The 288,358-nt window shown below is 43.6% G+C and overlaps 1 protein-coding gene and 1 non-coding gene across 3 annotated transcripts; one reads left to right on the plus strand and one right to left on the minus strand.

The window, feature by feature from the left end:
- Window positions 1-10,182: 10,182 nt before the first annotated feature.
- Window positions 10,183-10,257, minus strand: Trnap-cgg (transfer RNA proline (anticodon CGG)). The gene has a single exon. It is a non-coding gene; the product is annotated as a tRNA-Pro (tRNA).
- A 4,837-nt stretch (window positions 10,258-15,094) lies between these two features.
- On the plus strand, window positions 15,095-217,051 carry LOC126092605 (endoglucanase A-like). 2 transcript variants are annotated; one of them, XM_049908303.1, is made up of 9 exons: window positions 15,095-15,212; window positions 24,300-24,467; window positions 32,724-33,002; window positions 40,859-41,036; window positions 48,323-48,485; window positions 54,386-54,550; window positions 60,879-61,018; window positions 71,875-72,022; window positions 216,776-217,051. In XM_049908303.1, the coding sequence occupies exons 1-9, from the start codon at window positions 15,161-15,163 to the stop codon at window positions 216,839-216,841; spliced, it is 1,359 nt and encodes a 452-aa protein (XP_049764260.1). In that variant the 5' UTR covers window positions 15,095-15,160; the 3' UTR covers window positions 216,842-217,051. The 2 variants fall into 2 exon arrangements, with proteins under 2 accessions (XP_049764260.1, XP_049764261.1); XM_049908304.1 differs by lacking the exons at window positions 15,095-15,212; window positions 24,300-24,467; window positions 32,724-33,002; ... (3 more) ...; window positions 60,879-61,018; window positions 71,875-72,022 and adding exons at window positions 126,919-127,070; window positions 127,336-127,503; window positions 139,586-139,864; ... (2 more) ...; window positions 205,380-205,544; window positions 212,163-212,302 and having other exon boundaries at window positions 216,628-217,051.
- The last annotated feature ends 71,307 nt before the right edge of the window (window positions 217,052-288,358 follow it).

Raw genomic sequence — 288,358 nt, forward strand, 5'->3', positions numbered from 1 at the left:
AGTGGTGTCGTGGAGTGCGGTGCGGATGTTGACGTTTCTTGTCCACCACGGAGCTCCTGTGATCCACCGGTAGCAAATGTTTTGCAGCGCTCGGAGTTTATTGTAGTTAGAAACGCGCGTAGTTCCCCACGAGACGGAGCCATATAACACTGTGGGTTCCATCGTTGCCTTATACAATTTGAGTTAGTCTTAGGTTTGAGATCCTTACTCTTCAGGAACGGAATCAATGACCTGGCCATCTTCTGGGCTGCGCAGATAAACCGTCTGCTGAAATCGCAGTTTCACAGTTCTGCCGCTTGATAGCGGGCCGTCTACACCTCACTTGCACACGTTAGCTGTTTCGTGTAAAATCGACTTTAAGGGAGTGGTCCACTGCAATTTGACGCAAGTCTCCAAGCGCACTACAGCACTGTAGAATGCTCCACATACTTGTGTTGGTTACATAGTAGAGCTTCCATCTGAATTAGCATACATATCTTTTTCTTTTGTCAATTCATTCACTGAGATAGCTAGGTGAGTTTTAAATTAGGGGCTAAGACGCATTTCTAGTACGCTCTTTTATTCACAGATGTCTTGATACAGGGTGTCCAGAAAAGGACTCCCTGATTTTAAAATTAAATATCTCGAAAACAAAGATCGATAGAGGAATGCAGTAAACGGTATGTTTATTGTGAAAGCTGTAAGAAGTGTATACAGCAGTTTGAAATAATAGTTACAAAAGCTGCTAACAGATGGCGCTGTAATCGCCATACGTAATGCCTAGTATAAATAGTGATCCGAAGCCCAGAGCGATCAGTTCCACTATTGAAACGTGAAAGGAGGTTAGCGTACCGAAGAAAGAGATTGAAACCACGTACTCCATTGAACAACGCGTTTTTCTGGTGCTAGAGTACCACAGGTTAGAAGAGAGTCCTACGGCAACAAGGCGAAGTTTTCAAGCACGATTTAATGTTCCAAAAGGACCCGATGCGCAAACCATTCGTACGCTCTTCGCAAAATTTCAACGAACAGGCTGCGTAACTGATGATCTTGTGGGGCATGTTGGCCGCAAGCAAACTGCAGTTACGCCTGAAAATATCGCCACAGTTTCTGGAATTATTCAGTGAAATCCAATGTCATCCGTCCGTAGAATTGCATCTGAGACTGGTTTGAAGCGTTCCAGCACGCAGAAAATACTGAGAAAGAGCCTACACATGTTGCCATTCAAAATTCAAACGCACCAGGCCATACCCGTACGAGCTGTGCAAAAAAGAGTTGCCTTTGCTAATGAGATGCTCACAATGATTGATAGTGAAGGATTTGATGTTGGCTGCATCTGGTTTACAGATGAAGCACACTTCCACCTGAATGGATACGTGAAAGTTACTGTGTGGGCTGCAGTATGCAGCAGAGGGATTATTGGCCCTTTTTTCATTCGAGAAACGGTCACTGGTGCACGTTACGTTGCTATTTTGGAACAATTTGTCGCCACACAGCAAGCGTTAGAGGATCGACCAGGTAGTGAATGGTTTATGCAAGATGGAGCCCGACCACATCGGATCGAACAAGTGTTTCGCTTTCTTGAGGAATACTTCGGGAATCGAGTCATTGCTTGGGAATATTCCAAATTTACTGGTGCAGGCATGAATTGGCCTCCATATTCGCCGTATTTGACTCCCTGTGACTTTTTTTGTGGGGCATAGTGAAAGACATGGTCCAGCCGAAGCATACCGCCACGCTGGACGAGCTTGAATCGGCGATCTCTGTGGCATGTGAATCCATTTCGTTTGAGACACTACGAAATGTAATGGCGAATTTCATTCTTCGTTTGCGCCACCTCTGTAGTGCCAATGGCGAACATTTTGAAAACATTGTGATGTGATTGTTTGCAAAGATTGTTTTCATACGATTATTTCGCTTATGTATGCTGATATGAGCTGTACAGCGTACAGCGCCATCTGTTAGCAGCTTTTGTAACTACTATTTCAAACAGCTGTATAAGCTTCTTACAGCTGTCACAATAAACATACCGTTTACTGCATTCCTCTATCGATCTTTGTTTTCGAGATATTTAATTTTGAAATCAGGGAGCCCTTTTCTGGACACCCTGTAGAACAGGGGCGGGCAAACGTTGCACGCGGCTCATGAGCGCACAGCGCTACACGTGTGCTGCTCGCGTGCAATCGTGGACTGGGGCACTGGCGACAGCCGGCAGGTTGCGGCAGTGCAGTGCTAGGCTAAGCTGCGGACGTTGATACGAAGCGACCACTACGTAGTGAACGTTGTATTTCAAGAACCGGAAAATGCAGAGTGAAACAAGGAAACGGAGAAGTGAAGATTTGCTATCTTTTAAAAAGTAATGGGAGAATCATTTTTTCTTTGTGCAAAAACGTGAAAATTCGAAATGTTTAATATGTGGCAGTATTCTCGCTGGTCAGTGGAAGTTTAGTATTGAAGGCCATTAGAACAAATTTCACAAGGACGATTACGGTTTATTGTCAGATTCTGAGCGAATGGGGTAATTGACTGAGCTTAAGAAGAGCGATCTGACGATACTAAATGAATCTGTCATAGTTGCTGTGGTCACGAGAGATCTGCAACTTTCTTTCGTCATGTCTCTCATCTAACTGATTTAACATTTTATGGAGCACTGTTTTTTTCAGGACGACAACAATAATAGCCCAGCAGTACGTGCAAGTTACAAGATTGCACTTAATATAGCGAGAGCTGGAAAACCATTTGCTGAATTAGTAAGTCTCGGTTAAGAGCAGATATCAGTGATGAAAATTTAAGTAACTGTTTGCGTTTGTCTGTATGTAGAAATTTTGTTCCACTCCACCTACGATAATTAAATAAAACGTATCGTAGGTAATAGGCACTCTTTCAAACCACGATATCTTTCAAGCACTCCTACTAACCTTATTCCTTCATTCAATACAGCAAGCTAGGAAACAAAACGCATTGCAGAGGAAGGAGAGGACAGAAGTTATGGTGGGGAGGGGAGATAAGCGGGTGGCCAGCTTGCCCCTGTGTGCACGCAGAACACCTGTTAACTGCACGCGTGCAAGTGCACCGCACACGTGCAGGATTCCTGCCCGCTCCTGCTGTAGATAGTCTGGCGTGATCATATTTTTCGCGTAGCATGTATGTTTGGAAGAGGGAGTAGGGGGAGTGGAGAGCTGAGGTGCCCTAACGTCTGTCTGGATGAGTTATTCCTTTGTCAAAGCTACTTTACCGTTATGTGCATGCGTGGTGTCTGCTCCTTCGGAAAGAACAGACATCATGTATTCATAAAATTTAATTGGACAGCTGGGCAATGTATCCTCCTTCTCCAGTGCGGATGAACACATGCGTCCGACCTCCTGTGCGAATCTCAGAGAGCGAACATGGAGGAAATGGACAGGGAATGCGGACAGGTGGCGCTCGCTGGGATGTGGGGCGGTCGTCAGGCGTGCCGAGGTAGTCCGCGCAGTTGCGATAACGCTGCGTCCCGAAGAGCACAGTGGCGCTGAGTGGCCGCGCGGTTTGAGGCACCATGTCACGGACTGCGCGGAGGTTCGAGTCATCCCTCGAGCATGACTGTGTGTGTTGTTCTTAGCATAAGCTATAGTTTAAGTAGTGTGTAAGTCTAGGGACCGATGACCTCAGCAGTTTGGTCACTCCTGAACTCACAGACATGTGAACATTTTCGGCGAGCACAGTGGTTACCGCACCTGCCTAATAAGCAGGAGATCCCGGTTTCGAATCCTGGTGTGGTAGCAGTGATCCCCTCCCTTTCCTTTCCTTTCTTCTCCTCTACGCCTTCACTACTTTACCATGTTACTGTTTTGCGTGATCGTGAGTGGATACGTTGTCTGGTTTACATGATACTGCTTCTGCGGTGGCTAGAAGGTATGCTCTTTATCTACTGCACGTTCTATCAGTTGAAATAACTTTTGGTTGCTTATGTTGTCTTGGTCATTTGCAGTGCCCAACGAAAAAAGTGAAGCACCCAGAAAAGGGGGAGGAAACGATATAAAAACACTGATTGAGAGGGTATGTGATGCTGTTTCAGTGATTACAAAGAAGTGGCTCAAATGGCTCTGAGCATTGTGGGACTTGACTTCTGAGGTCATCAGCCCTCTAGAACTTAGAACCACTTAAACCTAACTAACCTACGGACATCACACACATCCATGCCCGAGGCAGGATTCGAACCTGCGACCGTAGCGGTCGCGCGGTTACAGACTGTAGCGCCTAGAACCGCTCGGCCACTCCGGCCGGCGATTACAAAATGGAGTCAAATTTACAAAGTAATTAGCAACATGAGCCCTCTTCCAGTATGACTTCGCACCCCTTCTGGCCTGCATGTTTGTAGTCTAATAGTACCGCTGCTTCTAGATCTCGAGGTCCCGGGTTTGATTCTCGTCCCGGCCGGAGATTTTCTCCACTTGGGGTCTCAGTGTTTGTGTAGCTCTATTCATTTCATCTCAACTTCATCACAAAGACGTGCAACTCACCGAAGTGGTGTCAGTCAGAAAGACTTGAACCAAGCGGCGGAACAATCCCAGATCTGGACACGCAGTCAGTAATGTCATACAATCGTTTCATTTTATTCTTCATTGTGGCACGTTGACGTCCCGACCCGCTCGGTAGGTGGACAGAACTGGTTTCATGAAGGGAGCCCGCTGTGAATCCTTTGGGTGTCGATCGGCAATCGGCCGGAGCAACAGTCTGCAGTATGGAAGGAACGAGCGCCCCGCGGGATTAGCCGAGCGGTCTCAGGCGCCGCAGTCGTGGACTGTGCGGCTGGTCCCGGCGGAGGTTCGAGTCCTCCCTCGGGCATGGGTGTGTATGTTTGTCCTCAGGATAATTTAAGTTAAGTAGTGTGTAAGCTTGGGGACTGATGACCTAAGCAGTTAAGTCCCATAAGATTTCACACACATTTGAACATTTTTTTGAAGGAAGGAGCGAAACGAGCAGGACACTTTGGGCAACGCGATGCACGAGGGAGAAGCTTGGCGGCTGGCGGCTTCGCATGGGGAGAGCACTGAGACAGCGGTGCCGTCTGCATGGTGGACGGACCGACCGGTGCTGTTCCTTCAGCCTGAGTGGTTCAAAGTGTGTGTGAATTTGTAACGAACCAAACTGCTAAGATCATCAGTCCCTAGACTTACACACTACTTAAACTACCGAGCGAGGTGGCGCAGTGGTTAGACACTGGACTCGCATTCGGGAGGACGACGGTTCAATCCCGCGTCCGGCCATCCTGATTTAGGTTTTCCGTGATTTCCCTGAATCACTCCAGGCAAATGCCGGGATGGTTCCTCTGAAAGGGCACGGCCGACTTCCTTCCCTATCCTTCCCTAATCCGATGAGACCGATGACCACGCAGTCTCGTCTCCTTCCCCAACCAACCAACCAACCAACCAAACAACTAACTTACGCTAAAGACACCACTGACACCGAAGCCCGAGAGAGGACTCAAACCTCCGACGGGAGGGGCCGCGCAATTCGTGACATGGCGCCTCTAACCACGCGGCCACTCCGCGCGGCTGCAAAATGGTTCTGAGCACTATGGGACTTAACATCTGTGGTCATCAGTCCCCTAGAACTTAGAACTACTTAAACCTAACTAACCTAACGACATCACACACATCGATGCCCGAGGCAGGATTCGAACCTGCGACCGTAGCAGTCGCGCGGTTCCGGACTGAGCGCCTGAACCGCTAGACCACCGCGGCCCGCGCGGCTGCCTTCGTGGTTGGGAGTGCAGGATCAGTGCCTGAGGGTAGGCGTGCACGGGCTGTATGTGCTGTGTCTCCCATACTTAGGACGCTTCGAGTGAGGCACTCGTATTTGACAGTCGTCTGCTTTGTTCTTTCGACAATGAGTTCCCTTAATGCGTAACCCGTGTGTGCCCTGTCATCCTTACGGGGTCTCAAGACAGAGAGGCTACAGATATATGCAAAAGCGATTTTAATAGCAATAGCATAATAATAATAATAATAATAATAATAATAATAAAAATATAGACAAAGACTAACAAAAATACTGAAAACAGAATCGACAGCAAGAAACAAGACAAAAGATATAAATACTTATGCTATACCAATATTGATCTACTCATTTGGAGTAGTGAAATGGAGTAACACAGATATAGAAGCACTCAATACACTTACACGATCACAATGCCACAAATATAGAATACATCACATACATTCAGCAACAGAAAGATTCACATTAAGCAGAAAGCAAGGAGGGAAGGGGTTTTATCGATATAAAAAACCTACATTATGGAAAGGTAGACAATTTAAGAAAATTCTTTCTAGAACGAGCAGAAACTAGCAAAATACACAAAGCAATCACTCATATAAATACATCGGCTACACCACTGCAATTTCATAACCATTTCTACAACCCTTTAGATAACATAACATTAACAGATACGAAGAAAGTAAATTGGAAAAAGAAAACACTACATGGCAAGCACCCGTATCATCTAACACAGCCACACATCGATCAAGACGAATCCAACACATGGCTAAGAAAAGGCAATATATACAGTGAGACGGAAGGATTCATGATTGCAATACAGGATCAAACAATAAACACCAGATATTACAGCAAGCATATTATTAAAGATCCCAATACCACAACAGATAAATGCAGACTTTGCAAACAACAAATAGAAACAGTAGATCACATCACAAGCGGATGTACAATACTAGCAAATATAGAATATCCCAGAAGACATGACAATGTAGCCAAAATAATACATCAACAGCTTGCCTTACAACATAAACTTATAAAACAACACGCTCCCACATACAAGTATGCACCACAAAATGTACTGGAGAATGATGAATACAAATTATACTGGAACAGAACCATTATAACAGATAAAACAACACCACATAACAAACCTGACATCATACTCACCAATAAAAAGAAGAAATTAACACAACTAATCGAAATATCCATACCCAATACAACAAATATACAAAAGAAAACAGGAGAAAAAATTGAAAAATACATCCAACTGGCTGAGGAAGTCAAGGACATGTGGCATCAGGATAAAGTTGACATTATACCAATTATACTATCAACTACAGGAGTCATACCACACAAAATCCACCAGTACATCAATGCAATACAGCTATATCCAAACTTATATATACAACTACAGAAATCCGTAATTATTGATACATGTTCAGTTACCCGGAAGTTCCTAAATGCAATATAACATATACCGCACAGTTAAAAGGAAGTTACGCTTGATCAAGATCCGCGCCACTTTCCATTTTTGACCAGACATAACGTCTGAGAAAAGAAATAAATAATAATAGTATTATTATTATTATTGTTAACTACTATCACCATCACTGACAGAAGCTGCTGTAGGACAAGTACTGGCAGTATTAACTTCATTGGTTCATAGTGTTATTTACTCATTTGCCACTGTAGACACTCGAAACAATTTAATACTATCTGTCATACTATAATTATTATTTTAGGTACGTGTGAACTAAAAAAAAGGTACTGTGTATGTGAAACTCCGGCCCGATGTAAGAGAGGGCCTGATGGCCATAATTAGATCAGGTTAAATAAACAAAAAATAAAAAAAATTATAGTTCCTGTGGAACAGTACAACTATACGTAACTGCCACTGATACTGAGTCACTAATCTCAGGGTAAATGAAGGGAATTGATAGCTTCGGTTTATAAACTCCTGGGTTGCTGATGGATCTAGTTTTGCATGCTGTCTTGCACTTCCTTGTCATATGTGAACATTTGACCTCGCGGAGGTTATTTTAAGAGGCCGAAGATATGGGATCCACTTATGGGGATATTGGGACTGTAAGGAATAGGTTACAGGATCTCCCATTTAAAGTTCTGGAGCAACTCGAGTGTCTTCTCAGTCACATGTGGCCTAGCATTGTCCTGGAGAAGCACAATAGAAGGATTCCCCGTTCTGCACCTTTGAGCTTCAGCAACGAGTAGTAGTACTTCTCAGTAGCCAGTCAATGGGTAGCGGTAGTTATTCGTCGAAAAAGAAACCGAGTGTTACTTTTCCGGCGTTCGGGGCAGTGTGGGTTCTTTTGTGGACAAGGGAAGCCTAGATGCCGCCTCTCCATGCTCAACCGTTCGGAATCAGGGTCGAACTGATGACAGGTAGTTTCATTATACACCACAATTTGAGCAATGATGTCCGTTCCTTGCTCCGCGTATTTCGACAAATGGATCAGGAAAACAGCTATTCTTGTTGTCTTCTGATTCTCTGAAAGATGCTTGGGCATCCTCTGTGCACAATCTTTGCCATAACGGAGCTTCTCATGGTTAAAATCACGCACAATTGCTTTGCTTATCGATAATTCAATAGCAATGTCATGTATGGTGATTTGACGATTCGTCCTTATGAGCTCCTCCACAGCCGAAACCATAACGTCAAAAAAAAAAAAAAAAAAAAAAAAAAGTTCAAAAGTGTGTGAAATCTTATGGGACTTAACTGCTAAGGTTATCAGTCCCTAAGCCTAGACACTACTTAGCCTAAATTATCCTAAGGACAAACACACACACACCCATGCCCGAGGGAGGACTCGTACCTCCGCCGGGACCAGCCGCACAGTCCATGACTGCAGCACCACAGACCGCTCGGCTACTCCCGCGCGGCAAACCATTACATCGATGGTGACAACGCGCGCCTCATGTCTACACGTCCCACCCCACAACGCCGACAACACTGGAATGTTGTGCACCATGCGAGTCACTACACTACTCCGTACACCTTTTTTATAGTGAGTTGAATGTTTGAAGCATACTCTTCTGCGCTAAGAAATTGGATAACAGCTCTTTCTGCTGATCTGGAAGAATCCACCATGTAAAGAACTGTCGAAACAGCTCACCAGAAATGAGGAAATTGCTGCGAAGCTGTTAACTCCACTTAGGCCACTAGAAAACTCGCCATGCCATCTCTCGGCAAACACATTCACCCACTGGGATTACATACAAACCATTACTTCGAAGATGTAGTTCCAACTGTGCGTACCTTATGACTTAATTTACATACTGCAGTGCATTTTTAGTGGAAAGCTACGGCATTTCCCGTTCATGTTACTGAACACATTGCTTTTACTCTTTTTCTTTTTTCAGAATTTCTTTGCTTGAAATACACCTTGTGTGATACCTTTTCATTTTAATATTTTTTTCCGTATAAAAATCTTTGTGTGTAAAGAAATTTGAGATAGGCATCAGTCACGTTCGACAATAAAGCTATGGAGACTACTAAAATATATTTCCGCCCCCACAACATTCTGTCACTTCCACTCATCAGCCTGCAGCTGCTGCTAAGTTTAAAGTATCAGTGGATATATTACAGGTAACCGGCTTGGAATCTAATAAGGCATCATCAAAACTACAGACCCGGCATCTTATTGCGGAAGTAACACATGTTATCTTCAACATTCACTCAAATGGTCCCTTCAAATCAAGTAATTTTCAATGGTCATAAGGAGTGCCTGATAACGACATGTTACTTTTGTAAAAAGATAAAGGACTTTTAGTTACCATTAAGACACATTCGAGTCGAAACCAGGAAACTGCTATACATCTACCAAATGCCATAAAGACACTTGCGAATGAGAAAACGTATTTTTGCTAGATCACGTCCTCATGTAGGACAGCACCAAATTATCATGAGATATGTAAAGCTTTTTTTAAATTACCGCTACCAGTCACAAACTTTGTTAACTATTGTATTACTTATTTATTTAGCGACGTGTTTCGAGGTAATACCGCATCTTCAGGCAAAATGGTATTACAAAAACAACTTTGCAATAAGGCCATAGTGATGTTACATAGTCTTTTCGTAAATACTATGGTCATCCTTTGGAAGAAGAGAAAACTTGGTAAGAGGTGATGTCACTTTGGAAGCTGGATTGATGTTTGCACGAAAATGTTTCGTATCGGTCACTCCCTTTTTTGTTCTGGCATGGCAGTCTCGTTGTGATGCGCTGGGGTGCCTCCATTTCTGTGGCTCTCCTGGTCACTGTTCACAAATTGTCACTAACATAGCAATAACTTGTTAACACGATCACAAACAGTTCTGTAGTGCAGTGGACAAGATGGCAGTCGAAACACAGCAGGTTTCGAATTCCAGAATGAGATTTTCACTCTGCAGCGGAGTGTGCGCTGATATGAAACTTCCTGGCAGATTAAAACTGTGTGCCGGACCGAGACTCGAACTCGGGACCTTTGCCTTCCGCGGGCAACTGCTCTACCAACTGAGCTACCCAAGCATGACTCACGCCCCGTCCTCACAGCTTTACTTCCGCCAGTACCTCGTCTCCTACCTTCCAAACTTTACACAAGGTAGGAGACGAGGTACTGGCGGAAGTAAAGCTGTGAGGACGGGGCGTGAGTCGTGCTTGGGTAGCTCAGTTGGTAGAGCAGTTGCCCGCGGAAGGCAAAGGTCTCGAGTTCGAGTCTCGGTCCGGCACACAGTTTTAATCTGCCAGGAAGTTTCAGGTTTCGAATTGATTATCAGTTTGTCGATCTATGTGCTGTGGTACCACATAGATCGACAAATCGTTAGTCAAATCGAAACCAGCTGTATTGCGACCGCCATCTTGCCCACTGCACTACAGAACTACGATTTTAATAAGTGGATTTTAAGACCGTGGCAAGACATGGGCAATTTGAGCGGAGGTGTCCACTCTCATTACATATAAAACGGCTCTCTTCTTGTCCTGTGATAAGCTATATGTACCCAATATCCACACACCTGCAGATGAGAGAGTATATTCTGTCTTACCACCATGTCCACGAATCGAACGCTAGACCGCTAAGGTCGCAGGTTCGAATCCTGCTTTGGGCATGGATGTGTGTGATGTCCTTAGGTTAGTTAGGTTTAAGTAGTTCTAAGTTCTAGGGGACTGACGACCTCAGATGTTGAGTCCCATAGCGCTCACAGCCATTTGAACCATTTAAACCAATCGAACGCTAGTATAAACTTCTAAACGATAATGAGTGGACCAGCGTTCCCCCCGTATGTTCCCAAACGAAAGCAGGAAGGTCTTGAGGGAAACTCATCAACTTTGAGCAGAAGGTTAAACATCCTGAAATTCGCATATTCCACCTTGATATCTTCCGGAATAGCCACACTTTGAGAACCATCGCGAGGAGTGAAAGGAACCTGTTGTCCGTGCCGCAAAAGGAGCCTGTCAATCTGAAGTGGGTCTAGGAACATGACATACAACACATACGATTGCGAATCTTCGTAAACCGTGTGAACCTCTTTCGAAGTTACACTGATCGTATCTACAAGACGATCATGAATTCCTAACGGACTTGGCTGCATATACCGCTTGGACTTGTCAAAACTAAAACTGGAAATGTCTGTACATGGCATGTTCCTGTGAGCCATGGACGCCGCGTCAGATTGAGCCGAAAACGAGACGCTGAGAGACAAACAACGATGCGCCATATTACGCACAAGGATTCACACGACACTAAGGAAAAATAAGGGAACTCTCGCCGCGCACATTAGAGGCGAGAACAGGAAGAACTATTTCAGTATTCATTTCAGGTGGTTGAATATTTTCCAGAACTTTTGAAGTTTCAACAGAATTTAGATTTTTACTTGTTCCTAGCAAAGCAGAGCACTTTTAGTGCCAAGAGGATTTAAATTCTGTAAGAAATTTCCTTCTTTCATTTTTTTTAAATTTTAAATAAAAAAGAAGATTTCGGTTCAGTTTCATATTCAAAAAAATATTTCTCAGTAAGACACCATGAACCTGTAAATAACTTCATCGCCATATACAAGATCTTGAATTTCATTCTGAGACCCCACTTCACAAGAAGACTGTTCGTTTTCACATTTAGGAACTCATGTCATTATGAGAACGAAGGGGCAGTCCTACTTATCCCACATAACAAGCTTGTGCAGACAGAAGTGTAGATAAAAAAACTTGGAGCAAGTAAGGCTATTTTGACGAGCTAAGGCCAGGATAAGTGGAGGATGGAAATTCTTACAAAGCAAACGCCGTATTGATAGGCGTTTTACTTGTTTTGTACCACCGCCTGAGAGTTTTGCAAGTATCTTCTAGCACATGGAGACATCATATAAATGGAACACGGGAAAAAAATTGTGTTTTGCTGTTCAAAACGCGGCGTTTGCCGTAGGTCAATTAGATTTTATTTTAAAATGTTAGTTATCTGCTGGAGACCACTGTTTCGGAAGGAAAAGGATCAAATAGGCTATGGTATCGAACATTCTGAAGAAATATTAATGAATGAACATTCCTTGTATAGAAAACGGTTCTCGTTAGCAACATAGCATATGTCTGCAGATGCTGAAGTTTACTTTGAAAGTAAAGATGGCATTTTCGGTCATTAGTTTTAAAGCGAAATCGATAGCAATATATACCACGTAATTAGAACTTAGTTTAATTTCCCCTTTACAGATTCAACTAGGTGTATTTTTGAACCTTCTGACAGTTTCCATTCAGAATGGTAACAGGTATCCGTGAGGCAGAGAAGCAGCTGAAAGAGTTGAAAGCTAATGTCACCAGGTCCGGATGGAATCCCAGTTCGGTTTCATAAAGAATGCTGCCCGACATTGGACCCTTACTTAGCTTATATTTATCGCGAATCACTCGCCCAGTGCAAAGTCCCACTCGACTGGAAAGAAGCGCAGGTGACTCCTGTGTATAAGAATGGTAATAAACGGATCCGCAAAATTACAGACGAATTTCATTGACGTTGGTTTGCTGCAGAATGCTTGAACATATTCTCAGTTCGAACATAATAAATTTCCTTGAGGCAGAAAAGGTTCTGTCCACGAATCAGATAGGCTTTCGAAAGTATCGCTGAGCTTGCCCATTTCTTATATCATATCCTGCGAACGATGGATGAAGGGCAACATGCAGATTCCATATTCCTAGACTGCGAAATGTGTTTGACACGGTGCTCTACTGCAGACTGTTACCGAACGTACGAACATACGGAACACATCCCCAGGTATGGGAGTGACTCGAAAACTTATTAAGTAATAGAACCCAGTAGCCCGACCGGTTGGCCGTACGATCTAACGCACTGCTTTCCGGGCAGGAAGGAGCGCCTGGTCCCCGGCACGAATCCGCCAGGCGGATTTGTGTCGAGGTCCGGTGAACCGGCCAGTCTGTGGATGGTTTTTAGGCGGTTTTCCATCTGCCTCGGCGAATGCGGGCTAGTTCCCCTTATTCCGCCTCAGTTACACTATCTCGGCGATTGCTGCGCAAACAAGTTATCCATGTACGCGTACACCACCATTACTCTACCACGCAAACGTAGGGGTTACACTCGCCTGGTGTGAGACGTTCGCTGGGGGAGGGGGGGGGGTCGCAAATTAACCCTAGGTTCGGTGTGGGGCGGCGGAGGGGTGAAGTGGACTGCGGTAGTAGTCGTAGGGTTGTGGACCACTGCGGCTGCTGCGGCGACGGAGCCTCTCCGTCGTTTCTAGGTCCCCGGTTAACAAAAAAATGGTTCAAATGGCTCTGAGCACTACAGGACTTAACATCTATGGTCATCAGTCCCCTAGAACTTAGAATTACTTAAACCTAACTAACGTAAGGACATCATACAACACCCAGTCATCAAGAGGCAGAGAAAATCCCTGACCCCGCCGGGAATCGAACCCGGGAACCCGGGCGTGCGAAGCGAGAACGCTACCGAACGACCACGAGCTGCGGACTCCGGTTAACATACAATACAATAGAACCCAGTACGTTGTTCTCGAAGACGAGTGTTTATCAGACAGAGACAAGGGTATCGCCAGGCGTGCCCCTGGAAAGTGTGACAAGACCGCAGTTTTTCTCCATTTACAGTAGAACCCGGCTATAACCACATTCAAAGGACCTTGATAATAACGTTGTGTCAAACAAGTGTCGTTGTAACCGAGATTCGTATGTTCATTCTCTTGCGGTGGAAAATAGAAAAGATCAAATTTGTTTAACCTTGTTTTATTTTACATACAGTGTTCTCTCTTAAGCTTACATGAATACAGTATATACAGCAATATATCGAATACTCACCAGGCTTCTTTACTCGGGAGTGAGGTAATTAGTCATTGTAATCTGGTGTCTGTTTGTCCAACACACACATTCTAGATTACATTCTATGTTCATTATTTCATTTGGAGTTTCAGTGCTCTCTCATCTATCTTCATAGAACTTGCTCACAGTTCTAATGGCTTCTAAAGGGTAACTCACAACGGGAACAGACTCTTTATTTCTTCCTTCTCCATCTTCTTCATGTCCCTCGCTCACTCCATGGTCATTGTGGCCCTGATTCTTGATTCTTCACTTCATTTGCAGTTTTGTCTTCAGTTTGCGCTTCGGTGGTAACAAGGTCATCACCTATTGCTGCATACATTGCATAGTGGCACTGATTGCAAACATCACAGTTGATTTCTGGCAGCAATGCAGATAACAGTAGACATTACGCTGCCACAAGAAATGTTACGAGGAAAAAAAAATGTCAGGAGTACGAGTAATATTAACGTACTGACTGATTAAAATAGGACATCGAATAGAGGACACAAAACCTTAAGTTGTAAATAGATAACATAGCGGCTTGAAACTGGGAGTCAGTGGGTTCAGAAGCCTGGTGTTACACAACTGTGACTGGCTGCCGCCTCGAGTTAGCAGCCTCTGCAGAGATCGGCCGTGGCTTTGGGACAGCTGTTACCGGCACCACCCACTACTGTCTCCAGCTGACGTCACCTGCGTGCGCAGACGGCCCTCTGACACACTCACGCAACAGCATCAGCATTCGCTTGTGGCGTGACAAGAATGTCCAACTGAAGAGCAGGGAACAAGAGCCGCAAAGGAACACGAAACACACTGTGCCGTGTCGTGCCAGAGAGGTGTGGTCTGATGATGTGGTTCTCGGAAGCCGCCTTGTGGGTGCTGGGCGTCCAAACCAAACATGTTATGTAACTGCTGCCTCCCACCTGTCTGTATTGTGAACACAGCATTCCGACGAATGTAGCGGTGGCCATAACCACGCATGTGACAAAGCGAATTGGCGCTAGATACGGTAAACACATGTGTTCACTAACAAAGTGCTCTGTGTTAACAAATGTGGATCGTTACACGGAACCGCTAATAAGTGAATATATATACGGGCCCTCTCGGGGTCATTTTTGAGATAGGCTACAATCATGGCTCGTTTCACTGCTCTAACACTGCTAACGTTGGTCGGCGTCGCATACGGTAAGATACTTATGTATCTGTTCTCTCGCTATGTTATACTCGAAGGTGTTGTAAAATGCTTCGTGTTTCATGAACTCATTTGTGAATGAGTCGATTTGTATACAAAACTAATTAATTTTAAGTTACTAAATACATATGCATAAACACTTGCGATCTCTCGCGTTTTCTCACAGTGATTGATTAACGGTGTGCTTTTTTTTGTAAAAATACACCATCATACTGACCATCTGTGTACTGTATTTTTTGTGTTTCTATACTATACCTTATGTAGGTTTTAAGTATTACGTATTACAAAGATAAATAGGTGCCACAGTCCTACTTCCATGAAAGAGGCTCTCTCCAACGTAAGATATACACTAAATTGCGAAACAAACTGGTATAGACATGCGTATTCAAAATGGTTCAAATGGCTCTGAGCACTGTGGGACTTAACATCTGAGGACATCAGTCCCCTAGAACTTAGAACTACGTAAACCTAACTAACCTAAGGACATCACACACATCCATGCCCGAGGCAGGATTCGAACCTGCGACCGTAGCAGTCGCGCGGTTCCGGACTGCGCGCCTAGAACCGCTAGACCACCGCGGCCGGCCATGCGTATTCAAATTCAGAAATATCTAAAGAGGCAGAATACGGCCTTCCGATCGGCAACGCTCATATAACACCACAAGGGTCTGGCGCAGTTGTTGGATCGGTTACTGCTGATACAGTGGCAGGCTACCAAGATTTAAGTGAGTTTTAACGTCGTGTTATAGTCCGTGCACGAGCGATGGGTCACAGCATCTTCGAGATAGCGATGAAGTGGGAATTTTCCCGTCCGACAGTTTCACGAGTGTACCCTGAATATCAGGAAATCGCTAAATCATCAAATCTCCGACGTCACTGCTGCGGCCAGAGTTATAGGTAATCAGTTTTACAAACTTTATTCTTTCTCGATTACTGTAAGACTGTTGTAGAGACGAATCTTTCTGGATTTGTTGGCAGAGATGTTGAAAGGCTATTTCGTGAATTATGGACACCGTCCTGAAACCTAGTTTTTACTAGGGTTGCTCTGTTATTCGCTTTTGATTCTGTGAATCGTGCTCTTGATTTGAAAAAGATATATATTACCTCAGACAAATTTCCTGGGAAGCAGTAGCATGTATACGCAGTTCTTTGAAGAGGCTTTTGTGGGACGTTCCTGGAAGCTACGTCCACGACATCGTGAACTTGCACGGCCACATTCACGTTTCGTATGAAGCCGGCTGTACAGGGTGGATGGCCTCGGGTGGTTCGTCTGCGCGCCTCTCCCTGCCGATGTTTAGCAGAGCGCGTAATCACTTCCGTGGCCTGTGTTTTTACGTCTTCCGTGTTGGCTGTCTCATTCAGGTACAACAGATTATCACATAAATCACTGTGTTCTTAAGGTCATGGGTATTTATGGAAATGTCCTTGCCTCTGACACGGTGCGAAAACTCTTGCTGTTCGTGCAGTTTCTGATAGTAGCTAATTTACAGTTCTAGCGTTCGTCATGCGCTACGCAGCGCACAACAAACAGTGCATTTTGTGTATAAAAATATTTTGAGATAGGGCAAAAACTAGATAAAATATCCTAGCTTCTTCCACACATCAGATACATGTAAAAGAAAATACTCTTGTCCGTCCTCTTCTGGAGTATTTATGCTCGATATGGTATAATTTCCAGACAGTACTGACGGAGGTTACTGGAAACTTCAAAGAAGGGATTTCGTTTTGCATCGGTGCGCAGTAAGGGAGAGAGAGGGAGTGCATGCAGCTGGGCTGGCAGTCATTAAAACAAAGGCACTTTTCCTTGCGGCTAGATATTTTGACGAATGTTCAATTACGAACTATTTCTTCCAAAAGTGGAGAGAAATCAGAGCTTGCACGAAAAGATTTAGATGTTTGTTTTTCCACGTACTATTAGAGAATGGAATGGTAGAGAAATAGCTTGCAGGTAGATCGATGGACCCTTGCCAAGTACTAAACTGTGATTTGCTGAGCAGTCATGTAGATGTAACTGAAGATATAGCAGTTCTCCATAAACTCATATGTCTCAGAGCATCACATGATAATACGTGAAGCCTACTGAAGTTCAGTGTTCCATTAGTTCAGTAGCGATACGATGAACCCAGAGAGGTGGTGGACTGCAAAAAGAATATGACTTGTTACATGTACTATTTGGAAATTCACGAAATAAGAAATGTCGTAAACGTTGTCATAAATAAACTTTGAAATACTGCAGGTAATTTTATTGGGACAACCGCCGGCGTACATCATCGAGAGGTGAATCTTCGAATAGCGAATGTGCAACTGAAAAAAAGTTTTAGAAATGTACATATTTGTGGGAAGTGTAATTCAGTCATTAGCCTGGATATTTTGTAACTACATTAATAACCGACTAACTGTTTGATTTTAATCTTTACAAAGAAATACATTACTTAGCACAATTTTGATGCTAAAATGGTCTGAAACGACTAACACGGACTTCATCTCAGTGTAGACTAATATCAGACTTATCACACAATTTACGTAAAAGAATAATAAATTTGGGGTGTGGTGGCATAATATTTGGGCATAATTAAATTTTAAAGGTAGGGGACGAGGTACTGTGCGAGCTGACATCCCATACAATTTCGGACTCACTCGTCTAGGGGTTGAACCGCACGTGTCGCATTACACGCCCTAAATTAGACCCTTGTGACCCTTTGGTGAAATTTTCTGGCTGATGGCAAGTTTGCGAAACACAAAGTTTACATAACATATAATAACAGTAGTAATAATAACGGGAACTAAATTAACGACCCATAAATGGTGTAGGCCACACAGTTGCGATTTGGTTAGAATAATGTTTATTCAGAAAGCAAACTAGTAGGGAAAGTGGTCGTGTGTAGAGGTATTGTTACACTCGAATGCATATCCATTTGACACAGTTCAATCATTCACAATCTTATCGCGAGACACAATACTCCACCTCTATATTCACACGAAAAGTTCACACCAGTTGTGCGGTTGCTCACAGCTCAGAGACTAAGTCCCGCGATACCACAAAACGCGAAATTTTCTAAGTCGCTTCACTTCCTAGCTGCCTAAAGACGGACTGTCCGTTTTCGCGTCGCAATCCGAACTGTACCCTTTGGTGTCTCGACCTGAACTGTCCCTCTCTGCCCGTCTATGGCCGTGTTTTCCCGCACGCCGAACATCGTCACTCAACTGACTTGGGCAGTTCCCTCCTCTGCAGCCGTCCATCTGATTGGCTACAGCTTAGTCTACATTATTTTACATTGTAACATTTTTAAATAATCAAAGCTTGACCACTTTCACGTTGTAAATAATGTAACAATAGTATCCATTACATAATAAACGTTAAATTCTTTTACATACAACCAATACAATTTCCTTCTTAAATTTGAATGTCACGGGCAGTAGCCTTGCACCAATGTGCTTTCTGATAAATAAGTATAGAACGAAAGTAACTATTTTGCACTAAACTATACAAGAAATTTTCTATTACCTAATGATTCAATAAGGTTCATGCTGTCATCGTTCAGTGTGTTTTGCGTGGAGGAAATGATGATCTAATGTTTAACTGAAAACAATGATAATTTAAATTTACTATATCTTGTAAACAAGTAGAGTTACACAGTAGATACTTCCCACATTTGTCATTTTAATGATGCGCTTCTATATGAAATGTCGATAGTTAAGACCGACTGAAGCGTTCAGATTTTAGCATTCAGGTCTTTGTTGGTAAACTTGTTAATTTCACTTTAACAGTAAATCCTAAACTATTATAGATATGACCAATATTCAAGTTTTACTGGGCTCACTATGAAAATTTATGGCGGATTACAGATTAAAATTACGGTGGCTTGATTCCCTGCATTACTACAGAATTAAATAGTTTTCGTAAATGTTAACTTTTATGGCCGAGCTTAGGTCCGCCACATTTAACACTGCTACGACTCCTTGGTCACAAAAGGCTTCTACTGGGTTTCCTTATGACAAGGTTATCGTCTGTGTCACTTGCACACTAGAGCTCTTAGGCCTCAATAGACAATAGACACCTATGAATTTCCCCAACTAGTGGTGAATCTGCGCCCTTTGTGGCATCTAGTCCTAGACGATAGGGTTCGTTTCACAATTCCTGAAGGATGACTCTTTCGGCCATACACTTAAATGAGACCGAAATGCTCGTTACCTCGCAGCTGGCAGAATACAAGGTGTGAGGATGGGGCGTGAGTCGTGTTCGGGTAGCTCAGTCAGTAGAACACTTTGGTGCGAAAGGCAAAAGGTCCTGATTTCGAGTCTCGGTCCGGTACATAGTTCTAATCTGCGAGGAAGTTTCAATTTTCGAACGTAGTACTGCTAGCCTGTAGTACAGTGTGTATTACCAGTTTTGACGTAAAGACATCTACATGTATGTACATTCTCCTTCAGCCATCGTGTGGTGTGTGACTAAGGGTACCTTGAGCATTACCGGTCATTTGCTTTCCTGTTCGACTCACAATAATAATGTTAAGGGAAAACAACTGTCTATGTGTCTCTGTACAAAATTTAATTCCTCTTATCCCGACGTGAAATGTGCGTTGGTGACTATAGAATCGATCGTTGAGCAGTCAGCTTCAAATGCTGGTTCTCTCAATTTTCTCCGTAGTATTTCATGAAAGGAACGTCGTTTCCCGTCCGGAGGCTCCCTTGTGAGTTCACGAAGCATGTGCGTAATGCTCGCATGTTGATCGAAAGTGACGGCACCAAATCTAGCAGGCAGCCTCCGAATTGCTTTTCCTTTAATTCGACCCGGTTGGTATTGAAAACACTCGATCAGCATGCAAAAGTGAGTCATGCTAATGTTCTACATGCGGTCTTTTTTATAGACGAATTGCACTTTACTGAAGTTCTGTCAATAAACCGCCGTCGACCATTCACCTTCCCTGCTACCGTCGTTAACATTCATTTCCGATTGCTTTGCAACGTTACGCTTGGATGTTTAATCGACGGGATGGCGTACAGCAGCCAACTATCTATTCTGTATCCAAAAGTAACGGGACTGTTTTTCTTACTCATCTGCATTAACTTACATCTTTTACATTTAGAACAAGGTGTCACCCATCGTAACAGCTAGCAGATTTGTCCAGGTCACCCTGAGTCCTCCTACAACGACGCCTTTCCGGATACAACAGACGTCAGCAAACAGCCGCAGATTGCTGGACACCCTGTCCGTCACGCAGACAGTGAAACAGTGACGTGCAGTGCGAAAACCATTTCAAAACTGACAATTTCCAGCCGAGAGATAGAGAGATAATAATTGAGATTTAGGAGGGGGGGTAGGAAAACAAACAAATGCACCGGAAGGCAGATTAGAGTGGAAGAATGTAATGAAAATGAACTGAAGCTACACGGAAATGTAGTCAGGCGAATGCATGATAGATGAACTCAAAGATTTTCTCTGCTGGATTCTAATAGAAAAGAAATCGCCTAGATAACAACCTGATGTACGGTGGATTAATGAGATTAGAAAACATCCAGGTGTCATCTGCAAACATCTGAAGACCAGAAAGCATCGGAAGATCTGGAGCAGGGCTGGTCGCGTCAGCTGCCTAGGAGGCTGCCTGCAGACGTCATGAATATTTGTGTCTCTGTGCGGGCACGATGTGCACACAGCTTGCTCTTACTCACGAACATGACCGAAGACTGCTGACAATAACGATCGGCAGCTGACGTGCGAGTTTGTAGTCACGTTATATTTTTAGAAGTACAGTATTCCTTTCGTTGTAGTAATTATTGTAGTAGGACAATGAAAACATAAGATGTGCATAGTTTTTGCCAAGTGTAGTGGCCTTCTTTGTGTTACACAATGCGACATCGAATGAAAAAGTAATAACATTTGTTGTGAAGGAAAGCAGGTGAATTTTTTGTAGAGTGCAAGTTTTTATGCACTAGCTCGTCACATAAGGCTTTCATTGTAACTATTAGGAATAGTGGTGTTGTTTTCCTATGTTTATCGGCGAGGGAAATTTTATTTTTGATTTATTTCTCTGCGCGACCAGCTCAAACTTCTTTCCTTTTTCCTCTGAGCTTGAAAGTACCGTCCTCGCTACGCTCGAAAAAGTTAAAGTCAAGTTCACGTTCAGATGACACCAGCAGACGACAGAAAAGCTACTGATCGTCTCCAGTTTGATTGAGGCATAACACAGCGACAAAGAAACAAATAAAGAGTAATCATTTCACTTCGTAATGGCATAATGAGCACAGAAACGCCGCAAAGTAACACATTGAACTGATTGAAAGCATGTACAATCAGTACGATACATTGCCAATTTCGAAATCCTGTCGTTCTGTTCAGTCGATTTCATTGATCCAACAAACTTGTTGTTTCAGATTCGATGGTTTCATTATATCTGTTCTTGTTAATATGGTATCTGGTAAGCTCATAATTGAAACCCTTCATTTAGTACTACCATCCTTTGTGCGTCTTGATATTTTTTATTTATGGAGGCGATTTTTGTACCTTGGAACACTTATCACACGTTCTCGTCTAGCCATCCATGTAATAAGGGTTTAATAGTCTTCCAAACTTAATTTGTAAATGATGGCATTAACTTTTTCTGTGCTACAATCTTCTTCTGAAATTACAAGAATTTGTACAGAAAATTAAGGGTTTTCCAAGTGCGAAAAATGTTAGAAGGTACAACATGGTAATATACCGAGGATCAAACTTACTGTCGAAATTTAAATGCAGTGCAATTGAGTCTTGTCGATACTGTATTTAATAGCCTGTTACATTATTGCTCTACTACACACCAACAAGCTGAAAGTGACATTAAATTAAGTACAAGTATTATCTAAAACCAGTTACAAGTTAAATACAGAAAATATTGGAAACCATCACAACTTTCCATTTTCAAGACAAATAAAATTATTAACAATTTAAAGAAACTCAGTCGATTTAAATATGACGTGCTACATGGTAAAAGAACTTCTTCCTTTTCAAGGTACAGAATGATACACGACCGAAAAAGTGTGGCTTATGCATCCACATGTTACCTAACTAGTTTTAAAAATATACGGAATTTTACTTGCGATAAGATTTTGTAATCGCAGAATTAAAAATATCTTTAAAATAACTTTAATGTGATACAAAACAATTAGATCTTTTGAATTCGAAATATTTACAAATGGTGCACAAAACGTAACTTCATGTCTCACAACGACAAAAATAGTAGAAAGTGCCGGAAACTGCTTGTGGCGGTCTGTAGGGTGTATTCCTTCAGATGATTCTAAAACCGATCACTAGATTCAAGTACCGATGAGGAAACATCATGTGTTACTAGGATCAGCATTCTCAATGTACAACACTCGCCGTCACATGTTGTAGCTATTCTTCTCTCTACTTAAATGATTTTGTATATTCTGTTGAGAGAGTGACTTTCAAAAAATGTTTTATTTAGGTATACTGCCTCTGGCTGAACTACAACCTAGTCACTTGTTAATTTTGTAAAATATAAACTTTCACGGTCTGGAGTATCGCATTTATTACAATATTCTAGGTTTTTATGCCATGGTCGGATGAATGTCATACTGAAACACTACGCTGCGTCCCCATCTGCGCAGGATCCCCTCAATGGGGCTTGGATCTTCTTAGAACGTCCGAAGGGCGCTACTAATTGAAATTAATCAAAATCGTGTAAGATTTTACAAAGATTTCAGCTGAACTCATGGGCTTAGAGATCCATAGATAAGAAACACGTAACTCTGGTGCATCGTGGTAAAAAACAAGATAAACAGAAGTAGGACTACTACACTAAATGTTGGCCAACTGTTGCATGTGGCAAGTCACACTGCTTGCTAAAAATCGAAACTGATCTTCCAAAGCCGGCCGGTGTGGCCGAGCGGTTCTAGGCACTTCAGGTTGGAACCGCGCGATCGCTACGGTCGCAGGTTCGAATCCTGCCTCGAGCATGGATGTATGTGATGTCCTTAGGTTAGTAAGGCTTAAGTTGTTCTAAGTTGTAGGGGACTGATGTTAAGTCCCATAGTGATCAGAGCCATTTTGATCTTCCAAAGAGCACACCCGTCAAATCAAAATACACACGCATCCAAAAAGTACCGAGAAACTCATTTACTCGTCTACATATATCGCCGGAAGCCGGTGTCGTGGAAGACTAATAACATGCGACAGGAAATCTTAGACGAAGAGGGATTGATTACAAGAATCTAATTATGTTTATAAATAGGACGATGAGATACTTGACTGGTCAGATCGCTAATCAAGAAAACCGGTGGTGATATTTATTCATCCATGGATCATGTAAATATGGATACGGCACATGGAGTGGTATTAGAACTTAAGAAGATAAATCATACTTCATACACACTGTCGTTTACAGGACTGGAGGGACAGACAGCGGTGGCCTCCTACAGTAGTAGGAATGATTCCTGTATATGACTGAAGAATTTTAGGAAAATCACGGAAACCTAAATAACAGTGGTGGAATTAGGATTAGAGCGTCCACCCTTCCGAATACCAGGCCAGTTTAAAAACTATGTAACCTCATTAGGTTTATTGATAGTGTATAATTACGTTCTTGCAAAGAAGTTATTTAATAATGTAAAAGGCTAGTGCTACATGGTTCATTCATTTCTCAACATCAGTCACTGCATACACTACACACACTACACACACTATAAGCTGGCATCAGGACAGTAACTACGATATTTCCGTTCCACAACTTTCTGCTTGCTTGCATGAAAAACTGGGTCTGCATCCATCCATACTCACCAAGTTCTTGTCTTCAGGAAAAGGATATAATGCTGGTATTGTCCACTGCAGAGTTTTGGCCTGTATTTTCCAGAGAAATGAAGAGAGATAGAGAAAAGAATAAGACAATCCAAATAATTTTTTTGAAATGGCGGAGCTGTGTATATTTTTACCAAACAACTACCCTGTATCAAATAAATACCCCCACTGTGTAGGATATCCAGTTCTTCAGTGCGGAAAAAGTCGCAGAGTCGTTTAGCGTAACGTTAGTACAGCTAAGGCTAAGAAGATACTTTCATCCTAACAACAACTTTCATATCTTTTACAGGTGCGACATACAACTACACCGAGGTTATCTATAAGTCGCTGCTATTCTACCAAGCCCAGCGGTCAGGAAAGCTGACCGGCATGGACCCTCTGGTATCCTGGCGCAAGGATTCGTGCCTTGACGACAAAGGAATCTTCGGCGAGGACCTCACGCAAGGCTACTTCGACGGTGAGTTTATAAAATACTCACAAATTGTACGCACATAATAGCAATGGTTAGCGTTTATTCACAATTGTAACCGTGTTTCATGTTCATGAAGCATTGTTGTTGTTGTTGTTGTGGTCCTCAGTCCTGAGACTGGTTTGATGCAGCTCTCCATGCTACTCTATCCTGTGCAAGCTTCTTCATCTCCCAGTATCTACTGCAACCTACATCCTTCTGAATCTGCTTAGTGTATTCATCTCTTGGTCTCCCTCTACGATTTTTCCCCTCCACACTGCCCTCCAATGCTAAATTTGTGATCCCTTGATGCCTCAAAACATGTCCTACCAACCGATCCCTTCTTCTAGTCAAGTTGTGCCACAAAATTCTCTTCTCCCCAATCCTATTCAATACCTCCTCATTAGTTACGTGATCTACCCACCTTATCTTCAGCATTCTTCTGTAGCACCACATTTCGAAAGCTTCTATTCTCTTCTTGTCCAAACTATTTACCGTCCATGTTTCACTTCCATACATGGCTACACTCCATACAAATACTTTCAGAAACGACTTCCTGATACTTAAATTTATACTCGATGTTAATAAATTCCTCTTCTTGAGAAATGCTTTCCTTGCCATTGCCAGTCTACATTTTATATCCTCTCTACTTCGACCATCATCGGTTATTTTACTCCCTAAATAGCAAAACTCCTTTACTACTTTAAGAGTCTCATTTCCTAATCTAATTCCCTCAGCATCACCCGACTTAATTTGACTACATTCCATTATCCTCGTTTTGCTTTTGTTGATGTTCATCTTATATCCTCCTTTCAAGACACTGTCCATTCCGTTCAACTGCTCTTCCAAGTACTTTGCTGTCTCTGACAGAATTACAATGTCATCGGCGAACCTCAAAGTTTTTACTTCTTCTCCATGAACTTTAATACCTACTCCGAATTTTTCTTTTGTTTCCTTTACTGCTTGCTCAATATACAGATTGAATAACATCGGGGAGAGGCTACAACCCTGTCTTACTCCTTTCCCAACCACTGCTTCCCTTTCATGCCTCTCGACTCTTATAACTGTCATCTGGTTTCTGTACAAACTGTAAATAGCCTTTCGCTCTCTGTATTTTACCCCTGCCACCTTCAGAATTTGAAAGAGAGTATTCCAGTTAACATTGTCAAAAGCTTTCTCTAAGTCTACAAATGCTAGAAATGTAGGTTTGCCTTTTCTTAATCTTTCTTCTAAGATAAGTCGTAAGGTCAGTATTGCCTCACGTGTTCCAACATTTCTACGGAATCCAAACTGATCTTCCCCGAGGTCGGCTTCAACCAGTTTTTCCATCCGTCTGTAAAGAATTCGCGTTAGTATTTTGCAGCTGTGACTTACTAAACTGATAGTTCGGTAATTTTCACACCTGTCAACACCTGCTTTCTTTGGGATTGGAATTATTATATTCTTCTTGAAGTCTGAGGGTATTTCGCCTGTCTCATACATCGTGCTCACCAGATGGTAGAGTTTTTTCATGACTGGCTCTCCCGAGGCCATCAGTAGTTCAAATTGAATGTTGTCTACTCCCGGGGCCTTGTTTCGACTCAGGTCTTTCAGTGCTCTGTCAAACTCTTCATGCAGTATCTTATCTCCCATTTCGTCTTCATCTACATCCTCTTCCATTTCCATAATATTGTCCTCAAGTACATCGCCCTTGTATAAACCCTCTATATACTCCTTCCACCTTTCTGCCTTCCCTTCTTTGCTTAGAACTGGGTTGCCATCTGAGCTCTTGATATTCATACAAGTGGTTCTATTCTCTCCAAAGGTCTCTTTAATTTTCCTGTAGGCAGTATCTATCTTACCCCTAGTGAGACAAGCCTCTACATCCTTACATTTGTCCTCTAGCCATCCCTGCTTAGCCATTTTGCACTTCCTGTCGATATCATTTTTGAGACGTTTGTATTCCTTTTTGCCTGCTTCATTTACTGCATTTTTATATTTTCTCCTTTCATCAATTAAATTCAATATTTCTTCTGTTACCCAAGGATTTCTATTAGCCCTCGTGTTTTTACCTACTTGATCCTCTGCTGCCTTCACTACTTCATCCCTCAGAGCTACCCATTCTTCTTCTACTGTATTTCTTTCCCCCATTCCTGTCAATTGTTCCCTTATGCTCTCCCTGAAACTCTCTACAACCTCTGGTTCTTTCAGTTTATCCAGGTCCCATCTCCTTAAATTCCCACCTTTTTGCAGTTTCTTCAGTTTCAATCTGCAGTTCATAACCAATAGATTGTGGTCAGAATCCACATCTGCCCCAGGAAATGTCTTACAGTTTAAAACCTGGTTCCTAAATCTCTGTCTTACCATTATATAATCTATCTGATACCTTTTAGTATCTCCAGGATTCTTCCAGGTATACAACCTTCTTTTATGATTCTTGAACCAAGTGTTGGCTATGATTAAGTTATGCTCTGTGCAAAATTCTACAAGGCGGCTTCCTCTTTCATTCCTTCCCCCCAATCCATATTCACCTACTATGTTTCCTTCTCTCCCTTTTCCTACTGACGAATTCCAGTCACCCATGACTATTAAATTTTCGTCTCCCTTCACTATCTGAATAATTTCTTTTATTTCGTCATACATTTCATCTATTTCTTCATCATCTGCAGAGCTAGTTGGCATATAAACTTGTACTACTGTAGTAGGCATGGGCTTTGTGTCTATCTTGGCCACAATAAAGCGTTCACTATGCTGTTTGTAGTAGCTAACCCGCACTCCCATTTTTTTATTCATTATTAAACCTACTCCTGCATTACCCCTATTTGATTTTGTATTTATAACCCTGTAATCACCTGACCAAAAGTCTTGTTCCTCCTGCCACCGAACTTCACTAATTCCCACTATATCTAACTTTAACCTATCCATTTCCCTTTTTAAATTTTCTAACCTACCTGCCCGATTGAGGGATCTGACATTCCACGCTCCGATCCGTAGAACGCCAGTTCTCTTTCTCCTGATAACGACGTGCTCCTGAGTATTCCCCGCCCGGAGATCCGAATGGGGGACTATTTTACCTCCGGAATATTTTACCCAAGAGGACGCCATCATCATTTAATCATACAGTAGAGCTGCATGTCCTCGGGAAAAATTACGGCCGTAGTTTCCCCTTGCTTTCAGCCGTTCGCAGTACCAGCACAGCAAGGCCGTTTTGGTTAATGTTACAAGGCCAGATCAGTCAATCATCCAGACTGTTGCCCCTGCAACTACTGAAAAGGCTGCTGCCCCTCTTCAGGAACCACATGTTTGTCTGGCCTCTCAACAGATACCCCTCCGTTGTGGTTGCACCTACGGTACGGCCATCTGTATCGCTGAGGCACGCAAGCCTCCCCACCAACGGCAAGGTCCATGGTTCATGTATTATTGTATTATCCTAAATTCTGTAGCAATATCTGTGATCGATATCGTCAATTCTTTTTGAGTGAATCAAGCTCGGTACGTCATGAAAAAGCAAGAGATAAAATTGCAAAATCTGACGTTAGATGTAACGTGAGGAAGCTGTAAAGAGTCGCGACTGCATCCTATTCAAAATAAATACAACAGTGGAAGGAATGTAAATGGTAGAAGATATTACAAACTACACTGAATGACACAGGCTACTGCGATATGGACATCTTAGAAGGAAGCAGGAGGGAAATTAACCTCACAAAATACTTTTATTAGTCCCTTCTGAAAGATAAGGACAAGGACTACCTAGGAAAACATGGGGACGAGGAGAGAAGGAATCTATGGAGACAGCTGAAGCACGAATATGTACGTAACGGAGACTTTCGTCGTGTTATACACAATAAACTACAACCGCTGTAAGATCTGTGAAAAAAAAGGAGAGGTGAAAAGGTTCCACAGGACATTGTAAATTTAAGGCACGTATAGTGAAGTGAAATGGAAAGAAGATAGGGATTTTTGGCCACATGACTCTAGGTAATTTCAACAGCAGCAGAAAACGCAATGACAGGTGTAAGATTCATAATGGAGACAGAGAGTGAGTTACCATGAACAGTTCAGTGCTGGTGAGTGTTTCTCTCATGAGAATCGACAACAAATCGACGCTGACAACAATAGTTCATGTATGCATACCGACGCCGAAGGCAGGAGATGAAGAGACAGAAAACGTATATGACAATATTGAACAGGTAATTAAATACGTAACAGGAAATGAAAATGTAGTAATCATGGAGGATTGGAATGCGGTTGTATGGCCGGAGTATAAGAAAATGTGTAACGTCCCCTTTGAAAAATTGTACAGGACTGAGCTTAAAGTGACACAATATATTTTTAGCGCAACGCAATCTGACTATCAAAGATCCCTGCAAAAGAATGGCCCTGAGTAACATTAAACTATACCTTTCAGAAATCACTTACCTCACAAAAATCTTCATTACTCAAACTACTGCAATACAGCGAGCGCCATTATTGCCAGCTAAATAAAAAATTCAAACTACAGAAAGCACTAACTACTAATAGGGATAGTTAGCAAATGAAAGATTTTAATAGAGAACAAACAATGTATTTACCTTAATATCATCAAAAGTCATAATATATGTAATTTCAAAACTCCGCCATTTCCTTCCACACATCCACCACTACTGGCGGCTCACCTCCAACTGCGCAACGCTACGCGCTGTTCACATCCAGCTGCCGCTGCCCAACAATACAATGGCAGACAACAATGCAAACTAGCCACAGACTGCACACAGCACAGCCAATGATTTTCATATAGAGCGCTACGTAACGTTGCCAATAAGAAAACATAAACAGCCTACTTACAAATGTTACGGAAGAAAGTGAGCTTTGTGGTAGGAATGAGAGAGGAAAAAGCCTAATTGAGTTCAGCAACAAATTTCATATCGTAACAGCGAATACTCTGTTCAAGAATCGGAAGAGGAGATGGTTTACTTGGAAAAGCCTGAGAGATTAAGGAAGCTTGCGGTTAGAATACATCATAGTTATGCAGAGATTTAGAAATGTGATAACGGATCGTAAGACGTACCCAGGTACAAAGACAGACTCAGATAAATATAGTAGTGGTGAAGTGTAAGCTGAAGTTTAAGAGTTCAGTCAGGAAGGATCAGTACGTACAGAAGTGTGATACGGACGTACCAATGGGTGAAAAGATAAGCTTGAAATTCTCTGAGGCTATAGGTACTGCGATAATGAGTAGTTCAGTAGGCAGCTACCTTGGAAAGGAATGGACATCTCACAGGCCAACACTAAAGTTGGAGAGAAAAACGTACGTACAAGGAAGGTAACGGCGAAGAAACCTTGGGTAACAGAACGAATACTTCAGTTGATCGATGAAAGGAGGAAGTACAAAAACGTTTAGGAAAATTCAGGAATGCAGCAATACACGTTATTTAGGAATGAAATAAACTGGAAGTGCAGGGAACCTAAGGCGAACTGGCTACGTGAAAAATGTGAAGAAACCCAAAAAGAAAATATTGTCGCAAGGAGTGACGCAGGAAAGTCAAAGCAAACTTCGGTGAATTTAAAAGCGAGGGCGTAACCTTAAGAATGCAATAGGAATTCCACTATTGAATGCAGAGCAGAGAGCAGATAGGTAGAAAGAGTACATTGAGGGCTTCTACTAGGGGGAGGACTTATCTAATGACGTAATAGAAGAAGCAGGATTCAACAGAGCAGAGAAAGGGGATCCAGTATTAGGGTCATAATGCAGAAGAGCTCTGAAAACCTTAAAATCAAAAAGGGCAGCAGGGATTGATAACATTCAATCAGAATTTCTAAAATCATTGGAGGAAGATGCGAGAAAACGATTACTCACGACGGCGTGTAGAATGTATGAGAATGCTGATACACCCATCACACAATCGGGAAAACACCATCCACAAAAGTCCGACGATTGCAAGAGCCGGAAGTGCAACAAGAATCACATAATCAACTTAACAGCTCATCCATCCAAATTGGAAATTTGTGGTAAGGTTCTGTGGGACCAAACTGTTGAGGTCATCGGTCCCTCGGCTTACACACTAATTAAACTAAGTTACGTTAAGGACAACACATACACGCATGCCCAAGGGAGGACTCGAACCTCCGACCTCCGAAGCCGGGACCCGCGCGGACTGTGAGAAGGCGCCTCAGACCGCACGATTAACCTGCGCGTCCATGCATCCAAGTTACTGACAGTAATAGTACACATAAGAACGCGAAAAAATTGATGACCTTTCGAATGATGACCAGTTTGGATTAAGGGAAGGTAAAGACACGAGAGAGGCAGTTTTCGCATTGTGATTTATAATGAAAGCAAGACTGAAGAAAAATCAAGAGACGTTCGTAGGATTTGTTAGCCCGTAAAAAATATTCGATGATGTAAAATGGTGCAAGTCGTTCGAAATCCTGAGGCAAATAGGGGTAAAATATAGGGAACGTCGTGCAGTGTACACTATGTACAAGAATCAAGAGGGAATAAATAGAGTGGAAGACCAAGAAAGACGTGCACGGATCAAAAATGGTGTGCGACAGGGAAGGAATATGACACCTTTGCTGCTCAATCCATACGTCGAAGAAGCAATTTTGGAACTAAAAGGAAGGTTCAAGATTGGAATTAAAATCCAAGGTGACAGGACATCAATGTTAAGATTCCCAGATGACATTTCTATCCTCAGTGAATTAAGATCTGTTGAGGGGCATAAACAGTCTAATGAGCAGAGAATATGAACTGAGAGTAAATCGAAGAAAGACGAAAGAATAAGGAGTAGCAGAAATGAGAACGGTAAGGAACTTCATTGCTGATCACAGAACAGATGAAGTTGAGGAAGTGGTGCTACTTAGGCAGCAAAATAACCCATGACGGCTAGACTAAGGAGGACACGAAAAGCAACCTACCGCTGGTAATAGGGGCATTCTTGGCCAAGAGAAGTTTAATACTATCAAACATAGACCTTAAATTGAGGAACAAATTTCTGAGAATGTACGTTTGGTGCGCAGCATCATATGGCAGTGACACATAGACAGGGGGAAAATCGGAACAGAAAAGAAAGAAGGATTTGAGCTGTCGTGCTGCAGAAGAATGTTGAAAATTAGGTAGACTGATCAGGTAAGGAATGAGTAGGTTCTCCACTGAATCGGCGAGGAAAGGAAAATATGGAAACCTTGACAAGAAGAAAGGACATTACAATAGGACATCTGTTAACACTACTAGAGGGGGCTGTAGAGGCTAAGAACTGTAGAAGCATGCTGAGATTGCTACACATCTAGCAAATAATTAAGAACATAGGTTGCAATTGCTACTCTGAGATGAAAATGTTGTGAAGGGAGAGGAACTGATGGCAGGCTACATGAAACTAGTCAGAAGGCTGAAGATTCAATAATAAAAAAAAGATCACACGCTGTTAATAATACGCTAATAGGCTAGTGCACAGCTAACCTTGGACACAACTATTGGCGGCTCAGATCTTTAGCGCCAGTAATGTCAATTGTACGGCGTTCAAGTGTCCAAAACTACTCAATTTAAGGAGCAGGTTTTACCGTTGACGTAAATATGTCCCTTAAAAGGGTCAGCAATTACAACTGTAGCACCAGGAAGCAGAATAAATATTAAAATTAGTCGTAAGTGGGTGTGCTCTCGAGCGCTAGTTACATGGGGAAATTGATATCATGAACGGCGCGAGTGAGGCCCTCCCCGATTCTACATTCATATGATAATCGCGTGTTCCTGACCAACGCGAGCTGCAATACAATGGAATGGGCAGCCTCAGTTTTAACAGGCCACAGTCCTGTGGCAGTAGACGTAGCTCTGTATTACAAAAGGCATGATCCAGTCTCCTTCCAAACAAGGAACCCACTGCGCAATCTTTAGATATATACATAACGCAGATTGTGTTGCTACCTCTTATTTGGTGCAATTACATTGAAATTTTAATTATTTGCGTATTCAAACATGACCAAAGGTTCGATAAAATACTTCATGCACCACGTAAATCTATCCTTCATCTAAATGGTATTACACTTAACAGCCGCTGTTTAATACTTCTATTTTTTTATGAAATAATTTTTTGGTGTGACTAAGTTGTTTAGATACTGATACTGTAAACATATGTACATTGGACTCTTAAAGATTATTACGGATGTAACAGGTACCTTACCTGACTGGTATTTTTTAGCGTTCAGCCAAGTTAAGGTCCTCAACTCTTTCCTTTAAATAGTTATGTGATCCTTAATTACCAGTTTTATATGACGATTTCGTTGGTGACGACGAGTGTGCTATTCTTATAGCGGGAGACTTCGTCAAGTTCACCTTTCCCGCGTCATCGGCGTTCACTGTGCTGTCGTGGGGGGCGATCGAGTTCCAAGCGGGATACCAGCAGGCGGGTCTCCTGGACGGAGTGCGTGACGCCATCAAGTGGGGCACCGACTGGCTGCTGAAGGCGCACCCCCAGCCCAACCAGCTCTACCTGCAGGTCGGCGACGGCACTGCAGACCACAACTACTGGGGCCGCCCCGAAGACATCAATTTTCCCAGGCCAGCCTACCTGCTCAACGAGTCCTTCCCTGGTGAGTCGCACTTTCTGTCAATAACACTGAGTTTGGATCTATGATATTTGTAAAGTGATGGGCTTAACTTATGGTTATATTCATAAATACCACTGTAATAACTGGCACATTACGATTTTGGTTCATTTGAGGACCTACAGGGTAGCGCACGAAATGTGTTACCAATTGTTTCTTTGACAATTTACGACGCACATTAGATATCCCGCTTGCATCTGTACATCAGTACCAGCCTTCGACCATAGATACTAGTAGACTGGCCTTGCTGTGCAGGAGCTATAGGGCTGGTGTGGTTCCAACATAAACCACGTGACTGTTGGCAAAACGTGGCGGGATTTCAAATCAGCGGTCTGCCATCCTATGTTTGTATCGTTTTTACCCACATTTCTCAGTTGACTGCCAAATGCTTCCAACAAAAATTACTTATTTATTTGCGAAAAATTATGTCAGAACTACATTTAACCTGGATTTGTTCACAGTACCATTTATAAAATCTAACAAATACATCGAACGCCCCTCTCGTGGCCAGCGGGACGAAATTACTATAAACTATCAATTAAAGTAAAATGTCGTTAAAATTCTTTTAAACGGTAAGAGTGGGCTCGTGTCAAAACTTCTAACATTGGATTCGCCGCGTTTTGAGCTCTAGTCACTTATAAAAGAAAATGGGATGTGGGAATTACGTCAACTATAGGTGCCAAAATTGTCGACTTTAGGAGCAGGTCCATTTTAGAGTATCAATTTTAGATGCACTCTAAAGGTTCAGTTCCTATTATTTTTACAAAAGTTTAAACTATCAGTTTAAAAAAATGATATTTTAGATGAAAGGTGAGACTTTGAAGTTTCAGAAAATAATTTTGGACCCTACATTTATTTAATAGTATCAGAAGGTAGAAAAAAATTCTCTTCATGTGTCGACTATAGGTGCTCTTACGTTATTATAATCTAACCTGTATATACAAAAAGGCGCGTATGTGCAGTTTTTCCATTTCAGGGCCTGTATCCAAAGATGCCTTCGGTTTCATCCTTAGGGAACCTATGAGTAGGAAAGAGAAACAATTATACTTACTTCTGTAACCGAATTATCACAGATACTTTCGAAAATGGAATATGAGTCTGACTTTATAGGCATCACTTTCAACACTTTAATTTACGTGATACTCTATTTCAAGTATAAAAAGATTTCCATAAACGCATCTGCACCATCATAGGAACACCTACACGTGAAATGTAATGCCGTTTCCCCCGACAAAACGCTGAGTACAGCCGTAAGCGCAACGCGAAACAACCATGTTTTGCCAACATTCACGTGACTTTAGCCCTGAGATGTTGGAGCCACGAAAATGACGTCAAGGCCAGTCTATTATATTTATGGTCGAAGGTACCAGCAGAGTTTGGAAAAACAAATGAGTTACGAAATGACGTGTAATTCACGATACTGCCGCTAGGAGACTAGTAATCAGCAATGGCTGACAATGTAAGACTGACGACACACGAACGATCGGCAATTGTGTTACTTTTTCATAAAACGAAAAGCCTCGTTGTGACTCAGAGGTGTTTTCGACAACAGTTTAACACACGATGGGTCCCTTGCAAGAAGACCATCCACAGGTTGTACGATAAATTTGTACAGGAAGGAGCAGTATTGGAAGCGAAGCGACCTCGGCCTAAGCCTGTTTGTTCGCCGGAGAATACTGAAGCGCTACGAGTTGCTGTACAAAGTGCCGGGAAATCGTGTAGAAAGGCAGCAGAGCAACTGGGAATATCCAGACGCTCCGTTCAACGAATTCTTAAAACTGACCTCCATATGTACCCATACAATATGACCTGTACACAGAAGCTCACTGAAGAACACAAGCAGCAAAGACTACTGTTTGCTCAGTGGGCGGAGGATAGGGAAGAAACTCTCAGCAACGTTTGGTTTTCAGACGAGGTGTATTTCCATTTAGACGGTGTGGTTAACAAACAAAATGTACGCTTTTGGGCCACTGAAAACCCACAAGTGCTTCATGAACGACAACATTATGCCCCGAGGATTACAGCGTGGGCAACAATTTCCAGTCACGGACTTATTGGACCCTTTTTCTTTGAAGAAACTGTGAACAGCGAGCTTTATTTGAGCATGCTCCGCAATAGCTTCACTCCACAGCTTCTTGCTACTGCCTTGCTCTTCAACATGCAGTGGTTCATGAAAGATGGAGCAAGGCCACACACTGCAAACACTGTGTTGGAATTTTTACACGAGCTTTTCGACGTGCGGATCATTTCACTCAGGTTTCCAGGTCGCTTCACTGATGGACAAAATTAGCCCCCAATAGTCCAGACCTCAATCCATGTGACTTTTTTCTTTGGGGGTACCTAAAGGAAAAAATTTTCCCGAAACGTCCACGTGATTTAATGGAGCTCAGAAGACTTATTCTTCAAGCTTACAGTGAAATTACGGAAGACATGTGCCCTGGGGTAATCACTAACGTCAGTGTTGGTTTGAAGGAAGTTAGGAAACGAAATGGTAGACATATTGAGCATGTGTTGAGTTAGAACAAATCTCCACGGACGGCTCTTCATTGTAGTATATGTTCCTTTCAGATTGTATTGACAATAAAGTTTACATTCAAAAACAAAATGGTAACACATTTCGTGTGCCACCTTGTAGTTGTTTCACTGCTTTTACCGAGCGAGGTGGCGCAGTGACTAGCACACTGGACTCGCATTCGGGAGGACGACGGTTCAATCCCGTGATTTACTTAAATCGCTGCAGGCAAATGCCGAGATGGTTCCTTTGAAAGAGCATGACCGACATCCTTTCCCCGTCGTTCCGTAATCCTACCCCAAAGAACCTCTCCCCCCCCCCCCCCCCCCCTTCACTGCTTTGTTGCCTTCCTATCTCGTCAGCGTTGGCAGTATGTTAACAGATCCACCAATGTGGTCAAGGATCTGCGAGCAACTTGATGACAGTGTAGAACTATTCTCGTTTCTATCCACCTATCAATCGCTTGAGCCTTGTCCCGCAGGGTCAGCCATCGTTAATCGGATTTGGCATGTTTATGTTTTAGGGGTGGCCAGATGCCCTTCCTGCCACCACCCTGTTGCCCCTGGGACGGAATTAGTGTTCCCCAACTGTCTGCATCGAGTGTAATCCGTGGAATAGTGCGAATGTGTTCAGATGTCTGCGAGCCGTGTAACTGAGGCGGAACATGGGGACTAGCCCGGTATTCACCTAGCGCAGTGGCGGGAAAACGTTGCACGCGGCTCATGAGCGCACAGCGCTGCACGTGTGCTGCTCGTGTGCAATCGTCGACTGGGGCACTGGCGACAGCCGGCAGGTTGCGGCTGTGTAGTGCCAGGCTAAGCTGCGGACGTTGATGTGTATTGACCACTAACGTAGTGAACGTTGTATTTCAAGAACCGGAAAATGCATAGTGGTCAAGGAAACGGAGAATCGTAGATTTTCTATCTTTAAAAAGTAATGGGAGAATCATTTTTTCTTTGTGCAAAAACGTGAAAATTCGAAATGTTCAATATGTGGCAGTATTCCCGCTGGTCAGCAGAAGTTTAGTATTTAAGGCCATTATAACAAATTTCATAAGGACGAGTACAATTTATTGTCGGATTCTGAGCGGATGGAGAAATTGACTGAGCTTAAGAAGAGCGATCTGACGATACTAGATGAATCTGTCGTAGTTGCTGTGGTCACGAGAGATCTGCGACTTCCTTTCGTCATGTCTCTCGTCTAACTGATTTAACATTTTATGGAGCACTGTTTTCAATTTTTCAGGACGACAACAATAATAGCCCAGCGGTACGTGCAAGTTATAAGATTGCGCTTAATATAGCGAGAGCTGGAAAACCATTTGCTGAATTAGTAAGTGTCGGTTAAGAGCAAACATCAGTGATGAAAATTTAAGTAACTGTTCGTGTTTGTTTGTGTGTAGAAATTATGTTCCATTCCACCTGTGATAATTAAATAAAACGTATCGTGGGTAATAGGTCCTCTTTCAAAACATGATATCTTTCAAGCACTCCTACTAACCTTACTCCTAAGCAAGCTAGGAAACAAAACGCATTACAGAGGAAGGAGCGGAGAGACGGTATGGTGGGGAGGGGAGATAAGCGGGTGACCAGCTTGCCCCTGCGTGCACGCAGAACACCTGTTAACTGCACGAGTGCAAGTGCACCGCACACGTGCAGGATTCCTGCCCACCCCTGACCTAGCGGGATGTGGAAAACCGCCTAAAAACCACATCCAGGTTGGCTGGCACATCGGCCCTCGTCGTTAATGCGCCGGGCGGATTCGATCCGGGGCCAGCGCGCCTACCCGACTCCAGGCAGCAGCACAATAGCGCTCTCGGCTACCCTGGCGGGCTAGAACTATTCTCGTTTGTACATGCTGAAATCACCGTTAAACAAATACTGAGTCAGGACAGGAAATAATATACAAAAGTAGAAAAAAATATGTTTTTTTGGTGATGAAGGGCTTAGTGTTCTCAAAATCGGCAGTATATGGATATATAAATTTTGCTATTTCCACATGTGTGGACTGTGAGTTGTGAGAGTGCTTGAAAGACGTTGATCTCAGTCATCCGTCTTCCCAGCTCACCTTAACGACACAGTCGCCATCTATGCCTCTAAAACGAAGTACATGTGACAGTAAGAAAGAGTGGGAGCCTTAACTTTCGTTGGAGATGCTTCCACTCACTACTTCTACTTTACGAGTGACATAGAATTACGCTGAGGTGAGAAAAGTCAATAGGTAGCAATATACAGATGGCGGCAGTATCCCGTACACGAGGTATTAAAGGGTAGTGTATTGGCAGTGCAGTCTTTTATGTTCAGGTGGTTCATGTAAAAAAAAAATTCGGAATGTATTATGGCTGCACGACGTGACAGATTTTGAACAAGGTACGGTAGTTGGAGCTACAAGGGTGGGACATCCCATTTCGGAAATCGTTAGCAAATTCAGTATTCCTAGATGGACAGGGTTAAGACTGTGCCGAGAATACCAAATTTCAGGCAGTACCTGTTACCAGGGGCAACGCAGTGGCCGTCAGCCTTAACGACCAGAAACAGAGGTGTTTCCATGGAGTCTGCTAACAGATAAGCGCCGTTGCACGAAATACACCTAGAAATCAATGTGGAAGGTATGACGAACGTATCCCTTAGGACAATTAGTGGAAATTTGGCGTTAATGGTCTATGGGAGCAGACCAACACCTTGACTGCCTATTATAACAGCAAGACATTACATGCAGTGCTCTCCTGGGCTCGTCACCGTATTGGTAACCTAGACGAATGGAAAACCGTGACCTGGTTGGATGAGCCGGCAAGAACCGATGGTAGGGTTGGAGTGTGGCGCAGACCCAGGAAGCCTACGACTCATGGACCGACATCCTGTTCTGATCAGACTGGGGCGAAGCTCTTTAGAAAGAGAACCCACTGACTACACCCATTACTGAGACTAGCATCCTAGATTGCTAGTTCTGACTTCTGATAGCAATATGTCTGTGATGTACTGAGACAAATATTCTCGTTGGTGTAAATTTTGTTCACTAAAGGGATAGTGCTCTCCTAAAACTGAGACGAGAGCAAACCACTACTTGTTGAAGATAATTAACAAAAATACAAGATCTGAGACGAAGACGCACTTGACGAATTACTGATTTTAGTGGCCCTGATGGTGAAAAAACTTTCAACAAAAGTTGAGCATTTATTGACTGTTTTCAAATGTAAGTTGTTGTTGTGCTCTTCAGTTCTGAGACTGGTTTGATGCAGCTCTCCATGCTACTCTATCCTGTGCAAGTTTCTTCATCTCCCAGTACCTACTGCAACTTAAATCCTTCTGAATCTGCTTGGTGTGTTCATCTCTTGCTCTCCCTCTACGATTTTTACCCTCCACGCTGCCCTCCAATACTAAATTGGTGATCCCTTGATGCCTCAGACCATGTCCTATCAATCGATCCCTTCTTCTAGTCAAGTTGTGCCACAAACTTCTCTTCTCCTCAATTATATTCAATACCTCTTCATTAGTTATGTGATCTACCCATATAATCTTCAGCATTCTTCTGTAGCACCATATTTCGAAAGCTTCTATTCTCTTCTTGTCTAAACTATTTATCGTCCATGTTTCACTTCCATACATGGCTACACTCCATACAAATACTTTCAGAAACGACTTCCTGACACTTAAATCTATACTCGAAGTTAACAAATTTCTCTTCTTCAGAAACGCTTTCCTTGCCATTGGTAGTCTACATTTTATATCCTCTCTACTTCGACCATCATCAGTTATTTTGCTCCTCAAATAGCAAAACTCCTCTACTACTTTACATGTCTCATTTCCTAGTCTAATACCCTCAGCATTACCCGACTTAATTCGAGTACATTCCATTATCCTCGATTTGCTTTTGTTGACGTTCATCTTATACCCTCCTTTCAAGACACTATCCATTCCGTTCAACTGCTCTTCCGAGTCCTTTGCTGTCTCTGACAGAATTACAATGTCATCGGCGAACCGCAAAGTTTTTATTTCTTCTCGATGGATTTTAATACCTGCTCCGAATTTTTCTTTTGTTTCCTTCACTGCTTGCTCAATATACAGATTGAATAACATCGGGGAGAGGCTACAACCCTGTCTCACTCCCTGTATTTTACCCCTGCCACCTTCAGAATTTGAAAGAGAGTATTCCAGTCAACATTATCAAAAGCTTTCTCTAAGTCTACAAATGCTAGAAACGTAGATTTTCCTTTCCTTAATCTATTTTCTAAGATACGTCGTAGGGTCAGTATTGCCTCACGTGTTCCAATATTTCTGCGGAATCCAAAGAGGTCGGCTTCTACTAGTTTTTCCATTCGTCTGTAAAGAATTCGCATTAGTATTTTGCAGCCGTGACTTATTAAACGTGATAATTCGGTAATTTTCTCATCTGTCAACACCTGCTGTCTTTGGGATTGGAATTACTATATTCTATTCTTCTTGAAGTCTGACAAATGTAAGTATCGAAATGTATTTGTTCCGGTTCTTTTGTAGCCCTCGTTTGTTTCATTGGTTTCTCAAATATTCTGCAGAGGTTGTAAGGGGTCCGTAGGCCCTTACTATAAGTTTGCACTCGGCACAGGTCGACAGGGCAAACTATCGATAGTGTCGTGTGGCGAGAACGAGTGTAGAGAGGTCAGTAGTCCCGTGTGGCGGGCCGAGCTGTGCGGAAGCCAGCAGTTGTGGTAATGCAAGATTTACCGACAAAGGGAGTGGCCATCGCCGCGGTTTAACCCCTTTGTGTTAGAATAATACGGGAAAGTGCTAAAGTATAATTACGAGAGTGATCAGTGATATTTCTGTGCCGTTCTTTTGATTTCGCGTCTACCGCGCCGGCATTATTTTGGATTTGCAGTGTTGGATTGCAGTGTTGGATTGCAGTGATTGTATCAGCGTGTGACGAATGTGAATAACGAAGAAACCTGTGCTGAGATTAGCCGTTATTAAAAGTGTATGACGAAGGCAGTGGCTGTCTCCTTTTTCTTGTGTTTTTGAGACGAATATAGATCTTGATTAGTGAAGCTGTGTTGGCGTTATTCTTGTCACCAGACATTTCATTATTACAGCATTTGAGAAGGACAAAATGGAATGTAACAACTCCGTAGCAGTCCATTCCGATTGCCAGCCCCATTAGGTACACGGTCACATTAACTAATAATTTATTTGGGCTGCTATTAGATCCCGATCGAGCGGGATACATTAAATACGGACGTGTTACAAGTTCGAACCAGTAATCGAAAAACTATATTACCCTGGAAGGGGTCTGGACTGTGAATCCCTTGCAACACTGACAGGTGCTCAAGACGGGTTGTCGGTTGGCGTCGTTGCAGGAACGGACGCCGCCGGGGAGGCGGCGGCGGCGCTGGCGTCGGCGTCCATCGTGTTCCAGTCGGTGGACGCCCAGTACTCGGCCACGCTGCTCAACGCCGCTATCGAGCTGCTCAACTTCGCCGACACGTACAGGGCGCTCTGCACAGACTCCATCCCAGAAATGGCCCAGTTTTACACGTGAGTCCTCTCGTCGCCTTGTTCCCGCGACCATCTACTCGTTAGTCGATATGGAATTCTGCGAATTGCATTGGAATTAAGTTACGTTGATGGCGCAGCTGGCATTTGGGGCCTGTCGTAAACAAAAATTCCTATTTTGGACAGCAGTGTCACATTTATAGTAACTGTAATGTCTTATAACGATGTACGAGGCGTGGGTTTTAAGTAAGTACCGTTTTGAAATTAAAAAAAGACGTGCTAAGATATCTCAATCATTTTATTTTTACATGAAAGCCTGTACCTTAATTTACTTTTCTACATACTTTCCGTCAATATTGAGGCACTTGTCATAACGTTGTACCAGTTTTTGAATACCCTCCTCATAGAAGTCTGCCACCTGACGGCAGGCTTTCATGTAAAAATAAAATTATTGAGATATCTTAGCACGTCTTTTTTTAATTTCAAAACGGTACTTACTTAAAAAAACACGCCTCGTATAACGATACGGTATTACAAGTGTAGTAACCCTCAGTGAAAAATAGATCTTCAGTTCTTTTGTTGCTGTGTGGTTACTAATAATGGGCGGAAGAATTCGCTGTATTTCTGTGCCTATCCAGTTATGTATAGACGTCGAAATACACGTGGTATGCACCGTTAGAGCACTCAAAAATCTGTCAAAATAGGCTGCTTCTGGAGAGCCCCACTGGAGACCTATACCCTTCTTAAACTGGTGTCATTCTACACGTTGAAAGTTCCATCGAGGCAGACTGGCAGTTAATAAAACCACTGCATCATTACTGTTTTGACTTCGTCGTGAAGACGCTGGCCGCCCAGGTGTTTCTTCAAGTGCAGGAACAGATGGTAGTCACTGGGCGCAAGATCGGAATGATGTAGAGTTTCCCATCGAAAAGATGTGATGAGATCTTTGGTCTGATTCGCCACATGCGGAAGGGCATTGTCTTGCAGCAAAACGATGCCCTTGCTCCACTTGCCACGTCTTTTGTTCTGAATTGAACGGCTCAGATTGTGCAATGTCTTACAGCAAGCTGCTGCACTGATAGTCACATTACGAGGTAGAAATTTCACAAGCAGTACTCCTTTTCTGTCCCAAAAAACTGTGCACATGATTTTCCGGGCAGAAATTGTTTGCTTAAATTTCACTTTTCTGGGTGAATCTGAATGCCGCCATTCCATGGACTGTTTCTTTGATTCTGGTGTGACGTAGGCCATCCATGTTTCATCTTGAAGAAGCACCTGGGCGGTCAGCGTCTTCAAGACGATGACGAAGTCAAAACAGTGGTGATGCAGTGGTTGACAAGTCAGGCGGCAGACTTCTATGAGGAGGGTATTCAAAAACTGGTACAACTTTATGACAAGTGCCTCAATATTGACGGAAATTGTGTAGAAAAGTAGATTAAGGTACTGGATTTCATGTAAAAATAAAATTATTGAGATATCTTAGCACGTCTTTCTTTAATTTCAAAACGGTACTTACTTAAAAAAACACGCCTCGTATAACGATACGGTATAACAAGTGTAGTAACCTTCAGTGAAAAATAGATCTTCAGTTCTTTTGTTGCTGTGTGGTTACTAATAATGGGCGGTAGAATTCGTTGTATTTCTGTGCCTATCCAGTTATGTATACACGTCGAAATACACGTGGTATGAACCGTTAGAGCACTCAAAAATCTGTCAAAATAGGCTGCTTCTGGAGAGCCCCACTGGAGACCTATACCCTTCTTAAACTGGTGTCAGTCTACACGTTGAAAGTTACATCGAGGCAGACTGGATGCTTACTCGTTTGTGCTGACTGTGCGTTAATGACGTCAGAACTTTGCTTTGTGTCAAACTGTAATTACTGACCGTGGACATGGACAATCTGCAGAGAACAGCACAATAATACTTCTCACATTTACCATATCTAAGCGTACCTAGATGTTTAGCATTGTGGATGATGTTGAAATTGTCCATTTCCAGCCAGTCCCTAAGAGCGACTCCATTTTCATCTTCTTATGCATATCCCAACACAGGCTACGGTTCTTAAAATCATCACTGTGCAATACAAACGTCGCCTATGTCTTGAAGACCCAAGGATGCCGATCGAATGACGTGTGAACTTCTGCGGGTGCAATGTCGAGGGACATGTGGTCAGCCCACAGCACATTTGGCCGTTTTGACGAATTTTTATACGTTGAGGCCGCTAAATTTCAATCAATTAGCTCCTCATTTGGCATCACGAGGTTATGTGTAACCCGTACCAGACCTCTTACCAAGCAAAAATCCTCGGCAGTACTAGGAGTCAATTTTGGTTCCTCCACATGGCAGCGATGTACACTGACCGCTTAGCTGGGGACGACTCCACCCGAAGCTTATGGAAAAAACTTATTGTGCGAATGCGGCTGCTAGTTCTCGGATTTTTGTAGACATTAAACGCCGTGACATTATCAGGTCAAGTAAAGTATCTTCGCTTATCTATCTTCATGAGTCAATTTGAAATTTATTTTTTGTATCTTGACATATGTGTTAATTGATAACCATTATTTGTCCTAGAAATGGTATAGCTAGTTACTTTTCCTTTTCTATCTGCATCGTCCTTAGCATGAGTCACCTGTATTTCTGTTACATCCACACCATTCTCCAACATTAGACGTGAGAATCATTCTGATCTACATAATTCTCCAGCATCAAACGTGAGAGTATTGTGTCTCTGGTGATGAGATTGACGCATTGCTTAAGTGACACGTTCGTAAGCTGTATTATTAATCGGGCAATATGGTTTGTCCGATCCGTCCTGGGAAGGACTACCTGTAAGAGGGATTCGTTGCATATACTCTCCTGCCGACTGAAGCGATATGTCAGCAACAGAAGCAGCATCTGAAGCAGAGAGCCCATAAATTCAAAAAGTGAATGTACTCACAGGGTATAACGAAGAGGATAGTTGTCAAAGCTGCTTGAAGCATTGAAGGGAAGTTCACTGTAAATTTCATGTCTACAACATCAGTTCGGTTGTACTTACTCTTGGATTCTCGGGCAGCGAATTCGAGCCTGTACCGTTTCCATGAAAGTCCATATTACATCGATAATACAGTGTGGTTATAATTAAATTTTCGCTACTTAAGAGGGTTCCTATTGGAAACATGTGTTCATAAGACAAGGAAACTCTGTGGATACATTTGGAAGGACACGAGCAAGATTAATGATGGATAAACCATTGAAAGACAGGCATTGTCGTTTTCACATGAGATGGTAACATTTGTTCATCGGATACCATACTTAAGTTCCGGGTTACAAACGTTGCTCATTGTGACGATCACTTGCGTCCCTGATGGCCTGAAACCGAACCAGAGATACCATTTCACAACTGTTCGCAGCACTTTTCGAATGCTAAATCATGGAATGTTCAGCTGTCGTCACACAGCACGTGCAGTGCTTGAAGGTGCCACACTGCTTCCACCTTCTCAGCCGTGGCAACAGGGACTACTGCACTTCAACAATTCGTGGTGATGTTGGCCCTTGGCCCCTCTCAAGATTCATGTTCTTCAACCCTGGTGTGGGAAGAGGACCTCACCAGATTTCTTTAATGCGTCCATATTCGACAAGAGCAGCAGCACTAGTGCTGTAGATTTGACAAAAAATCCTTACGAGTAAAGACCTGCTCACCCTGTCCACACCCGTGTTAACTGTCCGCAACTCTATAACACACCGATGCCTGCGTTTCAACCCTACGTCGCCATACTGGTACCAACAAGAAACGATGCTAAAACTACCAGCAACGCAAATCCTACAGCACACAGTCTTAGGACCATTTCTGCAACGTTGGGTACCCATATAATTTACGTCTACACTGGCTCAAGTTGCGAAAGTTTCATTGTAGGCACGCTGTACGTCCTCATCGACGAACGTTCTGAAATTTTCTGCAGATGAGATATGGTTCAAATGGCTCGAAGCACTATGGGACTTAACATCTGAGGTCATGAGGCCCCTAGAACTACTTAAACCTAAATAAACTAAGGGCATCACACACTTCCATGCCCGAGGCAGGATTCGAACCTGCGATCGTAGCGGTCGCGCGCTTCCAGACTGAAGCGCCTAGAACCACTCGACCACACAGGCCGGTGCAGATGAGACATATATGATCTTTGTGTTGGGGTATTTATTTGCACATGCACAAATCAGTGCATGATTCAGATGTAGCTGTCTACTAGTTTATGGGCTTTTATTCTCACAGAGTGCACCACATCACGATTCCTCCAAACGACAATGCTAGATATACCCTGTCTCAAATCATCTGAACAGCTTAATACTGCAAACAGCGGTGTAGGCGTATCAGTGATTACTAACTCTGTGCGAGAGAGGGTCGCATTGGCATTGGCCTCAAGTGATTAGGAACTGAAACGTATATGGGCAGACGACAATTTATGTTCCGATGAATAGGCCAATAAATCGTGCCCTTACTTCTTAGTGGTGTCTTGAAAGGAGGATATAAGATGAACATCAACAAAAGCAAAACGTGGATAATGGAATGTAGTCGAATTAAATCAGGTGATGCTGCGGGAATCAGATTAGGAAATGAGACGCTTAAAGTAGTAAATGAGTTTTTCTATATGGAGAGCAAAATATCTGATGATGGTTGAAGTAGAGAGGATATAAAATGTAGACTGGCAATGGCAAGGAAAGAATTTCTGAGGGAGAGAAATTTGTTAACATCGAGTATAGATTTAAGTGTCAGGCAGTCGTTTCTGAAAGTATTTGTATGTGGTGTAGCCATGTATGGATGTGAAACATGGCCGATAAATAGTTTAGACAAGAAGAGAATAGAAGCTTTCGAAATGTGGCGCTACACAAGAATGCTGAAGATTAGATGGGTAGATCACATAACTAATGAGGAGGTACAGAATAGAATTGGAGAGAAGAGAAATTTGTGGCACAACTTGACTAGAGGAAGGGATCGGTTGGTAGGGCATATTCTGAGGCATCAAGGGATCAAGAATTTAGTATTGGAGGCCAGCGTGGAGGGTAAAAATCGTAGAGGGAGACCAAGAGATGAATACACTAAACAGATTCAGAAGGATGTAGGTTGCAGTAGGTACTGGGAGATGAAGGAGCTTGCACAGGATAGCGTAGCATGGAGAGCTGCATCAAACCAGCCTCTGGACTGAAGACCACAACAACTACAACTTCTTAGTGCGTCAAAGTGGTGTATATAGTCTACGGGCTGTACGCTGCTGGGCCGCTAATGTGTAACCGGGCGAAGTGGCACTGTCGCTCAAACTGTATATCATACGTTGGGACCCACGTGGTCGGAAGCAGCTAATGAACTGCTAGGGAAAACAGTGACGCAGAGAGCCTCCACTGAGCGCACTGCCAGGCACATAGCTCGCCACCGCGGGGCACGTGTGAGCGCGCAGCGCGATCCTCCATGCTGAGAATGGCCTCCAGTTTGTGCTCATTGGGAAAACTTACAAGTACTCACAAGACACTCGCGAGAAACGTGCACATTTGTGAGCAATGTGCTCGTGAGAACTACGCCCACTTGTGACCATTATGCTTGTGAGTGGCTTCTCAGTTCGCAAGTGTGTGTGCACCTTAAAGGTGCAACTCCAGCGCAGCGGCTGTGGCAGCACAAACCACGGAGCAGTATCCGTGCGCTTGTCCAGTCACCCTTCTTCACTGCAGCTGAATGCAACCCTTTCCAGTAGTTCGTCTGCAGCCGCACGGCAACAGAAAGAGCTGCAGTCGCGCCATTAGAAATGGCCGCATTCAGTTATTCAGTTACACTGCTACGAGACCGGTGCACGGATACTTCCGCGCGGTTTGGGTTTTAATCGACTGTAAAATGTTATAAAGCTACGGTATCCGCTTTCCTCACGGGTCAGTTTCCTACTTCACATGTACGAGGGCAGTTCAGTAAGTAATGCAACACATTTTTTTTCTCGGCCAATTTTGGTTGAAAAAACCGTAAATTTCTTGTGGAATATTTTCAAACATTCCCGCTTCGTCTCGTATAGTTTCATTGACTTCCGACAGCGCTGTACGGAGCTGTTAAAATGGCGTCTGTAACGGATGTGCGTTGCAAACAACGGGCAGTGATCGAGTTTCTTTTGGCGGAAAACCAGGGCATCTGAGATATTCACAGACGCTTGCAGAATGTCTACGGTGATCTGGCAGTGGACAAAAGTACGGTGAGTCGTTGGGCAAAGCGTGTGTCATCATCGCCGCAAGGTCAAGCAAGACTGTCTGATCTCCCGCGTGCGGGCCGGCCGTGCACAGCTGTGGCTCCTGCAATGGCGGAGCGTGCGAACACACTCGTTCGAGATGATCGACGGATCACCATCAAACAACTCAGTGCTCAACTTGACATCTCTGTTGGTAGTGCTGTCACAATTGTTCACCTGTTGGGATATTCAAAGGTTTGTTCCCGCTGGGTCCCTCGTTGTCTAACCGAACACCATAAAGAGCAAAGGAGAACCATCTGTGCGGAATTGCTTGCTCGTCATGTGGCTGAGGGTGACAATTTCTTGTCAAAGATTGTTACAGGCGATGAAACATGGGTTCATCACTTCGAACCTGAAACAAAACGGCAATCAATGGAGTGGCGCCACACCCACTCCCCTACCAAGAAAAAGTTTAAAGCCATACCCTCAGCCGGTAAAGTCATGGTTACAGTCTTCTGGGACGCTGAAGGGGTTATTCTGTTCGATGTCCTTCCCCATGGTCAAACGATCAACTCTGAAGTGTATTGTGCTACTCTTCAGAAATTGAAGAAACGACTTCAGCGTGTTCGTAGGCACAAAAATCTCAACGAACTTCTCCTTCTTCATGACAACGCAAGGCCTCACACAAGTCTTCGCACCCGAGAGGAGCTCACAAAACTTCAGCGGACTGTTCTTCCTCATGCACCCTACAGCCCCGATCTCGCACCGTCGGATTTCCATATGTTTGGCCCAATGAAGGAAGCAATCCGTGGGAGGCACTACGCGGATGATGAAGAAGATATTGATGCAGTACGACGTTGGCTCCGACATCGACCAGTGGAATGGTACCGTGCAGGCATACAGGCCCTCATTTCAAGGTGGCGTAAGGCCGTAGCATTGAATGGAGATTACGTTGAAAAATAGTGTTGTGTAGCTAAAAGATTGGGGAATAACCTGGTGTATTTCAATGCTGAATAAAACGACCCCTGTTTCCGAAAAAAAAATGTGTTGCATTACTTATTGAACTGCCCTCGTACTAGCATACGTGGGAATTTCGTGGATGGGAGCTCCGTGCCGATAAATACCAGTGTGTAGCTGTAGTGCTTGTTGCAGGACTTCCGGCTACACTGACGAACTGGTGTGGGGCTATGTGTGGGTCTACAAGGCCACTGGGGACAACACGTACCTGCAGAGAGCCCTGGAGCTCTTCGAGGAGTTCCAGCTACAGTACATCTCCAGCTACTTCAGCTACGACCAGAAGACGATGGGCATTGTGGTAAAGTTTTAAAAAGTCTAAAAGTTTATATTCTACTAGAAATTTCTACAAAAAAATCAAGAGTTGTCGGTAACCCTTGATACATATCGGTTACAATAAAGAACAGCAGGCAGTCCTTCGACACACAGCCACTGTGCCATATGAAATCTAGATATATCTATGTAGCGTAATTTTTTATCACGAGCTCTTATTACTTTTCGAAAGTTACTCAAAATATACGCTACCAGAGGTCATAGGTCTCTCATTCTCTCTGTTGAAAGAAACAACGGTATTTTTAAAATATAATGTTCAAATTTTTACCCAGTGTGCAACACGCATCTTGTACCCCCTGTAAGGTATTTGCATTAGGCAGAAATGAAGTCGATCTTAAGCATTTCATGTTGAACTGAAATACTGCTTGCTCAATATACAGATTGAATAACATCGGGGAGAGGCTAAAACCCTGTCTTACTCCCTTCCGAACCACTGCACCTGTCCTTAATTCATAATGTTCTTCGACAGTATCGTATTTTAAATATGAAACTTAAATTTCTCCTGGCGATTAAAATGTTCAAACAATTTAGGGGACCGGAGTTGGGTAACGTCTTCCACAACTGTCGATATTTCTACAGATGGACACCCAATGGGTAAATGCAACGAAAGCACTGTGACATTAAATTAAAAACCATCGGTAGGTGTGACTGTGCTCATCAAACAGCATAATCCTTCGTCATCCGAAAGTATGCGCTCGCCTGTAAACAACTACTGTCACCACACAGTCTTAGGGGGATAGAGTTAACACGCGCTTGCTCACGCGTTGGTAGTTAATATTCTTTATCGATAAGTTCTGACATTTGTCATCTTTGATTGTATGTTTGTCGTTTTTCAGCATATGCTGTATTATGATCCTTGGCTGATATATCCCCCCCTTCTGAGGGTTTATATTTACACACAGCTTTTCCGTTACATTTCTGCCTAGAAAGTAACTATCCGCATCCAGTGACGCCTGTGGGCTGAGGATGCCACTTCATGGTCTGCTGGGGCTAAGGTTTTTTTTTTGTTTTTTTTTTTATGATGCATTATTCACCTGTAGAAACTCCAGAGATTGTCAAAGACATTATCCTATAAGTTGCCTGAACATATTTCACACGTTTCCATTTATTTTTTTCTCCGGATTTCCAGTGATCCACATTTCACTTCCATGCAGTACTGTGCTACAGCTACAGGCTTTCATGAACTTCCTTTCCGTTTCCCTGTGAATATGGTCCATTAGTTGATTTTTTTGCGTTGTTTACTTTTGTCAATCAACTAGTGATATCGCAGTTGAGTGTGTTATTCATTCTTGTTCTGGTGGCAGCAAAGTTGCCTTTTTTTGCAAATAATTGAGAATTATGATTTTCTTTATTTCCGAATTGCTACGAAATATATGCTCTCTGCAAATAAAAGTCTTTGTGTGCAATTGCATTCTTGGGTTTCGAGCTGGCTCAAATGGTTAACTGCCCACGAGGTTCCAGGAGAGATCTCCACTGCCCTCATCAAGTGGTTGTTTGTCAGTCTACCACTTGATAATGACAGAGGGGATCTCTACAAAAAGCTCGTGAGCAGTTAAACAACTGACGCGCCTTATTAAAAGTCTTTGTCAGTGTCTGCTGGTAATTGTTTTTGGTAACGCGTTTGACTTTTTGTTAAATGTTAGGCGGACCTGCTCTTTCCCTACAAAGCATCTGCTGCTGGGAGACAAAAAAATGGACTTTTAACTTTTACAGACATGAGGTGAATCCTGTGTTCTACTTCAAGTTAGGGTCGATAGAGAAAGAAGACACGGGCATGTAAGTTATCGTATGAAAATACGCAACACGTTGTTTTCACCTGATGGTTTGTACGCGTTTGTAGAAACAGGTTCACAGCAGAGAGGGTCACGAATTCAGTGTTTCCAGATTGTGTATTGTATTGTGTATTGAACTGGGTGCCTAGAAATGACGGAGAGGCTTCATCCGACTATAGCCCTCAGTGGTTCACAAGCCCACAAGAGGCCACAGTAGTCACCCCCCACCCCCCCCCAATCACCGCCCACACTGAAACCACGGTTGTTGGTTGTTGTGCAGCTCGGTCCTCAGTGGACTCCTCCTTCCCCTCCATCCCCGGGAACGTCTCATACAGACGAGCGTAACCCCAATGTTTCCGTGATACAGTAATTATGGTGTACCAGTACGTGGAAACAGTGTTTGCGCAGCAATCGCCGACATAGTGAACTGAGGCGGAAAAAGGACCAGCCCCCATTCGCCGAGGCAGGTGAAAACCGCCTTAAAAACCATCCAAAGGCTGGCCGGGACACCGGACCTCGACACTAATATGCCGGGCGGATTCGTGCTGGAGACCGGCACGCCTTGCCGCTCGGGAAGCAGCGCGTTAGACCGCGCGGCTAGTTGAGTGGGGTAGGTTTCCAGATTACTTCAGGCAGTAAGCAGTAGCACAACGAAATAGCACTGAAGATAATAGGATGAGGTATAAATAGGTAATTGAGTTGGGTGCAAGGCATTTTCTAACGCAAAATCATGACCACATACTGATAAACACTCAGAAGCCAAAACCTTATAGTCCGCAGCTCGTGGTCGTGCGGTAGTGTTCTCGCTTCCCACGCCCGGGTTCGATTCCCGGCGGGGTCAGGGATTTTCTCTGCCTCGTGATGAGTGGGTGTTGTGTGCTGTCCTTAGGTTAGTTAGGTTCAAGTAGTTCTAAGTTCTAGGGGACTGATGACCATAGATGTTAAGTCCCATAGTGCTCAGAGCCATTTGAACCATTTGAACCAAAACCTTATAACCATCTCCTACTGAGACACAGAATGCCGATAGGTGGCGTTGCAGGCACGCGTCGTGGGAACGAAAGTATAAAGGCAAACGAGAGGCGATTGGGGATTAATTCTCGCTACAATACTAGCTGAAACTGGGAAAATTCAGCTACATAAGCGACTTTTACAAAGAACATATTGAGGACTGTCGCTGGAGAACGATCATCTCGATGACAACGAAGCTCGTCGGTTGTTCGTATGCTACTGTTTTGAGCATCTATGGAGAGGAGCATCTGTGGAGAGTTATTTGAGGACGGTGACTCCACGAGTAGGCAAGAACGTTTTGGACGTCCAGAAAGTGGAGGTCGGAGGCTGGCCCTGTTTGTAAATCAGTTTAGATGGCGATCTGTGCCACATCTGACAACACCTCCGACAGAGTACAAAGCCGCTGGAGGCACGGTCTTTTGCAGCATACGATTCTACATACATTGTTGAACATGGGGTTCCACAGCAGATGCCCCCTGAGGTACTCTTCTTGACTCAAAGCCATCTTCAGCTTCGACTGTAATTAACAGGAGGTGATCGAGGACGCAGATCAGTGAATGCTTGTTGCCTGGTCGGATGAAATACGTCTGTTGTTATACTGGGTCGACTTTCCTGTTCGGATGCATCGTCATCAAGGTGAACGTCTGCTCGATGTATGCACTGTGCTTCGGGCGGAAGGACAGATGGAGCAGTAAAATGCTGCGGAGGACATTCACCTGTGATTCCATGGGAGCTGTCTTACTGGTGGACGGCACCATGACACCTGTGGACAACGCGGGTAATGCTTCGAAACATCTGCATTCCTCCATGCTTCATGACATCTTAGCAATGACATCTTAGAGCAAGACAGCTGTCTGTGTCTCAAGTGTTGTGACGAATATCACAAAAAACTCACATTTGAACCTTGGCCACCAAATGTGCTTGATGGAACCCATGTGGGACACTGTCGGGTGCTAACTCCACGACTCGTAAAAGCATCCAGTAATTTACGGGAATTGCGTGTTCTGCCCGTACACATCTGGCACCACATTGCCTCCAAAGACATAGGCAGGACGTAGAAACGAAACCATATGTGGACGAACACACTTCTAAGCAGGTAGTCATGACGTTTTGTTTCATCAATTTACGTAAGTGATGACAGAGTGTGGAACCTCCCCTTAGAAAAATTTATGAATGATTGTGCTGATGAACTTGTTTGTGGATTATTCAAATTTACATGTATTAAGTGTTAATTGACACGAATTCAATAAATAAAATTTGAAATGTGAAACGTCCCCTTAGAAAAATTATGGTTATGTGCTGGTAAACCTCTTATGTTATTTGATTTTCAAACAGCTGAGCAGAACTGAACGTACTCAGACATTTCGCTCTATACTTATTCTGATCAACACTAAACTGACACACAACATTTTTAGCGCAACGCAATCTGACTTTCAATAATCTCTACAAAAGAATGGCCCTGACTAACAATAACCTATACCTTTCATGAATCACTTACCTCACAAAAATCTTCGTTACTCGAACTACTGCAATACAGCGAGCGCCAATACTGCCAGCTAAATAACAGATTCAAACTACTGAAGGCACTAACTACTGATAGGCATAGTTAGCAAATGAAAGATTTTGATACAGAACAAACAATGTATTTACCTTAATTGTGTTCAAAAGTGATAATATATATATCAGTTCATGACATCCAGTCTTACAAATTTACTCTTTCTGATGGACACACGTCCAGATCATCCACTCTCAAAACTCCGCCATCTCTCTCCCCACATCCACCACTACTGGCGGCTCACCTCCAACTGCGCAACGCTACGCACTGTTCACATCCAGCTGCCCAACACTACAATAGCGAACATTACAACAATGACAACCAGCCACAGACTGCACACAGCACAGCCTGTGATTTTCATACAGAGCGCTACGTGGCATTACCAATATAAAACCCTAAACTGCATACTTACATAGCCTCTATGTTCCCCACAAAAAAATTTACAAATTGTTTTGGGCACTGGCCAGTACATATTTGTTAAAAAAATTATATTAATGCTAACAAATACATCAAATGCACACACTTATGTAAGTAGGCTGTTTAGGTTTTTGTATTGGTAACGCCATGTAGCGCTCTGTATGAAAATCACTGGCTGTGCTGCGTGCAGTCTGTGGCTGGTTGGCATTGTTGTAATATTCGCTGTTGTAGTGTTGGGCAGTTGGATGTGAACAGCGCGAGCGTTGCGCAGTTGGAGGTGAGCCGCCGGCAGTGGTGGATGTGGGGAGTGAGATGGCGGAGTTTTGAGAGCGGACGTGTGCCCACCAGAAAGAGTAAATTTGTAAGACTGGATGTCATGAACTCATATATATATATATATATATATATATATATATATATATATATATATATATATATATATATATATATAATGAATTTTGAACAATATTAAGTTAAATACATTGTTTGTTCTCTATCAAAATCTTTCATTTGCTAAGTATGCCTATCAGTAGTTAGTGCCTTCAGTAGCTAGAATCTTTTATTTAGCTGGCAGTATTGGCGTTCGCTGTAGTGCAGTAGTTCGAGTAACGAAGATTTTTGTGAGGTAAGTGATTCATGAAAGGTATAGTTTATTGTTAGTCAGGGCCATTCGTTTGTAGGGATTATTGAGAGTCAGATTGCGTTGTGCTAAAAATATTTTGTGTTAGTTTATTGATGATCTGAATAAGTAAAGAGAGAAATGTCTGTGCACGTTCAGTTTTGCTCAGCTGTTTGAAAATCAAAATACGTAAGGGGTTACCAGTACAATCATTCATAAATTTTTCTAAGGGGAGGTTTCAAGTGAACAAAACGTACTTTTCTGGAACTGTAATAATAGTCACGTTTTTCACTTGTTTGACCAATGTTTGGTATTACTGGAAGATATTATGGAAATTAACTAAAATATTTTACGAAAGTAGCCAAAATATAGCGTTGAGTCAAAATGACTCATGAAAAGTGTAGAAGGGGGAACGATATTGTTCGATTAGAATGAAGCAGGAAATGTGTGATTTTACTGTGATGGTTCAGCGGGCAACGTTATGGTGTGTACTGCAGGCACTCCTGGCGGAGATAACCGGTGACGAGAAGTTCTCCACGCAGCTGTCCGACCACTGCACGTACATGGTGCACCAGCAGCAGCGCACCCCTCTCAAACTGCTCTACATCTCCGACTGGGGGAACCTCCGACTGGCCGCCAACGTGGCGTTGACCTGTCTCAAGGTGAGTCTGTCGGAGCTCATCTGGACAGCATTTGATCCACAGCTGTTTATATGTTCGTTGTTTCGTGGGTAAGTATTCATGATTATTCGAAAAAAAAAAATGTTATCTGTGTCTCTGACATGCTGATCTGTTGTTGTTGTTGTTGTGTTGTTGTGGTCTTCAGTCCTGAGACTGGTTTGATGCAGCTCTCCATGCTACTCTATCCTGTGCAAGCTTCTTCATCTCCCAGTACCTACTGCAACCTACATCCTTCTGAATCTGCTTAGTGTATTCATCTCTTGGTCTTCCTCTACGATTTTTACCCTCCACGCTGCCCTCCAATGCTAAATTTGTGATCCCTTGATGCCTCAAAACATGTCCTACCAACCGATCCCTTCTTCTAGTCAAGTTGTGCCACAAACTTCTCTTCTCCCCAATCCTATTCAATACCTCCTCATTAGTTACGTGATCTACCCACCTTATCTTCAGCATTCTTCTGTAGCATGCTGATCTGTTACCAGTCGATAAATTCATGTAGGTGAACTGCCGGTGCCAGTGGCAAAATGTTACCCATATTTATTTTCTCCCCATTTTCCATTGCCGTGGAAGAGATAGTAGAGTGGAAGGGATTGATCTTATTCTACCTTTACTATTAGTCTGACTTATGCAAGAGAGGACGTACTGAATGAGCAAATTTACCTGGCATCCCGTACCTAACTAATAATCTACATTCGCTAACCTCTGTTCCCAGTAAGCTGATACAGGAGATGTGTGCTTCCTGTAAAATATATTACGTTGCGACTGTCCGAGTGTTTTCGAGACATAAAGAAAAAAAGCATCTCTCCAGGCTAAAGTCATGCTACTGTATGCGTCGAAGAGACTCTACTTGTCTGGCAAGTGGGTCTACAACTCCATTGTACACTGAGTTGCTAATCGAAGAGACCATACTAGATTCACGACTTCATGAGATACAGCCGTAACAGATTCTGCAATACATCAGTAAACGAACCAATATTCCGCAGTCCTTTCAGTATTAAAAATGTTATTGGAATTGCCTGAAACAATTCAATTCCTGGGATTGGGAATTCATACTGGTCAGTCAGAGGTAAGAAGTCTCTCTGAACAATTTTCGAGACTACTCAAGTAGAAAATGGAACACAAGAGAGAGAGAGAGAGAGAGAGAGAGAGAGAGAGAGAGAGAGAGATGCGGAACTATGGGACTTTTGCTGGAAGACCTGATGCGAGCCACTTAAGCTTCTTTATGTTTGTAATTGTAGTTGGAAGAGCAGAGATCTACAAACAATATTTAATAAAAATTAAAAAACAGTCTTGATAGCATAAACACATTTCTTCAATAATGATGAACGGTTTCACTCTGCTTTAGACATCTTCAGACCATACTCCAAAGGCGGCTGATGGAGCAGGGCGGCAACCGTAGGTACGAGACGTGGATGTCAACCAGAGCGGTTGACATCCGTGTCTCATACACGGTCACTTTTCCATGTCAAACTCTCTGCCTAGCAGCTTTGGAGTACGGCGAGTGTGATGATGGTCTAAAACAGAATGAAACCGGTGACCATTTTTAAAGAAACGTGTTCAAGCTATCAAGACTCTGTTGTAATTTTTGTTAAAATTCAGCGTATGCTGGGAGGATGTTCAAGTCTTGGGTCAAGCGAGTCATTGCCTTTAATGCCTGAACTAGTCCTGCTACGCTGAGGGAGCACCACGATCACTAGCAGGTGTCTAAGTTTCCTACGCTAGCTAAGCAGCCGGCCGCGGTGGTCTCGCGGTTCTAGCCGCGCAGTCCGGAACCGTGCGACTGCTACGGTCGCAGGTTCGAATCCTGCCTCGGGCATGGATGTGTGTGATGTACTTAGGTTAGTTAGGTTTAAGTAGTTCTAAGTTCTAGGGGACTGATGACCACACCTGTTAAGTCCCATAGTGCTCAGAGACATTTTTGATATCTAACAATGACCACGTGTGCAGATGCAGGAATGCACATGAATAAATGTTCGCCCGGCACCGTTCCATTTGGATCAAGCAATGCAACACTTAGAAAAGTGACTATGAAGTGATTATTAATATGCCGAGGGTATTCGTGTCTTCCATTTAATATCAGCGTGTAATGAGATGACGTAAATTTCTGGAGAATAAATTGCTGTAAAGTTTAACTACAGTCAATCATGGTCCGAATTACATCAACAAAAGTTTTTCATTATTCTTTTATTTCTAAATTCATACCACAGACAACGAAATTATCTTTTGAAGCATGCATATATATTTATTTTCAGTGCGTTTAGGGGGGTTTCGCAGCTTTCCACAGAAACGTCCTTAAGTGATGGACTTTGCTCGGATGTAGGCTTGAATCCGTCTTGCCATTCCATCAATGAGACAAAGCCAGCACTGGTCCAAATCGTCCCACTCTTCGATGGTGATTCTGCGTAAGTCACGCAGAGTATGTGGTCGCTGGCGACCCCCTAAAACAGCTCCTTTCAATAGATGCCATACATGCTCGATAGGGATCATGTCCGGAGTATTGGCACGTCACTCCATTCTGGTGATACCAGCATGTTAGGCGAACGTGTTCGTGAGAATAGCACGATGAGCATCCGAGTTATCATCCATCGAGATGAAATTGTCGCCAGTACCTTGGCTACGCGGTACCCACCATTGAATGCAGAATCTCGCACCTGTACCGTCGGGCAAAGAGTGTGTGCTCAACAACCAGAAGAAGTATACGGTGGTCTCATGAAACGCCACCCTAGGATATCACTCCAACGCCACTTTGTTGCACATGTGGGACAACAGTGTCGCAGGCTTAGGATATTACCGAGTTGTTTCCCAACACGTGTGCGATTATCTGTATGCAAACTGACCCAAATTTCGTCCAAACCCCCAACGTTAATCTTGGAGAGTCTATTCTGTGTGATTTCTAGCCCTCCTGTGACTTAGTCCGTGGATTTCTGATGTACTATGGCGTGCTCGCCGCACTCGTCGGGATTGGAGAGTCACATCATGAAATAGTCTTCTAAGAGTTTCATGCAAGACGTACCGCCTTTAGAAACGCCAGATTCAGTTCTGGAGAGACCAGCCCACTGTCCTTTGAGTCAAAGTCGTGTATACCGATAATCATGTTTACGTGTCGAACGTGGACAGCGTGTGCGGTGTAAGTCCTCAACAGTAAACTGGAGCCGACTCCACGACCGCACCAAATCACTTTGACTGCGGAGCACAGGTGGAGCAACTTCCATGGCTGACAAGCTTTCTTCTCATAACGTGGTGATGCAGATCCGATGACTGGTCACGACTGTCTTTCGTGTAATGATGAGTGTTCATTCTGATGATGATGATGATGTTTGGTTTGTGGGCGCTCAACTGCGTGGTTATCAGCGCCTGTACAAATTCCCAAACTTTGCTCAGCTCCATCTCGCCACTTTCTTGAATGATGATGAAATGATGAGGACAACACCCAGTCATCTCGAGGCAGATGAAAATCCCTGACCCCGCGGGGAATCGAACCCGGGACCCCGCACTCGGGAAGCGAGAACGAGACCGCGAGACCAGGAGCTGCGGACGGGCGGTCGTTCTACTGTGCCACAGACGTCTCTGGTGTTTTGCTTTCAACTGAAATGCTGCAGTCCATTCGGGCACGGCGCCCTACGTATGTAGCGCTTAATTGGGAGTGTGTTGAGAAACAACATCAGGATCAACATACATATCGGTATAGGAACAGACACACGACATACCTGTATAGGGATGACACAAAAATTTTGTTGGTGTGTGTGTGTGTAGATAAAATGAAATAAAGTATATTCCTACTGCTGACAAAACTGTTGACAGATAATGGTCTTTATCGACAGGAATGTAATTAATTTTTCAGACTGAACAATGTAATAAAGTGTCAACTTCGTAAATAGCTTTCCAGACTGAGCTTATCAAAAATACTACACTACGGGCCATTAAGATTGCTACACCAAGAAGAAATGCAGATGATAAACGGGTATTCATTGGACAAATATATTATACTAGAACTCACATGTGATTACATTTTCATGCAAATTTGGGTGCATAGATCCTGAGAAATCAGTACCCAGAACAACCACCTCTCGCCGTAATAACGACCTTGATGCGCCTGGGCATTGGGTCAAACAGAGATTGGATGGCGTGTACAGGTACAGCTGCCCATGCAGCTTCAATAGGATACCACAGTTCATCAAGAGTTGTGACTGGCATATTATGACGAGCCAGTTGCTCGGCCACCATTGACCAGACGTATTCAGTTGGTAAGAGATCTGGTGAATGTGCTGGCCGGGGTAGCAGTCGAACATTTTCTGTATCCAGAAAGGCCCGTACAGGACTTGCAACATGCGGTCGTGCATCATCCTGCTGAAATGTAGGGTTTCGCAGGGATCCAATGAAGGGTAGAACCACGGGTCGTAACACATCTGAAATGTAACGTCCACTGTTGAAAGTGCCGTAAATGCGAACAAGAGGTGACCGAGACGTGTAACCAATGGCATCCCATACCATCACGCCGGGTGATACGCCAGTATGGCGATGACGAATCCACGCTTCCAATGTGCGTTCACCGCGATGTCGCCAAACACGGACGCGACCATCATGATGGTGTAAACGGAACCTGGATTCATCCGAAAAAATGACGTTTTGCCATTCGTGCACCCAGATTCGTCGTTGAGTACACCATCGCAGGCGCTCCTGTCCTTGATGCAGCGTCAAGGGTAACCGCATCCACGGTCTCCGAGCTGATGCAAACGTCGTCGAACTGTTCGTGCAGATGGTTGTCGTCTTGCAAACGTCCTCATCTTTTGACTCAGGAACCGAGACGTGGATGCACGATCCGTTACAGCCATGCGGATATGATGCCTGTCACCTCGACTGCTAGTGGTACGAGGCCGGTGGGATCCAGCGCGGCGTACCGTATTACCCTACTGAACCCACCGATTCCATATTCTGCTAACAGTCATTGGATCTCGACCAACGCGAACAGCAGTGTCGCGATACGATGAACCGCAGTCGCGATAGGCTACAATCCGACCTTTATCAAAGTCGGAAACGTGATGGTACGCATTTCTCCTCCTTACACGAGGCATCACAACAACGTTTCACCACTCAACGCCGGTCAACTGCTGTTTGTGTATGAGAAATCGGTTGGAAACTTTCCTCATGTCAGCACGTTGTACGTGTCGCCACCGGCGCCAACCTTGTGTGAATGCTCTGGAAAGCTAATCATTTGCATATCACAGCATCTTCTTCCTGTCGGTTAAATTTCGCATCTGTAGCACGTCATCTTCGTGGTGTAGCAATTGTAATGGCCAGTAGTGTACATAACTAAGATTCCGATTCCAAGGTTAACTACAGATACTTTACTACAATATCTACAGGGCTATTACAAATGATTGAAGCGATTTCATAAATTCACCGTAGCTCCATTCATTGACATATGGTCACGACACACTACAGATACGTAGAAAAACTCATAAAGTTTTGTTCGGCTGAAACCGCACTTCAGGTTTCTGCCGTCAGAGCGCTCGAGAGCGCAGTGAGACAAAATAGCGACAGGCGCCGAGAAAGCGTATGTCGTGCTTGAAATGCACTCACATCAGTCAGTCATAACAGTGCAACGACACTTCAGAACGAAGGTCAACAAAGATCCACCAACTGATAACTCCATTCGGCGATGGTATGCGCAGTTTAAAGCTTCTGGATGCCTCTGTAAGGGGAAATCAACGGGTCGGCCTGCAGTGAGCGAAGAAACGGTTGAACGCGTGCGGGCAAGTTTCACGCATAGCCCGCGGAAAATTGGCTCATGCCACAAGTGGAGACCGACAGCGCCGACTTCATCTTTCAACAGGATGGTGCTCCACCGCACTTCCATCATGATGTTCGGCATTTCTTAAACAGGAGATTGGAAAACCGATGGATCGGTCGTGGTGGAGATCACGATCAGCAATTCATGTCATGGCCTCCACGCTCTCCCGACTTAACCCCATGCGATGTCTTTCTGTGGGGTTATGTGAAAGATTCAGTGTTTAAACCTCCTCTACCAAGAAACGCGCCAGAACTGCGAGCTCGCATCAACGATGCTTTCGAACTCATTGATGGGGACACGCTGCGCCGGGTGTGGGAGGAACTTGATTATCGGCTTGATGTCTGCCGAATCACTAAAGGGGCACATATCGAACATTTGTGAATGCCTAAAAAAACTTTTTGAGTTTTTGTATGTGTGTGCAAAGCATTGTGAAAATATCTCAAATAATAATGTTATTGTAGAGCTGTGAAATCGCTTCAATCATTTGTAATAACCCTGTATTCTCTTGGCATTTCTCAGGCAGCAGCGCTGGGCATCAACACGGAGGAGAACCAGGCGCTGGCCAAGGAGCAGATCGGCTACATCCTGGGGGACACGGGCCGCAGCTACGTCGTCGGCTTCGGCGAGAACCCTCCAGTCAGGCCGCACCACCGCTCCGCGTGAGTAGCCAGCCGGCCGTCTTCAGCCCATACCTTGTCCGTTGATGAAGCCAACATTATTAACCACGGCTCAGTAGCAGCGTTTCGCCTGCGTTAGCACATTGGCGTACGAGTACACAGCCTCTCCTTCTGCGAATGGGTGAAATTTATCTTACTGATTCCGGCTACATCCTGGGGGACACGGGTCGCAGCTACGTCGTCGGCTTCGGCGAGAACCCTCCCGTCAGGCCAAACCACCGCTCCGCGTGAGTAGCCAGCCGGCCGTCTTCAGCCCATACCTTGTCCGTTGATGAAGCCAACATTATTAACCACGGCTCAGTAGCAGCGTTTCGCCTGCGTTAGCACATTAGCGTACGAGTACACAGCCTCTCCTTCTGCGAATGGGTGAAATTTATCTTACTGATTCCGGCTACATCCTGGGGGACACGGGTCGCAGCTACGTCGTCGGCTTCGGCGAGAACCCTCCCGTCAGGCCACACCACCGCTCCGCGTGAGTAGCCAGCCGGCCGTCTTCAGCCCATACCTTGTCCGTTGATGAAGCCAACATTATTAACCACGGCTCAGTAGCAGCGTTTCGCCTGCGTTAGCACATTGGCGTACGAGTACACAGCCTCTCCTTCTGCGAATGGGTGAAATTTATCTTACTGATTCCGGCTACATCCTGGGGGACACGGGTCGCAGCTACGTCGTCGGCTTCAGCGAGAACCCTCCCGTCAGGCCACACCACCGCTCCACGTGAGTAGCCAGCCGGCCGTCTTCAGCCCATACCTTGTCCGTTGATGAAGCCAACATTATTAACCACGGCTCAGTAGCAGCGTTTCGCCTGCGTTAGCACATTAGCATACGAGTACACAGCCTCTCCTTCTGCGAATGGGTGAAATTTATCTTACTGATGCCTCTTTGAGTTTTCGGCAGCGACAGAAGGGTAGCAGTAAAAGTTAATAATTTTTTGTGTTGAGAGCAATTCTTCTTCGGCTACATAGCTTTTTAGATAAGTGCAAACTGTCCAAAACTATTTTTCTTAGAATTTTTGTGAATTCAAAAAGTGATTTATTCACTATTACTAGACAGGCATCCATGCTAATATTATAATTTCGAAAGTAGCTCTGCTTGTTACGCTTTCTCAACTTAACCGCTGAACCGATTTTGATAAAATTTGGTCTGGAAATAGCTTGCACGCTGAGTAGGTACATAGAGTACTTTATTTACGTTCGTAGTACAACATATTCATTGATTTGAAGAATATAACGCAATCTGTATATTGAGCAAGCAGTAAAGGAAACAAAAGAAAAATTCGGGGTAGGTATTAAAATCCATGGAGAAGAAATAAAAACTTTGAGGTTCGCCGATGACATTGTAATTCTGTCAGAGACAGCAAAGGACTTGGAAGAGCAGTTGAACGGAATGGATGGTGTCTTGAAGGGAGGATATAAGATGAACATCAACAAAAACAAAAAGAGAATAATGGAATGCAGTCGAATTAAGTCTGGTGATGTTGAGGGTATTAGATTAGGAAATGAGACACTTAAAGTAGTAAAGGAGTTTTGCTATTTGGGGAGCAAAATAACTGATGATGGTCGAAGTAGAGAGGATATAAAATATAGACTGGGGATGGCAAGGAAAGCGTTTCTGAATAAGAGAAATTTGTTAACATCGAATATAGATTTAAGTGTCAGGAAGTCATTTCTGAAAGTATTTGTATGGAGTGTAGCCATGTATGGAAGTGAAACATGGACGCTAAATAGTTTGGACAAGAAGAGAATAGAAGCTTTCGAAATGTGGTGCTACAGAAGAATGCTGAAGATTAGATGGGTAGATCACGTAACTAATGAGGAAGTATTGAATAGGATTGTGGAGAAGAGAAGTTTGTGGCACAACTTGACCAGAAGAAGGGATCGGTTGGTAGGACATGTTCTGAGGCATCAAGGGATCACCAATTTAGTATTGGAGGGCAGCGTGGAGGGTAAAAATCATAGGGGGAGACCAAGAGATGAATACACTAAGCAGATTCAGAAGGATGTAGGTTGCAGTAGGTACTGGGAGATGAAGAAGCTTGCACAGGATAGAGTAGCATGGAGAGCTGCATAAAACCAGTCTCAGGACTGAAGACCACAACAACAACAACAACGCAAAATATGGAACAATAATTACTCTTTGAAAAAGCTATTTATTCTAAAACTTTTCAACTTCATCCTAGTGCGAAAATGCTTTTATTGTTTAACATGTTCTACATAGTACGATTCAATGTAATGAATACAATGTTTAGAGAATCCTCTAGATGTTTAATTCACACTTCCACACTAATATCAGTCACAAAAGGGTCATACTTCGGCTGGTGAGCGTCATGCTTCCGTTATAGTTCCTTTGTTGCATTAGAGTTTCCGTCAACAGCTTGTTGTCATCCAGTCAGTGTTACTGTTTCACGATCGTGGTTTTCCGGGATCAATTCCCGCCAGGTCTTTTCTTCTTCTCCTCGCGTTTGGACGTTTGCGTTGCCTTACTATCACAATCAGTCCCGACGTGTAAGTAAGCGACGTGGAGTCAAACAGAAAGACTTGCACGAAGCTCCCCAACATCACAATTTTGGTCTTCTGGCCAATAAAGCTATACACAAATTTTATTTCGTTTTATTCATAGGCGAGCGGAGCCGTGAGTAACAGGTAGAACACAATGCTTATACAATCGTCAATATATTGAAGTGATACCAGTTCCTACTTCCACACTAATATTATAAATGCGAAAGTAGCTCTGTCTGTTACGTTCTCACGATTAAACCACTGCACCGATACCCATGACATTTGGCACGAGACACCTTGAACCCTGATGAAAAAGATAGGCTGCTTTCCAAAGCGCGTAGTGCGAGGTATTTACTGCTTTGAAGAATATTACGCAATATAAGGAAAAATATTTTTGCTCTGAAATAGTTATTTACTCTTTCAGTTTTCAATTTGAACACATTTGTGGAAATGCTTTTGTTGATTGATGCCTTCCACATAATATTATACAACGTAATCAATACAATGTTTATTCAGTTCTCAACATGTTTAATTCGCACTTCCTCACTAACACCAGTGTTAATTGTGAAAATAGCTCACTCTGTTTCGTTATCACGACAGAAGAGGTTCCTATGGTATTTAGTATGGAGATCGCTTGAACCCTGGGGAAGACTACTGGATTTCTTGTTAAGTTGTATCATTTTGAGTATTACTAACATTTTTAAATATGGTATACCTCAGTGGCATGCAGATGACAATGGCGCAACGTTCGGTGACTCTTAGTGTCTAGATTATTCTGTGACAGTGCAGATCCAATGGTACTGAGCGCGTGGTTTGTAATATTGAATTGCTGCTTCATCTGGCGTATCTGGGGAGATTTGGTGGAGATGCGACAGTAACAATCACAGTTTAGTCCCTGAGCGTCATGCGTCGCTTAACAGTTCCTTTGTTGAGCTAGAATTTCCGTGAACACCTTGTGGTCATCCGGTCAACGTTACTGTTTCACGATCGTGGTTTTCCAGGTTCCGTTCCCGCCAGGTCTTTCCCTCTTCCGCTCGCGTTTGGATGTATGCGTTGCGTTAGCATCATCATCATCACCCTCGTAGGACGGGAACCTTGAGAGCCATACTTAACACTATTACTACAAGCCTCGCAAACGTAACTTTCATGTAGCGTATGTCTCTAAGAAAGCTCGAGCTGTGAAAATGACTCAAATCTAACAAACTTTAGATCAATCTCGTATCCGTCGGAACTCGGATGCAGCACGTCAGGCGGCCTGAAGAGCTACAGAGACATTAGAACATTCATAAGCCCGTCGCAGTTTAGACGCTGAGTGTCACGCATCCCTTGTAGCTTCTAAGACACTTGAAGGCACAACGACGGCTTCATTTAATGACTGAACGACAAATGTAGAGTCGTAGCTTTAAATGTGGAACGCAGGAGGCTTCTGATGAAGCTCCATTTGATTATATATTAACTGACTACGTTAATCATGAATTACTCATCGTAGGGGGATGGATCAAAAATGTAGGTAGCATGAAACATTAAAATGCAAGTTGATATGTGTTGCTTTGGTGGCAAAATCTCCATACAGTGTTAGATGCGCCAGAGAAACCCCTAAATACTCGACTTGTGCGCGAATGTAATGAATCGAACCATTTTTAAAATATAGCTGAAAAATGTAATTCGTACTTTCAGATTCTACACTCCTGGAAATTGAAATAAGAACACCGTGAATTCATTGTCCCAGGAAGGGGAAACTTTATTGACACATTCCTGGGGTCAGATACATCACATGATCACACTGACAGAACCACAGGCACATAGACACAGGCAACAGAGCATGCACAATGTCGGCACTAGTACAGTGTATATCCACCTTTCGCAGCAATGCAGGCTGCTATTCTCCCATGGAGACGATCGTAAAGATGCTGGATGTAGTCCTGTGGAACGGCTTGCCATGCCATTTCCACCTGGCGCCTCAGTTGGACCAGCGTTCGTGCTGGACGTGCAGACCGCGTGAGACGACGCTTCATCCAGTCCCAAACATGATCAATGGGGGACAGATCCGGAGATCTTGCTGGCCATGGTAGTTGACTTACACCTTCTAGAGCACGTTGGGTGTCACGGGATACATGCGGACGTGCATTGTCCTGTTGGAACAGCAAGTTCCCTTGCCGGTCTAGGAATAGTAGAACGATGGGTTCGATGACGGTTTGGATGTACCGTGCACTATTCAGTGTCCCCTCGACTATCACCAGTGGTGTACGGCCAGTGTAGGAGATCGCTCCCCACACCATGATGCCGGGTGTTGGCCCTGTGTGCCTCGGTCGTATGCAGTCCTGATTGTGGCGCTCACCTGCACGGCGCCAAACACGCATACGACCATCATTGGCACCAAGGCAGAAGCGACTCTCATCGCTGAAGACGACACGTCTCCATTCGTCCCTCCATTCACGCCTGTCGCGACACCACTGGAGGCGGGCTGCACGATGTTGGGGCGTGAGCGGAAGACGGCCTAACGGTGTGCGGGACCGTAGCCCAGCTTCATGGAGACGGTTGCGAATGGTCCTCGCCGATACACCAGGAGCAACAGTGTCCCTAATTTGCTGGGAAGTGGCGGTGCGGTCCCCTACGGCACTGCGTAGGATCCTACGGTCTTGGCGTGCATCCGTGCGTCGCTGCGGTCCGGTCCCAGGTCTACGGGCACGTGCACCTTCCGCCGACCACTGGCGGCAACATCGATGTACTGTGGAAACCTCACGCCCCACGTGTTGAGCAATTCGGCGGTACGTCCACCCGGCCTCCCGCATGCCCAATATACGCCCTCGCTCAAAGTCCGTCAACTGCACATACGGTTCACGTCCACGCTGTCGCGGCATGCTACCAGTGTTAAAGACTGCGATGGAGCTCCGTATGCCACGGCAAACTGGCTGACACTGACGGCGGCGGTGCACAAATGCTGCGCAGCTAGCGCCATTCGACGGCCAACACCGCGGTTCCTGGTGTGTCCGCTGTGCCGTGTGTGTGATCATTGCTTGTACAGCCCTCTCGCAGTGTCCGGAGCAAGTATGGTGGGTCTGACACACCGTTGTCAATGTGTTCTTTTTTTCATTTCCAGGAGTGTATATGCAGAGAAACAATAGAAACATATCCTTTATGTAACTACATAGTGGCACTGCATACATTTTTATACGCCACTGTAACACAGACATCTCGTAAAATTACTAGCTAACTTGCCGCACGGGATTAGCCGTTCGATCTAGGGCGCTGCAGTCATGGACTGTGAGGCGGGGTTCGAGTTCTCCCTCGGGCATGGGTGTGTGTGTTTGTCCTTAGGATAATTTAAGTTAAGTAGTGTGTAAGCTTAGGGACTGATGACCTTAGCAGTTAAGTCCCATAAGATTTCACACAGATTTGAACATTTGAACTAGCTAACTTACTGAGTATCACTCATCTTAACAAAACTACTGATACGCGAGCGAAACAGAGGGTAACAGGTAGTCTAATTATATATCCGTTCTAAATAGGTTCTACGGTTGTTGCTGTGAAACTCCCTAACTACTTGAAAGTGAATCTGTCTACAGCCAAAGGTAAAACACATCTGATTTTCTTCCTTCTGACCCGGTCTTCCGTCTTTTCTTCACTTACACGTAATCATGTATCCTCAGCGTAATAGTTATACTTGATTCTAACCAGTACTGTTTGAAACTACTTAATATTGGTACATGATCTGCACACGAAAGTCTAGTAATTTTCACCTCCTGCAATTGTATGCATTGTGAGTTAGTTTTAGCAAATTCTGTATCGATCTCCTCTAACATGCTTTTAAATGAAATAGGTGAAGTGGCGTGCCCTTGTCTCAGCTCAGAGTAGTCTCCAGTCAGTTCTCCAGTTAGGGGTATCAGCCTCTTTAATAGACAGATCGACAGGGTTTTGTAAGTGACATCGAGTAAAACAATTCCTCCGTAGATATCGCACAGAAGGGAATCGTTATTCATTCCAGTCCGCAGGTATGGTTTCTGCCTCCAGAGCGTTTATATTAAATTCTATAGTTCTAATTCGAGTTGTGGTCCTCCATTCTTTAAAAATTCAGCGTATAGCAGGTCTTCACCACAAGCTTTGTTATTCTTCAATTTCTTTATTGTTCGCTGTATTTTGTTCCCTGATAAGGTGGTGAATTGTACATCAGCTGTATCAGGTTCTTCAGCTGTAAAGCAGGACTGTGGATCACTGCAATTAAGTATTTGCGAAAAGTACGTCTTTCATCTTTTTCTGTGTCACTCTTGTGCAGTAGTATTTTCCCATGCTGATACTTTATAAACTGATCCCTTTTAGTTTATTTACGAATATACTAAAGATAATTTTTGGACTTGTATATGAAGAAGATGACATGGAATGGAGGATAAGAAAAAAATTAAGAATTAAAACAATTGTACAAACACCAAAACGTCGTCGAAGTGCTAAAGAAGAGAAGCCTGAACTTGGCAAGCGAATATCGAGAACGATGGAGGAAAAACTACCTAGAATAGACTTCTGCAGAACAAGAGATGGAACGAGAGGAATATCCCCGGAAAGTCAAACATATCTTCTATTTCCTTCTCCAGTTTCTCCTACGTTGCTGATATTGTTATATGGGTTGAGGCCATGTCAGCGGTAGTTGGTCGTATGGCATTCCTGACGCCAACACTTCTGTTGGGACGGAGTCCACCTATCCTGCCTTTCTGCTTCTGAGTAAATCTACGTTGAAGTATGAGAAACTTCTCTGAATGTTTGTGCAGTGCATATCTGAGGCGGGACGGTGCCTACCAACCTGATATGTACCTAGCTGGATAAGGAAAACCCCCTAAAAGCCACATCCAGGCAAGCCAACTCAGCGGCCTTCGTCGTTAATATGCGAAGGGGATTCTGGCCGGGATAGTCTCACCTCCCCGTATCCCTGAAGCAATGCTTTCACGCATTCGGTTACCTGGCACATCGGAAGGCCAAAAATATGGATAAAAGAAAAGTAACCAACTGGAAAAAAAACGTTGTCTCTGAGGACGTAAAGTCACAAGAAACTTGGCCGTTCAACCACAGGGAGGAGGCGAATGTTCTAGACAAAAACTTGTTTCGACAATGAAATTTAAGTACATGGTGTTGTAACCTATAAGGGAAGATTTATCAGTAAGCAAATTTCAACTTTCCAGTGAAATGCACAATTCAAAGAATGGATTGCAGGGAGTCATTACCGTCCTGTCACAAATGATGTGTGCAGCTAACGAGGCCAAACGATTCTGAATCCAGAGTTACGGGATTTTGTAGTAATGTATGCATTGAAACTGGATGCTGTTGGTTAGAGAAAGTTTTTATGAGCAGGGGTCTCTCGACTACTTAAAGTACGGGAAATTGTAATCAAACGTCTTCGAGAAATAACAGGAATGATTACTGCAAAGAAAAAGAACCTATCATGGTCATTCGAAAGTAATTTTGAACTCCAATATAGCAGTCTGCAACTAACAACTGTCAGTTGGCCGCTGAAATAATACTTGAGAAATCCGTGTTTTCAAATAATCTATTTGATTAAAAATACAAGATACACTCATAATGCATTTGTACATTCATAATAATACTTTTCGAATGTTTTATGTTTAAGTTCGTTACTTACTAGTTTTGAGGCGATTTTCATAGGAAAACAAATGTTTTGAACAACAAATGTGTTTTGATGCTTCTGTCTTGACGAAAGCAAAATTTCTTCTTTTCCTCTTACGGGGATGGCTCTCCACGTTTTACAAATGCTTGAAAAATGAAGACAGGATCACGAAGAGATTGGAATGCGACGTTATTTATTCACAACCAGTATGAGGAGCACTGTAATCTTTTGTTGGAAATGTTGTCACAACATATTGATTCAATTGTATGGAAATACTAAAAGTGCGTAATGATGTACATCCTCATTATAAAATTCACTGGTTTCTTAGTTTCAGTTACACGAGTAAATGTGACACAGTATATACATATTTTCAATTTAATTTGAGTGGCTGTATTTTTTATTTGAGAAACTATTAGACTTGATTATTGTTGTACGTATCTACCTTTACAAAACCGTTGTACAGCGCTTGATGCTTCACAGAAGATGATGTCAATTACTTGTCGTAGCAGCCATGCACGACTTGATGACTGACGTTTTAACACCATACTTTTACATATTTATTTGGATACTCACATTTGTGAAGCATTTCTACACTTTCTAATCAATATGTTAGTTAACAGGTTGACCAGAACGTGATAGGCGTCATTACATGAACTTGTTGTAGAGCTCTTTTCCTCAAGTTCTTGTTCCCTGTTGACCCACACGTGAAGCTTGCACTCTACAGTGTAGTGTATTGTGCTTTGAAACTTTGTTGTTGTTTTTTAGGTACGTAACGGCATTTTGGTGCCCTGTACCGCGTTCGTCTTGAGCAGTACAGAAAGTATCATCATACTTTTTGTCATCTGAAACTGTGTTGTTCTTGTTAATATTGTTATTTTTCACGGTAAAGTTACGCATTATGGTTCTGTAATCTGTTGGAAAACAAGGTGGTGGAACAGACCCATCTATAGCAAACATAGAAAAGGTGCTGTTTTGAATATAATTTATAGAGCTGCTATAACGTGAAACCATACAACAGTGTGTATTGTAAAAGACAAAAACGGCTAGCCAAATGTGTTTACACGGGGTAAGTTCGTCGTTGTTATGAATTTACTCGTTGTTAACGGCTACCTTGTTGCAGAGGAGAAATGACACTATGAAAAACTACTGGGCATTGAAGCGTCATGTCGACGCGGGGCTACTTTCAGAATGCAAATGAGTGAAAGTTGTATAACATTCGATTTAAGGCATTAGTATAACATGACAGCTTTCCAGTATGAGACATCGCTGGATTACCGCACTAATATAAAAATATTCCCAAAATCATGTGTAACTTCTTTTTCCTCGTCGGTAATTCGGTTTTAAACGACCAATCTGCCGTGACTTCCTCTCCTGTGAGAAGTTCTATGTCTTCATCTCAGAGTAGTATTTACAGTAAATGTCCTTAATTATTTGCTGGATGTACTTCAATCCCCTACAGTTTTTACCCTCTACAGCTCGTTACAGCTCCTCTGCAGTTAGTATGTCTTATTATCCTGTCTGTTCATCTCGTTAAATTTTCCCATATACCGGGTGACCAAAAAGTCAGTATAAATTTTTAAACTGAATAAATCACGGAATAATGTAGATAGAGAGGTACAAATTGACACACATGCTTGGAATGATATGGAGTTTTATTAGAACCACAAAAATACAAAAGTTCAAAAAATGTCCGACGGATGGCGCTTCATCTGATCAGAATAGCAATAATTAGCATAACAAAGTAAGACAAAGCAAAGATGATGTTCTTTACAGGAAATTCTCAATATGTCCACCATCATTCCACAACAATAGCTGTAGTCGAGGAATAATGTTGTGAACAGCACTGTAAAGCATGTCCGGAGTTATGGTGAGGCATTGACGTCGGATGTTGTCTTTCAGCATCCCTAGAGATGTCGGTCGATCACGATACACTTGCGACTTCAGGTAACCCCAAAGCCAATAATTGCACGGACTGAGGTCTGGGGACCTGGGAGGCCAAGCATGACGAAAGTGGCGGCTGAGCACACGATCATCACCAAACGACGCGCGCAAGAGGTCTTTCACGCGTCGAGCAATATGGGGTGGAGCGCCAACCTGCATAAACATCGTACGTTCCAGCAGGCGTTTATCAGCCAGGCTGGGGATGATGCGATTCTGTAACATATCTCTCACCCGTCACGGTAGCAGTCACTGAGGTTTTGCTGTCCAGCGCCATCTGTCGGACATTTTGTGAACTTCTTTTTTGTTCTAATAAAATCCCTTGTCATTCCAAACATGTGTGTCCATTTTTACCTCTCTATCTACATTATTCCATGGTTTATTAAGTTTTCAAATTTATACTGACTTTTTGATCACCCGGTATTTATACACTCGCCATTTCTGCGCGGAAACTCGTTTCATATCTTATGATTCCACATAACTTTCATCATCCTTCTGTGGGGCCACATCTAAAACGCTTCGGTTATCGTCTTGTCAACTTCCCTCGTAGTCCACACAGAGCTGTGCTTCACACGTTAGTTTCTGCAGCAAAAGATATTTGTACCAACCATAGCCGAAACATCTGTAGATAAATAGTGAAGAAACGAAAATGGTTTTTGGACAAGAAGGAATCATCCAGATATATTTAATTATTAATTAATTCCGTTGTTCCGACTGCTCATATTTCTTGACTCTCATGCTGAAGCTGAACTGGAAGTGTTGACCTCTTGCTTGCTGCTCTGTGTTGGCAGGTCTTGCCCCGACGCGCCCGCCACTTGCGACTGGACGCAGTACAGCACGACGGACCCCAACCCGCACGTGCTGTACGGCGCCCTGGTGGGGGGGCCGGACGCCAACGACGCCTACTACGACGACCGCACCGACTACCAGCACAACGAGGTCGCGCTCGACTTCAATGCCGGCTTCCAGGGGGTCGTGGCCGCTCTCGTACAACTCGGACTCTGATCCATTCCCTCTCAGGGGCGCCGCACAATAAACTAAACGCATAGCACAACTTAGGTGTTGCTTCTCTTTGTGTTAACCTATTCAACATACCTCCCATTCATTCCCATTCCAGCAGCTAGAGAGCACACACGGCTTAAATGACATCCATAGCACATGATCTACTTTGCTAGCCATTAGAATAGCAGCGGGAAGAAGGAAAGGTGCAACACAAACAAAATCAACGCCAATTGTACTATATGCTAGGATATGCACATTATTAAAACGGCGCAAAGGAGATAGCAATAATGTCATCTACATTCTGCACATGGCTAAGTATCACACCGTGTGTTTTCACTAAGAAATTGTATTTCAATGTTGTCTGTTTGTGAGAGGATCATGACATCAGGGGAGATGTCTAACACTGTTTGTCGAATTTTGACAACGGCAAAAACGTTCAGTTTTTAGTTTACCTTCACACTGCGGCTGGGATCCGACGACCGTCATACCAGTATGGAATCGTTGGAGTAGGAAGAGCCATACAGAAGTGACGGCCCCACGCGACTAGCGCCTGAGAGTATAGTTGAAACATCCCCGTAGAAAAATTTATAAATGGCTGTGCTGATAAACCTCTTACATTATTTGCTTTTCGAACAGCTGAGCAGAACTGAACGTACTCAGACATTTCGCTCTTTACCTATTCAGATCAACACTAAACTGACACACAATATTTTTTCTAGTACCTTCCGCCGCGGAAGTCGAGCACGCGGCAGAACAAATGGACGTGGTCAGCCCATAGAGGGCTCCGCCTCCGCGGCGGCAATCCCTCGCAGCGGCTGTAGCGCAGCGAGGGCGCCACCGCTAAGCCACGTGCAGACAGCGGCCAATAGCCGCTCTCTCCGGTTTCGTATATAGGGACCCGCTCTGCCGTAGTCCCGCCTTCTCTTCCGACGATCTTCTCCTTCACCTCACTCATCTCCTTTCCGAACAGCTCAATTCCCGTCGCTCCGCAATCTTCCTCTCTCTTGACCTCGAACGCGCATATGACCGCGTATGGCATTCCGGTCTCCTCTTCAAGCTCCAAACCTTCGCCCTTCCCATTAACTACGTTCGTCTGATCGGTTCCTTTCTCTCCCGCCGTCCTTCCCATGTCACCATCCATAACACCGATTCCTACACCTTTTTCCCCTCCGCCGGTGTGCCCCAAGGCTCCGTCCTCTCCCCCCTTCTGTACTTGTTGTACACGGCGGACATGCCGCCGCCGTCACCCCCCGTCCACCTTCTCCAGTTTGCCGATGATACCGCCTTCCTTGCCCTTGCCCCCACCCTGCGACGCTCCCAACACCTTCTCCAATCCCATCTTGACCGGTTCACCGCTTGGTGCAACCAGTGGTTGCTCAAGGTCAATCCTTCCAAAACCCAGGCGATCATTGTAGGCAAAACCACTCCCTCCTTCCGCCTCCTTGATTTCTATCTCACCGTTTATGGCCGTCCCATCGCTCTCACCCCCACCCTTAAGTACCTTGGCGTCACCCTCGACCGTCGCCTCTCCTGGACTCCCCATCTCCAGACAATCCAAGCCAAGGCACGTTCCCGACTCCGTCTCCTCAAGCTCCTTTCCGGCCGAACGTGGGGTCTGGACCCCTCCACCATCCTCCACACCTATAAGTCCCTCATCCGCCCTATCCTCTGTTACGCCCATCCAGCCTGGATCTCCGCCCCCCCCCTTCCTTTTATAAATCCCTCCAAATCCTTGAACGCCATGCTCTCCGCCTTGCCTATCGCATCCGTCTCCCTTCCCCCACGCGGATCCTGTATGACCTTATCCCCTTCCCCCACCTCCTCCTCTTCCTCGAAAGGATACGAATCCTATACACCTCCCGTAAACTCGATCCTCCTCACCCGCTCGTCTCCCCGATCCTCTCCCACCCCCGCCCGCTGCCGCGCCTGTACTCCCATGTCCCACCCGGTCTCCATCTCTCCACCCTCCATACCCTCTCCCAAGGTGCCTTCCGCCAGCTCCCTCTCCCTGATGATGTCCTCGCCCCCTCCATCTACCCCTCCTATCAACTTTGACCCTGCCCCGCCCCCCCACTTCCCGTGTCCTTTCCTTTCGGCACCCTCCCTCCCTTCTCTTCTCTTCCCTTCTTTTTCCATCTCCCTGTCCCCTCCCTTCCCCCTCTTCCCCCGGGCTTCCTCTCCCCCTTCCTCCCTCCCCCCTATCTCCCCTGCCCGTGGCATCTCTGCTCTCCCCTCTCGCTCTCCCACTCCCCTTCCTCCTCCTCCTCTCTTGGCAGGTCCCCGGACTCGCACACGTCTAGTGAACTTTCGCGCGCCGGAGATCGTCGCCTTTTGTGTCTCGTGTGTGTGACGTCGTATAGTGTTTTTGGTGTCCGCCGTCCCACTCCTACGTTCACTTGTGTCGTCGGACTCATCAGTGTTTTGTGCGCCCTGCCAACGTGTTTTCAGTGTTGTTATCGTCACATGTGAACGACACCGTGTTTTTATGTCTCTGTGACCTCTCTCTTTTGCCCGTCACTTTGTTCATTGTCATTCACCGTGTTTTATACTCTTGTAAAACGCTATGGCTGAAGAGCGGCGTAGTGTGCCGCTGCCAGCCTACCTGAGTTGTACAGGTTTTAAAATAACAATAAAGTAAAAAAAAAAAAACCGTAGTCCCGCCAGTCTGGTACTCGCTCTGGATTTCGTTTCTATCTCGGCGGTACTGCGTTCTGGTCGTTGCTCGTTGCTGACATTTGCCTGGCTCTGGTTCCGAGTGGATTTACGTTTGGTGTTTGGTGTTGTGGTTTCTGCAAGCCTCTGTTGTTTATCTTTTCCTTGCTCATGGTCGGTTGTTGTCAGTTGTCGTTGGTCTGTCGTCCGACTCGTCCTGTGTTTACCCGGTGCTACGTGCTCCACCGCCGGCGGCTTCCCCGCCTGGCGGCTCCGATCCGCAGCCCATGGCGTTCCCGCTGTTGGTTGTGGTTACTACATTTTTAGCGCAACGCAATCTGACTTTCAACAATCCCTACAAAAGAATAGTCCTGACTAACAACCTTTCATGAATCACTTACCTCACAAAAATCTTCGTTACTCGAACTACTGCAATACAGCGAGCGCCAATACTGCCAACTAAATGAAAGGTTCTAACTACTGAAGGCACTAACTACTGATAGGCATAGTTAGCAAATGAAAGATTTTGGTAGAGAACAAACAATGCCGGCCGGAGTGGCCGTGCAATTCTAGGCGCTACAGTCTGGAACCGAGCGACCGCTACGGTCGCAGGTTCGAATCCTGCCTCGGGCATGGATGTGTGTGATGCCCTTCGGTTAGTTAGGTTTATTAGTTCTAAGTTCTAGGCGACTGATGACCTCAGAAGTTAAGTCGCATAGTGTTCAGAGCCATTTGAACCATTTTTTGAACAAACAATGTATTTACCTTAATAGCGTTCAAAAGTCATTATATATATATATATATATATATATATATATATATATATATCAGTTCATGACATCCAGTCTTACAAATTTTCTGTCTCTGATGGACACACGGCCAGATCATCCGCTCTCAAAACTCCGCCATCTCTCTCCCCACATCCACCACTACTGGCGGCTCACCTGCAACTGCGCACCGCTACGCGCTGTTAACAGCCAGCTGCCCAACACTATAATAGCGACTATTCCAACAATGCCAACCAGCCACAGACTGCACAGAGGACAGTCAGTGATTTTCATATAGAGCACTACGTGGCGTTACCAACATAAAAAACTAAACAGCCTACTTACATAGTCACTGTTGTTCGGTTACGTAGGATCGTACAGCACCGCTATGTAGCTTGAGTCAAGAAATGGGCTTGTTTTTAGCGAAGCATGTGCCCACACGGTCAGTCTGGAGAATCAGTTACTGTCAGCACGACAGCCATTGTTGAGGACATAGACACCCGTCAGCAGTGAGGCTGCGCCAACAGCAGAGCGCCCAAAGAGAACAATGGCGACAGGAATGGCTCTACGCCATCCTCTCGTATGAGTTCGAGTTATTCCTACACTATGGTAATGGATGTGTCCATGTGTGGCGTCTTTGAGTACAACGAATGTTGATAGACTGCGTTTGCCACCGTTCTATGGGCCCAACCTGCGATATCATGGTGTAGTGCGTCGTTGGATGAACTTCATAATCACCTGTGGTTCGCACAGCCAGAATATGTTACGTGTAAAGTCCGGTAATCATGCCTTATCTTCGAAGTCTGCAAAGTATTGTATTTGAACAAGGTAATGTCACATCGAATTTTGCTCTTGATGTCCTCACATACCTCGACACACGGGATTTTGGCGTGTTCTCTGACACTTTGAAAACATCTGATACGGATTGCGTAGACACTGACAAGCCACCTCTCACCAGCCATATAATCTATAAACTGTGACGTAACGTTTTTTGGGTGACGTATCCGTTTGACTCTATGTCCAGCATTATCAGAACTAATCTATATTCCGTCTAAGGCGTATACGCGAAGGAAGGTAAATACATTACTTGGTATCCTGGCATTTCAATTTTAACCTGCAGTCGAGTACCTAGTACTTTGTATTTACAAAGGCATGACATCTAAGAAATCATTTACAGAATTCTCTAAGAAAGAAATGGATCTATTTCCGTTGATCCCGTATAGAAAAAGAAAACGTGTGGCACAGTAAACTGTCAGCAACAATAATGGCGCGCAGAATGACAAAAAAATCTTCCTTTTTCAATCCCTTTAACAGCTAGGTGGCAATTCAGGAAAGCCATTACGGGCTCTGTGTGTGAGTTTACACTTATATAACGTGCACAAGACAACTAAGCCGCTAAATGCACCGTTGTACTAAAACTAACATTAACAAGTTGTTCAATAAACTGTTCGTAGAAGTTGGCCCGACCAGGAAAATCAACAGCTGATAACGTATCTCAGGCTATAAATTGTATGAATATAGACAGCAGGTTATCATGTAGCATTCACCATCGCGTCAACACAGAAGAAACTTCTTGCAACTATTATTTTGCTAACATCAGTGTCGTCGTGAACTACCTGAAGAATTGCCTCCTCCATTATCGCAAGTAGAAATATTTGACGGTTCACAACCCCTAAGACGACAATCAGTTGCTTCAAAGATAATCCTATCGAATCACTTTCATTCTGAAAATCTGTCATCATAGAAACGTCAGAGGCGCGACTTACACCGTATACCAAATAGCCATTTGCCAGAGCAGCTCTTTTTGTACACTTTCGTTCCTATGCACTTCATATGGGCACTCACGTTTCATTGTATCAGAAACGAAGACCGTAAAAAACTCTTGTAAATAATTTTGTACTCGTGAAGTGCGTTGTCATCCTCAAAAGGTGATGCGATATGCAAGTAGGGAAACGGGATTGTGTCACAATGACGTGAACCATTCATCAACATTACTTTCAGTGGAAAGCAACAAAAACAAGAATTAGAATGTCAGTAGGAGTATCCGAGAAGGCAGTTTGAATATTTCATGTGAAAAAATTTCATGTGTTATGCTGCATACCTTTTCTTCCGTTCATTTATGGATTACGGAGGATTCTAAAAAAGTTGTTCTAGAGTGGAAATAAATCGCCTGCAGAAGCATGTTCCTATGACAAATCCTCCTCTGAGTAAGGAATTGGTCCTGAGAGATTAGCTATACTACACTCCTGGAAATTGAAATAAGAACACCGTGAATTCATTGTCCCAGGAAGGGGAAACTTTATTGACACATTCCTGGGGTCAGATACATCACATGATCACACTGACAGAACCACAGGCACATAGACACAGGCATGCACAATGTCGCCACTAGTACAGTGTATATCCACCTTTCGCAGCAATGCAGGCTGCTATTCTCCCATGGAGACGATCGTAGAGATGCTGGATGTAGTCCTGTGGAACGGCTTGCCATGCCATTTCCACCTGGCGCCTTAGTTGGACCAGCGTTCGTGCTGGACGTGCAGACCGCGTGAGACGACGCTTCATCCAGTCCCAAACATGCTCAATGGGGGACAGATCCAGAGATCTTGCTGGCCAGGGTAGTTGACTTACACCTTCTAGAGCACGTTGGGTGGCACGGGATACATGGGGACGTGCATTGTCCTGTTGGAACAGCAAGTTCCCTTGCCGGTCTAGGAATGGTAGAACGATGGGTTCGATGACGGTTTGGATGTACCGTGCACTATTCAGTGTCCCCTCGACGATCACCAGTGGTGTACGGCCAGTGTAGGAGATCGCTCCCCACACCATGATGCCGGGTGTTGGCCCTGTGTGCCTCGGTCGTATGCAGTCCTGATTGTGGCGCTCACCTGCACGGCGCCAAACACGCATACGACCATCATTGGCACCAAGGCAGAAGCGACTTTCATCGCTGAAGACGACACGTCTCCATTCGACCCTCCATTCACGCCTGTCGCGACACCACTGGAGGCGGGCTGCACGATGTTGGGGCGTGAGCGGAAGACGGCCTATCGGTGTGCGGGACCGTAGCCCAGCTTCATGGAGACGGTTGCGAATGGTCCTCGCCGATACCCCAGGAGCAACAGTGTCCCTAATTTGCTGGGAAGTGGCGGTGCGGTCCCCTACGGCACTGCGTAGGATCCTACGGTCTTGGCGTGCATCCGTGCGTCGCTGCGGTCCGGTCCCAGGTCGACGGGCAAGTGCACCTTCCGCCGACCACTGGCGACAACATCGATGTACTGTGGAGACCTCACGCGCCACGTGTTGAGCAATTCGGCGGTACGTCCACCCGGCCTCCCGCATGCCCACTATACGCCCTCGCTCAAAGTCCGTCAACTGCACATACGGTTCACGTCCACGCTGTCGCGGCATGCTACCAGTGTTAAAGACTGCGATGGAGCTCCGTATGCCACGGCAAACTGGCTGACACTGACGGCGGCGGTGCACAAATGCTGCGCAGCTAGCGCCATTCGACGGCCAACACCGCGGTTCCTGGTGTGTCCGCTGTGCCGTGCGTGTGATCATTGCTTGTACAGCCCTCTCGCAGTGTCCGGAGCAAGTATGGTGGGTCTGACACACCGGTGTCAATGTGTTCTTTTTTCCATTTCCAGGAGTGTATTTTGTTACGCCTTGTCTACCACGAGCAAGAAATACCTAACTTGTATGACAACTGCCGATGCTCATCTGATGTACAGAGTAAAAATATTATAAATGTCACGTTGCTCCCAACCTCTTGCAAGCCTTAAGATTTTACTCTATTATTTTAGCAACTTTCATGAGAATTTCACAACCTTTTTTGTCATGCAGACCCCGTGAAGCTGAACGGAGCCCGTTCCAGATCTTTACACCTCACAGTTGAAATTGCCTCTCTTCTATTACAGAGAGACTTACCATAGTGATCTCGTAAATAGGTGAAACGATTGCGATAATACAAACAAAATCCACTACAGCTAAGTTGTATGACGTACCGAATGTCAATGAGATATTATGTACGTTTCGTGTGATAAGAATTTAGTACTTTATCTGTACTTAGGCGCATTATGTTTGGGAGTGCACAACTTTTTATAGGGGAGGTTGCCTACCGTAAGCAAGTAGCAGCTTGTGGTGATAATGACGAAACATAGACATGTTAGACCCATCACAAAACAGAGGAAGGTGGAGGGAGCGGGAATCATTCCCCAAGTGAAGGCAAGGTAGTTCGGCGAGCAAACTGTCTGACTTCAATAGCTGAGCATGGTATTTTCTCTGGCAAGAGACCACTAATGAATGGCTTAACAGATGAGGAGCCAAAAGAATACAGAAGACTCAACTTATTTCTGAGGAGAGCGCGCTACTGAACAAATGATTTGTGTCAGTACCATAAAAAGGCTATAGTTATCAATATATCACACCTCTTCTGGTAAAGTAGAGGCACTGGTTAGCTGTTGAATGGATATGTCATATCTTATATGAACTACAAAAATTAAACAGAGATTAAGAGCAAACATACAGGTATTCTCAACAGTATTCGCTTAGTGACTTCTTAGTGTATATTGCGAGTATTGGCCGAAAGAAATGAAAAATAAATACGTTCAGACATTGCAAATTGTACTTTTGTAATTGTTTTTCATGTGGGCGGAACGTGACCGCGTAGATCACGGGCGAACAGTAATTTACAAGTAGCTATTATGGGAAGGTGATGACCATCTGGAAGAGCGTGGAAGATTGTTGTTAGTAACAGATAGTATAACCAATGTAGGAAGAATATTTCGAGAGGAAGCTTTTTATTACATGATTTCGTACAGTATTAGGTAATCTGTAGCATTGAAAGAAGCATAGGTAGCAGTTATAAAAATGGACTCAGGGAACATATGTTGGAGTAACTGGGTAGATTTGGTATGTTACGCGGAAAAATCGTCATTGGAAGATATAAAGATAAGGATCAGAGGCTGTGAATGCTGTTAAGGATATAAAGTTGGATGTACGGGGTTTCATATAGGTATTGGAGAAATAAAGGGTAGGCACACCCTTGTAAGGGAGGGTCAACACCTAGATCAGGCGAATCTGGTTCAAATGGCTCTGAGCACTATGCGACTTAACTTCTGAGGTCATCAGTCGCCTAGAACTCATAACTAATTAAACATAACTAACCTAAGGACATCACACATATCCATGCCCGAGGCAGGATTCGAACCTGGGACCGTAGCGGTCGCTTCAGGCGAATTTACAGTCGGAGTGACGTGAACAGTCTTTCTATGTTGAGAGGTGAATAGAGAGACAGTCGTATCGAATGGATAAAAAGATATTTACAGAGTGTTTGCCCATACAAGAAGGTGTAAGTGCAACTCTAACAGAGGCAAGAAGCTGTATAGTGACTATTAGTCACACTGTTGGTGTGTTTTCTAGTTCTCTTCCACACATGTGTGTCTTATCACAAAAATGAAATTTGGAATTGCTGAGAATGTTGTAAATGAAAATGTCAGCTTGTAACTCCTTATGGTAAAGATAAACCTAATCATTTGCATGTTTCAAAAAGTTTAAGAAACTTATGCTCTTGTGATCAATAATTTGAAAGCAAAGAAAAGGCTGTTACATTTGAGTAACTGTGATATAGCTTGATCAATTATTTCTCATACTCTTCCTACGAAAAGGAAAAATGTATTTAGAAATGCCATACGAAGAGAGCTATAAAATGCAAAATGGAAAAATAATTTACTAGATTATGAGAGCTAGTTTCTCAGGATGGGGCAGGATAAGGTTACGATTGTGGATGGGGCCGTAGTCAGCTATTCTCGTTTGCACAACAAATACGTAAACTTTATTTAAAGAAACTAAAATTTTAAAACAATCTCTTAAAAAAAAACACAATTGACTGGATGATGGCTGAAGGCCTTAGCACAGAAAAAAAAATGCCACAATTTTAGGGCCGAAGGGAACCAACAATAACCTCAAACAACAAACGGCTGAAGGTCTGAATTAGAAGACAGAAGAACAATTCCAGATAGCACATATTAAGATAAATACTTCGTTTTAAAACAAACTGTAACACGGCTGAAGGCCTTATTATAAAACAAGTGAAATTATCACTCGGCTGAAGGCCACAAACAATTTCAAATAACAAACGGCTGAAGGCCTGAATTAGAAGTCAAGAAACAATTCCAAATAGCACCCATCTCAACAAATAACTTGCTTTTAAAACAAGTTTGCTTTAAAAAAGAAACTTATTGTAATACGGCTGAAGGCCTTATTATGAAAGAAGGGAAATTATTCTCGGCTGAAGGCCACATACAGCTTCAAATAAGAAACGGCTGAAGGCCTGAATTAGAAAACGGAAGAACATTTCCAAATAGCACACATTTCAATAAATACTTTGTTTTTAAAACAAGTTTGCTTTTTTTAAAAAAAAACTTATTGTAACACGGCTGAAGGCATAATTAGAAAATTACAGGTATCCTTAAAACAAACATCACAATCTAAATTCTGAGGAATCAGGACAAGTGGTTCTCAGCAAATGTTCCAAAGGTCAGCCTGGGAAAGTAACTCAGACATAAGCTAAGGTGAGACAGGAAGCCAAGAGTTATACTCACGTAACAGGATATGCAGCTCAAACTAGGGGGAACTTAAGCGCCGGCCGACCGACTAGCCAATCCGCCTAATGTCCGATCACCGGTACAACGATGGAATATTTTTAGGCAAGGGCGAAGAGACAGACAGCACTACGTCTTCAGAAAACACACAAGGCCGAAGGAAACACTAGAACCAAGGTAGACGTCTCAAAAAATATGCACAGTACAATACAAGAGGCTGTTGAACTACATGCTGTGTCAGGCAGCATCAACACGACGAGGAAAGGTACACTTCCGGAAAGTACGCTAACCTTCAGGGCAGGTAACTGGGGCGTTAGCGGCTACAGGGTAGAAAATACCGCTAGTCGCACTTCACTAATAAGAATAATACTAAATTCAATGATGAATAACAAATAGAGAAAGACGGATGCAATATTTCAGTGCCTCAAAACACTTCATTCGATGCCGCCAGGCTCAGCGGCCCTGGGAGCAACAACCTGTCGACCAAAGGCGGGATCTCCGAATAGTCGAGATTGCATTAGCAGTTAACTCTTCACTCAACTTAAACGTCGCGATCGTGACTTTTCAGTTATTTTAAAAACTGAGTGATCGCCCCATGACACACCATGTGTTCACTGTTAGACGTCCAGGGTACGGTGTGCAACGAAGTTGTCACTCTCACAGCTACCTCTTCTCGATCCGGCAGAGGCAGCACGCCACCAGTGGTCAAGGCTTGCCCTTGCGCTGCACGGACCTGCTCGCTGCTGCGCCCCCAATCGACGTGACGTCCGTTCGCAACTCCTCACCGAATCCAGTACGCAGACAGCATTAAAATAACTGCTCATACTCATACAAAACCAGATGGCAGTTATAAGAGTCGAGGGACATGAAAGGGAAGCAGTGGTTGGGAAGGGTGTAAGACAGGGTTGTAGCCTCTCCCCGATGCTATTCAATCTGTATATTGAGCAAGCAGTAAAGGAAACAAAAGAAAAATTCGGAGTAGGTATTAAAATCCATGGAGAAGAAATAAGAACCTTGAGGTTCGCCGATGACATTGTAATTCTGTCAGAGACAGCAAAGGACCTGGAAGAGCAGTTGAACGGAATGGACAGTGTCTTGAAAGGAGGATATAAGATGAACATCAACAAAAGTAAAACGAGGATAATGGAATGTAGTCGAATTAAGTCGGGTGATGCTGAGGGAATTAGATTAGGAAATGAGACACTTAAAGCCGTAAAGGAGTTTTGCTATTTGGGGAGCAAAATAACTGATGATGGTCGAAGTAGAGAGGATATAAAATGTAGACTGGCAATGGCAAGGAAAGCGTTTCTGAAGAAGAGAAATTTGTTAACATCGAGTATAGATTTAAGTGTCAGGAAGTCATTTCTGAAAGTATTTGTATGGAGTGTAGCCATGTATAAGTGAAACATGGACGGTAAATAGTTTGGACAAGAAGAGAATAGAAGCTTTCGAAATGTGGTGCTACAGAAGAATGCTGGAGATTAGATGGGTAGATCACATAACTAATGAGGATTTATTGAATAGGATTGGGGAGAAGAGAAGTTTGTGGCACAACTTGACCAGAAGAAGGGATCGGTTGGTAGGACATGTTCTGAGGCATCAAGGGATCACCAATTTAGTATTGGAGGGCAGCGTGGAGGGTAAAAATCGTAGGGGGAGACCAAGAGATGAATACACTAAGCAGATTCAGAAGGATGTAGGTTGCAGTAGGTACTGGGAGATGAAGAAGCTTGCACAGGATAGACAAGCATGGAGAGCTGCATCAAACCAGTCTCAGGACTGAAGACCACAACAACAACAACAACTCATACAAAACCACAAGATATACACCGATCTGGGAAAACAATTCCACGAACAACTCACAATACTAAAACCAGTCTCGGTGAAACAACAAGGACGAATTATAAGTCGGCACAAACACAGAGAAGCCAGAAGCGGTCGGAAGACCAAATGCATGTCGACCGCTGCCACAGCCGACGAATGACCAACCAACGGTCGTCCCCACTCAAGTCAGGCACGGAAAAGATCGCAGTATAAATCGTCGACTAACAACTTACTGCCATGAGGGCACTTCGATGGGCTTACACACACACACACACACAGAACCGAAAGTTGCACTACTCGAATATCATGATGCATTTAACTAAAACTCACTGAATCCGGTCCTTGACGTGGTCGTGCACTCTCGCGACCACATCCTTCCGTCGGACAGTGCATGTGTGTCGCCAGCGGTCGGGCGACTACTGGCTGTCCGCGCCTCACTGCTGATCCGTCCCAACTCAACTAGTTCGACACACGAGCACCCGGAAATACTAGAGGCCGCTCCAAAGCTGGTACCAGAGTATGCGCTATCCATAAGCGCTGCTTTTGTCACTCACGGACAGACAAGGCGAGCAAACGTAGTGGCAGCAGTGAACACACCAAGAAAACGAGACGCCACTATCGCTATTACAAGATGCCAAGCTATGAGCGGCATCAACGCGAGCCGAACATGGCTCAGACTATGAAATGTTAAGGACGACGGTATGATCAGTTGGACATACAACAGTATTTTGAACAAAGTATGTTAAATAGAATTCTGTCTTTTTCCTAAGCCAGCTCAATTACTTGTTGAAGATTTATTTTCAAAATAGAAATGGATTTTTTCTCAAGGTGCTATAAATACCACAAATAATGAAAACTGAATTAAAGGGGAAACCTACTGTTATTTAAAGAGTACTTTTTAACGTTAAGGGATGTGAATATGGGTAGGTGGTTGGTGTTTATGGGTGCCCAACGTCGAAGTCATACGCGAATACGGGTCGGTGAATACGATGCGGTTCAGTGGGCACTTCATCGCCGAGCCAACATATATAGATGTAAATCATTAATTAAAACTTCCGGGCTGAATTGCCGTGGTCCATATATAAAACTTCTTCTCCTTCCTGACGTTTCGTTGCCTACCGAGAGTTAACTGACTTCGACGGCGAGATGATAATCTGTCCAAGACTCTTGGGTCATTGCTCATATACGTCTATATTTCGCAAGTCATCTTATGGGAGATTACACAAGAGTTTCTGTTTCCGAGGTCAACAGTGTCTGCCTATGTCTTCAATATAGCACTCGTAAGCCACTGGACGGGACGATCCCAAGACCCGGACGCACGAACGTCACGTCGCCTCCACACATCCATATGCTGTGATCGACCGTCTGCTTGGTCAGAAACCAGTTCCAGCGGAAGCGCATCGAGGCAAGTATACCGCACTGCTTTGAACAGTCGATGACCGAGTCACGTCCCCTTCCTTGACGCCTGGAGTCCGAGCTCAACGACTGGCAAGAGTCCGTGAACATCGTCAGTGGTCAGTGGGCTATGAAACAGAGGAGGCGTGTAATATATCTGATGAATCTTGGTTTTGATGCAGTCGAGATGATGGGCACGTGAGAATGCAATGCATACCTCATGAAGCTACATACTCTGCCTGCCAACAAAGTCGTGTTCTGATTGAAGGTTAGAGCCCGGACTGTGTTCATACTGTCGCAGTTAGGTCCCAGTGTGTTCCTACGGCGACCACTGAACATGCACATCATCTGAACATTGTTGCAGGACATCTGCAGCCCCATGTGACATTAGGGTACCCTGATGGAGATACTATGTTTCAGTAGGCCAGTGTGACATACTGTCGGTATTTGGTAGCACACAAGTGACTTGATGAACATTCCACTGAAATCACGACCGTGACCACGCCCCCAAATCACCCGATTTTAACTCAGTCTAACATTTATGGGATACTGTGAGTATCTTTGAACATCCGATAAAACCTGTACAAGATCAAATGTGGGTAGTGCTGCAATATCTGTGGTCAATGTGTTTTTGGAACACTTTTTAGAATGCATACTTCGATATGTTACTGTACTTCTGAGGGCTCGTGGAGGATCATTGCTGTATTAACATCACACCCATAGACTTACCATGGCTACTGAGGGTAATATGCACTGACGTAAACAATCGCAGCACAAAAGAAAAGTTCTGCGACATAAACTGATGTTGGTTGGAGTGTTTCTACGTCAAAAAGATGATGTCTCTTCATATTTCACACGGGTGTAACCTCCCCACAAAAAAAATAAATAAATAAATAAATAAAATAAAATAAATATTATCGGTTAATGATTCTAATTTTTGTGTAACCTCAGAACAAAATTGGTTCCCATTTATAACCTCCCTACAGAAATCCATTCACATTTAACCTCCACACAAAATTTGTTTCCCATTTAATGTACGCACAAAATTGTTTTCTCATCTAATGTAAGCTCGAAACAGAAAAATTCCTAAACCTCGTAATAAAAAATAAATTGAGTAACCTGGTAAATTTTGGACGACAGCAGTGCTGCGTCATGGCCCTGTAAGATCATACTGAATACAAAAGGAAAAATTCTTACCTCAATAAATTCGCGCAATATATCTACTCTTACAATAAATTTTTCCGGCACAGCTCTGTGCAATGCTGGCCGATAGATTGGTCATTTATGAAAGGAAGCAACTGATTTTTCTTTTGCAACATTCGGAATGATCATGGATTGGAGAAATTAGTAAATTCTTTAAATTGAAATGAATGCTTGTTAGAAATTACTTTATATGACAAAGATTATTATTAGAACATTTTTAAAAGATTTACATGGGAGTTCAGATAACATTACTAGATATGCGCGAGGCTGCTTTTTACCTTATACAATAATACTCAGGCTCCGGCATCGCTGCACCGCGAGCGGCCAGCCAACACGATACAGCATACCAGACCAGAGAAGACTCCAGACACGCGCAGACTTACTGCTACAGCTACACATTTCCTACACAGTCAACACTGCTCTCTGGTCAGCGATTCTCTTATACCTTGCATTTAGCAGGCAGCGCATGAGCAATACATCGAAATTACATCTGCTCGGATCTCTTATACGGGTCGCGCTATCAGCGCCACTATGAGGATGCCTACCAGGTTTGCTTTAAATACACGCTGCAACGGTCTTGAGCTTCAGTTACTTTTGAGATTGGACGTAGTGAGTTGATGTTGGTCAAGAATGCATGTTAAGCCATAGAGACGCCATTAGCTCCTCCTCACCGAGTTTGAACGAGGTCGTGTAATAGGGCTACGAGAAGATAGATATTCCTTTTGAGATATTACAGAAACACTGGGCAAGATTGTAGACACTCTAAGTGTCTGCAGACAGCGGTGGTCACGAGAAAGTATAGTCGCAAGAAGACCAGGCCCCAGAGGAAGACTTGGCGCTACCAAGAGGGATGACCATCATGTTCAGCTTATGACTCTGGCGTCTCGTACTGCATATGTGGCAGAGCAGCGATCGGCAACAGAGTGACACAACGAACTGTTACAAATCGGTTACTTCAAGAGAAGCTCCGAGCCAGAGGCCACATAGCGTGCAGTTTACCGACTACAAACTAACGACATCTGTGACTGCAGAAGGAGCTCATTGGAGGGCAGGGTGTAAGTCTGTTGTGTTTCCTGACGAAAGTTGGTTCTGCTCGTAACCCAGTGCCAGAGATGGCCGTGTGTTGGTTAGAAGGAGGGCAGTGGAGGGTCTGCAACCAACCGGTCTGTGTGCTAGTTATACTGGACCTACACCTAGAGCTATGGTCTGGGGTGCGATTTCGTGCGACAGCAGGAGTACTCTCGTGGTCATCCCGCGCACTGTGATGCAAAATCGTACATCAGTCTGGTGATTCGACCTGCCGTACTGCATTCCAGGAGGTGTTTTCCAACAGGATAACGCTCGCCCACATACCAATGTGGGAATACAACATGCCCTACAGCGTGTCGATTTGTTTCCTTTGCCAGTCCCATCACGAGATCTGTTCAAAAAATGGTGCAAATGGCTCTGAGCACTATGGGAGTTAACTTCTGAGGTCATCAGTCCCGTAGGTCATCAGTCCCCTAGAACTTAGAACTACTTAAACGTAACTAACCTAAGGACATCACACACATCCATGCCCGAGGCAGTATTCGAACCTGCGACCGCAGCGGTCGCACGGTTCCAGACTGTAGCGCCTAGAACCGCTCGGCCACGAGATCTGTCTCTTGTCGAGTTGCGAGGTGCCGGGGCTAGCAGTGTATTTAACACTAAATTCTTCTAGAATCTTCATATGTAAATGATGCTCTAAGCCTCCCCTTTTCTAACTCCGACTTTTGCTGTTGCACAAGGATTAAGAAGAAACGCGAACTGACTGTAAGCGACCCTGCAAGTGGAGTAGAAAAAAGTTTGGCACCTGCAATAAGTTAATTTGATAGAAATTAATTAAATAAAGGAAAGTTTCATTAACGTAGTGAGAAATGAAAGGGTTGCTCTACCGATTAACAGCATGAAAGTTCTGTCCAAAATAACAATTTGATTTATTATGACTAAACTCAAAATGATAAACAAAACACATGAAATTGGATCAAATTGAATACTCAAATAAATGCTGTGTAGGTGAATTTGTCCATAAACTAGATTGTGACATTTACGACGAAGTGGTATGTGGAGCCAATTGGTTCAAATGGCTCTGAGCACTATGGGACTCAACATCTTAGGTCATAAGTCCCCTAGAACTTAGAACTACTTAAACCTAACTAACCTAAGGACATCACACACACCCATGCCCGAGGCAGGATTCGAACCTGCGACCGTAGCAGTCCCGCGGTTCCGGACTGCAGCGCCAGAACCGCTAGACCACCGCGGCCGGCTGTGGAGCCAATTCCTTGCAACTCAAAATGATAAACAAAACACATCAAATTGGATCAAATTGAATACTCAAATAAATGCTGTGTAGGTGAATTTGTCCATAAACTAGATTGTGACATTTACGACGAAGTGGTATGTGGAGCCAATTCCTTGCAACTCAAATCTTAAGAGAAACACCCAGCGAACCCAACATTAATTGCTGCTACAGTAGTTAGAACTCAGACAATGAACACCCAAGACAGAACAAAGTTAGAAAAGACGAACAGGCGCGCTCTGCTGAGCTCTGATTATCATCTAGCAAAATTCCCTAATCTGCCGGAGCTGCGGACATACATTACCAAGCTGTCTTCTTAACTGCAAGAACACGATCTGGCGTACCGGAGGTGATGGCTAGTTGCTTCGACGTCCCATCGTGGTGATGATAATGTCGCGAGTATAGCCCGAAACAAATTATCCTGGTCTGGTTGTTCCAGTCTAAAGACTTCCTAGCAATACAAATGAGCCTCTGAGGGAGACAAAGAAGCCCTGCCACACAATCACTGACGGTACAGCGATTGATTTTAACAAGCGAAGTCACACAGTAACTCCGATACAGTCAACTTTAACCAAAACTGCTCAAGACAGACAACATAGGCCGCTTGTACGCAGAACGCTCAATTGCCAACTGTACTCGGTAAGTTACGTTGAAGCTGAAACTTCAGCAACTTCGTCAAACAGTTACAATTAAATAAAAGTATATTAGACAGCCAACGGAAGGCAGGCTGTCCAGAGCAGCGAGAGCTCAGTCTTGTAACCTATTCTGACCGAAAGGCGAGAGCCTACTTCTCAAGAGCACCTGTACAAGCCGAACACAGAACATTCCCGCCCCCACGACAGTGGCCGTGGTTAAACGTTCCAATCAGCAACTCGAAAACCGGCGGAAAATTCCACTCTATTGCCGACTCACTACTATTCCAGCAATGGAGATACTGGGCCCCCCATTTCATCGCCGATTTTGCTCCGTCACAGAGATATCCCCTTAGCCAGCCAATCACAGTTATGATTTTGCAGACAACACGGGAATTTGCCCGCCAAGACTGCCTGGGAACACAAGTCATTCCCACACCTCACTGGTAGCCCGCCAGAAAGTGTTTTCAGTAAGTTTCTGCGAAGTAACGGAATCTCTAGCCCAGCCATTCTGTCAGACCCCTGTGGGCATGTCGCTCCCGCTCTTATGTCAATGTCGGAGTCTGGAAAGCATCCACTCGACTCCCTCACACTCATCAGCTTAACCCTTTCGAGTTCAGCAGAACCTGCCTGTCACTGGACCACCCGGGTGACGAGAGACGCTGCGTGGGAAGTCCGCGTGTGAAGGAATAGCGACTTTTCACCGCATGCAATTAGAGAGGAAAATCGAATTACTCAGAGTAAGACAGAAATATGAGTCGGGGCTCATGCCACCTCTCAGAGCACATATGGGACATCATCGGGCGAGAACTCCAGCATCACCCACAAACAGCATTAGCTGTCCCTGTACTGACCGACCAAATACTACAGGCATGGAACTCCATCCCACAAACTGACATGCAGCAGCTGTACAACGAAACGCATGCACGCCTGTATGCTTGCATTCAACACTCTTCAGGTTACACCGGTTATTACCAGCATTTCACATTTGCAATGGTTTTTCTCGCGCTTCCACTAACCTTTGATGTTGCAACTTTAATAACTTAAAGATGTGACCTAGGCAAATGTATTCCCTAAATTTCATTTTTCCACATTGACAACTTTTTCGTGCAGCAAATTTTTTTTCCGTGGTTGTGTTACAGAAGGCAGATCCTGAATGTTATTTACAGCGCAGGTTCAAAAACACTGTTTCCTTTTCTGTAGGAAGACTTTTGTTCTCTCTGTAGCTACCTTCTGCCTTCTCCATAGTTGGTTTGAGACTTTAAGATATTTTCAGGCATTTTGTACCGACCAGGAATCGTCAAAGAGTTTAATATAACATGTAACAGAAACATTGCCCGCATCTCGTGGTCGTGCGGTAGCGTTCTCGCTTCCCACGCCCTGGTTCCCGGGTTCGATTCCCGGCGGGGTCAGGGATTTTCTCTGCCTCGTGATGGCTGGGTGTTGTGTGATGTCCTTAGGTTAGTTAGGTTTAAGTAGTTCTCAGTTCTAGGGGACTGATGACCTAAGATGTTAAGTCCCATAGTGCTCAGAGCCATTTTAACAGAAACATTACATTCTACAACTTAATACTTTTCATATTACCGGAACAATCGTCACACGTTTATAATGGTAGCAGAAGGCTTGGGCTTGCATAGACTATAAGGAGAACAGCTATAGACATCTCGAAAGCTAATGCAAGAACTACAGAATTGTGCAATAGTGAAAATTCTGTAAGTATTCTAATACTGCGGATGTGGAAACAAAACAGCACAATAATTGAATAGCGTCTTCAGCCTTGTCAGTGCAATACGTTGGTCGCGTTGAAAGTGCGAGACTAAAGGTGTGTCGTTTCATATCGGAACTGTGATTTAACATATGAAATGGTATACAAGTGTTGCATTTGAAAGCAAACATTAGCCTGCGAAATAGTACATACATTATACTAGGTTTTACTGTTGGAACTTGGAAACGAGCTTCATGAGGCTACAGCCGTGTTTGCATGCAGAAGTATTCCTTGAACGCTTTGGACAAGAAAGGGCCTTTGAATTCAGTGCACCTTCGTTATTGTATTGGACTATGACTACATGGTAATATCATGAGCCGACTCTCTTAATTACTGTTAATGTTCATTCGTAAGTGAAATAGTGATTTAACTGGAGTACACGTCCGTTAACATTTCTGTTTAAAATGGTCAGAGGACTTTTCTAGTAAACCTAAACTGAAAATAATTCGTTGCCGAAACAAACTTTGAAATTAATGTTTTCACTGTATGGACCTCTAACCAGTCGATGACAGCCGAACTCAGTGAGACGGATATTTACGACTGTGTTGTGGATGAAAAAAATGTTTGAAGATAATCTTAAAAGAAATATTTTACCAACAATGGTTGCACAAAATGCGAGGAACAACACAGAAAAATCACATGGAATTTATTTTTCATTTGTTTCTTGATTTATCCAAGTCGGCAAAATTAGAACCATCAGGCCCTCTCTTACAGCTAACCAAGCGTCCTACATGTTTCGCTTTCCATATTTAACAGTAAGTATGTTATACTAAGTCCATATAACATACTGACAGTTTATATTTGTACATGGTAAAAAAAATAATTGTAGACTTTGGTCAGCTACATTTTTTAAATTGTGAGTGCTAGCTGCAATGGGTATAGAGAAAGGGGTGGACGATGGAAGGAAAGATGAATGTAATAACACACAGTTAAAAAAATAAGGGAAGATAAATTCGGATGATTCACAGAAAAAGGAAAAGAAAAAGGAAGTACACCTGGAAGAAGATAGGAGTATTGGATTTACTACTTGACAGAGGCGGAAATGGCAATATAATTTAATTTTGGAGAAGTGCTATGAGGCTCCCAGGAAGAATTTATTCACGTCTTTCTTAAAAGTAGCAGATCATGGAATTGTGGGAAGAGTGCAGGGTTGTTCCAGAGGCGGACAGCAGTGATAGCGAACGAAATTACTGATGTTTTTGCTTTATGAATCAGGACAGCTACGATACTAGGTAGGTGATACATTGTGCTTATATAGCACGGAAGATGTTACGTTTCATATCCTATGGAAATACGCTCCAAAACGTTTTCAGGGCCTAGAGGCAAGCGGGAGACTTTCGGCGTAGGGCAACGTTATTCTCTGTCCAATTTAAATGCTCGTTAAAAATACACTCAAGTTCTTCACTGCTTTCTAATATGATAATGAGATGCCGTCAAGTTGTATGGGAGGCAGCAGATCGCGGAATTCTGAACTTATTAATTTATGACGATATACCGAGATTACTTGGGACATTTATTACATTTAGTTTAAGCGTAGACTTTTTCATCCACCAAGAAAGGTCATCTGGGCAGTAGCAGTATTCATATCTTCAGGTCTGGCACTAAGGTAGGGCTAGAGTTCGTCGGCTTAGAAAAGATATTTACAAGAAGACAGAACCTATGGAACATCATTGACATACGAGAAAAGCAAAAGATGGACTAAGACTGACCATTGTGGTACTCCGATAAGAACATGTTTCCAGGACGATTTTGCGCTCCCAAGGACAATACTTCGCTGTCTATTTTTCAACTAGATTTCAAACCACTTTAGGAAACTATCTGAGAAATTTAGCTGTCACCTTTTCTGAGCAGTATTTCAAAGTTAACGGTATTAAAAACTTTGCCAGAGTCTAGTATAGTCAATATTGTGACCTCAGGGTTGTCTATGGTATATTATCAGGTTACGTTAATTAGTGCAGTATTTGTGCTATGGCGCTTACAAAAGCCGGACTGGTGTTCCTCAAAGAAATTGAAGTCGCTTGCGTGTTCAGTAATTTGGTCGTGGACAATATATTCCAGGCCTTTGGAAACTGCAGATAATACGTTGATTGATCGGTAACACAAGGTGATCACGGGTTGGGTTATGCTTCTTTTCCTGTAAGGTGTCAGGCAAATCCAACACCTTCCATGAAAACCCTGACATGATAAGCAAATCCAGTAGTATGTCACATAGCTCCGAATAAATCGTGACATTAAATTAACCAAAGTAATACGAGTAACGAGTGAGCAAATGGAATACCACAGACTAACACAAGAATGCCTAAATGCATGTCATACCTTCCCACTGTGAGACAGACGCAGTTCAGAGGGGAGAAACGAGAACAGAAGCCGAGAGCAGAACCGTGTTAAGCTAGAAGGCCCTACGATAAGGGACGGACACCCACGTCGGCAGCTAACCGACAGGACCACCCCCCAGCCCATGTTAAAAGCTAGAGCCCTCCAGAAGAACAGTATAGATCTTACGATAACACTAAAAGGGCCACACCAGCCGCAAGTTTTAGCGTGAGACTTTTTCGCGTCTCTGTTACGTTGCAAACGCTAAAACATTGCCCCACCACGAAAAGTATAACGTTTCTCATTGGATAGACAGAATTTTTGTAGGCGGAGCTTAAGGTTAACATTGAGACCCTGATTGGTCAGATAAAAACACAGCCAGACAGATTTTTTTAAAAACCAACTTCGGTAAATGGTAGTGAGGAGAAGTTAGGAAAGAGTTGCTTCCGAGACGGCGAGATGCATGGAGCTGTGCCGACCGCCGCTCCCTGATGCTGACTAACCACCGACAAGGTATTGAACGCACGCGATGCCGCATAAGCGGGCACAAAGCTTCACTCAGAACTGCAGAAGTCTCATCTGTTACATCCCCTTTTCACGTAATAATAGTGTCGATCGTCAATTGAAGCTCATGGTATTCACATTTGCTACGTAAGTTAAAATCTGAAACGCGATGATTTTTCTGTTCTATAATTATTGAGAATCCACATCAGCCACTGTAATTTACGACAAGTTAGATAAGTAATTAAAGATAATTGAGGGTCACTGTAGACCATTTTGATAGTTTTCTCTTTTGTGAAATTTAATTAAAACCTAGATTATAGGTGGGATATGGCGTAGGTCATCCTTCGAACCATTGTAGAACTTGGAAACCCATTCAGGGAATATTCGTTCACATTTTTGTTGAACGCAGCCTTGAACCCCTTCCACTAAATTTAGTTAGTATTAAGATTCTTTTACAGGGAGTGCAGTGCAGCTGACGCTGAAATCATTAAGTATTTGGTTATATCATCGCTAGTCTGACTGAACTCTTCTGAACTCTACAAGTCATGTGTGGTCTGGCGTCTCCTTACCAGCAAAAGGTCCCAGGTTCAAACTAGTAAATTCCCTAAAAAACACGCTCAGAGCGTCGTTGCGCGAAAGTGGCAGGGAGACACGACATAGAACAAACAGAAAGCACGCAGAATGTTAGATTCCATGAAGTGGGATATATTCCGTTCACGAGAGAAAAACTAAATGCATCTATGAGCACAAGTGTTAAGCTATCGGCTGCATTCTTGATCACGGTTAAGCCAATACTATCGTTTCTTATCGCTTCAGAAGAAATTATAATTATTGATTTTCTTGTCGGAGTTATTGTTGCGTCTTTTAGGTGGGATAGGTCGCTGTTAGTTATGTGATCAGGAGAACCTTGTGGGTGATAGTTCCTTGCCACACGGTAGTTGATTGATACAGGGAAATGCTGATTCGTTTCATCGGTTGAGACCTGAGAAGCAGACTATGATTCTGACTTTCCAACACGGAAGCTATGGATATTTTCCACAAGGTGAGACACAACAGGAACAATTAGAAAGCAGCAGACGCTGTAATCACGGCACCGAATTCGACTGCTACGTGACAATGTGTGTGGCACTCATATGGTCGCTGTGAATAAGAACAGACAGCGCTAAAGCTGACCTCCATTTCCCCTCACCTTGAAGACGTCTGCAGTTATTAGTAAGTTGAAATCACGTCACGTGACACTCCTATCCGTATTGGGCCTCCCTGTTACGAGTGTAGAACATGACGTGTTGTGTATTTTCGCAAGTTGCCACTGAAGTAATGCCACAGTGCTGTGAAATTCTCTGCACTTATCCAGGCCGTAAGAGACGGAAATTTTTATAGATTTCTGCTGGAAAGAGAGACGCAGCATGAAGAATTTCAATGTATTGAACAAAGCCGTTGGATAATGATAACAAATCCTTGAAGTTTCGGTTCTTTTTTTCATGTGATTTAATATATGGTTGGTAGACTCAAGTATAGATGATGTCTAACTGAGCGAGCACGTCTGATTATTGGATAAGTTCATTTCATAGCTGATGTTGAATTCTTAAACATTGCTTAGTGCTGTTTTCATTCGTTTGCGTACTTTTAGTATGTTGTTACAGAGAGACAGAAAAAGAAGTAGATAAGAAACCCATAAGGACACGCAAATGTAATCGAAATAATACTGTTGATTTTTGTTATTTCTCTGCGTTTTGTAGCTGGTTATATGCTAGGTTAAACAATTTTAAATGAAAAAGCTAGGTATAATATTTCCGTCAATCGGAGCATGTTAATGTTTTTGAGGGAAGTTCAGAACATACACAGAAGATCCGAAACATTATTACCGCTTAACATAACGGCTTGCTGGTCATCCTTAGTAAAGAAATACAGCAGTGGTATACGTGGCACTGATTCGCTAAGTCCTTGTTAGCACCACACCTGTAAATTGCGGATCGGTACTTTGTGGGAGCGGAACTGGCACCCGATAGAGTTCCAGATACTTCCATCGGTTCCACAAGAGAATTTGGTGATTAATACAGGAACGTGAGTTTACTATTAGGCTCCTCAAACTACTGTGGCACGATTCCGGGCTTGTGACACGGACAGTTATCCCTCTAGAACAAGATATTGGCGTGGGGGGAGTCACCAAGCATGAAGGAATCCAGTTGGTCCGCAATGATGTACACGTAACCTACAGGCGCCGTGGTATCTTGGATTACTATCACAACTATTACATGTTCCATTGATGTCCAGCTGAATGTCACCCCCCTGGTGGCCACGCGGTTCTAGGCGCTGCTGTCCGGAACCGCGCGGCTGCTACGGTCGCAGGTTCGAATCCTGCCTCGGGCATGGATGTGTGTGATGTCCTTAGGTTAGTTAGGTTTAAGTAGTTCTAAGTTCTAGGGGACTGATGACCTCAGATGTTAAGTCCCATAGTGCTCAGAGCCATTTGGACCATTTTTTTGAATGTCACCCCACGAATAATACTGATCTCACTACTCGGTGTGCGAGGCTGTGTGAATGTTTTCTGTGGTGTCACCGCCAGACACCACACTTGCTAGGTGGTAGCTTTTAAATCGGCCGCGGTCCGCTAGTAGACGACGGACCCGCGTGTCGCCACTGTCAGTAATTGCAGACCGAGCGCCACCACACGGCAGGTCTAGAGACACGTCCTAGCACTCGTCCCAGTTGTACAGCCGACTTTGCAAGGAACGGTTCACTGACAACTAGGCTCTCATTTGCCGAGACGATAGTTAGCATAGCCTTCAGCTACATTTGCTACGGCCTAGCAAGGCGCCGTATTCAATAGATATTGAGATTCTATTAATGTATCATCAAGAGCGATGTTCTACAAATGTGGATTAAAGTTAAGTATTCCAGAAGCTACGTACTTTTCTTTATAGCATTCATTACGTATCCTGTTTCAGACCTCACGCCAGCCTGCGTGAGTTTAAGCGCGTGCCTTTCGGCTTCCTCTCATTGTGTCTAGGCTGACTTGTCTAGACACAACATTTTCAACAGCCGATCGCCTGGATGACGGCGTATCTGGACATGACCATTGATCTGGCTGACACGTTTCTCCTGATCGACGGTTCACTCTCGATGATCCTGTGTCCATTTCAGTAGAAACGGACGATCCAGAATGAGATTTTCACTCTGCAGCTGAGTGTGCGCTGATATGAAACTTCCTGGCAGATTAAAACTGTGTGCTTGGTAGAGAAGGAATATCATTTTTAATGTGAATTTCAGACCACAATGCCATTATATCGTCTTCACTTGGTGTAGCCAGCAGAGTATGGAATCTGTCTCTCCCTATCTAAAATCATTGACCGAAGTAGGAATCGAACCCAGACTATGGACGTATGAACCTATCAACAGCCCAACAGACCACCAAATACTCTTCTCAGTGGCTCATACTTCTATCATAACATTGTTTCACCACACTGGCTGAGAATTCTGACACACAGGCTTCCTGTATCAATTTGCAGCATGTTAGTAAATTCATTTACTTGGTTGACCGAATCACCATGAACTACCTGCCTCGGCTAACCAGTGCATGCATTCAACTTTATTTTGTAATCACCAAAATAAAATCACGTAACTGCCACTAACACAGAACTGCCAACAGTGTAGGATGCAGAAATTTAAATAGGAAGCATTCCTTTCCATTTGAGCTACTCTATTGCGCCATCTGTTTGTTGAAAACGTCGTGCAGTGCAAACGAAAAGGTATAACTGTTTGTCTCTCAGAAGTATTGACCTGGCGATATGCGTTATCCCACAGCGCAGTGGAATGCAGAATTTCCGGAGGAATTGTTGTGATTTCTAGAGGTGTTACAGCTACGTGTCAGTTGGTGGCGTAATGGTAAGTGTCGCACATGGTAGATAAGATGTCTCGAGTACATACACTGCTACATTTTTTTAAAACGCAATTCTGCTGCCTGCTAAAATTATCAATCTACTGGAACTAGTAACATAATTTCCTTCACTTCTCAACCTAAAATAGTCGTATGTGGAAAAAGGGGTAACTTCTGAGACATTTTGTTCATTTCAGGATTAATAGACGGCCAGACAGTAGATGCATCTCGAAACTTTCGTATTATGTATGGGTAGAGCGCATCGTGCCAAAATACGTCGGAAAAGTATTTTCTACATTAGCTGTCGTCTGGTAGTGGCATTTTATTCTTCTTCAAACTTTGTTTGACAGCTTTAACTCAGAACAAGTTTTCTACATGCATGTAATCAATAAACTGCATGTGCTTTTACAGACTGTTGTAGATAACATCAGAAAATTCGCATTATCGTTGATGATTAATTTTTCTCTCATGCTTGCTATTGTTTAAACAACATTAAAGGAAACCTTACAAAAATTGTGAACTGTATTGTAAAAAATGAAATAAAACTACCCACGATAACCTTACGACGAAAGTCTGTGGTAATAAAACTGAGTATCTGTACACAAGCGTGCATCTATCGTCACGAATTGGTAAAATACTAGTCACTTAGATTTTGATTGGGTCTATGTTAAATTGGTATGCTATGTCATACTCAAGAGGTATGCAAATGTGGCATTTCATAAATAAAGTTATGTATTCCTAGAAACCCAAAATTTGCTTGTCAGCAGCGGAAAGAGGCGTTACCTGTTGTGCAGCATTGTAAGTTTTTCACCATTGCACTATGAGCCGAAAGTATTTTCTTGCGATTTCTTTATCGATGTTTGATCTGACTGCTTGTAGCTCTTTCACAGAAAGGATAAAAACGCTAAAGTCAGTGCGACTGGAACTGCGGACCATATCAGACGCTTTTTCACAGATCAGCACGTTACCACAGAGCTGGCGAAGAAGTGCCTTAGCTTCCTCTTACGAGACCAGTAGTGGCTAGAACCCGTAAACCGCTATTTGAAGGACGATTTCCACGTGAAACGACTTTCCTGGGCTGAAAACCATAAATTTACAATCTTTTGTTACACATCAAGCGAAAATAACTCAGATTATTTAATGGAAATGACAGGTAAAATCAAGTGGACTTTGAGGCTTAATTCCGTGCACACCAGGAAGTAACTCGTCGATCACAGAGTTTCCAAACATACATTGCCTTGTTGCCAAATCTCAGTTGCGATACCAGCAGGAAGAAGACGAACCGGTGTGATCTTACAGCAGGCTGGGAAGTGACCATAGCTGGTGTCTCCAAGTCCCGGCTGCTACGCCCTGGAATACGTAATGTGTCTGATTCGCTTTCTGTAACTAGGTTTAGGGACTGGAGCGTAGTAACTAATAATACTCAGAACTGACTACAAACTAAGCATAATAAACCAGTAACTCTCATAGTTGTTTTTATATTTCTTTGGTAAGTGTACTTAAAACTAAGAACCTCATTCACAGAAGTTTTCGTGCCTCGCCGATAGTCGAGCACAACAAACAAATAAAAAAAAAATGAATGTGTGTGTGTTGCCAAAAGGAAAGAGATCTTACTGCCTTCCGATATACGTCGCTATCAGTTCTTCCATATGATTTGGTCGACATGACCTGTTTCAAGTTGTGTATGACAGACAATGTTTTAGAAAATCAATTGTTTTCCTTTGCAATGAACAGTAAGATTTTCATTCTAAGCTATCCAAGTACAAAATTTTCGCAATATTATTTCAAATTTAATATTCGCTTCTATAATGTAGGAAAGTATTTCACAGTTGCAGAACTCGCACCTGACTCATTGACCCTACACTTAGTCGCTGACCATAAATTCTAGGTCAGAGTGATACTAGTTTAAGTAACCTGATGTAGCGATTACTGTTTGCTAGTGCTCTTTCACACCAGAAAATACACAATTTACTCATTGGGCTCGATAAGTACACTGTAACAGTAATTTATGTGTGTATGCAATGCATACGGATTAGAATTTAGTGGTGTTCTCTCTTCCACGCCTGTATACAATATGCCTGACCTAAACGGGCCCTTTATCATTACAGGCCCTGGGCAGTGCAAAATCATACTGACAACAGTAATGTGCTTATACTGACAACCTTACAGTTCGTTTAACCTGATTTTGTAACCATTTAAATAAAACAACATGACCTTCCAGTGGGAGACATTTCGTCCCTCTTTTCCTTCTGGGAAATTTGTCAGTAAGCTTTTTGCCTTCCAGCCAGCGAAATGCTGCAGAGTACGGCGGTAAATAATTCACAAACCACGATTTAGTTGCGTTAAGACGATTTCTTTAAACATTGTTGTAGCTGAAGGAATTTAGTTTCGTCTTAAATCGTCTCAAGCAACAACGTTCACAGACAGACAAATAGGAAAAAGCTTATTATCCAGGTATGAAGGTTGTAAAACAAACTTCCCACAGTTTGTGTCAGGTTGATCTTTTCGTCTGATAGCATTGCGTATGTATTTTGTCTCTGAGGTATCACAATTAGTGTTCCTGTAGCTGGGGAATCATTGGTTGAAAACGAGTTTAACACCAATGGGTACAGTACTGCTAAATATTCAAAATGATTATCAACCTAACTCTGAGTACATCCGCAAACTGAGGCGAATTTATAATATTGAAGCTAGACTTTGTATCCTTGTCTTCCTTGAGTGGACATTTGAAGGCATTTACACACACGTATACAATACTATGAATACTTCGAACGCTATAGTTAACGTTGCTCTCATAAACTACTTTTGTTTTTTAATTCTTCTGGGTCTTCAGCGTGCAATATGTGTCGTACATACAGTCTTAGAGCAAAAAATTGACCGCCGAGTCGTTCACGTAAGGTGGGCAATACAGTCGTGCTCCTCTCAGAATCCTATGTCTGGAAATATGCTCGATCTGGCAACGTTGTAGACTGCGGCACTTCCCAGAGGAAGTCGTAGCTGTCTAATAGTTTATGAGCGTTGAAAGGTATGTGCAAAGGTCTGATCAGGGTAGATCCAGAAAATAAAGTCGGTAGTTGCCAACCACAAGGTGGAATGAGTATAAAATCTTTGAGTAGGAGGATCTTTGATGGTTAACATAGCTGGGCGCGTGCAGTAAAAACCGGGGAGTCGCAGGTAGTGCCCGGAGGAAGCAAACGTGTGCAGACAGCTTTAATGTAGGAGTCGCGCTCGTTGTGCAGTTACCCTAAGAAAACTTTAGCACATAAATGAGAGAAGATATATAATGATTTCAAATTGGTTTTTGTTAGATAATGTTCAGATGTTCAGAATTAGGGTTTGTATGTCTAAGGTTCGACACAGTCAGCGTTTTGTAAAATTTTTTGTAAGAGTGATTCGTGCTACAAAAATGTTGGAAATGGCAGGTTTTGTGGATGACCTAAAATTTTAACAATATATATATATATATATATATATATATATATATATATATATTGCGATCAACATTGTGCTTAAATCTAACAGCTTGAATTATAATCCACATCCTTTACTTGTATTGAATATGAAAATGAGTAGTAAAGTAAAGTTAGCCACCAATGAAAGAACGTAAAGAATATGAGGCCTCTATGCAATATATATGTGCAGTTCATGGTTTGAAATCGATTTTGGTATAACTAACGATATCAGAGCAAAGTTATTTCAAATAACTATGTTTTAGTCATTGCACAACTGGCATAATTGAAGTAAAGATATAATTTCATTAAGTAAACATCAGGTCCAAAAGTTAATTTTCCAGTACCATCTTAATGGCATTGCACAAACGGCATTATTCTCTTAAACATGATTGCTGAGTCAAATACATGTTGCATTTATGGCAAAATGGAGGAGTGTAAGAAACAAGTTCACAGACGCAGTCAGATGCAGGTTTGTTGAATAATTAATTTAGAACAATCTTATCATTGATACTTCCACTAATAAAAAAGTATACAATTTTGGTTAGATACTTTCAGCGTCTCTTCACACTGAGTGCACCACATCAAACGACGACGCTAGGTTAGCTCTATCTCAAATCATGAGAACGGCTTAATATAGTGAAGAGTGGTGTAGGTACATTAGTGATGTACTAACTCCGTCAAGAGAGGTTGTGGGAACCAGGTGTGTCGTCATTGAACACATCGTATTGGCACTAGCCTCATACCATTGAAAGGAATGGAGGAAACTGAAACGAAAACCGTCAGAAGAGAATTTATGTCCCGCTGTATAGGTAAATAATTGGTGCCCTGTAGTTCTTAGTGAGACGAAGCAGCGTATATTATCCAATATCTGGTCCGTACATACAGGGTGTTTCAAAAATGACCGGTATATTTGAAACGGCAATAAAAACTAAACGAGCAGCGATAGATATACACCGTTTGTTGCAATATGCTTGGGACAACAGTACATTTTCAGGCGGACAAACTTTCGAAATTACAGTAGTTACAATTTTCAGCAACAGATGGCGCTGCAAGTGATGTGAAAGATATAGAAGACAACGCAGTCTGTGGGTGCGCCATTCTGTACGTCGTCTTTCTGCTGTAAGCGTGTGCTGTTCACAACGTGCAAGTGTGCTGTAGACAACATGGTTTATTCCTTAGAACAGAGGATTTTTCTGGTGTTGGAATTCCACCGCCTAGAACACAGTGTTGTTGCAACAAGACGAAGTTTTCAACTGAGGTTTAATGTAACCAAAGGACCGAAAAGCGATACAATAAAGGATCTGTTTGAAAAATTTCAACGGACTGGGAACGTGACGGATGAACGTGCTGGAAAGGTAGGGCGACCGCGTACGGCAACCACAGAGGGCAACGCGCAGCTAGTGCAGCAGGTGATCCAACAGCGGCCTCTGGTTTCCGTTCGCCGTGTTGCAGCTGCGGTCCAAATGACGCCAACGTCCACGTATCGTCTCATGCGCCAGAGTTTACACCTCTATCCATACAAAATTCAAACGTGGCAACCCCTCAGCGCCGCTACCATTGCTGCACGAGAGACATTCGCTAACGATATAGTGCACAGGATTGATGACGGCGATATGCATGTGGGCAGCATTTGGTTTACTGACGAAGCTTATTTTTACCTGGACGGCTTCGTCAATAGACAGAACTGGCGCATATGGGAACCGAAAAGCCCCATGTTGCAGTCCCATCGTCCCTGCATCCTCAAAAAGTACTGGTCTGGGCCGCCATTTCTTCCAAAGGAATCATTGGCCTATTTTTCAGATTCGAAACGATTACTGCATCACGCTATCTGGACATTCTTCGTGAATTTGTGGCGGTACAAACTGCCTTAGACGACACTGCGAACACCTCGTGGTTTATGCAAGATGGTGCCCGGCCACATCGCACGGCCGACGTCTTTAATTTCCTGAATGAATATTTCGATGATCGTGTGATTGCTTTGGGCTATCCGAAACATACAGGAGGCGGCGTGGATTGGCCTCCCTATTCGCCAGACATGAACCCCTGTGACTTCTTTCTTTGGGGACACTTGAAAGACCAGGTGTACCGCCAGAATCCAGAAACAATTGAACAGCTGAAGCAGTACATCTCATCTGCATGTGAAGCCATTCCGCCAGACACGTTGTCAAAGGTTTCGGGTAATTTCATTCAGAGACTACGCCATATTATTGCTACGCATGGTGGATATGTGGAAAATATCGTACTATAGAGTTTCCCAGACCGCAGCGCCATCTGTTGTTGAAAATTGTAACTACTGTAATTTCGAAAGTTTGTCCGCCTGAAAATGTACTGTTGTCCCAAGCATATTGCAACAAACGGTGTATTTCTATCGCTGCTCGTTTAGTTTTTATTGCTGTTTCAAATATACCGGTCATTTTTGAAACACCCTGTACCTGGGCTACTAGTGCGTAACCGGGTGAAGTGGCATGGTGGTTGAAACTGAATGCCATAAACTGAGAGCAACACGCTCGCGAGCTTCTAGTGAACTGCTTGGGAATGCAGAGAGCCTCTAATGAGTGAACAGTGACTCCACGTAGGGCGCGAGCGCCTGGACATCTGAGCGTGCGCTGGTATCCTGCATGCTGAGAATGGCCGCCAATTTGTGCTGACTGAAAGATCTAGAAGTGGCTCGCGCTCGTGGGAAACGTGCACACTTGTGAACAACGTGCTCATGAGTGGCTTCTGAGCCGCTCAGTTCGGAAGTGTGTGTGTTCTCCTTAACGGTGCGGTTCAAGGGTAGCGGCTGTCAAGAAGGGACGTCGAACAGATGTGCAGAACCTATATCTCTAACGTCGATCAGTTGTAGAATTTTGTAACACGTATTATGTACGAGTATAACGACTTTTCTGGAGACTACAAATCTACTCTGTAGGAACCAGCATGGGTTTCGAAAAAGACGATCGTGTGAAACCCAGCTCGGGCTATTCGTAAACGAGACTCAGAGGGCCATAGACACGGGGTTCCCAGGTAGATGCTGTGTTTCTTGACTTCCGAAAGGCGTTCAATACAGTTCCCCACAGTCGTTTAATGAAAACAAAGTAAGAGCATATGGACTATCAGAGCAAATGGATTGAAGAGTTCCTAGATAACAGAATGCAGCATGTCATTCTCAATGGAGAGAAGTGTTCCGAAGTAGGAGTGATTTCAGGTGTGTCGCAGGGGAGTGTCGTAGGACCGTTGCCATTCACAATATACATAAATGACCTTGTCGCTGACATCGGAAGTTCACTGAGGCTTTTTTCGGATGATGCTGTGGTACATCGAGAGGTTGTAACAATGGAAAATTGTACTGAAATGCAGGAGGGTCTGCAGCGAATTGACGCATCGTGCAGGGAATGGCAATTGAATCTCAATGTAGACAAGTGTAATGTGCTGCGAATACATAGAAAGAAAGATTCCTTATCATTTAGCTACAATATAGCAGGTCAAAAAAGTGGTTCAAATGGCTCTGAGCACTATGGGACTTAACATCTATGGTCATCAGTCCCCTAGAACCTAGAACTACTTAAACCTAAATAACCTAAGGACAGCACACAACACCCAGCCATCACGAGGCAGAGAAAATCCCTGACCCCGCCGGGAATCGAACCCGGGAACCCGGGCGTGGGAAGCGAGAACGCTACCGCACGACCACGAGATGCGGGCTATAGAAGGTCAGCAACTGGAAGCAGTTAATTCCATAAATTATCTGGGAGTACGCATTAGGAGTGATTTAAAATGGAATGGTCATATAAAGTTGATCGTCGGTAAAGCAGATGCTAGACTGAGATTCATTGGAAGAATCCTAAGGAAATGCAGTCCGAAAACAAAGGAAGTAGGTTACAGCACGCTTGTTCGCCCACTGCTTGAATACAGCTCAGCAGTGTGGGATCCGTACCAGATAGGGTTCATAGGAGAGATAGATAAGATCCAACGGAGAGCAACGCGCTTCGTTGCAGGATCATTTAGTAATCGCGAAAGCGTTAGGCAGATGATAGATAAACTCCAGTGGAAGACTCTGCTAGAGAGACGCTCAGTAGCTCCGTACGGGCTTTTGTTGAAGTTTCGAGAACATACCTTCACCGAAGAGTCAAGCAGTATATTGCTCCCTCCTACGTATATCTCGCGAAGAGACCATGAGTATAAAATCAGAGAGATTAGAGCTCACACAGAGGCATACCGACAATCTTATTTTCCACGAACAATACATCTACATCTACATCTACATCTACATCTACATGATTACTCTGCAATCCAAGTGCTTGGCATAGGGTTCATCGAACCACAATCATACTATCTCCCTACCATTCCACTCCCGAACATCGCGTGGGAAAAACGAACACCTAAACCTTTCTGTTCGAGCTCTTATTTCTCTTATTTTATTTTGATGATCATTCCTACCTATGTAGGTTGGGCTCAACAAAATATTTTCGCATTCGGAAGAGAAAGTTGGTGACTGAAATTCCGTAAATAGACCTCGCCGCGACGAAAAATGTCTTTGCTTTATTGACTTCCATCCCAAGTCGCGTATCATATTTGCCACACTCTCTCCCCTATTACGTGATAATACAAAACGAGCTGCACTTTTTTGCGCCCTTTCGATGTCCTCCGTCAATCCTACCTGGTAAGAATCCCACACGGCGCAGCAATATTCTAACAGAGGACGAACGAGTGTAGCGTAAGCTGTCTCTTTAGTGGACTTGTTGCATCTTCTAAGTGTCCTGCCAATGAAACGCAACCTTTGGCTCGCCTTCCCCACAATATTATCTATGTGGTCTTTCCAACTGAAGTTGTTCGTAATCTTTACACCCAGGTACTTAGTTGAATTGACAGCCTTGAGAATTGTACTATTTATCGAGTAATCGAATTCCAAAGGATTTCTTTTGAAACTCATGTGGATCACCTCACACCTTTCGTTATTTAGCGTCAACTGCTACCTGCCACCCCATACAGCAATCTTTTCTAAATCGCTTTGCAACTAATACTGGTCTTCGGATGACCTTACTAGACGGTAAATTACAGCATCATCTGCGAACAACCTAAGAGAACTGCTCAGATTGTCACCCAGGTCATTTATATAGATCAGGAACAGCGGAGGTCCCAGGAAGCTTCCCTGGGGAACACCTGATATCATTTCAGTTTTACTCGATGATTTGCCGCCTGTTACTACGAACTGCGACCTTCCTGACAGGAAATCTCGAATCCAGTCGCACAACTGAGACGATACCCCATAGGCCCGCAGCTCGATTAGAAGTCGCTTGTGAGGAACAGTGTCAAAAGCTTTCCGGAAATCTAGAAATACGGAATCAATTTGAGATCCTCTATCGATAGCGGCCATTACTTCGTGCGAATAAAGAACTAGCAGCCAGACTGAAATTCATTGGAAGAATCCTAAGGAAATGGACGAGACTGGAATAGAAGGAAGAACCGATAGAGGTACTCAAAGTACCCTCCGCCACACACCGTCAGGTGGCTTGCGGAGTATGGATGTAGATGTAGGTGTAGATGTTGTAACACAAACCGCGGAGAAGTGTCCATACGCCTCTCCAGTGGCGCTCTTTTAATTCAGCTGAATGCAACCATTTCCAGTTTTTCGTCTGGAGCCGGCGGTGAACAGAGAAACCTAATGTCGGGCCGTTAGAAATGCCCGCATTTAATTATTCAGTTACAGTCCAACTCGACCAGCTCACGGATACTGCCGCGCGACTTGTGTTTTAATCGACCGTGAGATGTACGCCACTGTATGTTATAAAACTAAGTGATCCGGTTTCTGTCTTTCTTGTTGTGTCACATGTACCAGCATACGTGCAAACATTGTGGATGGGAGCTCCATGCCAATAAATACCAGCCTGTAGCTGTAGTGCTTGTTTTAGGGCTTCCGCCTACAATGATGAACTTGTGTGGGGCTACGTGTGGGTGTACAAGGCCCCTGGTGACAAGTACTTGCGAAGAGCCCTGGAGCTCTTGGAGGATTTCCAGCTGCAGTACATCTACAGCTACGACGAAAAGACGATGGACATTGTGGTAAAGTTTGATGCGCGGAGTGGCCGCACAGTTGGAGGCGCTATGTCACTAATTGTGCGGCCCCTCACGACGGAGGTTCGAGTCCTCCCTCGGGCATAGCTGTGAGTGTTGTCTTTAGCCTAAAGTTAGTTTAACTAGTGTGTAGGTCTGGGGACCGATGACCTCAGCTGGTTGGTCCCTATGAAATTCACACACATTTGAACATTTTTTTTGTGGTAAAGTTTTAAAAACTCTAAAAGCCTATATTAAACTAGCAATTTCTAGAAAACAAATCAACAGTTACTGATAATGCATCATACTTATAAATTACACTAGAGAACAGCAGTTAGTCATTCGACATACAGACACTGTGCCATATGAAATGAAATTTTGATATGTCGATGTAGTTCAACTTTTTGCAAGTGATTATCAGGCGCTCTTATTCATTTTCACAAGTTACTCGAAATACACGAAAACAAAAGTCATAGGTCTCTCATATTTTTCCAATATAATGTTTAAATTTTTGCCGAATGTGCAACATATATTTTATATCCCCGTAGGGGTTTTGTAGACTTAGAGAAAGCTTTCGAAGATGTTGACTGGAATATTCTCTTACAAATTCTGAAGGTGGCAGAGATAAAATACAGGGAGAGAAAGGCTATTTACAATCTGTACAGAAACCAGATGGCAGTTATAATAGTCGAGGGACATGAAAGGGCAGCAGTGGTTGGGAAGGGTGTGAGACAGGGTTGTAGACTATCCCCGATGTTATTCAATCTGTATATTGAGCAAGCGGTAAATGAAACAAAAGAAAAATTCGGAGTAGGTATTAAAATCCATGGAGAAGAAATAAAACTTTGAGGTTCGCCGATGACATTGTAATTCTGTCTGAGACAGCAAAGGACCTGGAAGAGCAGCTGAACGGAATGGTCAGTGTCTTGAATGGAGGGTACAAGAACATCAACAAAAGCAAAACGAGGATAATGGAATGTAGTCGAATTAAATCGGGTGATGCGGAGGGAATTAGATTAGGAAATGAGACACTTAAAGTAGTAAAGGAGTTTTGCTATTTGGGGAGCAAAATAACTGATGATGGTCGAAGTAGAGAGGATATAAAATGTAGACTACCAATGGCAAGGAAAGCGTTTCTGCAGAAGAGAAATTTGTTAACATCGAGTATTGATTTAAGCGTCAGGAAGTCTTTTCTGAAAGTATTTGTATGGAGTGTAGCCATGTCTGGAAGTGAAACATGGAGGATAAATAATTTGGACAAGAAGAGAATAGAAGTTTTCGAAATGTGGTGCTACAGAAGAATGATGAAGATTAGATGGGTTGATCACATAACTAATGAGGAGGTATTGAATGGAATTGGGGAGAAGAGGAGTTTGTGGCACAACTTGACTAGAAGAAGGGATCGGTTGGTAGGACAAGTTCTAAGGCACCAAGGGATCACCGATGTAGTATTGGAGGGCAGCGTGGAGGGTAAAAATCGTAGAGGGAGCCAAAAGATGAATACAATTAGCTGATTCAAAAGGGTGTAGGTTGCAGTAGGTATTGGAAGATAAAGAAGCTTGCACAGGATAGAGCAGCATGGAGAGCTGCATCAAAACAGTCTGAAGACGACAACAACAACAGGGTATGGTTCATGCAGAAATGATCTTACGCCTTTCATGTTGTACTGCAATCTAAGAATCCTGCTCCAATGATAGACGCACATCAAACTCCCAACGTGAAGATATACAAGCAATCAAAATTAAAACCACTAAGTGGGCTGGAATCGTAGTTTCCCATCATATCGGGATCGTTTTCCAGTGATCAATCTTTCGCCAGGTACTCAATTTCTTTCTATTTTGTGCTAAACTTCCAATTTCTTCTTAGCTGCTATACCAAACAGTCTCTACAATCAGTTCATCATTTTATAGTTTTTTTCTTGTTGTACTGTTTTTCCACACTACTGCTTTTCCCAGCGCTACAAATGTTTCTGAATGCTGCAACCGATGTTCCACCACTTCGTCACGTATGCTGGTAAAAGTCTTATGTAGGCTACTCCCCTCACCTCCTCTTTCTAGTAACTGCCCTGTTCATACTTTAGCTGCCGCTTAATTCACATCGTTCTTCGATAGTATCGTATTTCACACATGAACCTTAAATTTCTCCAGGCGGTTAAAATCTTCAAAGAACTTATGGGGCTCCAGTTTGGTAACGTTTTCGACAACTGTCGATATTTCTACAGATGGACATCGCAGGGGCAAAAGCAACAAAAGCACTGTCAACGGAAAATTAAACCTTCGGCAGATAGGACTGTGCCCATCAAAAACGGTAATACGCCATCAGCAGAAGGAGACACATACATGTAAACAACTAATGTCACCACACAGCGTTAGAAGGGTGGAGTTAACGAGTACTTGCTCACCCGTTGGTAATTAATATTCTTTATCGATAACTTCTGAAGTTTGCGACTTTTGGTTGTGTGTTTGTCGCTTTTCTGCATATGCTGTGTTATGGTCCTTGGTCTACATATCCCCACCTGCTGAGGCACAAAGATCTCCCATTACATATCTGTCTTGAAATTGTTTCGGTATTCACCTGTAAAAACGTCAACGGTTGTCGAAGGCACTTTCCTCTAAGTTGCTTGAACATATTTCAGACGTTTCCATTTACTTTTCCTAAATATTTCTATTGATCTACATTCAACTTCTACACAATACTGTATTACACCTGCATTCTTTCATGGACTTCCTTCTCGTTTCCCTATGAATATGGTACATTAGTAGAATTTTTTTAGTGACGAATGCGTTCTTCTCTCTCGTAAATATACTACAGGTATCATTGTTGCATGTGTAATTCATTCTTGTATTGATGGCAGCAAAATTTTCCTTTTCATTTGCAGATAATTGCGAATTATGATTTTTTGTTCATTTCCGCGAATTGCTGCTATATATATGCTCTCTACAGACAAAAGTCTTTGTTTATGATTGCATGCTCTGGTATTGTTATTAATAATAAAGTAAGTATTCTCGAGTTTCAAGTCATGTCAAGTGGGTAATTTCCCACCAGCTTCTAGCAGAGATCTCCACTGCAATTTTTAAGTTGTTGACTGTCAGTCAAACACTTGATAATAACAGACCAGATCTCTGCCGAAAGCTCGTGGGCAGTTAATCAACTGATTCGACATGAAACCTCAGAACAGCTCATTATGAGTCTTCGTCATTATCCGCTGGTATAAGCGTCGCCAATTGTGTTTGCTAACGTGTGCGTCTTTTGTCAAATGTTAGGCTGGGAGACAACAAATGGACTCTTACCTTTTACCGATATTAGGTGAATCCTATGTTCGACAACAGTGAAACTTACTCTAATAGTGGTATTCATTACGTTCTTGGCGATTTCTGTCACAAATATACAAACAAAAACAAACTTGTTAATAAACTGCCTATTGGCTTCTGTCTCGGGTTCTTCGGCCGACGTTCATATAATGATTTTTCTGATGTTTCGCCAGCACGAGTGGCTGGCATTGTCAAAGCTTCACCCTCCATTGCCGGTGGTGAACTGCAGCCGAGCTCGCGGGCGCAGACTATATGTACCTGGCGCGCCAACGTCCGAGGGCTTCTCTGCGGTCATTTCCGGTGCGGTTCTCCTCTTGCTACCTGTGACGGTCGTTCGCTGCAGTACGGGAACCCAGGATCCGTTTACCTTAAGGCTTTCCTCTTTCTTGTTCAGACTGTTCGCGTGTTGTTGTATTTCTACAGCTTCTCTGAACAAGCGCGTGTGATAGTGCTTCCCTACAGCCAGAACTTCCGTGTCGGCGAATTTTATTACGTGGTCGGTCTCATTCAGTGCGTGCTCTGCCACGGCCGATTTCTCCACCTGCCCCAACCTGCAATGTCGCTTGTGCTCTTTGATCCTGGTGTTGATGGATCGTCCAGTCATTCCGACATAAACTTTCCCGCATGTGCATGGTATACGGTATATTCCCGACATTGCAAGTGGGTCTCTTTTCTCCTCCACCGATCTAAGACACTGTTTGATCATCTTTGTCGGTTTGAAAATCGTCTTTACGCCATGTTTGCGCAATATACGGCCGATTCTGTCCGTCACTCTGGGAATGTATAGCAGAAAGGCCGTACCCGACATTTCTTTTTCTGGTTCCTTACTTCGCCGAGTGTTTGGCTCTGTTACACTTCTAATATAATTTGTGGAGTACCCATTGCTCCTCAGGACAGTTTCCAGGTGTTGCATTTCTCGTTTGAGGTGTTGCGGCTCACATATTCGTCCTGCTCTCGTTACGAGCGTACTAACACCTATCACCTCAAACGAGAAAAGCAATGATTACGCTCGTAACGAGAGCAGGACGAATATGTGAGCCGCAACACCTCAAACGAGAAATGCAATTAGTACGCTCGTAACGAGAGCAGGACGAATATGTGAGCCACAACACTTCATACGAGAAATGGAACACCTGGAAGCTGTAGAAGCTGTAGAAGTACAAAAACACTCAAACAGTCTGAACAAGAAAGAGGAAAGCCTTAAGGTAAACGGATCCTGGCTTCCCGTACTGCAGCGAACGACCGCCACAGGTAGCAAGAGGAGAACCGCACCGGAAATGACCGCAGAGAAGCCCTCGGACGTTGGCGCGCCAGGTACATATAGTCTGCGCCCGCGAGCTCGGCTCCAGTTCACCACCGGCAATGGAGGGTGAAGCTTTGACAATGGCAGCCACTCGTGCTGGCGAAACGTCAGAAAAATCAATATATGAACGTCGGCCGAAGAACCTGAGACAGAAGCCAATAGGCAATTTGTCAACAAGTGGTCACGAAAGCCTTAACAATTTTGTATTACGCCTCTACAGGGAGGAGATTTGCAGATTGTACCGACGCCTTGACCAACGACGGCAGAAGAAGGCGCGACTGATGTCCTCTCTCGCCTTTCTGTCACGGTGCCGAGATGAATGTGCTACACCGAAGTTCTTGAGATGTAAGCGCCTATTCACCACCGCCCAAGCACATCGTATCTACGACAGAATGGAATGAGCTTTTCTTCGTGAGCAAATACATACAACTCGGAGAGACTTGGCAGGAACGGATCAGGAACTTCTGGACATTTTCTATCAACTAAGTAGCAGAATGCATTGAGACGACTGGGACAAGATCGACAGCATCACTCACAGCAGCATGCAGAACGAACTCGAGCGCTGCACCGAGCGACAGAAGAAAAAGTTTGAAAGATGCCGGAAGCAGACCGACAAGGCGATTCCCGACATGTCACACACAGTGGTCAACCTCACTGAACGACAATTGACCGAAAAGTAAGTGTCTGTTTCATCAAAAAGGAGGGAATTTCGCTATCATCCCGAGATCTATACCTATGGAGGATATCATTGCCAACACCGAAGCAGCCATTCGGACCCTTCCGTGTGAAAGGGCAGAGGAAATACGCACGGAAACAGCCAGGATACTGCGCCGAGCAAAACTACCAGCTTGCAACCTGAAGAAAGAAGAGGTACAAGCCATTAAGAATCTCAACGCCGACAAGAGTATATTGGTACTGCCTGCCGATAAGGGGAAGGCGACCGTCGTAACGAAGACCGAAGATTATGAGCATAAGATCCGAGACCTATTAGACCCGACGACGTACCGAAAACTAAGCGCAGATCCGACGCAGCGTACCACACGGAATACGAATCGATTAATCAAGGCGTCTTCTCCGCCGGCGGACATACGAGAAACCTGCGCAACACAGAAGCCCTACCACCTCGGCTGTATGGATTACCCAAGATCCATAAGAATAACGTTCAACTTAGACCGGTCGTTAGCGCTCCTGGATCACCGATATATAAACTGGCAAAACACTTGGCCCCTCTGCTCCACACGTGGGGAAGACCAACACATACATTAAGGACTCAGGACATTTCACTGAGAAGCTGAAGAAACTGAAACCTGCACCAAACGACATCTTGGTCAGCTTTGATGTTGTTTCGTTATTTACGAAAGTGCCACCCAGTGACGCTCTGGAGCACATCGGTTCCATTTTCCCGCAGGACATCAGAAAGCTCTTCCATGCATGTCTCACCACGAGCTATTTCACGTGGAATGGAGATTTCTACGAACAGCTGGAAGGCGTCGCCATGGGTAGTCTTCTCAGTCCAGTGGTGGCCAACTTCTTCATGGAACAATTCGAAGCACATGCACTGGACTCGGCGACTTGCAGAGCTAAGGTGTGGTGCAGGTACGTCTATGATACTTTCGTGGTGTGGAGCCATGGTGAAGAACAGCTCGGTGACTTCCGGAGACACTTGAACAGCCTCCATGCCAACATAACATTTAACGAGAGCAGGACGAATATGTGAGTCGCAACACCTCAAACAAGAAATGCAACACCTGGAAACTGTCATGAGGATCAATGGGTACTCCACAAATTATATTAGAAGTGTAACAGAGCCAAACACTCGGCGAAGTAAGGAACCAGAAAAAGAAATGTCGGGTACGGTCTTTCTGCTATACATTCCCAGAGTGACGGACAGAATCGGCCGTATATTGCGCAAACATGGCGTTAAGACGATTTTCAAACCGACAAGGAAGACCAAAGAGTGTCTTAGATCGGCGAAGGAGAAAAGAGACCCACTTGCAATGTCGGGAATATACCGTATACCATGCACATGCGGGAAAGTTTATGTCGGAATGAACGGACGATCCATCAACACCAGGATCAAAGAGCCCAAGCGACATTGCAGGTTGGGGCAGGTGGAGAAATCGGCCGTGGCAGAGCACGCACTGAATTAGACCGACCACGTAATAAAATTCGCCGACACGGAAGTTCTGGCTGTAGAGAAGCACTATCACACGCGCTTGTTCAGAGAAGCTGTAGAAATACAAAAACACGCAAACAGTCTGAACAAGAAAGAGGAAAGCCTTAAGGTAAACGGATCCTGGGTTCCCGTACTGCAGCGAACGACCGTCACAGGTAGCAAGAGGAGAACCGCACCGGAAATGACCGCAGAGAAGCCCTCGGACGTTGGCGCGCCAGGTACATATAGTCTGCGCCCGCGAGCTCGGCTCCAGTTCACCACCGGCAATGGAGGGTGAAGCTTTGACAATGGCAGCCACTCGTGCTGGCGAAACGTCAGAAAAATCATTATATGAACGTCGGCCGAAGAACCCGAGACAGAAGCCAATAGGCAGTTTGTCAACAAGTCGCCACGAAAGCCTTAACAAACTTGTTAATACTTCTATACAGTTATTATTCACCAAAATTGAAAAATCGCTGTTATCGATTCATACCTTGAAGAAAAAGAAACAAGACGACAAAATCTCTACATTAAGTTAGGTTGAAGAAGCTGTGTACCAAAGAATTCATTTACAAAACGAAATGTCACCGGCGGCAACGTAAAGGATATAAGAAGGTTCTTGTTTTGAAACATCAACAGTTTCTACAATAATGTCGTGGGGATCCCATTAGCTAAAAACTCAATTGAGTCAAACGGCTGGTGAAAGGAAACTAATTGTACAATCAAGGAAATACCTCACTTGAGATTTACTTCTGCCAATATAAGACATTTTATGGTACCAAACATTGCTCTAAAGATGAGTACACGTTTTCGAAATATTGGGTCTTGAGCTCAGATAAAACTAGAGTGAATGAGCATAAAGGAAAATAGAATAATGCTACAGACAAAAAATAAAACAAAGAAATTATCAAAGGATCGAAGAATGACGAGATAATGAATCGAGGGAACTGCCTAGACTGCTTGTACAGATTTGAAACTATTGACGCAATATAACAAGAAACAGGAGAACACAGGAAACCTGTCTAAAAGCTGTTAATTAAATGAAGAAAAAGGAGGAAGATGAAAAAGGGGAGTTCGCGTTCCGCTCTCTTTAAGACAGATACTTTCTTTTGCAACTTAATAATGAGTTACCAGTAGAACACTTCCTTGAGCGTACTCTACAAAGTAACGACCCAGTTTGGATACCTAACGAACAGCTCTTACGTTTATTTAATTATTTAAGGAGATCTTAAATGAAAGGCGCTTTGAATGCTGAGCAGAAAATGGTTGCAACAGATAACCAAACTCTCTAACGCTAGTCTGCTTTTCAGTGTTTTCTGAAAAATTACAGATGAAAGACTGCCGGCAGGTGCAGCGTTAATGATGAACATGACAACAAAATAAACTATTAGGACGCAGCCAACATCCTATGCAAACGGGCCTAAATACATAGCGTAGACTGAAGTCAACGTTCAGGAAATCAATTTCTGGTATTGATCAAATTGCAAACAGAATTATAAAGATTTGTTTAACTTAATAAGTACTGTCCTTAGTGGTATATACATCACAGGGAAATTTTCCGGACATAAAAATATTTCACCTTTACATGCTTTTACTGATCAACTATTATGGTATAATACCACTGATAAATATAGACTATGAACATAAATCTGTTGCTCAGACAGAATATTCAAAATTTTTGATTGTGTGCATTTATGAGAAATTGAATTGGAAGACACACATTCATGATATGCTGAAACGGTTAGGTTCAGCTGCTTATGCTATTAGGATTATTGCAAATTTTGGTGATAAACATAGCAGTAAATTATCCTACTATGCCTATTTTCATTCACTGCTTTCATGTGGCATCATATTTTGGGGCAGTTCGTCATTAAGAGAGAAAGTATTCATTGCACAAAAGAGTGTAATCAGAATAATAGCTGGAACCCACCCAAGACCACCTTGCAGACATTTAAGGAACTCAGGATATTCACAGTACCTTCGCAATACATGTATTCACTTATGGAATTTGTTATTAATAACCTGTCCCAATTAAAAATAACAACTAAGTGCATAGCTAAAACACTAGAAGAAAGGACGATCTTCACTATTATGGATTTAACCTCACTCTGGCACTGAAAGGGGCAAATTATGCTGCCACAGAAATCTTTGATCGTTTGCCAAATAGCATTAAACGTCTGACAGATAGCAACGAACATTTCAAAGTAAATTAAAAGAATTTCTCAATGGCAACTCCTTCTAATCAATAGATGAATTTTTAGATATGAGGTAGTAACTGTAAAAAGAAAAGAAAAAAATATTATTAATTAACTATTTTGTGTAAATAAAACTTATGTTAAAGTGGCACGTTCCACATCATTACGAAATGTCGTATTCATGATCTATGGAACAAGTAGTAATGTATACAGGATGTTACAAAAAGGTACGGTCAAACTTTCAGGAAACATTCCTCACACACAAAGAAAGAAAATATGTTATGTGGACATGTGTCCACAAACACTTACTTTCCATGTTAGAGCTCATTTTATTACTTCTCTTCAAATCACATTAATCATGGAATGGAAACACACAGGAACAGAACGTACCAGCGTGACTTCAAACACTTTGTTACAGGAAATGTCTAACATTCTGCGTGGTGTCTGTTTGTTCAATATCGTGTCTCCCTACCACTTTCGCGCAACTACGCTCTGAGCGTGTTTTTTAGAGAATTGACTAGTTTGAACCTGGGACCTGTTGCTGGTAAGGAGACGCCAGACCACACATGACATGTAGAGTTCAGAAGAGTTCAGTGAGACTAGCGATGATATAACCAAATACTTAATGATTTCAGTGTCAGCTCCACTACACTCCCTGCAAAAGAATCTTAATACTAACTAAATTTAGTGGAAGGGGTTCAAGGCTTTCCTATTTTTAGTTAGCTAGTAAACTACGTCGAAAAAGCAGTTAAGTTTACCATTGGAAATTTTATTCTATTAACAAAACATTGTTTATAAATTGCACTATTGATAAAAGGAAACGTTTAAATACAGGATGGTAAAAACCAACTGCGTTCAACAAAAATGTGAACGAATATTCCCTGAATGGGTTTCCAAGTTCTACAATGGATCGAAGGATGACCTATGCCATATCACATCTATAATCTAGGTTAAAATTAAGTTTCACAAAAGATAAAACTATCAGAATGGTCTACAGTGACCCTCAATTGTCTTTAATTACTTATCTAACTTGTCGTAAATTACAGTGGCTGATGTGGCTTCTCAATAACTATATAACAGAAGAATCATCGCCTTTCAGATTTTTACTTCAAGTGGCAAATGTGAACACCATGAGCTTTAATTGACGATCGACACTAGTATTACGCAAAAACAGGGTGTAACAGTTCTGAGTGAAGCTTTATGCGCGCTTCTGCGGCATTGCGTGCGTTCATTACCTTGTCGGTGTTCGTCAGGGGGCGGCGAGCAGCACAGCTCCGCTGAACTCGCCGTCTCGGAAGCAACTCTCTCCTAACTTCCCCTTACTACAATTTACCGAAGTTTGTTTAAAAAAAAACTATCTGGCTGTGTTTTCATCTGACCAATCAGGGTCTCAATGTTAACCTTAAGCTCCGCCTGCAAAAATTCTGCCTATTCAATGAGAAACGTTATACTTTTCGTGGTGGGGCAATGTTTTTAAAGTTTGCTACGTAACAGAGACGCGAAAAAGTCTCACGCTAAAACTTGCAGCTGGTGTGGTCCTTTTAGTGTTATCGTAAGATCTATACTGTTCTTCTGGAGGGCTCTAGCTTTTAACATGGGCTGGGGGGTTGGTCCTGTCGGTTAGCTGGTGACGTGGGTGTCCGTCCCTTATCGTAGGGCCTTCCAGCTTAACATGGTTCTGCTCTCGGCTTCTTTTCTCGTTTCTCCCCTCGGAACTGCGTCTGTCTCACGGTGGGAAGGTATGACATGCATTTAGGCATTCTTGTGTTAGTCTGTGGTATTCCGTTTGCTCACTCGTTACTCGTATTACTTTGGTTAATTTAATGTCACGATTTATTCGGAGCTATGTGACATACTACTGAATTTGCTTGTTATGTCAGGGTTTTCAAGGAAGGTGTTGGATTTGCCTGACACCTTACAAATGTTGAAAATGTCCTCCGTTAGCGAGGATACATGCATCCATCCTCCATCGCATGGAATCCCTGATGCGCTGATGCAGCCCTGGAGAATGGCGTATTGTATCACAGCCGTCCACAATGCGAGCACGAAGAGTCTCTACATTTGGTAGCGGGATTGCGAAGACAAGAGCTCTCAAATGCCCCCATAAATGAAAGTCTAGAGGGTTGAGGTCAGGAGAGCGTGGAGGCCATGGAATTGGTCCGCCTCTACCAATGCATCGGTCACCGAATCTGGTGTTGAAAAGCGTACGAACACTTCGACTGAAATGTGCAGGAGCTCCATCATGCATGAACCACATGTTGTGTTGTACTTGTAAAGGCACATGTTCTAGCAGCACAGGTAGAGTATCCCGTATGAAATCATGATAACGTGCTCCATTGAGCGTAGGTGGAAGAACATGGGGCCCAATTAAGACATCATCAACAATGCCTGCCCAAACGTTCACAGAAAATCTGTGTTGATGACGTGATTGCACAATTGCGTGTGGATTCTCGTCAGCCCACACATGTTGATTGTGAAAAATTTACTATTTGTTCACGTTGGAATGAAGCGTCATCCGTAAAGAGAACATTTGCACTGAAATGAGGATTGACACATTGTTGGATGAACCATTCGCAGAAGTGTACCCGTGGAGGCCAATCAGCTGCTGATAGTGCCTACACACGCTGTACATGGTACGGAAACAACTGATTCTCCCATAGCACTCTCCATACAGTGACGTGGTCAACGTTACCTTGTACAGCAGCAACTTCTCTGACGCTGACATTAGGGTTATCGTCAACTGCACGAAGCATTGCCTCGTCCATTGCACGTGTCCTTGTCGTTCTAGGTCTTCCCCAGTCGCGAGTCATAGGCTGGAATGTTCCGTGCTCCCTAAGACGCCGAAAAATTGCTTCGAACGTCTTCCTGTCGGGACACCTTCGTTCTGGAAATCTGTCTGGATACAAACGTACCGCGCCACGGCAATTGCCCCGTGCTAATCCATACATCAAATGGGCATCTGCCAACTCCGAATTTGTAAACATTGCACTGACTGCAAAACCACGTTCGTGATGAACACTAACCTGTTGATGCTAGGTACTGATGTGCTTGATGCTAGTACTGTAGAGCAATGAGTCGCATGTCAACACAAGCACCGAAGTCAACATTACCTTCCTTCAATTGGGCCAACTGGCGGTGAATCGAGGAAGTACAGTACATACTGACGAAAGTAAAATGAGCTCTAACATGGAAATTAAGCGTTTCCGGACACATGTCCACATAACATCTTTTCTTTATTTGTGTGTGAGGAATGTTTCCTGAAAGTTTGACCGTACCTTTTTGTAACACCCTGTATATGTATGTATGTGGCGGCTTGGTAAGGGATTTAACCTCGTGTACAGATGAAAGATGATATACTGTGATTTGACTATTTCATGAAGCCTCGCATTCCATCACGGCTTGTATCTGAGAGTCATGGTGGTCGCTCATCGTGTCTGTAAGGTTGATGTTGACATCGCTGGTCGAGACTTCACCAACTGAGAAGTAACAGTTTTGTCTTGCCTGTGTAGTGACTGGCCATATTCGGGAGCTAGACGCGAGCGTATTCCTGATGCCTGGGCTGATAGGCATGGCCATATACATCGTCCACTATTCGGTTTCTCCTGATACAGGAACGAAGGTGAACATCATTTATTGTGGATGATGAGTGTTGGCCATGATTCGCTAGATAACGCCTCCCTTGTGCAGTCACCTCTGAGTACCGTTTGTTATACACTACTGGCCATTAAAATTGCTACACCAAGAAGAAATGCAGATGATGAAGGGGTATTCACTGGACAGATATATTATACTAGAACTGACATGTGGTTACATTTTCAAACAATTTGGGTGCATAGATCCTGAGAAATCAGTACCCAGAACAACCACCTCTGGTCGTAATAACTTCCTTGATACGCCTGGGCATTGAGTCAAACATAGCTTGGATGCCGTGTGCAGGTACAGCTGCCCATGCAGCTTCAACACGATACTACATACAGTTCATCAAGAGTAGTAACTGGCGTATTGTGACGAGCCAGTTGCTCGGCCACCATTGACCAGACGTTTTCAATTGCTGAGAGATCTTGAGAATGTGCTGGCCAGGGCAGCAAACGGACATTTTCTGTATCCAGAAAGACCCGTACAAAACCTGCAACATGTGGTCGTGCATTATCTCGCTGAAATGTAGGGTTTCGCAGGGTTCGAATGAAGGGTAAAGCCACGGGTCGTAACACATCTGAAATGTAACGTCCACTGTTCAAAGTGCCGTTAGTGCGAACAAGAGGTGACCGAGACGAGTAACCAATGGCACCCCATACCATAACGCCGGGTGATACGCCAGTATGGTGATGACGAATACACGCTTCCAATGTGCGTTCACCGCGATGTCGCCAAACACGGATGCGACCATCATGATGCTGTAAACAGAAGCTGGATTCATCCGAAAAAATAACGTTTTGCCATTCGTGCACCCAGGTTCGTCGTTGAGTTCACCATCGCACGAGCTCTTGACTGTGATGCAGCGTCAAGGGTAACCGCAGCCATGGTCTCCGAGCTGATAGTCTATGCTGATGCAAACGTTGTCGAACTGTTCGTGCAGATGGTTGTTGTCTTGCAACCTTCCCCATCTGTTGACTCGGGGATCGCGACGTGGCTGCACGATCCGTTACAGCCATTCGGATAAGATGACTGTCATCTCGACTGGTATTGAATCGAGGCCGTTGGGATCCAGCACGGAATTCCGTATTACCTCCTCAACCCACCGATTCCATATTCTGCAAACAGTCATTGGATCTCGACCAACGCGAGAAGCAATGTCGCGATACGATAAACCGGAATCGCGATAGGCTACACTCCTACCTTTATCAAAGTCGGAAACGTGATGGTACGCATTTCTCCTCCTTATACGAGGCATCACAACAACGTTTCACCAGGCAACGCCGGTCAACTGCTGTTTGTGTATGAGAAATCGGTTGGAAACTTACCTCATGTCAGCTCGTTGTAGGTGTCGCCACCGGCGCCAACCTTGTGTGAATACTCTGAAAAGCTAATCATTTGCATATCATAGAATCTTCTTCCTGTCGGTTAATTTTTGCGTCTGTAGCACGTCAACTTCGTGGATTAGGAATTTTAATGGCCAGTAGTGTATGATCGTAAACTGATTTGGATCGTGTTACTGACCGTGTTTCGCCGACGCCGTTATGTGGATCAGTCAGACTAAATCAAGTAATTGTTTCATTGTAAGAGGGTATCGCTTTCAGAAGGCGTATGTATTTGCTGAGTGTTTGTCAGTTCCTGTACTTAGGTGCCTTTTGTATATACATTTTCTTATTTTTGATACTAGTGGGCGGAATGGAGTCAACTATGTGTCATCAAGATTCTTTTGTCTTTGGGTATATGCATATTGCTTGCCACTCCGTTGCTGAGTAGGTATAATTTATCCTCTGTGTATATGTTTTAGAATTTGTCAAACAGCTGTCTGGGAGATCGGCCGAACTTACTGAAATTGCCTAATGCATTTGCTCTAAGCCCTTCGGTTGCCTGGGATTTCGTTGGTTGTTAGCGCTCTCAGTCTGCTTTAAAGACGAGTACATTATTTTAAAATTTCTGTTTTCTGTGATTACATATTAGTGAAATAGTAATTTCCTTTACCAGCTTTACAGCCGTGTCCGTAACTTTATAACTTTTTTAAACTAATTTTCTCATCTAAGAGACTGATATTTATTAATGTCAAAGTCTACTTCATAGACGCGGGCATTTCAAATTTTCTACTTTCCGTCACTGTACGAACTAGTGGAACAACAGCCTCCTTTGGTTACTTCACAGTTGTATATGTCAATTTTTTAAAAGTTTTTGCTTGTAATTCTATCTACGCGTTTTGGTAATTATTGATGTTACAGTACGCCCTGCCTCCTTCAGAGACTTAGAGACTTGTATATTAGTCCACTAGTCCACGTTATCGGTTGGCTGCGGGAAGGGCGGGGGGGGGGGGGGGAGAAGGGAGCTGTTAACGCTTACTAAAGGAACTTCTTTTGAAATGAGTATAATTTCTTGAAATTTTCTGCTGTATGTATTAGCGGGGTAATATACCCCTTCGCTGCTTCACACACGTGTATGTAAACTTACTACTGTCAACTCTTCCACCTATGTGTTCTGTTATTTATTGACGCTACATTCTATTCTCTCGCAGACGTATATTTTATTTCCAGGGTCTGCTACCGGCTGACGTGTATTTCACAAACTGTTGTTCGAGGAACTAGTGATAAAATTCTGGTATAAGCAAGTGTTACTTGCTTTTGCCAACTAAACACGGCCTCTTTGGTAAATAAATAAATAATTTTCTTTGAGGCATTGTTTCTTCTTCGCTCAGCAGATTACTTCTGCCGGACTCTAGCTCCTAGATCCCTACCTAGCACGAACCTTACAATGTTTGTGAAGTGTATATATTGGAGTCTGTATCGACTCTTATTGAAGTAGAGTTGTGCTAACTCCTTCCGTCTGTGATTGTGAAGACAGGGTCGACTCAATCCGCGACGTTTCTGTCCGTGTCTGACACATCAATCTGTCTTTGACGATAGCAGTGTGCACGTTAGTGTAAACGAGCAGATCGATGCAAGGTACACGAGTAATACCAAGCCATGTAAACGTGCCTTATGCATTATAAAAGAGTTTTTAATGAGTCATTATCTAGTATCGACAACCAATCTTCAACTGTAAACTGCGCATTACAGATATTATAGACATCTGGGTACTATTGGGTACTATTTGTTGTGGTAGGGTATCTATCATTGTTGCGGCAGGCACTTATTTGTCACGTAACACAATCAGTTTACACACACGTGGTTGACTCGAATCAGTTATTGAAGTCGTACGAAGTGTCTCATTTCTACATCTACATCTACATCCATACTTCGCAAGCCACCTGAGGGTGTGTGGCGAAGGGTACTTTGAGTACCTTTATCGGTTCTCCCTTCTATTCCAGTCTCGTATTGTTCGTGGAAAGAAAGATTGTCGGTATGAGTCTGTGTGGTCTCTCTCTGATTTTATACTCATGGTCTCTTCGTGAGATATACACTCCTGGAAATGGAAAAAAGAACACATTGACACCGGTGTGTCAGTCCCACCATACTTGCCCCGGACGCTGCGAGAGGGCTGTACAAGCAATGATCACACGCACGGCACAGCGGACACACCAGGAACCGCGGTGTTGGCCGTCGAATGGCGCTAGCTGCGCAGCATTTGTGCACCGCCGCCGTCAGTGTCAGCCAGTTTGCCGTGGCATACGGAACTCCATCGCAGTCTTTAACACTGGTAGCATGCCGCGACAGCGTGGACGTGAACCGTATGTGCAGTTGACGGACTTTGAGCGAGGGCGTATAGTGGGCATGCGGGAGGCCGGGTGGACGTACCGCCGAATTGCTCAACACGTGGGGCGTGAGGTCTCCACAGTGCATCGATGTTGTCGCCAGTGGTCGGCGGAAGGTGCACGTGCCCGTCGACCTGGGACCGGACCGCAGCGACGCACGGATGCACGCCAAGACCGTAGGATCCTACGCAGTGCCGTAGGGGACCGCACCGCCACTTCCCAGCAAATTAGGGACACTGTTGCTCCTGGGGTATCGGCGACGACCATTCGCAACCGTCTCCATGAAGCTGGACTACGGTCCCGCACACCGTTAGGCCGTCTTTCGCTCACGCCCCAACATCGTGCAGCCCGCCTCCAGTGGTGTCGTGACAGGCGTGAATGGAGGGACGAATGGAGACGTGTCGTCTTCAGCGATGAGAGTCGCTTCTGCCTTGGTGCCAATGATGGTCGTATGCGTGTTTGGCGCCGTGCAGGTGAGCGCCACAATCAGGACTGCATACGACCGAGGCACACAGGGCCAACACCTGGCATCATGGTGTGGGGAGCGATCTCCTACACTGGCCGTACACCACTGGTGATCGTCGAGGGGACACTGAATAGTGCACGGTACATCCAAACCGTCATCGAACCCATCGTTCTACCATTCCTAGACCGGCAAGGGAACTTGCTGTTCCAACAGGACAATGCACGTCCGCATGTATCCCGTGCCACCCAACGTGCTCTAGAAGGTGTAAGTCAACTACCGTGGCCAGCAAGATCTCCGGATCTGTCCCCCATTGAGCATGTTTGGGACTGGATGAAGCGTCGTCTCACGCGGTCTGCACGTCCAGCACGAACGCTGGTCCAACTGAGGCGCCAGGTGGAAATGGCATGGCAAGCCGTTCCACAGGACTACATCCAGCATCTCTACGATCGTCTCCATGGGAGAATAGCAGCCTGCATTGCTGCGAAAGGTGAATATACACTGCACTAGTGCCGACATTGTGCATGCTCTGTTGCCTGTGTCTATGTGCCTGTGGTTCTGTCAGTGTGATCATGTGATGTATCTGACCCCAGGAATGTGTCAATAAAGTTTCCCCTTCCTGGGACAATGAATTCACGGTGTTCTTATTTCAATTTCCAGGAGTGTATGTAGGATAGAGCAATATACTGCTTGACTCCTCGGTGAAGGTATGTTCTCGAAACTTCAACAAAAGCCCGTACTGAGCTACTGAGCGTCTCTCCTGCAGAGTCTTCCACTGGAGTTTATCTATCATTTACGAAACGCTTTCGCGATTGCTAAATGATCCTGTAACGAAGCGCGCTGCTCTCCGTTGGATCTTCGCTATCTCTTCTATCAACCCTATCTGGTACGTATCCCACACTGGTGAGCAGTATTCAAGCAGTGGGCGAACAAGTGTACAGTACACTTCCTTTGTTTTCGGATTGCATTTCCTTACGATTCTTCCAATGAATCTCAGGCTAGCATCTGCTATGGAGTTAACTGCTTCCAGTTGCTGACGTGCTATATTGTAGCTAAATGATAAAGTATCATTCTTTCTATGTATTTGCAGCACAATACACTTGTCTAAATTGGGATTCAATTGCCATTTCATGCATCATGATCAATTCGTTGCAGATCCTCCTGCATTTCAGAACAATTTTCAATTGTTACAACCTCTCGATATACCACAGCATCATCCGCAAAAAGCCTCAGTGAACTTCCGATGTTATCCACCAGGTCATTTATGTATATTGTGAATAGCAACGGTCTTACGACACTCCCCTGCGGCACACCTGAAATCACTCTTACTTCAGAAGACTTCTCTCCATTGAGAATGTAATGCTGCATTGTGTTATCTAGGAACTCTTCAATCCAATCATACATTTGGTCTGATAGTCCATATGCTCTTACTTTGTTCATTAAACAACTGTGGGGAACTGTATAGAACGCCTTGCGGAAGTCGAGAAACACGGCATCTACCTGGAACCCGTGTCAATAGGCCCTCTGAGTCTCGTAGACGATTTCTAGTCTCCAGAAAAGTTATTATACTCGAACACAATACGTGTTCCAGAATTCTACAACCGATCGACGTTAGTGATATAGGTCTACAGTTCTGCACATCTGTTCGACGTCCCTTCTTGAAAACGGGGATGACCTGTGCCCTTTTCCAATCCTTTGGAACGCTACGCTCTTCTAGAGACCTACGGTACACCGCTGCAAGAATGGGGGCAAGTTCCTTCGCATATTCTGTGTAAAATCGGACTGGTATCCCATCAGGTCCAGGGACCTTTCCTCTTTTAAGCGATTTAAATTGTTTTTCTATCCCTCTGTCATCTATTTCGATATCTACCATTTTGTCATCTGTGCGACAATCTAGAGAAGGAACTACAGTGCAGTCTTCCTCTGTGAAACAGCTCTGGAATAAAACTATCGATGCATTATTTTACTACAGTGCAGTCTTCCTCTGTGAAACAGCTCTGGAATAAGACAACTATCGACGCATTATTTTAGAACATTCTGATTAAAGTTCTCTAACCGGAGCTTTATTTGCCCCTGCAGACATTACTCTTCAGAAAAATGGTCATCAAAAGGAAGATGACAGGAAGATGTTCGAGCAATACCAAGGTACTGATTAGCTCTCAAGCACGTAAAGAAGTGCAACATATTGAATAGTAAATACGAAGCATAAAATGAGCCGTTGCTGGAAGTCGGTAAATTATTTATTATTGTAGATTCATGGACTTGGGGGCACACCAGTTGCCTATGAGTTTCAGCCTACGCTGCCGACGACTACCTGCCTCCTAGCGTCTGTTGCGTCTGCAGACACCAGCCGGTGCAGCTGTTGTCGGCTCCACCCACTACTGTCTCCGCATGACGTCACACGTGTGCTCGACGGGGACTCTCTCATAGTCACGCAACAGCGTCTGCTGTTACATTTCAGCTTGACAAGAAATATCAAACTAAGAGTCGGGAACAAAAGCTGCATTGAAAAAAAAATACACTGTACTGTGTAGTGCACGAGACGCGTGGTTCTCTGTAACCGCCTTCTTTGTGCTAGACATTCAAAACAAACTCATAAAGAAACTGTCACCTCTAGCCTGCCCTTATTAGCAAGACAGCACACAGACAAATGTAGCGTTATGCTCACGTATGTGACAAAGGTAATGGGCGTCGCAGATGGTAAACAGATGTGTTTACTAACAGAATCCTCTGTGATAAAAAAGAATCCAGCAATACGAATGAGTGCATATGTCTAAATATACGAGTCTGTTGACGAGATATTGGAGTAGGATACAACCATGGCTCGTCTGGCTGCCCTGTCGCTGCTGGCGATCGTCGGCGTCGCATTCGGTTAGATAACTTATGCTCATCAAGTTAATCGCACAACGACGAACATTTAATAGACAGACGTTATGTAAAAATATCTCGTACGGTTCTCAAGCTTAATTTTTTATAGGGGGAATTTAATCTCATATTTACAGAATTCTAAATGTGATATTCCCGCACTGTGTCAATTCATATACAAAAGCAGTTAACTTTAATTTACCGTAAACATACATGCTGGCCAGTTTTATGAGACGTTTCCCTCCATATTCTTGTGTGACGTGTTCCACAGGCGCGACGTACAACTACACTGAGGTGATCTACAAGTCGCTGCTGTTCTACCAGGCCCAGCGCTCTGGCAAACTGACCGGCATGGATCCTCTAGTTTCTTGGCGCAAGGACTCTTGTCTCGACGACAAAGGAATCTTCGGCGAAGACCTCACGCAGGGCTACTTCGACGGTATGTATTAAAAATGTCGAAAAATGACACGCAAGCAGTAGTATTAGCTTTTGTTGACAAATGTGGTACTTTCACACTTTAATGAAACACTGATTTCTCCGAAATCTTACTGCAGTGAGGCATACTTTTTGTGGATATTCACTGACATTGCACAACGTATAAATAAGAAGTGTCTTTATATTTCACGATTTGCAAGCACTCTACGACCGCCCTATTTTGATACTCAACGGTCTGTAAAACACCTCATACGACAGAATCAGAACGCCTAATACCATTAAAGTATTTCACCAACTGCTGAAGCACACTGTTCTTTATGTTCATTTCAGTCAGTGTAGCTCCGAATGGCCAGTTTTAAATTTTTAAGCAGTTTATTGTGGTCTAGAAAGTTTGCTGGAGCCGGTATAAAAATTACTAACGTCACAGCTTGTCGTTCTAATACATTTACAGCCAACTAGGTTCAAATTCACGGGTTATTTAACATGTAACTACATTAATATTTCTTGATGAGTACAGTTATTTCCTCTAAATGAATATGAATTAGAAACTCAGAAAATATATTACCCTTGAGTTTTCACATATGCTTGTTGTTGTTGTTGTGGTCTTCAGTCCTGAGACTGGTTTGATGCAGCTCTCCATGCTACTCTATCCTGTGCAAGCTTCTTCATCTCCCAGTACCTACTGCAACCTACATCCTTCTGAATCTGCTTAGTGTATTGATCTCTTGGTCTCCCTCTACGATTTTTACACTCCACGCTGCCCTCAAATGCTAAATTTGTGATCCCTCGATGCCTCAGAACATGTCCTACCAACCGATCCCTTCTTCTAGTCAAGTTGTGCCACAAACTTCTCTTCTCCCCAATCCTATTCAATACCTCCTCATTAGTTACGTGATCTACCCACCTTATCTTCAGCATTCTTCTGTAGCACCACATTTCGAAAGCTTCTATTCTCTTCTTGTCCAAACTAGTTATCGTCCATGTCTCACTTCCATACATGGCTACACTCCATACAAATACTTTCAGAAACGACTTCCTGACACCTAAATCTACACTCCTGGAAATGGAAAAAAGAACACATTGACACCGGTGTGTCAGACCCACCATACTTGCTCCGGACACTGCGAGAGGGCTGTACAAGCAATGATCACACGCACGGCACAGCGGACACACCATGAACTGCGGTGTTGGCCGTCGAATGGCGCTAGCTGCGCAGCATTTGTGCACCGCCGCCATCAGTGTCAGCCAGTTTGACGTGGCATACGGAGCTCCATCGCAGTCTTTAACACTGGTAGCATGCCGCGACAGCGTGGACGTGAACCGTATGTGCAGTTGACGGACTTCGAGCGAGGGCGTATAGTGGGCATGCGGGAGGCCGGGTGGACGTACCGCCGAATTGCTCAACACGTGGGGCATGAGGTCTCCACAGTACATCGATGTTGTCGCCAGTGGTCGGCGGAAGGTGCACGTGCCTGTCGACCTGGGACCGGACCGCAGCGACGCACGGATGCACGCCAAGACCGTAGGATCCTACGCAGTGCCGTAGGGGACCGCACCGCCACTTCCCAGCAAATTAGTGACACTGTTGCTCCTGGGGTATCGGCGAGGACCATTCGCAACCGTCTCCATGAAGCTGGGCTACGGTCCCGCACACCGTTCGGCCGTCTTCCGCTCACGCCCCAACATCGTGCAGCCCGCCTCCAGTGGTGTCGCGACAGGCGTGAATGGAGGGACGAATGGAGACGTGTCGTCTTCAGCGATGAGAGTCGCTTCTGCCTTGGTGCCAATGATGATCGTATGCGTGTTTGGCGCCGTGCAGGTGAGCGCCACAATCAGGACTGCATACGACCGAGGCACACAGGGCCAACACCCGGCATCATGGTGTGGGGAGCGATCTCCTACACTGGCCGTACACCACTGGTGATCGTCGAGGGGACACTGAATAGTGCACGGTACATCCAAACCGTCATCGAACCCATCGTTCTACCATTCCTAGACCGGCAAGGGAACTTGCTGTTCCAACAGGACAATGCACGTCCGCATGTATCCCGTGCCACCCAACGTGCTCTAGAAGGTGTAAGTCAACTATCCTGGCCAGCAAGATCTCCGGATCTGTCCCCCATTGAGCATGATTGGGACTGGATGAAGCGTCGTCTCACGCGGTCTGCACGTCCAGCACGAACGCTGGTCCAACTGAGGCGCCAGGTGGAAATGGCATGGCAAGCCGTTCCACAGGACTACATCCAGCATCTCTACGATCGTCTCCATGGGAGAATAGCAGCCTGCATTGCTGCGAAAGGTGGATATACACTGTACTAGTGCCGACATTGTGCATGCTCTGTTGCCTGTGTCTATGTGCCTGTGGTTCTGTCAGTGTGATCATGTGATGTATCTGACCCCAGGAATGTGTCAATAAAGTTTCCCCTTCCTGGGACAATGAATTCACGGTGTTCTGATTTCAATTTCCAGGAGTGTATATTCGATGTTAACAAATTTCTCTTCTTGAGAAACGCTTTCCTTGCCATTGCCAGTCTACATTTTATATCCTCTCTACTTCGACCATCATCGGTTATTTTACTCCCTAAATAGCAAAACTCCTTTACTACTTTAAGTGTCTCATTTCCTAATCTAATTCCCTCAGCATCACCCGACTTAATTTGACTACATTCCATTATCCTCGTTTTGCTTTTGTTGATGTTCATCTTATATCCTCCTTTCAAGACACTGTCCATTCCGTTCAACTGCTCTTCCAAGTCCTTTGCTGTCTCTGGCAGAATTACAATGTCATCGGCGGACCTCAAAGTTTTTACTTCTTCTCCATGAATTTTAATACCTACTCCGAATTTTTCTTTTGTTTCCTTTACTGCTTGCTCAATATACAGATTGAATAACATCGGGGAGAGGCTACAACCCTGTCTCACTCCCTTCCCAACCACTGCTTCCCTTTCATGCCCCTCGACTCTTATAACTGCCATCTGGTTTCTGTACAAATTGTAAATAGCCTTTCGCTCCCTGTATTTTACCCCTGCCACCTTCAGAATTTGAAAGAGAGTATTCCAGTCAACATTGTCAAAAGTTTTCTCTAAGTCTACAAATGCTAGAAATGTAGGTTTGCCTTTTCTTAATCTTTCTTCCAAGATAAGTCGTAAGGTCAGTATTGCCTCACGTGTTCCAACATTCCTACGGAATCCAAACTGATCTTCCCCGAGGTCGGCTTCTACCAGTTTTTCCATTCGTCTGTAAATAATTCGTGTTAGTATTTTGCAGCTGTGACTTATTAAACTGATAGTTCGGTAACTTTCACATCTGTCAACACCTGCTTTCTTTGGGATTGGAATTATTATATTCTTCTTAAAGTCTGAGGGTATTTCGCCTGTCTCATACATCGTGCTCACCAGATGGTAGAGTTTTGTCATGACTGGCTCTCCCGAGGCCATCAGTAGTTCTAATGGAATGTTGTCTACTCCCGGGGCCTTGTTTTGACTCAGGTCTTTCAGTGCTCTGTCAAACTCTTCACGCAGTATCTTATCTCCCATTTCATCTTCATCTACATCCTCTTCCATTTCCATAATATTGTCCTCAAGTACATCGCCCTTGTATAAACCCTCTATATACTCCTTCCACCTTTCTGCTTTCCCTTCTTTGCTTAGAACTGGGTTGCCATCTGAGCTCTTGATATTCATACAAGTGGTTCTCTTCTCTCCAAAGGTATCTTTAATTTTCCCGTAGGCAGTATCTATCTTACCCCTAGTGAGACAAGCCTCTACATCCTTACATTTGTCCTCTAGCCATCCCTGCTTAGCCATTTTGCACTTCCTGTCGATTTCATTTTTGAGACGTTTGTATTCCTTTTTGCCTGCTTCATTTACTGCATTTTTATATTTTCTCCTTTCATCAATTAAATTCAATATTTCTTCTGTTACCCAAGGATTTCTACAAGCCCGCGTCTTTTTACCTACTTGATCCTCTGCTGCCTTCACCACTTCATCCCTCAGAGCTACCCATTCTTCTTCTACTGTATTTCTTTCCCCCATTCCAGTCAATTGTTCCCTAATGCTCTCCCTGAAACTCTCTACAACCTCTGGTTCTTTCAGTTTATCCAGGTCCCATCTCCTTAAATTCCCACCTTTTTGCAGTTTCTTCAGTTTCAATCTGCAGTTCATAACCAATAGATTGTGGTCAGAATCTACATCTGCCCCAGGAAATGCCTTACAATTTAAAACCTGGTTCCTAAATCTCTGTCTTACCATTATATAATCTATCTGAAACCTGTCAGTATCTCCAGGCTTCTTCCATGTATACAGCCTCCTTTCATGATTCTTGAACCAAGTGTTAGCTATGATTAAGTTATGCTCTGTGCAAAATTCTACAAGGCGGCTTCCTCTTTCATTCCTTCCCCCCAATCCATATTCCCCTACTATGTTTCCTTCTCTCCCTTTTCCTACTGACGAATTCCGGTCACCCATGACTATTAAATTTTCGTCTCCCTTCACTACCTGAATAATTTCTTTTATCTCGTCATACATTTCATCTATTTCTTCATCATCTGCAGAGCTAGTTGGCATATAAACTTGTACTACTGTAGTAGGCATGGGCTTTGTGTCTATCTTGGCCACAATAATGCGTTCACTATGCTGTTTGTAGTAGCTAACCCGCACTCCTATTTTTTTATTCATTATTAAACCTACTCCTGCATTACCCCTATTTGATTTTGTATTTATAAGCCTGTAATCACCTGACCAAAAGTCTTGTTCCTCCTGCCACCGAACTTCACTAATTCCCACTGTATCTAACTTTAACCTATCCATCTCCCTTTTTAAATTTTCTAACCTACCTGCCCGATTAAGTGATCTGACATTCCACGCTCCGATCCGTAGAACGCCAGTTTTCTTTCTCCTGATAACGACGTCCTCTTGAGTAGTCCCCGCCCGGAGATCCGAATGGGGGACTATTTTACCTCCGGAATATTTTACCCAAGAGGACGCCATCCTCATTTAATCATACAGTAGAGCTGCATGTCCTCGGGAAAATTACGGCTGTAGTTTCCCCTTGCTTTCAGCCGTTTGCAGTACCAGCACAGCAAGGCTGTTTTGGTTAATGTTACAAGGCCAGATCAGTCAATCATCCAGACTGTTGCCCCTGCAACTACTGAAAAGGCTGCTGCCCCTCTTCAGGAACCACATGTTTGTCTGGCCTCTCAACAGATACCCCTCCGTTGTGGTTGCACCTACGGTACGGCCATCTGTATCGCTGAGGCACGCAAGCCTCCCCACCAACGGCAAGGTCCATGGTTCATGGGGGGCACATATGCTTATCTGCAGAAATTGCGTATGTTCATTAAATCATAGCACACAAAAACGTTTTTCTATAGCATCACATCTCAAGTACGGATTTTCCCACAGTCTATGCTTCGCTATCATACAACGCTGTGTCCCCAACGTATATTCTCAGAATCATTTTAATTGAATGAATTGTGGGTTCTTGGGGAAACATTGTAAATTAACTAAACAAACACTGTTTTTGCCTTGTTTCACAAATTTTGTTACTAATGTACCTGAAGAACCTAGGTTTCGGGTTATAAGCCCATTTTCAAGTACATTACTGATTACCAAAGATGATAATGCGCAGCTAAACATGATGATAAGGCAAAGATAATAGTATCAACTTCTTGAGATATCGATCCATAGCTTAATCGAAAATTACTTCATTGATCATTTTTTAACAAATTACATATGGACTTACATAATTCAGCAATTACACTTACATAACGGGGCTAAAGTTGTGCATCAGCCAATAACTTTTTATCTATTGATGTTCTGAGGTCCAAAGCTTTGCTTCTATCCTGGAGTTGTAATCTCATCCAAAAGAGGTGAATAACTGAATTGAGTTGCTCGTTTAATACTAGGTGTGGGGCCGTACACATATGTCTTTTAATGCCTAAAATTTCGAATTGGTTGAGTTTAGCTCCATTTTCCTCTGTGTGTAAGACTTCTACACCTATTATGTATTTGTGGTTATTGTTCAGGCAATGTTCCGCAACGGCTGAATCAGAATTCTTCAATCTCCAGCCTTTGCGAAACATTGCCTGAACAATAACCAAAAATATATAATACTCGTAGATGTAGGAGGGAAAGGGGGCTAAACTACCGCATCATGCAAGGCGTTTAAATTTATTACTTCTTTGAGACTAACTCTATTCCCAACACATTTACTTTCAGTATCCGAATATGCCGCAGAATTTCGAGTCATCAATCTTCTGACTGTTTTGATGCGGCCCGCTACAAATTTCTTTCCCGTGCCTACTTCTTCATCTAAGAGTAGCACCTGTAAATTACGTTCTCAAATATTTGCTGACTATATTCCAATCTCTGTCTTTCTTTGCATTTATTATCCCCTTCAGCTTCTTCTAGTACCATGGAAGTTAGCCCTTGATATCTTAACATGTGTCCTACCATGCTGTTCCTTCTTATTGTCAATGTTCTCCATACAGTCCTTTCTTTTCCGTTTCTGTGCAGAACACCCTCAATCCTTATCTTATAAGTCCACATTATTTCCAACATTCGTCTGCAGCACCCAACTCTAATGCATCGATTCTCTTCTCTTCCGGTTATCACACGGTCCATATTTCACTACCACACAACGCAGTGGTCCAAACGTACATTCTTAGAAATTACTTCCTCAAATTGATATCTGTAGACTTATCTTGGCCAGGAATGCCCTTTTTCCAGTGCAGATCTGCTTTTGATGTACTCATTGCTCCGTTGGGATATTTTCCTGCCTAAGTAGCAGAATTCCTTAACTTCATCTACTTCGTGATCATCAATGCTAACATTAAGTTTCTTGCTGTTATCGTTTCAGCCCTACTTCTCATTATTTTCGTCTGTCTTCGATTTACTGTCAACTCATTTTCGGAACTCAATAGACTGTTTCTTCCATTCAGCAGATCTTATAATTCTTCTTCACTTTCACTGAGGATAGAAATGTCATCAGAGAATCTTGTCATTGAATTCCTTTCACCTACTCTTGAACCTTTCTTTTATTTCCACGGTAGCTTCTTCAATGTGTAGCTTGAACAGTAGGGGTGAAACACTACAACCCCGTCTTAGCCTTTTATAGTCTGACCACTTCGTTCTTGATCTTCCACTCTTATTATCCCTTCGTGTCTGTTGTACATGTTGTGTATTATCCGTTTCTCCCTATAGCTTACCCCTATTTTTCTCTGAATATCGAACATCTTCCTACATTTTGCATTGTCGACCGCTTTTACCGCGTCAACAAATCCTATGACTATGTCTTGATTTTTCTTTAGTCTTGCTTCCTTATCAACCGCAACGTCAGAAAAGCCTCTTGGCTGCCTTTACTTTTCCTGGAACGAAACTGTTCTTCATCTAACACATTCTCAATTTTCTTTTCCATTCTTCTGTGTATTATTCTTGTCAGAAAATTGAATGCATGAGCTGTTTAGCTGATTGTGAGATAATTCTCGCACTTGTTGCTTCATGCTATCTTCAGAATTTTATGGATGATCTTTCTCCAAAAGTATGAGGGTACATCTCCAATCTCATACATTCCACACATCAACGTGAATAATCGTTTTGTTACTGTTTCCCGCAATGTTTTTAGAAATTTGTATGGGATGTTATCTATCCCTTCTGCCTTATCTCATCTTAAGTCTTACAAAGCTCCTTTAAATTCTGATTGTAATACTGGATACCCTATCTCTTCCCCATTGACTCATACTTCTTTTGCAATCGCATCAGCCATATCTTTCCACTCACAGAGGGTTTCAGTGGTCTCTTTCCACTTATCCGCTCTCGCCTCTGCATTTAACAGTATAATTACCATTGCACTCTAAATGTTATCACCCTTGCTTTCAATCTCACCGAGGGTTGTTTTGACTTTTGTATATGCTCAGTTAGTCTTTCTTACAGTAATTATTTTCCGATTTCTTCACATTTTCTCATGTAGCCGTTTCGCCTTAGCTTCCCTGCACTTCCTATTTATTTCATCCCTATTTGTGTGTTCCTGAATTTCCCAGAACGGTTTTGTACTTCTTTCTTCCATCGACCAAAGAAGTATTTCTTCTGTTACCCATGGCTTCTTCGTAGTAACCTTCTTTGTACTTATGTTTCTTTCGCAATTTGTGTGGCTACCCTTTTTAGAGATGTCCGTTCGCCTTCAGCTGAACTGCCTACTGAGCTGTTCCTCATGGAAGTGTCTGTAGCCTCAGAGAGCTTCAAGCGTACTTCTTCATTCTTGGGTGCTTCCGAATCCCAAATCTTTGCGTATTGATTCATCCTGAGTAGTTTATTAATTCTTAATCACTACTAAATTACGATTTGAGACTCTATCTGCTGCTGAGTAACTCTATGTGCCGCTGAGTACGTTTTACAATGCAGTACCTGATTTCGAAATCTCTACCTTGCCTGCTGATATTTATTGCAGAACTCAGTTAGTCTTTTCTTTGCCGGCCTTTTTGGCCGAGCAGTTCTAGGCGCTTCAGTCCGAAACCGCGCTGCTGCTACGGTCGCAGGTTCGAATCCTGCCTCGGGTATGGATGTTTGTGATGTCCTTAGGTTAGTTAGGTTTAAGTAGTTCTAAGTTCTAAGGGACTGAGGGCCTCAGATGTTAAGTCCCATAGTGCTCAGAGCCATTTGAATCCATATTCTTTCTTCTGCTCCTTTTGCCCCTACAATCGCATTCCAGTCTCCCATGACTTATATTTTCATCTCCGTTTAAGCATTGAAACACTTGTTCAATATCCTCATACACTTTCTTTATGTTTACATCTTCAGCTTGCGACGTCGGCATGTACACCTGAACTATCGTTGTCGGTGTTGATTTGTTGCCGATTCTGAACAGAACATCACTGAACTGTTCACAGTAACACATTCTCCGTCCTACCTTCCTATTCATAACGAATCTCACTCCAGTTATACCATTCTTTGCTGCTTTCGATATTTCCCTATACTCATCTGCTGATTAGAAATCCTTGTCTCTTTCCATTCCTCACAAGTAATCCTCACCAAATCATGGGAGTGAGGTTGGGAGAACGTAGTGGCCACGTACTAGCGCATCCCTCCCATTTCACCACAGTTGTTGTCCGCCCTGGTAGCTGAGTGGTCAGCGCGTCAGTATGTCATGCCTAACGGCCCGGGTTCCCTTCTTTCGGTCGGAGATTTTCTCCGATCAGGGACTGTCCTTATCATCATCATTTCATCCCCATCGACACGCAAGTCGTCGAAGTGGCGTCAACTCGAAAGACTTGCACCAGGCGGACGGTCTACCCGACGGGAGACCCTAGCCACACTGCATTTCCGTTTACCACAGTTGTTGAGCACATTGTCTAACCGTTCTCTGACATCAGGAGCAATGTGTGGTGGGACCTCATCATACTGGAACTATATCATTGCGTGACTGCTGGTGGGACAGTATCAAACCTTTCTGGTAGTATTTCGTACGACATTTTCCTCGTCTTCCATTTCTCTGTCCATCTCCTCCCCTTCTGGCCTTCCCCCCCCCCCCCCCTATGTGCGTCTCCTTCTCTCCCGTATCTGTGTCTATCTCTCCCACCCCTTCTTCTTCTCTCCCCGCTGTCACCCCTACTCAAACAGCAGCGTTCTCATTCTTACCCCCACAGTATTCCTTTTCAGAGAATAAGTAGTATGAGTATCGAATTTGCTTGAATCGATCTACAAGTTTAGGAGGACCTTCTCACCTGTGGTTTTACCCACATACACAGTTGCCACATACTTCACATACATTTCATATGCTTCAAACATATTTGTACACATAATTCACCCGTCTCTCTGGCGAATTTTGCCCTGCAGTTTCGTTTTCATGCAGCTCAATGTTTATGAAATCACATTTCCTGAACTATGTTTCAAGCAATGACATAATTTTATAGCTACATTAGTTAAAAAGGCTGAATAACAAATGAAAGAATAACGTTTTAGGAGGCCGGGAGTGGAATGTCAGAAATTTTAACGTGGTACGGAAGCTAGAAAGCCTGAAAAGGGAAATGAGGAGAACAAAGCGTTTGGTGTACGAGACACTGATAGAAAGAGATGCTCGCCTGTTTAACTGAAGCTGCATCCATTATTCGTTCAGCATGCGGGTACCAGCTGCGCATTAATATAAAGGGACGAAGTATTCAGCAACATCTCTGAAGCAATATTCATCGCACAGGGTCTTAACACCATCTCTGTACATCACCAGTGCCCAATATTCAAGGACCCATAGCGAGGAAATGGTGCACATGTGACATTTTTACAACATGAAGTTTTCCTTTTTATTTTCTCTAAACACGAAATTTGTATACGTACTTTTTTTACGCAGTATTCTTCAGAATACTAACATACTTTGAAACAAGTGCTGCCAATACAGTTTTTGTTGAAAGTGAGACGAATACTTAGTTAAAATACCGGGTGATCAAAAAGTTAGTATAAATTCGAAAACTGAATAAATCAAGGAACAATGTAGATAGAGAGGTACAAATTGACACACATGCTTGGAATGACATGGGGTTTTATTAGAACCAAAAAAATACAAAAGTTCAAAAAATGTCCGACAGATGGCGCTTCATCTGATCGGAATAGCAATAATTAGTATAACAAAGTAAGACAAAGCAAAGATGATGTTCTTTATAGCAAATGCTCAATATGTCCACCATCATTCCTCAACAATAGCTGTGGTCGAGGAATAATGTTGTGAACAGCATGTCCGGAGTTATGGTGAGGCATTGGCGTCGGATGTTGTCTTTCAGCATTCCTAGAGATGTCGGTCGATCATGATACACTTGCGACTTCAGGTAACCCCAAAGCCAATAATCGCACGGACTGAGGTCTGGGGACCTGGGAGGCCAAGCATGACGAAAGTGGCGGCTGAGCACACGAGCATCACCGAACGACGTGTCCAAGAGATCTTTCACGCGTCTAGCAATATGGGGTGGAGCGCCATCCTGCATAAACATCATACGTTCCAGCAGGTGTTTATCAGCCAGGCTGGGGATGATACGATTCTGTAACATGTCGGCGTACCTCTCACCCGTCACGGTAGCAGTTACAAAACCAGAATCACGCCTTTCCTCGAAGAAAAAAAGGCCCGATAACGGTAGATGTGGTAAATCCGACCCATACCGTGACTTTCTCGTCGTGCAATGGAGTTTCCACGACAGTTATAGGATTTTCGGTAGCCCAAATTCTGCAGTTGTGGGCGTTGACAGACCATGCGAGCGTGAAATGAGCTTCGTCGGTCCACAACTCGTTACTCAACCAATCGTCATCTTCCGCCATCTTTTGAAACGCCCACACCGCAAATGCCCTCCGCTTCACTAAATCGCCAGGTAACAGTTCATGATGCCGATGGATTCGGAGGGTACGCGTCAGTGCCAACCAAACAGTAGTGTATGGAATGCCGGTGCGACGTGCGACTGCACGAGCGCTGACTTCCCCGTGCATAGACGAACCCGCTAAAGTCTCCATTTCTTCCTGAACTGTCTCAGCAGCATTACGCCTTGTGCTCGGTCGGCCACTACGGGATATATCGTCTAAACAACCTGTCGCTTCGAACTCGAAATCATTCTCGCCACCGCTGCATTTGTCAAAGGACCTTTACCCGTTCGAATCCCCTTCCTCTGGCGATAGGACCGTAACGCTGAACTAGCACATTCCCCATTCTGATAATACAGCTTCACTAAAAGCACCTTTTCAGCTAAAGTCAACATGCTGCGACTGCTGGCGCATCTGATTCTCTCTCTCATTACAGCTCCTTTTATACACGACTGTCATGCGCAGTCACTGACGTTTTGCTGTCCAGCGCCATCTGTCGGACATTTTTTGAAATTTTTTTTTGTTCTAATAAAACCCCATGACATTCCAAGCATGTGTGTCAATTTTTACCGCTCTATCTACATTATTACGTGGTTTATTAAGTTTTCAAATTTATACTGACTTTTTGATCACCCAGTATATGAATTCCAGGCAAAAGTGGCAATTGATATTGAGGTACTGTATAGTGCCTACACCATAAATTAAAAATCTTACGCAAGCGCCTGGCAGGTATCGAAGAGTGTGCTATTTTTGCAGCTGGAGACTTTGTCAAGTTCACGTTCCCCGCGGCGTCAGCGTTCACTGTGCTGTCATGGGGTGCGATCGAGTTCGAACAGGGCTACCAGCAGGCAGGTGCCCTGGACGGAGTGCGCGACGCCATCAAGTGGGGCACCGACTGGCTGCTCAAGGCGCACCCCCAGCCGAACCAGCTCTACCTGCAGGTGGGCAACGGCACCACCGACCATAACTACTGGGGCCGGCCCGAGGACATCGACTTCCCCAGGCCCGCCTACCTGCTCAACGAGTCCTTCCCCGGTGAGTTTCTCTTCAAATCTTTAAGGCTGTAGTTCTCCACTCCAACCGATGGCCACCTACCACCTCATCCCAGCGTAACAGCTGCGTGCCACATCTCTAGCGATTTGTCATGTGTACCAAAAAGACACTTGCAACTCTATCCGTGTACGATCCCATCAAATAGTGTACAGCAATTGGAAACCACCAGAAGACGACACACACACACACACACACACACACACACACACACACACACACACATGTACGCTCGCGCACTCGCTCTCGCGCACGCACAGCGTATACACTACTGGCCATTAAAATTGCTACACCAGGAAGAAATGCAGATGATAAACGGGTATTCATTGGACAAACATATTATACTAGAACTGAGATGTGATTACATTTTCACGCAATTTGGGTGCATGGATCATGAGAAATCAGTACCCAGAACAACCACCTCTGGCCGTAATAGCGGCCTTAATACGCCTGGGCATTGAGTCAATCAGAGATTGGATGGTGTGTACAGGTACAGCTGCCCATGCAGCTTCAACATGATACCACAGTTCATCAAGAGTAGTGATTGGCGTATTGTGACGAGGCAGTTGCCTATTCACCATTGACCAGTCCTTTTCAATTGGTGAGAGATCTGGAGAATGTGCTGGCCAGGGCAGCAATTGAACATTTTCCGTATCCAATAAGGCCCGTACAGGACTAGCAACATGCCGTCGTGCATTATCCTGCTGAAATGTAGGGTTTCACAGGGATCGAATGAAGGGTAGAGCCACAGGTCGTAACACATTTGAAATGTAACGTCCACTGTTCAAAGTGCCGTCAATGCGAACAAGAGGTGACCGAGACTGGTAACCAATGGCACCCCATGCCATCACGCCGGGTGATACGCTAGTATGGCGATGACGAATACACGCTTCCAATATGCGTTCATCGCGATATCGCCAAACAAGGATGCGACCATCATGATGCTGTAAACAGAAACTGAATTCATCCGAAAAAATGACGTGTTGCCATTCGTGCACCCAGGTTCGTCGTTGAGTACACCATCGCAGGCGCTCCTGTCTGTGATGCAGCGTCAAAGGTAACCGCCGCCATGGTCTCCGAGCGATAGTTCATGCTGCTGCAAACGTCGTCGAACTGTTCGTGCAGATGGTTGTTGTCTTACAAACGCCCCATCTGTTGACTCAGGGGTCAGGACGTGGCTGCACGATCCGTTACAGCCATTCGGATAAGATGCCTGTCATCTCGACTGATAGTGATACGAGGCCGTTGGGATCCAGAACGGTGTTCCGTATTACCCTCCTGAACCCTCCGATTCCATATTCTGCAAACAGTCATTGGATCTCGACCAACGCGAGCAGCAATGTCGCGATACGATAAACCGGAATCGCGATACGCTACAATCCGACCTTTATCAAAGTTGGAAACGTGATGGTACTCATTTCTCCTCCTTACACGAGGCACCACAACAACGTTTCACCAGGCAACGCTGGTCAACTGCTGTTTGTGTATGAGAAATCGGTTAGAAACTTTCCTCATGTCAACACGTTGTAGGTGTCGCCACCGGCGCCCCCCTTGTGTGAATGCTCTGAAAAGCTAATCATTTGCATATCACAGCATCTTCTTCCTGTCGGTTAAATTTCGTGTCTGTGGCACGTCATCTTCGTGGTGTAGCAATTTTAATGGCCAGTAGTGTATATTGGATATATAATGGCTATTTTTTTCAACCTGAGATTGGTAGCTGCATTAAAACCACAGTGTAAATGTGGGGAATCTTTTCGGAGATATGGTGCATACTACCTCTACTCTCTGTCTTGCCAATCTATCGCTTCACGCCGCACTGCCGTACTTCTCAGTTCGAGCGCACAGTGAACATGTAAGGATGCCTACAACAACAGTGTCTCCCACCAAGTGTGAAATTCCTGTTGAGGGGTTTCGCCTGATTTCATGGAGCCAGTCATGTGTTTTCTCCTTCATGCCAATTATCGGACATTGGGACGTGTTAGACGACCCATCACACAGCACAGAATTGGCTCTCATCATCTTTGGTTTTCGTCTCTTCACTCAGATGTACAGCTGCCTATGAGGAGAATTTTGGCACGGACAGAAAACTGCATATCAGTGTAGGGAGTTGGCGTAAATCACTGATCGCTGCCTTGTATGGTGAGGGTATTGTAAAGTTGGTAGCATGCTACGACAAATATGTAAGTCGGACTGCCGACTATGTGGAGAAGTAGATGGAAGGTGTAGCAAAATTTTGCAGATAAAATATTTTTGAGTTTTGATTGTGGTTTCCATTTCACGATCGATCAAAGGTTAAAAAAATAGCATTCGTATCTACATACTGGAAAATCAATGTTGCAGCCAGCTCATGTTTGTTAAGGGCACTTGTCTAGTGTCCTGTCATTTTACTTATTTATTTATTTTACTTTGTCACATTACAGAGACTTTGCAGATGGGGAGAGCGACCGTTGTATGTCAATTTACTTGCTCACAACCCATTCTTTGGCTAATTTTCTCTATATGTGTTCATGTGTGAATCAACATGTGAATGATGATATATTATACTTGTCTCCACTTATCGGAGGGTGTAAGGTAATGGCTTTGCATTGCCAGTGTAACTGGGTTGTTGTAGTGGGTGATACAGGCAGCTTGTTGAACAGAACCAAGGCGAGAGCAGGGACAAAACACTCCCTGCGGAATGTTTGGTACTCTCCCTCCCAGGCTAACGAAAAGTTATCCCCACTCTTGACAACAAAGTTGATGGTCTTGTCTCTCCACTGTCACTGGCATTGTGGAAGGAGGGGTGAATGACTCTTAGCATACTAGTCGAAACGATAAAGGTAATGATTTTATTCAACTAGCTCCTAGTGGGTAATTAATCCATTTCATTCACCAATGGTGACTGTTTCGTTAAGTCATGAGCTCTTTTCATCTGCATATTTAAGCCAAATATGTGCTTTCTTCTCCGTGTACGATACATGTGAGATGGGTTTCATTATTTCGGTTGTAGACCCGACGGAAGTGTTCGTTTAGAACTATAGAACGTAGTATTTTCCCTTGCTTACGTGTTCCTCTTCTTCTTAAATTCCATGTCAGTGATTATTGTATAGTAATTTTCGGTCATTGCCTAGTACGTGTCCTTGTATTAATCTTTGTTCGACTCGGCACTTATCTTTATCACGTGCCCATAATGTCCATGGGATTGTAATATCATATTGCTTAAAGAATAGCTCACATTTCTGTAATTCAAGCGAATACTTGTGTTCTTTACAAATTCTCCATTATTTTCTCATTATTCCATATTTCTTGAAGTTACCTAATTCGGTCCTCAGCCAATCACATGTCCTCAGATGTACAGACAGAACTTATCTGTGTTGATTTAAAGATTGGTCGCAGTGTGCAGAATTTAACGAGTACCTGCTTCAAGGTGTATAATTTCCATTAATTATCATTTTACGTATCTTTTAAGACTTATTACAGATTGGGGGTTCGCTCTTTTCACGTGCTACACGACATGTGGCTAACTTAAAACTATGCTTTTTAGGGGTTAATCACGAACTACTGATTTGTACGACCATTTGCATGTATACTGAATTATGTGGAATTTTCTTAATTCTGAACTCGTCTGAGTAAGTCGATTTCTTGTGCGCCACCCCCACTGCGTTTCTGAGCTTCTGGGCCGTAATATACAGGATCTAAGTCACTTACTTGGTTGGTAGGTGCTACATTTTGAATGAACGTGTTTACCAATGCGTACGGGAGGCCCATTCTGATATCTTATTTTATGATTTTTATAGCAATTTGGACACTTACTGTTGATCTGAGTACAAAAGCCCGTGGCACAACCCTGTTGGTATGACATACTCTCTGAATTCAGAAATAGGATGAGCTCAAGGAGTAGATGGTGTAGTTTTTCTGTGTGAAACAGTAAATAAATGATTTTGAGTGTTTTCTTTCCTCTCTCTGTTGTACTTTCCCCGTAATACTAAGAGGAAGATTGACTGTTTTCGTATTTACGATTGCCTTGGTCACTGTAGAACGATTCTTAACGAATCATTCACGAGAAGTTTAATGTGTTTGATGAACCCCAAGAACGTCTTGAGGTGAACTATATGTTAGCACGTCACCCTCGTTGAGTAATAAATCTACAGTTCGTTTCCGTAATCTGTTTGTTCTGTGAAGTACACTAAAACTGCTCTGCCCTTATCCTCTTCCATTCCATGCCATCATTCGACAGCCATGCTGTATAAATTGCAAATTAAATCATTCGCATAATGAAAGAAAAGAAGGGATGATTCCAGAAACTTACACTCCTGGAAATGGAAAAAAGAACACATTGACACCGGTGTGTCAGACCCACCATACTTGCTCCGGACACTGCGAGAGGGCTGTACAAGCAATGATCACACGCACGGCACAGCGGACACACCAGGAACCGCGGTGTTGGCCGTCGAATGGCGCTAGCTGCGCAGCATTTGTGCACCGCCGCCGTCATTGTCAGCCAGTTTGCCGTGGCATACGGAGCTCCATCGCAGTCTTTAACACTGGTAGCATGCCGCGACAGCGTGGACGTGAACCATATGTGCAGTTGACGGACTTTGAGCGAGGGCGTATAGTGGGCATGCGGGAGGCCGGGTGGACGTACCGCCGAATTGCTCAACACGTGGGGCGTGAGGTCTCCACAGTACATCGATGTTGTCGCCAGTGGTCGGCGGAAGGTGCACGTGGGACTGGACCGCAGCGACGCACGGATGCACGCCAAGACCGTAGGATCCTACGCAGTGCCGTAGGGGACCGCACCGCCACTTCCCAGCAAATTAGGGACACTGTTGCTCCTGGGGTATCGGCGAGGACCATTCGCAACCGTCTCCATGAAGCTGGGCTACGGTCCCGCACACCGTTAGGCCGTCTTCCGCTCAAGCCCCAACATCGTGCAGCCCGCCTCCAGTGGTGTCGCGACAGGCGTGAATGGAGGGACGAATGGAGACGTGTCGTCTTCAGCGATGAGAGTCGCTTCTGCCTTGGTGCCAATGATGGTCGTATGCGTGTTTGGCGCCGTGCAGGTGAGCGCCACAATCAGGACTGCATACGACCGAGGCACACAGGGCCAACATCCGGCATCATGGTGTGGGGAGCGATCTCCTACATTGGCCGTACACCACTGGTGATCGTCGAGGGGACACTGAATAGTGCACGGTACATCCAAACCGTCATCGAACCCATCGTTCTACCATTCCTAGACCGGCAAGGGAACTTGCTGTTCCAACAGGACAATGCACGTCCGCATGTATCCCGTGCCACTCAACGTGCTCTAGAAGGTGTAATTCAACTACCCTGGCCAGCAAGATCTCCGGATCTGTCCCCCATTGAGCATGTTTGGGACTGGATGAAGCGTCGTCTCACGCGGTCTGCACGTCCAGCACGAACGCTGGTCCAACTGAGGCGCCAGGTGGAAATGGCATGGCAAGCCGTTCCACAGGACTACATCCAGCATCTCTACGATCGTCTCCATGGGAGAATAGCAGCCTGCATTGCTGCGAAAGGTGGATATACACTGTACTAGTGCCGACATTGTGCATGCTCTGTTGCCTGTGTCTATGTGCCTGTGGTTCTGTCAGTGTGATCATGTGATGTATCTGACCCCAGGAATGTGTCAATATAGTTTCCCCTTCCTGGGACAATGAATTCACGGTGTTCTTATTTCAATTTCCAGGAGTGTATTTACGTTTTCTCTTGCCCTTTAATTTTAATATGAAAAGTAGTAATAAAATGATTTAAGTGTCTGTACAGATCTTATGAATTAATAGTACTGATTAAGGGTTAATAACGTTAATACTGGCAGTACTTATACTACTGCTGCTTTCAATAACAATGATAATAATAATGACAATAGTAATAATAAAGATAGTGGCTGATGGAAAATTAATTTATAGGTCTACCAAATAGCTATCTTCTGATATAGCGAGTTCTGGGGAAGGAAAATCTTGAGAAATGAGGAAGATCTGGTTGGAAATAAGGGTGTAAAGGGCAACGAGTCCATACTGGGACAACTGTAGTCACTATTATTCCTTCAGTACGTATGTCATAAAATGAATGTTGAAACTGGAGATGTTATTCAGTCCTCTAATACAATGAGGAAGGTTATTCCGAAGTCGAGTTACTGCTACTGAAAAGGACTTAGGGAAAGTGGCTGGGTGATGAAGTGGTATAGAAAGGATTTTGATCTGATGGGGACGGGTGTCCACGACATGTAGTTCAGGCAAGAGCGTTAAGGTCACGGAGAGATGTGAGGACAGTGTATGTTGGTAAGACGGTAGAGAAGACAGAGGGCTTGGAAAGCTCTGCGCTTCACTGCATGCAGCCAGGGTAGCTCTGCACATGATGGTGAAATATGATCAAAGAGTCGAACGTTAGAGATAAATCGAACACAGCCGCTCATAACCAGTTCTAGGCGTCGCGAACATTCCTGAGAAAGTCCTTGCAGGGTAACATCACTCTAATCCATAATTGGAAGTGCAAGCGTTCCTACAAGTTTCTTTTTCAGGTCAAGAGGGAAAAGTTTTTCATGTTTTTATAGTGCATGGAGAGCTGCGGTGACTCCATGCACATTGTTGTTACGAGCTCAGTTTCATTTAGATTTTCATATATTATTACTTTTAGGCACTTTGGTGAGGTAGAAAAGTTAATGTTTGTCCCATTTAAGATTAAAAATCTTAGGGATTCCCAACCATTTAGGGTTAATGAGCATAGAATGACCAACCAGTCCCACTTGGGCTTTGGATGCGTTGAACTTTATATTCTGTGCCCATTTTCATAGTACTAAAATTCTCGATCTCGATCTCTGTCTTCAGGTTTTTTCGTTTTGCACATAGATACAACTGGAGGCCATCAGCATATTAGCGTATATGTCATATTTGCAGTAGGACAAAACTGATGCCACATTTTTCAAACAACTTATGGGAATTTGAGCCAGGGCCGGCCAGTGTGGCCGAGCGGTTCTAGGCGCTTCAGTCTGGAACCGCGCGATCGCTACGGTCGCAGGTTCGAATCCCCCCTCGGGTATGGATGTGTGTGATGTCCTTAAGTTAGTTAGGTTTAAGTAGTTCTAAGTTCTAGGAGACTGATGATGTTAGCGTCTCTACAGGTGTGAGCGGAACCATTGCACTGCACTTCACGAGAAATTTAAGCTGCTACGTTTGACTGTGTGAAAAGCTAAGAACCATATTGTCTGGTAGTCAAGATTCAGGTAAAATACGACTAATCCATGTACACTCCTGGAAATGGAAAAAAGAACACATTGACACCGGTGTGTCAGACCCACCATACTTCCTCCGGACACTGCGAGAGGGCTGTACAAGCAATGATCACACGCACGGCACAGCGGACACACCAGGAACCGCGGTGTTGGCCGTCGAATGGCGCTAGCTGCGCAGCATTTGTGCACCGCCGCCGTCAGTGTCAGCCAGTTTGCCGTGGCATACGGAGCTCCATCGCAGTCTTTAACACTGGTAGCATGCCGCGACAGCGTGGACGTGAACCGTATGAGCAGTTGACGGACTTTGAGCGAGGGCGTATAGTGGGCATGCGGGAGGCCGGGTGGACGTACCGCCGAATTGCTCAACACGTGGGGCGTGAGGTCTCCACAGTACATCGATGTTGTCGCCAGTGGTCGGCGGAAGGTGCACGTGCCCGTCGACCTGGGACCGGACCGCAGCGACGCACGGATGCACGCCAAGACCGTAGGATCCTACGCAGTGCCGTAGGGGACCGCACCGCCACTTCCCAGCAAATTAGGGACACTGTTGCTCCTGGGGTATCGGCGAGGACCATTCGCAACCGTCTCCATGAAGCTGGGCTACGGTCCCGCACACCGTTAGGCCGTCTTCCGCTCACGCCCCAACATCGTGCAGCCCGCCTCCAGTGGTGTCGCGACAGGCGTGAATGGAGGGACGAATGGAGACGTGTCGTCTTCAGCGATGAGAGTCGCTTCTGCCTTGGTGCCAATGATGGCCGTATGCGTGTTTGGCGCCGTGCAGGTGAGCGCCACAATCAGGACTGCATACGACCGAGGCACACAGGGCCAACACCATGGTGTGGGGAGCGATCTCCTACACTGGCCGTACACCACTGGTGATCGTCGAGGGGACACTGAATAGTGCACGGTACATCCAAACCGTCATCGAACCCATCGTTCTACCATTCCTAGACCGGCAAGGGAACTTGCTGTTCCAACAGGACAATGCACGTCCGCATGTATCCCGTGCCACCCAACGTGCTCTAGAAGGTGTAAGTCAACTACCCTGGCCAGCAAGATCTCCGGATCTGTCCCCCATTGAGCATGTTTGGGACTGGATGAAGCGTCGTCTCACGCGGTCTGCACGTCCAGCACGAACGCTGGTCCAACTGAGGCGCCAGGTGGAAATGGCATGGCAAGCCGTTCCACAGGACTACATCCAGCATCTCTACGATCGTCTCCATGGGAGAATAGCAGCCTGCATTGCTGCGAAAGGTGGATATACACTGTACTAGTGCCGACATTGTGCATGCTCTGTTGCCTGTGTCTATGTGCCTGTGGTTCTGTCACTGTGATCATGTGATGTATCTGACCCCAGGAATGTGTCAATAAAGTTTCCCCTTCCTGGGACAATGAATTCACGGTGTTCTTATTTCAATTTCCAGGAGTGTATTATCCATCCCACGTATGAGTTTTGCCAATAACTGCATCAGATATAGATATTTAACATTCATATCACCTCCTTGCTATTTCGTTAACCCTTATCAAGGGTAATTTCTTTTCATGGGCCTTTCATGTTGTGCATTCATCATCCATTTCAGTGTATATTGATTTTTAACTACGGCTTTGCTCGCATATACGACGGCACAGGTATTTCCTACATCGTCGACGAAAGGGTCGTTAGAGACGAAGCATAAACTCGGGTTTTTGAAGAATGGGAAAGGAAATTTCGTGTGTTTTTTCAAAGAAACCATCCTGTCGGCGATTTGAACGACCATCCTCCTAGGGTTGGAACTTTAATAGTGGCAACCATTTATTTACAGCTCGTACAAAATAGATAAGCGTTTCAAAGTTTTACTGACCTTCAAAGTAGTCACCAGCATTACGTATAACCCGTTGCCAGCGATGTGTAAGTCGTAGGATACTCTTAGCAGTGTCAGTTGTGTTGACAGTTCGAGCGGCGCGGTCTGTTGCCCGACGAATTTGTAGCAGTTCTGAAGCGAATGCCGTGAAGTGTTGTTAGAAATAGAGTTGAATTCACGAGGGCTTAAGTCAGGGGAGTGCTGTAGGTGGTATAGCACTTAGCAGCCCCATCAATCAAACAGATCAGTAACAGAATGAGATTCTCACTCTGCAGCGGAGTGTGCGCTGATATGAAACTTCCTGGCAGATTAAAACTGTGTGCCCGACCGAGACTCTAACAGTTTTAATCTGCCAGGAAGTTTCATATCAGCGCACACTCCGCTGCAGAGTGAGAATCTCATTCTGGAAACATCCCTAGGCTGTGGCTAAGGCATGTCTCCGCAGTATCCTTTCTTTCAGGAGTGCTAGTTCTGCAAGGTTCGCAGAAGAGCTTCTGTAAAGTTTGGAAGGTAGGAGACGAGATACTGGCAGAATTAAAGCTGTGAGTACCGGGCGTGAGTCGTGCTTCGGTGGCTCAGATGGTAGAGCACTTGCACGCGAAAGGCAAAGGTCCCGAGTTCGAGTATCGGTCGGGCACACAGTTTTAATCTGCCAGGAAGTTTCAGATCAGTAACAGTTTGCACTTTACGTGCTTGAGCATTGTCCTGCAAAATGATGGTCAGGTCCTGCAGAAAGTTTCATCACTTCTGTCTCTATGCTGTTCGTTTTTGGAACACAACCTACGACCAGCTTAGAGACAGAAGTGATAGCACTTTCTGCAGGACCTGACCGTCATTTTGCAGGACAATGCTCAATCACGTACAGTGAAAGCTGTTACTGATTTGTTTGACTGATGGGGCTGCTAAGTGCTATACCACCTACCGCACTCCCCTGACTTAAGCCCTCGTGAGCTTATCTCGATTTCTAAACTGAAGGAAACACTTCACGGCATTCGCTTCAGAACTGCTACAATTTCTTCGGGCAAGAGACCGCGCCGCCCGAACTGTGAACACAACTGGCACTGCTAAGAGTATCCTACAACTTACATATCTCTGGCAAAGGGTTATACACAATGCTGGTGACTATTCTGAAGGTCAGTAAAACTTTGAAACACGTATCTATTTTGTACGAGTTGTAAATAAAGAGTTGCCGCTATTAAAGTTCCAAAACTCGTATAAAGGAGTCCTGTGTGTTACCACTGCGTCGACTCAGAGATTAGAGCAGTGTCGTCCGAACTGATACTGCCGTCGTATGATATTACGCTGATGAACCATAACATAATGTGACCACTGTCCACCGCGAGACTGAATGGGACCTGGTGGCACTGCGGCCACGTGACATAGTAAGGAAAGTATACAGAATCTCCCATAAATGCTGCGACTAACTTCGAGGGATTCTGAAGGGTATCCTGAGGAACAAATCAAAGGCAGGAACCCATGTCCGGAAACGTCACCCAGCGACGCTACAGAGCATTGATGTTACAGGCGCTGGTACCTGCCTCTAGGCCATCCTTCCGGCAGCAAACATGACTTGGTACGCTGACGGACCATAGAGGGGACGTCTCGGAATGTTGTTTCCTATTCAGTAATCGCAGCCGATCGTCACCATCGCAAATGGAGAAGATGGAGCTAGCTGCTGCGTTGTTTCCTATGGCTGCGATGCTCCATTGCCCCAGGGGATGACTGTTTAGGACACGGGTTTCCATCCACAGTTTATTTTTCTCCTGCAGCTCTCTAAAACCTCCATTTTTCGGTATACAGAAGAGAAATACACTTCAGATGGAGACCTGTGTCCGAAACTGTCATACAACAAGGCAACAGAGCATTGCATTCATAGAAGACGTGGCCTATTTATGCAGCAGCTAGCTCCACCGCCTCCACTGGCGAACGTTGCAATCAGTCACGATAACTGAAAAACGCCTGCAGTTCGTCAGGATACAGAGCCACGTTTGCTGCCTAAGGGTTGGGCTAGCGGTACGCACCAGCGCCTATAATTTCAACTCTCTGTAAAGTCGTTGGATGACGTTTCCGGACATACACTCCTGGAAATGGAAAAAAGAACACATTGACACCGGTGTGTCAGACCCACCATACTTGCTCCGGACACTGCGAGAGGGCTGTACAAGCAATGATCACACGCACGGCCCAGCGGACACACCAGGAACCGCGGTGTTGGCCGTCGAATGGCGCTAGCTGCGCAGCATTTGTGCACCGCCGCCGTCAGTGTCAGCCAGTTTGCCGTGGCATACGGAGCTCCATCGCAGTCTTTAACACTGGTAGCATGCCGCGACAGCGTGGACGTGAACCGTATGGGCAGTTGACGAACTTTGAGCGAGGGCGTATAGTGGGCATGCGGGAGGCCGGGTGGACGTACCGCCGAATTGCTCAACACGTGGGGCGTGAGGTCTCCACAGTACATCGATGTTGTCGCCAGTGGTCGGCGGAAGGTGCACGTGCCCGTCGACCTGGGACCGGACCGCAGCGACGCACGGATGCACGCCAAGACCGTAGGATCCTACGCAGTGCCGTAGGGGACCGCACCGCCACTTCCCAGCAAATTAGGGACACTGTTGCTCCTGGGGTATCGGCGAGGACCATTCGCAACCGTCTCCATGAAGCTGGGCTACGGTCCCGCACACCGTTAGGCCGTCTTCCGCTCACGCCCCAACATCGTGCAGCCCGCCTCCAGTGGTGTCGCGACAGGCGTGAATGGAGGGACGAATGGAGACGTGTCGTCTTCAGCGATGAGAGTCGCTTCTGCCTTGGTGCCAATGATGGTCGTATGCGTGTTTGGCGCCGTGCAGGTGAGCGCCACAATCAGGACTGCATACGACCGAGGCACACAGGGCCAACACCCAGCATCATGGTGTGGGGATCGATCTCCAACACTGGCCGTATACCACTGGTGATCGTCGAGGGGACACTGAATAGTGCACGGTACATCCAAACCGTCATCGAACCCATCGTTCTACCATTCCTAGACCGGCAAGGGAACTTGCTGTTCCAACAGGACAATGCACGTCCGCATGTATCCCGTGCCACCCAACGTGCTCTAGAAGGTGTAAGTCAACTACCCTGGCCAGCAAGATCTTCGGATCTGTCCCCCATTGAGCATGTTTGGGACTGGATGAAGCGTCGTCTCACGCGGTCTGCACGTCCAACACGAACGCTGGTCCAACTGAGGCGCCAGGTGGAAATGGCATGGCAAGCCGTTCCACAGGACTACATCCAGCACCTCTACGATCGTCTCCATGGGAGAGTAGCAGCCTGCATTGCTGCGAAAGGTGGATATACACTGTACTAGTGCCGACATTGTGCATGCTCTGTTGCCTGTGTCTATGTGCCTGTGGTTCTGTCAGTGTGATCATGTGATGTATCTGACCCCAGGAATGTGTCAATAAAGTTTCCCCTTCCTGGGACAATGAATTCACGGTGTTCTTATTTCAATTTCCAGGAGTGTAGATTCCTGTCCTCGATGTGTTTCTTAAGATACCCTTGACAATTCCTCTAAGTATTTCTCAAGAATTGTGGAACAACCTGTATACGTGTGGCAGAGATGAATGGGGAATCATTTTAGGGCCAATACGGGCAGAAGATAGAGAAATACACAGACGAAAGTGACTTTGGTGGAGGTCAGATTGTTATGGCCCTCCGCCTGGGAACGAGCACCTCGGAAACGGAGAAATCGGACACTCGTTCACATGCTACTGTCGCGAGCATCTTCGGAAAGTGGTTGAAGGACGGTTAAAAACAAGTAGGTGAAAAGGTGTTGATGTCAACGCCTCATCACATAATGTGGAAATTGGGGGTTTACTGTCTCTGGTAAGCAAGGTAAACAGCAATCTGTGGCAGATATGACGACATAGTGCAATGGTGACGAAGGTACAAGTATTTTGTAGAACACCGTTCAACGTACACTCTTTGACATAAAACTTGACCGGCGGCCGGCCGCTTCAGAGGCTAAATCCGCGCCGATCGCGACATGGGACAAAGAAACTGGCCAACTCGCTAATTCTCTAAGTCCGGTTATCTGCACAATCTGGCAACACTGTAGACTGCGGCACTTCCTGGAGGAAAACTTGTCCCAAGATAGAGAGACTCTAGGCTGATTACGCCTGTGGTCTAGTGGTAGCGTGCGTTGTTTCTGTTCATAATGTCAGTGGATCGAGAGCAGCTGGCATAAAATATTTTTATAGCCTCTTCTGTCTGAATGCTGAAGACGTGAATGTAATGGTAGCGCAGATTCAATCTATTTCGCTTTGTGACACACCGATATCAAAATTTTATCTAGTAACGATTTTGCGGCAGATTTCCTGCAGACTGTCCTCCTCTGGACGCCGTATGCGGCAAAGCTCCGGGATCCATTTGCTGGCTACTGGCAGCGGCCGTGGCGACAGCAGCGGCGCTGCACTCCCCCGTTCTTTATCGAAAGCGCCTGCTACCGCTCATCGCTTTTGATGATTTGAAACGCTTTATTATTAAATGTTGCTCCACAGAAAATTTCTACAATTTCCATTCACGCTCAAAAGCATAGGAGACAGACGCCCTGATTAGTAGGCGGGTAATCGGCAAGAGCTGAGTATGGCCCGAAATTAATTTTATAGACTGGGACGAAATTAAACCACCTCACTACATTCGATGAATTTATAAATGCTTCATACCTCGTTTCTTTTCCTTTCAAACTTAATTATTTGTGCAACTTTTGGTCAATGATTGGATGTTTTCGTCAAGCCAGAGTGAGCGTCTGTGGTGTAAAATGTATTACAGTTCTTGTTTCATTCCTTATGGTAAGTCTATGCGATAAACTGTGTGAATACCTTGCAATGCATGCTCTGTAGCAGTGAAGGCACACTGCACATTTGGAGTTCCATGTATGGGTTCATGAAGTATTTATTGTTGATCGGAAGTGATAGTTAAGGTCATCAGATTTAATCCAGATAAATTTGTCGTTTTGAAGGTTTCAGAGAACGGAAAGGAATTGCTAACGCCGGTGTTAGAAAACGTCTACAGTTAAATGCTATTGCAAAAATTTAGAAGATGTGAACTATATTAATGAACATGTGCACTTCATAAACAACCTTCTGACATGTTAGACCTATATGACGAACAAAGCTCAAATTTATATCGTTGACAGTCGGTTTGAATCTTTTCAGGACCAATTTTACAGTGAAGCACCTTGGAATTTGCAAAGCAGAAATCCATGATATTAACTTAATTTACTAAGTCGAAATCGGACGAAGATTGATGTTTAAAGGCATTCTTCAGATTTCGCATAAGAAATGTTTACTAGCAGTTTGCAACTCCATTAATTAAAATGGAAAATAAAATGTTTTAGTCAGCGGCTTCTACCGTGATTCGAACTTATAGTACAAGCACTGCAACTCACAAGGGAACCTCTGAGCTAACGACACACTGGCGGCCAGAGGCGGACTATAGTCACTGCGATGTTGCCTGAGCCTCAAAACGCAACCTTAAACACAGAAACATAGGAGGTGGAGATTACTGTTTTAACGTCCCGTCGACAACGATGTCATTAGAGACGGATCACAAGCTCGGATTAGGGAAGGATGGGGAAGGAAATCGGCCGTGCCCTTCCTAAGGAACCATCCCGGCATTTGCCTGAAGCGATTTAGGGAAATCATTGAAAACCTAAATCAGGATGGCCGGGCGCGGGATTGCACCATCGTCCTCCCGAATGCACACACAAACAGGTGTTACTTATGTGAAGAACGCCGTTCTTGGAGTCCAGAAATTAAATATACTTTCTAATTGTGTCATCTTGCAGCGGATTATATCGTACGAGTCTTCGATGTGGAAAACGAATGTTAAGTGAATTTAGCGAGGTAACGCCGACCTACACCCGGAAGTAAATGCACTATCAGAGTGTTGACAAATACTTGCTACGACGCTGCCATTTCTCGGCTCTCAGACGAGGCAGCTCTTCAGCGAAATGCTTGCCGTGATTCTCCGATACGGTTCTTCAGAGTGGAGACGCGCGCGCACGTTTGGTTTTTATGCGGCGTTCTCCCCTGGTGGTTTCTGACGTCGCCTTGTGGGCTATGTATACATATGAGACATTCAATTATCATTAATCCAGAATGATACAAGTTTCAGCTTCCGGCGTGGAAGAAGGCTGTTGACGCCGACATTATATCATTTCAACGTAGGGAAAGCAAAACGGATCATTCAATGTTTCTCATTCAACATAAAGCATGTGAGATAAATTTCCGTAACGTTCATAATCATCTAAAAATACAAACGAAGTAAAAATACACCGGAATCTTATTCGAATTGAATATAATGTAAGATACCAAATGCTTTGCACCTCGATGTCGAATTTGTCCACTTGCAATCGTTTGCAGCATGCACATAGATTGTCATGATTACCACGAGAATGAAGAAATATGTTGGTAAGGATGGAAGCAAGAAGAGACGCAGTCAACAAATATTCTATTCCTCATGGCATTCATTTCATTTGACACGTAAGAAGAGGTAAAGCGGGAATTTACTTTCGTTAACACGAAAGATATGCCGCACATATTGATAACGAGGAAGTCTGCGTCTTCATACGTTTCCTCCTTGAAATCTGTATGCTCTATTATATACTAAGTAGCCCGATCATTGTTTCAGTAATGTGACCCTCTTGTTTGACCCCGTAACGATGAACAGATTCCAAATGCATGTCTCTGCGTGAAAGTAGCTGTTCGAACCCTTCCTGGGTTGTTTTTTGTGTTTTATTGCTTGGAATTCCTGAAGCAGACCACTGTGCCTTCCCCCCTCGTGGGTTAGGTCTCAAAACTAAACCGCTTTGTGTCCAATGGCATAATTTATTCATACAGCATCAGCATAAGACTCTTGCGAGTGAGAGAATGACAATAACAATCGTAACAAGAACAAGCAAATAATGAATGATGTTTATTCCAACGCAGAAAGAGAATGGCTTTAAATATAAAAATCTATATCTATATCCATATCTATTGATCTTTGAGTTGGCACAATGAAAATATATTCTTAGCATTTAGTTACTGAATTTAGTTCTGGATGTTTGCAGAGAAAAGGAAAAGTCGGTACTTCTCGCTAGTGTAATATAATGTGAACCAGCAACTACCCTTTCCTTAGAACACGACTCAAGCAGGTCCTCAAGTAGGCACTGCTGCACTCTGTTCCCTGACATTGCTCTGATGACGGTTAATGCAGATAGTTCCGATTATGAAATACAAAACGTATTGCAGGTTAGTTCCTAGGATAGTAACATTAAATTTGCGTTGTAGACGGCACATGAACGTGACGACTATCCATATTACTCATCAATATAAAAAGACAATATTTTGGGAATTTAACAGGATTACTCAAAATGAATTCTGAAATTGGGTGACTGACCGCACAGGTGCTAAACGTCGTCAAGAGTATACGATGTCCTAATCGCATTAGGAATATGAAGATCGTCTTCGACAGCTCGCAACTTTCACATTGCTATCCCCACCCTACTCCAGACAGCTCTCGGTGGAGTTGCACTACGTTGCCGATGTTATGGAAGGCCTTCAAACCGACAACAGACCACATACTGAAAAATACAAGCGAATTCTCTTGCAGCGTAAGCTCATTGTAACTAATCTAAAAATTATTGGAGAGGAACATTGTCCTATTCAAAAAAGTAAAATGTTACACACTGTTGACGTCAAACGGACATTATCTATGTCCTGTCTTGTGTCCTACTCATCTATAATATCAAGTGTACTATGAAAATGATTATATATAATGGATTATAAGGTAATGCATTGATACCAGATGGTGGGGGCCGGCCGATGTGGCCGTGCGGTTCTAGGCGCTTCATTCTGGAACCGCGTGACCGCTACGGTCGCAGGTTCGAATCCTGTCTCGGGCATGGATGTGTGTGATGTCCTTAGGTTAGTTAGGTTTAAGTAGTTCTAAGTTCTAGGGGACTGATGACCTTAGAAGTTAAGTCCCATGGTGCTCAGAGCCATTTGAACTATTTAACACAAAATGACATTAAAAATTTAAGTTATTCACAAGCAGCTAGTTGAGAATATGTATGAACATTAAATGACACGACGAACCGTCATGTTCTGCATATGGATTCAAACCCAGCTCATGCAGACTAAGCAAAGATTTCGTGACTGACGGAAACTAACAGTCATTCCTGATTAGGCATACAGAGAGTGATATACCTCGATTTTAGACAGTATCAGTTAGCAAATATCAACTTTAAATTGCATAACGCAAACATTTTTAACAGACGCGAATTCCTACCCAGCATCTATTGTCCCTGTTAACGAACTACGAGAGATGTTAAATATTGCTTCTTCACAAGTAACTTACTTGAAATGCCGTGAGGTAAAGCTGTGTGTTGGACACGGATTCGAACCCGGAACCTAATCGGATTGCTATCGAAGCACAGTCAAATGTGACATATCGGAATTTCGCGGCAGTAACTAGATGTTATAACTGAAATGACGAGACGAAAAATTAATTTTTTCCTTCCCAGGACTCCAACCCGGCACCTATCGCTGTTATATTCTAGAGAAAACTAACGTTAAAAATGGGTTTGTTGCACCAGCAGTGACATGTGAGCATGTTTGAACTGAAATAATATGACGAAGAGTTCAGCGCTCACTGGGAATAGAGCCCCACACATATCGTTGTTGACTACACACAAAGAGACGTCAGCTACCGAATTTTTCTCCACCAGCTGCTCAGAATAGCATCTTGAACTTACAGTCATCTCGCAAATAGTTCTGTGTCTCACTGGAAGTTAAAAACGTCAGATATCGTTAGTGTGACAGCGAATGAAAATACATTAAAAATCAAAATTATTATCCACCAGCAGACAGGTGTTCTCATGCTAGAGCTTGATAATACATAATTAAATCTTTAGTGCCGGGCCAGGATTCGATCCCATTCACGCATAATATGTGAAGGTGTTGAGGAATCTGCAGTTTTGAACAAACAACAAATTGTAGCCGAGCTGTATTGCCACGAAGGGATCAAATTCCGCGTTAAGGGCGGTCTGAGTTGCATTCCCAGTTCAGAACCAATTTTATCGACATACAGAAGCTCAAATAAAAGATGGAATAAGTGTCCTGTGACCATACATAGCGTTTGTGTCGTCACTTGAAATAAATAACTAGTATAAGAAAGGTTACTGGTGGTAGAGTTTCTACATGTCGCCACTCCAGACTTTATTGTGGTTCAACCTACCGTCTACTTGGTAAAGAAGGAATATCATCTTTAATGTGAATTTTCTGACCACGCAGCCATTATATCTCCTTCACTTGGTGTAGCCAGGAGAGAATGGAATCTGTCTCTCCCTATCTAAAATCATTGACAGAAGTGGGAATCGAACCCAGACCATAGGTATAACAACCTACCATCCGTCCAACAGACCACGAAATCCTCTTCTCTGCGAGTCATTTTTCTATCGTAACGCAGTTGTGCCACACTGGATGAGAATTCTGACACACAGGCTCCCTGTAGTAATTTGCAGCATGTTCAGTAAATTCATTTGCTTGGTTGACCGAATCACCATGAACTAGCTGCCTCGGCTACCCAGTGCATACATTCGACTATTTTGTAATCACAGAAATAAAATCACGTTACTGCCACCTACACACAACTGCCAACATTGTAGGATGCAGAAGTTTAAATAAGAAGTGTTCCTTTTCACTTGAGCTATTCTATTCCGCTATCTGTTACTAGAAAACGTCGTTCAGTCCAAAAGAAAAGCTGTAACTGTTTGTCTCTCAGAAGTCAAGACATGGCCATATGCATAATCTCACAGTGCTGTGGAATCCAAAAGTTCTGAAGGAATAGTTGCCGAGCTCTGGAGCTGTTGTAGTTCCGTGTCAGCTTGTAGCATAGATAAGATGTCGCGAGTTCGAATACATTCAGTGCTACATTTTTTAAAACGCAATTCTGCTCTCTGCTGAAGTTATCAATCTAATGGAACTTTGAACAAATTCCCTTCACGTCTCAACCCAAAGTAGTCGCATGTGGAAAAAGGACTAACTACTGTGACATTTTGTCCTATTCAGGTTTAATAGACAGCAGGCAGCAGATGCATCTCGAAGATGTGCAGGGAGAGCGCATCGTGCCATAATATGTCAGAAAAGTATTTTCTACATTAGCCGTCGTGTGGTAGTGATATTTTATTCTTCTTCAAACTTTGATTGACAGCTTTAACTCAGAACAAATTTTCTACATGCATGTAATCAATAAACTGCATGTGCATTGTCAGACTGTCATAGGTAACATCAGAGAATTCGCATATATCGTTGATGATTAATTTCTCTCTCATGTTTACTATTGTTTTAACAACACTAAAGGAAACCTTACGAAAATTGTGCACTGTATTATAAGAAATGAAATAAAACTAACGATGATAACCTTACGACGAAAGTATCTGTACACAAGCATGCCTCTATCGACACGAATTAGTAAAATACTACTCACTTAGATTTTGATAGGGTCTGTGTTTAATTGGTATGCTGTGGCATACTCAAGAGGTATGCAAATGTGGCATTTCATAAATATAGTTACGTATTCCTAGAAACCCAAAATTCGCTTGTCAGCAGCGGTAAGAGGCGTTACCTGTTGTGCAGCATTGTAAGTTTTTCAACATTGCACTATGAGCTGAAAGCATTTTCTTGCGATTTCCGTATTGATGTTTGATCTGACTGCTTGTAGCTCTTTCACAGAAGGGATAAAAACGTTTCAGTCAGTGAGACTGGAACTGCGAACCGTAACAGACGCTGTTTCACAGGTCAGCACGTTACCACAGAGCTGGCGAGAGGGTATGGGTCTCAGTTTCCTATTACGACGGCAATAGTAACTACAACTCGTAAACCGCTATTTAAAGGTCGAGATTAGTTGCGATTTCCACCTGCAACGACTTTCTTGGGCTGAAAACCGTAAATTTTCAATCTTTTGTTACCCTTCAAGCTATAATAACTCAGATTATTCAATGGAAATGACAGGTAAAATCAAGTGAACTTTGAGGCTTAATTCCGTGCACACCAGGAAGTAACTCGTCGATCACAGAGTTGCCAAACATACGTTGCCTTGTTGCCAAATCTCAGTTACAGTACCAGCAGGAAGAAGACGAACCGATGTGATCCTACAGCGGTCTGGGAAGTGACCATAGCTGGTGTCTCCAAGTCGCGGCTGCTACGGCCTGGAATACGTAATGCGTCTGATTCGCTTTCTGTAACTAGGTTTAGGGACTGGAGCGTAGTTACTAATAATACTCAGAACTGACTGCAAACTGAGCATCATAAATCAGTAACTCTCATTGTTGTTTTTATATTTCTTTCGTAAGTGCACTCAAAACTAAGAAAGTCATTCACAGGCGTTTTCCTGCCTCGCCGATAGTCGAGCAGAACATACAAATAAAAATAAAAAAGAATGTGTGTGTGTGTGTGTGTGTGTGTGAGAGAGAGAGAGAGAGAGAGAGAAATAAAAAGCAATGAGAGAGTGTGTAAAAAATTGTTGTAAAGAAATTGAATCATGGTATTTAAAGAAATCTTTCATTAAAATGACACGTTCCACATCATTACGAAATGTCGTATTCATGATCTATGGAACAAGAGTTAATCTAATGTAATGTAATCTAATCTAATCACATCATATTGATTATTAGCCATGAAGAGTCATGAACTACCGAAAGTTTTGCCAATACCAGTAACCAAATCTAAACTTGAAAATAAAAGACGACAATTTTTGTAATAAACCGTGACTCCTATCAAGACCCTTTCATCCCTGTTATCTAACCACGAAAGATGTCTGATATACCTCCATTCTGAAGTAACAAAGTGTGCATGCATTTAAAGATGAAGTGCATGATGTGAAGTTCTGTGATGGAGATACGAACCCAACACGTAATCCGATTGTTAACTAAGAAAAATCAAATGTTACGTATCGGTTTTTCTTACGAGCCGCTAGGTGTCTGAATCTAAAATAAGGATACAACCTTTTGTGCCTAAGCGACAATCGAACTGCACACCTACCGCGCATCCACGAATATAGCTTAAGTATCAGTTGCTTACTCATGAACAGTAAGATGTGTGCGTGTTTGACCAGAAATAACGACACCTGTTGCGATTGTTGGCAACACATGAACAGACATTGAAATTGCGCGTTAATTTTCACTAGCAGGTGGGTGTGCACTTGATAAAGCTAGAAATGAAATTATGAATATTTTTGTACTGGATCAGGTTTCAGACCCACATACTTACCTTTGGAAGAGAGCTAGAGAAGATTGCAGTCTTGGGAAAAGGAACGAAATGACTGAACTATACTGTTCCGAGAGATTCAGATCCTCGAAAGAGGAGATACGAATTCGAATCACAGTCCAGCACCAAATTTTTAAACGTCTCTAGTTCAATCAAGTACAAGTAAAATAAGAGCCCTGTCCCTTTAAATGGCTATCGGTTCATCAAATAAAATAAAATTTTCTAATGTAAGTAAGTTTACTGGCGACTGTATTTCTGTTTACCATGACTTCCGCTTTGTCATTTCCCAACGAAAACTGGCTCTGCTCAGTTGGTTATGAAGGAACGTGATGTTTAATGCAGATTCTGGATTATAACGTCTTTCTCTTGAGGTTACCAGAGGTAAAATAAATCTGTTTGTGCCTCTTAAAAGTAAATGCCTGAACCCACGCATTGCACCTGTGATAGCTCGTTTCACCAGACCATTGTGGCCACATTACCCAGCCCCAGGAGTGTGCTGTAATGGATGATGTGCTTAGCTTACAAAATTAGTCACGGTGGAAAAAATGCGAGTCTATTAAATGGTCAAGTAGAAGCAAGCTTCTGACGCAGAGATTATGCTATTCTCATGTCAGCAGGATGTAAAGACTCTTCTAGGCATCATAGGCTGGATGTGAAGCCATTTTGATTTTTCACAAATCCAGCAAATTTCTTAGTTCGAGAAAATCCACTGTGAAGTGTGAAGTTGCCGGATAATTCGATTATTACTGTTATTATTAATATCATTTTATTCGTACCGCTGATGGAACACGACCGTAGTCTTGAGGTAAAACGCGAGACCAGCTAATATGACGTCTGGCGACCGAAAGCACATATCGACAGAATTTTTATCGCCCCTTTCCTCTCGGTGCTGAAGCTATGAGTGTAATTCAAGCGAATCTACAATATCATATTAGCTGGTCTCGCGTTTAACCTCAAGACTACGGTCGTAGTCTAGAGTAATGTACTAAGACTGGTGTCAAGACTTCCTCTGGGAAGTGCCGCAGTCTACATGTTGCTAGATCGAGCATATTGCCAGACATAGAATTCTGAGAGGAGCATGACTGTATTGTCCACCTTACGTGAACGACTTGGCGGTCAATTTTTTGGTCTGAGACTGTATCTACAACACATATTGCTCGCTTAAGACCCAGAAGAATTTAAAAAAAAAGTAGTTTATGAGAGCAACGTTAACCATAGCGTTCGAAGTATTCATAGTATTGTATACGTGTGTGTAAACGCCTTCCAGTGACCACTCAAGAAAGACAAGGATACACAGTCTAGCTTCAATATTATAAATACGCCTCAGTTTGTGGATGAACTCAGACTTAAGTTGATAATAATTTTGAAAATATAGCAGCACTGTACCCATTGGTGTTAAACTCGTTTTCAACCAATGATTCCCACAGCTACAGGGATACTACTTGTGATACCTCTTAGACAAAATACTTAAGCAGTGTTATCAGACGAAAAGATCAACCTGACACAAACTGTGGGAAGTTTGTTTTACAACCTTCGTACCTGGATATTCAGCTTTTTCCTATTTGAGATATCTGTGAACGTTGCTGCTTAAGACGATTTAAGCAGAAAATAAATTCCCTCAGCTTCGACAATGTTTAAAGAAATCGTCTTATCGGCACTAAATCGTGATTTGTGATTTGTTTACCGGCTGTACTCTTCCGTATTTTGCCGGTTGGAAGGCGAAAGCTTATTGACAAATTTCACACAGAAATTACTGTTACAGTGTACTTATGGAGCCAAATGAGTCAATTGCGTATTTTCCGGTGAGAAAGAGCACTGGCAAACAGTCTTCGCTACATTAGGTTATTTAAACTGGTGTCACTCTGAGCTAGAATTTATGGTCAGCGACTAAGTGTAAGGTCAACGTTTCGGATGCGAGTTTTGCGACTGTGAAATACTTTTATACATTATAGAAGCGAATATTAAATGTGCACTAATATTGCGAAAATTTTGTACTTGGACAGCTTAGAATGAAAATACTTCTGTTTATTGCAAAGGGAAACAATAGATTTTCTAAAACACTGTCTGTCATACACTACTTGAAACAGGTCATGTCGACCAAATCATGTGGAAGAACTAACAGCAACGTATATCGGAAGGCAGTAAGATCTCTTGCCTTTTGGTTTGTCAGTACTCGATAGCCACTTCTAGGCGAAAGTAAATGAAGAAAGGCAGTGCGTTTTTGTTACCAAGTAACGTCTTCGTCAATTACTTTAGTTTTAATGTAATCTACGAGTAATTGCTGGTGTTTGATATTAACATGAAAAGGATTCCGTAGACAGGGAAAGAACCTGTTCTTGGGAAACTACTTCTATAGTGACCAAAAGATACTAAATGATGTTCAAGCACTTGTGTTACAGCAGCAGTATGAATAAAATGATATTAATAATAACAGTAATATTCGAATTATCCGGCAACTTCACACTTCACAGTGGATTTTCTCGAACTAAGAAATTTGCTGAATTTGTGAAAAATCAAAATGGCTTCACATCCAGCCTATGATGCCTAGAAGAGTCTTTACATCCTGCTGACATGAGAATAGCATAATCTCTGCGTCAGAAGCTTGCTTCTACTTGACCATTTAATAGACTCGCATTTTTTCCACCGTGACTAATTTTGTAAGCTAAGCACATCATCCGTTACATCACACTCCTGGGGCTGGGTAATGTGGCCACAATGGTCTGGTGGAACGAGCTATCACAGGTGCAATGCGTGGGTTCAGGCATTTACTTTTAAGAGGCACAAACAGATTTATTTTACCTCTGGTAACCTCAAGAGAAAGACGTTATAATCCAGAATCCGCATTAAACATCACGTTCCTTCATAACCAACTGAGCAGAGCCAGTTTTCGTTGGGAAATGACAAAGCGGAAGTCATGGTAAACAGAAATAAAGTCGCCAGTAAACTTACTTACATTAGAAAATTTTATTTTATTTGATGAACCGATAGCCATTTAAAGGGACAGGGCTCTTATTTTACTTGTACTTGATTGAACTAGAGACGTTTAAAAATTTGGTGCTGGACTGTGATTCGAATTCGTATCTCCTCTTTCGAGGATCTGAATCTCTCGGAACAGTATAGTTCAGTCATTTCGTTCCTTTTCCCAAGACTGCAATCTTCTCTAGCTCTCTTCCAAAGGTAAGTATGTGGGTCTGAAACCTGATCCAGTACAAAAATATTCATAATTTCATTTCTAGCTTTATCAAGTGCACACCCACCTGCTAGTGAAAATTAACGCGCAATTTCAATGTCTGTTCATGTGTTGCCAACAATCGCAACAGGTGTCGTTATTTCTGGTCAAACACGCACACATCTTACTGTTCATGAGTAAGCAACTGATACTTAAGCTATATTCGTGGATGCGCGGTAGGTGTGCAGTTCGATTGTCGCTTAGGCACAAAAGGTTGTATCCTTATTTTAGATTCAGACACCTAGCGGCTCGTAAGAAAAACCGATACGTAACATTTGATTTTTCTTAGTTAACAATCGGATTACGTGTTGGGTTCGTATCTCCGTCACAGAACTTCACATCATGCACTTCATCTTTAAATGCATGCACACTTTGTTACTTCAGAATGGAGGTATATCAGACATCTTTCGTGGTTAGATAACAGGGATGAAAGGGTCTTGATAGGAGTCACGGTTTATTACAAAAATTGTCGTCTTTTATTTTCAAGTTTAGATTTGGTTACTGGTATTGGCAAAACTTTCGGTAGTTCATGACTCTTCATGGCTAATAATCAATATGATGTGATTAGATTAGATTACATTACATTAGATTAACTCTTGTTCCATAGATCATGAATACGACATTTCGTAATGATGTGGAACGTGTCATTTTAATGAAAGATTTCTTTAAATACCATGATTCAATTTCTTTACAACAATTTTTTACACACTCTCTCATTGCTTTTTATTTCTCTCTCTCTCTCTCTCTCTCTCACACACACACACACACACACACACATTCTTTTTTATTTTTATTTGTATGTTCTGCTCGACTATCGGCGAGGCAGGAAAACGCCTGTGAATGACTTTCTTAGTTTTGAGTGCACTTACGAAAGAAATATAAAAACAACAATGAGAGTTACTGATTTATGATGCTCAGTTTGCAGTCAGTTCTGAGTATTATTAGTAACTACGCTCCAGTCCCTAAACCTAGTTACAGAAAGCGAATCAGACGCATTACGTATTCCAGGCCGTAGCAGCCGCGACTTGGAGACACCAGCTATGGTCACTTCCCAGACCGCTGTAGGATCACATCGGTTCGTCTTCTTCCTGCTGGTACTGTAACTGAGATTTGGCAACAAGGCAACGTATGTTTGGCAACTCTGTGATCGACGAGTTACTTCCTGGTGTGCACGGAATTAAGCCTCAAAGTTCACTTGATTTTACCTGTCATTTCCATTGAATAATCTGAGTTATTATAGCTTGAAGGGTAACAAAAGATTGAAAATTTACGGTTTTCAGCCCAAGAAAGTCGTTGCAGGTGGAAATCGCAACTAATCTCGACCTTTAAATAGCGGTTTACGAGTTGTAGTTACTATTGCCGTCGTAATAGGAAACTGAGACCCATACCCTCTCGCCAGCTCTGTGGTAACGTGCTGACATGTGAAACAGCGTCTGTTACGGTTCGCAGTTCCAGTCTCACTGACTGAAACGTTTTTATCCCTTCTGTGAAAGAGCTACAAGCAGTCAGATCAAACATCAATACGGAAATCGCAAGAAAATGCTTTCAGCTCATAGTGCAATGTTGAAAAACTTACAATGCTGCACAACAGGTATCGCCTCTTTCCGCTGCTGACAAGCGAATTTTGGGTTTCTAGGAATACGTAACTATATTTATGAAATGCCACATTTGCATACCTCTTGAGTATGACACAGCATACCAATTAAACACAGACCCTATCAAAATCTAAGTGAGTAGTATTTTACTAATTCGTGTCGATAGAGGCATGCTTGTGTACAGATACTTTCGTCGTAAGGTTATCATCGTTAGTTTTATTTCATTTCTTATAATACAGTGCACAATTTTCGTAAGGTTTCCTTTAGTGTTGTTAAAACAATAGTAAACATGAGAGAGAAATTAATCATCAACGATATATGCGAATTCTCTGATGTTACCTATGACAGTCTGACAATGCACATGCAGTTTATTGATTACATGCATGTAGAAAATTTGTTCTGAGTTAAAGCTGTCAATCAAAGTTTGAAGAAGAATAAAATATCACTACCACACGACGGCTAATGTAGAAAATACTTTTCTGACATATTATGGCACGATGCGCTCTCCCTGCACATCTTCGAGATGCATCTGCTGCCTGCTGTCTATTAAACCTGAATAGGACAAAATGTCACAGTAGTTAGTCCTTTTTCCACATGCGACTACTTTGGGTTGAGAAGTGAAGGGAATTTGTTCAAAGTTCCATTAGATTGATAACTTCAGCAGAGAGCAGAATTGCGTTTTAAAAAATGTAGCACTGAATGTATTCGAACTCGCGACATCTTATCTATGCTACGAGCTGACACGGAACTACAACAGCTCCAGAGCTCAGCAACTATTCCTCCAGAACTTTTGGATTCCACAGCACTGTGAGATTATGCATATGGCCATGCCTTGATTTCTGAGAGACAAACAGTTACAGCTTTTCTTTTGGACTGAACGACGTTTTCTAGTAACAGATAGCGCAATAGAATAGCTCAAGTGAAAAGGAACACTTCTTATTTAAACTTCTGCTTCCTACAATGTTGGCAGTTGTGTGTAGGTGGCAGTAACGTGATTTTATTTCTGTGATTACAAAATAGTCGAATGTATGCACTGGGTAGCCGAGGCAGCTAGTTCATGGTGATTCGGTCAACCAAGTAAATGAATTTACTGAAAATGCTGCAAATTACTACAGGGAGCCTGTGTGTCAGAATTCTCATCCAGTGTGGCGCAACTGCGTTACGATAGAAAAATGACTCGCAGAGAAGAGGATTTCGTGGTCTGTTGGACGGATGGTAGGTTGTTATACCTATGGTCTGGGTTCGATTCCCACTTCTATCAATGATTTTAGATAGGGAGAGACAGATTCCATTCTCTCCTGGCTACACCAAGTGAAGGAGATATAATGGCTGCGTGGTCAGAAAATTCACATTAAAGATGATATTCCTTCTTTACCAAGTAGACGGTAGGTTGAACCACAATAAAGTCTGGAGTGGCGACATGTAGAAACTCTACCACCAGTAACCTTTCTTATACTAGTTATTTATTTCAAGTGACGACACAAACGCTATGTATGGTCACAGGACACTTATTCCATCTTTTATTTGAGCTTCTGTATGTCGATAAAATTGGTTCTGAACTGGGAATGCAACTCAGACCGCCCTTAACGCGGAATTTGATCCCTTCGTGGCAATACAGCTCGGCTACAATTTGTTGTTTGTTCAAAACTGCAGATTCCTCAACACCTTCACATATTATGCGTGAATGGGATCGAATCCTGGCCCGGCACTAAAGATTTAATTATGTATTATCAAGCTCTAGCATGAGAACACCTGTCTGCTGGTGGATAATAATTTTGATTTTTAATGTATTTTCATTCGCTGTCACACTAACGATATCTGACGTTTTTAACTCCCAGTGAGACACAGAACTATTTGCGAGATGACTGTAAGTTCAAGATGCTATTCTGAGCAGCTGGTGGAGAAAAATTCGGTAGCTGACGTCTCTTTGTGTGTAGTCAACAACGATATGTGTGGGGCTCTATTCCCAGTGAGCGCTGAACACTTCGTCACATTATTTCAGTTCAAACATGCTCACATGTCACTGCTGGTGCAACAAACCCATATTTAACGTTAGTTTTCTTTAGAATATAACAGCGATAGGTGCCGGGTTGGAGTCCTGGGAAGGAAAAAATTAATTTTTCGTCTCGTCATTTCAGTTATAACATCTAGTTACTGCCGCGAAATTCCGATATGTCACATTTGACTGTGCTTCGATAGCAATCCGATTAGGTTCCGGGTTCGAATCCGTGTCCAACACACAGCTTTACCTCACGGCATTTCAAGTAAGTTACTTGTGAAGAAGCAATATTTAACATCTCTCGTAGTTCGTTAACAGGGACAATAGATGCTGGGTAGGAATTCGCGTCTGTTAAAAATGTTTGCGTTATGCAATTTAAAGTTGATATTTGCTAACTGATACTGTCTAAAATCGAGGTATATCACTCTCTGTATGCCTAATCAGGAATGACTGTTAGTTTCCGTCAGTCACGAAATCTTTGCTTAGTCTGCATGAGCTGGGTTTGAATCCATATGCAGAACATGACGGTTCGTCGTGTCATTTAATGTTCATACATATTCTCAACTAGCTGCTCGTGAATAACTTAAATTTTTAATGTCATTTTGTGGTAAATAGATCAAATGGCTCTGAGCACCATGGGACTTAACTTCTAAGGTCATCAGTCCCCTAGAACTTAGAACTACTTAAGCCTAACTAACCTAAGGACATCACACACATCCATGCCCGAGGCAGGATTCGAACCTGCGACCGTAGCGGTCACGTGGTTCCAGACTGAAGCGCCTAGAACCGCACGGCCACATCGGCCGGCCCCCACCATCTGGTATCAATGCATTACCTTATAATCCATTATATATAATCATTTTCATAGTACACTTGATATTATAGATGAGTAGGACACAAGACAGGACATAGATAATGTCCGTTTGACGTCAACAGTGTGTAACATTTTACTTTTTTGAATAGGACAATGTTCCTCTCCAATAATTTTTAGATTAGTTACAATAAGCTTACGCTGCAAGAGAATTCGCTTGTATTTTTCAATATGTGGTCTGTTGTCGGTTTGAAGGCCTTCCATAACATCGGCAACGTAGTGCAACTCCACCGAGAGCTGTCTGGAGTAGGGTGGGGTTAGCTATGTGAAAGTTGCGAGCTGTCGAAGACGATCTTCATATTCCTAATGCGATTAGGACATCGTATACTCTTGACGACGTTTAGCACCTGTGCGGTCAGTCACCCAATTTCAGAATTCATTTTGAGTAATCCTGCTAAATTCCTAAAATACTGTCTTTTTATATTGATGAGTAATATGGATAGTCGTCACGTTCATGTGCCGTTTACAACGCAAATTTAATGTTACTATCCTAGGAACTAACCTGCAATACGTTTTGTATTTCATAATCGGAACTATCTGCATTAACCGTCATCAGAGCAATGTCAGGGAACAGAGTGCAGCAGTGCCTACTTGAGGACCTGCTTGAGTCGTGTTCTAAGGAAAGGGTAGTTGCTGGTTCACATTATATTACACTAGCGAGAAGTACCGACTTTTCCTTTTCTCTGCAAACATCCAGAACTAAATTCAGTAACTAAATGCTAAGAATATATTTTCATTGTGCCAACTCAAAGATCAATAGATATGGATATAGATATAGATTTTTATATTTAAAGCCATTCTCTTTCTGCGTTGGAATAAACATCATTCATTATTTGCTTGTTCTTGTTACGATTGTTATTGTCATTCTCTCACTCGCAAGAGTCTTATGCTGATGCTGTATGAATAAATTATGCCATTGGACACAAAGCGGTTTAGTTTTGAGACCTAACCCACGAGGGGGGAAGGCACAGTGGTCTGCTTCAGGAATTCCAAGCAATAAAACACAAAAAACAACCCAGGAAGGGTTCGAACAGCTACTTTCACGCAGAGACATGCATTTGGAATCTGTTCATCGTTACGGGGTCAAACAAGAGGGTCACATTACTGAAACAATGATCGGGCTACTTAGTATAAAATAGAGCATACAGATTTCAAGGAGGAAACGTATGAAGACGCAGACTTCCTCGTTATCAATATGTGCGGCATATCTTTCGTGTTAACGAAAGTAAATTCCCGCTTTACCTCTTCTTACGTGTCAAATGAAATGAATGCCATGAGGAATAGAATATTTGTTGACTGCGTCTCTTCTTGCTTCCATCCTTACCAACATATTTCTTCATTCTCGTGGTAATCATGACAATCTATGTGCATGCTGCAAACGATTGCAAGTGGACAAATTCGACATCGAGGTGCAAAGCGTTTGGTATCTTACATTATATTCAATTCGAATAAGATTCCGGTGTATTTTTACTTCGTTTGTATTTTTAGATGATTATGAACGTTACGGAAATTTATCTCACATGCTTTATGTTGAATGAGAAACATTGAATGATCCGTTTTGCTTTCCCTACGTTGAAATGATATAATGTCGGCGTCAACAGCCTTCTTCCACGCCGGAAGCTGAAACTTGTATCATTCTGGATTAATGATAATTGAATGTCTCATATGTATACATAGCCCACAAGGCGACGTCAGAAACCACCAGGGGAGAACGCCGCATAAAAACCAAACGTGCGCGCGCGTCTCCACTCTGAAGAACCGTATCGGAGAATCACGGCAAGCATTTCGCTGAAGAGCTGCCTCGTCAGAGAGCCGAGAAATGGCAGCGTCGTAGCAAGTATTTGTCAACACTCTGATAGTGCATTTACTTCCGGGTGTAGGTCGGCGTTACCTCGCTAAATTCACTTAACATTCGTTTTCCACATCGAAGACTCGTACGATATAATCCGCTGCAAGATGACACAATTAGAAAGTATATTTAATTTCTGGACTCCAAGAACGGCGTTCTTCACATAAGTAACACCTGTTTGTGTGTGCATTCGGGAGGACGATGGTGCAATCCCGCGCCCGGCCATCCTGATTTAGGTTTTCAATGATTTCCCTAAATCGCTTCAGGCAAATGCCGGGATGGTTCCTTAGGAAGGGCACGGCCGATTTCCTTCCCCATCCTTCCCTAATCCGAGCTTGTGATCCGTCTCTAATGACATCGTTGTCGACGGGACGTTAAAACAGTAATCTCCACCTCCTCTGTTTCTGTGTTTAAGGTTGCGTTTTGAGGCTCAGGCAACATCGCAGTGACTATAGTCCGCCTCTGGCCGCCAGTGTGTCGTTAGCTCAGAGGTTCCCTTGTGCGTTGCAGTGCTTGTACTGTAAGTTCGAATCACGGTAGAAGCCGCTGACTAAAACATTTTATTTTCCATTTTAATTAATGGAGTTGCAAACTGCTAGTAAACATTTCTTATGCGAAATCTGAAGAATGCCTTTAAACATCAATCTTCGTCCGATTTCGACTTAGTAAATTAAGTTAATATCATGGATTTCTGCTTTGCAAATTCCAAGGTGCTTCACTGTAAAATTGGTCCTGAAAAGACTCAAACCGACTGTCAACGATATAAATTTGAGCTTTGTTCGTCATATAGGTCTAACATGTCAGAAGGTTGTTTATGAAGTGCACATGTTCATTAATATAGTTCACATCTTCTAAATTTTTGCAATAGCGTTTAACTGTAGACGTTTTCTAACACCGGCGTTAGCAATTCCTTTCCGTTCTCTGAAACCTTCAAAACGATAAATTTTTCTGGTTTAAATCTGATGACATTAACTATCACTTCCGATCAACAATAAATACTTCATGAACCCATACATGGAACTCCAAATGTGCAGTGTGCCTGCACTGCTACAGAGCATGCATTGCAAGGTATTCACACAGTTTATCGCATAGACTTACCATAAGGAATGAAACAAGAACTGTAATACATTTTACACCACAGACGCTCACTCTGGCTTGACGAAAACATCCAATCATTGACCAAAAGTTGCACAAATAATTAAGTTTGAAAGGAAAAGAAACGAGGTATGAAGCATTTATAAATTCATCGAATGTAGTGAGGTGGTTTAATTTCGTCCCAGTCTATAAAATTAATTTCGGGCCATACTCAGCTCTTGCCGATTACCCGCCTACTAATCAGGGCGTCTGTCTCCTATGCTTTTGAGCGTGAATGGAAATTGTAGAAATTTTCTGTGGAGCAACATTTAATAATAAAGCGTTTCAAATCATCAAAAGCGATGAGCGGTAGCAGGCGCTTTCGATAAAGAACGGGGGAGTGCAGCGCCGCTGCTGTCGCCACGGCCGCTGCCAGTAGCCAGCAAATGGATCCCGGAGCTTTGCCGCATACGGCGTCCAGAGGAGGACAGTCTGCAGGAAATCTGCCGCAAAATCGTTACTAGATAAAATTTTGATATCGGTGTGTCACAAAGCGAAATAGATTGAATCTGCGCTACCATTACATTCACGTCTTCAGCATTCAGACAGAAGAGGCTATAAAAATATTTTATGCCAGCTGCTCTCGATCCACTGACATTATGAACAGAAACAACGCACGCTACCGCTAGACCACAGGCGTAATCAGCCTAGAGTCTCTCTATCTTGGGACAAGTTTTCCTCCAGGAAGTGCCGCAGTCTACAGTGTTGCCAGATTGTGCAGATAACCGGACTTAGAGAATTAGCGAGTTGGCCAGTTTCTTTGTCCCATGTCGCGATCGGCGCGGACTTAGCCTCTGAAGCGGCCAGCCGCCGGTCAAGTTTTATGTCAAAGAGTGTACATTGCTGAACATGAGGCTCCAAAGCAGACGACCGCCACGTGTTCTCATGTTGACCTAACGACATCGTCACTCACGACTGTAGTGGGCACGGGGTCATCGACACCTGACACAGCATCAGTGGAAATATGTCAGCTGGTCGTATGAACGACGTTTCTAGTTACACCAGGCCGCGTGCAGGTACGTTGTCATGCAGGAAAATGGCTGACTGGAACATGCACCACGCCAGATAACTTTGGCGATGGGTCCACGGTTGTGCTATGGAAAGGAGGGGTACTCACGTAGGGTTCCATCTGGCTTTACGGTAGTAACTGTAGACACCACAGCTGCTGTGTACTGCCTGGAAATCATCACGAACCAACTGGTTCCCTTTATGTTTTATGTCTTCCTCGCAGGTTATAGCAGCATCCAGCAGGATGTATTACTACAGTAGTTCGAGGAGCACGATACTGAAATGACTTGTTTTTTTTTTTTTTTTTGGTCATAAGTCTACTGACTGGTTTGATGCGGCCCGCCACGAATTCCTTTCCTGTACCAACCTCTTCATCTCAGAGTAGCACTTGCAACCTATGTCTTCAATTATTTGCTTGACGTATTCCAAACTCTGTCTTCATCTACAGTTTTTGCCCTCTACAGCTCCCTCTAGTACCATGGAAGTCTTTCCCTCATGTCTTAGCAGATGTCCTATCATCCTGTCCCTTCTCCTTAGCAGTGTTTTCCACATATTCCTTTCCTCTCAGATTCTGCGTAGAACCCCCTCATTCCTTACCTTATCAGTCCTCCTAATTTTCAAAATTCGTCTGTAGCACCACATCTCAAATGCTTCGATTCTCTTCTGTTCCGGTTTTCCCACAGTCCATGTTTCACTTCCATACAATGCTGTACTCCAGACGTATATCTTCAGAAATTTATTCCTCAAATTAAGGCCGGTATTTGATATTAGTAGACTTCTCTTGGCCAGAAATACCTTTTTTCCCGTAGCGAGTCTGCTTTTGATGTCCTCCTTGCTCCGTCCGTCATTGGTTATTTTACTGCTTAGGTAGCAGAATTCCTTAACTTCATTGACGTCGTGACCATCAATCCTGATGTTAAGTTTCTCGCTGTTCTCATTTCTACTACTTCTCATTACCTTCGTCTTTCTCCGATTTACTCTCAAACCATACTGTGTACTCATTAGACTGTTCATTCCGTTCAGCAGATCGTTTAATTCTTCTTCACTTTCACTCAGGATAGCAATGTCATCAGCGAATCGTATCATTGATATCCTTTCACCTTGTATTTTAATTCCACTCCTGAACCTTTCTTTTATTTCCATCATTGCTTCCTCGATGTACAGATTGAAGAGTAGGGGCGAAAGGCTACAGCCTTGTCTTACTTCCTTCTTACTACGAGCACTTCGTTCTTGATCATCCACTCTTATTATTCCCTATTGGTTGTTGTACATATTGTATATGACCCGTCTCTCCCTATAGGTCCGCCGCTCGTGGTCTCGCGGTAGCGTTCTCGCTTCCCGAGCACGGGGTCCCGGGTTCGATTCCCGGCGGGGTCAGGGATTTTCACCTGCCTCGAGATGACTGGGTGTTTGTGTTGTCCTCATCATTTCATCATCCTCCAGGAAAGTGGCGAAATTGGACTGAGCAAAGATTGGATAATTGTACGGGCGCTGATAACCACGCAGTTGAGCGCCCCACAAACCAAACATCATCATCATCATCTCCCTATAGCTTACCCCTACTTTTTTCAGAATCTCGAACAGCTTGCACCATTTTATATTGTCGAACTTTTTTTCCAGGTCGACAAATCCTATGAAAGTGTTTTGATTTTTCTTTAGCCTTGCTTTCCATTATTAGCCGTAACGTCAGAATTGCCTCTCTCGTCCCTTTACTTTTCCTAAAGCCAAACTGATCGTCACCTAGCGCATTCTCAATTTTCTTTTCCATTCTTGATATCTCGGTCACCAAATGCGACAAATCTGAACCCAATGGACCACATGCGCGCCGCTGTCGGTCGCCAGATCTGTTTCCACAAACCACTGGCCCGTAATTTACTGGAACTTCTTGGACTGTGCATAGATGTTTTCCTGCCACATACCTCCGTAAATGTACCAAGGACTTGTCGAGTTCATGCCACACAGAATTGTTGCTGTATTACGCTCCAAAGGTGAACCATAAGACTATTAAGAATGTAGTCGTAAAGACTTGGCTCGCCCTCGTGAGTTTATTGGGTTTCTTGGCGGACTGAATAACTCCCGTCTAGCCTCACGTTCACTGTGCATGTGGTCTTCCTGTAACGTGGAGCACACTCGACGGGTTGCTGCAGGAACGGACGCCGCCGGGGAGGCGGCCGCAGCGCTGGCGTCGGCGTCCATCGTGTTCCAGTCGGTGGACGCCGAGTACTCGGCCACGCTGCTCAACGCCGCCATCGAGCTGCTCAACTTCGCCGATACCTACAGGGCGCTCTGCACCGACTCCATCCCCGATATGGCTGAGTTTTACACGTGAGTCCTACCAGTACTGTGTTCCTCGGCATCATTAACTTGTGTAATATTTGCTGTAACACTGGAGGTAAACGGTTAATCCTGCAAGTAGCTACCAATTTGCTAATGTTGTTGTTGTTGTTGTGGTCTTCAGTCCAGAGACTGGTTTGATGCAGCTCTCCATGCTACTCTATCCTGTGCAAGCTTCTTCATCTCCCAGTACCTACTGCAGCCTACATCCTTCTTAATCAGTTTAGTGTATTCATCTCTTGGTCTCCCTCTACAATTTTTACCCTCCACGCTGCCCTCCAATACCAAATTGGTGATCCCTTGATGCCTCAGAACACGTCCTACCAACCGATCCCTTCTTCTAGACAAGTTGTGCCACAAATTTCTCTTCTCTCCAATTCTATTCAATACCTCCTCGTTAGTTATGTGATCTACCCACCTAATCTTCAGCATACTTCTGTAGCACCACATTTCAAAAGCTTCTATTCTCTTCTTGTCCAAACTATATATCGTCCACGTTTCACTTCCATACATGGCTACACTCCATACAAATACTTTCAGAAACGACTTCCTGACACTTAAATTTATACTCGATGTTAACAAATTTCTCTTCTTCAGAAACGCTTTCGAGTCTACATTTTATATCCTCTCTACTTCGACCATCATCTGTTATGTTGCTCCCCAAATAGCAAAAATCATTTACTACTTTAAGCGTCTAATTTCCTAATCTAATTCCCTCAGCATCACCCGACTTAATTCGACTACATTCCATTATCCTCGTTTTTCCTTTGTTGATGTTCATCTTATATCCTCCTTTCAAGAGAATGTCCATTACGTTCAACTGCTCTTCCAAGTCCTTTGCTGTCTCTGACAGAATTACAATTCATCGGTGAACCTCAAAGTTTTTATTTCTTCTCCATGTATTTTAATTCCTACTCCAAACTTTTCTTTTGTTTCCTTTACTGCTTGCTCAATATACAGATTGAATAACATCGGGTATAGGCTACAACCCTGGCTTACTCCCTTCCCAATCACTGCATCCCTTTCATGCCCCTCGACTCTTGTTTGCTAATATTATAATTTAAAAATAGGAACTTTGGACAGGAACATAAGGAATTTGCAATCACCTTGACCTGCGTGACTGATAATGACTACTCATGAAGCTGAATGAGATAATAACAGCCAGCATGTTGAAATTTATCCAGTAAATCGTCTTCTATAGCACCTACTCACCGCCGAATCCATGAAGTTGCAGAGGTTAGGCAGTGTGTGCCATAATGGCTGAGTAGTGGATTTGTACTTACATTTCGTTACGTTACGTGAACATCGTAATAGGAGAACCTGGTCGCAAGATAGAGAAAACAGTGGTAAGGTGTTACTTCCTTGCAGGGTAGTGAGGGAAGTGGTCAGAATGACACCGAGATCGCTCACCGCTGTGGAAAGGGGGGCCGGGGGAAGGGGGAGGACGGGTTGTGTGGCTGCAGATACAGTCAATTTCTGCAGCAAATCGCAAATCTTTAAAATGTATCGTGAGCTCCACTAAACTACGTTGTCATATCGTTAGACCGTTTTTTAAAGAGTTGATGGGAAAATATCGGTTTCCTGATCATTTTCGTCGTTACTGGAACCAAGTGCTGAGTCACCGGCAGTAAGTTATTTCTGTTGCACAGATGTTTCAAAGTTTTCAGTAAAATATTGAGGTAATTGTTTTTGATATTTGTTATGAAGTCCGAGCGTTTAAAGGCGCTACAGTCTGGAACCGCACGACCGCTACGGTCGCAGGTTCGAATCCTGCCTCGGGCATGGATGTGTGTGATGTCCTTAGGTTAGTTAGGTTTAAGTAGTTCTAAGTTCTAGGGGACTTATGACCACAGCAGTTGAGTCCCATAGTGCTCAGAGCCATTTGAACCATTTTGTTATGAAGTAACAGTCCTTTTACCCATGTCTTGCCCACGAACTTGAATGTCACATACACAGTAAGAAAAAAAACACGCCTCACCATCAGTTATGCGGTTGAGACGATAACTGGTAGATATCGTTCACATCTACCCACAAACAAATCATTACAATTTCAGAAAAATTGGATGATTTATTCAAGAGAAAGAGTTTCACAGACTGAGCAAATCAATAATTCGTTGCTCCACCTCTCGCCATTATTTAAACAGTTATTAGCCTTGGCACTGCTTGACAAAGTTGTTGGATTTCCTCCTGAGGAACACCGTGTCAAATTCTTTCCAATTGAGGCGTTAGATCGCCAAAACCCCGTGCTGGGACAAGGGCCCTGCCCTTAATGCTGCAAACGTTTTTATTTGGGAAACCTCCGGCGTCCTTGCTGACCAAGGTAGTGTTGCGCAAGCACCAACACAAACAGTAGAAGCTATCACCGTGTGCAGTCGGGCATTACCTTGCTCAAATGTAAGCCTACGATGGTTTGCCATCCGCTGTTCTGTAAAGATGCCGCGGATGATGACTAAACGTGTCCTACTATGAAAATAATTGCCACTCCAGATCATCACTTCTGTTTCTCGGGCAGTACGGCGGCGACAGTACGTTTGGTATCCCACTGCTATTCAGGGCATCTATAGACACGTCTTCACTGACCGCTGGGACCAAATTCGAAGCGGGACTCATCAATGAAGACAATTCTGTTCCAGTCAATAAGAATCCAGGCAAAAGACGTGTCTGCAGATACCCCAGAAAGCAATGAGGTATCAACCCATTCGGCCCGATAGTCATGAGTGATGGTTTGAGCTACCAATTCGTTTCATGGAAGGACGCGTTTGGTTGTCATCCGGAGCACCCTTACAACACGGCAGTACGTGGACGGTATTCTTCGCCCTATTTTGTTGCCCTTGATGATAAGTCACCTTTGGCTTCATTTTCCGCAAGATAACACCCGTCCACATTCAGATAGAGCTTCTGATGCTGGTCTTCGTGTTGCCAAAGCCATCCCTTGGCCACGAAGGTCGCCAGATTTGCCTCCAAATGAACACGTTTGGAGTATTGTGGGCAGGGCCTTCCAACCAGCCCGATCTAACGCCTCAATTGGACAAAATTTGGCACGATGATCCCCAGGAGGACATCCAAAGACTCTATCGAACAGCGGTAAACCTAATAAATGCTTCTATAATGGCCAGAGGTGGAGCAACGAGTTATTGATTTGCTCAGTTTGTGAAGCTCTTTCTCTCGAATAACTCATCCACCTTTTCTGAAATTTTAATAATTATTTTTCGTGTACACGTATATGACATCTACCGATATGTGACGCTCTCGGATAATTTCTTGGTGATGCATCTTTTTTTTTATCTTAGAGTATACGGCAAACATCTCTTCTTCCCCTTCTTTCAGTACAACTCCTCCGTCCCCCACCTCTCTCTGTTCAACTCATTGTTCCACCTCCCACCACCTCTCATATCCTCCTCCTCCTCTACCTCCCTCTATTCAGCCTCTCCTCATTCTCCTTCTAAATCTCCATCTCCTTCACATTGTCACTTTCCATCTGACAAACTTCTGTCTGCGCAGCCGTGGCTGTTCACACATATACCACCTGCAACGCATTCTCATACTATCTCCGCAATACGCCAATCCTGCAGGGTAGCTACTATAATGTCTAGCGTTACCAATCCTATTCACCCCCATACCTATGGGAAATAGAAAGTTTTTACCCCATCGGTACTTCTTTCCAGTCCGTGTGAAGAAAATTTGGTTCGAATTGATCTAGTGGCTTAGGAGAAGGTATGAAACATACACAGTTTCATATACGGTCCAGTAACATTAGAAGACCGCCGCTATGTTTGCCATCAAAGTATACTAGCCACTCACAGACGACTAAAGGCAGCAGTAACAGTTGGTGATACATAAAGCACAGTGGAAAACAAGTCAGTCGTTGTCGTAATGGGTAAACAAAGCCATTTATCTGACATCCAAAGAGACATGATCATTGGCTTTCCGGCAAAGGATGGAGCGTTTTAGAAACAGTTAAGTCTGCAAATACACTCCTGGAAATGGAAAAAAGAACACATTGACACCGGTGTGTCAGACCCACCATACTTGCTCCGGACACTGCGAGAGGGCTGTACAAGCAATGATTACACGCATGGCACAGCGACCACACCAGGAACCGCGGTGTTGGCCGTCGAATGGCGCTAGCTGCGCAGCATTTGTGCACCGCCGCCGTCAGTGTCAGCCAGTTTGCCGTGGCATACGGAGCTCCATCGCAGTCTTTAACACTGGTAGCATGCCGCGACAGCGTGGACGTGAACCGTATGTGCAGTTGACGGACTTTGAGCGAGGGCGTATAGTGGGCATGCGAGAGGCCGGGTGGACGTACCGCCGAATTGCTCAATACGTGGGGCGTGAGGTCTCCACACTACATCGATGTTGTCGCCAGTGGTCGGCAGAAGGTGCACGTGCCCGTCGACCTGGGACCGGACCGCAGCGACGCACGGATGCACGCCAAGACCGTAGGATCCTACGCAGTGCCGTAGGGGACCGCACCGCCACTTCCCAGCAAATTAGGGACACTGTTGCTCCTGGGGTATCGGCGAGGACCATTCGCAACCGTCTCCATGAAGCTGGGCTACGGTCCCGCACACCGTTAGGCCGTCTTCCGCTCACGCCCCAACATCGTGCAGCCCGCCTCCAGTGGTGTCGCGACAGGCGTGAATGGAGGGACGAATGGAGACGTGTCGTCTTCAGCGATGAGAGTCGCTTCTGCCTTGGTGCCAATGATGGTCGTATGCGTGTTTGGCGCCGTGCAGGTGAGCGCCACAATCAGGACTGCATACGACCGAGGCACACAGGGCCAACACCCGGCATCATGGTGTGGGGAGCGATCTCCTACACTGGCCGTACACCACTGGTGATCGTCGAGGGGACACTGAATAGTGCACGGTACATCCAAACCGTCATCGAACCCATCGTTCTACCATTCCTAGACCGGCAAGGGAACTTGCTGTTCCAACAGGACAATGCACGTCCGCATGTATCCCGTGCCACCCAACGTGCTCGAGAAGGTGTAAGTCAACTACCCTGGCCAGCAAGATCTCCGGATCTGTCCCCCATTGAGCATGTTTGGGACTGGATGAAGCGTCGTCTCACGCGGTCTGCACGTCCAGCACGAACGCTGGTCCAACTGAGGCGCCAGGTGGAAATGGCATGGCAAGCCGTTCCACAGGAGTACATCCAGCATCTCTACGATCGTCTCCATGGGAGAATAGCAGCCTGCATTGCTGCGAAAGGTGGATATACACTGTACTAGTGCCGACATTGTGCATGCTGTGTTGCCTGTGTCTATGTGCCTGTGGTTCTGTCAGTGTGATCATGTGATGTATCTGACCCCAGGAATGTGTCAATAAAGTTTCCCCTTCCTGGGACAATGAATTCACGGTGTTCTTATTTCAATTTCCAGGAGTGTAGTATGCTTACCGCTGTGGTTAAATTATACTGTGCGTGGCAAAATGCTATTACTATCCAAACCGGCGCCGATCCAACCGTGGTGCACCACGGCCATAGATGACAGGGGAGAACGGCGGCTGTGGAGGTGTGTACGGGCAATCAGACGTGCAAGTGTTGAGCAGCTGACCACCCTAATGAACCAAGGGTTTTCCAACGGTGTCTCCTCAACGAGCGTTCAGAGAACGTTGCTGACTATGAACCTCTGGAGCAGGCACCTGATTCATGCAGTTATACTGACTGCTGTTCATCGGAGGGTGGAATTTGCGCACCAGTACCGTAACTGGGCGTCCAGTTAGTAACGGTAGGTGGCCTTTTCTGACGAATCAAGGTTTAAGCTCCATCAGACATACAGCAAAGATCCCGATACAATCGTGGGAAGAGTCGAGGTGGAAGTACGAGTGTTATGGCGTGGAGAACTTTTTCACGGCATTCTCAGGATGAAATCGTTGTTCTGGAAGGCACAATGGGTCAACACAAGTATGCATCTATTCTTGGGGATCATTTCCACCGCCACAAATACACTCCTGGAAATGGAAAAAAGAACACATTGACACCGGTGTGTCAGACCCACCATACTTGCTCCGGACACTGCGAGAGGGCTGTACAAGCAATGATCACACGCACGGCACAGCGGACACACCAGGAACCGCGGTGTTGGCCGTCGAATGGCGCTAGCTGCACAGCATTTGTGCACCGCCGCCGTCAGTGTCAGCCAGTTTGCCGTGGCATACGGAGCTCCATCGCAGTCTTTAACACTGGTAGCATGCCGCGACAGCGTGGACGTGAACCGTATGTGCAGTTGACGGACTTTGAGCGAGGGCGTATAGTGGGCATGCGGGAGGCCGGGTGGACGTACCGCCGAATTGCTCAACACGTGGGGCGTGAGGTCTCCACAGTACATCGATGTTGTCGCCAGTGGTCGGCGGAAGGTGCACTTGCCCGTAGGGGACCGCACCGCCACTTCCCAGCAAATTAGGGACACTGTTGCTCCTGGGGTATCGGCGAGGACCATTCGCAACCGTCTCCATGAAGCTGGGCTACGGTCCCGCACACCGTTAGGCCGTCTTCCGCTCACGCCCCAACATCGTGCAGCCCGCCTCCAGTGGTGTCGCGACAGGCGTGAATGGAGGGACGAATGGAGACGTGTCGTCTTCAGCGATGAGAGTCGCTTCTGCCTTGGTGCCAATGATGATCGTATGCGTGTTTGGCGCCGTGCAGGTGAGCGCCACAATCAGGACTGCATACGACCGAGGCACACAGGGCCAACACCCGGCATCATGGTGTGGGGAGCGATCTCCTACACTGGCCGTACACCACTGGTGATCGTCGAGGGGACACTGAATAGTGCACGGTACATCCAAACCGTCATCGAACCCATCGTTCTACCATTCCTAGACCGGCAAGGGAACTTGCTGTTCCAACAGGACAATGCACGTCCGCATGTATCCCGTGCCACCCAACGTGCTCTAGAAGGTGTAAGTCAACTACCTTGGTCAGCAAGATCTCCGGATCTGTCCCCCATTGAGCATGTTTGGGACTGGATGAAGCGTCGTCTCACGCGGTCTGCACGTCCAGCACGAACGCTGGTCCAACTGAGGCGCCAGGTGGAAATGGCATGGCAAGCCGTTCCACAGGACTACATCCAGCATCTCTACGATCGTCTCCATGGGAGAATAGCAGCCTGCATTGCTGCGAAAGGTGGATATACACTGTACTAGTGCCGACATTGTGCATGCTGTGTTGCCTGTGTCTATGTGCCTGTGGTTCTGTCAGTGTGATCATGTGATTTATCTAACCCCAGGAATGTGTCAATAAAGTTTCCCCTTCCTGGGACAATGAATTCACGGTGTTCTTATTTAAATTACCAGGAGTGTAGTTTGTTTTTGCTCGACACCATGGCAACTATCAGTAGGACAACGCAACATCTCACGCAGCTTCCAGTGTACGTGCCTTGTTCGTAGAGCAACGAGATAAGTTTACTGTACTCCCCTCGCTACCAAACTCCCCGCATTTGAACCCAACTGAGAATCTGCGCAACCGCGGTCATTGGGCCGTTCACGCCTGGGATCCTCAACCGAAAAACATTGCGCAGCTACGCACGGCACTGGGATCGGCGCGGCTTCACGTCTCCGTCGCTACCTACCAGAACCTCACTGACTCCCTTTCTGCACGTGACGGAGCGGTCCGCGCTGCCAAGTGCGGTTATTCTGGCTTTTGACAGGTGGTTACGTTCTGACTGGACAATGTAATATGTGTTGATATTTGAAATCGGTTCGATCGTCTCAAGCTGATGTAATTATAGGGAACAAAATCCGAGTGAACGGGCCCCAGTTGTATGTACCTTAACAATATGTAGCGTTTGTCGGTGCCAAAGGAATAATGAGGCCTTTCTATCACTTGGAATTAACTTTTTGCGGTGCCAGCAATTAACAAATAAACACAGTATATTTTCTGTGGTGTTCACATACTGCAACTGCGCTACTCAGATATACAGGTACCGATTGATTGAGAGTACCTTCTTCTACTTCCTAGCTCTTCATAGCTCGTCCAGTTTGTTTCCGCATTTGTCAGCGATAAAGATATTCCAGACCGGCTATATTATCTGGGAGGTTGCAGGTCTGTAACCTCCAGGACGACTAAGATTCGCTGCCTCCTGCATTTTTGCTTTGAATATAAGAAAGGTTCTAAATACGTTCGTTGATAGTACCTCTCCGCTCAGGATTCATTACTTATCAAAGATGACTAGTACAGAAAGTAAAACGGTGACTTCACAGTCCCTATGGATAGTGTGTGGTAACTACCATAGCCAGCTGCAAGTCGTGAGAGAGTAGACATGCGTTCGCGAGGAACGTTATCATCGACGATTGAGGGGATCCCTACAGCATGGCGGTAATGGTATAATAGTGGTACCGTTTCCCTACTTCACATAAGGGAAATCATACTGCCTTTTTGGGAATGCGCATAGGTCGGGTATCGGAGTTTAAACGACGTTGTGTGTCAACTACACACTAGTGGAACATGCAGAACTGCCGATGCTGCAGAAACAGTGACTCCAATTCAGCCGCACTCGAATGAGAGATCTCCCCCCCCCCCCCCCCCCTTTGCCAACCTTTTCATATCAGAGGAGCAATTGCAACTTACGTCCTCAGTTAGTTTCCGGATGGGTTCCAATCTCTGTCTTCCACTACAGTTTTTACCATCTACAGTTCCCTCTAGTCACATAGACGTTATTCCCTGCTCTATTATCACATGTTCTATCATCCTGTCCCCTTTACTATATGTTCCTTTCCTCGTCGATTGTGCGGATAACCTCTTCGTTCCTTACATTACTAGTCTACTTAATTTTAAACATCGCAAAGGCTTCGATTCTCTTCTCTTCCAGTTTTTATACAGACCATGTTTCGCTAACGTACAATTTTGTGCTCCTAACGTACAATGTCAGACATTTATCCTCAAATTAGGACCTATGTTCAATAATAATAGACCTCTTTTGCCTAGGAATGCCCTTCTTAGCTCTGCGTGTCTGCTTTTTATGTCCTCCTTGCTCCATCCATCACATGCTATTTTGATGCCTCGGTAGCAGAATTCCTTAACTTTAACCAATCATGATGTTAAGTTTCTTGTTGTTCTCATTTCTGCTACTTCTCTCATAACTTGCAGCATTCTTAGATTTACTTTCAGTCCAGATTCTGTGCTCATTAGAATGTCTATTCTGTTCAATATACCTTGTAATTCTTCTTCACTTTCACTGAGGATAGCAATATCATCATCTAACCTTATGATCGATATCCTTTCGTCTTGCCGTCTTCAATATTAATCTCAACATTGCACCTCCCTTTCAATCCGCCATATCTTTTTCGATGTATAGGTTGAACAACAGGGGTGAAAGACTACATCCCCGTCACCGTAACAGATACCGGTATGCAACTCCGTGATGTTCCAACTCTAGGCCGAAGTTCAACAGTAGTGCTCGATAACAGGTGGCGTGCTTGCCTTTCAGCAGTGCATGAAAAGATGTTTCCAGTGGGTGAGAAATCTGGTGAACGTGTTTGGCCATGGGGACAGCCGAACGCTCTCTGTATAGAGCTACCTTAGAACAACATTGGAAACATAAGGTTTTGCGTCATCTTGTTGGAAGATAACACCAGTACGACCTCGAAGCAAACGTCATTCATAAAATCGTGGCTACTGTCCAAAGCCGAACCCAAGTTGATCGTGCTGTGTACACAAAGGCACCTCATTGCCGTCACGCCTAATGTTGGCCCAGTACGTCGATGACGAATGCAATCTGGCATCGATGTCCTCGTGGCCTCCAAGCAGTGATATTTCCACCGTGATAATTTACTCAAAACCGGAACTCGTTTCGCTTGACGGCGTGGTGGCCCTCCAGTGTCTGTTGCTGTCTTTGAACGCACCAGTCACCGCGTGTCCTCCTGCTGCCGTACCAAGAGAAACGCAACAATGGTCACAGTGCTCACACTGTGTAAGCTCCAGACCTCGCCATACTGTTCGTGTGGACACTTCCCTTGCTGCGGACAAGCTCCCCTCCCTTCTCGAGGTGAACTACACGGCATTACGATCCTGGACAGTGGAACGAACGCTGTTGAGACGTACTCTCATATCGTGGGATCCAGACCAACGCTGAGTGGTAAAACAAGGAAGTCTCCATGGGCAACTAGCCTGCCGCTGTGGAATACCAATAAATGCCGCGGAACGTATATCCATTTTACATCTTTCGTAACATCATGTTCTATTGCGCAACCAGTGTTCAAATACGATTTTCGAACGACAAATTGACTGCATACTAATTTAATCAGTGCCTGTGTTCGAAGTCAAATTGGAATAACCGCTCAAATACGGCATGTGTGAGCACTAACGATGCAGGGTACATAAAGTGTGTCCGGAGGACACGGAAAACAATGCAATCATTGTCGTAATGCGGAAACGGATCGATTTAGCTGACAATGGAAAGGGCATGATCATTGGCTTTCGGGCCAAGGTTGGAAGAATTTCCGAAACGGCAAAATTTTTTAAACTGTTCACGTGTCTCTGTGGTTAAAGTATTCTGTGAATGCAAAATGGTCTTATCCAAAACAGCCACCGAGGAAACTTTGGTGCAGCACGGGCGAGAGATGGCCGGTATGAAGGACGGCTGCGGAGACGTTTACGGGGGAACAGACGCGCAAATGCTGAGCAACGACCGCTCAGATGGACCAAGAGGCTACCAACAATGCCACCTCAGTGACCGTTCGGCGAACGTTGCTCCGTATGGGCCTCATCAACAGCCACCTGTTGTATGCAGCCGCCCTGACTGGTACTCATAGGCGACGAAGGCTTGAATTCGCACGTCAATCCCGCAGCTGGGCGTCCCGAGGGGCGACAGGTAGCCTTATCAGATTAATCACGTTTTGTGCTCCATCTGCTTGAAACGTCTAAAAGAAAAAACACTACAACAATCGTCGGAAGGGTTCAGCCAGGAGTAGGGAGCCTTATGGTCTGGGGACTGTTTTAGTCGCATTTCCTGCGTGACCTCGGCATTCTGAAAGGCAAAATGGATCAACAAGAGTATTTACCTATCCTTGGGGACACGTTCACCCCTCCATGCAGTCTGTTTTTCCTCAGCACCGTGGCACCTGTCAACAGGATAATGCAACACGTCACACAGTTAGCACTGTACTTTCGTGGTTCAGAGAGCACCAGGTGGAGTTAACCGTACTCTCCTGGCCTCCAAATTCCACTGATTTAAACCCATTCGAGAATCAGTGCAATCACAACGTTCAGGCCGTCATTTATAGTGGGAACATACGTTAAATCACGTATGACATATGATACATCTGCGATAATTTTTCTGCCACTGATGATGGTTTAAAATCGAAATCGGTAGCAGAATAAATAACATTTTCACAGACAGCACAGTGTTATACATTTTGTAAAATACACTCCTGGAAATTGAAATAAGAACACCGTGAATTCATTGTCCCAGGAAGGGGAAACTTTATTGACACATTCCTGGGGTCAGATACATCACATGATCACACTGACAGAACCACAGGCACATAGACACAGGCAACAGAGCATGCACAATGTCGGCACTAGTACAGTGTATATCCACCTTTCGCAGCAATGCAGGCTGCTATTCTCCCATGGAGACGATCGTAGAGATGCTGGATGTAGTCCTGTGGAACGGCTTGCCATGCCATTTCCACCTGGCGTCTCAGTTGGACCAGCGTTCGTGCTGGACGTGCAGACCGCGTGAGACGACGCTTCATCCAGTCCCAAACATGCTCAATGGGGGACAGATCCGGAGATCTTGCTGGCCAGGGTAGTTGACTTACACCTTCTAGAGCACGTTGGGTGGCACGGGATACATGCGGACGTGCATTGTCCTGTTGGAACAGCAAGTTCCCTTGCCGGTCTAGGAATGGTAGAACGATGGGTTCGATGACGGTTTGGATGTACCGTGCACTATTCAGTGTCCCCTCGACGATCACCAGTGGTGTACGGCCAGTGTAGGAGATCGCTCCCCACACCATGATGCCGGGTGTTGGCCCTGTGTGCCTCGGTCGTATGCAGTCCTGATTGTGGCGCTCACCTGCACGGCGCCAAACACGCATACGACCATCATTGGCACCAAGGCAGAAGCGACTCTCATCGCTGAAGACGACACGTCTCCATTCGTCCCTCCATTCACGCCTGTCGCGACACCACTGGAGGCGGGCTGCACGATGTTGGGGCGTGAGCGGAAGACGGCCTAACGGTGTGCGGGACCGTAGCCCAGCTTCATGGAGACGGTTGCGAATGGTCCTCGCCGATACCCCAGGAGCAACAGTGTCCCTAATTTGCTGGGAAGTGGCGGTGCGGTCCCCTACGGCACTGCGTAGGATCCTACGGTCTTGGCGTGCATCCGTGCGTCGCTGCGGTCCGGTCCCAGGTCGACGGGCACGTGCACCTTCCGCCGACCACTGGCGACAACATCGATGTACTGTGGAGACCTCACGCCCCACGTGTTGAGCAATTCGGCGGTACGTCCACCCGGCCTCCCGCATGCCCACTATACGCCCTCGCTCAAAGTCCGTCAACTGCACATACGGTTCACGTCCACGCTGTCGCGGCATGCTACCAGTGTTAAAGACTGCGATGGAGCTCCGTATGCCACGGCAAACTGGCTGACACTGACGGCGGTGGTGCACAAATGCTGCGCAGCTAGCGCCATTCGACGGCCAACACCGCGGTTCCTGGTGTGTCCGCTGTGCCGTGCGTGTGATCATTGCTTGTACAGCCCTCTCGCAATGTCCGGAGCAAGTATGGTGGGTCTGACACACCGGTGTCAATGTGTTCTTTTTTCCATTTCCAGGAGTGTATGATTCAACCAACGTTTTGTTATTAGTGAAACATACACATTAACTGGCAGTTCCTGTAGGTGATAAGTGACCAACGACACGTAGCAATAGCAGAGCAACATAACCGGCAGAAACAATCCGAGATGCTAACGAAGAGTGTGTGGAATATGTATAGTCAAGTGGGTAAAGATAAAGTGAGCGAAAATTGTTGGTAGGTAGCTCTTTTACCCGCCTGGTTAGCCGCGCGATCTAACGCGCTGCTTCCCGTGCTGGAAGCCATGCCGCTCCCCGCCACGAATCCACCCGCGAATTAGTGTCGAGGTCCGGAGTACCGGCCAGCCTGAGGATGGTTTTTAAGGCGGTTTTCCATCCAACTCGGCGTATGCGGGCTGGTTGCCCTTATCCCGCCTCAGTTACACTGTTTCCGCGTACGCGTACACCATAATTATTCTACCACGCAAACATTTTGGGTTACACTCGTCTCGTATGAGACGTTTGCTGAGGGGGTCCACTGTGAGCCGAAATGCACAATAACCCTGTGATCGATGTGGGGTGGCGATGGAGTGGGCGGACAGCTGTGACCTATTTTGGGGCTGTGAGTCACTGAGGGCTAGGCGGGACGAAGCATTTCCGACGTTTCTAGGTCTCCGGTTTAATACGTACATACGTAGTAGCTCTTGTAAGACTGTTAGAAAATCTTACACAATAAATTTCATGGACATAGTATCAGATAGATTTAGCATACGGTTATAGATCTGTTCACGAAGCTCAAGCTGGTAGCTTTTCGATATAAGTCTTCATCGCCGAAATTTCTTGGCTTTTTCTAAGATAAAATGCTTTGAGTTTGATTTTGACGTATTACTATGGCCACAACTAGCATGTGTACAATCGGTTGAATGGAAGAGATATAACCTATTTGGTCTGTAACTTACGTGCTTCCTTCCATTCATAATGGCATATACAACCATTACGTAACACGACAGAGGAGGGTAGATTATTTTCAGAAAACTCCTCATGACTGCTTCATGTTTGAAGAGTTCCAAAGGGATTTTATTTAACTTCCAGAAGTACAAACTCAGTGTTAAAAAGGTTGGGCCTAATTGAAAAATCCGCATTAGCAATCGCCACAAGTGATTAAAATAAGCCAGCGATAACGTGTGAATGATATGAGTACAATTTGTGCTCCTATGAATAAGAATTCGGTGTATTAAAGACAATGTCACATATTTGCTGATGAAGCTAGGCAGTGCGTGACAGCAACTCTTTGGTCGATAGTTTGCTGTGGTCTTGCTGCTCTTGAAGACAAGTGGCACAAAGATTAAAGTGTATACTATGGTGTATTCGTTATTAATTTCTCATTATCTCACCGGTACTATGCTGTCTGCAAAACTGAGTGAATCGATTCTCCTAAACCATAAGCGCTACATTATAGCTGTTGTGCCCATTTCAGGTCGTCCGGCTACACAGATGAGCTGGTGTGGGGCTACGTTTGGGTGTACAAAGCAACTGGGGACGAATCGTACCTGCAAAGGGCCCTAGAGCTCTTCGAAGAGTTCCAGCTGCAATACATCTCCAGCAACCTCAGCTACGACCAGAAGACGATGGGCATTGTGGTAATGTTAGAGAATTCCTAAACGCTAATGTCTTACGATCAATAGGACAATTTCAGATGACTGTTTTTCATCTCAGTCACAATAGAGAACAGTACGTAGTCTTTCAACATATAGTCGTTATACCTTATCTAAACGTGTATATCTAACAGGTTCAATGTTGTACTCTATTTTGTTTTCTGTTGTACCAAAATTTTTCTTCCCACGTGCCTACTATAATCAAAAAACCTTTATCATTAGTTTAACGTGCTATGGTCTTTGTTTGATTCTACTACTCTTTCTCCTCTGCCGCTCTTTCCAGCTCCTTCAAACCCTTCTTGGGTGCCATAACAACTATCCTATCATTTGAAACTTCCAGGCAGATTAAAACTGCGTGCCGGACCGAGACTCGAATTCGGGACCTTTGCCTTTCGCGGGCAAGCGCTCTACCAACTGAGCTACCCAAGCACGACTCACGCCCCGTCCTCACAGCTTTAATTCCGCCAGTACCTCGTTTCCTGCCTTCCAAACTTCACAGAAGCTCTCCTGCGAACCTTTCAGAACTAGCACTCCTGGAAGAAAGGATATTTGCCAGGAAGTTTCATATCATCGCACACTCCGCTGTAGAGTGAAAATTTCATTCTATAAACATCCCCCAGGCTGTGGCTAAGCCATGTCTCCGCAATGTCCTTTCTTCCAGGAGTGCTAGTTCTGCAAGGTTCGCAGGAGGGCGTCTGTGAAGTTTGGAAGGTAGGAGACGAGGTACTGGCGGAATTTAAGCTGTGAGGACGGGGCGTGAGTCGTGCTTGGGTTTCTCAGTTGGTAGAGCGCTTGCCCGCGAAAGGCAAATGTCCTCAGTTCGAGTCTCGGTCCGGCACACAGTTTTAATCTGCCAGGAAGTTTCATATCAGCGCACACTCCGCTATAGAGTGAAAATTTCATTCTAGATCCTATCATTTGTCCCTTCTACTGGTAAGAACCTTCCGTATGCTTCTCTCCTCACCTCTACTTTTCAGTATTTCTCCGTGTAGTACCTTATCTGTTAATTCTTAACATTCTTCGATAATTCCTGTTTTCAGATTGTCCCCATTCTACTTTAACACAATGCTCCAATTGCTCACTTTCATGAACTTCATCCTCGTTTCCGCATCAGTACCTCATACCAGTTGAGGAATGTTTTCTCGCCTGTGCCAAGCTACGGCAAATCTCTCCGTTGTATACAGTGCGAATCAGGTGTAAGAGCAGATATTTCTGTTGGGGACTGAGGACGGTGTACTGAAGAACGTTACATCAGTATTAACGTCATTTGCAGATTAATAATTATAGCTATTACAAATCGTATGCTTTAGGTTGTGCAGTACCTCCAAGTACATATGGCAAGAGCAAGCTGTTAATGCTTAATTCCCCTGGACAGGAGATCAGGCGTTGAAGTGTGGAGACGTGAGTGCCAAGCGGTTTGCCTATACTGAGAAGTGCACTCCATTTAGTGGAGCAGCTATGACCATGCAGAAAACTTCAGGTAGTAAATTATGTGATGAGTCTAAGGAAAGACTGTTCGATGCAGAGAAAAAACAAGCCAACCGACTGACCTGTGTACATATTAAAAGCACTCCGTCTTCAGGCCACGAGTGGCCTACCAGGACCATCCGACCGCCGTGTCATCCTCAGTGGAGGATGCGGATAGGAGGGCGTGGAGCCAGCACACCGCTCTCCCGGTCGTTATGATGGTATTCTTGACCGAAACCGCTACTATTCTGTCGAGTAGCTCCTCAATTGGCATCACGAGGCTGAGTGCACCCCGAGAAATGGGAACAGCACAAGGCGGGCTGGATGGTCACCCATCCAAGTGCCGACCACCGCCCGACAGCGCTTAACTTCGGTGATCTCACGGAAACCGGTGTATCCACTGCGGCAAGGCCGTTGCCTGTGTTCATATTAAGGCAGCACGTAAAAAATCTGCACTTATGCCCATTACATTCTGTGTGTAATGTTTCCTCGTATAGAGGCTACCATAACTAACAACGAAAATTTATATGCCTGAAAGTATGTAATAATAGAAGCGAAAACGCTCTAGTAAGCAAGGGTAGTGATAAAATTGTGCCACGGACTTCAGTATGAAATTTTGTTATAGTTAACACAAATATACAGGGTGGCGCAGGGAAATGGGAAATTTTGAACGTTACTGTTGTCGACAGTATAGTCCCGACATTGTTCAGAAGCAGTGGATAGTTTTTGTGATGTACGAGCGTTTCACAAGCAGGATGACAGTGTGACTGCGGCGCAAATAGTATTTTCACAGGATTAACAGCTAGGACGTCATGGCCGTATGTCATCCGTTCGTATGATTGCAAAATGGGTGTGTAATTTTGAGGGAACTAGCAGAGGTTGAAAATACAGCTTCAGTTGTAAGTTACTTTATTTTCACACCACCGGTTTCGGACTGTAATAAGCCCATCCTCATGTGTCGTAGCTGTGCTGTGGTCCCCCTGTTCTGCGCTCGTAGGCAGCACACCGCGCCTGGTATACGCGGCGCTCGGGGACCACAGCACAGCTACGGCAATTGACAATGGGCTTATAACAGTCCGAAACCGGTCGTGTGAAAATAAAGTAATTTACAACTGAAGCGGTATTTTCAACCTATGTTATAATGCTCACTTGCGGATGTTCTGCCAACAGGATTGTTTGAGGGAACTGTTCCAGGATTGAAAAGGAACCTCAAGGCGGCGTTCGAACGGTACGTTCACCAGAGAACTCTGCAGCTGCTAGAGTTTCCATCGAAAGGAGCCTTCACCGCTCCGTTCGGCAACATGCATCTGCACACCAGAGAGTGGGCGACAAAGCGTACAAATAATACCACACGAACTGAAGTTCGGCCACTGTAAGATACAGATCGCGCAGCACTTAAATCCACGACATTGTGTCATAGAGAATTTAGGACACCAGCGTCTTTAACATAATACAGATGTCAGACGAAGCCAACTTCGATCTAAACGGATGTGTTAACAATCACAGTTTTCGTCACTGTGTGGAGAAAATTCCTCGTGAGTTTCTCGAATGTCCTTTACATACCATCAAGGATAAAGTATAGTGCGCTGTATCATGTCACAGTGTCATTGGCCCTTGTTTCTTTGAACGTAGGTGTGGCTTTGCAGCGAACATCCTAACATCCGCTCGGTATGCTGATATGCTTGGAACATTCTTTACGTCGAGAACATGAAAAACGTGCTGTTTCAACAGGACGAAGCCATGTCCTATAATACTAGACAATTGATGGCAGCCGTTCGCTAGTTGTTTGCGGGCGCGCCATCTTATTTAACGATGACATTCCTTGGACTGCGAGATCCCCTGATCTTTGTGTATGCGATTTCTTCCTCTGCGGACATCTTAAAATAGGTGTGTATCTGGCAAGGTCCTTCACGCTACCAAACCTCAGGGCGAGTTTCTCAGTTTGGTCACGAGTCTGTAGCAACTGATGAAAATGACGTATAGTGTAACTAGTTGTGTCTTCCTAACCAAGACTGGGCTACTTAAGCTAACACATTCCTGCCTTATCTGAACGTTCTGGCGTAGGATTTCCTTCCACCAGTTTCCTGTGAATCTGTCGTTCATGTCGTTCACAAGAAGTTCTCGTAGCTCACCAGATTCGTTAGGAGATGCAAGCAGGCAACTTGTGATTATAAGTGGATGTACAGATAGCCGTTTTATTCAAATCCAATCCAGGGATCCTATTACGATGTATTTATTAGTGAATATTGTAAAACAGTTACAGTTAAATAGCCAGAAATGATTCATCTAAAAAAGTTAACGAAATTCGAGAGCGTGGTAAGACCAACTACTGTATAAGATCAGGCTCCAAGTATATCCTATCGCCGAATGGCGAGAGTGGCATACAGCCATGAAAACTTAAATGCATCGTAAAACTTCGTAGCCCTTAGTGCATCGGCGACAATTTAACAGTCATTTGTCTACTAACTGGTTTATTGCGTAGTGATAGTGTTGCAATGAAGCCCTGATGGCCCTTAGGCTCCTCCTAGATTTTATTATGCAAAATATAACTAATATTTATTAGGCGCGCCGGCCCCAGATCGAATCCGCCCGGCAGATTAACGACGAGGACCGGTATGCCAGCCAGCCTGGATGTGGTTTTTAGGTGGGTTTCCGCATCCCACTAGGTGAATACCAGGCTGGTCCCCACGTCCCGCCTCAGTTACACTTCTTGCAGATATCTGAACACATTCGCACTATTACATGGATTACAGTAGATGCAGACAGTTGGGGTACACTAATTGCTTCCTGGGGGGGGGGGTGTACAGGATGGTGACAGGAAGGGCATCCGGCCACCCCTTCAAATTATCATGCCACATCCGACTAACCAGCGGACCCTGCCAGTCGCGATTAATGCTTCGAAAGAGAGATTTATAAAGAAAATTCTTAATCCCACACCAGAACACCGATATTTTCCCTGAATATCGATTTCCAAGCAAGATTCGTTCCCAAGTCTCGTACCGACCGAGGTCGCTCAGTGGTTACCACACTAGACTCGTATTCGGGAGGACGACGGTTAATCCCGCATCCGGTCATCCTGATTTAGGTTTTCCGTGATTTCCCTAAATCGCTCCAGGCAAATGCCGGAATGGTTCCTTTGAAAGGGCACGGCCGCTTCCCTAATCCGATGAGACCGATGACCTCGCTGTCTGGTCTCCTTCCCCAAAAAACCCAACCCCAACCCAATGCTCGCGAAACTCTTCCCACCCCAATGCCTGAATACCACGCAGCATGATGCCTGCGTCTTCCTCGCATTGTTGCATTCTGCAGGGCTGCTTAAGGAGGAAAAACTGCTGCTTGCAGCATTCCAATAAAACGTAAAATCTGGCAAATAAAATGTTGTCCGAAACGGGAGGAACATCACAGCCTCACAGGTTGTAGTGCTGCCCATGAACTGAAACAGTAGATTATAGATGAAATCACTGCCATTGCACGAAAAATGCTACACCGCGCATTCAGAAGTTCCAAAACAGACTACTAGAACGTGAATGTCAGAAGAGAGCACATCTTTCCGATGTCATCTTTAGGAACTAAAGAGACACTTTGTGACATATTGTATTAGAATTTCTTCAATAAATATCTTTCTTCTGTCTATACTCGTGCAAAGTATAAGAGCACTTCACAGTTTCCCGTCTTCCTGCGCCACTCTGTGTTTGATATGTACACATTTCGATTGAGCACCCACCTACGAGGTGCATTCAAGTTCTAAGGCCTCCGATTATTTTTCTAATTAACTATTCACCCGAAATCGATGAAACTGGCGTTACTTCTCGACGTAATCGCCCTGCAGACGTACACATTTTTCACAAAGCTGACGCCATGATTCCATGGCAGCGGCGAAGGCTTCTTTAGGAGTCTGTTTTGACCACTGGAAAATCGCTGAGGCAATAGCAGCACCGCTGGTGAATGTGCGGCCACGGAGAGTGTCTTTCATTGTTGGAAAAAGCCAAAAGTCACTAGGAGCCAGGTCAGATGAGTAGGGAGTATGAGGAATCACTTCAAAGTTGTTATCACGAAGAAACTGTTGCGTAACGTTAGCTCGATGTGCGGGTGCGTTGTCTTGGTGAAACAGCACACGCGAGGCACTTCCCGGACGTTTTTGTTGCAGTGCAGGAAGGAACTTGTTCTTCAAAACATTTTCGTAGGATGCACCTGTTACCGTAGTGCCCTTTGGAACGCAATGGGTAAGAATTATGCCCTCGCTGTCCCAGAACATGGACACCATCGTTTTTTCAGCACTGGCAGTTACCCGAAATTTTTTTGGTGGCGGTGAATCTGTGTGCTTCCATTGAGCTGACTGGCGCTTTGTTTCTGGATTGAAAAATGGCATCCACGTCTCATCCATTGTCACAACCGACGAAAAGAAAGTCCTATACATGCTGTCGTTGCGCGTCAACATTGCTTGGCAACATGCCACACGGGCAGCCGTGTGGTCGTCCGTCAGCATTCGTGGCACCCACCTGGATGACACTTTTCGCAATGTCAGGTCGTCATGCAGGATTGTGTGCAAAGAACCCACAGAAATGCCAACTCTGGAGGCGATCTGTTCAACAGTCATTCGGCTATCCCCCAAAACAATTCTCTCCACTTTCTCGATCATGTCGTCAGGCCGGCTTGTGCGAGCGCGAGGTTGTTTCGGTTTATTGTCACATGATGTCCTGCCTTCATTAAACTGTCGCACCCACGAACGCACTTTCGACAAATCCATAACTCCATCACCACATGTCTCCTTCAACTGTCGATGAATTTCAATTGGTTTCACACCACGCAAATTCAGAAAACGAATGATTGCACGCTGTTCAAGTAAGGAAAACGTCGCCATTTTAAGTATTTAAAACAGTTCTCCTTCTCGCCGCTGGCGGTAAAATTCCATCTGCCGTATGGTGCTGCCATCTCTGGAACGTATTGACAATGAACGCGGCCTCATTTTAAAACAATGCGTATGTTTCTATCTCTTTCCAGTCTGGAGAAAAAAAAATCGGAGGCCTTAGAACTTGAATGCACCTCGTAATTTGGCTCTGGTTTTGCCAGTATGGTCCCATACGAATAGGTCCAGCAACACACGTACTTTTGCCTCTAAGATCACCTGACTTCAAGCCTCTTGATGCTTCTGCAAGTAATCATGTCGAAAGTAAAGAGTAGAACATTGTCGTTGATACATTTGAACAATTGAAGATGCGAACGTTACAGTTTTGTCAAGCTTTACGAAATGATCTGGGGGTGTTTAAAACAATTCCTAACTCACCACAGCGTCTAGTCCTGTGCTGCATCTAAATGAAAGAACGACGCGTGTAAGACCTGTGTACTTTATATAGGGAAAGTCGGCGGACGATATAGACGGCCCTCAATCTGGTGAGGATTTCATCACATTATCTGTTGTACATTCGAATGCACCATATGCTGCTAAAAAGTAATTCCACGCTTTGACGCACTTTCGTTATTAACTCACTCATACTGACAGACGCTGGAAGTACATACTTACGTATTAATGACTTACTGTTTTACCTATTTTAGGTTTGGTTACGTACAGAATAGTTTATAAGACAATAAACATCATATTTGAAGAAAAGTTTAACTTATCTTGCAGCGTTAGGGTGTCTTCCTTCCTTCGTTTCATCCTAACGTACAAGAAGATCTGGTTCTAAATTCGTCTTAGTGAGAGACGTGAAAACGTAATGTTGCTGTTCTCCATCTTCTTTTATTGCTGTTTTCTTGAAACACAACTTGTAATCATATAAAAGAAACACTTCTTCCAAAATACATCAGAGAACTGACTCCCACCATACAAAGAACTTGAGTACTGTCAGAAAGCTCTGCCATGTTAGATCATCTAAACCTGTCTAAAGCCGTCTAGAACAATCTAGAACCAGTAGTACATCAAATTAATAATTGATTAACTTTTGTTACAGAAGTCATTTGTCAGTTTTGGCTTAAATGCAATTGTTGGATAATAATTAGTAAAGTAAAGGTTCATAGGCGTAATGTTTCCAGACAGAGATCACAGATTCTGAAAACGTGAAAAATAATAATTTCTAGTTTGTCTATGAGATCGATTTCTTTCTCAGTAATTAGAAAAGCTATAAACGAAGACAGAAGTTTTTTCTGTATAAAAATGAAGACTAAAAATATTGTTTTAAATGTAAACTTGTTTCCAGATCATTTAAGTTAATAACTGTGACCACCAATTTTCATAGTGTAAGATTGATACCTAATGACAAATCGAAATACACGTAGAAAAATATATTTACGAATAAGTTGTATTTGTCAATTAGGAAACCTTATAAGCTTTCATAGATAAGAAATAAATAATTTACGTAATAAATCAATTTAAGTAAGGCTAAAATTTAGATAGTATCGAACATTTCACTATTTGAACAAAAGTTCCAGGTGATGCTAGTTCATTATAACGTGTGCCAATAGAACTGCTTCCTAAATAAGTCGTTTTGTCTTATTGTATACACATACTTTTCTTTGAATTTATACGAACATATAGCACGAATGTACTCAAAATTCGCTCTTGCTTGTTAACACTTCCTTCCGCCAACCCCCTTGACTGTACCATGTAATGCCACGAGTTAATAAGGCATTCCTTATTAAGGTAGGCAATGGATTCAGTTTTATCACCATTAGACAGGAACTTAATCGAAGAGTTACATTTCAAACGTATGTTTCGTCCTCAAAGGTGGCTGTTAACGATAATCCAACAAATATGCCAGAAACAGCCCATTTGCGGACCTGTGTTTGTCGGAACGTTAGTGCTTTTGCTATTGTGTACTTTCTCATGTGTCAATTTCCGATGTGCACTTTTACCAAATTTTCCCTTGTTCTAGAAATGATTGATAATTATGAATTCTTAATTTTTAATAGTTGCTAGAGTTCTTTTCACTATCGGCTGAGATTGGTGGCATGACCGACTTCAGATCACATGTAAGACGCACCAACTGTTGCCTATAAAGCATTTGTACGTAGCAGTCGGCAATCTTCTAAGTCACCATTGCTTTTGACAGACAAGATGGATCATCTGTTGGAGTTTAAAGTGGAATCGACACCCGAGAAACATACTCGAACGGCGGAAACCATAAAGTTCCTAGCGATTTCTGTCACAAAAATATACAAAAAGTTCAATGAAGGTAGGTAAAACGTCTGGACAGTTATCACTATAAATTTAGAAGTCGTTTAGACACCTGGGCGATAGTAAATTAGAGATTTAACAAAAAAAGCACTAATTTCAATAAATTATTTATTTTTAATTTCGGTAAACCGTTTCGGTCTATAGGACCGTTTTCAGACCAGAGGCTCAGGTGATGTGAGGAGTTGGAACACGGAACTGTTGTGAGTATCGGTTACTCACTCATCAGAGCCTCCGGTCTGAAGATGGTCATATAAACCGAAAGCGTTTACCGATATTAAAAATAAAAAAGTACTGCGATCTGGAGTGTTCTTCTGTTAAGACAGTTATTACTGCTTTAAAAATCCGTAGTTGGAAGAAACGAGACGTCCAGAATCTATGGACTGACTCATAATGAAGAGGAATTCAGTTCGAAAAGAAAACCAAAGGACAATGTGGGTTTGGAAAACCAGTGGATTCAGTTTTCCTCTCCAAGGAAACCAATGCCGGTAACACTGAATTAGATTGAACGTCTGGAACAGGAAAAAACTTTCTCATTCAAGAAATTATTTTACATGGAAATTTTTATCGCCATTTTAAAGCGAAGTGTTGTCTCAGCGTTGTGCTAAATCGAGTGGACGTTTCGAAACTGTACATCTGCAGCACTTAGAGAAAAAGAGTGAATGCCAATGAAGAACTGGAAACTAAGCAATAACAGAAAAAGTTAAAATGAAGAAATCATCAAAAGAAGACGCATTACACAGAATAGGGAAGCGATAATCGACGAAATTGTGAGGAACAGTTATACAGAGATATATATTGGAACAAAATATCTTGAAAATGAGGACTACAAGATGTTAAGTGAGAGAAGAAAAGAGAAAGGAGAGAGGAACATTCACCTTATATCTCCTTTAAGAAAGACGTTTTCTTTCGTAACGTAATGAACTAATAAGACGTTACATTGGAGCCAGACTTTTGAGCGCGCTATGCAAAGCAGCGTCAAGACCAGTTCCGGTATCTAAGGAACACCTCCCGAGTGTACTACGAAATTTAAAGAGACCTTTAATGAAAGGCTTTTTGTATTTTTAACAGAGAACACCTGGAACAGATAACAAAACTCTTTGATGTTAGTCTTCTCCTCTGCGCTACCTGGGAATTTACGGATAAAAGATATAGCTTTTATGACGACATGAAAAGAAATAAAAGTTTCAGAGCGAAGAGGCCATATTTTATGAAAGGTCTGAGATACGTAGCTATTATCGGAATTTCAGACCGGCAATTGAATCATTGCTTTGCCGAGTGTGCCAATCTGTTCCAGGATGTGTGCAAGATGTAGGTTAATATATGCCGTGAAGGTAAGTTTGTGAAAGGCTGATGCGATCGAACATGGAACAGTAGCCGGCCGCTGTGACCGAGTGGTTCTAGGCGCTTCAGCCCGGAACCGCACTGCTGCTACTGTCACAGGTTTGAATCCTGCCTCGGGCATGGATGTGTGTGATGTCCTTAGGTTATTTATGTTTAAGTAATTCTAAGTCGAGGGGACTGATGACCTCAGATGTTAAGTCCCATAGTGCTTAGAGCCATTTGAACCATTTGGAACAGTAAACCGAAGATATGCCTTAGAAATGTCGCAGCATCCAATAGGCATCCTGAGATCTGCTAGGAAGCCATTCAAGATGAAGGTAAAATACAGTTGTTGTTCTTACTATACGGAAGAAATGTCTCAAATTGATAACATCCCGTCTTTAATGTATCCATCGGCAGAGTTGACCGGTGACAGTGTGGGAAAGGGGAAAATCGAGTATTGCTCAATGTTTATGGAATATACTGAGTGTCATACCACTCCTGACAATCTGAAGTTCTTGAGTATGTACACAAAAATATTTAACTTCTGTTCATTCAGTTTGATTGAGCATACAGTTATATTTATTGAAAATTTACTTACTCACAAGCAAAGGATTTCGGGATACTTAACTCACCTCTTCTGTCACCTAAAAGCACTATAAAGCGGTGCCTCAGTCCCCTAAATTGAACATGTAGTAAGAAAATACATAGCTCAAAACATTTCTTCGTCCTTCTGATGTTAACTTGTACATGGAAAACATACTTCATATTAAAACTAATGATACTGAGGATAAAAATCTACAAAAGTGATCATCTTTTTAAAGGACATTGTAAAGTTAAAATTCAAGATGATGCTATATCCACTTACCTAACATGAAAACGTGGTGTTAACCATCTCCAATTGGAAGGTATATCAGATACGGTACATAAGGGGGCGGGCAAAAATACGGAAACATCACAAAAATAACACATTCCCTCACGTAATAAGTTGTGGGAAAACCTGACATTTGAAACAGATTCCAATCGTCTCGGAATGGGTAAAGACATGTTCTTTATGGTTTCTTCAAAACAGTGGTAAGTTCAGGTAACTGTGGAGGTAGCGACTACGCAACTTTCTCTCCAAAGTAGAACACAAAGATTCAGAACATTGATGTCTGGTGACTTGTGGCCAGGTGAGGTAGGACATTTCATCCTCGTGCTCACAAGACCAGTCCTGGACAAAGTGAGCCGCGTGAACAGCGGCCCTGTCGTCTTGGAACGCAGCACTGTCATTAGGAAACAAACATTATACCATGGGAGGTACAGCCAAAATGGTCAAATAATCCTCGACAGTAACGCAGTCTTGCAGAATACCCATGAGACCCATGGAATATAAAGTTATGGCTGCTCAAATCATCACAGAATCCCCGTCGTGTTTCACTCTAGAGACATGAACTGGAAAGGAAATTGGGAACAGTATAAAACAAGATTCATGTCGCCAAATGACTTCCTTCCATTGGTGCACAGTCCAGGTTTTATGGCTTCGGCGCCAGGTTTTCCTGCAATTTCCAGCTTATGGAGTTCTCTTGGTGCTGAAATTTTCCTCGAAAGTGGCGTTCAGTTTTGCGGTGAAGCTGTGTCGTCTTTTTATTTTTCATCACAACCGTATTTAGTAAAGGTGCGCCATGGGCACTCAGCGCATGTTTTCGTCCACGTTGTGACTTAGCGGACGATGTTTATCCGCTTCCCTGTATGCGGTTTGATCTTCGATACGGTGCCTCTTGAAACACAAAACACTTCTACTACCTTCATTACGAAAGTACGCACCATACGAACACCAATAATTTGCCCACCTTCGAATTCACTTAGCTGCGGCATAAATCAATCACGGCTACACAGAACACGACTGATATTTGCAATGTACTGAGGACACTGCACAGCTGCCGCTCCTAGTCAAATACGATAGCGTAACATCAGGTTTGGCCAGCATCTGCATTCAAGTTCAAGCAGGCAGTTTCGACGATGTTTCCATATTTTTGTCCAACGTCTATAAATGCATTAAATATTCATCATAGTTAAGCCTTACCACAATATTTCCCTATTAATGAATTATGTACTGGTACCGTACGACATACCATAAAATGAATTCTTACAAATATGCTGCTCTGTTCCCTGAGAAGCATGTGAAATTAGACAAGATAGTGTGTCGTCGTCTGGAGGTGGGCCTATTCCTAGAAATAGTCACGGATAATAAAGTAGCTCACTTGACGAAACTGTCATTGGTGATAAAGTTAAAAAAATAGATTTGGGATAATATTTCAGTAACAATTGGAAACTTGTTTGAATATCACCTATACAATTAGACCCCTCTACAATTAGACCTCAATTGATTTGGAAAGTTGTACTCTTGAGCTGTTGTTGTGTTGTGGTCTTCAGTCCTGAGACTGGTTTGATGCAGCTCTCCATGATACTCTATCCTGTGCAAGCTTCTTCATCTTCCAGTACCTACTGCAACATACATCCTTCTGAATCTGTTTAGTGTATTCATCTCTTGGTCTCCCTCTACGATTTTTACCCTCCACGCTGCCCTCCAATACTAAATTGGTGATCCCTTGATGCCTTAGAACACGTCCTACCAACCGATCCCTTCTTCTAGTCAAGTTGTGCCACAAACTCCTCTTCTCCCCAATTCTATTCAATACCTCCTCCTTAGTTATGTGGTCTACCCATCTAATCTTAAGCATTCTTCTGTAGCACCACACTTCGAAAGCTTCTATTCTCTTCTTGTCCAAACTATTTATCGTCCATGTTTCACTTCCATACATGGCTACACTCCACACAAATACTTTCATAAACAACATCCTGACGCTTAAATCTAGACTCGATGTTAACAAATTTCTCTTCTTCAGAAACGCTTTCCTTGCCATTGCCAATCTACATTTTATATCCTCTCTACTTCGACCGTCATCTGTTATTTTGCTTCCCAAATAGCAAAACTCCTTTATCACTTTAAGTGTCTCATTTCCTAATCTAATTCCCTCAGCATCACCTGACTTAATTTGACTATATTCCATTATCCTCGTTTTGTTTTTGTTTACGTTCATCTTATATCCTCCTTTGAAGACACTGTCCATTCCGTTCAACAGCTCTTCCAAGTCCTTTGCTATCTCTGACAAAATTACTGTGTCATCGGCGAACCTCAAAGTTTTTATTTTAATTAATTTATTTTATTTTAATTTATTTATCCTAATACCTACCCCAAATTTTTCTTTTGTTTCCTTCACTGCTTGCTCAATATACAGATTGAACAACATCGGGGAGAGGCTGCAACCCTGTCTCACACCCTTCCCAACCACTGCTTCCCTTTAATGTTCATGACTCTTATAACTGCCATTTGGTTTTCTGGTACAAATTGAAAATAGCCTTTCGCTCCCTGTATTTTACCCCTCCCACCTTCAGAATTTGGAAGAGAGTATTGCAGTCAACAATGTCAAAGCATTCTCTAAGGCTACAAATGCCAGAAACGTAGGTTTGCCTTTCTTCAATCTATGTTCTAAGACAAGTCGTAGGTTCAGTATTGCCTCACGTGTTCCAACATTTCTACGGAATCCAAAGTGATCTTCCCCGACATCGGCTTCATCCAGTTTTACCATTTGTTTGTAAAGAATTCGCGTTAGTATTTTGCAGCCGTGATTTATTAAACTGATAGTTCGGTAATTTTCACATCTGTCACCACCTGCATTCTTTGGGATTGGAATTATTATACTCTTCTTGAAGTCTGCAGGTATTTCGCCTGTCTCATACATCTTGCTCACCAGATGGTAGAGTTTCGTCACGCCTGGCTCTCCCATGGCTGTCAGTAGTTCTAATGCAATGTTGTCTACTCCCAGGGCCTTGTTTCGACTCAGGTTTTTCAGTGCTCTGTCAAACTCTTCACGCAGTATCGTATCTCCCATTTCATCTTTATCTATATCCTTTTCCATTTCCATAACATTGTCCTCAAGTACTTCGCCCTTGTATAGACCCTCTATTTACTCCTTCCACCATTCTGCTTTCCCTTCTTCTTGAGCTGTATTTGATAAGCATTTCTTCTGTTTCATCTTTGATGAGGATTTGTATGTAGCATTCTTTATAGTACTCTACCTCCATTCTGAAAATACTTAACAAGTTGCGTATACAGGGTGAATCACCTAACATTACCGCTGGATATATTTCGTAAACCACATCAAATACTGACGAATGTATTCCACAGATCGAACGTGAGGAGAGGGGCTAGTGTAATTGGTTAATACAAACCATAAAAAAATGCACAGAAGTATGTTTTTTAACACAAAGCTACGTTTTTTTTAAATGGAACCCCGTTAGTTTTGTTAGCACATTTGAACATATGAACAAATACGTAATCAGTGCCGTTTGTTGCATCGTAAAATGTTAATTACATCCGGAGATATTGTAACCTAAAGTTGACGCTTGAGTACCACTCCTCCGCTGTTCGATCGTGTGTATCGGAGAGCACCGAATTACGTAGGGATCTAAAGGGAACGGTGATGGACCTTAGGTACAGAAGAGACTGGAACAGCACATTACGTCCAAATGCTAACACCTTTTTATTGGTCTTTTTCACTGGCGCACATGTACATTACCATGAGGGGTGAGGTACACGTTCGACGGGCGTTTCATAGGACATGGAGGACGCATAAATTGGCCAGCCCGTTCTACTGATCTTACACCTCTGGACTTAATTTTGTGGGGTATGTTAAAGGAGAATGTGTACCGTGATGTGCCTAGAACCCCAGAGGGTATGAAACAACGTATTGTGGCAGCCTGCGGCGACATTACACCAGAAGTACTGCTGCGTGTACGAGATTCATTACGCCAGAGATTGCAATTGTGTGCAGCAAATGATGGCCACCACATTGAACATCTATTGGCCTGACATGTCGGGACACACTCTATTCCACTTCGTAATTGAAAACGGAAACCATGTGTGTACGTGTACCTCACCCCTCATGGTAATGTACACGTGCGTCAGTGAAAAAGACCAATAAAAAGGTGTTAGCTTGTGGACGTAATGTGCTGTTCCAGTCTCTTCTGTACCTAAGGTCCATCACCGTTCCCTTTGGATCCCTACGTAATTCGGTGCTCTCCGATACACACGATCGAACAGCGGAGGAGTGGTACTCAAGCGTCAACTTCAGGTTACAATATCTCAGGATGTAATTAACATTTTACAATGCAACAAACGGCACTGATTACGTATTTGTTTATATGTTCAGATGTGCTAACAAAACTAACGGGGTTCCATTTAAAAAAACGTAGGTTTGTGTTAAAAAACATACTTCCGTGCATTTTTTTATGGTTTGTATTAACCAATTACACTAGCCCCTCTCCTCACGTTCGGTCTATGGAATCGATTCGTCAGTATTTGATGTGGTTTACGAAATATATCCAGCGGTAACGTTAGGTGACTCACCCTGTATAGCAAGTACTGATGGCAAATTTCATTGTACAGCTAAAATATCAAGAAAGGGTTGAAAGACTGAATAACTCTTTTCTTAAAAAAAAAGAGTTATAATAATTGACTCACTATTTCACAAAGTCAAACAATTTTTGGTTTTACGGAACTGAAGGAGAATCAAAATTTCACAACAGACTTCAAAGAGCTTATCGTTAATGAATGGGTTAACAGAAGGATTAATGTTCTTCGGTCAAATTGAAGCAGGAGATTTGGGAGACTTTTTGATTGGTTTGTGGGTAACATAATTGCCTGGGCTGCAGGCGCTCCTGGCGGACATAACCGGTGACGAGCAGTTCATCACTCTTCTGACCAACCACTGCACGTACATGGTGCACCAGCAGCAGCGGACTCCCCTGAGACTGCTCTACCTCTCCGACTGGGGGAATCTCCGGCTAGCAGCCAACGTCGCCTTGACCTGTCTCAAGGTAAGTCTGTTGGAAATAATCTGTAGAACGGCTTCGTCCAGAACTAACATGACTGTCGTTTCAGGGATAAGAATTCATGAATATTATACAATACGTTAGCACTCACTTTGTTTACCCGTTGATAATATCATCCTAAAGCGATAAGGCCATAATGGCATCGTCAAAACATATAAATATAGTCAGCACAGCATCGTCACATAGATCAAAAATAAGGTGTAGAATAGGCCACATCGTTCACACAGTCATTATTGCAACTGGCTACTGAAGTACAGTAGCTGCCAGAAATCTGTTTGCCTACATCCTACCTAGATGTCGCTACTGTATAGAGACATTTTACCGTATTTCACCGTATTTTATGTGTACATTTCCCTAGTTATGTATAGTATATTGTGATACGTATTGCTGTATTGTGTTGAAAGATACACTGCTCACTAGGTGTATATATTTGTGTATTGTAGATCTGAGGATGGTCATTTCGGACTGAAACCGGTCATCGTCAAAAGAATTGCTATTGTGATCAAAGATTAGAATAAAAAACATTTGACAGTATTGGATCACTGTTCGTATACGCGACTATGCCGCAGCTGGTGAATCTACAGTCAGTAGTCTCTATTTGCAATAATCTGTGCAAGGCATGTCTGCTTCCTGTAATATAAAGGTAGTTTTACTATTGCAGGTAAAAACTAAGACGGCGACTGGTGGACAATGAAATAAGTAGATAATCCTGATAAACAAATAAGAGACAGTCAATTTAAAACCGAAATTCGCCTTTCAAAATAATCACCGCGCATGTTAAGACATTTATCCCACTGGGAGCCGAGACGATCAATTCCAGTTTTATAAAAAGCGGCCGGCCATTGAAGGATCCACAGCCTCACCCACTCTCGCACTTGCTCGTCCGACTGAAACCGATGTCCACGCTTGTCTTTCTTCATGTCGCCAAATCACACAGAGAAAGATGTGTATTGAACAAAAGGATGTTGCAGTGTTTCCCAACCAGATTGCTGAAACGCAGCCTTCGTCTGATTAGCAATGTGCAGGTGGGCATTATTGTGCAACGGTATCATACGTCTGACACCACTCGTTGGCGTTTTGACTTTCTGGCGCGTTGCAGTTTCTGCAAAGTGTCTTAGAAGTGTTGCACATTCATTCTGATTCCTCGCTCGTGCAACTAACCAAACAGAGTGGCTCTGCAGTCGAAGAAGGGGGTCATCGTGACCTTACTGGAACTTGTGTGAAGAATTTGGGGTTTATTTGGCTGGAAGGTGTGGGATGTTTCCACTGTTGGTTTTGATTTTTGCTTTCGAGCTGTTGGAATGCTCTTGGACAGGATCATCCTGTTGCGCGATAACGCCTGCCCTCACACTGCCAATTGGATGAAGGCTACGCTTCAGCGATTTGATTGGGAAACACCTCAACATACAGAAGGATAATAAAATCCATCGAGAGTTTATCGCTTAGTAATCTATATGGTGTTACGTGCTGTGATTTAAAATAAACGAAGCCTTCGACATTAACAGTGTTGTGACACTGGCATGTTCGGTGAGAACATTGCATTCCAGACATTTTTTAAAGCTTATGTTATTGTTTCATTAGCATTGACTTGTCCCTATCGTTTGTACCTATACCAGCCAGACGCATTGTATTGTTTGACTAAATAAATAACCGCAACAGATGCCCTCAGAAGATTTATTGATCTCCTATTGATTCACACTGTGATCTATACCGTGTATTGTCTTGTGACTCGCACAAGGGAGATCTGGAAACATATGGAGATAACTCATGTAAATGGACAATGACGCTCCAGCCAAGCCCCATTCCATTGTACACGCAGAAAAGACTCTACTTGTCTGATCACGACGTCTGCAGTAAAAATGCACGGTGAAGGTAAGAGTGCACGATACCTTCCAGGCTTCTCGGGCATCGGGAAACTAAGCACTATTTTAGAAGTCTTTCAGGATGATGAATTTTATCAAGTATGCTTTCTCTTAGCATAGGATGTCATGAAAGATCAACAAACGTTTTTAAGATGTATTGTCAGTGAAGCAAGGAACCCAAAGTGGCCATAAAATGTAAGAACAAGTTCAGGGCCAATATTTGAGAATGCTGGGAAAGATCAGAAAGAAATGATCAACTTTTGCTGAGAGAAGTGATGTGATTCTCTCTAGTTCCTTCTGGGAGGTGGCTCAAGTCTTGGGGTATGTTCGTAAGTGATGGCCATGCACCGCATCATTGGTGCTATTGCTTCCACAAATTCTGTGAAGTTGTGGACATGCAGAAGGTACTCATGGTGTTTCCATGGATGCCACGAGTCCTTAGTGTCACGTACTGGCCTGATCCACCTGGGAGAGAAGTATAGTAATGCAACTTAGCAATCGTTCACCATGAAAGACGTCCATTAGAAAACCTCTTTCAATAATTTATCTTTACTGTGTGGTATTAGTTGCTGGCGAGGCGCAAAGATACACTACGCATAGTTTTAGTGTGTCACGAATGTTACAGTTTTTGGCTGCACAGCAGATGTACATCTGTGCACTATACCTTGGAGGAGAAGCTGACCAATCCGGTGTCACTATCGCAGTTTGAGCAGCATGCCCGAGTAGACGGCCAGACAGAGAATACTTGTGTTTACTGGAGTGTTGGGACCAGATGCGTTACCGGGAAGCTGTCTGCCTTAATTCGATGACTCTGATGTTTAATTTCGATTACCATTTTCTACGTTGCAACCGCGAGACGATTACGATGATCGTGGCTTGTATGGACTCGCTGACGTAACATTTCATTCGCAGCGTTTTAGCTTTATAAATGTACTGTCTTTCTGATCAAGGTTAAATGCATTGACTGAAGCTAGAGCCTTTCACTAGCCACGTTCTGTTTCCAGCAGAACCGTTTTTCGGTTAAGCTAACAGGAGAAGTATTTCCAAATTGTTCGCATGCATTTCACAGCAAGTATGTTGCAGAGAAGCTCGAGTCTTCCTGCTGATCTTGAATATCTTCAGACTGATTATTGTACTAGATGTTAATTGTGAATAGGTGTTGGACCACACAAAGTGACGTTTTACATCCTCTGTTACAAAGGTAACAAAGTACTTGCTGGTCCTATTAGGAGACTGGAATGTGCTGATCGTAATGTTGCTTTCATGTTAATACATGTTCTAATCCCTTTTTCATTAAATTACTCGTGTCGCTATGGTTTTTCCTGCTTCGTCAATCAAATAAGTCAGATCACTTTAACTTTTATTTCATGGAAAAAAAGTTGTATAAAAAAAGTAATATTTTGTGCTCATTTTCTCTTCCGTAATTCTAGTTGTTTACTCAGCTTAGTTCAAATAAGGAAGTAGGAGGCTTTCAACGAGTCAGTATTTCATTTCACTCAAGTAAAGTAACACGTAGAACAGTCACTTTGAAATAAGTATTGATACACAGGGCATATTATTCCTTTCCATTTAATCGTAGTGTATGATGAGAAGATACTAATTTTTTAGGAATAGATTATTTTAAAAAAATAACCATAGTGAAAATTAGGTAAAAGTTTGGGAGTTGAAGAAGTTGTGATATAAATTAGTTGCATTCCTGCAAGTGAAATAACCATCGATTGGTATGGGAGAAGGAGACACTGCCAGAAGAATGGAAATTGGCTATAATATGCTCAATATACAAGAAGGGAAGCAAAATGGAATGCAGTAACTACAGAGGAATCAGCTTGTTGAATGTAACGTGTAAGGTGCTGTCCATCATTAGCCTCAGAAAATTGCAACCATTCATAGAGAACAACATGCAGGAGTACCAAGCTGGCTTTCGACCAAACCGACCGACGATAGGTCACATTTCCACACTAGGGCAACTGTCTGAAAGACATTGGGAATATGATAAAGATATCTAGAGTCTGTTCGTCGATTTTCAACGTGCATACGACAGCATCCACAGGAATAACCCATACAGTGCAATGCGGGACTTCAGAATCCCTGAGAAGCTAGTGAGAACGGTGCAAGCTTGTATGGAAGGGTCAAAGGCAGCAGTACGTTTCCGATGAGCCACATCAGAAACATTCGAGATTGAGACAGGCCTCAGACAAGGGGATGCTCTCTCATGTGTTCTGTTCAATGTCATCTTAGAGAAAGTAATAAAAGAGGGTAGGCAACAGGAGTGGGCTGGAGTAGAGATGGACAGTAACCTCAGTTGTCTCGCATATGCAGATGACATAGTACTATTAAGTGAATCCGAGCACGAGTTGAAAGGAATGTACCAGAAAATGGACAATTACGCACAGAAGGTAGGGCTCAAAGTGAATCATGACAAAACAGAGTTGATGCAATTAGGAAGAAGACAAGAGCAGATAGAATTTCTTGAGACAGATGGCAAGAGGTTCAAGAGAGTAGACCAGTTCAGATACTTGGGATCGTGGTTTACCACGGACAACAACATAATAATGGACATCAAGGAAAGAATAGCAGTGGGAACGAAATGCATGCATACCCTCAATGAAACGCTTGGCTCTAAATCGATCTCAGTGAACACTAAGATGAAAATCTACAGCACAGTGATATGCCCAGCAGGTTCAGAAACATGGAGCGTGACTAAGCGAGAAAGGGAAAAACTATTAATATTTAAAAGAAGAGTAATGAGGGCGATATGGGGACCAGTTTTAGATAATGGAGAATGGAGGAGGAGAAAAAACGAGGAAATATACCTTCTGATGCGGTAACCAACTGTTCTACTGAAGATAAAGAGCAAAAGAATGCAATGGGTGGGCCATGTAGCCCGTATGCCAGATGGAAGACGGGCGAAGATGGCACTAGCGGGGAAACCAAACACTAAAGGCCCCACTGGACGACCAAGGCAGCGCTGGTTGGACGACCTGGCGAAGGACCTAGCAGCCCTGGAAATTGAAGACACCTGGTGGAACCGGGCACAAGACAGGAAGGAATGGAGGCAGTTCGTGGAAGCAGCGCGTGGTCTGTAGGGCCTGCGATCGCTGAATATCTATCCATCTATCTACACTCCTGGAAATGGAAAAAAGAACACATTGACACTGGTGTGTCAGACCCACCATACTTGCTCCGGACACTGCGAGAGGGCTGTACAAGCAATGATCACACGCACGGCACAGCGGACACACCGGGAACCGCGTTGTTGGCCGTCGAATGGCGCTAGCTGCGCAGCATTTGTACACCGCCGCCGTCAGTGTGAGCCAGTTTGCCGTGGCATACGGAGCTCCATCGCAGTCTTTAACACTGGTAGCATGCCGCGACAGCGTGGACGTGAACCGTATGTGCAGTTGACGGACTTTGAGCGAGGGCGTATAGTGGGCATGCGGGAGGCCGGGTGGACGTACCGCCGAATTGCTCAACACGTGGGGCGTGAGGTCTCCACAGTACATCGATGTTGTCGCCAGTGGTCGGCGGAAGGTGCACGTGCCCGTCGACCTGGGACCGGACCGCAGCGACGCACGGATGCACGCCAAGACCGTAGGATCCTACGCAGTGCCGTAGGGGACCGCACCGCCACTTCCCAGCAAATTAGGGACACTGTTGCTCCTGGGGTATCGGCGAGGACCATTCGCAACCGTCTCCATGAAGCTGGGCTACGGTCCCGCACACCGTTAGGCCGTCTTCCGATCACGCCCCAACATCGTGCAGCCCGCCTCCAGTGGTGTCGCGACAGGCGTGAATGGAGGGACGAATGGAGACGTGTCGTCTTCAGCGATGAGAGTCGCTTCTGCCTTGGTGCGAATGATGGTAGTATGCGTGTTTGGCGCCGTGTAGGTGAGCGCCACAATCAGAACTGCATACGACCGAGGCACACAGGGCCAACACCCGGCATCATGGTGTGGGGAGCGATCTCCTACACTGCCCGTACACTACTGGTGATCGTCGAGGGGACACTGAATAGTGCACGGTACATCCAAACCGTCATCGAACCCATCGTTCTACCATTCCTAGACCGGCAAGGGAACTTGCTGTTCCAACAGGACAATGCACGTCCGCATGTATCCCGTGCCACCCAACGTGCTCTAGAAGGTGTAAGTCAACTACCCTGGCCAGCAAGATCTCCGGATCTGTCCCCCATTGAGCATGTTTGGGACTGGATGAAGCGTCGTCTCACGCGGTCTGCACATCCAGCACGAACGCTGGTCCAACTGAGGCGCCAGGTGGAAATGGATTGGCAAGCCGTTCCACAGGACTACATCCAGCATCTCTACGATCGTCTCCATGGGAGAATAGCAGCCTGCATTGCTGCGAAAGGTGGATATACACTGTACTAGTGCCGACATTGTGCATGCTCTGTTGCCTGTGTCTATGTGCCTGTGGTTCTGTCAGTGTGATCATGTGATGTATCTGACCCCAGGAATATGTCAATAAAGTTTCCCCTTCCTGGGACAATGAATTCACGGTGTTCTTATTTCAATTTCCAGGAGTGTATCTATCTGATAATGCTGCTCTTAGATGCATTTCTTTAAGTAATAAAAGTATTAGTTTCTGATATTCCCTAATGTAATAAATGCGTCATCTTATAAATAAGTTTGCAAAGTGTGTGCTTAACGGACATAGAACTACACAAATTAGATTGCTAATGCAGGGCTGACAACGGATACGATTGTCCTCTGCGTCTTCGCAGGCAGCCGCACTGGGCATCAACACGGAGGAGAACCAGGCGCTGGCCAAGGAGCAGATCGGCTACATCCTGGGGGACACCGGTCGCAGCTATCTGGTCGGCTTCGGCGAGAACCCGCCGCTCAGGGCGCACCACCGCGCAGCGTGAGTAGTCGGCCAGCTACAGTGGTGTGCAAGCAGGAAGGCGGCGTAATGCAGAGGATGCGCTCAGTCTTTGCCGCCTTACTGCTACCACATTACCAGCACTTTCAGTTTCCCGTTGCAAACGTAAAGACGAAGCGCCGGTGATCTACTTACGAGGGTCACTCCAAAAGAAATGCACACTATTTTTTTTTAAGTCCATCTTTTATTCTACAGGGCTATTACAAATGATTGAAGCGATTCCATAAATTCACTGTAGCTCCATTCATTGACATATGGTCACGATATACTACAGATACATAGAAAAACTCATAAAATTTTGTTCGGCTGAAGCCGCACTTCAGGTTTCTGCTGTCAGAGCGCTCGAGAGCGCAGTGAGACAAAATGGCGACAGAAGCCAAGAAAGCGTATGTCGTGATTGAAATGCACTCACATCAGTCAGTCATAACAGTGCAACGACACTTCAGGACGAAGTTCAACAAAGATCCACCAACTGCCAACTCCATTCGGCGATGGTATGCGCAGTTTAAAGCTTCTGGATGCCTCTGTAAGGGGAAATCAACGGGTCGGCCTGCAGACAGCGAAGAAACGGTTGAACGCGTGCGGGCAAGTTTCACGTGTAGCCCGCGGAAAATTGGCTCGTGCCAGAACTGGAGACCGACAGCGCCGACTTCATCTTTCAACAGGATGGCGCTCCACCGCACTTCCATCATGATGTTCGGCATTTCTTAAACAGGAGATTGGAAAACCGATGGATCGGTCGTGGTGGAGATCATGATCAGCAATTCATGTCATGGCCTCCACGCTCTCCCGACTTAACCCCATGCGATTTCTTTCTGTGGGGTTATGTGAAAGATTCAGTGTTTAAACCTCCTCTACCAAGAAACGTGCCAGAACTGCGAGCTCGCATCAGCGATGCTTTTGAACTCATTGATGGGGACATGCTGCGCCGAGTGTGGGAGGAACTTGATTATCGGCTTGATGTCTGCCGAATCACTAAAGGGGCACATATCGAACATTTGTGAATGCATAATAAAACTTTTTGAGTTTTTGTATATGTGTGCAAAGCAGTGTGACAATATCTCAAATAATAAAGTTATTGTAGAGCTGTGAAGTCGCTTCAGTCATTTGTAATAACCCTGTACATGTTTGAAAGTTTTACAGTGTGTAGATACATCCTTTAGGACCAATATTTTCATTTCTCCACATAATTTCCATCGCCCTCAACTGCCTTATGCCATATCGGAACCAGCGCCTGTATACCCGCACGGTAAAATTCTGGACCAACCTGTTGGAGCCACTGTATGGTAGCGTGCACAAGGGAGTCTTCACCTTCAAACCTTATTCCACGAAGAGAGTCTTTCTGTTTCCCAGAGAGACGATAGTCACATGCAGCCAGGTCAGGACTGTATGGCGGGTGTTTCAGTGTTATCCATCCGAGTTCTATGGTCGCTTCCATGGTTTTTTGACTGACATGTGGCCGTGCATTGTCGTGCTACTGCAAAACATCTTGCTTTTGCAGATGTGGTCGAACACGATTCAGTAGAGCTTGAAGTTTCTCCAGTGTTGTCACACATGCAATCATAATTTATGGTGGTTCCACTTGGCATGATGTTCACAAGCAAGAGTCCTTCGGAATCGAAAAACACCGTAGCCATAACTTTCCCAGCAGAATGTGTGATTTTGAATTTGTTTCCTTGGGTTAATTTGCATGATGCCACTCCATTGGTTGCCTCTGGTGAAAAATGATGGAGCCTTGTTTCATCACCTGTCACAATTATTCCAAGAAATTCATCTCCACCATTCTCGTACTGTTCCAAAAGTTCGCTGCATACCGTTTTTCTTGTTTCTTTGTGAGCCACTGTCATCATCCTGGGAACCAACCTGGCACAAACCTTTTTTAACGCCAACACTTTCAGTATTCTGCAAACTCTGCCTTCACCCATCCCATCGTAGCGTGACAATTTGTTCACTGTGATGCTTCTGTCAGCAGTCACCAATTCGCTAACTCTCTGCACGTTGTCTGGAGTGTGTGCAGTACGAGGCCTGCAGCTGCGAGGAGAATCCTCAATATTGCCGTGCCCGCTTTCATCACGTAACCTGCTTGCCCACCGACTAACTGTACTGCGATCGACAGCGGCATCTCCATACACCTTTTTCAACCTCTTGTGGATGTTTCCCACTGTCTCGTTTTCACAGCACAGGATTTCTATGACAGCACGTTGTTTCTGACGAACGTCAAGTGTAGCAGTGATCTTGAAGACATGCTGTGACGGCGCCACACACGGGAACAGGTTGAACTAGATTAGATTATATTAGAGATTATATTAGATTAGTACTTGTTCCATAGATCATGAATACGACACTGCGTAATGATGTGGAACCTGCCAGGTTAATAAAAGGTGTCTATACGAGATATTACATTAGACAAAATATTACATGACACTCAATAATTTTTTTTTTGTGGAAGTTGGGAAATTACCCACTTACTATATCCAAAAACTCATCGAATGAATAGAGGGAGTTGCCATTAAGAAATTCTTTTTATTTCCTTTTAAATGCTATATATCTATCTATCAGACTTTTGATGCTATTAAGTAAGTGACCAAAGACTTTTGTGGCGGCATAATTTACCCACTTCTGAGCCAAAGTTAGATTTAACCTTGAGTAGTAAAGATCATCCTTTCTCCTAGTGTTGTAGCCATGTACACTGCTATTACTTTTGAATTCATTCGGATTGTTAATAACAAATTTCATAAGTGAATATATATATTGCGAGGCTACAGTGAAGATCTCTAGCTCTTTAAATAAGTGTCTGTAGTATGATCTTGGATGAGCTCCAGCAATTATTCTGATTACACGCTTCTGTGCAATGAACACTCTTTTATTCAATGATGAGTTACCCCAGAATATGATGCCATACGAAAGCAGAGAATGAAAATAGGCGTGGTAAGCTAATTTACTCAGATGTATATCACCAAAATTTGCAATGACCCTAATAGCATAAGTAGCTGAACTCAAACGTTTCAGCAGATCCTCAGTGTGTTTTTTCCAGCTCAACCCCTCATCAATACATACACCTAGAAATTTTGAATATTCTACCTTACCTACCGATTTATGATCGAAGTCTATATTTATTAATGGGGTCATTCCATTTACTGTGTGGAACTGTATATACTGCGTTTTGTCGAAGTTTAATGAGAGCCCATTTGCAGAGATCCACTTAATGATTTTCTGAAAACCATCGTTTACAATTTCACCAGTTAATTCTTGTGTATTGTGTGTGATAGCTATACATGTATCATCGGCAAAAAAGTACCAGCTTTGTATCTTCGTGAATACAGAATGGCAAGTCATTAATATATATTAAGAACAGCAGAGGACCCAAGACCGAACCTTGCGGCACCCCATTCTTGATTGTTACCCAGTTTGAGAAATCCTCTGTTTTTTGCATTTTATGTGAACTGTTTATTTCAACTTTCTACACTCTTCCACTTAGGTATGAATTAAACCATTTGAACACTGTCTCATTCATACCACAGTACTTGAGCTTATCTGGAAGTATTCCATGATTTATACAATCCAAAACCTTTGATAGATCACAAAAAACCCAACGGGTGACTTCCGGTAACTCAGAGAATTTAATATTTCATTAGTGAGAGTATATACATAGCATTTTCCGTTGAAAAACCCTTCTGGAATCCAAACTGACATTTTGTTAAAACTTTATTTTTACAAAGGTGTGAAGCTACTCTTCAATACATTACTTTTTCAAGAATTTTGGATAAGGCAGTCAGAAGAGAGATTGGGCGGTAGTTTTTGACATCAGACGTATCCCCTTTTTTATGCAGTGGTATAACAATGGCATACTTCAGTCTATCTGGGAAAATACCCTGGTTTAGAGAGATATTACATATGTGGCTAAGATTCCCACTTATTTCTTGGGAACAAGCTTTTATTATCCTGCTGGAAATGCCATCAATCCCATGTTTGAAAACAAGCCGGAAGGATGTATCTACACACTGTAATACTTTCACACATGCAGAATGATAACTGTATTTTTACAAAAATAGGGTGCATTTCTTTTGCAGTGACCCTCGTATGTTCGCATGGCAATATACAAGGCATCTCGATGCATGAATGGGTAATGTTTCTCACCCTCCTTTTCCTGCCCCTTTTTGTGGCATTGAGTCAAAAGAAAGTGGTGCAAATATCTAGTACTGCATCAAAATATTGTGGTTTTGTGTCTTAAATGTGCATCTTTGACAGAATCTCCTAAGCCGCCTGGTGTATCCTAGTTACAGTTTCCTGCCGTTCTGTATCGACAGGTCGTGCCCCGAAGCGCCCGCGACGTGCGACTGGACGCAGTTCAGCACGCTGGACCCCAACCCGCAAGTGCTCTACGGCGGTCTGGTTGGAGGGCCGGACGCCTACGACGCCTACTACGACAACCGCACCGACTACCAGCACAACGAGGTCGCGCTCGACTTCAACGCCGGATTCCAGGGGGTCGTGGCGGCGCTCGTACAACTCGGACTCTGAACCATTCCCTCTCACAGGTGTCCCACAATAAACTAAAACGCTAAGTGCATGACTGTGTTTGTTACTTCTGTCAGTATTAACCAATTCGTCGTACCTCCTGAGAGTTCCAATTCCAGCATCGAGCAATTTGGAATGTGGCTGAGACAAGGAGGAACTCCGTTGTGCATGAAGTTCCTTTGCGCTTATAAAGGTGCGGTATGCAACAGTTCACGTAAAGTATTCGAACTGCTCCTTTCGCTTCGTCATCACACCTCCAGCGGCCTCAACCTGACCCACACATTTTTAGCGCTCTGCGGCGCGTGAGAAATTACGCGACGTGCAGCTCCGCAGATTTACTGGGAAACATTTGTTGCCGGATCCAGATCAATCATCGGATGCGCCACACCGCTAAATCAGTCTAAATAAGGATGGACAGCTCTGCTATGACGCCAAAGGCACTGATAAAATTGTCACTACTATACTGTTAACAAATGTCCTGTAGAAATCGAACGCTGTTCAGAGACACTTCTAGTGGCGGGCCGGGGTGGCCTAGCGGTTCTAGGCACTACATTCCGGAACCGCGAGACCGCTACGGTCGCAGCTTCGAATCCTGCCTCGGGCATGGATGTGTGTGATGTCCTTAGGTTAGTTAGGTTTAAGTAGTTCTAAGTTCTAGGGGACTGGTTACCTCAGAATTTAAGTCCCATAATGCTCAGAGCCATTTGAACCATTTTGAACACTTCTAGTTCTGAGTACTATTTTGGAAAAGGTACACTGAAAATGTTCGCTACACCACCACGAGCCGATTTTAGAAATACATATCTATAATTTACTACAGAAAAGCAAAAGACACAGAAAAAGACACACTACAGATTTCCATTGGAAAAAAACGGAATTTATTTCTTCCAATTAGATTCCAATACGTCTACCTGGAATTAATTCTCATCCCTCTTTCTCCTAGTGCCTTCCTCCTATCCTCCAGCTTTTCCTCAAGTCTGCATCGACAGACTTGAGGAAAAGCTGGAGGATTGGAGGAAGGCACTAGAAGAAAGAGGGATGAAAATTAGCGGGACAAAGTTAGAATATTTAACACTGAAGGATGTGCAGATGAGGTCTTGCAAGATCCAGGATGGTGAGCTGAAATCGGTCTGCAAATTTAAATACCTGGGGTCGTACATACAGAGGGACGGAGGACCGAAAAGCGAGATACATCACCGAATAAATTGCGGTTGGAACAACGGGAGGAAAATGAATGGAGTGTTGAGTGACAAGAAGGTGAGCATTGGGTTGAAAGGGAAAGTGTACAAGTCATTGGTAAGGCCTGCTATGTTATATGGGGCAGAGACATGGCTAATCACAGTAGCCCAGGAAAGGAAGACGGAAGTGGCGGAAATGAGTATGCTGAGGTGGATGTATGGGATAACAAGGAAGGACAGAATTAGAAATGAATTTGTTAGAGGAGCTGTGATAGTGGGACCCATGGGGAAAAAGATACAAGAGAGCAGACGAAGGTGGTACGGACACTTACAGAGAAAAGGGGAAGATTATATCGGAAACAGAGCTGAAGATATAAAGATTGAAGGAGCGAGAAGGAGAGGAAGACCAAAGATGAGGTGGAAGGATAAGATATCCGTGGACCTAACGGAGAAAGGATGGAGGAAGGAAGAGGCAATGGATAGAGTACTATGGAGGAGAAGGATCCAGAAGAGCAACGCCGACCCTACGTGAGGTGGGACAAGGCGACGGTAAAGAAAGAAAGGAAGGAGAAAGACGTGTACCTGGAACTGTAAACATCACCTCTAGCTGGCTGATGGATCTACGCTATGTCGTGCTGGCTGTTCCCACTGATCATGTGCAAACTAACTAGACCGACAATTGCGGAGAAAAGTAACTGGCCGGAAGTCCATGCCCACACACGGGGAAAACACTTTCGAACTCTTTCAGAGCATTCTGTACTGGCTGAACATCTTTACTGATCACTGGGGATCATTCATTCCCAAATTGACGCTCTCTAACCTCTTAAATACAACCTCCGCCCAACAGGACTCACTATCTGCTACAAATGGGAGAACAGTCAGCCGCATCACGATTACGCAGCCCTCCAAGCATCTCCACAAAGTTGTTACACGTCCAGGACTTTCAGCCAGTTGGACTCAAGAGCAGAATTCAGACTACTGCAATGACCATTTGCTATAGCTCACTAATAGCACGACCGATGACCTCGCTGTCTGATCTCCTCCCCCACCAATAGCACGAAGTAGCAAAGTGGTTCTTCCTGTCAACACATTACAAAAGTATATTTCCAACAGCAATTTGAAAACACCTGGAATAAGGGGAAAGTCGGTAGCCATTTAGCCACCATAAGGTGCCCCAACTATGATACATTTACAAAGAAAAATTTTTTTTATGGCAAAGGCTGTAGAGTTTTAGTTCTTCTCTACCTGTTTCACTACTGGCAACCATCTTCACAGGTACAAGACAAGAATAACAGAAATATGTAATTTCCTACAAACTTATAACATGAAAGAAGATAAAAAGATTTGAAGCAACGTTATACTCGTACTTATATAATGTACATCAACTGCTCAAAAATACATCTCTACCAAATACGGCAACATAAACTATAAAATGTGACTAATTATCACCATTTTTGTGTCAGAGAGTTCGCACTGTAGTAGATTTACACTATCGAAGCTTGGCAGCATGCACACACTTAATCTTAACAGGAAAAAGTAGTCCATCGATGTGCAGTATACAGGTCACAATGCAGTTGAAAGATAAAATTGCAATACTGAAAGAAGTAGACATTGAGTGTACATCAAAGAATATCAGACTACAGCAACGTGTTTCAGATATGTCTACTGTATTATTGTTTGATCACACATGGAATAAACATTCAAGTTAAGATAGTGTCTGGTAGTAATGGTGAGAAGAGTACAGTACCCAAAAATGTCACAGTTACATAAAAAACTAAATAAGCCCTCAAGGCACATTTTTTCTTTCACTAACTGAAGGAATCTATAGTACTCAAATACTCTATATGTATTGTGTGTTTACTATGTTACACAGCATCGTGCGCTAAAAATATTTTTTTTAATTTGAAAGAATATTTATTAGCAAAAATGTCATTAAATTAAAATAAAAAGATTGTGTGGAAGACTATACTACATTAAGATACTTAACTGTCATAAAAATAGTATACAAATATCGTCTAGTGTGCTGGAGTACATCTTGATAGTAAAAAAATGTTACGTGTAATCTAAATACCAGCGAAAGTATTACCGAGTGTCATATTTCCTAACGAAATCTATGTAGATCATACATAACAATAACTGCTACACACAAAAATTATTTCAGTTTCGAAATTTTACATTTTTCCGCCTGCCGCAGCCCTTTTCTCTTTTTCTACTATCTCATCATTGTCATTCTGTGACTTGATAATTCAAGAAGATACTTACTTACGGCCTTGCTGTGCTGGTACTGCGAACGGCTCAAAGCAAGGAGAAACTACGGCCGTAATTTTTCCCGAGGGCATGCAGCTTTACTGTATGGTTAAATGATGATGGCGACCTCTTGGGTAAAATATTCCGGAGGTAAAATAGTCCCCCATTCGAACCTCCGGGAGGGGACTACTCAGGAGGAGGTCGTTATCAGGAAAAAGAAAACTGGCGTTCTACGGATCGGAGCGTGGAATGACCCTTAACTGGGCAGGTAGATTAGAAAATTTTAAAAGGGAAATGGATAGGTTAAAGTTAGATATAGTGGGAATTAGTGAAGTTCGGTGGCAGGAGGAACAAGACTTTTGGTCAGGTGAATACAGGATTATAAACACTCAATCAAATAGGGGTAATGCAGGAGTAGTTTTAATAATGAATAAAAAATAGGTTTGCGGGTAAGCTACTACAAACAGCATAGTGAAAGCATTGTTGTGGCCAAGATAGACACGAAGCCCACACCTACTACAGTAGTACAATTTTATATGCCGACTAACTCTGCAGATGATGAAAGAATTGAAGAAATGTATGATGAGATAAAAGAAATTATTCAGGTAGTGAAGGGAGACGAAAATTTAATAATTATGGGTGACTGGAATTCGAGAGTAGGAAAAGGGAGAGAAGGAAACATAGTAGGTGAATATGGATCGGGGGTAAGAAATGAAAGAGGTAGCTGCCTGGTAGAGTTTTGCACAGAGCATAACTTAATCATAGCTAACACTTAATTCAAGAATCGCCCGCATCTCGTGGTCATGCGGTAGCGTTCTCGCTTCCCACGCCCGGGTTCCCGGGTTCGATTCCCGGCGGGGTCAGGGATTTTCTCTGCCTCGAGATGGCTGGGTGTTGTGTGCTGTCCTTAGGTTAGTTAGCTTTAAGTAGTTCTAAGTTCTAGGGGACTGATGACCATAGATGTTAAGTCCCATAGTGCTCAGAGCCATTTGAGCCAAGTTCAAGAATCATGAAAGCAGGTTGTATACATGGAAGAATCCTGGAGATACTGACAGATTTCATATAGATTATATAATGGTAAGACAGAGATTTAGGAACCAGGTTTTATATTGTAAGACATTTCTAGGGGCAGATGTGGACTCTGACCACAATCTATTGGTTATGAACTGTAGATTAAAACTGAAGAAACTGCAAAAAGGCGGGAATTTAAGGCGATGGGACCTGGATAAACTGACTAAACCAGAGGTTGTACAGAGTTTCAGGGAGAGCATAAGGGAACAATTGACAGGAATGGTGGACAGAAGTACAGTAGAAGAAGAATGGGTAGCTCTGAGGGATGAAGTAGTGAAGGCAGCAGAGGATCAAGTAGGTAAAAAGACGAGGGCTAGTAGAAAACCTTGGCTAACAGAAGAAATATTGAACTTAATTGACAAAAGGAGAAAATACAAAAATGCAGTAAATGAAGCAGGCAAAAAGGAATACAGACGTCTCAAAAATGAGATCGACAGGAAGTGCAGAATGGCTAAGCAGGGATGGCTAGAGGACAAATGTAAGGATGTAGAGGCTTATCTCACTAGGGGTAAGATAGATACAGCCTACAGGAAAATTAAAGAGTCCTTTGGAGAAAAGAGAACCACTTGTATGAATATCAAGAGCTCAGATGGAAACCCAGTTCTAAGCAAAGAAGGGAAAGGAGAAAGGTGGAAGAAGTATATAGAGGGTCTATACAAGAGCGATGTACTTGACGACAATATTATGGAAATGGAAGAGGATGTAGATGAAGATGAAATGGGAGATACGATACTGCGTGAAGAGTTTGAAAGAGCACTGAAAGACTTGAGTCGAAACAAGGCCCTAGGAGTAGACAACATTCCATTAGAACTACTGATGGCCTTGGGACAGCCAGTCCTGACAAAACTCTACCATCTGGTGAGCACGATGTATGAGACAGGCGAAATACCCTCAGACTTCAAGAAGAATATAATAATTCCAATTCCAAAGAAAGCAGGTGTTGACAGATGTGAAAATTACCAAACTATCAGGTTAAGAAGTCACAGCTGTAAAATACTAACGCGAATTCTATACAGACGAATGGAAAAACTGATAGAAGCCGACCTCGGGGAATATCAGTTTGGATTCCGTAGAAATGTTGGCACACGTGAGGCAATACTGACCTTACGACTTATCTTAGAAGAGAGATTAAGGAAAGGCAAACCTACGTTTCTAGCATTTGTAGACTTAGAGAAAGCTTTTGACAATGTTGATTGGAATACTGTCTTTCAGATTCTAAAGGTGGCAGGGGTTAAATACAAGGAGCGAAAGGCTATTTACAATTTGTACAGAGACCAGATGGCAGGTATAAGAGTCAAGGGACATGAAAGAGAAGCGGTGGTTTTGAAGGGAGTGAGACAGGGTTGTAGCCTATCCTCGATGTTATTCAATCTGTATATTGAGCATGCAGTAAAGGAAACAAAAGAAAAATTCGGAGCAGGTATTAAAATCCATGGAGAAGAAATAAAAACTTTGAGGTTCGCCGATGACATTGTAATCCTGTCAGAGACAGCAAAGGACTTGGAAGAGCTGTTGAACGGAATGGACAGTGTCTTGAAACGAGGATGTAAGATGAACATCAACAAAAGCAAAACGAGGATAATGGAATGTAGTCGAATTAAGTCGGGTGATGCTGAGGGAATTAGATTAGGAAATGGGACACTTAAAGTAGTAAAGGAGTTTTGCTATTTGGGGAGCAAAATAACTGATGATGGTCGAAGTAGAGAGGATATAAAATGTAGATTGGCAATGGCAAGGAAAGCGTTTCTGAAGAAGAGAAATTTGTTAACATCGAGATAGATTTAAGTGTCAGGAAGTTGTTTCTGAAAGTATTTGTATGGAGTGTAGCCATGTATGGAAGTGAAACATGGACGATAAATAGTTTGGACAAGAAGAGAATAGAAGCTTTCGAAGTGTGGTGCTACAGAAGAATGCTGAAGATTAGATGGGTAGACCACATAACTAAGGAGGAGGTATTGAATAGAATTGGGGAGGAGAGGAGTTTGTGGCACAACTTGACTAGAAGAAGGGACCGGTTAGTAGGACATGTTTTGAGGCATCAAGGGATCGCAAATTTAGCATTGGAGGGCAGCGTGGAGGGTAAAAATCGTAGAGGGAGACCAAGAGATGAATACACTAAGCAGATTCAGAAGGATGTAGGTTGCAGTAGGTACTGGGAGATGTAGAAGCTTGCACAGGATAGGGTAGCATTGAGAGCTGCAACAGACCAGTCTCAGAACTGAAGACCACAAGAACAACAACAACAACTTACTTACGAATGTCAGTAATTTATCTACATTACCCATTTGGTATTTATACCTACCTACAAACTCAGATCTCGGACAACCTACGTAGTACCACTAGATCAGCAACAAGAAAAGGAAAGAAGGCTGAGTGAAGGGTAGTCTAATGCAATACAAATAATGGCGGTGCACTCAAAAATTATTAGTCTAAGCTGACATACTCACTAGACGCATATAAGGAAGAACTTTGCAATTATTTGCCAATCAAATAATTAATGGAAATTCACTGAAACATTTACTGTCGTAATTACTCACATTGTGTACTTGATGCTTCCTTATTTGGTAGAGACATATTTGAGATCAGTTGTCTTACGTTATGTTTTTGTTTCTTCCGTCATCATGTAAGATTGTAGGAAATCACATACTTGTGTTATTGTTGTCTTGTCTCTTGCAGTACCTCCTGTGAAGATGATTGCCAATACTGAAAGTGGGAGAGAATAAATAAATCTCTACAGCTGTTAGCACAAGGAAAGATTTTTTCCAAGTATCTACAGGCTGTAGATAATTTGAAGAAATCTCCATTTAAAGGAATTATGAAAAGATACACTCCTGGAAATGGACTAAAGAACACATTGACACCGGTGTGTCAGACCCACCATACTTGCTCCGGACACTGCGAGAGGGCTGTACAAGCAATGATCACACGCACGGCACAGCGGACACACCAGGAACCGCGGTGTTGGCCGTCGAATGGCGCTAGCTGCGCAGCATTTGTGCACCGCCGCCGTCAGTGTCAGCCAGTTTGCCGTGGCATACGGAGCTCCATCGCAGTCTTTAACACTGGTAGCATGCCGCGACAGCGTGGACGTGAACCGTATGTGCAGTTGACGGACTTTGAGCGAGGGCGTATAGTGGGCATGCGGGAGGCCGGGTGGACGTACCGCCGAATTGCTCAACACGTGGGGCGTGAGGTCTCCACAGTACATCGATGTTGTCGCCAGTGGTCGGCGGAAGGTGCACGTGCCCGTCGACCTGGGACCGGACCGCAGCGACGCACGGATGCACGCCAAGACCGTAGGATCCTACGCAGTGCCGTAGGGGACCGCACCGCCACTTCCCAGCAAATTAGGGACACTGTTGCTCCTGGGGTATCGGCGAGGACCATTCGCAACCGTCTCCATGAAGCTGGGCTACGGTCCCGCACACCGTTAGGCCGTCTTCCGCTCACGCCCCAACATCGTGCAGCCCGCCCTCAGTGGTGTCGCGACAGGCGTGAATGGAGGGACGAATGGAGACGTGTCGTCTTCAGCGATGAGAGTCGCTTTTTCCTTGGTGCCAATGATGGTCGTATGCGTGTTTGGCGCCGTGCAGGTGAGCGCCACAATCAGGAATGCATACGACCGAGGCACACAGGGCCAACACCCGACATCATGGTGTGGGGAGCGATCTCCTACACTGGCCGTACACCACTGGTGATCGTCGAGGGGACACTGAATAGTGCACGGTACATCCAAACCGTCATCGAACCCATCGTTCTACCATTCCTAGACCGGCAAGGGAACTTGCTGTTCCAACAGGACAATGCACGTCCGCATGTATCCCGTGCCACCCAACGTGCTCTAGAAGGTGTAAGTCAACTACCCTGGCCAGCAAGATCTCCGGATCTGTCCCCCATTGAGCATGTTTGGGACTGGATGAAGCGTCGTCTCACGCGGTCTGCACGTCCAGTACGAACGCTGGTCCAACTGAGGCGCCAGGTGGAAATGGCATGGCAAGCCGTTCCACAGGACTACATCCAGCATCTCTACGATCGTCTCCATGGGAGAATAGCAGCCTGCATTGCTGCGAAAGGTGGATATACACTGTACTAGTGCCGACATTGTGCATGCTCTGTTGCCTGTGTCTATGTGCCTGTGGTTCTGTCAGTGTGATCATGTGATGTATCTGACCCCAGGAATGTGTCAATAAAGTTTCCCCTTCCTGGGACAATGAATTCACGGTGTTCTTATTTCAATTTCCAGGAGTGTAGTTCTATAGCCCCAAGTATGACAAAGCCTCTTCCACAGTTGACAGAAACCAGGTCTGGCTTGCACAGTGTACAAAAGGAGTAGCCCCTGACTGCGAGAGGGAATCACATGTTTCATATTCTTTAAGCAACCGACCAAGTTCTCAAAGAATGAGTAATGCACTATACGATTTAATTCTGACATTTCTATTTCAAGATACAATTTGCACAACGGAATAATGACCACATTAAAGTAGTACTTCCTTGGTACAAAAATTAAATATTATGAGCTGTAATCACTACTAGTGTGTTAAAATTTTCAATTATTGCCATATAGTGACATACGTTTGATTCAGTGTCTCAGCGAAAGGTTGAATATGGAATGTAAACAAACTGAAGTCTCGACTGGTTGTCCTCGTGACTATTACTGTTACGTAGTCACACAGTAGGACAAAAATAATATACAACCAGCCCTTTCAAAATATTGCACAGTAAGACATGTAACAACAAACTTTTTAAAACACTAGGATCCAAAACGCCGATTTATTCACAATGTAGTAACATCACAGCAAATGATATGTAACAGTGAATCCATAAAGGTCAGAAAGTATGAACAAATACTGGGCGCAAAGAAATGACTGATACATCGTATCCAAAGGGAGTGAAACGAAAGAAGAAGACACACCACGAAAAAGATTGTAAAGTGGATACTTATTCTAGAATTGAGAACAACTGTCGCTAATTTTAGCACAAAAATTACAGCTTTTACTCAATTTTCAACTCAACGACATAAAAACAGCGATATGGATAACGCATTCACCAACATCAAAAAATGAAATAATCCTATACACAACACTACTAAATATTAACTCACTGAAAGTACATTAATCCTGAGCACAATAATATGAAAGTTTAATTGGAAGTTTCTCTACAAAATTGTTCCTAAACATACGTTGTGATGTTGCTCAGTACTATGAAAATCGTCCAATCCCGGTTCAAATTTCGGTACTATTTAGGATGACAATCAAATCTACGGTGGATGATTAGTTATGTGACAGATTTGAGCGCAAGATTACCCAAGGGCACTCGAGTTTATAGTGGACGCAAGTTAATGCTTCTGCACGCGGTATTTACCTTAACCTGAGACGTGCTGCCGACTACAAGGCCGCTCTCTCCCACTGAAATTCCTACAAAACTAATCCGACCTTTGCAGAACTTTCCAGCAGACACTTTCCCTGTGTTTCTCGTTATGCGAGAAAACATGTACTCAGCCCTAGTCTTAGTATGTGGCGATATACATGCGCATGGTTGAAACAGCGTGCATATTAGAGTGGCCTCTCAGTTGTCACAAGAACAATTAACTAATTTGGCTGATTCGTTTCTCCACAGTTGTAGCTAAACGTTGATACAGCTAATCTCTAGCTGGAGAGTAGCTGCTGTGAACGCAGTGTCTACACAAATTTCTTCCCTGCATCGTACAGTGCGATAAGCGCTCTGTTCTGCACTTGACACCAGTTCAAGAAGAGTCTCTGAAAATTTCTCTCTTGTCCTGCTCATGGCACAATCAGCTGGTCGGGGTCGCTGACCTTCCTCCTGCCACCCCTTTAAGTGGTTTCCGTCGTAACCCTTGCAACGCGCCTCCGCTATGCTGTCTGTCTGCCTGGCTTTTCAAACTAAAATCCACTCATGTTGCCTGTTCCACCTTCTGCTCAAAGATATGCATTGATAGTAACGGTGTGTTAATTACCATTACCGACTGTCATCCCTTTTTGCATAAGATACTGATAGGCAAATGTTCTCATAACCGCCGAATTACATTAGGTGTCATATTCACCTTCTGTTTGCAATGTATAAAGCTCTCATGTAAGGTACGAATCTGACCATTTATTCTGCCATCTTACAAGATACTGTAAAACTTTACTGTTCCACTACTAGTTTCTACAATTTACTTCATTATCTCGCAGAACTGAACGTAATAATAAAATATTTTTTTCTGAAAAATGGAGATGTCAGGTCTGTAATCACATTATAATTAAGTACTCCATTTGGTTTGAAACATAATATGATATACAATATGCACTTGGCTTTCAAAATATTTCGGAAGCAAGTGGGCGTTCTAACAACCCTACCACATCAAAGGTCAAAAATTAATTATGATTGTAGTGTTGCTCACGCTACTAAATATTGCATTTTAGAGCAACAACAACGTTATATTATGTGGCAGGTGTCATTAGAGCACAGCTAATAAAGTCATTTCATGAAATAATGGATAAACTAGGCACTCAATCTTTTCTTGTTTCCCACGCTGGTCTCACTGTGAACTCATGGCTCAATCGTCGAAAATCTAGGTGGTGATGATTCCAAGCTCGGATGCAAAGAGGCCTAGGTGTTATTCTGCGATATTCAAAAGTTTTATAGATGTGCTTCATAAACCATTCTTGAAGATTAAACTTTTGCAAGTTAGCACAATGGTGATGTAAAAAAGTAATCAGCACTCTGAATTTAAGTTACACTTCTTTTTTATTACTTTTGTTGCAATATCACGTAACTCACAAAACATCACTTCACAATGTGAAACGTACTTGAAAGTACTTTCTCACTGTTAAAGTTCACATTTTATAAACTGACTACAATTTGCGTCTTTTCAACATGACGACCAGGACTTCACTCTCTAATAACCGCTTACACGTTCAAAAATGAGTTACAAGTAGGTCAAAGAACATAGTGACAAAAGAAAGAATTCACATAATAATAATATCATTGCAATATAAGCATATCTATGTATCAAAGTACCTCTACATTAATGAAATCAAATCTGAATGTTGTCTCAGAGGTATGTTAACTACTTTACAGAAACACAGTAGAATATTGCTGGTATCGAGACGTTGAGGTGAGGTGCCGTAATGGTTACATAATTCAAGTACCATTACAGTATATAAACATGTTCTAAAAGTCTAATTTCTGTTTTTGTATATTGTACATACAAGTTACGAAAGTAAGTCAATGTTGACCACATAAACTGCAGCACTACTCATCACATAGATCAGGTAGTTAGCGAATCGCATTGGAAAGTAGCCACATATGATAGACAGTATGATAATTCAGATGTATATTTCACTTGTGTTTATAGGCTCACTTACCTCAACATCGTTAACATGTTTAACGTATTTCGCAAATAATGGGCATGGTATATACTATTTTAAGCTTTAAAATAAGTAAATGCCTGGTACGCGAGATACATGAGACAGGGGAAATATCCTCGAAACTTCAAGAATATCGTAACAGCTCAAATACCAAAAAATACAGGTGCTGACAGGAGTGAATACTAACCAACTTTTACCTCAATGTCATGACTGCAAAACGCTGACACCAATTATTTACAGAAGAGTGGAAACACTGATTGAAGCCGGCATCGATAAATTTCGGCTTGAGTTCCGGAGGGATGTAGGAACACGCGAGGCAATACTAACACTATGACTTATCTTAGACGATAGGATAAAGTAAGCCAAATCTATGTTTTTTAGGACTGAGAGACTAAGAGAAAGCTTATAACACTATCAAGTCGGATATATTCTTAGCATTGCTAAAGGCAGCATCGGCAAAATGCAGAGAGGAAAAGGTTACATACGTATTGCACAGAAACCAGACTGCTGTTATGAGTCGAAGGGCATGAAAGACAAGGAGTGAATGAGGAAGGTATGAGACAACGTTGCACCCTATCCTCGATGATATTCATTTGTATGTTGCCCAAACAGCAAGGAAACAGAAGAAAAATTTGGAAAAGGAATTGAAGCTCAGGCAGAAGAAATAAAAACGTTGGAGTTAGCCGACGACACTGTGATTCTGTCAGAGACAGCAAAGGACTTGGAAGAGTATGTGAACTGAATTGACACTGTCTTCAACGGATGATATAAGGTGAATATCAATAAAATCAAAGGGCAACGGGTTGTAGCCGAATTAAATCAGATGATGCTGAGGGTGTTAGATAAGGAAATAAGGCACTAAAAGTAGTAGATGAGTTTTACTATTTGGGCTGATGAGGACTCAGATAGAAAGGATAGAAAATGTCCTCTCTAAATCACAAGAAGGGCGTTTGAGAAGAAGAGATATTTTTTGACATGGAATATAAATTTAAGCGCTATGGAGTCTATTTGTGTGGAGGTAGCATTTCATGGAAGCGAAACATGGACGATAAGCAATTCGGAGAACAGAAAAATAGCCTTTTAAAAATAGTTGTATAGAAAAATGTTGGAGAGTAGGTGGCAGGTGGTATAAATAATGAAGTACCTAACAGAATTGGGGAGTAAATAAATTTGGGGCGTAACCAGACTAAAAGAAGGGATGGATTGATAGGACACGTTTTGGGACATCAACAGACCACAATTCAGCACTGGATGGAAGTGTATACGTCTGTGGGGGGGATAGAAATTGTTGAGGGAGATCAAGAGATGAATACAGTCAGAAGATTCAAATGGATGTGGATTGCACAAGCTTTTGCAAGATGAAGAGGCTAGCACAGGATAGAGCAGTGTGGAGAGCTGCATCAAAATCAGTCGCCGGACTGACGTCTACAACAAGAAGTTATAGAAATGCCCCAGAACAACATTTCAGAAACCATATGGGAGTAGGAATTAAAATCCATGGAGAAGAAATAAAAATTTTGAGGTTCGCTGATGACATTGTAATTCTGTCAGAGACAGCAAAGAACCTGGAAGAACAGTTGAATGGAATGGACAGTGTCTTGAAAGGAGGATATAAGACGAACATCAACAAAAGCAAAAAGAGGATTATGGAGTGTAGTCACATTAAATCAAGTGATGCTGAGGGAGTTAGATCAGGAAACAAGACACTTAAAGTAGTAGAAGAGTTTTGCTATGTGCGGAGCGAAATAACTGATGATAGTCGAAGTAGAGAAGATATAAAATGTGGACTGGCAATGGCAAGGAAAGCGTTTCTGAAGATGAGAAATTTTTTAACATAGAGTATAGATTGAAGTGTCAGGAAGATGTTTCTATAAGTATTTGTATGTAGTGTCGCCACGTATGAAAGTGAAACATGGCCGATAAATAGTTTAGACAAGTAGAGAATAGATGCTTTTGAAAAGTGGTGCTACAGAAGAATGCTGAAGATTAGATGGCTACAACACGTAACTAATGAGGAGGTACTGAATAGAATTGAGGAGAAGAGGAATTTGTGGCACAACTTGACTATAAGAAGGGATCGGTTGGCAGGACATGTTCTGAGGCATCAAGAGATCATCAATCTAGTACTGGAGGGCAGCGTGGAGGGTAAAAATCGTAGAGGGAGACCCAGAGATGAATACACTAAGCAGATTCAGAAGGACGTATGTTTCAGTAGGTACTGGGAGATGAAGCAGCTTGCACAGGACAGAGTAGTATGGAGAGCTGCGTCAAACCAGTCTCTGGAACGATCAGAAAGCATCAGATTCTGAAATCACGACGGCGAATTAGACTGTGACATGGCAATGGCAATGGGTGTGGCACAGGTGGGTGCCGCCTCCCCCCCCCCCTTCCCCCTAGTAGACGGGCACCGACAGGCGCGTGTCAGCTGTGGAGCACGCTACTGTCCTAGGTAGTAAGTGACGTCACGCGAAGTTTGTTGGAAATAGCGAGTACAAAGCGTATATATGCGGTCTCAGCGCTGAAATTACGCTGCTGCTGGCTGCTTTCATTTATTTTGTGCGACGACTACTAATGACGCTGGAAGACGAGTAATTATCTTAAAACCTGGTCATAATTTTTTATTACAATGCCTCAGCTTTAAGATGGAGGGCAAACATGAATGATACGCCGGATAGCATGAACAGCAATCTGCAACTACTTTCTAACGACTCTGTAATCTACGGGAAAGTTTCGTCATTCAGTGACTGTGGTAGGATACATGATGACTTAGACCATACTTCTATATTGTGTGATGAAGGGCAGTTGCTGCAAATGTAGAAAAAGTAAGTTAATACGGATGAGGCGGGAAAACAATCGTGTAATCTTGGAATACAGTGTTAGTGTTATGCTGCTTGTCACAGTCACATAGACAAAATATATAGGCGTAACGCTGCAAAGCGGTAGGAAATGGAACAAGCACGTTAGGTCAATAGTGGGGAACGCGTATGTTTGACTTGGTTCACTAGGAGAATTCTAGGTTAATTTGGCTTATCTATAAAGGATATTGTGAACGGAAACTAGCACCACACATTCTTGAGCATTACTCGAATGTTTAGGATCCGCACCAGTTCAGATTAAACGAAGACATCGAAGGAATTCATAGACGGGTTGCTATATTTGTTACCGGTAAGCTTGGTGAGCGCACAAATATTACTGAGATACTTCGTGAGCTAAAATGGGAATCACTGGAGGGAAGAGGACGTTCTTTTGTTGGAACCAACATCGTTCATTTCGTTTATTGAACGCGAAGACAAATAAAATTATGACTATTATTAACAGTGACAATGAGCGTTGTTTTACGATTTCTAATTTATAACTGCATTATAATAAACAAATATATTAAGCGATCAAGATAGTTTTATTGAAAAAATAAATTATTATAATGTGTCCACCAGAAGAGGAGAACTGTAATGGGCACTTCTTAATCAATCTATTACGAATTAACGACGATATCCCATTACTCACAAAGCAGCATATTTCTTTTTATTGTATTTCTTCACTTGACACCTCTCAAAATGTGAAGATCCGACTATGAAACCAGCTGAAGTTATTGGTCCTTCACATATTCATCCTTCACTGCTAACATTTCTCTCAACGTTGGATGAGTAGACGGAGACGTTGGTTGGAGAAATTTGCATTTTACCTGTTGAGGAAATACTCTGCTTGTGAAATAATTTCGTCGTGTTTCTGGAAATGCCTGCTACGCAATGGTTCCTTCATTCAAAGAAAGAGGAAGAAGTCATTAGTTGTCGCATCAGGACAATGAGGAGCGTGAGGCAAAATTTGGTAGCCCAAAGGAGTAGCATTTGTTACTGGATTCCGTGAAGTTTCAGCTGGGTCTCGGTCAAGGAACAAAAGTGCCACTTTGGACAGTTTCTCAGGGCCCTTCCTCTTGACAGCGTCCTATTATGTCACCAGGAGACTTTGATAGTGTACTCATGTGTCGGTTTGGCCATTGCAAGCATCGGTTGTTAGCTCCCAACAACGGTATCCCACAAAACGGCCATCATGATTTTGTCCGAAAAGTAAGTCTTCCTGTCCAAACCACATATCGATAAGATTCCTTTCAGAGTTTGCTGATACAATAGCCCCATACTTAGCAATCCCATACAACCGCTCGCTCGACGAAAGATGCATACTAAAAGAATGGAAAGTTGCACAGGTCACTCGAATATTCAAGAAAGAAAATAGGAGCAATCCCGTGTACTGACGTCGACTTGCATTAGGATTTTTGAACGTACGCTGTGTTCGAACGGTGTGAATCACCTCGGAGGTAACAGTATATTGACAAACAGTTTACACGAATTCAGAAAATAATGTTCTTGTGATGTACAACTAGCGCTTTATTCCAACGAAGTAGTGAGTCCAGAATGACATTTTCACTCTGTAGCGGAGTGTGCGCTGATATGAAACTTCCTGGCAGATTAAACCTGTGTGCCGGACGGAGACTCGAACTCGGGACCTTTGCCTTTGTAAAGGTCCCGAGTTCGAGTCTCGGTCCGGCACACAGTTTTAATCTGCCAGGAAGTTTCTTGAAGTAGTGAGTGCTAAAGATAGAGGATCTCAGATTGATCCCATATTTCTAGATTTCGTGAAGGCTTTTGATGTCGTTACCCACAGGAGACTTCCTAATCAAATTGCATGCCTGTAGATCAGCGCTTCTGCTGTACTACTGAATCCGTGATTTCCTCTAGTAGTAATAGAAGGAAAATCACTGAGTAAAACGGAAGTGATATCCGGTGATTCTCAAGGAAATGTTACAGGCCGTCTGCTTTTCCTATTCAACATAACCGATTTAGGATGTTATCTGAGCATTTCTCTTAGATTGTTTGTAGATAATGGTGTCAGTTACCGTCTAGTAGAGTCAGCAGAAGATCTGACTCAAGTCTACGACCCTAAAGACCGGGCTACTTTCCACTCAGCCCGCAGGAAGCAAGATTACACACCAGATCTATGTTTCGTCACCCCTGGCTTAATAACACCAGTCCCTCCAGTCCGGAGATAAGTGCTTCAAGATTTCCCCCATAGCCAACACAGGCCAGTAATATACAAAATCGGGTTCCAATTACCAGTTACGCATTCAACGCCCAGACCTCGATGGAATTTCCGAAAGGCAGATTGGAAAATTATATACCAACTAAACTGATGCTAACAACCGGTGGATTGAAGCAGTAGCTGAGAACTATACAAGGTTTGTAGTATTGTTGAAAGCAACAGCCAAAAGAACTATCCCAAGAGGTTCCCGCAAGGAATACATACCAGGTTGGAATGAGGAGACCAACAGATTAAGAGAAGCGTTTGATGAAAACAGCAGCAAAGAGAAAGCATCTGAACTATTGCAATCTCTGGACAACGCTAGGAGAGACAGGTGGATAAATATTGTTGAAAATTTAAACTTCAGTCATTCCACCAGGAAGGTCTGGTCACTGCTACGGAAACTAGATTCTGCTTCCACACCATCGAAGACGACCACACCTGTCAATGTTAATGCAGTAGCTAACCATCTTGTCGATACCTCTAGAACGCCAAACGATAAGAAGCTCAGCAGACTAGTAAAATCCAAACTCAGGAAAGCTAACAACACAACTCAACCTCACGACGAATATTCGCGACCTTTCTCCATACAAGAAGTTGAATAAGGTTTACACCCCTTCAGAATGGAAAAGGAGCAAGATTAGACGGGATTTATCCGGAACTACAAAAAAATTGCGGCCCGGATACAAAACAATGGTTGGCATTGTTTTTTAGTAGCATACTGGAATCAGGTACGTTACCCGCAATATTCAAGAAGACCTAAATCATTGCTATCTTGAAGGCAGGAGAAGATCTAAACTTACCTCAAAGTTATCGACCAATAGCCTTGCTTCCTGTCACGTACAAGCTTTTGGAAAGGTTGATATTGAATAGAACAGCACCAGCAATCGAAGAGTTAATTCCAGTTGAACAAACGGGATTCCGTCTCGATCGTGATTGCAGTGATCAAGTCCTTTCATTGACCACTTTTGTGGAAGCTGGTTTTGAGAAGAAGCTGAAGAGCGTCTCTGTCTTCCTTGATCTCATGGCAGCTTACGACACCATTTGGAAGGAAGGTCTTTTATTAAAACTGATCAAGGTGGTCCCCTGTGTGAAGATATCAACTTTAATCGAAAATATGCTCAGTAACAGACTAAGCCAAGTTTATTCAGAAAACAGCAGATGTCGATTACGCAAATTGAGTAATGGTCTACCACAAGGTTCGGTACTCTCTCCAGCACTTTTCAATTTATACACTCATAATCTGCCTAACACACTCCCCCGCAAATTCATATATGCGGATGATATCAACCTCACTGTTCAACGCACTAATTTTGCAGAAGCAGAGAATGTCCTCAACCAAGACATTGTACTCCTTGATGATTACTTTAAGAATTGGCGTTTGAAACCGAACCCTCACAAAAGTGAGGTATTTGCTTTTCACTTGGACAATAGGCTCTCAAATCACCAAACAAGAGTCAATTTTAGAGGGGAAACATTACGGTTCAAAAATGGTTAAAATGGCTCTGAGCACTATGCGACTTAACTTCTGAGGTCATCAGTCGCCTAGAACTTAGAACTAATTAAACCTAACTAACCTAAGGACATCACACACATCCATGCCCGAGGCAGGATTCGAACCTGCGACCGTAGCGGTCACGCGGTTCCAGACTGAAGCGCCTTTAACCGCACGGCCACACCGGCCGGCCATTACGGTTCGATGGCACGCCTACATATCTGGGTATGACTTTAGAAAGGACCCTAACATATAAAGCCCAATTAGAGTAAATCTGCTCTAAAAACTAAAGAACCATAATAACCTTCTTCATCGTCTAGCTGGTACATCATGGGGAGCTGACGCCAACACATTGAGAACATCTGCTCTAGCACTCGTATATTCCTGAGCTGAGCACTGCTCTGCAGTATGGCTTAGTAACTGCCAAACTCACCTGGTGGAATTCAACTTCGTCACACTATGCGTATCATATCTGGAACATTACTTGCTACTCCAGTCCAATGGCTGCCGGTGTTGTGTAACATACCACCTCCTCACGTCAGAAGACAAAAACATCTTGGTCATCTGTGGTCAAGAATACTGAATAACTCGTCACTCCCAATTCACGAAGATGTTCAGATGGTTCAGATGGCTCTAAGCACTATGGGACTTAACTCTGAGGTCATCAGTCCCCAAGACTTAGAACTACTAAAACCTAACTAACCTAAGGACATCACACACATCCATGCCAGAGGCAGGATTAGAACGTGCGACCGTAGCAGGAGCGCGGTGCCGGACTGAAGCACCGAGAACCGCTCAGCCACAGCGGCCGGCCCACGAAGATGTAAGACAGCTAGAATCATCCAGGTTGGGGTCCCGTAAACCGGCATGTAAAGCGGCCATGGAATTGTTAAGCAACCATTTCGACCCCAAAGACAGCTGGCGGAAAGCATGGACATCTTCTACTCCACAGAGCATCTTGAAAGTTGAAGATCCAACAGTGAGGATCGCTGGTTTTAGCTTGCCAAGATACACTTGGAGCAGGATTAACCGTTTCAGATGTGGTGTGGGAAGAAGTGCTTCGATTATTCATAAATGGGGTTGGGTGGACACCCCATACTGTGACTGTGCTGACGCTTCACAAACAATGAAGCATATAGTAGTGGACTGCCCCCTTGGTGCCTTCCCTGGAAATCTAGTGGATTCGATCCTGGTTAGTTCCGAAGTGGTGGATTGGATCAATGACTTAGATATAAAGATCTAAACTATATTTAAATGTGTCTGTGATATTGTATTTTATGTGTTATTGTGATTGTTGTGTATCATAAGCTAAATAAGTAATAAATAAAGCAGAAGATGAAAACCAATTGCAAAATGACGTAGACACGAATCTCAATGGTGCGGAAAGTGGTAATTATCTCTCAGTAGGAAAAGTGTGAGGTCAATCACATGAATACAAAAAAGGAATCCGTTAAATGTCGATTACACGATAAATAACAAAAATTTATGGGCTATCTGTTCGATTAAATACCTATAAATTATAATTATGAATGAATGATCTGGAACAATCAGAAAAATGAGTTGGAATGATTACATAGATAATGTTGTAGGGAAGGCAAACCAAAGCATATGTTTTATTGGCAGAACACAAAAAAAGCAACAGATCTGCTAAAGAGGCTGCCTACTCTATGACTGTTCGTCCTCTGCTACAGTATTGCTGTTCTATATGGGATCCTTACCACAAAGGATTTAAGTAGGACATCGAAAAAGTCCAAAGGAGGGCACCTCGTTTTGCACTATCGAGAAATAGGGGAGAGGGTGTCACGGACACGATACCGGTTTAATGATGGACCTCATTCAATAGATGGCGTTTTTCGTTGCGAGGGAATCTTCTCACGAAATTTCGATCCTCCGAATAAAGAATTATTTTGTTGATGCTGACCTAGACGAAGACAAACGGTCATCACAATAAAATAAGAAGAATTAGAGATCGCACGGAGCGATATAGGTATCCGTTTCCTCCGCGCGCTGTTCGATAGTGGAATAATAAAGAATTATTGTGAAGGTGGTTCGATGAACCCTCTTGCAGCGGAGTATCCATGTAGATGTAGATGAAGATGAGCAGAACTGAAAATAATAATGTGTTCATTAATGTTAACACTAAACATGTGTACATCTGTAAACTTAGGCGTTATGCATTTCTATAAGAGAATCACTGACATGACTTGACGAACATATAAATAACTAGCTGACTGTGTTGCGACTTTCATGTAAACCTCTCAGTATCATTATGTAGCCCCGGTGCCCATCATATACTTACACCATTTCTCATTTGTAGGAAAAATTATACTCTGTGAAGAAAATATTCAAAATTTGCTCGTACAGAGGTGCCACTTCAGTTATCAATCCCCACAGGCACATAACTACCGCAGTAGCGTAAAGTGTGGTGATAGAGACAGTGGACTGAATAGGAACGACACTCCCAAAAATATTCCGTGCTATCGTGTCACAGGACAAATGAGAATATATTCAAAGATCTGATTGTCGGCGTTGGTAGTGAGCCAATGTAACAGAGAAATTATAAATTTCGAAGCTGGGGACTCTGTCGGTTGATGTTTTGTTCACTGTATGATAGAACTTTATTTGTAAGAACAAATATAAGTGGTGTGGTTTTATTGTAAACAAATTTACAGTCCAATTTCATTAATCCAAAGTTCAAATTTAAAGTATACTTAAATCTGACCTGTGTTTCTTCTAATCGAAAATGTTTTGGTTGTGTTTTCGGAATTTTTGGGATGAACAGAAAAACTAATAGTCAATGTTTCTATGGACAAACAAAGTATTTGATAGAAATGAAGAACTACTGGGCACTGTTCCCCACACAGGAGATCATGCTGTGGTTAAATTATATGAAAAAAGTAAGCAGTAATTCAGATCGCTCGCATGTAAAATATGTTATTAAGAAAGCAAAGACATTGATCATATTTGTTTTTACAAAAAAACAAGATCGATTAATGACATTTATTTTAACAAATGAGGAGTCATTTTTAACACATGTGACCTAATGTATTTACAAACAAACCAAGTTAATCAATCTGTTGTGGTTGTTGTAGTCTTCAGTCCTGAGACTGGTTTGATGCAGCTCTCCATACTACCCTATCCTGTGCAATCTTCTTCATCTCCCAGTACTTACTGCAACCTACATCCTTCTGAATCTGCTTAGTGTATTTGTACCCTCTACGCTGCCCTCCAATGCTGAATTTGTGAGCCCTTGATGCCTCAGAACATGTCCTACTATTTATCGGCCATGTTTCAGTTCCATACATGGCTACACTCCATACAAATACTTTCAGAAACGACTTCCTGACACTTAAATCTATACTCGATGTTAACAAACGCTTTCCTTGCCATTGCCAGTCTACATTTTATATCTTCTCTACTTCGACCATCATCAGTTATTTTGCTCCCCAAATAGCAAAACTCCTTTACTACTTGAAGTGTCTCATTTCATAATCTAATTCCCTCAGCATCACCCGACTTAATTCGGCTACATTCCATTATCCTCGTTTTGCTTTTGTTGATGTTCATCTTATATCCTCCTTTCAAGACACTGTCCATTCCGTTCAACTGCTCTTCCAAGTTCTTTGCTGTCTCTGACAGAATTACAATTCATCGGCGAACCTCAAAGTTTTTATTTCTTCTCCATGGATTTTAATCCCTACTCCAAACTTTTCTTTTGTTTCCTTTACTGCTTGCTCAATATACAGATTGAATAACATCGGGGAGAGGCTACAACCCTGTCTCACTCCCTTCCCAACCACTGCTTCTCTTTCATGTCTCTCGACTCTTATAACTGCCATCTGGTTTCTGTTCAAATTGTAAATAGCCTTCCGCTCCCTGTCTTTTACCCCTACCACCTTTAGAATTTGAAAGTGAGTATTGCAGTCAACATTGTCAAAAGCTTTCTCTAAGTCTACAAATGCTAGAAACGTAGGTTTGCCTTTCCTGAATCTTTCTTCTAAGATAAGTCGTAAGGTCAGTATTGCCTAACGTGTTCCAATATTTCTACGGAATCCACACTGGTCTTCCACAAGGTTGGCTTCTACCAATTTTTCCATTCGTCTGTAATGAATTAGTGTTAGTATTTTGCAGCTGTGACTTGGTAAACTGATAGTTCGGTAATTTTCACATCTGTCGACACCTGCTTTCTTTGGGATTGGAATTATTATATTCTTCTTGAAGTCTGAGGGTATTTCGCCTGTCTCATACATCGTGCTCACCAGATGGTAGAGTTTTGTCAGGACTGGCTCACCCAAGGCCATCAGTAGTTCTAATTGAATGTTGTCTACTCCCGGGGCCTTGTTTCGACTCAGATCTTTCATTGCTCTGTCAAACTCTTCACGTAGTATCGTATCTCCCATTTCATCTTCATCTACATCCTCTTCCATTTCCATAATATTGTCGTCAAGTAATCGCCCTTGTATAGATCCTCTATACACTCCTTTCACCTTTCTGCTTTCCCTTCTTTGCTTAGAATTGAGTTTCCATCTGAACTCTTGACATTCATACAAGTTGTCCTCTTTTCTCCAAAGGTCTCTTTAGTTTTCCTGTAGGCAGTATCTACTTACCCCTAGTGAGATAAGCCTCTAAATCCTTACATTTGTCCTGTACCCATCCCTGCTTAGCCATTCTGCACTTCCTGTCGATCTCATTTTTGAGACGTCTGTATTCCTTTTTGCCTGCTTCATTTACTGCATTTGTGAATTGTCTCCTTTCGTCAATTAAGTTCAATATTTCTTCTGTTAGCCAAGGTTTTCTACTAGCCGTCGTCTTTTTACCTACTTGATCCTCTGCTGCCTTCACTACTTCATCCCTTAGAGCTACTCTTTCTTCTTCTACTGTACTTCTTTCCACCATTCCTGTCAATTGTTCCCTTATGCTCTCCCTGAAACTCTGTACAACCTCTGGTTCTTTCAGTTTATCCAGGTCCCATCTCCTTAAATTCCCACCTTTTTGCAGTTTCTTCAGTTTTAATCTACAGTTCATAACCAATAGATTGTGGTCAGAGTCCACATCTGCCCCTGGAAATGTGTTACAGTTTAAAACCTGGTTCCTAAATCTCTGTCTCACCATTATATAATTTATTTAATACCTTCTAGTATCTCTAGGATTCCTCCATGTATACAACCTTCTATCATGATTCTTAAACCAAGTGTTAGCTATGATTAAGTTGTGCTCTGTGCAAAATTCTACCAGGCAGCTTCCTCTTTCATTTCTTAGCCGCAATCCATATTCACCTACTATGTTTCCTTCTATCCCTTTTCCTACTCTCGAATTCCAGTCACCGATGACTATTAAATTTTCGTCTCCCTTCACTACCTGAACAATTTCTTTTATCTCATCATATATTTCATCTATTTCTTCATCATCTGCAGAGCTAGTTGGCATATAGACTTGTAGTACTGTAGTAGGCGTGGGCTTCGTGTCTGTCTTGGCCACAATAATGCGTTCACTGTGCTGTTTGTAGTAGCTTACCCGCATTCCTATTTTCCTATTCATTATTAAACCTACTCCTGCATGACCCCTATTTGATTTTGTATTTATAACCCTGTATGCTCCTGATCAAAAGTCTTGTTCCTCCTGCCACCGGACTTCACTAATTCCCACTATATCTAACTTTAAACTATCCATTTCCCTTTTTAAATTTTCTAACCACCTGCCCGAATAAGGGATCTGACATTTCACGCTCCGATCCGTAGAACGCCAGTTTTCTTGGTTCCTGATAACGACGTCCTCTTGAGTAGTCCCCGCCCGGAAATCCGAATGGGGGACTATTTTACCTCCGGAATCTGTTGTTACTAGGAAGTAATAAGAGATATAATAAATAGAGATATAACAATATTTATTTGGAAGAATGAATATAATATCACAATTCATGCGATATTTTTAGTTTTTGTTCTACATCCATAACAGATTTCGACAAGTTCTTATTCATCAGAAAGACCAATAAATAAGGAAATAATAAGATTGACCCTGTCGTTTCTGCGCAACAGTCTCTGCGAGATGAAGTGCCACTTTCCTTTTTTTTTTTTTTTAAATTGAAAATTATTTTTATTCACACATATCTGCGGTACCATCAGTTTGGTAAGGTTCGCTCTAGGCATTCATAATGTAACGCTCTCCAATTTTGTCAGGCAGGTTAATGGCAGAAATTTCTGACATCCGTAGTAGATACTGAACTTGAGTTTTGTAACAAATGATAAAAATATAATTTGTAGTTGTTTTTCTTAAGGAGATAAGATCTTATAGTAATTAACCCAACGAAGAAATATCATTTGGCACGTCATGATCATTTTCTCATATGGTTTGTGTGAGTAACATGGTTCATTTATCATCGAAACTGGGAGAAAACTAAAGTGATTCAACGTAGCAGCTATCAGAGTTTTGAACTTGATTTATTTTAAATGTAGACGTATTTGTTTAGTCACAGAGTTCGTGTAAATCGTATTTTCTCTCCTGGCTGCGGACGTTTTCTCCCGTAGTGGCCACTGATTTTCCTGAGTTACCGCCGGCCGAAGTGGCCGAGCGGTTCTAGGCGCTTCAGTGTGGAACCGCTACGGTCGCAGGTTCGAATCCTGCCTCGGGCGTGGATGTGTGTGATGTCCTTAGGTTAGTTAGGTTTAAGTAGTTCTAAGTTCTAGGGGACTGATGACCTAAGATGTTAAGTCCCATAGTGCTCAGAGCCATTTGAACCATTTGAACCATCCTGAGTTACCGAGAGGGCCGGAAAATTTTAATAGATCGCGGAGTCTGGGAACGTGCCTGGCACAAATCGCCACGGCGTGTTAAGCGCGACCGCGGACAAGCGGCGGTGATGAAACGTCGCAGGTATATACAACGGGGGCATTAGCGGGATGCGGCCAGGTAATGGCGCCGTATTTCAGCGGCGGTGACAGGCGGCGGCGCCGGCACGGCGAGGAGCGGCGCGCAGGCCTGCCAACGCTGCCGCGCGGCGCGGCCGATATTATTCCGCAAACATTTATGGTGATTGCTGTTGATTGCAGCCGATGCGTATCTGGAGGCGGGGGCGTGTGCGGCCACTCGACCGCAAGCTGCCAGCCGCCAGTTCGCTGAAAGCAGTCCACACACGACAACCCACGTCACCGCAGCCCCGCACAGCTTAATAGCGTAGCCGCTCTCAGGACGAGCTCCGCAGCTGCAACTCCAGAACTGCCTACTGAGCTGTGACATACACTACTGGCCATTAAAATTGTTACACCACAAAGATGACGTGCTACAGACGCGAAATTTAACCGACAGGAAGAAGATGCTGTGATATGCAAATGATTAGCTTTTCAGAGCATTCACACAAGATTGGCGCCAGTGTCGACATCTACAACGTGCTAACATGAGGAAAGCTTCCAACCGATTTCTCATACACAAACTGTGGTGTCACCGCCAGACACCACACTTGCTAGGTGGTAGCTTTTAAATCGGCCGCGGTCCGCTAGTATACGTCGGACCCGCGTGTCGCCACTGTCAGTAATTGCAGACCGAGCGCCACCACACGGTAGGTCTAGAGAGACGTACTAGCACTCGTCCCAGTTGTACAGCCGACGTTGCTAGCCATGGTTCACTGAGAATTACGCTCTCATTTGCCGAGACGATAGTTAGCATAGCCTTCAGCTACATTTGCTACGACCTAGCAAGGCGCCGTATTCAATTTATATTGAGATTCTATTAATGTATAATCAAGAGCGATGTTCTACAAATGTGGATTAAAGTTAAGTATTCCAGAAGTTACGTACTTTTCTTTATAGCATTCATTACGTGTCCTGTTTCAGACCTCGCGCCGGCCTGCGTGAGTTTGAGCGCGTGCCATTCGGCTTCCTCTCATTGTGTCTAGGCTGTCTTGTCTAGACACAACACAAACAGCAGTTGACCGGCGTTGCCTGGTGAATCGTTCATGTGATGCCTCGTGTAAGGAGGAGAAATGCGTACCATCACGTATCTGTCTTTGATAAAGGTCAGATGGTAACCTATCGCGATTGCGGATTATCGTATCGCGACACTGCTGCTCACTTTGGTCGAGATCCAGTGACTGTCAGCAGAATATGGAATCGGTGGGTTCAGGAGGGTAATACGGAACGCCGTGCTAGATTCCAACGGCCTCGTATCACTAGCAGTCGAGATGACAGGCATCTTATCTGCATGGCTCTAACGGATCGTGCTGCCACGTCTCGATCCCTGAGTCAACAGATGGGGACGTTTACAAGACAACAACCATCTGCACGAACAATTCGATGACGTTTGCAGCAGCATGGACTATCAGCTCGGAGACCATGGCTGCGGTTACCCTTGACGCTGCATCACAAACAGGAGCACCTGCGATGGTGTACTCAACGACGAACCTGGGTGCACGAATGCCAAATCGTCATTTTTTCGGATGAATTCAGGTTCTGTTTACAGCATCGTGATGGTATTTGGCGACATCGCGGTGAAAGCACATTGGAAGCGTGTATTCGTCTCGCTCACCTCTTGTTCGCATTGACGGCACTTTGAACAGTGGAATTTACATTTCAGATGAGTTACGACCCGTGGCTCTACCCTTCATTCGATTCCTGCGAAACCGTACATTTCAGCAGGATAATGCACGACCGCATGTTGCAGGTCCTTACGGGCCTTTCTGGATACAGAAAATGTTCCACCTCTGCCCAGGCCAGCACATTCTCCAGATCTCTCACCAATTGAAAACGTCTGGTCAATGGTGGACGAGCAACTGGCTCGTCACAATACGCCAGTCACTACTCTTGACGAACTGTGGTATCGTGTTGAAGCTGCATGGGCAGCTGTACCTGCATACGCCATCCAAGCTGTGTTTGACTCAATGCCCAGCCGTATCAAGGCCGTTATTACGGCCAGAGGTGGTTGTTCTGTGTACTAATTTCTCAGGATCTAGGCACCCAAATTGCTTAAAAATGTAATCACATATCACTTCTAGTATAATATATTTGTCGAATAATACCCGTTTATCGTCTGCTTTTCTTCTTGGTGTAGCAATTTTAATGGCCAGTAGTGTACCACCAAAAGTCACTTAGGTGGCAGAATACTTACGCGGTGAACGTGGGATTATAGATTATGTGGTACTGCGACACCGCTAAAAAATACGGTGTTAGATAGACCTGTTATCATTTTTTCAAAGTTTCTCATATGAATTTATCCAAGCAATCATAAGGTTGTTTGGTTGCCAGTATGCTGTTAGTTGCTCTGCGTTATGCAGGGTGCACCTGTAGAGTTTTTACTACAGACTTGAACTGGCTTTGCACGTGCCTGTCAGGGTGATATAGTGGACCTGCTCATATTATCCTCATCTGTGACAGTGTTGATTAAACAATTAGATATTAACATATTTTAGTTTTACATTTACACTTTGTTGTGACAGTCTTCTTGGATAATGAGGTGGCTGGTAATAATACAGCTAATTATTACACTCTTCATAAGTAATAATTTATTTATTACAACAAAACTTATCATAGCTGGATAGGCTCGACTGTTGCTATGAAACTGCACACGTGGATTTGTGATTCAGAAAACACAAAATGTACCACGATTACTGAGCGGTGGAGTGGTACAAGTTCAGAATGGCTGTTAAGTGACTTCACTACAGTTACTAGAACACACATGTTTCTAGACACTTGTTGACACAGTTCTGACAGCGTTGCCTTGTAGGCATAGTTCACAGAAGACGGAAGTCTCTTCACTACCTGACGGTTGACACGCCCTGTGTCACGGCGAGTAGGCAGCACAACGACGTTAATCCGACAGGAACTTCCTGCAAGTGGGCAGGATCCGACCTCTAACAGAACTGCCCCCCACCCACTCCCCTGGCATCTGGTGCCGTTATTTGAAGGCAGGGGTGCGGCGGCGACGCCTCAGAACTACGACAGGCACTTCGACCATAAATATAATAGACTGGCCCTGACGTCATTTTCGTGGCTCCAACATCTATGGGCTGAAGTCACGTGAATGTTGGCAAAACATGGTTGTTTCGTGTTGCGCTTATGGCTGCATTCAGCGTTTTGTGGGGGGAAATGGCATTACATTTCACGTGTAAGTGTTTCTATGATAGTGCAGATCCATTTATTGAAATCTGCTGAAGTGACTTTTATATGTTTTTTACGCTTGAAATAGAGTTTCACGTAAATTAAAGTGTTGAAAGTGATGCCTGTAAAGTCAGACTCATATTACATTTTGGAAAGTATCTGTGATAATTCGGTTACAGAAGTAAGTATAATTGTTTCTCGTTCCTACTCATAGTTCCCTAAGGATGAAAACCGAATGCAGCTTTGGATACAGACCCTGAAACGGAAAAAACTTAAAGCCATCAACACATACGCGCCTTCGCTCGAAGCAAAGGTTAGTTATTATTTACAATGTATATTTATAATTTATATTTACAGTTTGTGTCATTTTTGATCCAAGGATCCAAAATTATTTTCTGAAACTTCAAAGTCTCACCTTTCATCTAAAATATCTTTTTTTTTTAACTGATAATTTAAACTTTTGTAAAAATAGTTGGAACTGAACCTTTGAAGTGCACCTAAAATTGATACTCTAAAATGGACCTGCTCCTAAAGTCGACAATTTTGGCACCTATAGTAGACATAATTCTCATATCCATTTTCTTATATAAGTGACTAGAGCTCATAACGCGGCGAATCCAATGTTTAAAGTTTCGACACGAACCCACTCTTACTGTTTAAAAGAATGTTAACAACATTTTACTTTAACTGATAGTTTGCAGTAATTTCGTCCCGCTGCCCACCAGAGTGGCGTTCGCTGTATTTGTTAGATTTTATAAATGGTACTGTGAACAAATCCAGGTCAGCTGTAGTTCTGGCATAATTTTTCGCATATTAAAAAGAAATTTTCGTTGGAAGCGTTTGGCAGTCAATTGAGAAATGTGGGGAAAATACGATACAAACATAGGATGGCAGACGGCTGATTTGAAATCCCGCCACGTTTTGCCAACAGTCACGTGGTATTATGTTGGAGCCACACCAGCCCTATAGCTTCTGCAGAGCAAGGCCAGTGTACTAGTATCTATGGTCGAAGGACAGGCTCGACTTTTCCTAACATCTCGCTGCAGCCTCGCCCTAACGCTTTGCAGTGCAGCATCTCTGCGGTGGTCGATACTTCTTACCCGCTGTCGATACTCGACTACAACGCACACTTGTTTGTCTTTTACCATTGAAATGTTCATTGTATATAATACTTTGCCTGACATCTAAATACGTCGTAAGATAAATAAATAAATAAATATTTCTTCAAGAACCAAATAGCAAATGCAGACATTAAGAATCTCAGACTTTTGGGTGTTATGTGCCGAAGTACTCGCGTCCAAGTCCAAAATCTCACCTCTCCCATAGACAGCAGTCGCCTCCTCGTGATTCTAGGACCTGATGGTTGAAAACCAAGAGAGTTGATAATTTCGTTATCACGTGGAACGTATATCAGAAGGGTAGATTAGATTCTCCAAGAGGATGAGTGTTTACAGCAGCAAGCAGAATCATTAGGTTTAACGAGACACAAAATAAATCTGACTGCTAATTAATATAGATATGAGGAACGGAGGTCGGCGGACGCATACTAATAGGTAGATGTTTCTACTGACGGCCAGATTCGGATACATTGGTAAAGGTGTCATTCAAAGATAGCCAAAACTCGATACCACCGAAGTGCCACGAGCGTACGTTAGCATTAGGTAGTGACTGTAACCTGCACAGTTCTCTTTCTCTCTCTCTTTTTTTATTTTTAGTCTTCTGACTTCTTTCATGCGGCCAGCCACGAATATCTCTCCTGCGCTAATGTCTTCGTCTGAGAGTAGCGCTTGCAACCTATATCCTCTATTATTTTCTAGATGTGTTCCATTCTCTGTCTTCCTCTACAGTTTTCGCCCTCTACAGTTCCCTCTAGTACCATGGAAGTCATTACCTCATGTCTTAAAAATGCTCTATCATCCCGTCCCTTCTCCTTGTCAGTGTTTTGGCCGGCCGCGGTGGTCTCGCGGTTCTAGGCGCGCAGTCCGGAACCGTGCGACTGCTACGGTCGCAGGTTCGAATCCTGCCTCGGGCATGGATGTGTGTGATGTCCTTAGGTTAGTTAGGTTTAAGTAGTTCTAAGTTCTAGGGGACTGATGACCACAGCTGTTAAGTCCCATAGTGCTCAGAGCCATTTTGAACCTTGTCAGTGTTTTCGAAATTTACCTTTTCTCTCTGATTCTGAGCAGAGCCTGCTCATTCCTCACCTTATCAGTCCACCTAACACTCGAGACTCGTCTGTAGCATCGCGTCTCAAATGCTTTGATTCTCTTTTGGTTTTCCAAACGTCCATGTTTCACAGCCATACAATGCTGTGCTCCATTCTCAGAAATTTCTTCCTTAAATCGAGGCCTATGTTTCATACTATTAGACTTCTCTTGGCCAGGAATGTTCTTTTTGCCAGCACTAGTCAGCTTTTGATGTCGAGCCAGCAGAATTCCTTAGCTTTATCTACTTCGTCACCATCAAACCTGATGTTCAGTTCTCGCTGTTCTCACTTCTGCTACTTCTCATTACTGTCGTTTTTCTTTGATTTACTCTCAATTCATATTCTGCAGTCATTAGATTTCGTTGCATTCAACAAATTCTCTAATTCATCATCTTTCACTCAGGATAGCAAAGGCATCAGCGAATCGTATCATTGATATCCTTTCACCTTGCATTTTGATTCCACTCCTGAACCTTTCTTTCATTTCAATCACTGTTTCTTTGCTGTACAGATTGAACAGTAGGGGTGAAAGATTACATCGCTGTGTTACACCCTTTTTAATCCGATCACTTCGTTTTCGTCGTCCACTCTTATTATTCCTTCTTGATTTTTGTACATATTGTATAGTACCCGTCTCTACCTATAGCGTACCCCTATTTTTCTCAGAATTTCGAACATCTTGTACCATTTTACACTGTCGAACGTTTTTCCCAGGTATGTCGTCAGACTGATACGTTCTACACTCCAAGGTGAGTAGTCGTTTTGTTGCCACTTCCCACAATGAGTTTAGGAATTCTGATGGAATGTTACCTATCCCTTCTGCCTTATTTGACATTAAGTCCTCCAATGCTCTCTTAAATTCTAATACTGGATCCCCTATCCCTTCTAAATCGTCTCCTTTTTCTTCTCTTTCTCTTCCACCTCATAGAGATCTTCAATGTACTCTTCCAACCTATCCGCTCTCTCCTCTACATTTAACAGTGGAATTCAATGTTGGACTCCTAATGTTGCTTTTAATTTCACCGACGATTGCTTCATCTTTTCTATATGCCTATTCAGTCCTTCCAACGATAATTTCTTTTTCGATTTCTTTATATTTTTCATGCAACCATTTCGTCTTACGTTCCCTGCACTTCCTATTTATTTGATTCCTCAGCGACTTGTATTTCCGTGTTATTGAATTTCCCTGAACGTTTATGTACTTTCGTCTTTCATTGATCATTTGTAGTTTTTCTTCTGTTACCCATGCCTTCTTCGCAGTTACCTTTCCTGTACCTATGTTTTTCTTTACAACTTCTGTGATTGCCCATTTTAGAGATGTCCACTCCTCTTCAGCTGTACTGCTTACTCAGTTGTTCCTCATTGCCGTATCTCTAGTCTTAGAGAACTTCAAGCCTTAGTTCTTCGGTATTCCATTTCTTTGTGTCTTGACTCTTCCTGATTACTGTCTTAAACTTCAGCCTACTCTTCATCACTACTGCATTATGATATGAGTGTATATCAGCTCCTGGATGCGCCATGCAATCCAGTATCTGATTTCTGAATCCCTGTCTGACCATAATTTAATCTAACAGAAATTTTCCCATATCACCCAGTCTTTTCCAGGTATACCTCCTCTTCTTGTGATTCTTGAACAAAGTATTCACTATTACTAGCTGACATTTATTACAGAACTCAATTAGTCTTTCTCCTCTCTCATTCCTTGTCCCAAGCACATGTTCTCCTGTAACTTTTTCTTCTTCTCCTTGCCATACAACTGCGTTCTTGTCCCCGATGACTATTAGACTTCGATCTCCCTTTCAATACACTCATATATTTTCTCTATATCTTCATTTTGAGCTTACGACGTCGGCATGTACACCTGAACTATCGTTGTCGGTGTTGGTTTGCTGTCGATTCTAAGAAGAACAACCCTACCACTGAACTGTTGACTGTAATCTGCCCAGAATTGACTGAAAAAAAGGTACATTCGCTGCCGAACGGTAAGGGTGAACATCATTGTGATTTAATGCTGTAAACGTTGTCTGACATCAATCTGGAACAATCAGTACGAAAACCACAAGCCAAAAAGTATTTCAGGCCTCCTTGCCACAAAGAGATCCGAACTTTTAGTGAGTCTTACCGGTGGGATACAGGTTAGTGACTTACCAAGTCTTACAGGAACGATGGTCACCAAAGGCAAAAATGTCGCCAAGAACCATAGAGTACTAATGTTTGATCAAGTTGATGGCTAATCACTCTCAAATTACCTTTGGGACGAACTAATAAATTTAGTTCAGTTCTGGCAAACGCAGAACAGTTGTACTTAAAACTGAAGGACGTTATAAATTGCGATCTTGATAAGTAAACTCTAAATAAGACAATAAAAGACAGCGAAAGTACCATTCGAATGATGTTGCAAAAATAGAGACTATGAAATTATCGCTACAGAAGGGAATACAGGGAACTGTTTCAGAAAAGTTAATAGCAGCTCATGCAACGGCGAGAACCTTTATGCGTGAAGCCTAAAATAATTTTCACAGTCATAGAAAAAAATCTAACAGATATCCTAGAAAATTCTCATCATAAAGTCAATGAGCGGCTGAATGAGCGGCTTCAGAATTTTCATTCAGTGTCTCTTGAATCCGTCTGCTATTAGAACTGGAGACAGCAGACGGCAAACAGAAATATTCAATTCTGCATCTAAAATGTTATTTACGGGTCATGATACCACCATATACAGCTTGGCCACCGCACAGACTCTCAAATGAGCGATATGAATATTGGCATACGCTTGGATGAGAATCAAATAAATCTGCATGAAGTGAAGAAAGCATCAAGGCTTGACGGATACCCAGTTATGTTTTCTACAAAATGTGCCAAGCCTTTAGCTCCTTTGTTGGAGGATCGTAGGGTACATTTTGTACTCAAACAGTATTACAGTAATGGTTGAAACACAAGTGATTTTATTTTCAAACGACATGTTGCAAACATTATACGTAGGTAATGGGTAAATTATGTCTTCCCAGATTTCCGAAAGGGATTGGACACTCTGTTACATCATTACCTACTAACGAAGATAGGATCGCACGGAGTGTTTTATCAAATATGGGACTGGATCGATGAATATTTGAGCAATATAAGCCAGTATCGTCTTCTGGAGGCGTATCGCGTATGACACAAGGAAGCTTGACACAACCAGTAAAGTTAGCACAATTTATATAAATGATTTATCATGCAGGATCAGCGGCTGTCTAAGATTTTTCCTCAACATTGCTATTGTTGACATGATAATACCGTCGTTGGACGACAGTAATGGAGTGTGCAAAGACTTGGACAGAGTTTTTTCCACTTGGTGTCATGAGTGGCAGCTCTGTTTAAAAGTCAATGAATGTAAGGTAGTGCCTGTAACAAAGAGAAAAAAAAAAAAAAAACACGACAGCATGTGATTACGAATTAGTGGACATATTGAGAACGTCACATTTTTTAAGTGTTGAGGGTTAATATTAAGGAGTAATATAAACTGAGTCATTACCTTAAACAGTATTAGGGGAGGCGAATGGGAGACATTTATTGGAAGGGCTCTGGGAAGAAGGAGCTATGGTGCGTATGGAGTCACTTAAACATTTTTCCTCAGCTGACTTGCCGAGTATTTGATTAGAAGAAAACAATACCACCATGGATTGTAAGAGATATGTAAATACGAGTGTGATTTTCCTGGCTGTGGTCGCCATTATTTTATTTTGCTAGAAGCTCGCCTTGATGCAGCTTGATACACTTGAAGGAGCATTTGGTACAAAAGTTGAATGAGGTACAAGTGACAGATGGTATAGTATGTACCAATCCCGTGGGAAAGTCCGCCGATTGTACTGAACTTTTCATTATATTTGACCCAGCTTTTAGTATGACAATCTCCCATGGTTACCCTTCGAGTCTATTTTTTGTTGTTGTTGAAGTTCACTAGTTTTGAAAAACATGAGAGTAACGATATTGCAACCGAAGTGCTTCGGACACCTTCGGGTCTCTTTGGTGCGCATGGGAGACGAAGTGCTTCGTCTGCGCTAGTCAGTCTGTTTCGGGCGTTCTGGAGGGCCAGACGCGTATCTCTGTTCCGGGCGTTTTGGAGGCTCGGACACGTATCTCAGTATCGTGCGTTCCTTAGATGTGAATGTGTAATAGTCACTCTGTTACGGGGGTTCTTCAGAGCTGGACATGTTGTACTCTATATAGGGGGTAACTTAGATGTGAATATGTAATACTCACTCTGTCTAGTGGATACCGGAGAGTCAGACGTGTGCATCATATTTCGGAAGTTGGATAGAAGAGTTACCATACAATTAAGAAAGCTATATTGAGTGTTGTAAAATACAGTGTAAATGTGTTAATTTTGAATAATAACCAAACAGGATACATTAATGAGAAGTGCCGCCTACCATTATTGTCAGTACTATAGACCTTGCCCTCTGTAGATGCAGAGACTAACCTGGGCAAGTGGCATTCCGCAAGAAGCACAATGACAGGTCCGAATTGAGAGCGTAGCAGCCTCCGCCGAAGCAGATCCCACGACTGGCGAGCCGTCTTCTGTGCTGGGGACACAACTTTAGAGGACGACAGGTTGGTGGAAAGAACGGTCAGAGACTTTCAGACACTCTGCAGCTTCCAGATCTGACTTCCAAAGGGACACATAATTTATACATGGCATCTGATTGCTGGGGATTTATTTAAAGAAGAGGCTCTTGTCAGTTAACGAGAACTGTTAACTGGGTGAGATGTAAAAATCATAGTGAGAACGGTGGCCTGTAATGATTATCATAAAACGCCCGAGTCAGTAGTGTATGAACAGTCAAAAAGGTAAAAGGGGACATTGTGTCAAGTGTGAAATTGCATCCTGTTTAAAATTTTGTAAGTTTCTTCGAACTGTTAGGCAACAAAATTGATAAATGCCGTCAATTAATCCGCATCGTGTAGTTGAAAGTGAAAACGCGAAAACGCGAAAAGTTATAAGTGTGTGCTCGGTCTAGAGGGATTACGTTTCACTTCACCACTACAGGAGAGCGATTAGCGGAGCAGCTTACAGCAGGCGAGGCGGATGAGATGGAAGCAACACCTGTCGCCTCCACCACCTGCAGTCCAACGTCAGAAAGCGGCAAACGGCAGAGATACGCGTCTGTGTTTGACTCCGGCAGCCAAAGACACCCAACACGGCAAAAATAACGAGGCAAGCAGCAGCATCGCGCTGGAGAAGAAGGTAGCGTGTAGGCTAATCACTTTACAGATAGCGGGAGGAAGCTAGTATCGGCAACGATAGGGATTCTTAAGAATATTATTAAATTGTTTCGTAATAATTTCTTTAATAACAAAATGTCGGGGGAAAGTGAAACGCGGTACTATCTTAGAAGCAGAGAGGCACTGCAACCTCAGGGCAACGAAATTGAAGAGGCAAGCAAATTACAGGGCATGCCAGATGAAATTACTAATATAAGTTAAGAGCGTATTAACCTAAAGTCAGTAATGGAGAATTTACAGGAAAAATTAGATTCAGTGGTAGATGAAGAAAGTGTGCAAAATCAAATGGATGATAGCTACATACGAGAATCATGTGATGTAGGAACTGAAGTTTTCCAAGAAAACATAATTTCAGATAGTAGCAATAGTGAAATTGGAGAAGTGAATTCTGATGTAGATGACTTCAAAGTTACTGATAAGTTAAAGAAGATGAATCGTGATGTCAGAAGTGATGATTCTCATACCACCATTGCTAATGAATCAACAAGCAGATTGAGCCATGGAAAAGCATCAGCCGATACATTGCCTAAACAGTATAACAAGTGTGGTTGAAATATTAATGGAGTTAGTATTTGGGCAAAAAGAATTAAAAACAGGGCTAGAAGAAAAGATAGATCAGGGACAAAAAGAATTTAAAAAACCTAGAAGAAAAGATAGAACAGGGGCAAAAAGTATTAAAAAAGGATTCAAATGAATTGAAGAAAGGGCAAAAACTGCTTGCTGATAAAATAGAAGCAACAAACGAGGAGACAGCAAAAATTACTCATAAGTTTAAACATTAGGAGACCATGGTTGATTCTCATGAAACTAGAATAGGGGCTTGTGAGAAAAGAATTGAACAGGAGAGTAAAGAATGGGGTCAAAAATTAGATAAGTGTAAGAAAGAGGTTAATCGTAAGGATGATGATGAAGTAGTGAAAATAAATGATCTCATGCAAGCTCAAGATACTTCTATATTGTCATTTAGCAATGAAGTCATTAAATTAAGCAATGATCAGAGTAAAATAAACAAAACTCGCAAACACACCCAGGCAGGACAAAAACAAACAAGTCGTAAACTTAAAGGACGAAAATGTAGTCCTTAGCCGTAAAGTATCACGAATAAAAGTTGCTTGTAATGGTAACACAAATACGATTCAGGAGAAATAGAAAAGAGAGTAGAAAACATACCTCAACTATGTGAGGTGAGTAAAAATATAAATAATATGGAAGTCGCGTTAAAACAGAAAGTCGAAATGTGGATCGAACAGGAAAAACCTACGGGTATCTTTCATATTAACGAAGTAGTCGGGGGCAATGCTTACAGATTTCATAACGTTTCTATCAAAGGTAATGACGTTTCTAGCGAATATTGAATGACTTAGATATAAAACTCATTACATTTCTACCATCCTCAATCCATCATGAGCAAGAGACTGATGAGAGAACTCAATAGATTATTTAGAACCTACTGTACTAAGAAACAATATACGTGGGTAGAATATGTGGAAGAGTTTGAAAGAACAATCAGTGAGTTGCCTCATCAATCAACTCATTCACATATATGTGTGTAACACTATCCAGGGATTTGAAATCGTATTTTGACATAGGCTTTGTCAGAGGTAAAGCAGGTCATAGCCTTCGTTTCACTGGTAGAATACGGTCAGAATTTGTGAAAATACAGTCCGTTGACAAACAAGATTGCTTACATAACCCTTGCAAATCCCATTCCAGAATGTTACTAAGGTGTGTGGGACCCATAGCAAACAGGGCTATAAGGAGCAGTGAACTCATTCAAAGAACGGAAACACATGTGGTCACTGGTTTGTTGCACACGTGAGACAGCATCATGGGGATAGTAGCAAATCTAAACCAGCAGATGCTTGAAAGTGTTTGTTTCCTTGTGGTTTGACGATTTTGTAGACTGTTCATTTGCTTGGCTTGGTTTTTGCCGTGGATGTGATTTCAAAAATGGTTCAAATGGCTCTGAGCACATGGGATTTAACATCTGAGGTCATCAGTCCCCTAGAACAGGGGAATCTTACTAACCTAAGGAAATCACACAAATCCATGCCAGAGGCAGGATTCGAAGCTGCGACCGTATCAGTCGCGCGGTTCCAGACTGAAGCGCCTAGAACCACTCGGCCACAACGGCCGGCCCTATCTGATTTGACATCTAGCTTACCGGACAACTTACTCTCCAGGTACACATATAGCTACAGTAATTCCCTTAACTGTATGCCAATGAGACATGTGCACCCTCAGTCTACTGTTCAATGAAAGTAACTCAGTAAATATACTGCGCTAAACAAGGGCTTTCTAAATGAAACAGTTTATGAATATTACTGTGTATAGTATATCTCGAGTGTCTGGAAGGAAATTGCTACGTCTATCTAAAGTTCAATCACCTTACATGAACATATACAATATTCATATCATCAGTAGAGTTAACCATTGCCTTTTAAGATTCTGCTCAGTTCGCATGAAATATAGAGTGCTATTGACAAGGGATTTCAGAGAGATTCCGTATTTCTACATTTCCGGAAGGCTTTTGACACTGTACCATACAAGCGGCTTGTAGTCAATTTGCATGCTTATGGAATATCATCTCAGATATGTGACTAGATTTGTGACTTCCTCCTAGAGAGGTCACAGTTCACAGAAAGTCATCTAATAAAACAGAAGTGATTTCTGGCGTTCCCCAAGGTAATGTTATAGGCCCTTTGCTGTTCCTTAACTGTATAAATGATTTGAGAGACAATCTGAGCAGCCGTCTTAGGTTGTTTTGCAGATGACGCTGTCATTTATCGACTAATAAAGTCATCAGAAGATCAAACCAAATTGCAAAACGATTTAGAAAAGATATCTGAATGGTGCGAAAATTGGCAGTTGTCCCTAAATAATAAAAAGTGTGAGGTCACCCACATGAGTGCTAAAAGGAATTCGTTAAACTTCGGTCACACGATAAATCAGTCAAATCTAAAGGGCGCAAATTCATCTAAATACCTAGTTATTACAATTACGAACAACTTAAATTGGAAGGAACACATATAAAACGTTGTGGGGAAGGCTAACCAAAGACTGCGTTTAATTGGCAAGACACTTAGAAAATGTAACAGATCTACTAAGGAGACTGCCTACACTACGCTTGTCCGTCCTCTTTTAGAATACTGCTGTGCGGTGTGGGATCCTTACCACATATGACTGAAGGAGAACATCGGAAAAGTTCAAGGTGGGCAGCACGTTTTGTATTATCGCGAAATATAGGAGAGAGTGTCACTGAAATGATACGGGATTTGGGCTGGACATCATTAAAAGAAAGGCGTTTTTCGTTGCGACGGAACCTTGTCACGAAAGTACGATCACCAGCTATCTTCTCCGAAAGCGAAAACATCTTTCTGACACCAACCTACACTGGGAGAAGCGATCACCACAATGAAATAAGGGAAATCAGAGTTCGTATGGAAAGATGTAGGTGTTCGTTCTTTCCGCGCGCTGTACGAGATTGGAATAATAGAAAATTGTGAAGGTGGTTCGATGAACCCTCTCCCAGGCACTTAAATGTGATTTGCAGAGCATCCATGTAGATGTAGATTTAGAGTTTCTGTAAAGTAAAGTTTACCGTTACATGTACATGGAAAAGAAACTTGAGGATGTGTTAGGTGACGATCAGTTTGGCCTTAGGAAAGGTAAAGGCACCAGAGAGGAAGTTCTGACATTGTGGTTAATATTGGAAGCAAGACTAAAGAAAAATCAAGAAATGTTCATAGGATATGTCGATCTGGAAAAGCGTTCGAAGATTTCAACTAGCCGCGCGGAGTGGCCGACGGTTGGGGGCGCCATGCCACGGATTGCGCGGCCCCTCCCGCCGATGGTTTGAGTCCTCCCGCGGGTATGGGTGTGTGTGTTGTTCTTAGCATACGTTAGATTACGTTACTTAAGCAGCGTGTAAGTCTAGCGACCGATGACCTCACCAGTTTGGTCCCTTAAGAATCCACACACATTCGAACATTGGACGCCAACTGGTTCAAGATATTCGAAATTCTTAGAAAAATAGCTTGAATACTGCTCAGCAGTGTGGGATCCGTACCAGATAGGGTTGATAGAAGATATAGAGAAGATCCAATGGAGAGCAGCGCGCTTCGTTACAGGATCATTTAGTAATCGCGAAAGCGCTACGGAGATGATAGATAAACTCCAGTGGAAGACTCTGCAGGAGAGACGCTCAGTAGCTCGGTACGGGCTTTTGTCAAAGTTTCGAGAACATACCTTCACCGAAGAGTCAAGCAGTATATTGCTCCCTCCTACGTATATCTCGCGAAGAGACCATGAGGATAAAATCAGAGAGATTAGAGCCCACACAGAGGCATACCGACAATCTTTCTTTCCACGAACAATACGAGACTGGAATAGAAGGGAGAACCGATAGAGGTACTCAAGGTACCCTCCGCCACACACCATCAGGTGGCTTGCGGAGTATGGATGTAGATGTAGATGTAGATGTAGAACTTGGCCTTTCCTGATATTTCACGATCAGGTCTTTATTAAAACTAATTTGCGCTGATCTGGGCTGTAGAAAAGTGTGTGCCAGTAGGGATCCTCGGTTGTTGACGGGAGAACACGAAAAACATCTGCATCCAGCTCTCTCACTACCTGTGACAAGGATGCTGAGGAGTTTTATAATCATACTGTTACTCGTGACGGAGGGTGGTAGGGGGTGGGGGTGGGGGGGACGGGGTTGGGCATAAAAGTCACAAACGAAGCGGCGGTCAATAGAATGGCATCATTCACGATCATCAACGTTCCCTAACGGCTCGATTTGTATTATCGCGAAATAGGGGAGATAGTGTCACAGACATGATACGTGAATTGGAGTGGCAATCATCAAAACAAAGGCGTTTTTCGTTGCGACGGGATCTTCTCATGAAATTTCAATCACCAGTTTTCTCCTCCGATTGGAAAAACATTCTGTTGGCACCCACCTACATAGGGAGGAATGATCATCACGATAAAATAAGAGAAATCAGAAATCGCACAGAAAAATTTAACGGCTCGTTTTTTCCGCGCGCCGTTCGAGAGCGGAACGGTAGAGAGACAGCTTGAAGGTTGTTCATTGAACCCTCTGCCAGGCACTTTATTGTGAATAGCAGAGTAATCACGTAGATGCACGTAGAAGTTATACAGAAAAACTGATGACATTCAGTATGTTTAAGAGCAGAGAGGGAATAATAAGAGTGGCAGACCAAGAACGAAGCGCCGTTATTAAAAGGGGTGTACGACAGGGATGTAGTCTTTCGCCGCTACTGTTCAGTCTACACATCCAAGAAACAACGATGAAAATAAAAGAAAGGTACAAGAGTGGAATTAAAATACAAGATGAATGGATATCAACGTAAGATTCGCTGAAGGAATTGCTGTCCTCAGTGAAAGGATCCTCTGAATGGAGTGAACGGTTTAATGAACACAGAATATGGACTGAGAGTAAATCGAAGGTACACGAAAGTAATGAAAAGTGACAGAAAAGAGAGGCCTTACTTTGAGGAAGAAATTTCAGAGAATGTGTGTCTGGTGCAGAGCATTGTATGGCAGTGAAATACAGACCGTGGGAAACCGGAAGAGAAGAGAATCGAAGCTTTTGAGATTTGGCGCTACAGGCGAATGTTGAAAATTAGGTATACTGATATGGTAAGGAATGAGAGGTTCTTCACCGAATTGGCGAGGAAAGGCATACATGGAAAACACTGACAAGAAGAAGGGACACGATGATAAAGCATCAGGGAATAACTTCCATGGTAGCATAGGGAGCTGTAGGGCTAAAAACTGTAGATAAAGATAAAGATTGGAATACTCCAGCAAATAACTGAGGAAGCAGGTTGCAAGTGCTACTCTGGGATGAAGGATGTAGAGGTTGGCATAGGACAAAAATTCGCGATGGGTTTTCATCAAACCATTCACAAGACTGACAGAAAAAGTAAAAAAAGAAAGAGCCCCACTTCACCTCCTATTGGTTCGTTTCATGAGCCGATCTTGAGGGCTAACTGTCTACTCACCTTCTCACCTTTTCTGCTGGAGACAGATGCTCATCTCTCTCTCCAACTGAGCGGCCATTTCACATGTGATGTTTGGTCCAGCAGAGTAGGGTTAGAGTAGCGTTCGATACATCGTAGTGGTAATGGTATTTGTGCGCTTGCACAGGTAGATGGCAAGTACAGGGCTATTACAAATGATTGAAGCGATTTCCTAAATTCACTGTAGCTCCATTCATTGACGTATGGTCACGACACACTACAGATACGTAGAAAAACTCATAAAGTTTTGTTCGGCTGAAGCCGCACTTCAGGTTTCTGCCGTCAGAGCGCTCGAGAGCACAGTGAGACAAAATGGCGACAGGAGCCGAGAAAGCGTATGTCGTGCTTGAAATGCACTCACATCAGTCAGTCATAACAGTGCAACGACACTTCAAGACGAAGTTTAACAAAGATCCACCAACTGCTAACTCCATTCGGCGATGGTATACGCAGTTTAAAGCTTCTGGATGCCTCTGTAAGGGGAAATCAACGGGTCGGCCTGCAGTGAGCGAAGAAACGGTTGAACGCGTGCGGGCAAGTTTCACGCGTAGCCCGCGGAAAATTGGCTCATGATACAACTGGAGACCGACAGCGCCGACTTCATCTCTCAACAGGATGGTGCTCCACCGCACTTCCATCATGATGTTCGGCATTTCTTAAACAGGAGATTTGAAAACCGATGGATTGGTTGTGGTGGAGATCATGATCAGCAATTCATGTCATGGCCTCCACGCTCTCCCGACTTAACCCCATGCGATTTCTTTCTCTGGGGTTATGTGAAAGATTCAGTGCTTAAACCTCCTCTACCAAGAAATGTGCCAGAACTCATTGATGGGCACATGCTGCGCCGAGTGTGGGAGGAACTTCATTATCGACTTGATGTCTGCCGAATCACTAAAGGGGCACATATCGAACATTTGTGAATGCCTAAAAAAACTTTTTGAGTTTTTGTATGTGTGTGCAAAGCATTGTGAAAATATCTCAAATAATAAAGTTATTGTAGAGCTGTGAAATCGCTTCAATCATTTGTAATAACCCTGTATATTGAGAAATCCTACTTACCCAGTTTGAAGGTCAGGTGCATTGAGGAATAAAGGAATATACTACAATACCCTACGTATCGCTCCCATAGACGTCGCGAAGACAAGATTACACTAATTACAGCGCACACAGATACGATTAATCGTTCGTTTCCCCCGCATTCTGTAACCGAATGGAACGGGGAAACTCCGAAGTGTAGTGGGTACGAGCCACTGCCGTACACTTGACAGTGGTGTGCAGAGTGTAAGTGTAGATGTGGATGTAGATTCACCGCGTCAGTGAGGTCTGTGGTGAGAAACGCCTGCCCCCGGTGTTCCACACGTAATCAGACGTCATGGCCGACTCGGTCGCTGAGTATGTGGTCCGCCGCGCCCACCCATGTCGTGAATGTCAGCGCTGCAGGCAACGCGGCCAGCTGATCCGTAAAGGCACGGCTGCGGGACGCACAGTGGCGCGGTGCGCTGTGCACGTCCTTCCAGATGCTCACGCGTAGTGGACCACAATCACTAATGAACGCCGAGGAGTAAGAAGATTGGAGTCAGTCCCGTGCGATTTCCCCCCGGTAATGCGCACTTTTACAAACTGTCAGCCAGCATTTAACATTGTAAGACTGAGTTTTCCAAAAAGATTAATCTGATTTGAGTGGGAATTGAAACTTGGGGTAAATTTAACAAAAAATAAAAAAAAATAGCTCTGAGCACTATGGGACTTAACATCCTCAGTCCCCTAGAACTTAGAATTACTTAAACCTAACTAACCTAAGGACATCACACACATCCATGCCCGAGGCAGGATTCGAACCTGCGACCGTAGTGGTCGCGTGGTTCCAGATGAAGCGCTAAATTTAACATATAGGTAGGACCAGAAACTTGTTATTTTAAAAAATCCATCCACATTTCTGAGGGTATACGTATTACGTACATTCTTACACGACCGTGTGTTGCTTTTTTCCCTGTTACGTTTAAGTAAAAAGTTTTCATTTTCTTTTCGCAAATGTTCAATGCGCTTCTCAGGGACACAATAAACATCGAGATAATAGACAACTCACAAAACTGTTGCTATGAAAAGAAAGAAAAGAAAAAAAGGGGGTGGGGAGCGCGAGAGAATCACATACCTTGAGATCTGGTGACCTTGGAGTACAATGCTGCTATTCTGTGAGATCCGTACGCAACTTACGATTGTCCCGTCATTGAGTATGGGAAGGGAGGATTAGGATTTAACGTCCCGCCAACATCAAGGTAATGAGGGACTCTAGTATGATAAAAAAATTATTATTATTATTACGTTAAATATATTTCAATTCTATCAATTTAAATCTGTATTTCACACTAGAATGTCGTGTTTCCAGTCTGGCACAGCTTTGCCACAGGAGACACGAAAGCGGTCGAAGACGTCCGTCTTTTGGTCGGCTCCTGATCGTTGTCAGAAGGAGGCTAGTTTCTGATTACGCAAAGACTTCTATTATTTGGAAAAGAACAACCCGGATTTCTTTACGTAATCAGTATGAATTTTATAATTACCTAAGGGACCTTTAACAATGAATAGTAAAAAAAAATTGCATTTGCAAATGAAATCATTAATAAATGGGGCAGCTATGAGTTGTATAGAAGACGAGGAGCGGCCTTCTGTCTACGACCAGGATGCCGCAGTATTCTCTGCTGTAGTAAAGGCTGTTTGACATTTATAAAAATAATATGGCATGGAGGATAAAAAAGTATAAAGGAAAAGAACAGAATGAGAAGTCTCGTAAACACTAAATATATTCAAACAATTCTCAGTAGCAAATTGGGGCTTATTTATAAACAATATAACTTACATAAGTACTTTTCTAACAGTATGGTGCGATCAGATTTCAGCCTGTCCTGTGCTGTCTCCTTGGTTCACATTTTTTTTTTTTTCACAAATTACAGTCACTACTTTTCTCCTTTCGTTGAAGACAATTCTTGCACTGTTCAAAACCTCCGATAACAATAACTTGCTGATTTACAGTTTCGAACATGAATTACCTTAATTTTATTAATTAATAATGTTGTCTGCACGCTAGCACGACCGCTCACTTTTTTAACTTAAAGTCGACCTCCTCTACGTTTTCACATAACAAGCAGAAGCACATTAAAATCTGAAGATCTACAAACGTTTTTTACCGTCATCTTTTATTTAGATCGAAGCGGAACGACAGTTCAGCTTCTGTTGAAATGTCTGTTTGACTGCGCAATCGATGTATTAGCGTCCGCGCTAGATGCGCATCTTTACAGTTATGTAAATTATACATAACAAATGTCTTTCAAAGGGTACTCAAAGCTTTCATAGGACGGAAATACCAATAATATTACAGGACGGAGCACAAGCTCGGACTCATTCAAGGACGGAGAAGAAAATCGTCTGTGCCTTTTCAAAGGAACAATCTCGGCATTTAGTTGGAACGACTTAGAGGAATTACAGAAAACCTAAATCTGAACGGCTGGACGCCGATTTGAACTGTCGTCCTCCAGAACGCGAGTACAGTGATTTTTAAGAAAAGTTCTTACTTAGGGACTTCAGAAATTAAGTTACAAATGCCATCCCTCGCGGAGACCAGAGAATAACAAGAGTAGCCTGTGTTACAAGAGAGTACACATTTTCCGGGTTTCCTGCAGACACATTGAAACAAGCACAGTCGTGTATAATTGTTCTAAGGGGACGTTTCATATGGCGACCCTGCCAGGATTCTTAAATGTTTTGAATTTACGTGTAGTAATGAACAGCTTATAGTCGAAATCATCGTGTCGGCGAGTCGCACATCGCTCATTGTTACTTCGTTTCGGCGGTTCCATCTCAAAATCCAATGCGCCTTGCCAATTTCTTTCATAATTTCCGAAGTGTCCTGTGTTATTATTTTGTGGTTGTTCCGTATTTCTATGTCCCTCTTCCCATACTGGAGCGCGAGTGTCCTCTGAAATATGTAATTCTTGTATTACTTGTGCCAACTGATCTTGTACTTCCCGGATTTCTCTTTTGTATTGTGTATTAATTTGATTCTGATTTTGTTTAAATTTCTTAATTTGTTCATACTCTTCTGTGTCAGTGATGGCTACAGGTCTTGTGTCATTCAGATGATGATGATGATGATGATGAGCGTTTGGCGTCATTGGCCGGGAGGCCCCTCGCGGGGCAGGTCCGGCCGCCTTGGCGCAGGTCTTATTACATTCGGCGCCACATTGGGCGACCTGCACGCCGGATGGGGATGAAATGATGATGAACACAACACAACACCCAGCCGGGAATCGAACCCGGGCCCGGAGGACGGCAATCCGTCACGCTGACCACTCAGCTACTGGGGCGGACCGTCATTCAGATCATCATCTACCTTTGCAGATAAGTTAGTGACCTGATCCGAAAGTTCGGCTACTTTCTCCGATAGTGAACACATTTCCTCAGTGTGTTTTTCTGAACCAAGTTTCAGAGTGTCCAGGTTGCCGATAAGAAAACATAAACAGCCTACTTACAACATTTCCGCTGTGTTACAGAAAACTCGTGCATCACGGGATGCGACTGAAATGGTGCAGGAACCAGTAATACTCCAAGGTTGAAGAATGCAGGACAGTCTAATTCCTGTCAGCAAAACAACTTAATCGCAGACAGATTCACCATGAAATTACGGCAGTATATGGACCAAATGCAAAGCCGCGTCCGGACGCGGCGATATGAAGCCAGCAATTGGACCCATGGTCGCACAGACGACGGTGATGCTGACGGGGAAGTCGTGTTCTTCCCCTACGCGGTTTCCACATTGTCAGCAGGCTGTGTGAACAGTTACAGTGAGAGAGATTTTCGAACAATGAGGAACTTTACACAGCGGTTCTAGAACAGTTCCGTGACCAAGGAGCGGATTTCTATCGTCGAGGAACTGAATGATCCGTAGGACATTCCGACCATTGTTTTTACAGAGGTTTGGTGACTACGTTGTAAAACAGAGTTATGAATCTGCGTCTCTTTGAGGAATAGCGCAACTTCCAATTAAAGTTACTTGGCCTACCGCAATAACGTGTAACTCAGTTTCTGAAGTCCTCTCGTACATGCAGGTGCCACTGAAATAATGCTCTTCCCTACAGAAAAATGAAATTTGGGGCGTATTCTCCAAATTATGGAAAAAAACTGACTCCAACATGTTCAGGTATGTGATTAACTGCTTCCTTCCACAAAAAAGAAGGAGTCATATATCTCTCCTGGGAAGCGGTGCAAACAGACGAAGCTCCAGAGGGCTTCTCAGTACCTGAGTATGATATGTGGCTGCAGTGTCCCCCATATTATTGCGATGTAGGGTTCATTTTCACACTCAAATGCAACGTGGTCTCATCAGTTAACACTAAACGTGAGTACGGGTTGTTATTGTGGTATCACGTATCGATACCACCATAAAGTCGTCAAAGTTGGCAACGGAACTGCAATTTAATATCAGACACCGATAGCGGACGTGTGGGATCCGGAGGACTAAAGGCCTGGCCAGACAGAATCCGGCCTGCCGCTGCGACGGACGGCGCAGCTGTGGACCGGACCCGTCTGCGGCCAGGGACGCCCCACAGGCAACGGCCGGCCGCAGCGACTCTTGATGCGTCAGCTGTGACACTGGGGAAGGGGCCGAAACCCATTACGAAGCTTGCATGCGTAGCGCGATTGTCTTGCGTTAGACGATTTGGAATCTTCATGCGGGACACGTTATCATTGTGCGAATTCATTTTTTTTTAATTGCAGAAATGAGTAGCTTGCACTAGCGATACGAAATGGCGCCAAGAAGAGGAGATGTTGGGTGCACGACATTGATAGCAAGAGAGAAAGCTTAGGAGAATACCATCGTCTGTGTATTGATCTAGAGTCTGACGAAGATAGGTTCTTCAAATATTTTCGTATTTCGCGAGAATGTTTCGAGGAAATGCATCGACTGATAAAAAGATAGCACCGAGAAGTGCACAACGAACCGGAGAAAGCCAGTTGATACAAGGCACAGACAAGCCGTTTGTTTGAGGTAAGTTTTATCGTTTGTGGCCTCTTTGTGCTTGAAATAGAAGTCATATAAATTATTCCATTTCAGTTTTGCTGTATCATATGAAAGGTTCGGCGGAAGAAAGTGCTATCCCACAACGTAGTTACGAGTGGAGTGATAAATTTATTTGCAGTGTTTACGAATACAGCAAACGATAGTAACATCTAGTTCCGTATGTCCCGCTAGAGAGAACTTTCTACTTAATAGATTGTTTTGTTTCATTGTATTCATACCATTGTCATTGAATTTAAACAAACATATCTTTGGTCGTTAACTTATCCATTCGTTCTATCGGCATAACAGATTTTAATCTTTTCCAGATACTTGACTACAGGCGACAGTCACCAGACCATAGCTTTCTCTTTTCGGTTAGGACGTTCAACAGTCTCAGATATTGTGAAATAAGTGTGCCAGGCAATATGGACTGTTCTACAGCCCAAGTATTTACATACTCGTACAACAGAGGTGTGGAAGAAATCTGAAGGAGGATTTCTAGAACTATGGGGGTTTCCGGACTGCCTTGGAAGCACAGACGGAAAGTCTATCACGTTAAAATGCTCGAAGGATAGTGGATCCCAGTTCTTCTGTTACAAACAGTTCTTTTAGCTAGTTCTCCTGGCGATCGTTGATCCATACTACGGTGTTTACAGTAGTTGATATTGGAAGTTATGGACGTCACAGTGACAACACTATTTCCGAGAATTCAGCTTTCTATCAAGAGTATATCGAGGGCAAAAGTATTCTACCTCCAAATCAGGATAGCGTGTATCAGACAAAAAGTTGTATTCTCTCACCTCCTCTGTAAGTCTTTCTGTGTCCATCATGCATGCACTACGAGCTGCAAGACAAAAACCGCCTCAAACCGCTGCTTCCAGTGTGACAGCAGAGCGGTTGAATGCGCCAACAGAGGCAAGCAGCCGCTCCGGCTTGCGGCGAATCTGTAATCTGTGACAACCCGGCGGCGGCCGGTGAGGCAGGCCGTATGCCGGTGCGTCAGAGCCGCACTCTGTGTGACCGCCGCCATACAGTAACGAGCGATTCAACAGTGCGGCCTGCCGGCTGCGGCTCAAGGCCACAGGCCGGACGGCCAGGCCGCATTCTGTCTGGCCAGGCCTTTAAGTAGTACACGCCAGCTGAGCCACAGCTACAGCGTCCCTGAATTACCAACACCCTCAGGCACCACAGCACAGATGGCCGACGGCAGCCAGGTGGCCCAAATGCACTTGGTGCTTCTTCGCTATGTAACGCTACGTAGACGCAATCCAGTCGAAGCTCCGACACCGGCGTTTGGGCTTTGTTTCAGAGCCTCATCCTTGGTAACCTTGTGTTAGATGGACTTCATCTCCTGCTGCTTTAATTGTAATGAGCTTTTGTATGCTTGGAGAAATACGAGTTAAGTAAATCTTCTGTTAATTGTGTTAACTTGTTCGCTAATCATTTCTGGCCCTCTCCAGCTTTCCTATGGCGAAAACTGCCGCACCACTCTGTAACCCATCTCCTCTTACTATTTTGTGCAATGATGTACACAAGTTATCTCACATCTACAAGTCCTGGATGAATTCATAAAAGTCTACGCATCATTGTTTATCAACATAATGAGGGGCTACCTAGAATTGAAACTTACATGTGATGAAACACAAAAGCTGCCTCAAACCACACCAGAAATACACATAAGGGATGGCTAACTAGCAGAACGAGCAGGTTTCTGCGGACTACGTGCAAATCTATGTTCAGTTCTCTTTAAATATTAAACGAGCATTTGGGATGAGCTGTGGATTTACCCTTCCCTCGCCCGACTGTGGTATGTAGGTGCCGTGTTCCCTATATTCTTGTGGACAATGAATGAGAGAGCAGTTGAGTTAGCGTGGTGGGTGCAGCAGGAATTCCCCAGCCATCAGCCATAAGAACTAGCAATGTCTAAGTTGAATTTTACTCCAAGTTTCTATGCGTCCATAGAGAAGGTACACTCTACTGAAATACACGGCTGATAAAAAAAATTAGTACAGTTGGAAAGACGACGCCAATTTTGATCCGATGACGGCATGTGCCACCTGAGAGATAGTTGATGTATTGATATTGGTTTCGGCCGAGCGGTTCTAGGCGCTTCACGCAGGAAACCCACTACTGCTTCTGTCACAGGTTCGAATCCTGCCTCGGGCATGGATGTGTGTGATGTCCTTAGGTTAGTGAGGTTTAAGTAGTTCTAAGTCTAGGGGACTGATGACCTCAGATGTTAAGTCCCATAGTGATTAGAGCCATTTGAACCATTTTATATCGGTTTCTACATCGTCTGCTAACGGACAGCTTAGTGGCATAGTTACCAAAGCGCCGTCTGAGTCTACCCTTTAATAGGGAATTTTCACAGACAGAAGACTCTGTGTGGTGCAAGCGTATGAAGCAAGCAGGCGACCATGCCACGGGGACGCACTCGTGCTTTCTACAGCAAACCAGGTAGTCTAAAAGGGGTCCAATTGTCACCTTCCGAATGGTGGGATGGTACTTTCAGGCAACTGTCACACACGTTGGACGTGCTGCGTCTGTTGTGTGACGATGCTGTTATCAGTGATCACGTGACACAGTCTGACAGCAGTAGGTGAGGCTCTGCACGTCCACACGCTGCACAGACGCCTGCTGGGATCGTAGCATTCTAAGGGCAGCCCGCAGTGGTAGATCGTACAGCTACAACAGCACAGAGAAGAGGGCTTGTGAGCGCAGACGAACTGTTGGGACTACACACGTACACCTCTACCCTGTCTTCCACTGACGCCACAGCACTGACTTCTTTTGCAAAAATTACTAACTAAGCACGTCAGATGTCGGCAACACAGTACGTTTGTGGGCATTAATACTTCCTTTGTAATGTTCTCGGCAGGTTTTCTAACGTGTGCGGCAGATTCTTTGCAAAGATCACCCGATTCCCGTACATTACGGGTCAGTTACTCTGAGGATCCGGAGTTGGCGATCAAGAGCGTTTCACATATGTTCCTATGGTTCAAACCACGCAAACGTGGTGGGGAATACATCTATGTGAGTTGAGTGCTCCTCAAACCACTGTATCACTATTCAGCTCATGTGACACGATCAGTTATCCTACCGGAAGATGCTATGCACGTCGGTGAAGATATCAAGCATGAAGAGATATGGGTGCTCCGCAATAATATTCAAGTGGTCCCCAGTTGTTCTGATGCCTTCGATTACTGCCACAGGCCCCATGGAAGCGTAAGCGAATTTCGTGTTTGGTAAAGGAACATGTGCACTGAAACGCTTAAATATTACGTTACTAAATGCTCCTAATGAACTCTAATAACTTTCGTGTGTATAAACTGCAAACAAATTTAGTAAATAATCTCTAATGAGCATAGCACAGGACAACAAATTGAAATAATTTTGTATATACTGAGGACAAAAATTCCTCGACGTCAAGGTCGCAAACAAATTTTATTGTGATTACTAGTTTCAACTACAAACGAGACATCTGCGGATTATGAAAAGCAGTGTTGACTGGCGTCATTGCTACAACGACTTAGAACATCGACATAAAATTTTGAGTGACAACATTCATGAGAAATGTATTGGTGTAATAATATGACATATTCTTCATATATGGCCAGCTACAATGAAGGTTATAAAACTAAGGCATTATATTGTTGGTCATCAACTGCAATGCTATTTTTATATACCTCGTTGTAATAACGTTCTTACCATCATCTCTGCTATGACACAAAAATACTGATGAAATGTGTCAGTTAATAAACGAAGTAGTGTCTTAGTTTTACGACAGTATTCCCAGTGATTGTATACAAACGATATGTCGAATTATTCTGCCTACACATTCTGTGTGAATGTTGTCACTTAAAAAATTATGACGATTTGTTAAACAGTTGTGGTAACTACACTAATCATAATGATCTGATGATGGCTTGTGTGTAGATGGAATTAGTAATCATATTAAAATTTGTTTGCACTCTTGACTTAGAAGATTTTTAGTTATTAATATATAAACAATTACGACAGATCGCTCAGCTCCAAAGTTGACAATGTCAACGAACTTGTTGTTGTTGTTGTGGTCTTCAGTACTGAGACTGGTTTGATGCAGCTCTCCATGCTACTCTATACTGTGCAAGCTTCTTCATCTCCCAGTATCTACTGCAACCTACATCCTTCTGAATCTGCTTAGTGTATTCATCTCTTGGTCTCCCTCTACGATTTTTACCCTCCACACTGCCCTCCAATGCTAAATTTGTGATCCCTTGATGCGTCAAAACATGTCCTACCAACCGATCCCTTCTTCTAGTCAAGTTGTGCCACAAACTTCTCTTCTCCCCAATCCTATTCAATACCTCGTCATTAGTTACGTGATCTACCCACCTTACCTTCAGCATTCTTCTGTAGCACCACATTTCGAAAGCTTCTATTCTCTTCTTGTCCAAACTAGTTATCGTCCATGTTTCACTTCCATACATGGCTACACTCCATACAAATACTTTCAGAAACGACTTTCTGGCACTTAAATCTATACTCGATGTTAACAAATTCCTCTTCTTGAGAAACGCTTTCCTTGCCACTGCCAGTCTACATTTTATATCCTCTCTACTTCGACCATCATCGGTTATTTTACTCCCTAAATAGCAAAACTCCTTTACTACTTTAAGTGTCTCATTTCCTAATCTAATTCCCTCAGCATCACCCGACTTAATTTGACTACATTCCATTATCCTCGTTTTGCTTTTGTTGATGTTCATCGTATATCCTCCTTTCAAGACACTGTCCATTCCGTTCAACTGCTCTTCCAAGTCGTTTGCTGTCTCTGACAGAATTACAATGTCATCGGCGAACCTCAAAGTTTTTACTTCTTCTCCATGAATTTTAATACCTACTCCGAATTTTTCTTTTGTTTCCTTTACTGCTTGCTCAATATACAGATTGAATAACATCGGAGAGAGGCTACAACCCTGTCTTACTCCTTTCCCAACCACTGCTTCCCTTTCATGCCCCTCGACTCTTATAACTGCCATCTGGTTTCTGTACAAACTGTAAATAGCTTTTAGCTCCCTTTATTTTACCCCTGCCACCTTCAGAATTTGAAAGAGAGTATTCCAGTTAACATTGTCAAAAGCTTTCTCTAAGTCTACAAATGCTAGAAACGTAGGTTTGCCTTTTCTTAATCTTTCTTCTAAGATAAGTCGTAAGGTCAGTATTGCCTCACGTGTTCCAACATTTCTACGGAATCCAAACTGATCTTCCCCGAGGTCGGCTTCTACCAGTTTTTCCATTCGTCTGTAAAGAATTAGCGTTAGTATTTTGCAGCTGTGACTTATTAAACTGATAGTTCGGTAATTTTCACATCTGTCAACACCTGCTTTCTTTGGGATTGGAATTATTATATTCTTCTTGAAGTCTGGGGGTATTTCGCCTGTCTCATACATCGTGCTCACCAGATGGTAGAGTTTTTTCATGACTGGCTCTCCCGAGGCCATCAGTAGTTCAAATGGAATGTTGTCTACTCCCGGGGCCTTGTTTCGACTCAGGTCTTTCAGTGCTCTATCAAACTCTTCACGCAGTATCTTATCTCCCATTTCATCTTCATCTACATCCTCTTCCATTTCCATAATATTGTCCTCAAGTACATCGCCCTTGTATAAACCCTCTATATACTCCTTCCACCTTTCTGCCTTCCCTTCTTTGCTTAGAACTGGGTTGCCATCTGAGCTCTTGATATTCATACAAGTGGTTCTCTTCTCTCCAAAGGTCTCTTTAATTTTACTGTAGGCAGTATCTATCTTACCCCTAGTGAGACAAGCCTCTACATCCTTACATTTGTCCTCTAGCCATCCCTGCTTAGCCATTTTGCACTTCCTGTCGATCTCATTTTTGAGACGTTTGTATTCCTTTTTGCCTGCTTCATTTACTGCATTTTTATATTTTCTTCTTTCATCAATTAAATTCAATATTTCTTCTGTTACCCAAGGTTTCTATTAGCCCTCGTCTTTTTACCTACTTGATCCTCTGCTGCCTTCACTACTTCGTCCCTCAGAGCTACCCATTCTTCTTCTACTGTATTTCTTTCCCCGATTCCTGTCAATTGTTCCCTTATGCTCTCCCTGAAACTCTCTACTACCTCTGGTTCTTTCAGTTTATCCAGGTCCCATCTCCTTAAATTCCCACCTTTTTGCAGTTTCTTCAGTTTCAATCTGCAGTTCATAACCAATAGATTGTGGTCAGAATCCACATCTGCCCCAGGAAATGTCTTACAATTTAAAACCTGGTTCCTAAATCTCTGTCTTACCATTATATAATCTATCTGATACCTTTTAGCATCTCCAGGATTCTTCCAGGTATACAACCTTCTTTTATGATTCTTGAACCAAGTGTTGGCTGTGATTAAGTTATGCTCTGTGCAAAATTCTACAAGGCGGCTTCCTCTTTCATTCCTTCCCCCCAATCCATATTCACCTACTATGTTCCCTTCTCTCCCTTTTCCTACTGACGAATTCCAGTCACCAATGACTATTAAATTTTCGTCTCCCTTCACTACCTGAATAATTTCTTTTATCTCGTCATACATTTCATCTATTTCTTCATCATCTGCAGAGGTAGTTGGCATATAAACTTGTACTACTGTAGTAGGCATGGGCTTTGTGTCTATCTTGGCCACAATAATGCGTTCACTATGCTGTTTGTAGTAGCTAACCCGCACTCCTATTTTTTTATTCATTATTAAACCTACTCCTGCATTACCCCTATTTGATTTTGTATTTATAACCCTGTAATCACCTGACCAAAAGTCTTGTTCCTCCTGCCACCGAACTTCACTAATTCCCACTATATCTAACTTTAACCTATCGATTTCCCTTTCTAAATTTTCTAACCTACCTGCCCGTTTAAGGGATCTGACATTCCACGCTCCGATCCGTAGAACGCCAGTTTTCTTTCTCGTGATAACGACGTCCTCCTGAGTAGTCCCCGCCCGGAGATCCGAATGGGGGACTATTTTACCTCCGGAACGAACTTGATAAACATAAATAAAGTGATAAATGTACATAGAGATCATATATTTTGTCGACGTGAACAGAAATAGTAGATCTTAATTTTCCTTCAAAATCAGTCCCAGTGGCGATAATAGTAGTTTCTTTGTGGTACCTAATTTCGGACCATCACGTCCATTTTCAAACCATGGCCTTACACGTAAGTGTAATCGTAATATTCCCACACATGTACATGTGAGTAACCAAATATTCATTAGTCCTCGTCAGCGATCGCTGCATAAATACAAGACGATGAACTTCGTATGAACTTATAATGTGAATTCTTTCCAATTGAAAGAAGTATACTGCATGAGTAAGTTGAAACTTCATAACTACTGCGTTAAAGTTACGCAGAAGAAATGTTCAGTACCTTCCAATCACGTAAAATTACCACACTCTCTAAAAAGTAACAACGGAGTACTGCTACATACTGGACTCACATTTTGGTGGATGACGGTTCAAACACCATCCAACTGTCTAGATTTAGGTTACGCCTCTTACCTCAGTCGCTTACGGAAGAAGCTGGGATGGTTTCTTTGAAAAGAATACAACAGATTTCGTTCTCAATGTTTCTCCGATACCAGCTCATGCTCCAGTTAAATGATATCGTCGTCAGTCAGACGTTAAACACTTAATATTTCTTCCTTCATAAATTGAAAAATTCTGAGCAGACCAGCCCAGTCGAATAAAACTCTAACAATGCATCCAATACTTAAATGACTGAGAAGCACACTGCAGCGCCGTCGGATAGCCGCGAGGTCTGGGGCGCCTTGTCACGGTTCGCGCGGCTCCCCCGTCGGAAGTTCGAGTTCTCCATCGGGAATGGGTGTGTGAGTTGTGCTTGGCGTAACTTAGTTTAAGTTAGATAAGGTAGAGTGTAGGCCTAGGGACCGACGACCTCAGCAGTTTCGTCCCATAGGAACTTACCACACATTTCCAAATTTTTCCATACTGCAGAACTGCCCATGTGGTTCTAGTTTCCTTGTTCGTCACTGAATATATTGTGAGTGTGTTCTTTTCCTAAAGGGTTAAGACGCGGGTCTCATTTTCAGAATATCTAAGTTCTCTCTGTGAGACTGCAGAGTAATGGCGTTAGGAACAATACCTGCACCTGTGACCACATCGACTTCGCGACAAGTGCCGCTCTCCAGTAGCCAGAAAGTCCGGCAGAGCTATTAGCGCAGTTCCGCTGTAACATTTCTGGTGGCAGGTGGAAGCCGGCGTCCCCGTGAAGTGGCCAACTGCGGGCCATTACCCGGCAAAGTACCTGTTGCAGGGCAAAAGCAGCTGCAAGCAACGAGCCGGGGCTGCAACGGAGAGCTGACGCACTTTTTGCCGAGAGTCACTGCCGACAACGGTAGGAGGAGACAATCTGTAGGCATTCCACTGCCCCATTTCCACTGCCAGTATTAAATGGAACGGACGTGACTCTGGGTAATCGTATGGTAACGTTTTTGTAGTTACGAGTTCTGTCAGATCCTAGTCTGTAGAGAAACTTGTTCCCTCGGCCTGCTCTAGGGCCGGCCGGCGTGGCCGTGCGGTTCTAGGCGCTGCAGTCTGGAACCGGGCGACCGCTACGGTCGCAGGTTCGAATCCTGCCTCGGGCATGGATGAGTGTGATGTCCTTAGGTTAGTTAGGTTTAATTAGTTCTAAGTTCTAGGTAACTGAGGACCTCAGAAGTTAAGTCGCATAGTGCTCAGAGCCATTTGAACCATTTTGAACCTGCTCTAGGTAGAATAAATAAAAACTGAACGAAAGGCCGATCACACGTTCTGTGAAATACGAGGGCAGTTCAATAAGTAATGCAACACATTTTTTTTCTCGGCCAATTTTGGTTGAAAAAACCGGAAATTTCTTGTGGAATGTTTTCAAACATTCCCGCTTCGTCTCGTATAGTTTCATTGACTTCCGACAGGTGGCAGCGCTGTACGGAGCTGTTAATATGGCGTCTGTAACGGACGTGCGTTGCAAACAACGGGCAGTGATCGAGTTCCTTTTGGCGGAAAACAAGGGCATCTCAGATATTCATAGGCGCTTGCAGAATGTCTACGGTGATCTGGCAGTGGACAAAAGCACGGTGAGTCGTTGGGCAAAGCGTGTGTCATCATCGCCGCAAGGTCAAGCAAGACTGTCTGATCTCCCGCGTGCGGGCCGGCCGTGCACAGCTGTGACTCCTGCAATGGCGGAGCGTCCGAACACACTCGTTCGAGATGATCGACGGATCACCATCAAACAACTCAGTGCTCAACTTGACATCTCTGTTGGTAGTGCTGTCACAATTGTTCACCAGTTGGGATATTCATAGGTTTGTTCCCGCTTGGTCCCTCGTTGTCTAACCGAACACCATAAAGAGCAAAGGAGAACCATCTGTGCGGAATTGCTTGCTCGTCATGTGGCTGAGGGTGACAATTTCTTGTCAAAGACTGTTACAGGCGATGAAACATGGGTTCATCACTTCGAACCTGAAACAAAACGGCAATCAATGGAGTGGCGCCACATCCACTCCCCTACCAAGAAAAAGTTTAAAGCCATACCCTCAGCCGGTAAAGTCATGGTTACAGTCTTCTGGGACGCTGAAGGGGTTATTCTGTTCGATGTCCTTCCCCATGGTCAAACGATCAACTCTGAAGTGTATTGTGCTCTTCAGAAATTGAAGAAACGACTTCAGCGTGTTCCTAGGCACAAAAATCTGAACGAACTTCTCCTTCTTCATGACAACGCAAGTCCTCACACAAGTCTTCGCACCCGAGAGGAGCTCACAAAACTTCAGTGGACTGTTCTTCCTCATGCACCCTACAGCCCCGAACTCGCACCGTCGGATTTCCATATGTTTGGCCCAATGAAGGACGCCATCCTTGGGAGGCACTACGCGGATGATGAAGAAGTTATTGATGCAGTACGACGTTGGCTCCGACATCGACCAGTGGAATGTTACCGTGCAGGCATACAGGCCCTCATTTCAAGGTGGCGTAATGCCGTAGCATTGAATGGAGATTACGTTGAAAAATAGTGTTGTGTAGCTAAAAGATTGGGGAATATCCTTTGTATTTCAATGCTGAACAAAACAAGCCATGTTTCAGAAAAAAAATTTGTTGCATTACTTATTGAACTGCCCTCGTAATTTGTCAAAAATTAAGAAACAAAATTTATTAGAGAAACATTTGGCACATCTCTGAATGATGCTCGAAATCACCTACAGAAAATGAGACTGCTCGGTCTACACAGTCTGCGAGACAAATACGTTCTAGCACTCTCCAGAATTCTGAGATTCTACATTGAGCACTTAACTCTAAATTCGCAGTTGGCACCTCGGTGGTTGTACATACGTATTTCGAGCGTAATTCAAAGGCGCATCGAATATTTCTCTAATCAATTTTATTTCATGAATTTAGACAAAGAGTTTTACTAACATCTGACCGTATTGTTCCAAAAAAAAATATTTTAAAATTTTTTTTATTTCAAAATATTTTATTGGCAGTTAAATACTATATCAACGTTCGAGTAACTTTTTATGCGCAAGACACATACCCCTCGCAGATATGGACTTCTCGACGCTCCACTTACATATTTAGCAGCAGCTCCTTCTGAAATATTTCAGTTTTCCCACAAATCATTAATTAACTTTTTCGCAATTACACTGATTACTTTCAAGCAATTAAGTCTTTCTTTGAAAAACTTGACTTCTCGCTTGTCAGTTCGAAGCCCCATTTGTCCAGTTTGCACTATTCTCTTGGCTATGAAAATTCTGACAAAAATGCATTGTGTAATTTGTAGCACACCTTGTTTTCACTCTTATCAAAGATTTGACTGAAAAGATCAGGTGTTTCATTCATGGCAGGTGTCAATTCTCTCGCCTAGTCTGGGACCATCTTTGTCGATGGAGAGTATGCTATTACTATTTTATCTTCCCTTGTTAACACGTAGACCAAGAGTTAAATGAGATGCAGCAACACACTTGTAAGATTTATGTCGATGCGAGACGAAAATGAAATAGTCATGGGGGATTGAGGTAGGGGAAGGAGTAGAAAAGGGGATACGGGAGAATGTGAGCTTAGTACTAGGAATGATAGGGGAGAAATACTAACTGAGTTCTGGAATAACTAAATGACGATGAAGAGTAGGCTGAAGTCTAAGAGACTAGACAGGACTCATCAAAGTACAGTCCGCGGCTCGTGGTCTTGCGGTAGCGTTCTCGCTTCCCGCGCATGGGGTCCCAGGTTCGATTCCAGTCGGGGATAGGGATTTTCTCTGCCTCGAGATGATTGGGTGTTGTGTGTCTTTCGTCATCATTTCATCCTCATTCACTCTCCAGTCGCCGTAGTGGCGTTACAAGCGTAGGATCATGTGGAGAAAACCTATAGTAATTACAGCCACTAATGAATCATACTTCTCGCACTCTCATATCTCGAAACGAGTCACTTTCTCCAACCGATCTGCTACAGTAAAATTCCAACCTCGTTTTAGTTAGCCCCCATCCATCTTTCAACTGCTACCATTTCTCCAGCTTTACACATGTGATCATTCCAATTTAAGTCGGAACTGAGTAGGAGTCAGGGGAAAATAATCTACCACCTTTTGCAACCCATGTGTAAACAGGCTAAGCCTTGACAGGACTGTGTTTTGTCAGTTGATGGAAATGGGAACTGCGAGAAGGACAAGGAGTTTTGATACTGCACTGTGTGTGCGCCCCCAAACTACATACAAGTACTACAGACCAGCGTTCATTCACATCTACCTTCGTTACTCTGCACCATCCAAGAGAGAAAAATTACCAACTATAAAAGCTCCACTAACTTCATCCGATTGAGAACTCGACAAGATTTTTACCTCATCTCTCTCCTTCCATATATCAAAAACAAAAACCGCATGTGTGCAGACATCGAGCACACGTCACGATTTTATTAAATATATACAGGTATCGATCAGCTGCACACCCCAGTTTAAACTTTCATCACCAGTACTGTAGGAGGATGATCGTATCCCAGGAACTATACTGCAAGTTGCAAGAGACTCTCCGTATGGCCCTGTCTCGTTGCTTGAAACATTGATTTTTTTTCTGCTCTTTTTTTGGTCATCAGTCTACTGACTGGTTTGATGCGGCCCGCCACGAATTCCTTTCCTGTGCTAACCTCTTCATCTCAGAGTAGCACGTGCAACCTACGTCCTCAATTATTTGCTTGACGTATTCCAATCTCTGTCTTCCTCTACAGCTTTTGCCCTCTACAGCTCCCTCTAGTACCATGTAAGTCATTCCCTCATGTCTTAGCAGATGTCCTATCATCCTGTCCCTTCTCCTTATCAGTGTTTTCCACATATTCCTTTCCTCTCCGATTCTGCGTAGAACCTCCTCATTCCTTACCTTATCAGTCCACCTAATTTTCAACATTCGTCTATAGCACCACATCTCAAATGCTTCGACTCTCTTCTGTTCCGGTTTTCCCACAGTCCATGTTTCACTACCATACAATGCTGTACTCCAGACGTACATCCTCAGATATTTCTTCCTCAAATTAAGGCCGGTATTTGAAATTAATAGACTTCTCTTGGCCAGAAATGCCTTTTTTGCCATAGCGAGTCAGCTTTTGATGTCCTCCTTGCTCCGTCCGTCATTGGTTATTTTACTGCCTAGGTAGCAGAATTCCTTAACTTCACTGACTTCGTGACCATCAATCGTGATGTTTAGTTTCTCGCTGTTCTCATTTCAACTACTTCTCATTACCTTCGTCTTTCTCCGATTTACTCTCAAACCATACTGTGTACTCATTAGACTGTTCATTACGTTCAGCATATCATTTAATTCTTCTTCAGTTTCACTCAGGATAGCAATGTCATCAGCGAATCGTATCATTGATATCCTTTTACCCTGTATTTCTGCTCTAACAAGCTTTGTACACTGCCAAAGATTTTGTTTTTCCGCACGACATCGAGGTCTGTGTCAGGTTCTAAACTGATTTTAACACGCTCTGATCCACGTCCTCTCGCAGAAAACTAGACGTCGCACGGTAACGCGATTGATGTCACTGCCAATTCTCCCCCCCCCCCCCCCCCCTCCTCCTTGAAGTTTGAATTTTGGAGCCGGCCGTTGTGGCCGGGCTGTTCTAGACGCTTCAGACTGGAACTGCGTGACCGCTACGGTCGCAGGTTCGATCCAGCCTCGGGCATGGATGTGTGGGATGTCCTTAGCGTAGTTAGGTTCAAGTAGTTACAGGTTCTAGGGGACTGATGACCTCAGATGTTTAGTCCCATAGTGCTCACAGCCATTTTATTGGATTCTGGAGCGAGGATAGATCAACTGGGCTACCTCTAGACGGGGCATTGTCTAAATCATGTTCTTACTGTTGTTACCATAACAACCCACACACACTGGATGATTTTACATAAAAACTCAGTTACAACATAAGGAAATTGGAAGAGTTTTTCCCCGTTGGCGTGGGTTTCCAAACTACAGTCCGAATGTGATTCACGAGATCTACATTTAAACTCAACTGTCACGGAATAGCTGAGCTCTCTGTGTTCCGTTTCGACTGATTCCTCATTTCAGTCATGTACGCAATCACTGTCTCGGTGCTAGCCATCACCAGAATGTGTCACCCCTCCACAAGACTCTTTCTCCAACTCAAACAAGCGTTGTCAGTCAAAATCATTATGTGGTAACCAATAGCGTGCCAGTGGACGGAAAGGCCACCGTCGATCTACTGTAATAATAAGCATCACAAAGTTGATAGTTTGAACAATTTTATCAATTTTACAGTAATTTCAACACCAACCAATGATGTGACAGCATGTTCGCCAATTTCAGACTCATAGCTAAACCACCCCTTCTCCACTTTGCGAATGTGGATAGATGACTGTGCTGTACGTCCATTCATTGTTAATTCCCAAACACATACATCATCAAAGTCAGTCAGCGTTCTACATATTTTTAACACCTAGAGCATAGTGTGCTTAAGGGGCTCCGGAACGCCCTATACTTGCAATGTTAAAATAACGCTTATAAATTACATCTTTCCTCACAAAGTATTTGAGGTAGGAAGTTGAACTTTTTACAGATTATTTATTGGAATATGGGCTACAACGTAACACAGGGATTTTACAAAATTTTAGTTCAGTTATTAAAGAAGATTTTTTTCAATTGTAATGAAAATTCACAACAATTTTTTGCAATTTTTTATTTATATATTCAAAAATATACAGTTTTTTGGAAAAAGGCTGTGTTAAATTATGCAGAAGGTACTGTGTAACATTTACTGTAAGTTTGAAACAAATATGTTTGGAAGATCCTTAGAAAACATGTAATTAGTATGAGAAAATAAAAGTTGGGAATCGAGCGACAAAGATTGGATTAACTTTTTAGTTCATTCCAGGTGCATAGGATGGATTATCTTCATCCTCTGCAAACTCCTCCTCCAGCTTCCTCTTGTTCCTCCTCCTGTTTACTCTTGCTTGTATTTCTAGACTCTTTACAGCCCTGTCTGCAGCCCGAAGGCGTTCCTTGTCTAAAGCAAACATCGCTCGTACCATGTTAGAACATATCTTCATGCCCATATTTCTAAATACCTTGCACCTTACAATGTTGCCATCATATTTTCGAGATAACGACAGAGTAAATAAACATGAAACAATCGACAATCACACCAGCGATATATATTGAACCATCATTGACAGTCGCAACAGCATCATACACACCAAAGTGAAGTGTTTCTATTCCAACAAATACAGTCTTGGGGATTCTCGACCATCACAGGTTAGCCACAACACATACTTTATTTCACATCACTAAAATGTACCTGATGAACACGGACGTTAATAATAATACCATCTGGCAGCAGTTTAACAGCGCCACAGTGGGTCACGCCCATGTGGAACACATTTCAAAAAAAATTTAAAAATAGTTGTAGTCTTCGGAATTGAATAAATTATATATCTATTAAAAGGTAATAGTCTGCAGATTCAGAAAACGCAAAAAAGTAAAAATTGAACTTTTCATGATTTTGAGCCTTTCCGGAGCCCCTTAATTTACGATCTATCTCTATGCTGATGGGAGTCACAGAGCATTTTCATAGTCTTAGGGTAAAATGAGAGACTGAAAGACCAGACCTCACAACGTCATTTACCAACCAACCCTGCGGCACTGTTACCAATTTAATCTGCAACCGACCAGAAGTAGACTGCTCCATTTCTCGTCTCATGAATAGATGGAGCTTACCAACACCTCACCCATCCAAGTTCACAAGTTTTCTTGAGATGCGCCCATGTCGAGGAGGTTAGCACTCCTTATCGATGTATAGTAACAGATCTGAAAGTGTTTTTTGTAACAGCAGACAGTTAAGAGGAAACGCGTGGAGCTCCAGACGGATGGAGTTCGAAGCATTTTCATGTAAATCAACCAGGCTATCAATTTTAAACTATTATTCCAGATTCTACCATCAGTACCTGGAAGGTATTGGTAAGAGAGAACATAAACACACGCAGTCCTAAGACTAAAACGTCCTGCACTTAAAACGGGCTATAATGTTAGATTGGTTAAGTTTCCGACCTATCAGTCGTATGGGATGTAGCGCTGTTAGTATTCCAATGTAATAAGTCACCAACAAACTTTACATATTCACATACTCCTTTACCTTTAACCCAAATGAATACCGAGCGGGGTGGCGCAGTGGTTAGACACTGGACTCGCATTCGGGAGGACGACGGTTCAATCCCGCGTCCGGCCATCCTGATTTAGGTTTTCCGTGATTTCCCTAAATCACTCCAGGCAAATGCCGGGATGGTTCCTCTGAAAGGGCACGGCCGACTTCCTTCCCAATCCTTCCCTAATCCGATGAGACCGATGACCACGCTGTCTGGTCTCCTTCCTCACACCAACCAACCAAATGAATACAGACTCATTAACAGATATTTTTCTCTTATTACGAGTATACAAAGACAGTGCTGAAGTAGGCATATAAGCTGATTTACCAAAGTCTTTATTTGCAAGTTCTGCCATATGGTAGGTGCGATAGGCAATAATGTCTCTATCAACAAAACTTTCAAGTCCACCAACACTAGGTACTCCTGTACCTCCACGTACTACGGCTACAGTAAGCCAACCATTACCATGTGAAAAAGTATCATTAAGATCAATACTACAATTAAGTCTACAACCACAGAAAACACAAGCGCATGACATACATCCTTCTTCCCGGTTCCTCTACGATAAATTATGTTATCGAACCGTAAAACGAAAAAACAATTTTTTTTAAAACTTTGGCTCTGTGTGAAACAAACACAATATAGCTTTCCAGAGATATATAGCATTCATTGTTCTCATCCGATCACCGTTCATAAATTATATACTGTGCCTGCATCATCCATATATAAAATGACCATTATTAACGGGGAATACCTCTTACAAGGAAAAAGATTAACGCATAGCAGCAGCGCCCGACATGTAAAATTACAAGTCATGCCGCCACTAACTCTGTAAACAGCACATCTGTCAGGCAAATGTATACACAGGGATTGCAGTGCCTCACAAGCACCTATCACTAACTTAGTTATGAAGCTGAAGTCTTCATTTTACACCCAAGATGCGACAGGGGGATGGAGTACATGGCATAAATCATAGTTCGTTTAGAGGAATGTGTCACGTTTCATCATACATGAGATGGAGTCGTCTGATCAGCGACAGGTTTACTGTTAACGATCTCAAGTAGACAGTGCTTTAAATCATATAGGGAACAAGTGGCTGTATACGAGTCGAAAGCAGGTTATGGCACTCGACCTCAGATGCATGTAAGTTTAGAGGCGGATCTAATCTTCCACATGTTGCCCAGATATATCATTAAATAAAAAACTTGGCACCATCCAGTGTGATTTTATTGCCTCCTACTCCTTACGCACACAAAATTGGTACTTTGACTGATACTGGTTGCATTACACAAAGAAAGTTTAGTAATTTTATAGTCAGTGACTATGTGTGTAAGTGTCGGATTTAAAACCCCAAAGCATGTGAAAAATGCAGTTGCACTTTGGAATCCACGTATAAACTGAAGGCCTCTGATAACTAGGCACGAGCGATATTTAACGTAACTGAGTCGTACCTACGAAGCAAGTAATACATTAGACGTTTGATCCTCTTAAACACCGTCGTATTTACCAATAGAATAGCGGGTATTCACAGTTAACTTCGTTTTTGGATGGGAATGTGAACATTAATCGGTTTTAATTACAGTGCTTTTATTCGTGCTATTAAAATACCAGTACTTTTAAATACATCTATACGTATCATGCGTTGTCACTGTCAAGTGATTACTGTGTATACGCCTGCAAAGCACTCATTCCTTCAGAACGTCGTATCGCATTGTCTCCATGCGACAGCTGACATCCACTGACAGGTACGCGTGGTCGGTGTTACTCGCAAATCGAACATATTCGATCCTTCGGTAATACACTGAAGCGCCAAAGAAACTGGTATAGCCATGCGTATTCAACTACAGAGATACGTAAACACGCAGAATACTGGGCTGCGGTCGGCAACGCCTATATAACACAACAAGTGTTGTTAGATCAATTAGTGCTGCTACAATGGCAGGTTATCAAGATTTAAGTGAGTCGGAACGTGGTCTTATATTCGGCGCACGAGCGATGGGACACAGCATCTCCGAGATAGTGATCAAGTGAGGATTTTTACGTACGACCATTTCATGAATGTACCGTGAATATCAGGAACACGGCAAAACGTCAAACCTCCGACATCGCTGCGGCTGGAAAAAGATCCTGCAAGTTCGGGACCAACGACGACTAAAGAGAATTGCTTAGATTGACGGAAGTGCAACCATTCCACAAATTGCTGCAGATTTCAATGGTGGGCCATTAACAAGTGTCAGCGTGTGAACCATTCAACGAAACATCATCAATATTGGCTTTCGGGGATGAAGGCCCAATCGTGTACCCTTGATGATTGCACGAGACTAAGTTTTACGCCTCGCCTGGGCCCGTCAACACCGACATCGGACTGTCTATCACTGGAAATATGTTGCATGGTCGGAAGAGTCTCGTTTCAAATTGTATCGATTGGATGGGCGTGTACGGGTATGGAGCTATCTGTCTCCATGTACACGTACACTATAATTACTCTATCACACAAACTCGTCTGGTATGAGACGTTCCCGGGGCCGGGGGAGTACACTGGGGGTCGAACCGCACAAAAACACTGGGCTCGGTGTGGGGTAGCGGTGGGGCGGTGGGGTGGGTGTATTGTTCTGTGGCCTTTTCTGGGGCTGTGAACCACTGAGGGCTACAGCGGGACGAAGCCTCTTCGTCGTTTCTAGGTCCCCAGTTCCACACACAAATACACTCACGGGTATGGAGACAACCTCGTGAATCCATGGACCCAGATTGTCAGCATGGGACTGTTCAAGCTGGTTGAGGATCTGTAATGGTGTGTGGGGCGTGTGCAATTGGAGTGACATGGGATCGCTGATACGTCTAGATACGACTCTGACAGATGACACATACGTAAGCATCCTGTCTGATCATCTGAAGCCATTCATGCCCATTGTGTATTTCGACGGATTTGGACGATTTTAGCAGGCCAATGCGACACCCCACACGTCTAGAATAGCTACAGAGTGGCTTCAGTGACACTCTTACGCGTTTAAATACTTCTGCTCGTCACCAAACTCCCCAGACAAGAGCATTATTGAGCATACCAGTATCTGGGATGCCTTGCAACGTGCTATACAGAAGAGACCTCCACCCTCTCGTACTCTTACGGATTTATGGACAGCGCTGAAGAATTCATGGTGCCAGTTCCCTCCAATACTGCTTCAGACATTAGTTCAGTCCATGTCACGTCATGTTGTGGCACTTCTGCATGCTCGTGGGGACCCTACACGATATTAGGCAAGTGTACCAGTTACTTTGGCTCTTCGGTGTAGTTAATAAGGGCGGCTTGCCGCGTGCTGAGCCGTTCCACCGCGCCAGCAGTGCCACTGATCCACCGCGAAAGACGTGACACGTTTGCACTTCCAAGTGTGTTGAGCGTTGTGAACTGCAGTCCTGTGAGCCGGCCTCTGTGACCGAGTGGTTCTAGGCGCTTCAGTCCGGAAACGCGTTGCTGCTACGGTTGCAGGTTTGAATCCTGCCTCGGGCATGGATGTGTGTGTTGTTCTTAGGTTAGTTAGGTTTAAGTATTTCTAAGTCTAGGGGACTGATGACCTCAGATATTGTCCCATAGTGTTTAGAGCCATTTGAACCTTCTTTTTTTGCAGTCCTGTACACATGTATTACGCAAATGTGATATAGTGATGGAAAGTGCAATACAAAAATTTTGTATTCAGTTTTGTGTTGAGATGTGGTGGTCAAACGAAAATAAAATGATGTTATTTAGATGTTACTGTGAGTAACCTGAGAAAACATCTGGTTCGAAGGTACCCAAAAACAAACTTCCCATATTAGAATTACCGTCGTATTTGCTTAAGTGTTACGAAACAGAATAATTTTATTGCATATATTTAGTTTAAGAGGAAGTTCTACCAGGCGAGCTCAGAATAGAGAGGGATATCTCTGGGCTGTTGTGCCTATCGGAACGTCTACAAGGCGTATCGTTGACGTAATAGATGTCAGGGTATAACATCGAAAATGCAGATCTCCGTTTAATGTCTGTCGATAACTTTTAATATACAGCTATTTCTGAAACCAGAAGTTTTATTACAGAAAAAATACATCTACATCTACATGGTTATTCTGAAATTCACACTAAGTGCCTGGTAGAGGGTTCATCGAACCATTTTCATACTACTTCTCTACCATTCCACTCTCGAATGGCGCGTGGTGAAAGGAACACCTAAATCTTTCCGTTCCAGCTCTATTATTTTATTATGATGATCATTTCTCCCTACCTGGGTGGGTGTCAATAAAATATTGTAGCATTCAGAAGAGAAAGTTGGTGATTGAAATTTCGCAAATAGATCTCGCAGCATAGAAAACCGCCATTGTTTCAGTGACTGCCACCCCGACTCGTGTATCATATCAGTGACACTCCCAACCCTATTGCGCGATAACACGAAACAAGCTGCCCTTCTTTGCACTTATTCGATGTCCTCCGTCAATCCTACCTCGTAAGGATCCCATACCGCGCAGCAGCATTGCAGCAGAGGACGGACAAGTGTAATATAGTCTCTTTAGTGGGTTTGTCGCATCTTCTAAGTGTTCTGCCAACAAAGCGCAGTCTTTGTTTCGCCTTCCCCACAATATTTTGTATTTGGTCTTTCCAATTTAATACATATACAGATATAGATACAGGCAAGTCCAATGATCGTGACCGGGACAAATATCTCACGAAATAAGCGTTAAACGAAAAAAACTACAAAGAACGAAACTAGTCTAGCTTGAATGGAGAAACCAGATGGCGCTATGGGCCGCTAGATGGAGCTGCCATAGGTCAAACGGATATCAAACGCGTTTTTTTTTAATTTTTATTACATATTCGTGTAGTATGTAAAGAAATATGAATGTTTTAATTGAACCAATTTTTTCGCTTTGTGATAGATGGCGCTGTAACGGTCACAAACATTTTGCTCACATCTTTAGACGAACAGGCAGGTTTTTTAAATTAAAATACAGAACGAATGTACGTTTAAACATTTTATTTCGGTTGTTTCAATGTGATACATGTACCTTTCTGGACTTATCATTTCTGAGAACGCATGCTGTTACAGCATGGTTACCAGTAAATACCACATTAAATCAATAAATGCTCAAAATGATGTACGTCAACCACAATGCATTTGGCAATACGTGTAACGACATTCCTCTCAACAGTGAGTAGTTCGCCATCCGTAATGTTCGCGCATGCATTGACAATCCGCTGACACATGTTGACAGGCGTGGTCGGTGGATCACGATAGCAAATATCCTTCAACTTTCCCGACAGAAAGGAATCCAGGGACGTCGGATCCGGTGAACGTGCGTTCCATGGTGTGGTGCTTCGACGACCAATCCACCTGTCATGAAATATGCTAGTCAATAGCGCTTCAACCGCACGCGAGCTATGTGCCGGAGATCCATCGATTTGTCAGTATGTCGCCATTCTGTCATGCAGTGAAACATCTTGCAGTAACAACCGGTAGAACATTACGTAGGAAATAAGTACGCATTGTAGCATTTAGATTGCCATCAATAAAATGGGGGTCAATTATTTTTCATCCCATAATGCCGCACCATACATTAACCCGCCAAGGTCGCTGATGTCCCACTTGCCGCAGCCATCGTGGATTTTACGTTGCCCAATAGCGCATATTGTGCCGGTTTACGTTACCGCTGTTGGTGAATGACGCTTCGTCGATAAATAGAACGCGTGCAAAAAATCTGTCATCGTCCCGTAATTTCTCCCAGTGGCAGAACTGTACACAACGTTCAAAATCGTCGCCATGCAATTCCTGGTGCATAGAAATATGCTACGGGTGCAATCAATGTTGATGGAGCATTCTCAACACCGACGTTCTTAGATTCCCGATTGTCGCGCAATTTGTCTGCTACTGATGTGCGGATTAGCCGTGACAACAGCTAAAACACCTACTTGGGCATCATCATTTGTTGCAGGTCGTGGTTGACGTTTCACATGTGGCTGAACAATTCCTGTTTCCTTATATAACGTAACTATCCGGCGAACGGTCCTGACACTTGGATGATGTCGTCCAGGATACCGAGCAGCATACATAGCACACGCCCGTTGGGCATTTTGATCACAATAGCCATACATCAACACGTTATCGACCTTTTCCGCAATTCGTAAACGGTCCATTTTAACTCGGGTAATGTATCACGAAGCAAATAACGTCCGCACTGGCGGAATGTTACGTGATACCACGTACTTACACGTTTGTGACTATTACAGTGCCATTTATCACAAAGCGAAAAAAAGTGGTCCAACTAAAACATTTATATTTCTTTACGTACTACACGAATATGTAATAAAAATGGGGTTCCTATTTAAAAAAGAAAAAAACGCAATTGATATCCGTTTGACCTATGGCAGCGCCGTCTAGCGGGCCAACCATAGCGCCACCTGGTTTCCTCCTTCAAGCTAGACGACAATTCATTCTTTGTAAGTTTTTCGTTTGATGCTTATTTCGTGGGATATATGGCACGGTCACCAATGGACTACCCTGTATGCATATATAAATATATGTGTGACTGTACATAATTGATTGTATTGTAAATATTGCTGGGTGACCGCCGAGGGACTATGGTTAATTGTATCGAGAGCCACGGTGGGATTGAAATAGATGTGCTGTTGTATATCTTTTCGTATACAGAGTATCTGTCACACTGCTGCGAGCTGAAAGAAGATACAGCGGCTTGAATCTTGAAAGAGTGCGGAATTATTTCTTGGGTGCTCCCGCGGACGCTGTGTGCAATTATGATTGCACCAATGTAGGCGCACGTACTTTACTAACTGGCGAGTAGTATTGAGAGCACGACTGGACTGGACATTTGGAGGGAGCTGCAGTTCTAACTATCGCCTGTCCCATAATTATTCGTGGTTATGGAGACGATTAGTGGTTCTCAACCAGCAGCAGAAGCAGCTGCAGGAGTGGCTCAGCATTGTCGTCAGATACTTTCTTCGTCGTCGCACAGCTACAGCATCGTAAGACTTTTGGCTGGCAGAGTATAACTAATATTGTACAGGCATTACACAGCGGCATTCCTTTAACGAATTTTAACGACTAATTTTCTTGAATAATAGCCTCCAATAGTTAAAACTTGTGGGGCACCTGTGTCGTCATTGCCCTCAGACATTATGACCAAGTACGGTTCTTTTCCTCCCATGCAATCACCGAGTGTCGTGAAAATATGAAAATTGATTACCTATTTACCACCAGCTTTGTTTGTTTGCTAATGAGCAGTATCATTGTAAATTTTGATGCCTCAATACCTGTTCATTCTTGTATTACATAACAGAGGTTTAACTAATTTGCAATTTGAGTATTTACTTCACTCACTTGAAGTAACATAAAATTTCATTCGAAAAGCTAATAACTAAAGATACAGCACAAATTAAGATTGCGCAATTTCATTTATTCTGTATTTAGCTTAGTGAGTGGCTTCTGCTGGCTTGGTACGTGTTTTATTGTTCTTATGTTAAAAGAAATAAGTGGTTCATTTGCCTAAAGTAAACTAAAATCAGTCTTCCAGCAACTAAAAGTGAATTTTTTGCCATTTTCCGAATTTTGTATTACGTTACGTTGAGGTTACTAAAAGTCATTTTTAGCGTAACTAAACTTCAGTTACAGCCAGTGATAGTTTAACCAGCAACTTCGTTTAACTTTGGTTTCAAAATTTAGTATTTCAGAACAAGTAACTGCAAAATCAGTGCTTTCTGATTAATTTATTTTCTCTTGAGCTGCTGTTT

This window comes from Schistocerca cancellata, chromosome 7 (genome assembly GCF_023864275.1).
Source record: "Schistocerca cancellata isolate TAMUIC-IGC-003103 chromosome 7, iqSchCanc2.1, whole genome shotgun sequence".
In the NCBI taxonomy this organism is placed as follows: domain Eukaryota; kingdom Metazoa; phylum Arthropoda; class Insecta; order Orthoptera; family Acrididae; genus Schistocerca; species Schistocerca cancellata.

Coding starts and splice junctions, on each gene's coding strand:
- LOC126092605 (XM_049908303.1), top strand. CDS start 15,161: ATGGCTCGTTTCACTGCTCTAACACTGCTAACGTTGGTCGGCGTCGCA. Junction 61,019..71,874: donor AGGCCGCACCACCGCTCCGC/GTGAGTAGCCAG, acceptor CTGTGTTGGCAG/GTCTTGCCCCGACGCGCCCG. Junction 72,023..216,775: donor CCGACTACCAGCACAACGAG/GTCGCGCTCGAC, acceptor CAGCACAACGAG/GTCGCGCTCGACTTCAACGC.